Here is a 281,235-nt window from a genome sequence, read left to right on the forward strand (position 1 = left end):
CATAGTCTAGAATGACTAAGATGTGTTGATGCCCTCTGGCGGACTTCGGTACTGGGCCTATGAGGTTCATAGCTATTCGGTCAAACAGTATTTCAATAAACGGGAGAGATACTAGGGGACTACGGAAATGTGGCTGGGGGTTAGTTCTCTGGCAGGTCGGGCAAGACTTACAAAACTCTTCCACTTCTTTGAATATGCTGAGCCAGTAAAACTGCTGTAGAATACGATTCTCCACGTCTCCCACCATCACACTTAGCAGGGTTGTCTCCCCCTCTTCCACCGAAGTGGCGGTCACCCCTACCGCTTGCCCTTCGGTCTCAGGTTCCCAGGGTTCTGGTCTCCGCCCTGAGCCTGGCCACTCTGCTAGGGTTACCCCTGTCTCATGGGTATCAGTCACTCTCATAGCAGGCTACAGTGCCGGGAAGCCCGGGAAGTCTCTCCCTACTATGAGTTTATAATGTAGATTTGTGGCGACAGCCACCTTGTGGGTCCATCAACCGGCCACCGTGGTTAGAGCACGGTGGGTTAGTCTTTTAAGTCTCTGTGGATGCACATCACCCCAACTTTCTGGCCAGTATACTCAGTGGACCGCACCAGGGTAGCCCTAACTAGGGTCACCAGACCAGCAGAGCCTCCGCTGTAGTGTCTCCCACTCCCACCTGGCACAAGTGATCTAGAAACTCTGGAGTACCTGTTGCACACAGCCTCCTAGCATATAGCGACTGACGGTAGCCTTAGTTAGTGTCCATGGGCTCAACCCGATGGGGACAGTCTTCCCTTACATGGCCAGGCACCGCCAGCAGACTATCGGAGCCAGGTCCGCCGTGGGTACATCCCAGGCGGGTTTTATCGGCTCAAATCTCCGGGCCTGGGGTGGAGATTTCCACAGTTTGCCGACCCCCTCCCTGACAAAACCCTCCTTTAGATTCCTGGTAGCTTCATAGCGTTCCACCAGGTCCACCATCTCAAGGGCATTGCCAGGAGACACCTGACCAATCCAGTGCTGGAGTGGGTATGGCAAAGCCCTCCAGAACATATTAGCTAATAGTCTATCCAGCATAACCGGGAGACTCAGCACATCAGGCTGTAGCCACTTTTGAAAGAGGTGGAGTAAGTCATAATACTGGGTCCTCACAGGCTCAGCTAGCTTAAACCCCCACTGATGTACCCGCTGTGCCGGACCAACACATTCACCCCCAGTCTTGCCAAAATCTCACCTTTTACTTTTTGGTAGTTCGCTGCTTGATCGTCCGGCAAGTCGAAATACACCCACTGGGAATCGGATGCCAGGATTGGAGCGACGACCTCAGCCCACTGGTCACGAGGTAGCTTTTCCCTGATGGCCACTTTCTCATACATCGCCAGGTAGGTTTCGATGTTGTCTGCGGGGGTCATCTTAGGAATTGCGTCACTGACTGCTTTCCGGGCATCGTGGATGCTTGGGGTTGCTCCTGCTGTCTGCAAAGCCATTACGTGTTGTAGCAGAAACTGGTTAGTCTCCTGCTGCTGCTTATTAGCCTCGCATTGCTGCAGGTTTGTCTCTCGCTGGTGCAGATTAGCCTCCATGAGGGCCTTCACAACAGCCTCCATTGTGTCTGGTTGTAATACAGCTGGTTTAATGTAAGACATACAACCGTGCCTGAAAAATGCAGAAACCAAACATACCCTCACTGCTCTTGCCCGCAACCTACACCAATTGTGGGGACTCGCTCTGGTACACAGGATTAGCGGACACAGTATAGAGGCAACAACAAGTTCTTTGAATCAAACAGTTCAGTGTTTTATTCACACTTTAGGCAAGTGACAAAACAAGCAGTCATATTCAAACAAAAAAGTCACCTTGCGGTGTTAGTGGTAATTTACACCATGCGGCAATTCTGCCTCAAAGAGTCCTTGCTTATAGCAGCACCAACCTGTTTTCACACCAAACAGGTAGCAAGCCTTCATCCAGACACAAGGCTCCCAGATCCCAACACAGAGACATGGCTTCTGAGCCCAGCTGCCTATTTAAGGACAGCCAGGATCTGCCAAAACCCGGACCAGCATTTAAAATCCAGACTGGTATTTGACCTCACCTGGCTGTAAATCATCCCAGCAGCATATGCTCGCAGGAAAATACCTGTTTTCCCAGACCAAACCTCTCACTGTGTCACATACCATAGCATGTAATAAGATTGTAAGTGTCACGGTGGGGAGTGGGAAAACCCCCCCACCGTACAATGTGGGGAAAATGGGATAGCAACTAGGCCTGGACGCATAAGCGAACCCAGATGGTAGGAGGGCTCATGCACCGGAATCTCGGACCCTAACTGGCCCTGATGATCCCTGGGATAAAGGTAAGGAAAAGGAGATGACCAGTTCATCCACAACACGGATGAACCGCAGTCTCCAGCAGGCCTAGGTGCAAGGAAAGGAAAGGCAGAAAATAGCAACTGGATAGGCAGGTAAGAGCCCACAACAACAAGCATTCACCTGCCGAGGCAACAACGACTGGAACCCGTGCCTCCATACTGGAACCCAATCACCTACCAGGACACAGCACAAAGAAAACAAACACGGAGTCCAGCGAACCAGAACTGCCTGGGCCCCCATGCGGACAGGATGCATGGCTGCCCCAGGCAGAGCTGCTAACTGGCTGGTAGTTCCCCCTCCGGGGAACCCAGGGACCCCCTTCCGGAGGAACAACAGACAGGGGAAATGTCTAGCAACCATGCTGGATAACAACACCAAACATACCAGACATGGAACGCCAAACTAGACATTACAACAAACTCAAACCATAAACCCACACCAAACATCCCAAAAATGTAAGGAATGGTACAGAACAGAGAGAACAAAGGGAAGACATCAAGGTGACATTGTTGTTCCACAAGGTGGCCCTCAACCACTGGGCAGATAGTAGAGGACTGGCAGGAGCACAGCTCCAGCACACAGCAAGGCTGGAGGAACACTGAACCTGGCCAACAGGCAATATAAACCTCGTGGCCACACCCAGGACACACCTAAATCCCCTCCAGCTAGATAATTAACCCCTCCGCCAACAGACAGGGAAGGCCCAAGGAGAAAGGAGGAGGCACCTACATGCTGCAACCAAAACACGTTGCCGCTGGCAACAGCATGCATGACAACCGTATCAAGGCACATATCAAAGGCCGTGACAGTACGCTTTTGTGCTGTACCGCAGGGTAGCCAGCATTACGCACCCAAATAAATGTTCCTGATTCTATGGCAATAACAAGTAAGTTTACTTTCACATTAGCGTTTTTTGTGGATCCGTCATGGATCTGCAAAAACGCTTCCGTTACAATAATACAACCGCATGCATCCGTTCAGAACGGATCTGGTTGTATTATGTCTTCTATAGCCGTGACAGATCCGTCATGAACACCATTGAAAGTCAATGAAGGACGGATCCGTTTTCTATTGTGCCAGATTGTGTCAGAGAAAACGGATCCATCCCCATTGTGTGTCGGGACAGATCCATCTTGCTCCGCACCACATGGCGGACAGAAAAACGCTGCAGGCAGCGTTTTTGTGTCCGCCTACAGAGCGGAATGGTGACTGAACGGAGGCAAACGAATGCATTTTGAGCGGATCCTTTTCCATTCAGAATGCATTAGGGCAAAACTGATCCATTTTGCACGGCTTCTGAGAGCCCATGACGGATCTCACAAACGGAAAGCCAAAACGCTAATGTGAAAACAGCCTAAGGCGTGGCTGGTCTATTTGAGCTTGCCAGTAGGTAAATTTAATGCTTATACTTCCACCATTCACCGGAGTGCACAGCGATGTACAGAACAAGGGTCTTAGCCTCCTGGCTGGGTGTATGTAAATTTATTCATGTGTAACCAGCATCTGTGGTCACGGTCATTACCATGTTTAAGTAAAATACCGTTTTGGCAAAACTGGTGTTGGAGTTGCTTTCCTCGTTCGTGACTTTGCTGTATCCTGGGGAGCCCCCCCCGGTACACGGCTTACAAAGACACCCCATAAATGATAATTAGAGAGCAAGTATGCTGTCTGACTGATTGGGGGGAATTGATTAGGCTGAATCCACATATGTTCTTCCATTGTTCTGTTCCATCAGGAGAACAGAAAAACAGAAAAAAACAAACCTGTTAAATGGGTTGAATAATGGAAGAACACCTTCCATTTCTTTCTATCTGTCTTTCAATGACTTGAATGTTAAAAAAAAATTGAAAGCTCCTTTCCGTTATGTTTCTGTCAATTTAGATGAAAAAAAAAAAATCCTGCAAGAAGTACCCTTTCTCAGGTCTAAAATAACGTAAATACGATGGAACAGAGTCAAGATCCCTCCTGCAGATCTCACTCCCGCCCTGATTTCTTAAAGTCATATCTCCGGCTGTATGTGCAGTACCCCAGACCTGGGGGTTTCTGTAAATTGTTTTATTGCTATGTGTTGTGTGATGGATTTCATGTTTTGGCCAGTACCATCACAGTTACTCTCGTTCTGGCGTGTGTTGCACCCAACCACCTGGGCATCACCCTGGTTGGGATCTATTCAGAGTGGCAACAATGAAGATGTCCATATCCATGTTTATCACCCTGGCTCCTTTCCATGTGGCACAGTACCATACAATCTGCACAGTCTCTAAGAGGTGCTCCCAGTTTGTGGTATCTCTGATTTCGCATAGTCGCAGTATACATTCCATGCGACACACAGTAATGCACACAGTCTCTCAGACACTGTTACGTAAGCCTGTATTACACAGGCCAATTGAGAAAGCAGTTGTCGGGAGGGAAGTGTTCCCCCCCCGGTCATTGCTTGCTAGCTAGCAGAGGAGACCGCTGCTATTACATGCAGCAATCTCCTCCGCAGCATAGGGAGGAGCGATCATCGTGCCATCACTCGTCCACATGCTGTCTAGTGGTTTGCCGCTATTAGACAGCACGATCTGCTGGCAGTATTGGTGGCAGTTTTACACTGCAAGATAATTGCTAACGAGCGTTTGCCGATATCGGCCAAAAATTGGCCAGTGTAATACAGCCCTTACAAGCTGGCTGGTCTTTGTTATGGCATTTTTCTTTTACAGGCCTTGGTTGCTTCGAGGATGGACAGACTAGGTGGCTTCATTCTACACCTCAGCTCCACCTTCAACTCCTCTTCATTGTTCACCTTCAGTTGCTCTAACTAATCCCTGATGTATTGTACCTTTATTTCTATCTTCACCTAGACTAGTCACAAGCAGAAACCAATGCCGGATCTGTCTCCAGCAGCAGCTCCTCCCAGCTACTGTTGCCTGCTGCTGACCATGAGGTTTCTAGAGCACTGCTACTCATGGTCTCTCTCTGAGTTTTCACTACTGCTAATTAGGGCTCATTCTGATGGCCGTATGCTGTCCGCAAAAATGCGGATCCGTTTTTGGCAGATTAGATGCTAACCCAGTGCGCAGTACTGGAGGCCATATCTCCAGAAGGATATAGATACTCTAGAGAGAGTTCAGAGAAGAGCTACTAAACTAGTACATGGATTGCAGGATAAAACTTACCAGGAAAGGTTAAAGGACCTTAACATGTATAGCTTGGAAGAAAGAAGAGACAGAGGGGATATGATAGAAACTTTTAAATACATAAAGGGAATCAACTCGGTAAAGGAAGAGAGCATATTTAAAAGAAGAAAAACTACCACAAGAGGACACAGTTTTAAATTAGAGGGGCAAAGGTTTAAAAGTAATATAAGGAAGTATTACTTTACTGAGAGAGTAGTGGATGCATGGAATAGCCTTCCTGCAGAAGTGGTAGCTGCAAATACAGTGAAGGGGTTTAAGCATGCATGGGATAGGCATAAGGCCATCCTTCATATAAGATAGGGCCGGGGGCTATCCATAGTATTCAGTATATTGGGCAGACTAGATGGGCCAAATGGTTCTTATCTGCCGACACATTCTATGTTTCTATGTTTCTATGTTCACTTTTATGGAGCCCTTTTCTTCCATTCCACGGCTCTGCAACAAATGAAACATGTCCTATACTTGTCAGTGAAAATCAGGACATGGCCCCATTGAAGTCTATGGGTCCGCAAAAATACAGAATGCAAATAGTTTTTTTGCGGACATGCTGAACTGTCCGCAAAAAAACGGATCCGAATTCGCAAAACACCGGCCAGTGTCTGTGTTTTGCTAATGCACATGGCCGGCACTATAACAGAAATGCCTTTTCTTGTCCGTGGCTGCGGACAAGAATAGGACATGTTCTATTTTTTTGCGGGGCCACGGAACTGAAGTGCGGATGCGGACAACACACAGTGCACTGTCCGCATCTTCTGCGGCCCCTTTGAAAATGAAAGGGTCCGCACGCGTCCTGCAAAATTGCGGACAATGTGGACATGTGAATGGACCCTTAGGGCTCATTCACCGTATGGCTTTGTGTTTTGCGGGCCCTTTTTAATGGATACGTTTTTCTGTTTTTTGTTTCAGTAGTGTTTCCGGTTCCGTTCCGTTTTTCCGTTTCGTTTTTCCCGTATGGCATATACAGTATACAGTGATTACATAGAAAAAATTGGGCATACTGAACTAAAACAACGGCCAGTACTGAGTCTTTTCACTGCCTCCCCCTTTGGTATCATCGAAGCCCAACTGTAATGAATACCATTGATCAGTAGATGTCAGTATAGCTTCGGTATTGTTCCCAACACACACACTTACAATGCACACAATTACATTATATCAGTGCAATATATATATATATATAGAGAGAGTGAAAGAAAGAGATAAAGCAGATGCTAGGCACCTTATGTCCTAAGAGAATAAAAGGCTAGGGCACTGAAATTCAAAGTGCCTGAACCTTTTCTACCTTTACATCATCTGTCAGTAGAGAGTCAAAAGGCCTTTATACACATTATATTATCATCCAGTGCTGTTTGGAAGACAATAGCCCTATCCATATGAGGGGTTGGCTCAGAGAAGGCTCTAGACTTTGTGAGGCCTTAGGCAAAACTCGAACATGAGGCCCCCACGTGTCTGATATTGCCCTAGGAATAATTCTGGGGGCTGCTGCTGGGTTCCGATAGAAAGCCCTGCCTGGACTTAACAATTTAAATCTAAAATAGAAACTATAAGGTTAATTGGATCCCGCGCTGTAAAAAAGACACTTCCCTTGGATACTACAAAAGATATGGCCTGATGTAAAAATCCTGTTAGACACAATCTGTAATTGCAGCGTTCTCACCTGCAATAGAATGCTGTCAGTTGCCTCCAAGTTCCCGGTGATGTAAGTGGGATGCGTGTACTGTCCCAAGTCCCTTTTTCCTCTCTCTATTCTTCCTTTTTCTTTTCCTCGTGGTAGTTAACTTGCTCTGTTCTCTCGACTCCCCTCTCCTGCGCGCGCCGCTCCGGACGGTAGCTGGCATGAGCGCGGGGAAGCCAAAGAAAGTAAGTCCAAGAACGGTTCCTGTGTGATGTCATGCCTGTCGGTATGGGTGCCTTCAGGGGAAAAAAAACATAAGTAATAAAGCCCACAATAATGCCCCCCCAGTAGAAATAATTCTCCTTAAATACCCCCTTGTAATGTCCCCAGTTAAGCTAATGTTCCCATAATGTCCCCCATAATGTGCCAGTATAAAATACCCCTATATAGTGCCCCCCGTAAATGCCCCATAGTGCTCCTCTTCCCCCTTCCTCCTAGTGCCCCTATAATGTACCAGTATAAAATACCCCTTCTTAGTGCCCCCGTAGATAACCCCATAGTACTACTCTCCCCCTTCCCCATAGTACCCACCATAATGTGTCCCAGTATAAAATGCCACTGTACAGAGCCCTCCATATAACATACCCCTTCTTTGTGGCCTCAGTAAATGCCCCTATAGTGCCACCTAATAATGTGCCAGTAAAAAGTGCCCCCAATGATGCCCCCCCGGCCTTAATGTCACATTACTCCCCCTCCATCCATGTCACATTTCTCCCCCTCCATGTCACATCACCCCCTCCTTTTTACACATTACCCCCTTCGTGTCACATTTCTCCCCCCCTCCATGGCAGCACTCCTTCCCCCCCCAATGGCACATTTCTGCCCCTCCATGGGCCTGGCAGCAGCACATCTTACCCCCCCCCCCAATGGCACATTTCTCCCCCTCCATGGGCCTGGCAGCGCAGCAGCACATCTTACCCCCCCCCCCCCCATGGCACATTTCTCCCCCTCCATGGGCTTGGCAGCAGCACATCTTACCCCCCATGACACATTTCTCCCCCTCCATGGGCTTGGCAGTAGCACATCTTACTCCCTCAATGGAACATTTCTCCCTCTCCATGGATCTGGTTGTATTATGTCTTCTATAGCCGTGACAGATCCGTCATGAACACCATTGAAAGTCAATGAAGGACGGATCCGTTTTCTATTGTGCCAGATTGTGTCAGAGAAAACGGATCCATCCCCATTGTGTGTCGGGACAGATCCATCTTGCTCCGCACCACATGGCGGACAGAAAAACGCTGCAGGCAGCGTTTTTGTGTCCGCCTACAGAGCGGAATGGTGACTGAACGGAGGCAAACGAATGCATTTTGAGCGGATCCTTTTCCATTCAGAATGCATTAGGGCAAAACTGATCCATTTTGCACGGCTTCTGAGAGCCCATGACGGATCTCACAAACGGAAAGCCAAAACGCTAATGTGAAAACAGCCTAAGGCGTGGCTGGTCTATTTGAGCTTGCCAGTAGGTAAATTTAATGCTTATACTTCCACCATTCACCGGAGTGCACAGCGATGTACAGAACAAGGGTCTTAGCCTCCTGGCTGGGTGTATGTAAATTTATTCATGTGTAACCAGCATCTGTGGTCACGGTCATTACCATGTTTAAGTAAAATACCGTTTTGGCAAAACTGGTGTTGGAGTTGCTTTCCTCGTTCGTGACTTTGCTGTATCCTGGGGAGCCCCCCCCGGTACACGGCTTACAAAGACACCCCATAAATGATAATTAGAGAGCAAGTATGCTGTCTGACTGATTGGGGGGAATTGATTAGGCTGAATCCACATATGTTCTTCCATTGTTCTGTTCCATCAGGAGAACAGAAAAACAGAAAAAAACAAACCTGTTAAATGGGTTGAATAATGGAAGAACACCTTCCATTTCTTTCTATCTGTCTTTCAATGACTTGAATGTTAAAAAAAAATTGAAAGCTCCTTTCCGTTATGTTTCTGTCAATTTAGATGAAAAAAAAAAAATCCTGCAAGAAGTACCCTTTCTCAGGTCTAAAATAACGTAAATACGATGGAACAGAGTCAAGATCCCTCCTGCAGATCTCACTCCCGCCCTGATTTCTTAAAGTCATATCTCCGGCTGTATGTGCAGTACCCCAGACCTGGGGGTTTCTGTAAATTGTTTTATTGCTATGTGTTGTGTGATGGATTTCATGTTTTGGCCAGTACCATCACAGTTACTCTCGTTCTGGCGTGTGTTGCACCCAACCACCTGGGCATCACCCTGGTTGGGATCTATTCAGAGTGGCAACAATGAAGATGTCCATATCCATGTTTATCACCCTGGCTCCTTTCCATGTGGCACAGTACCATACAATCTGCACAGTCTCTAAGAGGTGCTCCCAGTTTGTGGTATCTCTGATTTCGCATAGTCGCAGTATACATTCCATGCGACACACAGTAATGCACACAGTCTCTCAGACACTGTTACGTAAGCCTGTATTACACAGGCCAATTGAGAAAGCAGTTGTCGGGAGGGAAGTGTTCCCCCCCCGGTCATTGCTTGCTAGCTAGCAGAGGAGACCGCTGCTATTACATGCAGCAATCTCCTCCGCAGCATAGGGAGGAGCGATCATCGTGCCATCACTCGTCCACATGCTGTCTAGTGGTTTGCCGCTATTAGACAGCACGATCTGCTGGCAGTATTGGTGGCAGTTTTACACTGCAAGATAATTGCTAACGAGCGTTTGCCGATATCGGCCAAAAATTGGCCAGTGTAATACAGCCCTTACAAGCTGGCTGGTCTTTGTTATGGCATTTTTCTTTTACAGGCCTTGGTTGCTTCGAGGATGGACAGACTAGGTGGCTTCATTCTACACCTCAGCTCCACCTTCAACTCCTCTTCATTGTTCACCTTCAGTTGCTCTAACTAATCCCTGATGTATTGTACCTTTATTTCTATCTTCACCTAGACTAGTCACAAGCAGAAACCAATGCCGGATCTGTCTCCAGCAGCAGCTCCTCCCAGCTACTGTTGCCTGCTGCTGACCATGAGGTTTCTAGAGCACTGCTACTCATGGTCTCTCTCTGAGTTTTCACTACTGCTAATTAGGGCTCATTCTGATGGCCGTATGCTGTCCGCAAAAATGCGGATCCGTTTTTGGCAGATTAGATGCTAACCCAGTGCGCAGTACTGGAGGCCATATCTCCAGAAGGATATAGATACTCTAGAGAGAGTTCAGAGAAGAGCTACTAAACTAGTACATGGATTGCAGGATAAAACTTACCAGGAAAGATTAAAGGACCTTAACATGTATAGCTTGGAAGAAAGAAGAGACAGAGGGGATATGATAGAAACTTTTAAATACATAAAGGGAATCAACTCGGTAAAGGAAGAGAGCATATTTAAAAGAAGAAAAACTACCACAAGAGGACACAGTTTTAAATTAGAGGGGCAAAGGTTTAAAAGTAATATAAGGAAGTATTACTTTACTGAGAGAGTAGTGGATGCATGGAATAGCCTTCCTGCAGAAGTGGTAGCTGCAAATACAGTGAAGGGGTTTAAGCATGCATGGGATAGGCATAAGGCCATCCTTCATATAAGATAGGGCCGGGGGCTATCCATAGTATTCAGTATATTGGGCAGACTAGATGGGCCAAATGGTTCTTAACTGCCGACACATTCTATGTTTCTATGTTTCTATGTTCACTTTTATGGAGCCCTTTTCTTCCATTCCACGGCTCTGCAACAAATGAAACATGTCCTATACTTGTCAGTGAAAATCAGGACATGGCCCCATTGAAGTCTATGGGTCCGCAAAAATACAGAATGCAAATAGTTTTTTTGCGGACATGCTGAACTGTCCGCAAAAAAACGGATCCGAATTCGCAAAACACCGGCCAGTGTCTGTGTTTTGCTAATGCACATGGCCGGCACTATAACAGAAATGCCTTTTCTTGTCCGTGGCTGCGGACAAGAATAGGACATGTTCTATTTTTTTGCGGGGCCACGGAACTGAAGTGCGGATGCGGACAACACACAGTGCACTGTCCGCATCTTCTGCGGCCCCTTTGAAAATGAAAGGGTCCGCACGCGTCCTGCAAAATTGCGGACAATGTGGACATGTGAATGGACCCTTAGGGCTCATTCACCGTATGGCTTTGTGTTTTGCGGGCCCTTTTTAATGGATACGTTTTTCTGTTTTTTGTTTCAGTAGTGTTTCCGGTTCCGTTCCGTTTTTTCCGTTTCGTTTTTCCCGTATGGCATATACAGTATACAGTGATTACATAGAAAAAATTGGGCATACTGAACTAAAACAACGGCCAGTACTGAGTCTTTTCACTGCCTCCCCCTTTGGTATCATCGAAGCCCAACTGTAATGAATACCATTGATCAGTAGATGTCAGTATAGCTTCGGTATTGTTCCCAACACACACACTTACAATGCACACAATTACATTATATCAGTGCAATATATATATATATATAGAGAGTGAAAGAAAGAGATAAAGCAGATGCTAGGCACCTTATGTCCTAAGAGAATAAAAGGCTAGGGCACTGAAATTCAAAGTGCCTGAACCTTTTCTACCTTTACATCATCTGTCAGTAGAGAGTCAAAAGGCCTTTATACACATTATATTATCATCCAGTGCTGTTTGGAAGACAATAGCCCTATCCATATGAGGGGTTGGCTCAGAGAAGGCTCTAGACTTTGTGAGGCCTTAGGCAAAACTCGAACATGAGGCCCCCACGTGTCTGATATTGCCCTAGGAATAATTCTGGGGGCCGCTGCTGGGTTCCGATAGAAAGCCCTGCCTGGACTTAACAATTTAAATCTAAAATAGAAACTATAAGGTTAATTGGATCCCGCGCTGTAAAAAAGACACTTCCCTTGGATACTACAAAAGATATGGCCTGATGTAAAAATCCTGTTAGACACAATCTGTAATTGCAGCGTTCTCACCTGCAATAGAATGCTGTCAGTTGCCTCCAAGTTCCCGGTGATGTAAGTGGGATGCGTGTACTGTCCCAAGTCCCTTTTTCCTCTCTCTATTCTTCCTTTTTCTTTTCCTCGTGGTAGTTAACTTGCTCTGTTCTCTCGACTCCCCTCTCCTGCGCGCGCCGCTCCGGACGGTAGCTGGCATGAGCGCGGGGAAGCCAAAGAAAGTAAGTCCAAGAACGGTTCCTGTGTGATGTCATGCCTGTCGGTATGGGTGCCTTCAGGGGAAAAAAAACATAAGTAATAAAGCCCACAATAATGCCCCCCCAGTAGAAATAATTCTCCTTAAATACCCCCTTGTAATGTCCCCAGTTAAGCTAATGTTCCCATAATGTCCCCCATAATGTGCCAGTATAAAATACCCCTATATAGTGCCCCCCGTAAATGCCCCATAGTGCTCCTCTTCCCCCTTCCTCCTAGTGCCCCTATAATGTACCAGTATAAAATACCCCTTCTTAGTGCCCCCGTAGATAACCCCATAGTACTACTCTCCCCCTTCCCCATAGTACCCACCATAATGTGTCCCAGTATAAAATGCCACTGTACAGAGCCCTCCATATAACATACCCCTTCTTTGTGGCCTCAGTAAATGCCCCTATAGTGCCACCTAATAATGTGCCAGTAAAAAGTGCCCCCAATGATGCCCCCCCGGCCTTAATGTCACATTACTCCCCCTCCATCCATGTCACATTTCTCCCCCTCCATGTCACATCACCCCCTCCTTTTTACACATTACCCCCTTCGTGTCACATTTCTCCCCCCCTCCATGGCAGCACTCCTTCCCCCCCCAATGGCACATTTCTGCCCCTCCATGGGCCTGGCAGCAGCACATCTTACCTCCCCCCCCAATGGCACATTTCTCCCCCTCCATGGGCCTGGCAGCGCAGCAGCACATCTTACCCCCCCCCCATGGCACATTTCTCCCCCTCCATGGGCTTGGCAGCAGCACATCTTACCCCCCATGACACATTTCTCCCCCTCCATGGGCTTGGCAGTAGCACATCTTACTCCCTCAATGGAACATTTCTCCCTCTCCATGGGCTTGGCCGCAGCACATCTTACCCCCCCACAGTACATTTCTCCCCCGACACCCCCTCCATGATGGCACTGGCACCAGTACTTTATTATGATCAAATCAGGCCCTAAGGTAAGATTCACACAGTATAGCCAGCCGGGGAGGGATGGGCACAGCAGCCAGTAGGACACACACCTGACCTTGGGCTTCTTCGGGCACGACTCTTCGTGCGCCGGCGGCAGCCAGACACGGACACTGAGAGGTGAGGCAAGGCCCTGGCTCCTTCTCCCCTCTGGCTGCGCAGCGCTCTGAGGGCAGGGCTGGCGTTGCGTTCAGTCAGAAGACGTGCCTGTGCGGCGGCACGCTCCGAGCCCCAGCAGCCACTGGTCTCTTAAAGAGGCAGAGAGGGGCTCAGAGCGGCAAGGCCGCGGCGGCTCTTATTAGTCCGGCCGCTTAGCAGGCCACCTGCGGAAGCCAATAAAATTGCGGTTGCAGCGGTGTCGGGTGCGGGTGGGAGCCAGAGCGAGGCCTTAGGCGGCTGCCTAAGTGGCCTAATGGAAGAGCAGCCTCTGGGTTGGCTACTTTGCAATATTTTTAATTTACTCACTGTATTTCTGTGAGTAACCTGAAAATATTGCTTTAACACTGTGAAAGAGCTGCAGGATTGGAAGGGTACCTGGCAGTCAAAAAGTAATGGCATAATGTAGTAACATGTCATCATTTACTGTGGTGTAAAAAGAAAACCTTTATGTATGTCTTCATAGGAGCCAATTTAATCCACTTCCTTTTGTCTCGCCTCACAGGAAATTAAGACGACAGCCATCTCACTTCAACAACAACAATTTTGTAGTGTGAAAAACAAACTACATCATAAGGATATAAAAGGGTAAAGCAGCAAAGAATGTGCTAAGAAATCTTATAGTCAATACAAATAGACCCACAATTAATTGTTTATTATTGCTTTTTTTCCCATTTCGGACATGGCATATCAAAAGGGTTTTCCAACTATGGATGTTATGAGGTCCCGTGACCCCAATTTGACAAGAAGAAGTAGCATACAGAAGGAGGGAATATGGAAAGGTGGTCGCAACAGTCTACACAAGGGATCAGCAACCTCCAGTACTCCAAGTGCTGTGAAACTACATCTCCCAGCATGCCCACTTGCTTGACTGTTCTCTGAACTCCCACAGAAGTGAAAGGAGCCTGCTAGGACTTTCACAACAGCTGAAGTGTCGAAGGTTGCTGATCCCTGGACTACACTGATGTCTATGGGAGTTACAAAAATGGTCAAGCAGGGTCAGACTGCCCTACCAGGTTACCAGGGGATCCCTTGGCTCTGCCACAATACTGACTCCCAAAGACTCAGCAGAAGACCCATTTGGAGTTGACTTTGAATCCAACCCCTTTGTCACGATTCATAAATAACTTATTCAACTTATCGACTGTACTTCCTGTGTGTACAATGATAGCAACAAAAACTAGATTGTAATAAAGAAGAGGTGTACCTGTTTTGTATAGAAGAAGGGGGCCTCCTGAATCATTTCCATATGAGTCTATGGAACCCCAGTACATGTGGAGCCAAGTCAATCTAAAAGCCCTGTTTATGGTCTTTTAGATAAAAACTACCAAAGAACATGCATAGTAAAAATGGGGCTCTCTTGAGCACTGTTCTTTATCCATGGACTCATGTTTAGGAGTTGCGTTGTGTTGAGTTTTCTAGATGGTGATCTTCCAGATTGTAGTCCACATTAAAAAAGGAATATAAATACTAGACAGACAAAAAGTCTTAGTGTTATTATTATAAGCTGTATTAATGACCCTTTGTAACAAAACGTTCAAATTGCATTTTAATATTAATCTTTTTTATTCTGCTGAGACATGAAGCAAAATACAACAGTAAGTATATATGTATAGTAGATATAAAATAGATAGATAATAGATATAGATATAAGATGGTAGAAATGGTAATACATATTATTACAAAATTCCAATAAAAGACAGTTAATCCTTAAGATTAACCTTCTGCTGCCTAGATAGCAAAGAATAAGTAGACTTCACTTCTAACCAGCCCTCCTTTCTCCCTCACACCTCCCCTCTGTTCTTCTCTCTCTTTTACTGAAGGTACAGTCAGATGATGGATGAGCAAGTTCTTTGATGAACTGATGAAGATTTTTTGCTTTTGGTAAAGAATAACACACATCTCGGGAGGAGGGACACACAGTTCTTAAGCAGCAAAATACAAAAACATCTTGACGTGCAAAGTCAAGCCAATGCAAGGTAAGAAACGACAAATCATCGACCATTGAATAATTCTATCATGTTATAAATAGGGAAATAATTCCTCACTGAATTGTACTTTACGGATTGTATCAAAGATGTCATATTTTTATGTTTTAACTATTAATGACCTAAGCAAGTAATGGTATACATTGACTATTTTTATTTTTAGATTTTTACATTTATTTTGTAATTGAGCGTATTTTAGGAATACGTCAAAAAATCCTTTTTATGTGTTGGCAAAGGAGAAAAGTATTATTTTACTGCTCTAGGTATCAGGGGAATACTGCGCAAATCAAGCAGGGACTAGGGTGGTTAATGTGATCTTAATATACCCTCGAGCCAGTGTGGTTTAATAAGTGGAATCAAAATAACGTCAAGTTATACTGAAGCAGCTGATCCATATAAAATTCTGAGGAAGTATTTCATTTAGGCAACAAGACTTTAGGCGTGATTGCCAGAATTGGTTAATGTGTATGGAAGAAGATTGGATAAGTGTCAATGGATACCTGAAGACTCGTGTTAGATTTGTATAAAAAAAAATAAAAAAATATCTAAGTAATTAATTTTATATTACAGAATGAGAATTACTCATATTATAAGAATATATAACACAGTGAGAACGTAGTGCAAAAAAAACACCTCTCTCTATATATATGGTATATATATATATATACACACCCAGTTAACAGTAATATATTCATTTTATTCTACTACTAGATACTAAAAACTAGGCCTAAAATACATTATATCATTATCATAATTTAATTCTATATAATGTACAAGATTAATGTAAGATACTAAGCCTAAAATAAGCATGAACAATTAATATAAAGCACAACTGTTCTTTAATTATGAACTGCACTTTCTTAGCCTTACTGCATATTACAATTTATTTTTTAACTATCATTTTCTGGTTTAAAAATTCCCCCAAAAATGTTTAAAGAAATATATAATAAAGAACCAAACCACTTAGGATATTTATAACGGGTACGGTAATAATACTCATAAAAAAATATAAAAATAAAATCATCATCACACCGTTTCAAAACAGAAATCCAATTTGACTTTATCACTTAATTAGGGTAATTATACATTTTTCAATATCAATATAAGATTTCTAAATATATTACTGTAAATATCCTAGTGTACAATAAATTTTGCCACAGTTCCCCACTACTGCAGAATGCAAATGGAATGTAAAAAATCCAAAAATTTAATTTTGTACTCCTGATAGAACCACATTAACACCCAAAATCAAAAGAAATTCAAAAATTCACATACATTTTTAACATGTTAGAACTCACATAGGTTCAACAGCTTACGGTAAAAAAATTACCATAAAAAAATAATATAATGCTGCACTATTGTTAAAGTAAGTTCAAACGGAAAAAAAAAATAATAATCTAGAAACTAAAAACCTAATAAACAATGTTATGATCTAAAAAAAAAATAATTTTATCAGATTTTTTTTTAGAGATATTTTTGTTATAGGATAGTCAATGTGTTACTGATATTTTTTTTTTCACACTAATTACATTTATTAAATAATCTTGTCACTGGTAGTTGTAAGGATGTTTTCTATGTAAAACATATCAGTTGCAACAGTTTTTTTTACTGCAGAGAAAGCAAGATAATATTACGGCAGCCTAGCAAGAAAAACTAGAGAAAAGATATAATGAAAGTAAAATCAATCCCAATCTTATGTTACAATATAGAAAATAAAGCCTTCAACAGGCTGCTGTTGATGGATCTGCTGTTGTTTGTTGCTTAATGGTGCATAATGGCATCCTACTTTGAATGGACTACGGATATGATTGTCTCATTCTCACACTTTTACCCCTGCAGTTTGATTTCTCAAAAATGAAAACATAAAAATAATTTTAAAAAAATTATGTTTATAGTATATGTAAAAAGAAAAAGTTGATGTACATATTCAACTGTACAAGTTTTATTGTCTTAAAAATGTAATTTAGGGACATTTGGACCATCGTTATGTGAACCTTGATATAGTCTAATATGTTTGTACCCTTCAGTTTTATTTTATATTAATTTCCCCCCACTTCTGCTTCTCCATTGTCTTTCTTGTACTGGGACTTAGAAAGATCTACGTCAGGGATGCCCAACCTGCGGCCCTCCAGCTGTTGCAAAACTACAACTCCCAGCATGCCCGCACAGCCTACAGCAGGGCATTATGGGAGTTGTAGTTTTTCAACAGCTGGAGGGCCGCAGGTTGAGCATCTCTGATCTACGTGATTGTATCTCTATATATTTCTTGATTGATGATTCAAAGGAATGCCTAGGAAAGCTAACCCATACAGTACTAGTTTCAGTTTTAGGCCGATGAGTGGATATACAACAGAAATATGAAACAGGTAAAAAAAATTTTTTTTGGGCTGTAGAGGAACAAAATCAGTTTTGATAGATAACAATAATGGGATGGTATTCTTTCTATTTTACAAACAAATGTAAGATCTTACTCTTTACCCTTTGAAGGACAGTTCTCCGGTTGACTTTCTTGCACATGTTCTTCCCAGGTGCTGGATGTAATCAATAAATACTTTACTATGAAGACAGAAAGTACTCCCTCTTCATGCCAGGAACATTCCCCCTTTCATGGGTTAGGTGAGTAATTGTCTTGTAAACTTAAAAGCAATTGTTAGTAGAGCATTTTTATAAAATACATGGTGTTCCTATAGCTCAAAACCGACACTGATTTGTTAACCATTTAACATACTTTGTAAGGCTGATAAAAGACATCTGTCGATCTAGTTCAGCCTGTTATCCTGCAAGTTGATCCACAGGAAGGCCACCCCCCCCCCCCCCCCCCCCCCCGTGAGGTAAAAGCCAATTTTCCTAACTTTAGGGGAAAAAAATTCCTTCCCGACTCCAATCAGCCAATCAGAATAACTCCCTGGATCAACGACCCCTCTCTAGTAGCTATAGCCTGTAATATTATTACACTCCAGAAATACATCCAGGCCCCTCTTGAATTCCTTTATTGTACTCACCATCACCACCTCCTCCAACTGTTCCATGGTCTCACTGCTCTTACCGTAAAGAATCCTCTTCTATGTTTGTGTACAAACCTTCTTTCCTCCAGACGCAGAGGATGTCCCCTCGTCACAGTCACAGTCCTGGGGATAAATAGATGATGGGAGAGATCTCTGTACTGCCCCCTGATATATTTATACATAGTAATTAGATCTTCCCTCAGTCGTCTTTTTTCTAAAGTGAATAACCCTAATTTTGATAATCTTTCTGGGTACTGTAGTCCACCCCTTCCAGTTATTACTTTAGTTGCCCTCCTCTGAACCCTCTCCAGCTCTGCTATGTCTGCCTTGTTCACAGGAGCCCAGAACTGTACACAGTTCTCCATGTGTGGTCTGACTAGTGATTTGTAAAGTGGTAGGACTATGTTCTCATCACGGGCATCTATGCCCCTTCTGATGCAACCCATTATCTTATTGGTCTTGGCAGCAGCTGCTTGACACTGGTTTCTACAGTTTACTTTGCTGTTCACTAAAATTCCTAGGTCCTTTTCCATGTCAGTGTTACCCAGTGTTTTATCAATTAGTATGTACTGGTGACTTGCATTGTTCCTACCCATGTGCATAACCTTACATTAATCAGTGTTAAGCCTCCAATCTATCCAGATCCCTCTGTAGCAGTATACTGTCCTCTTCTGTATTAATTACTTTACACGGTTTTGTGTCATCTGCAGAAATTGATACTTTACTATGCAAGCCTTCTACAAGATCATTAATAAATATATTGAAGAGAATAGGGCCCAATACTGACCCGTGAGGTACCCCACTAGTGACAGTGACCCAATTTGAGTGTGTACTGTTAACAGCCACCCTCTGTTTTCTATCACTGAGCCAGTTACTTACCCACATAGAGACGTTTTCTCCCAGTCCGAGCATTCTCATTTTATATACTAACCTTTTATGTGGTACAGTGTCAAATGCTTTGGAGAAGTCCAGATATATGACATTCATTAACTCACCCCAGTCAAGTCTAGAACTTACCTCCTCATAGAAACTGACTAAATTAGTTTGACATGACCGATACCTCATGAAGCCATACTGATATAGCATTATTCGCTTATTTTCATTGAGGTACTTCAAGATAGCATCTCTTAGAAAACCTTCAAACAGTTTACCCATGACAGATAGGCGACAGGCTCTGTTTTTGACCCCTTTTTGAATATTGGCACCACATTTGCTATGCGCCAATCCTGTGGAACGGTCCCAGTCAATATAGAGTCCTTAAATATCAGAAATAAGGGTCTGGCTATGACATTACTTAATTCTCTTAGGATAAGGGGTGTATGCCATGTGGTGCCCGCAATTTGTCTATTGTAATATGTTTAAGACGCTGCTGCACTTCTTTATGGGTCAAATAGGCCACTTTTAGTGGGGAATTTACTTTTACATTCTGCATTTCATCTGTATTTTCCTTAGTGAATATGGTGGAGAAAAAAACATTGAATAGCTTGGCTTTCTCCTTATCGCTTTCTGCAACTCCCCCCTCATCACTCTGTAAAGGGCCGACACCTTAGATTTATACTTTTCACCATTTATATATTGAAGAACATTTTAGGGTTTGTTTTACTCTCTTTGGCAATGAATCTCTCTGTCTCTAGTTTGGCTGCTTTTATTTGTCTTTTACATATTCAATTTTTTTCCTTATAGTTTTTCAGTGCTTCCGTGCTACCTTCCTGTTTTAGCGATTTAAATGCTTTCTTTCATGTATTGCTTCCTTTACAGTTCTATTTGTCCACAATGTTTTTTTCTTGTTCCTCACCCTTTTATTTCTATAAGGAATGTACCTCTCACAATTAGAGTTTAGGGTGCTTTTTTATTTTTGAGGGCATTGTCCCAGTTAGTGAGGCCAATGGCCTCTCTTAGCTGGTCAAATTTAGCTTTTTTGAAGTTTGGTATTTTTGTTCCTCCCTGAAGAAACATTCTTTTGAATGACAATTGGAAGGTTAATACTTTTTTGGTCACTATTTCCTACGTGTCCCCAAAACTGCACATCTGTTGTTCTGTTAGGTCTATTGGTTAGTACTAAGTCCAGTATGGCCGTCCCTCTAGTCAGGTTCTGAACCAGTTGGGAAAAGTAATTGTCTTTGGTTATTGCCAAGAACCTGTTTACTTTATGAGATTGACAGCTTTCAGTTTCCCAGTCTATTGTATATCTGGGTAGTTGAAGTCCCCCATAATAACAACCTCATTATGATTTGCCACCTCACCTATTTCCCTTAGTAGTAGATTTTCTGTGGACTCTGGTATATTGGTGGCCTATAACAAACTTCTATCAGTATTTTATTTTTCTCTTTGCCTCCATGTATATCCACCCACTCATCTGTGCCCCCTACCAGCGTCAAGGTGGTCTCAGTCAGGCAAGTCCTACTCTAAGATATATATAGTGTGCTGCTGCTAGTTACCTCTGTGTGCACCCAACAACCAATGAGAGGAGGAGCACGCACAGCTATATGTACCACCTAATCAAAGTCGCCCCTGGGATAGGCGGGGCAAAAGTGCACAAGAATGCTACTCCCATGATGAATTAAAGCGAATTCACACTTGACGGTGCCACAGATGTGTTTTGATTAAAATATATTGTCTGAGAGTCTCAGAGTGAGGGCTCAGTCCATGTATAATGTTGGCATCTGTTGTGTTAGTGCATTCTTTTCAGTGGTTTTCTGTGATTTATTTTTGGTATATAATGATTACCCTGGTATGTTGAAGTAGATGAGGGAGAGCTGTTGCATCTCAAAGGTGCATGTTGCGTACCTGTGGTGTGGAAACGGCACCTGGGGAAGCTGGATCACTGGTAATATGATAGCTGTGGCTCTATAAATATAGTGCGGTTGCTCAAGGGGCGGAGTTGTGTCAGTGGATGATGTTACAGACATCATGGACATGGTTGTCATGGCAACTTAAGTGTCCAATATGTAATGCAGGCATAGCACGATGGCGCGTGTGACGTCACTGACGTCGTATAGAGTATATAATAACATGATTTTAAGGATATAGTGGCGTAAGTGAGGGAGAAGCCAGCATAGGAATGTAGTACATGTATAAAAGTTGTTGTGATATCAGCAGGCAAAGGATTTGTGTAAAGCTCTTGTACAGTTTAAATGGGGTAACAGTCATGGTAGTGATAAAGATGTGGTGTATATCGGAAATAAATAAATAAATAAATTAAAAATGAATAAATGGATGTGGATGTCTCTGAAGATCATGTACAGTCGTGGCCAAAAGTTTTGAGAATTACATAAATATTGGAAATTGGAAAAGTTGCTGCTTAAGTTTTTATAAAAGCAATTTGCATATACTCCAGAATGTTATGAAGAGTGATCAGATGAATTGCATAGTCCTTCTTTGACATGAAAATTAACTTAATCCCAAAAAAACCTTTCCACTGCATTTCATTGCTGTCATTAAAGGACCTGCTGAGATCATTTCAGTAATCGTCTTGTTAACTCAGGTGAGAATGTTGACGAGCACAAGGCTGGAGATCATTATGTCAGGCTGATTGGGTTAAAATGGCAGACTTTTCATGTTAAAAGGAGGGTGATGCTTGAAATCATTGTTCTTCCATTGTTAACCATGGTGACCTGCAAAGAAACGCGTGCAGCCATCATTGCGTTGCATAAAAATGGCTTCACAGGCAAGGATATTGTGGCTACTAAGATTGCACCTCAATCAACAATTTATAGGATCATCAAGAACTTCAAGGAAAGAGGTTCAATTCTTGTTAAGAAGGCTTCAGGGCATCCAAGAAAGTCCAGCAAGCGCCAGGATCGTCTCCTAAAGAGGATTCAGCTGCGGGATCGGAGTGCCACCAGTGCAGAGCTTGCTCAGGAATGGCAGCAAGCAGGTGTGAGCGCATTTGCACGCACAGTGAGGCGAAGACTTTTGGAAGATGGCCTGGTGTCAAGAAGGGCAGCAAAGAAGCCACTTTTCTCCAAAAAAAGCATCAGGGACAGATTGATCTTCTGCAGAAAGTATGGTGAATGGACTGCTGAGGACTGGGGCAAAGTCATATTCTCCGATGAAGCCTCTTTCCGATTGTTTGGGGCATCTGGAAAAAGGCTTGTCCGGAGAAGAAAAGGTGAGCGCTACCATCAGTCCTGTGTCATGCCAACAGTAAAGCATCCTGAGACCATTCATGTGTGGGGTTGCTTCTCATCCAAGGGAGTGGGCTCACTCACAATTTTGCCCAAAAACACAGCCATGAATAAAGAATCGTACCAAAACACCCTCCAACAGCAACTTCTTCCAACAATCCAACAACAGTTTGGTGAAGAACAATGCCTTTTCCAGCACGATGGAGCACCGTGCCATAAGGAAAAAGTGATAACTAAGTGGCTTGGGGACCAAAACGTTGACATTTTGGGTCCATGGCCTGGAAACTCCCCAGATCTTAATCCCATTGAGAACTTGTGGTCAATCCTCAAGAGGCGGGTGGACAAACAAAAACCCACTAATTCTGACAAACTCCAAGAAGTGATTATGAAAGAATGGGTTGCTATCAGTCAGGAATTGGCCCAGAAGTTGATTGAGAGCATGCCCAGTCGAATTGCAGAGGTCCTGAAAATGAAGGGCCAACACTGCAAATACTGACTCTTTGCATAAATGTCATGTAATTGTCGATAAAAGCCTTTGAAACGTATGAAGTGCGTGTAATTATATTTCACTACATCATAGAAACAACTGAAACAAAGATCTAAAAGCAGTTTAGCAGCAAACTTTGTGAAAACTAATATTTTTGTCATTCTCAAAACTTTTGGCCACGACTGTACAGTAGGTCACCGTAGATGTCAGAAAGCATATGCCCTATAATAAATCCTGTAGCCGACAGAGAAGTCGGCCCAGTTCTCCAGGAACCCAGACCCTTCCTTCCTACACCAATTCTTGAGTTCTTGTTAATCTCTCTAATCTACCGCTGCCTTTCTGGGGAGGCCTGTGGTACAGGTAGTATTTCGGAAAATACTATCTTTGAAGTCATTGCCCTGAGCTTGTGACCTAAATCCCTAAAATTATTTTTAACAACGCTCCACCCAGCTCTAACTTTGTCATTGGTTCCAATTTGGACCATGACTGCTGGATCTTCGCCAGCTCCTCCCAATAATCTATCTACCGATCCGCGATGTGTTGAACTCGATGCACCAGGAAGACAACACGATGATCCCAGTCTTTGTGACAGATCACCCTATCTGTACCCCTAATAATTGAGTCTCCCACTACCAGCACCTAACTGGCCTGCCCTGGTCCCCTGCTTACTGGAGCTGACATTCCCCTGACTGGCAGAGGAAGTGTTTGACATCCCTGAACTGACATTCCCTTCATCTGCCAACCTTGCAAACTTGGGGTGTACCAGATCAGGGCTAGCCTCCTTGGAACTCTTCCCTCTACCCTGCTTTCTGTTACCCAGGTAGACATCTGACTTTCCTGATCCTCAACACTACCACCCTCCCCCGCATCTACCCCATAGAGTGGCTGCTTTTCCAAATTGCCAGCCCTTCTCAGTGTCGAAATTCACTAGTTTACATACAGAATATGCGATTCCAAACAAGCAATTTGCTGACTTTTTGAACAAAGATATGCACCCTCAAACGGCTGTTCCAGGACTGCATACATTTGACAAGAAAAGGAAGTCAGATCAGCACCATAAAATAATTCAAATAGTTACACTAAAGATAGGGAAACTTTATTTTTATCATTCAGTCACCCATGTTGTTTTCTTATTTATATCTTATTTATATCTTATTTATATCGTATATCTTTTCTTACAAGAAAAAAGTAAGTGCACCCTTTGGAATTACTGTATCTGGATTTCTACATTGCTTCAATATAAAATGTGATATGAATAATATTTAAGTCACCATTATAGACACAACTAATAACAGACAACCAATTGCATCGGTCTTGTCTTTTATTGAGCATATTAAGTAAACATCCACAGCTTTTTCGTATTTGAACCCTTTGATATCCTGTTCCCTTTTAGCAGCAATCACCTCCACTAAACATTTTCTGGAGGAGGAATTATGGACCATTCCTCCCTGCAAATTTTCATTTCAATAATATTGCTTGGATGCTTTTCATGCACAGCCCTCTTCAAGCCACGTCACAGAATATTAATAGAGTTAAGGTCAGGCAGGGGCAGACTGGCCATAGAACATACAGGGAAACTTTCCAGTGGGCTGGTGCACAGGGGGCCGACTAAGCCCTCCTCACAGCCTGTGGCTGGGTAAATAGTGATCTGATGCTCTTGGCATTAATGCTGGGCATCAGACACTTATGCACCTGGCCAGTGGCTGTAGGTGCCCTTCTGAACTCAACTGTATCACTGTCTTTAGGGCTGTGATGCAGTTGAATACTGTGGTGAAGGTGACAGTATATTGTGCTGCACTGTGGTATTTGCTTCTACTTAGGTAGTATTGGGAGCTGCACTGTGCCAACAGACCTTGCCTACTTCTGTTGGCCTTGTCTACTTGTCTTGCTCCGCCTTCTGTCAATTTGGTCCGACTGCAACATGGGGCCAGTATAAGTTCACAGTCCACCCATTTTGGCCATTCCAAAACGCTAATCTTCTTCTTTCTCAACCATTCGTTAGTTGATTTACTCATGTGCTTTGAGTCATTGTCTTGCTACATCACCCATCTCTTCAGCCTGAGGTCATGGACTGCTGCCTTTACATTCTCCTGTAGAATGTTTTGGTACATCTTAGAATTCATTATTATGCGGAGCCAAACGGATGTAAGTCAATGGGGACGCATCCGTTTACATTGACAGAATATGGTGCAATTGTAAACGGATCCGTCCCCTATTGACTTTCAATGTAAGTCAGGATGGATCCGTTTGACTTACACTTAGACTTAGACTTTTTTTTGACTGAGTAATGCAGACGGATCCGTTCTTAACGGATACCAGCGTTTGCATTATAGGTGCGGATCCGTCTGTGCAGATACCAGACGGATCCGCACCTAAACGCAGGTGTGAAAGTAGCCTTAGACGGTCATTGGACAACAACGTTACTGCAGGCCAGTGGAGTACAGGCCCCAAACATTAGGCATTAATTGGACAGAAAAGAACAAGTGATTATGTGGCTGGAGGTACATTAGGCGGTCACCGTATAACAATTTTACTGTTGGCCAGTTAGATTACAGGCCCCAAAAATTATGCATTCACCGTATAGAAAAGATCAAGTGATTATGTGGCTGGAGGTATATTAGACGGTCAGTCGATAACGATTTTACTGTAATCCAGTACATATACATGTCAAATACATATGTTTAAAAGAGCTAAAAATATAAAATGCAATTCGTCACAGGTGTTGAATTCCTCCAAGGCCCCAACAATTAGGCATTCACAGTACAGCCCTCCAGTCTCCTAGCATACGTGCTGTACCTTCTAAAGGGCCCCCCTCTGTCTGACTCCATCATACATACGGACAAGAGGTACATATCTGTATACACAGCGCCATCAAGTATGCCAAGGAGCTAAGTACCATTTTTTCTTTGAAGCACTATCTTCTTGCTTTCTTCATTCCCTACGTATAGTACATTATCATCACCTCCTGATGAGCTGCTGTATGCAGCCGAAACGCGTTGGGGTTGTGTCTTTATATTTATTTATATTAGACTTATTCTTTTTGTTTTTGTTCACTGGATCAATATTTCCCGATCCAGCTTTTCTAAGTAGGGCATCACTAGGGCCATATCTAGGCCTAGGTACGGGGGCAGGGTGTCTCCACCATCAGGGGACATCCCTGTGCTAAGGACATAGCTCCATAGGGTCGTCTAGGGAGAGTAATTTTCCACAGACTGACCCAATATTACCCCCGTCCCTTTAGTGATTCAGTATTTTACCACCTATCTATAATAGGAGGTTCGCTTCTTTTTATACATCAGAGCATCTGAGCATATCGACCACTCTTGCTCATACCCATTTATTAATAAAGGTATCAAGTTTTCTAATTAAGCACGTTAAATTTCAATTTTTCTTCCAAACGTATTTCCCACGTGTAATTTATCAATAGATATCCTTCTAAGTGTTTTCAAGTACAGAAAAGATCAACTGATTATGTGGCTGGAGGTATATTTGACGATCATTGGATCAATTTTACTGCAGACCAGTGGAGTACAGATCCCAAACATTAGGCATTCACCGGACAGAAAAGGCCTTTTATGCCGCTGTATTTACATAAGATAGGGACCATTCTTGGTTCTGGGTGGTGGCGGATATGTGTGGGCTGGCATGAGGAAATTCAACAAAACATGGTCGTCACAGGTGTTGAATTCCTCCGAGATCCATGCCTCATTCATTTTTAGAAATGTGAGGTAGTCCACACTGTCGTGAGCTAGGCGAGTGCGCTTATCGGTCACGATCCACCCTGCTGCGCTGAACATCCTTTCGGAAAGGACACTCGACGAGGTGCAAGCCAAGAGTTCCATGGTAAATTGTGCCAGCTCTGGCTGCAGTTCAAGCCTGCACACCCAGTAGTCCAGGGGTTCCTCGCTTCTCAGAGCGTCCACATAGGCCGTGAACCCGATATAGTCGGACACCTGTTGGTCTAGGCGTTCCCTGAGGCTGGATCCGGAGGGCAGCTGTCGATGGGTTGGCTGCAAGAATGATCTCATATCCAAAGTGACCAACACATCTTCAAACCGCCCTCTTATTGCAGGAGCGGTAGGATTGGTACCCGCACCTGTTTCGCTGTGGGTGGAACAGCAGAATGCAGCATCTCTCGCAGCAAGGCCTGGAAATGCTGTATTCTGACAGCCCTCTGTGATGCTGGTAACATGTCTGCCATTTTGTGTTTGTATTGGGGGTCTAAGTATGTTGCCACCCAGTACTGGTTCTTGCCCTTTATGATTTTTATATGGGGGTCCCTCTTCAAACACTGGAGCATGGAGGCCCCCATTTGCACTAAATTGGAAGCGGTGGAGCGCCCTGGGTCCTGCTCATCGCCCAGGAGAAAGTCGTCCTCGGTCTCCCCACCCAGCCACGGACAACACCAGGGATCCCCTAAAAGTTTAAAGCCTGCTCTTCTTGCTCCTCCTCCCCCCCCCAGCCACTATCCTCCTCTGACTCCTCTTAAGACTCCTGCTGACTTGTCTCAGATGGAGTAGCCCCCCTGGTAATTCACAACGCAATGCACGCTCCAGAAAGAAAGCGTAAGGTACGATGCCACTGATGGTGCCCTGCCGCGACTGACCAGTTTGGTGCTCTCATCAAATGGCCGCAGAAGTCTGCATGCGTCGCGCATGAGCAGCCACTGGCGGGGTGAAAAGAAACCAAGCTCCCCAGAACCTGTCCTGCTGCAGAGTTCGTACAGGTAGTCGTTAATGGCACATTGCTACTGGAGCGGCCTATCAAGCATATACAAGGTGGAGTTCCAGCGTGTCGGGCTGTTACAAATCATACGTCTGACGGGCAGGTGGTGCCGCCGCTGAGCGTAAGCAAGGTGAGCCATGGCCGTGTAAGATCTTCTAAAATGGGCAGAGATTTTCCTGGCCTGCCAAGAGACGTCCTGGACCTGGTATTTGGCAACGAATTGCTGTACGACTAAGTTCAGGACGTGTGCCATGCACGGCACGTGGTCCCCGCTCAGCAGATTGGCACTGTAGTGGCACACCAATTTACCATCTGTCAAATTGAGTAGGGTTAGCCACTGATCGGCCTGTGACCGCAGAGCTGAAAGCAGTGCAGGACCGGTGTGGCTCTTGACTTTCAGGCACAACAGCCGCAGCACAGCATGGCAAAGTCTCACCTGGCGCGTCGAATAGGTTCTGGGGAGCTTGGGGGTACAGCGGAAGAGGCAGTAGCAGTGGAAAAGGAGGAGTCAGCCAAGGAGATGGAGGATAGAGTAGGAGAAGGAGAAGAAGACGCAGGCCTGCATGCAATCCGTGGCGGTAACACTAAATCCACATGGGTGCCATGGGTTGCATGCTTGACGGCCGTCAGAAGGTTCACCCAGTGGGCAGTAAAAGTTATGTAACTTCCCTGCCCATGTTTTCTAGACCACGTGTCTGTCGTCAGATGTATCTTTGCACCAATACTGTGTGCAAGAGATACATTCACTTGCCGCTGAACATGGCCATATAGCTCTGGGATGCCCTTCTGGAAGAAATATTTCCTTTCGGGGGACCTTCCAATGCGGTCTGCCAATGGCAACAAACTTTCTAAAGGCCTCCAAGTCCACCAGTTTTTATTGCAGTAGTTGGCGGGCTAGCAGTTCCGACAAGCCAGCGGTCAGCCGTTGGGCAAGAAGGTTATCCGGCGTCATCAACTTTTTACGCTCGAACTTTTGGGCCATGTAAGCCTGCCTTGTGCCAGGTGAACGCGACGACAGCACGGTGAAAGGTGGAGTGGAGGACAAATGGGAGGAGAGAGGAGAAGAAGAAGAGGCAGGACGTGGAGCGCCGGGAGTGTGGCTTTGTGAGTTTTGACTGTGTTGCTTCCACTGGGCTTGGTGTTGGGAGGCAAGGTGCCTTCTTAAGTCAGTCGTCCCTAGGTGACTGTTGGGCTTACGGCGACTTATGCGTTGACAGCACAGGCTACAGATGGCAACACTATTGTCAGCAGCTGACACATTAAAAAAAGCCCACACTGCTGAGCCATGTGCTGGCGTCCTGGGAGCGCCAGATGTGACCCTGCATGGTGGATGGCTCACTCCAGATACATTTGCAGTCTGCTTTTTGCCTCCTGTGCACTTCGAGTTCTGCCTGCTTCTCCTCCTTCTACCCCCTATCTGCTGCTCTGTCTCTCCCTCTGAACTCCCCTCCTCTTCCTTCCTCTCTTGTGTGCACCCACGTGACATCAATCAACATGTCATCATCGCCCCTCTACCACCACTTACATTAGAGATCTCGGAGTAGGCAGCAACAGTGGGGACCTCCGTCCTTGGGCTGATCTGGGTACTGTCGTCAGACCGCTGGGTGGCGGCTGTTGCTATCTCCTCTTCCTGATCCAATGCCAAGAATGGCTGCGCATCGGTAAGGTCTGGGAATGGATGGGAAAATAATTCCTCTGACTCGAGTGGAGGGGCTATGGTGGTGGTGTCTTTGGGGGTGCACACAGCAGAGAGTAAGGAGGGTGCAGATACAGAAGATGAGGAGGGTGCAGAAGCGGAAGGCTGAGTGAGCCACTCAACCAACTCTGGTGCGTCCTTTGACGTAATCGCACACACCTTCTCCAACTTCCTACTTAGGCTCCGGCCTAGTGCACCTGCCCGACCCCTACCACCCCTGCGGAATGGTCGGCCTCTTTATCTGCCTGTCATTTTCAAAATGACCCTGTGACAAAGTCCGTATAGAAGAGCAGTATTTGTGGAAGTAGGTATATCGCAGGCCTCAATCAATATTTGGTGTAAGCCAGTATATCAAACCCATTAGGCTACTTTCACACTGGCGCTTTGGCTTTCCGTTTGTGAGATCCGTTCAGGGCTCTCACAAGCGGTCCAAAACAGATCAGTTTTGCCCTAATGCATTCTGAATGGAAAAGGATCTGCTCAGAATGCATCAGTTTGCCTTAGTTTGCCTCCGTTCCGTCTCCATTCCGCTTTGGAGGCGGACACCAAAACACAATCTGGCACAATAGAAAACGGATCCGTCCTCCATTGACTTTCAATGGTTTTCAAGACGGATCCATCTTGGCTATGTTAAAGATAATACAAACGGATCCGTTCTGAACGGATGCAGACGGTGTTATTATCTGAACGAATCCGCACCAAACGCGAGTGTGAAAGTAGCCTAGATCAATATTTGGTGGAAGCCAGTGTATCGTAGGCCTCAATCTATATTTGGTGAGGGCCGGTATATCAATCCTCTCTATCAGTATTTTGTGGAAACAGGTATATAGAACCCCTTAATGAGTATTTGCTGGAAGCTGGTATATCAAACCCCTTAATCAATATTTGGTGGAAGCTGTTGTATTGCAGGCCTCAATCAATATTTGGTGGAAGCCGGTATATCAATCCCCTCTATCAGTTTTTTGTGGAAACAGGTATATAGAACCCCTAATGAGTATTTGCTGTAAGCTGGTATATCAAACCCCTTAATCAATATTTGGTGGAAATTGGTGTATCGCAGGCCTTAATCAATATTTGGTGGAAGCCAGTATATCAATCCTCTCTATCAGTATTTTGTGGAAACAGGTATATAGAGCCCCTTAATGAGTATTTTATGGAAGCCAGTATATCAAACCGCTTAATCAATATTTGGTGGAAGCCGGTGTATCGCAGGCCTCAATCTATATTTGGTGGAAGCCGGTATAACAATCCCCTCTATCAGTATTATGTGGAAACAAGTATATAGAACCCCTTAATAAGTATTTGCTGTAAGCTGGTATATCAAACCCCTTAATCAATATTTGGTGGAAGCTGGTGTATCGCAGGTCTCAATCAATATTTGGTGGAAGCCAGTATATCAATCCCCTCTATCAATATCAGGTATATAGAACCAGTAAATGAGCATTTTCTGAAAGCTGGTATATCAAACCACTTAATCAATATTTGGTGGAAGCCGGTGTATTGCAGGCCTCAATCCATATTTGGTGGAAGCCGGTATATCAATCCCCTCTATCAATATTTAGTGGAAACAGGTATATAGAGCCCATTAATGAGTATTTTCTGGAAGCCGGTATATCAAACCATTAATCAATATTTGGTGCAAGCCGGTGTATCACAGTCCTTAATCAATATTTTGTGGAAGGCGGTGTTTCACACCCCTCAATCAATATTTTGTGGAAGATGGTGTATCACACCCCTCAATCAGTATTTTGTGGAAGCAGGGATATCAAACCCCTTAATCAGTTGTCATGGTCCCTCAAGTGACTGGTGTCAGGAGATCAGAGAGACTGGCTGAGCATAGAGGAATATAACTGCCTCCTTGATTTCTCTTTATTCAGTGTTGATAGGGTTAATGACCACTTCCCTTTTCTCAGCTGTTGCTCAGTGGTCATCACTTCTACCCTTTATAGTCTCACCCCACCCTTCTGACTATGTGGTAGATAGCTTCATTTGGGTTTGGCTAAGCTGGTGTGAGGCCGTCTCTGGTTTTCCTGTTCTTCCATCTCTACAGAAGTTAAGTGTCACGTTTGTTTGTATTTGTTATATTCCCTGTTGTTGTATCTGGGCCTGAGACAGAGACTTCTATTCGTCCATCTGGGGAGGAATGGGTTGTCTTTGGTCCTAAACTTATTCCAGGGCATTATAGGGAAATCATGGCCTAGGTATCCTGCATATGAATGTTCCCACTGTCAAGGTCCACTAATATTGATAGGTTGTCAGGGCCCAGATTAGGGTTGTCTAGGAGGTGACCTGTTTCTTCCCTAGTTTCCAGGCCCAGTTACTGTTCCTCTTCCCTCCTGTGTTCAGTGTGCAGTCCCCCCCCACTGATCGTGACATTATCTACTGCCATAAAAAACACCATTTCGTTCAGGTCAGTGCAGCTATGGATCCTATGTATGCAGCAGTGGTCGAACAGCTGCAGGGACTGTCATTGGAAGTAGCTGACCTCCGTGCGAAAGTCTTATGGATTCAGAGACCACAGACAGCTGGTTCCGATGGTGGGTACCAGGCCTGCCCTGAACCTAAGATTTCCCCCCCGGACAGATTTTCTGGGGGTAGTGACAATTTCATTTGGTTCAGGGAATCGTGTAAGTTGTACTTTAAGCTGCATCCATACTCTTCTGGGGATGAGTGTCAAAGTGTGGGTATGATCATTTCTTTGCTTAAGGATGATGCACAGTCTTGGGCTTTTTCTCTGCCGACCGGATCAATGTCCATCCAGTCGGTAGATGAATTTTTTTAGAGCCTTGGGTCTTATTTAAGATGACCCGGATCGGATCTCTCAGGCTGAGACCAAGTTACGTGGTTTACGGCAGGGAGAGCTCTCCACAGAAATCTATTGCTCAAAATTTAGGAGATTGGCTACGGATACAGAGTGGAATGATCCTGCTCTCCGTAGCCAGTTCTGTCAGGGTCTATCTGAGAGGCTGCAGGACGCGTTGGCCTTTCATGAAAAACCTGAGTCATTGGAAGCAGCTATGACCCTTGCTGTACGTCTGGATAGACGCCTGAGGGAAAGATCTAAGGGTCCTCACCCTCAGGACGCACTGTCAAATAAGGTGGCGGCTTCCTTTGACACTTATGGTAAAGAGACACCTGTGGTTACGCCTTGTGAGGAGCCTATGCAGTTGGGGGGAGCTACTCCTGGGACTGCTGGTAAAAGCTCTGGTCATATGAAGGGAGTGTGTTTTTTTTGTGGAAAAAAGGGACATTTCGTGAATATTTGTACGCACATTCAGCGCCAAGGTGCAAACAAAAGAAAAACGCGTAATTTCCAAATTACTATTGGTGGTGTGGGTGGGGAGCAAGAAAACATACTTTTGTCATTTACTGGTAGTACCCGATTTCTCCTGTCTGCCGAGGTGGTGCCAGAGTCCAAAACGGTGTAAATCGAGGTATTTATCGACAATGGGGCTGGGGTTAACCTGATTGATGGACAGTTTGTTCGTATTCATGGGTTGACTACTAGTGCACTAGAGAAAAGAATTTCTGTCTTTGCTATTGATTCTGCACCTCTTACCAAAAAATGCCTGTCGCAGGTGGTAAATGACATCCATTTAAGAGTGGGTGATTTGCATCAGGAATCTGTCTCATGTTATGTTTTGGAGGGTCTGCCTGCTCCGGTTTTGGGTTTGCCATGGTTGAAGGGATTCTGTCAGCAGTATTTCACTTACTGAGCTGTTAACATGACCACATCAGTCTCCATGACTTATATTACAATATACTAGTATTACTGCCCTGTGTCTTGTAATTTGTCTATAAAATAGCTTTTATTAATATGCAAATTACCTAAATAAGGACCCCAAGGGGCTGTCCCTTTGTCCGTTGGAGCCCAGCCGCACCCCTTCTCTTTGAGCCCAGCACTGCCCCACTGCTAATTTATTCACTCCTCATCGCCGACCTCATATGCCTGGTGCGCTGTAATCTCGCGCATGCACTGTGGATAGACCTGTCAGCGCCCGCGCGGTGTCCTGGCATCGGCCTCACAGAACACATTGCGCATGGAGAAGAGGTGCGGCTAGGCTTCAACGGACAGAAAGACAGCCCCTTGGGCTCCTTATTTAGGTAATTAGCATATTAATAAAAGCGATTTAATAAACAAATTACAAGACACAGGACAGTAAGGCCTCCTGCACACGACAGTATTTTTTAACGTCCCGCAAAACGTGGTTCCGTTGTACCGTGATCCGTGCCCGTTTTTTCTTCCGTGGGTCTTTTTGGAGGATCCACGGACATGAAAAATTAAAAAAAAAATCTAAGTCAGGTTTGCCATTGAAATGTTAGGAAAAAACGGACACGGATCAAGGACACGGATCACGGACGCGGATGACAATCTTGTGTGCATCGGTGATTTTTCACGGACCCATTGACTTGAATGGGTCAATGAACCGTTGGCCGTGAAAAAAATAGGACAGGTCATATTTTTTTTACGGCCAGGAAACACGGATCACGGATGCGGCTGCAAAAGGGTGCATTTTCCGTAAAAGTCAATGGGTCCGCGAAAAAAAAACGCAAAACGGCACAACGGCCACGGGTGCACACAACGGTCGTGTGCAGGAGGCCTAATACTAGTATATTGTAATATAAATTGTGAAGACTGATGTGGTCATGTTAACAGCTCAGTAAGTGAAAACCTGGTGACAGAATTCCTTTATGCAAACATAACCCTATCATCGACTGGCAAGTGAGACAGATTCTCGATTGGAGTGATTTTTGCATGGTCTTAATGCGTCTTTCTCTGTGGTCACCACTAAAAATGTAACGTCGTTCATTTCCGAATTTTCTGATGTGTTTTCTGAGAGTGGTAACCAGGACTTATCCCCGCATCGGGAGTATGATTGTCCCGTCAATCTTATTCCTGGAGCTAAACTGCCCAAATCTCGGTTGTATAGTCTTTCGGAGCCCGAAAGAAAGGCTATGCGAGACTATATCACCGAGAGCTTGGCGAAGGGTCATATCAGACCATCTAGGCTGGGTTTTTCTTTGAAAAAAAAAAGATGGTACCCTTAGACCATGTCTGGACGTGAGCTTAACCGTATTTCCGTCCGTGATCCTTACCCCCTTCCTTTGATTCCGGATTTGTTTAATCAAATTGTCGGTGCTGAGGTGTTCTCTAAATTGGATCTGAGTGGGGCATATAATTTGGTAAGGATCAAAGAGGGGGACAAATGAAAGACAGCCTTCAATACCCCTGAGGGTCATTTTGAGAATCTCGTCATGCCTTTTGGGTTAACCAATGCTCCAACGGTTTTTCAGCACTTTATCAATGACATCTTTCATCATCTGGTGGGGAGATTTGTTGTTGTATATCTGGATGACATACTAATTTATTCTCCAGACATGGAGACTCATCAGGATCATGTGAGACAGGTGTTACAGATCCTAAGAGGGAATAAATTGTATGCGAAGATGGAAAAATTTGTTTTTGCTGTTCAGGAAGTGCAATTCCTGGGTTACCTGCTCTCATCCTCAGGTTTTCGTATGGATCCCGAGAAAGTCTGTGCGGTGTTCGACTGGGATCGACCCGAAAATCTGAAAGCACTTATGCAGGTTTTGGAATTCACCAACTACTGCCGTAAATTCATCTTGAATAGAGTTGAGCGAACACCTGGATGTTCGGGTTCGAGAAGTTCGGCCGAACTTCCCGGAAATGTTCGGGTTCGGGATCCGAACCCGACCCGAACTTCGTCCCGAACCCGAACCCCATTGAAGTCAATGGGGACCCAAACTTTTGGGCACTAAAAAGGCTGTAATACAGCCCAGGAAAGAGCTAGAGGGCTGCAAAAGGCAGAAACATGTAGGTAAATCCCCTGCAAACAAATGTGGATAGGGAAATGAATTAAAATAAAAATAAAAATAATAAAAATTAACCAATATCAATTGGACAGAGGTCCCATAGCAGAGAATCTGGCTTCACGTCAGCAGAGAATCAGTCTCTTCATGCCATAGCAGAGAATCTGGCTTCATGTCAGCAGAGAATCAGTCTCTTCATGCCATAGCAGAGAATCTGGCTTCATGTCAGCACAGAATCAGTCTTCATGTCATAGCAGAGATTCAGGCTTCACGTCACCCACCACTGGAAGAGGCCACTGTCACACATTTAGGCCCTGGCACCCAGACAGAGGAGAGAGGTCCCGTAACAGAGAATCTGGCTTCATGTCAGCAGAGAATCAGTCCTCATGTCATAGCAGAGAATCAGGGTTCACGTCACCCACCACTGGAAGAGGCCACTGTCACATATTTAAGCCCAGGCACCCAGGCAGAGGAGAGAGGGGACGTAACAGAGAATCTGGCTTCATGTCAGCACAGAATAAGTCTTCATGTCATAGCAGAGAATCAGGCTTCATGTCACCCACCACTGGAACAGGCCACTGTCACATATTTAGGCCCAGGCACCCAGACAGAGGAGAGAGGTCCCGTAACAGAGAATCTGGCCTTATGTCAGCACAGAATCAGTCTTCATGTCATAGCAGAGAATCAGGCTTCACGTCACCCACCACTGGAACAGGCCACTGTCACATATTTAGGCCCAGGCACCCAGGCAGAGGAGAGAGGTCCCGTAACAGAGAATCTGGCTTCATGTCAGCACAGAATAAGTCTTCATGTCATAGCAGAGAATCAGGCTTCACGTCACCCACCACTGGAAGAGGCCACTGTCACACATTTAGGCCCTGGCACCCAGACAGAGGAGAGAGGTCCCGTAACAGAGATTCTGGCTTCATGTCAGCAGAGAATCAGTCTTCATGTCATAGCAGAGAATCAGGCTTCACGTCACCCACCACTGGAAGAGGCCACTGTCACATATTTAGGCCCAGGCACCCAGGCAGAGGAGAGAGGTCCCGTAACAGAGAATCTGGCCTTATATCAGCGCAGAATCTGTCTTCATGTCATAGCAGAGAATCAGGCTTCACGTCACCCACCACTGGAACAGGCCACTGTCACACATTTAGGCCCCGACACCCAGACAGAGGAGAGAGGTCCCGTAACAGAGAATCTGGCTTTATGTCAGCACAGAATCAGTCTTCATGTCATAGCAGAGAATCAGGCTTCACGTCACCCACCACTGGAACAGGCCACTGTTACACATTTAGGCCCCGGCACCCAGACAGAGGAGAGAGGTCCCGTAACAGAGAATCTGGCCTTATGTCAGCACAGAATCAGTCTTCATGTCATAGCAGAGAATCAGGCTTCACGTCACCCATCACTGGAACAGGCCACTGTCACATATTTAGGCCCAGGCACCCAGGCAGAGGAGAGAGGTCCCGTAACAGAGACTCTGGCTTCATGTCAGCACAGAATAAGTCTTCATGTCATAGCAGAGAATCAGGCTTCACGTCACCCACCACTGGAACAGGCCACTGTCACATATTTAGGCCCAGGCACCCAGGCAGAGGAGAGAGGTCCCGTAACAGAGAATCTGGCTTCATGTCAGCACAGAATCAGTCTTCATGTCATAGCAGAGAATCAGGCTTCACGTCACCCACCACTGGAACAGGCCACTGTCACATATTTAGGCCCAGGCACCCAGGCAGAGGAGAGAGGTCCCGTAACAGAGATTCAGGCTTCATGTCAGCAGAGAATCAGTCTTCATGTCATAGCAGAGAATCAAGGTTCACGTCACTCACCACTGGAACAGGCCACTGTCACATATTTAGGCCCCGGCACCCAGACAGAGGAGAGAGGTCCCGTAACAGAGAATCTGGCCTTATGTCAGCACAGAATCAGTCTTTATGTCATAGCAGAGAATCAGGCTTCACGTCACCCACCACTGGAACAGGCCATTGTCAAATATTTAGGCCCAGGCACCCAGGCAGAGGAGAGAGGTCCCGTAACAGAGATTCAGGCTTCATGTCAGCAGAGAATCAGTCTTCATGTCATAGCAGAGAATCAAGCTTCACGTCACCCACCACTGGAACAGGCCACTGTCACATATTTAGGCCCCGGCACCCAGACAGAGGAGAGAGGTCCCGTAACAGAGAATCTGGCCTTATGTCAGCACAGAATCAGTCTTCATGTCATAGCAGAGAATCAGGCTTCACGTCACCCACCACTGGAACAGGCCACTGTCACATATTTAGGCCCAGGCACCCAGGCAGAGGAGAGAGGTCCCGTAACAGAGATTCAGGCTTCATTTCAGCAGAGAATCAGTCTTCATGTCATAGCAGAGAATCAAGCTTCACGTCACCCATCACTGGAACAGGCCACTGTCACATATTTAGGCCCCGGCACCCAGACAGAGGAGAGAGGTCCCGTAACAGAGAATTTGGCCTTATGTCAGCACAGAATCATTCTTCATGTCATAGCAAAGAATCAGGCTTCACGTCACCCACCACTGGAACAGGCCACTGTCACATCTTTAGGCCCAGGCACCCAGGCAGAGGAGAGAGGTCGCGTAACAGAGAATCTGGCTTCATGTCAGCACAGAATCAGTCTTCATGTCATAGCAGAGAATCAGGCTTCACGTCACCCACCACTGGAACAGGCCACTGTCAGACATTTAGGCCCCGGCACCCAGACAGAGGAGAGGTTCATTCAACTTTGGGTTGCCCCGCAATATAATGGTAAAATGAAAATAAAAATAGGATTGGATGAGGAAGTGCCCTGGAGTAGAATAATATATTGTTATGGGGAGGTAGTTAATATCTAATCTGCACAAGGGATGGACAGGTCCTGTGGGATCCATGCCTGGTTCATTTTTATGAACGTCAGCTTGTCCACATTGGCTGTAGACAGGCGGCTGCGTTTGTCTGTAATGACGCCCCCTGCCGTGCTGAATACACGTTCAGACAAAACGCTGGCCGCCGGGCAGGCCAGCACCTCCAAGGCATAAAAGGCTAGCTCTGGCCACGTGGACAATTTGGAGACCCAGAAGTTGAATGGGGCCGAACCATCAGTCAGTACGTGGAGGGGTGTGCACAGGTACTGTTCCACCATGTTAGTGAAATAATAGGGGGATAGACGGCTCTACTGCTCAGGCAAATGATTGAGGTGCAAGGCTGCTAAAACTGACTCACCCAGTCAGGAGTAGGTAAATAGTAGGAAAATGAATAAGCAGGCACACTCTAATTGGGTCAATATGTTAATATATATGGTCGATGTGGAGTATATTAAAATATAGTCGATGCAGGGTGTATAATAAAGGTAAAAATGAAGTAAGTAAATTTCAGCTAAATGTCCTTTTGAGTAGGTAGAGGATAATGGATGTCATTCAATGGTGACCAGCTGGTATTGAGAGTATTGAAGAAATGACATATAGGAATGATAAAATGTGAAAAAATGAAAAAATAAAACAAATATATAAAAAATATATATATATAAAAAATGCGCTGGATAATGCGCTAAAAAAAGATGGGCTAAAAAAAGATGTCCTTCTATAAGAGAATAGTTCCGAGATTGATGCGTTTGTATTCCTTAAGTAGGATAATAGAATGCTATTATGGTGATGTCCTCTGGGTGAGAGATGTAGGGTAAATAAATGGATACTGCGCCTTTTGACTCCTTATGTGGTTCCCGCTATTTAGATGGAGAGTGCGTGAGTTGCTTTTCTGGTATATATAAGTGAGTAATTGGTCAAAGAACAGCAGGCATATATATTGGTCAGTAAACCGCAGGCATATACACGAATAGAGTACAGTGGTCCGTGAATATTCTGCTCATATGCGGATGCTGTGGGAGGAAGGGGCGCTCTGTGCCTGAGTGCGGCGTCCCGCACTGTCTCTGGCTACAGAGATCACTTACCCTTCACCCGGCGCTGCTGTCTTTGGTCCTCTGGCGTTGCTCACTTCTCCCTAGGCGGCTGTCTTGAATCCAGGAGTCGGCGGTGTCTCTCGTTGCCAAGGACGCCGGGAGGCGTGGTTCGCGCGTCTGTAAGGTGACGTGTGCAGTCACGTGATCGCGGTCTTTCCCGGCTTGTGCTAGATGGTCCCGGCCAATTCTTCTAGCTCCGTTCCAAGTGATGGGTATTCAGACAATCCTCTGCTCCTTAAACGCGTTTCGGGAGACTCTCCCTTCATCAGTAAGTGGAGGATTGTTGTGAATACTGGAGTATTTATAGGGCAAAGGCAATTTACCTCAATTATGAGTCAATTAACTATTTCATTGTATGTATTTTATGCTGGTTGTCACATTTGGTTTGCGATATAGATAAAAGTGTGGGGAAAGGATATTGGTGAATACAATAAACTGGTGAATACATATGTGAGAAATATTAGGAAAAGAGGTAGATAAAGTGGGGTAAATAAATAGATTATTTTATTGTAACCTATTGTGCTGGGTATTAGGGTTCTGTTATTTGGTGCATGGGATAATGTTGATAATTGTAGATTCATTACTTAGCGGTAGTGATGTGTATTATTATCTTGGGGCCTATATACAGGCAGTGGGTCAGCCTGTGTGGCAAAATAAGATCTTTGTTCCATATTTGGTGAATGGAGATTTTTATCTGTGTTGTCTTGTGTTTTTATTCCTTGTACATTTAAGTGAAGGGGGAAAAAAATAGACAGTGATAGATATAATGTGGTAGAGGAAAGTGGTATATGGGTGACTTCGTGCGCACATGTGTATACACATGTACATATACACATAAATGAATATTTTCTTGTGATAGATATTCCCCAGATGGTCTCTAGGTTGTGAGTCCACAGACGGGTACACCCGATATGTTACTGGTCCGTAGTATATCTGCGACTACCTGGGTACCATCCTACCCGTGTAACCCATAGTGATAGCAAGAATAAATGTTGTTGTATAGGTTGGGATTTTTTGTGTCAGTACTGTTAATTAATCTATGTAAGGTTTTACCCTTTCTGTCATTGATGTCTTAGGTGAGGTAAGATTTACTAGAAGGGGGGGTAGGTTGGTATAGCAGAGGAAGGTGCTTATTATGTAAAATGCAGTATGTAGCATATAAGGGTACATGTTACGTAAGTGTGGATATTGTTGTGTATAGGTTTATCTGTGTATATCTTTTGGTGTTACTGATGGATCCCGATGCACCATAATTGCAAGCGCACGAACGGGTGTACCCAATATATCGCTGGTCCGTAGTGTGAAGACCCAGCGATTATTCTGGATTTATCACCCCTGTGCGGCTACAAGAGGGCGAGCATCAAATATGCAACACCATCAAGGATGGGTAGTGAGGTAGTAGGTGAGTTAGGAATATTCTGTAAAATGCAGTATATAGCATATAAGGGTACTTGTAATGTGGGTGTAGATGTCGTTGTGTATAGGTTTATCTGTGTATAACTTTTTCTTATGGTGTTACTGATGGATCCGGATGCATCCTAATTGCAAGTGCACGGACGGGTGTACCCAATATATTGCTGGTCCGTAGTATGAAGACCCAGCGATTATTCTGGATTTATCACCCCCGTGCAGTTACAAGAGAGGGTGAACATCAAATATGCAATACCATCAAGGATGAGTAGTGAGGTAGTAGTGAAATAGTGAGGGGCGGCCGTCCGCCAAGAAGCAACCGGAGGAAGTACGGAAAGCCCCACCGGTTGCCCGTCGGCGGGCGGCAACCCCCCCATTAAAGGAAACCGAAAATTTCCATCTCTGCGTTCAATCCATTTGGCAACACAGAGTTGAATTCGAAGATCCTTCTGGATTCTATTCTTGACATTTTGTGTATGAAATTTCCGCCCCTCCAATCTTTTTTTACCTTTTCAAGTGCCATATATTTGAGTCCACTTGGATCTTTGTTATGGGTTATACTGAAATGGTTTGATACTGTATGTTTGTCGTAGCCTTTTCTTATATTTGCAATATGTTCGGATACTCGTTTTTGGAGTGTTCTTTTTGTACGGCCAATATATAATTTTTGACATGGGCATTCCAGGGCGTATATGACTTCTGTCGAGCTGCATGTCAAAAATTCTTTAATTTCTTGTTTGTGAGAGTTCGTTTTGGATATGACGCATGTGGTTTTTTTCGGAAAGGATGTGGTCCGACAGTTCTTACATTTTCCACATCTAAAGAAACCTGTAATGTCTGCCCATTCTTGAATTGTTGTGGACTGTCTTGTGGTTTGTTTGATGGTGGGGGCAATTTTTAGGCCTAAATTTGGGGCTTTAGTGAATGTGATTAGTGGAATGTCTGTAATGATGGACCCTATTATTTTATCCTGTTTTATGTGGTACCAATGGTTGTTTATAATCTTTTTGATTTTTTTGTATTGTGGGTTGTAAGGTAGTATAATTCTGGATGATGTTTCCTGTACTTCTTCTGACTTGGTTGTTTTATTAAAGAATGATTCCCTTTCCATTGTTTTAACTTTATTCAATGATTTTTCTAGCAGTTCAACAGGGTATTTTTTATCAATAAATTGAATTTTCATTTTCTCCGATTCCTCCTTAAAATGGGATTCTATCGTGCAATTTCTTTTGACTCTACGGAACTGTCCCTGTGGAATGTTTATGAGCCACGTCGGTAGGTGGCAACTGTCATATCGGATAAAGCTATTTTTTGATGTTGGTTTGTGGTAAGTGGTGCATATAAGTTTATCTTTTTCTATTGTTATTTGTAAATCTAAAAATTCTATTTTTGATGTGCTGATGGATGAAGTAAATTTTAGACCATATGGATTTGTATTGATTGTTGTTAGGAAGGTATCCAGATTATCCTTACTGTCCTGCCAAATGAAGATGATATCGTCGATATAACGTTGCCAGAGCACCAGATCCGACCCCAGTCTGGGTGTTATGATGTCATCCTCCCACTGCGCCATAAATAGGTTCGCGTAACTGGGGGCGAATCTGGTGCCCATGGCCGTTCCCTGAGTTTGTAGATAAAAGTTAGAGTTCCAGTAAAAATAATTATGGTTAAGTATGAATTGTATGCCTTCTATTATATGGTTGATTTGTTCCGGTGGTAGTTTAGCTTCTTTGATCAGTTGTTTTTTGACTGCTTCTGTTCCTTGTTGATGGTTAATGCTGGTGTAAAGTGATTGGACGTCTAGTGTTCCTATGTACCAGTGTGGTTCAAATTTTAGATTTTCAACTATTTTAATGATTTGTGTAGTGTCTTTAATGTATGATTTAATATTTTTAACTCTTGGCTGTAGAAGTGTGTCTATATATTGTGATAGGTTACTAGTGATTGATTCTATGCCTGAAATGATAGGGCGGCCGGGTGGGTTATCTCTGTTTTTATGTATTTTTGGCAGACAGTATAGTGCTGGTAGTCTCTGGGACGTATTGACTATGAAGGTGTATTCTGTTTCTGATAGAATGCCGCTTTCTTTTCCTCTTTCACAGTATTGTACTAGTTCATGATGGAATTTTTCAGTTGGGTTATTTTGTAATTTTTTATATGTGTTTGTGTCTGCTAACTGTCTCATACATTCGTTGTTATAGTCGGAGATATTTTGAATTACAATTGCTCCTCCCTTGTCCGCTGGATGTATTACTATTTCGTTTTCTTGCAGCATGAAGACACAATCATAAACTTAAGTAGTGTCACTTTAAATAAGGCCCAAACCAGCCTATTAAATAAAGGTCTCAAATTCGCACCCACCAACACACTCAATAAATTTGATACCTTTATAGGTATAGAAAAATTCATTCGAAAACTCTGTCTGAAGAAATATTACACAAAAAATCCCATCATAAAAGATATCACAACCAATAGAACATATGAACACACCTCACTAAAAAGTAAATCCAAAAAATATCCACGACAAGAAATAGGACAAGAACTGGCAGCATTCAAACAATGTGTAGAAAGAGACATACGTAACATGAAGGAACACCCAAAAAAATGGAATAATTTATCTAGAAAAGAAATAGAGGCCATAAAGCAGTTACAAAAAGAAAACGAAATAGTAATACATCCAGCGGACAAGGGAGGAGCAATTGTAATTCAAAATATCTCCGACTATAATCAACCATATAATAGAAGGCATACAATTCATACTTAACCATAATTATTTTTACTGGAACTCTAACTTTTATCTACAAACTCAGGGAACGGCCATGGGCACCAGATTCGCCCCCAGTTACGCGAACCTATTTATGGCGCAGTGGGAGGATGACATCATAACACCCAGACTGGGGTCGGATCTGGTGCTCTGGCAACGTTATATCGACGATATCATCTTCATTTGGCAGGACAGTAAGGATAATCTGGATACCTTCCTAACAACAATTAATACAAATCCATATGGTCTAAAATTTACTTCATCCATCAGCACATCAAAAATAGAATTTTTAGATTTACAAATAACAATAGAAAAAGATAAACTTATATGCACCACTTACCACAAACCAACATCAAAAAATAGCTTTATCCGATATGACAGTTGCCACCTACCGACGTGGCTCATAAACATTCCACAGGGACAGTTCCGTAGAGTCAAAAGAAATTGCACGATAGAATCCCATTTTAAGGAGGAATCGGAGAAAATGAAAATTCAATTTATTGATAAAAAATACCCTGTTGAACTGCTAGAAAAATCATTGAATAAAGTTAAAACAATGGAAAGGGAATCATTCTTTAATAAAACAACCAAGTCAGAAGAAGTACAGGAAACATCATCCAGAATTATACTACCTTACAACCCACAATACAAAAAAATCAAAAAGATTATAAACAACCATTGGTACCACATAAAACAGGATAAAATAATAGGGTCCATCATTACAGACATTCCACTAATCACATTCACTAAAGCCCCAAATTTAGGCCTAAAAATTGCCCCCACCATCAAACAAACCACAAGACATTACAGGTTTCTTTAGATGTGGAAAATGTAAGAACTGTCGGACCACATCCTTTCCGAAAAAAACCACATGCGTCATATCCAAAACGAACTCTCACAAACAAGAAATTAAAGAATTTTTGACATGCAGCTCGACAGAAGTCATATACGCCCTGGAATGCCCATGTCAAAAATTATATATTGGCCGTACAAAAAGAACACTCCAAAAACGAGTATCCGAACATATTGCAAATATAAGAAAAGGCTACGACAAACATACAGTATCAAACCATTTCAGTATAACCCATAACAAAGATCCAAGTGGACTCAAATATATGGCACTTGAAAAGGTAAAAAAAGATTGGAGGGGCGGAAATTTCATACACAAAATGTCAAGAATAGAATCCAGAAGGATCTTCGAATTCAACTCTGTGTTGCCAAATGGATTGAACGCAGAGATGGAAATTTTCGGTTTCCTTTAATGGGGGGGTTGCCGCCCGCCGACGGGCAACCGGTGGGGCTTTCCGTACTTCCTCCGGTTGCTTCTTGGCGGACGGCCGCCCCTCACTATTTCACTACTACCTCACTACTCATCCTTGATGGTATTGCATATTTGATGTTCACCCTCTCTTGTAACTGCACGGGGGTGATAAATCCAGAATAATCGCTGGGTCTTCATACTACGGACCAGCAATATATTGGGTACACCCGTCCGTGCACTTGCAATTAGGATGCATCCGGATCCATCAGTAACACCATAAGAAAAAGTTATACACAGATAAACCTATACACAACGACATCTACACCCACATTACAAGTACCCTTATATGCTATATACTGCATTTTACAGAATATTCCTAACTCACCTACTACCTCACTACCCATCCTTGATGGTGTTGCATATTTGATGCTCGCCCTCTTGTAGCCGCACAGGGGTGATAAATCCAGAATAATCGCTGGGTCTTCACACTACGGACCAGCGATATATTGGGTACACCCGTTCGTGCGCTTGCAATTATGGTGCATCGGGATCCATCAGTAACACCAAAAGATATACACAGATAAACCTATACACAACAATATCCACACTTACGTAACATGTACCCTTATATGCTACATACTGCATTTTACATAATAAGCACCTTCCTCTGCTATACCAACCTACCCCCCCCTTCTAGTAAATCTTACCTCACCTAAGACATCAATGACAGAAAGGGTAAAACCTTACATAGATTAATTAACAGTACTGACACAAAAAATCCCAACCTATACAACAACATTTATTCTTGCTATCACTATGGGTTACACGGGTAGGATGGTACCCAGGTAGTCGCAGATATACTACGGACCAGTAACATATCGGGTGTACCCGTCTGTGGACTCACAACCTAGAGACCATCTGGGGAATATCTATCACAAGAAAATATTCATTTATGTGTATATGTACATGTGTATACACATGTGCGCACGAAGTCACCCATATACCACTTTCCTCTACCACATTATATCTATCACTGTCTATTTTTTTCCCCCTTCACTTAAATGTACAAGGAATAAAAACACAAGACAACACAGATAAAAATCTCCATTCACCAAATATGGAACAAAGATCTTATTTTGCCACACAGGCTGACCCACTGCCTGTATATAGGCCCCAAGATAATAATACACATCACTACCGCTAAGTAATGAATCTACAATTATCAACATTATCCCATGCACCAAATAACAGAACCCTAATACCCAGCACAATAGGTTACAATAAAATAATCTATTTATTTACCCCACTTTATCTACCTCTTTTCCTAATATTTCTCACATATGTATTCACCAGTTTATTGTATTCACCAATATCCTTTCCCCACACTTTTATCTATATCGCAAACCAAATGTGACAACCAGCATAAAATACATACAATGAAATAGTTAATTGACTCATAATTGAGGTAAATTGCCTTTGCCCTATAAATACTCCAGTATTCACAACAATCCTCCACTTACTGATGAAGGGAGAGTCTCCCGAAACGCGTTTAAGGAGCAGAGGATTGTCTGAATACCCATCACTTGGAACGGAGCTAGAAGAATTGGCCGGGACCATCTAGCACAAGCCGGGAAAGACCGCGATCACGTGACTGCACACGTCACCTTACAGACGCGCGAACCACGCCTCCCGGCGTCCTTGGCAACGAGAGACACCGCCGACTCCTGGATTCAAGACAGCCGCCTAGGGAGAAGTGAGCAACGCCAGAGGACCAAAGACAGCAGCGCCGGGTGAAGGGTAAGTGATCTCTGTAGCCAGAGACAGTGCGGGACGCCGCACTCAGGCACAGAGCGCCCCTTCCTCCCACAGCATCCGCATATGAGCAGAATATTCACGGACCACTGTACTCTATTCGTGTATATGCCTGCGGTTTACTGACCAATATATATGCCTGCTGTTCTTTGACCAATTACTCACTTATATATACCAGAAAAGCAACTCACGCACTCTCCATCTAAATAGCGGGAACCACATAAGGAGTCAAAAGGCGCAGTATCCATTTATTTACCATACATCTCTCACCCAGAGGACATCACCATAATAGCATTCTATTATCCTACTTAAGGAATACAAACGCATCAATCTCGGAACTATTCTCTTATAGAAGGACATCTTTTTTTAGCCCATCTTTTTTTAGCGCATTATCCAGCGCATTTTTTATATATATATATATTTTTTATATATTTGTTTTATTTTTTCATTTTTTCACATTTTATCATTCCTATATGTCATTTCTTCAATACTCTCAATACCAGCTGGTCACCATTGAATGACATCCATTATCCTCTACCTACTCAAAAGGACATTTAGCTGAAATTTACTTACTTAATTTTTACCTTTATTATACACCCTGCATCGACTATATTTTAATATACTCCACATCGACCATATATATTAACATATTGACCCAATTAGAGTGTGCCTGCTTATTCATTTTCCTACATGTTAGTGAAATGTTGCCTCCTACTAACACGTTCCGTATCAGGTGGTGGTGCAGTTAGCTGTGGCGTGATGACAAAACTTTTCCACATCTCTGCCATGCTAACCCTGCCCTCAAAGGAGCTGGCCGTGACACAGCTGCGTTGGCGACCTCTTGCTCCTCCTCTGCCTTCGCCTTGGGCTTCCACTGGTTCCCCTGTGACATTTGGGAATGCTCTCAGTAGCGCGTCTACCAACGTGCGCTTGTACTCGCGCATCTTCCTATCACGCTCCAGTGTAGGAAGTAAGGTGGGCACATTGTCTTTGTACCGGGGATCCAGCAGGGTGGCAACCCAGTAGTCCGCACACGTTAAAATGTGGGCAACTCTGCTGTCGTTGCGCAGGCACTGCAGCATGTAGTCGCTCATGTGTGCCAGGCTGCCCAGAGGTAAGGACAAGCTGTCCTCTGTGGGAGGCGTATCGTCATCGTCCTGTGTTTCCCCCCAGCCACGCACCAGTGATGGGCCCGAGCTGCTTTGGGTGCCACCCCGCTGTGAACATGCTTCATCCTCATCCTCCTCCACCTCCTCCTCATCCTTGTCCTCCTCGTCCTCCAGTAGTGGGCCCTGTCTGGCCACATTTGTACCTGGCCTCTGCTGTTGCAAAAAAACTCCCTCTGAGTCACTTCGAAGAGACTGGCCTGAAAGTGCTAAAAATGACCCCTCTTCCTCCTCTTCCTCCTGGGCCACCTCCTCTTCTATCATCGCCCTAAGTGTTTTCTCAAGGAGACATAGAAGTGGTATTGTAACGCTGATAACGGCGTCATCGCCACTGGCCATGTTGGTGGAGTACTCGAAACAGCGCAACAGGGCACACAGGTCTCGCATGGAGGCCCAGTCATTGGTGGTGAAGTGGGGCTGATCCGCAGTGCGACTGACCCGTGCGTGCTGCAGCTGAAACTCGACTATGGCCTGCTGCTGCTCGCACAGTCTGTCCAGCATGTGCAAGGTGGAGTTCCACCTGGTGGGCACGTCGCATATGAGGCGGTGAGCGGAAAGGCCGAAGTTACGCTGTAGCGCAGACAGGCGAGCAGCGGCAGGGTGTGAACGCCGGAAGCGCGAACAGACGGCCCGCACTTTATGCAGCAGCTCTGACATGTCGGGGTAGTTGCGAATGAACTTCTGCACCACCAAATTCAGCACATGCGCCAGGCAAGGGATGTGCGTCAAACTGGCTAGTCCCAGAGCTGAAACGACATTTCGCCCATTATCGCACACCACCAGGCCGGGCTTGAGGCTCACCAGCAGCAACCACTTGTCGGTCTGTTGTTCTATACCCCGCCACAACTCCTGTGCAGTGTGGGGCCTGTCCCCCAAACATATGAGTTTCAGAACGGCCTGCTGACGTTTACCCCGGGCTGTGCTGAAGTTGGTGGTGAAGGTGTGTGGCTGACTGGATGAGCAGGTGGAAGAAGAGGAGGAGGAAGCTGAGTAGGAGGAGGAGGAGACAGGAGGCAAAGAATGTTGCCCTGCGATCCTTGGCGGCGGAAGGACGTGCGCCAAAAAGCTCTCCGCCTGGGGCCCAGCCGCCACTACATTTACCCAGTGTGCAGTTAGGAAGATATAGCGTCCCTGGCCGTGCTTACTGGTCCACGTATCTGTGGTTAGGTGGACCTTGCCACAGATGGCGTTGCGCAGTGCACACTTGATTTTATCGGACACTTGGTTGTGCAGGAAAGGAACGGCTCTCTTGGAGAAGTAGTGCCGGCTGGGAACAACATACTGTGGGACAGCAAGCGACATGAGCTGTTTGAAGCTGTGTGTGTCCACCAGCCTAAATGACAGCATTTCATAGGTCAGTAGTTTAGAAATGCTGGCATTCAGGGCCAGGGATCGAGGGTGGCTAGGTGGGAATTTACGCTTTCTCTCAAATGTTTGTGAGATGGGGAGCTGAACGCTGCCGTGTGACATGGTTGAGATGCTTGGTGACGCAGGTGGTGGTGTTGGTGGTACATCCCATGTTTGCTGGGCGGCAGGTGCCAACGTTCCTCCAGAGGCGGAGGAAGAGGCCGAGGCGGCGGCAGCAGAAGAGGCCGAGGCGGCAGCAGCAGAAGAGGTAGCAGGGGGAGCCTGAGTGACTTCTTTGTTTTTAAGGTGTTTACTCCACTGCAGTTCATGCTTTGCATGCAGGTGCCTGGTCATGCAGGTTGTGCTAAGGTTCAGAACGTTAATGCCTCGCTTCAGGCTCTGATGGCACAGCGTGCAAACCACTCGGGTCTTTTCGTCAGCACATTGTTTAAAGAAGTGCCATGCCAGGGAACTCCTTGAAGCTGCCTTTGGGGTGCTCGGTCCTAGATGGCGGCGGTCAGTAGCAGGCGGAGTCTCTTGGCGGCGGGTGTTCTGATTTTGCCCACTGCTCCCTCTTTTGCTACGCTGTTGGCTCGGTCTCACCACTGCCTCTTCCTCTGAACTGTGAAAGTCAGTGGCACGACCTTCATTCCATGTGGGGTCTAGGACCTCATCGTCCCCTGCATCGTCTTTCACCCAGTCTTGATCCCTGACCTCCTGTTCAGTCTGCACACTGCAGAAAGACGCAGCAGTTGGCACCTGTGTTTCGTCATCATCAGAGACGTGCTGAGGTGGTATTCCCATGTCCTCATCATCAGGAAACATAAGTGGTTGTGCGTTAGTGCATTCTATCTCTTCTACCCCTGGGGAAGGGCTAGGTGGATGCCCTTGGGAAACCCTGGCAGCAGAGTCTTCAAACAGCATAAGAGACTGCTGCATAACTTGAGGCTCAGACAGTTTCCCTGATATGCATGGGGGTGATGTGACAGACTGATGGGCTTGGTTTTCATGCGCCATCTGTGCGCTTTCTGCAGAAGACAATTGACTAATGCCTGTACCTGCTCAGGCCTTACCATCCTTAGAACGGCATTGGGCCCCACCAAATATCCCTGTAAATTCTGGCGGCTATTCTGGCGGCTACTGGGACCTGAGGTAGTTGGTACACTAGGACGTGTGGCAGAATGGCCACGTCCTCTCCCAGCACCAGAGGGTCCACTAACACCACCACGACCATGTCCACGTCCGCGTCCCTTACTAGTTGTTTTCCTCATTGTTACCGTTCACCACAATAAGAAAAATATTATTCGGGCCAATGTATTGAATTAAAATTCAGGCCTTTTTTTACAGACACCTAACACTGTCTGGCTATCTATTTAGGTACCGTATTACACTAATACAGGCACACAAGTAATGACAGATTTGGTTAAATATAAATGTGAGGCCTATTTTTTACGCGCTGTGTGACAGATATACCTTTAATCACAGAATTAGACTTGTATCTGCACGGTAGCGTGTGTGTTACGTTTTTCAGAATGACACTATCAGCACCTTGAATCTAAGATATCCTTTTTGGGATAGATTTAAAGTAGGCCTGATATAGCAGAAACTACTTATTTATGAGAATGGCAAATTTGGGAATAGTTTTTCAACCCAGAACAAAAACTGTGCTTTTACGGTTACTACAAATAATTTGACCAGCTAAAACAGTACAGATTTGGTTGAATATAAATGTGAGGCCTATTTTTTACGCGCTATGTGACAGATATACCTTTAATCACAGAATTAGACTTGTATCTGCACAGTAGCGTGTGTGTTAAGTTTTTCAGAATGACACTATCAGCACCTTGAATCTAAGATATCCTTTTTGGGATAGATTTAAAGTAGGCCTGATATAACAGAAACTACTAATTTTGAGAATGGCAAATTTGGGAATAGTTTTTCAACCCAGAACAAAAACTGTGCTTTTACGGTCACTAAATATAACTTGACCAGCTAAAACAGTACAGATTTGGTTGAATATAAATGTGAGGCCTATTTTTTACGCGCTGTGTGACAGATATACCTTTAATCACAGAATTAGACTTGTATCTGCACGGTAGCATGTGTGTTAAGTTTTTCAGAATGAGACTATCAGCACCTTGAATCTAAGATATCCTTTTTGGGATAGATTTAAAGTAGGCCTGATATAACAGAAACTACTAATTTTGAGAATGGCAAATTTGGGAATAGTTTTTCAACCCAGAACAAAAACTGTGCTTTTACGGTCACTAAATATAACTTGACCAGCTAAAACAGTACAGATTTGGTTGAATATAAATGTGAGGCCTATTTTTTACGCGCTGTGTGACAGATATACCTTTAATCACAGAATTAGACTTGTATCTGCACGGTAGCGTGTGTGTTAAGTTTTTCAGAATGACACTATCAGCACCTTGAATCTAAGATATCCTTTTCGGGATAGATTTAAAGTAGGCCTGATATAACAGAAACTACTAATTTTGAGAATGGCAAATTTGGGAATAGTTTTTCAACCCAGAACAAAAACTGTGCTTTTACGGTCACTAAATATAACTTGACCAGCTAAAACAGTACAGATTTGGTTGAATATAAATGTGAGGCCTATTTTTTACGCGCTGTGTGACAGATATACCTTTAATCACAGAATTAGACTTGTATCTGCACGGTAGCGTGTGTGTTAAGTTTTTCAGAATGACACTATCAGCACCTTGAATCTAAGATATCCTTTTTGGGATAGATTTAAAGTAGGCCTGATATAACAGAAACTACTAATTTTGAGAATGGCAAATTTGGGAATAGTTTTTCAACCCAGAACAAAAACTGTGCTTTTACGGTCACTAAATATATAATTGACCATCTAAAACAGTACAGATTTGGTTGAATATAAATGTGAGGCCTATTTTTTACGCGCTGTGTGACAGATATACCTTTAATCACAGAATTAGACTTGTATCTGCACGGTAGCGTGTGTGTTAAGTTTTTCAGAATGACACTATCAGCACCTTGAATCTAAGATATCCTTTTTGGGATAGATTTAAAGTAGGCCTGATATAGCAGAAACTATTAATTTTGAGAATGGCAAATTTGGGAATAGTTTTTCAACCCAGAACAAAAACTGTGCTTTTACGGTCACTACAAATAATTTGACCAGCTAAAACTGTACTGATTTGGAGGAATAGAAATGTCAGGCCTATTTTTTAGGCGCTTGGTGACAGGCTCAGCCTGCACCTGATGTAGTTTATGGCCAAAAAATAACCACACTGTTGATGGTTAAATGCACTTGGGTGACACAGGCTCAGCCTGCACCTGATGTAGTATATGGCTAAAAAAGAACCACACTGTTGATGGTTAAATGCACTTGGGTGACACAGGCTCAGCCTGCACCTGATGTAGGATATAGCACAAAATAACCACACTATTGATGGTTAAATGCACTTGGTGGTAGCTTGTGCTGGCGCACCACAAGCCACAAAATGGCCGCCGATCACCCCAGAAAAATGTGATATAAAAACGCTCTGGGCAGCCTAAAAAAAGTGAGCAATTCAATATCAGCACTTTAATGATTCACAGCTGGAGATCGATCACTGAATTAAGTCTTTTGGAGGAGTTAATCTGCCTAATCTCGCCCTAACGTCGCAGCAGCAACCTCTCCCTATGCTTGAATCAGCAGAGTGACGTGCAGCGCTACGTGACCCAAGCTTATATAGAGGCTGGGTCACATGCTGCACTGGCCAATCACAGCCATGCCAATAGTAGGAAAGGCTGTGATGGCCTCTTGGGGCAAGTAGTATGACGCTTGTTGATTGGCTGCTTTGCAGCCTTTCAAAAAGCGCCAAGAAAGCGCCGAACACCGAACCCGAACCCGGACTTTTACGAAAATGTTCGGGTCCGTGTCACGGACACCCCAAAATTCGGTACGAACCCGAACTATACAGTTCGGGTTCACTCATCCCTAATCTTGAACTATTCAACTGTGGTTAAACCTTTAACAGACATGACTAGGAAGGGGGTTGATTTCTCTGTTTGGTCTGAGGCGGCATTACAAGCCTTTTCTGCTGTGAAGGAATGTTTTGCTTCAGCCCCTATTCTGGTGCAACCGGACGTGTCTCAGCCATTCATTGCAGCTTTCCTGGGGGGGGGGGGGGGGGGGTGATTCTAAAGAGCCTAGTGCTATTTTTTCTGAAGGGGTAGTCATATATATCCTGATCTTGAGGCTAAAGTGTTGGAGGCCCAAGAGGATGCTCCGGACTCTTGTCCTGCAGGGAAATTGTTTGTTCCTTCAGACTTACGTCACAAGGTATTTGAGGAACATCACTGTACTGTCTTGGCTGGACACCCTGGGTAGATCCACTGTTGATCTCATCTCGTGCAGATTTTGGTGGCTGGGGCTGCGTAAGTGTGTTGAAGACTATGTGTCACCCTGTTGTACCTGTGCTCGTGCTAAGGTGACACATACTCGGCCTTCTGGATCTCTTCTTCCGTTACCCATCCCGTCTGGACCTTGGATGCATTTGTCCATGGAATTTATCACGGATTTACCAAATTCTCCGGGAAAAACCGTGATCCTGGTGGTAGTTGATCGTTTTAGCAAAATGGCGCATTTTATAGAATTGCTTGCTCTACCTGATGCCAAAACTCTTGCACAGGTGTTTGTCGATAACATCGTGAAACTAAATGGCATTGCCTCTGATGTGGTGTCTGATCGGGGGACACAGTTTATTTCCAGATTCTGGAAAGCGTTCTGTACTCAACCTTAATTGTCCTTTTCCTCTGCTTTTCATCCTTAGTCGAACAGACAGACGGAGCGCACCAATCAGAATCTGGAGACTTACTTGAGATGTTTTGTTTCGGACAATCAGGAGGAGTGGTCTTCATTCTTGTCGTTAGCTGAGTTTGCCATTAATAACCGTAGACAGGAGTCCACTGATAAGTCACCAATTTCTGGGGCATATGGATTCCAAAGGAGGAACAATTTTCCTCTTCTTTGTCTTCGATTTGGTGGAAAATTCAAAATAACCTGAAAAAGAAGGGCAATAGGTATAAGCGTGTGGCTGACAGGAGACATATGAATGGTCTGAACCTGAGAGTGGGTGATTCTGTGTGGCTGTCCACAAGAAACATTACGTTTCCCCACCACACTGATCACAGGAGGAAAGAGGAACAGTAATTGGGCCTGGAAACTAAGAAAGAAACAGGTCACCTCCTAGACAACCCTAATCCGGGCCCTGACTACCTATCAATATGAATAGACCTTGAAGGTAGGAATATTCATATGCAGGATACCTAGGCCCTGATTTCCCTATAAGGCCTTGGAATAAGTTTAGGACCAGAGACAACCCATTCCTCCCCAGATGGAGGAATGGATGTCTCTGTCTCAGGCCCAGATACAACAACAGGGAATTTAACAAATACAAACAAATGCGACACTTAACTTCTGTAGAGATGGAAGAACAGGAAAACCAGACGACCTCACACCAGCTCAGCCAAACCCAAATGAAGCTATCTACCGCATAGTCAGAAGGGTAGGGTCAGACTATAAAGGGTAGAAGTGATGACCACTGAGCAACAGCTGAAAAAAGGGAAGTGGTCATTAACCCTATCAACACTGAATAAAGAGAAATCAAGGATGCAGTTAGATTCCTCCACTCTCAGCCAGTCTCTCTGATCTCCTGACACCAGTCACCTGAGGGACTGTGACATCAGTATTTTGTAGAAGCAGGTATATCGCACCCCTTAATCAGATTTTTTGGGGGCAACAGGTATATCACACCAGTTGCAATTAGTTATTCCAATAGCGTTTGTACCTCTATCTAGCTGCAGTATTGCAGCAGAACCGCACACAACTGCTGCACAATACAAATGCACTATAATATACTTTCTATGTTAGAAAGTATATTATAAGTATATTACACCCTTCAGTATGTCACAACTATAGACAGCACATCTATACCAGTCCTTAAAAGGACTTTTGTGGCCCTATTAGCTAGCGTTTGATGTCCCTAACAGTCTGCCCCTGCTCCACACAGCAACCTCTCCCTACACTGGCAAAAAACAGAATGTAAAATGGCTTCCAGATCGGGTTCTGTTATAGGGTAGGGGGTGTGTCTATGTGCTGAAATATCTCAAATGGCTGTACTGTGCCACCTGATGGAAGTGTCATGGGTCAACGTTTGGCACAATGTAAAAGAATATAGTGCCGGCGGACATCTTCATATGTTTGCATGTTCGGCAAACCGCGAACGAGTAAAGTTCGTCGTGAAACGAACCCGTGGGGCGAAACGCAAGGCCATCTTTACTGTGTGTAGACGGCCATATGACCCATGATTGGTCAGAAAATCTGGCAGATAATCTGTTGGTGCAATACAGCCCTTAAATGACCACTACCATCAATAACTGGCCGCAGCAGTGACCTGTCATCCATGTGACATGTTCCTGTGTCACATGCTGCACAGCCAGGTCACTACTGTAGTCAGTGATTGGCTGAAGTGGTTATGTGCCCCCCTCAACAGGATGGTGATGCCGAGAGAGATGGGAGCTGCAGAGCAATTGGTGGAGCGATGAAGCCGGAACCAGGTGAGTATTATCACCACTATGGATCCAGCCACTCTGTGAGGGGTGAAAAAAGTTTGACATCCCCTTAAATTTTCCCTGCAACTGTATATTGTAGAAAATGCATGTGTTAAATACATGTCATACCTACTTTTTTTTAAGAGCAATCTCCTACCAAATTATAAATATACACGGAATTTAAAAAAATGACTTTGTAAAGCAGAAAAAACACACCTTTTTGTGAGCCCGCACTCATTTCCGAATATTAATAGAGTTAAGGTCAAGCAGGTGCAGACTGGCGATAGAACATACAGGGAAACTTCCCAGTGGGCTGGTGCCCAGGGGGCCGACTGAGCCCTCCTCACAGCCGGTGGCTGGGTAAATAGTGATCTGATGCTCTTGGCATTAATGCTGGGCATCAGACACTTATGCACCTGTCAGTGGCTGTAGGTGCCCTTCTGAACTTGTGCTGCACTGTGGTATTTGCTTCTACTGATATAGTATTTGGAGCTGCACTGTGCTATTTGGTTCTTATTACAGACCTCGCCTACTTTTGTTGGCCTTGCCTACATGTCATACCTACTTTTTTAGGAGCAATCTCCTCCCAAATTATATACAGTGCTGCCCATAATTATTCATACCCCTGGCAAATTTTGACTTAAAGTTACTTTTATTCAACCAGCAAGTAATTTTTTGACGGGAAATGACATAGGTGTCTCCCAAAAGATAATAAAGCGATGTACAAGAGGCATTATTGTGGAAAAAAAAAACATTTCTCAGCTTTTATTTACATTTGAGAAAAAAGTGTCCAGTCCAAAATTATTCATACCCTTCTCAATAATCAATAGAAAAGCCTTTATTGGCTATTACAGCAATCAAACGCTTCCAATAATTGCAGACCAGCTTTTTGCATGTGTCCACAGGTATTTTTGCCCATTCATCTTTAGCAATGAGCTCCAAATCTTTCAGGTTGGGGGGTCTTCTTGCCATCACCCTGATCTTTAGCTCCCTCCACAGATTCTCAATTGGATTCAAGTCTGGACTCTGGCTGGGCCACTCCAAAACGTTAATGTTGTCTGCTAACCATTTCTTCACCACTTTTGCTGTGTGTTTTGGGTCATTGTCATGCTGAAATGTCCACCCATGCCCAAGGCCAAGTTTCTCTGCAGACTGCCTGATATTGTCATTGAGAATCCTCATGTATTGCTCTTTTTTCATGGTGCAGTTTACTGTGATTAGGTTCTCTGGTCCATTGGCTGAAAAGCACCTCCAAAGCATTAGGTTCCCACTACCATGTTTGACAGTGGGGATGGTGTTCTTTGGGTTGAAGGCTTCTCCTTTTTTATGCCAAATGAAGGAAACATTATTGTGATCAAACAATTCAATTTTTGTTTCATCTGACCATAACACAGAAGACCAGAAGTCTTCTTCTTTGTCCAGATGAGTTTTTCCAAAGGCCAAGCGAGCTTTTGTGTGCTTTATCTGGAGAAGTGTCGTCCTCCTTGGTCTGCATCCGTGAAACCCAGCAGTGTGCAGTGTCCGTTGGATTGTCTGCCTTGAGACATTGCCACCAGCAGAGCCCAAATTCACCAGGGTGGCCTTGGTGGTGATCCTTGGATTCTTTTTCACCTCTCTAACTATCCTCCTGGCCAGCACAGGTGTCACTTTTGGCTTCCGACCACGTCCTCTGAGATTTTCCACAGTGCGGAACATCTTGTATTTTTTGCTCAAATGTAAATAAAAACTGAGAAATGTTTTTTTTCCCACAATAATGCATCTTGTACATCGTCTTATTATCTTTTGGGAGACACCTATGTCATTTCCCGTCAAAAAATTACTTGCTGGTTGAATAAAAATAACTTTAAGGCCTCTTTCACACGAGCGTGTCCGGATAAGGTCCGGATGCGTTGCAGCAAACCTGCGCGAGTTGGTACGCAATTGCAGTCAGTTTTGACTGAGATTGCGTTCTGTTGTTCAGTTTTTATTGCGCGGGTGCAATGCGTTTTGCACGCGCGTGATAAAAAACTGAATGTGGTACCCAGACCCGAACTTCTTCACAGAAGTTCAGGTTTGGGTTCAAGGTTGTGTAGATTGTATTACACTCACCTAAAGAATTATTAGGAACACCATACTAATACAGTGTTGGACCCCCTTTTGCCTTCAGAACTGCCTTAATTCTACGTGGCATTGATTCCACAAGGTGCTGATAGCATTCTTTAGAAATGTTGGCCCATATTGATAGGATAGCATCTTGCAGTTGATGGAGATTTGAGGGATGCACATCCAGGGCACGAAGCTCCCGTTCCACTACATCCCAAAGATGCTCTATTGGGTTGAGATCTGGTGACTGTGGGGGCCATTTTAGTACAGTGAACTCATTGTCATGTTCAAGAAACCAATTTGAAATGATTAGAGCTTTGTGACATGGTGCATTATCCTGCTGGAAGTAGCCATCAGAGGATGGGTACATGGTGGTCATGAAGGGATGGACATGGTCAGAAACAATGCTCAGGTAGCCCGTGGCATTTAAACGATGCCCAATTGGCATTAAGGGGCCTAAAGTGTGCCCAGAAAACATCCCCCACACCATTACACCACCACCACCACCAGCCTGCACAGTGGTAACAAGGCATGATGGATACATGTTCTCATTCTGTTCACGCCAAATTTGGACTCTACCATTTGAACGTCTCAACAGAAATTGAGACTCATCAGACCAGGCAACATTTTTCCAGTCTTCAACAGTCCAATTTTGGTGAGCTCGTGCAAATTGTAGCCTCTTTTTCCTATTTGTAGTGGAGATGAGTGGTACCCGGGTGGGGTCTTCTGCTGTTGTAGCCCATCCGCCTCAAGGTTGTGCGTGTTGTGGCTTCACAAATGCTTTGCTGCATACCTCGGTTGTAACGAGTGGTTATTTCAGTCAACGTTGCTCTTCTATCAGCTTGAATCAGTCGGCCCATTCTCCTCTGACCTCTAGCATCCACAAGGCATTTTTGCCCACAGGACTGCCGCATACTGGATGTTTTTCCCTTTTCACACCATTCTTTGTAAACCCTAGAAATGGTTGTGCATGAAAATCCCAGTAACTGAGCAGATTGTGAAATACTCAGACCGGCCCGTCTGGCACCAACAACCATGCCACGCTCAAAATTGCTTAAATCACCTTTCTTTCCCATTCTGACATTCAGTTTGGAGTTCAGGAGATTGTCTTGACCAGGACCACACCCCTAAATGCATTGAAGCAACTGCCATGTGATTGGTTGACTAGATAATTGCATTAATGAGAAATAGAACAGGTGTTCCTAATAATTCTTTAGGTGAGTGTATTTCCCCTTATAACATGGTTATAAGGGAAAATAATAGCATTCTGAATACAGAATGCATAGTACAATAGGGCTGGAGGGGTTAAAAAATATATATATATTTAACTCACCTTAATCCACTTTTTCGCGCAGCCAGCATCTCTTCTGTCTTCTTCTTTGAGGAATAGGACCTTTGATGATGTCACATGATCTTTTACCATGGTGAGGGATCATGTGACGGACCATGTGATGAGCGTAGTGACGTCATCAAAGGTCCTATTCCTCAAAGAAGAAGACAGAAGATATGCTGGCTGCGCGAACAAGTGAATTAGGGTGAGTTAAATTTTTTTTATTTTTTTTTAACCCCTCCAGTCCTATTGTACTATGCATTCTGTATTCAGAATGCTATTATTTTCCCTTACAACCATGTTATAAGCGAAAATAATAATGATCGAGTCCCCATCCAAATCGTCTCCTAGCAACCGTGCGTGAAAATCACACCGCATTCGCACTTGCTTGCGGATGCTTGCGATTTTCACGCAGCCCCATTCACTTCTATGGGGCACAAAATAGAGCATGCTGCGATTTTCACGCAACGCACAAGTGATACGTGAAAATCACCGCTCATGTGCACAGCCCCATTAAAGTGAATAGGTCCGGATTCAGTGCGGATGCAATGCGTTCATGTGTGAAAGGGGCCTAAGTCAAAATTTGCCAGGGGTATGAATAATTATGGACAGCACTGTATATACACAGAATTTAAAAAAATGATTTTGTGAAGCAGAAAAAAACACCCCTTTTTATCGGCCCACAATAATTTCCAGGAATAATAACTTAAGTCAGTATCTTTAGAGTACTAGACTAATTTAAATTTGGATCAGTTTCAGATGTGACTGATCTTAGTTGTATGTGTAGACACCAAATATGGGTCTACCACACCAACTACAGATCATAAGCCAGAGGTTCCTGAACTGCATTTGGCAAAGGATTGAGAATTTGTTTGGGAGTATGTCTCAGGACTTGTGGTTCAGTTGGGAATTTATAACATAGTTCTTGTTTTATCTGCTGCAGCGATCTCTTAATACATTATTATAAAGTACATTGAACATGATCCTTTTTTTTGGTCTACAACTTTTTAAAATATTTTTTAAAGTGTCTACAATGATGGACAGACTGACAAATGGAAATTAGGATCCATGGTGTGTTTTACAAAGAAAGGGTGAACCCTGGAGCTAGACAAGTAGATTATTTTACTGTAACCTGTTAAGCAAAAGCAATATGACATTTGCGGCAGAGACCCTATGTATGAATGCAGAATTAACTGTAATTATTCATGGAGTCAAATGTGATCCTATTATATTTATCTAAAAGAGGATATATACAGTACAGACCAAAAGTTTGGACACACCTTCTCATTCAAAGAGTTTTCTTTATTTTCATGACTATGAAAATTGTAGATTCACACTGAAGGCATCAAAACTATGAATTAACACATGTGGAATTATATACATAACAAACAAGTGTGAAACAACTGAAAATATGTCATATTCTAGGTTCTTCAAAGTAGCCTACAAAGAAAAAAATAAGGGGTTGGGTCAGCACAACCTACCTGCAGGTGCACATCACTATGGCGAAATACATATACAAACGGAAAATGCAAATGTGATCGCACACTACATCCAGCACTCTGCCCTCCATGCTGGATGAGACATTGGTTTATATTTTGGCCAAAGCATAGTAAGCCACTCACCGCGTCAAGGCTGTCTCATGAGTGGTCCCTAACTCTTGTTCCTACCTGTTCATGGGCCATGACAGCCACATAAAATCCAGGGAATGCAGGTCAGCATGCAAGCCAAGTACACTTTGCTTGTAACCCCGTCCGGTGCCATTACAGCTTTCATCGGATCCAGGGATGCAAGTACCAACATGCATGCTGAACCCACCATATACTTCTCCTGGAGCCAGATGGCTAATGGTAGGTTCTATATAAGCGGACTCAGTTTTATACTGACTTTAAAACCAGCCTCAAGGACAGATTAACTGGTCAGGTGTGCAATGACTCCAAGGAGATCGCCACGCCTCCAATATATACTACAAAGAAAAAAATAAGGGGTTGGGTCAGCACAACCTACCTGCAGGTGCACATCACTATGGCGAAATACATATACAAACGGAAAATGCAAATGTGATCGCACACTACATCCAGCACTCTGCCCTCCATGCTGGATGAGACATTGGTTTATATTTTGGCCAAAGCATAGTAAGCCACTCACCGCGTCAAGGCTGTCTCATGAGTGGTCCCTAACTCTTGTTCCTACCTGTTCATGGGCCATGACAGCCACATAAAATCCAGGGAATGCAGGTCAGCATGCAAGCCAAGTACACTTTGCTTGTAACCCCGTCCGGTGCCATTACAGCTTTCATCGGATCCAGGGATGCAAGTACCAACATGCATGCTGAACCCACCATATACTTCTCCTGGAGCCAGATGGCTAATGGTAGGTTCTATATAAGCGGACTCAGTTTTATACTGACTTTAAAACCAGCCTCAAGGACAGATTAACTGGTCAGGTGTGCAATGACTCCAAGGAGATCGCCACGCCTCCAATATATACTACAAAGAAAAAAATAAGGGGTTGGGTCAGCACAACCTACCTGCAGGTGCACATCACTATGGCGAAATACATATACAAACGGAAAATGCAAATGTGATCGCACACTACATCCAGCACTCTGCCCTCCATGCTGGATGAGACATTGGTTTATATTTTGGCCAAAGCATAGTAAGCCACTCACCGCGTCAAGGCTGTCTCATGAGTGGTCCCTAACTCTTGTTCCTACCTGTTCATGGGCCATGACAGCCACATAAAATCCAGGGAATGCAGGTCAGCATGCAAGCCAAGTACACTTTGCTTGTAACCCCGTCCGGTGCCATTACAGCTTTCATCGGATCCAGGGATGCAAGTACCAACATGCATGCTGAACCCACCATATACTTCTCCTGGAGCCAGATGGCTAATGGTAGGTTCTATATAAGCGGACTCAGTTTTATACTGACTTTAAAACCAGCCTCAAGGACAGATTAACTGGTCAGGTGTGCAATGACTCCAAGGAGATCGCCACGCCTCCAATATATACTACAAAGAAAAAAATAAGGGGTTGGGTCAGCACAACCTACCTGCAGGTGCACATCACTATGGCGAAATACATATACAAACGGAAAATGCAAATGTGATCGCACACTACATCCAGCACTCTGCCCTCCATGCTGGATGAGACATTGGTTTATATTTTGGCCAAAGCATAGTAAGCCACTCACCGCGTCAAGGCTGTCTCATGAGTGGTCCCTAACTCTTGTTCCTACCTGTTCATGGGCCATGACAGCCACATAAAATCCAGGGAATGCAGGTCAGCATGCAAGCCAAGTACACTTTGCTTGTAACCCCGTCCGGTGCCATTACAGCTCATGAGACAGCCTTGACGCGGTGAGTGGCTTACTATGCTTTGGCCAAAATATAAACCAATGTCTCATCCAGCATGGAGGGCAGAGTGCTGGATGTAGTGTGCGATCACATTTGCATCTTCAAAGTAGCCACCTTTTGCTTTGATTACTGCTTTGCACACTCTTGGCATTCTCTTGATGAGCTTCAAGAGGTAGTTCCCTGAAATGGTTTTCACTTCACAGGTGTGCCCTGTCAGGTTTAATAAGTGGGATTTCTTGCCTTATAAATGGGGTTGGGACCATCAGTGGCGTTGAGGAGAAGTCAGGTGGATACACAGCTGATAGTCCTACTGAATAGACTGTTAGAATTTGTATTATGGCAAGAAAAAAGCAGCTAAGTAAAGAAAAACGAGTGGCCCTCATTACTTTAAGAAATGAAGGTCAGTCAGTCAGCCGAAAAATTGGGAAAACTTTGAAAGTAATGGCTATTTGACCATGAAGGAGAGTGATGGGGTGCTGCGCCAGATGACCTGGCCTCCACAGTCACCGGACCTGAACCCAATCGAGATGGTTTGGGGTGAGCTGGACCGCAGAGTAAAGGCAAAAGGGCCAACAAGTGCTAAGCATCTCTGGGAACTCCTTCAAGACTGTTGGAAGACCATTTCAGGGGACTACCTCTTGAAGCTCATCAAGATAATGCCAAGAGTGTGCAAAGCAGTAATCAAAGCAAAAGGTGGCTACTTTGAAGAACCTAGAATATGACATATTTTCAGTTGTTTCACACTTGTTTGTTATGTATATAATTCCACATGTGTTAATTCATAGTTTTGATGCCTTCATAGTCATGAAAATAAAGACAACTCTTTGAATGAGAAGGTGTGTCCAAACTTTTGGTCTGTGCTGTATAAAAAACCTAGTCACGTCACTGCGTTTGCAAATGTCCTTCCCAAATGTGTGCGTGGCAGTTCCATAACCAATAATAAGAGGTAAATTTATGGAAAAAGCCAACACCACTCGAGATCCAATATTTCCAGTTTTAGGGCTCATGTACACAGCTGTTGCTCGGCTGTGGTCCGTATTGCGATTGGGTCCGCAATGTGGAAGGTCCAGTGCGGAACGAAGGCATGGAACCCCACGAAAGCATGTACTATTTTTTTGCAGTGCAGACGGTTTACGGACCCATTTATCTGCACGGATGTTGGTTGTGCAGTGCGGTCCCCAATGCACAGAACGTGTGCATGAGCCCTTATTCAGTGGTCCATGTTTCATACAAAAAGACCTACAAAAACCATGAAACACATAAGGGTTTTTATGGGTTCTGTTGTTCGAAACATGGACCATTAAATAAAGCTGGAAATATTGGATCACGAATGGCGCTGGCTTCTTATATGGATTTTGCCCCTATTATACTTATCTGGGACTGAATATGCATAAATGTGTTGGAACATGAAGGTAACGACCACAACCATCGCATACTATACTCTCAAAGTCCTTGCAACTTTTTAAACTTCTCTCCACCTATTACCTGAAGTAACATATGCTGCAATTAAGACACATAAAATAAAGTCATCTCATTAAGAGATGCCAGTTGCAAATTCCCCAAGCTGTTTACCAGGGTTGTAGATTGTTGGCCTCTGGCAATCACATAGTCACCAGGCCAACTACATTTTAAAAAAAGGAGCTATCATGATAAGACAACTCTTAAAAAACATATGTTTCTTTATAGCCATAAGCTGTTTGTAGATCCAGCGAGTAACTAGCCAAAATCACCAGTTCTCTATAGCTGGATATAGACATTTTTGTCTATATCCAGCATGAAAATTTTCATGACATTTTGATTATAACCAACAAATCTAAAACTATCTCTGGATGTGACTTGGACCAGCATTGCAGTAACCACGAACGGCCCCTACACAGTGTACAGAGCTGTGCTTTTCCGGTTCCTGGTTCTGAAGCACGACAACTCCTGAAAACAGCTGATTGAGCGGGACCTATGCAGGATGCATACGGCCGGTGTCCATGTTTTGCGGATCCATGCATGTGGTCCGCAAAATGGACACAGCCATGTGAATGCCGCCTTATTATTAAACTTTATAGTATGGAAATCCTGATATTTAAGCATGCCACTAAAACAGTACATGCCAGATTAGCAGGGACTTACGTGAAAGTCAGGCACCTGGATGGCCCATAGGGGGTCTTTACTAGCTTGAAGATCATGGTCCCTAAAATGTTTATTCATATGTACAGGTCCTTCTCAAAAAATTAGCATATTGTGATAAAGTTCATTATTTTCTGTAATGTACTGATAAACATTAGACTTTCATATATTTTAGATTCATTACACACAACTGAGGTAGTTCAAGCCTTTTCTTGTTTTAATATTGATGATTTTGCCATACAGCTCATGAAAACCCAAAATTCCTATCTCCAAAAATTAGCACATCATGAAAAGGTTCTCTAAACGAGCTATTAACCTAATCATCTGAATCAACTAATTAACTCTAAACACCTGCAAAAGATTCCTGAGGCTTTTAAAAACTTCCAGCCTGGTTCATTACTCAAAACCACAATCATGGGTAAGACTGCCGACCTGACTGCTGTCCAGAAGGCCATCATTGACACCCTCAAGCAAGAGGGTAAGACACAGAAAGAAATTTCTGAACGAATAGGCTGTTCCCAGAGTGCTGTATCAAGGCACCTCAGTGGGAAGTCTGTGGGAAGGAAAAAGTGTGGCAGAAAACGCTGCACAACGAGAAGAGGTGACCGGACCCTGAGGAAGATTGTGGAGAAGGACCGATTCCAGACCTTGGGGGACCTGCGGAAGCAGTGGACTGAGTCTGGAGGAAGACTGGGGAGAGGGAAAAGCCAAAATGCGTAAAGTCCAGTGTCAAGTACCCACAGTCAGTGATGGTCTGGGGTGCCATGTCAGCTGCTGGTGTTGGTCCACTGTGTTTTATCAAGGGCAGGGTCAATGCAGCTAGCTATCAGGAGATTTTGGAGCACTTCATGCTTCCATCTGCTGAAAAGCTTTATGGAGATGAAGATTTCATTTTTCAGCACGACCTGGCACCTGCTCACAGTGCCAAAACCACTGGTAAATGGTTTACTGACCATGGTATTACTGTGCTCAATTGGCCTGCCAACTCTCCTGACCTGAACCCCATAGAGAATCTGTGGGATATTGGGAAGAGAAAGTTGAGAGACGCAAGACCCAACACTCTGGATGAGCTTAAGGCCGCTATCGAAGCATCCTGGGCTTCTATAACACCTCAGCAGTGCCACAGGCTGATTGCCTCCATACCACGCCGCATTGAAGCAGTCATTTCTGCAAAAGGATTCCTGACCAAGTATTGAGTGCATAACTGAACTTAATTATTTAAAGGTTGATTTTTTTTGTATTAAAAACACTTTTCTTTTATTGGTCGGATGAAATATGCTAATTTTTGGAGATAGGAATTTTGGGTTTTCATGAGCTGTATGCCAAAATCATGAATATTAAAACAAGAAAAGGCTTGAACTACTTCAGTTGTGTGTAATGAATCTAAAATATATGAAAGTCTAATGTTTATCAGTACATTACAGAAAATAATGAACTTTATCACAATATGCTAATTTTTTGAGAAGGACCTGTATATGGTGATTGATGTCTTATGATTTGGGATTTCCAATATTCCTGATCCAGTTTTAGATTATTAATCGTTATTAATATTTGAGTTTAAGAAAAACATCACTGTATGTACCACCCAGTACAAGAAGTAATGATTCATACAGCAGGTTCTGCAAGGAGTTAACAGTGCTGAGGTCACAAAGTTGAAACTCGCTCCACTTGTGTTTGTATTGAAGATTGACTTTATGAAGGTCAAGTTTAGCCCTGTGTACATAGGATGGATATTCTCTCTGCCTCCACATTTCCAATGCTTCATCACTAACTTTGAAGGGATGCCAGAGATGAAGAACAAGATAAAATCAGACACAAACCTACATGCTATTTTCTGTGGTAAACAGATGTATTTGGGTTTTATACTTGACTACAGATAATATGACAGTGGAGAAATATGGAGAAAATGTATCAAATTATTATTATTTTTTTTTTTTCGGTCAAAGGTGGCATTTTTGTCCAGATTCAAACTGTAGTTTCTTTTCTTCTTCTCCTCTTCTACAATAAAAAAAATTATAAATCTGCCAAAAAAGACAAATAAAATATTAAAAAACCCCAATAAAGTAAATTATTAATATGTTTAGTAATTATATCAGTGACAGTGATTTGTCCTACATCAGATAAATTTTCACACATTGCAAAAGATATTTTTGGATTATTTTTCTGTGGTATTTTCATTCTCTTTTGATTGTAGTAAAAGAAAGTCCAATTTCACATTCATCTGGGAAATACTCAGTTGATTGCTTTTCTGGGCCATGATTACAGATAGTGAACAATAATATTTTTTTGTTTGCAGGTCTGATAAACTTCTTGAAGATGGAATAGATGTGTAACATTGATGGTCTTTAGGGAAAAACTGTTGGAATCTGTTGATTTTGAACCATCTAATGCAGTGTTCCTCAACTCCAGTCCTCAGCGCCCACCTGTCGGTCATGTTTTCAGGATTTCCATAGTATGGAGCAGGTGATATACAGTAATTAGTGTCAAATCGCATCAGTACCTACCACAGGTATTCATTCTGTGGGATATTCTCAAAACATGACCAGCAGGTGGGCCCTGAGGACTGGAGTTGAGGAACACTGATCTAATGTGTATGAGGGTCTACCCCACTATAACCTGCCAGCAGATCAAAGAAGACTTGGCCATGTTAGATTTTTTTTTTTTTTTTCCAGCAGGACATAAGCCTCTTCCCAATGAAATATGGTAGTGTAGAAATAAATATCTGTCGCCCAAATGAGGGTTCAGGCTCACAGCAGTCTCATGTGTATGGCCACCTAGAGGAAGATATCTGTTGCAATCGCTGAAGCACTGTTGCCCAGTTGGTCATGCAGATGACAGCTGTGTCCTGCATAGTAAGTACTTTGGGGGGAACTTATTAAGCCCTGAACACCAGAATTCTAGCAGGATTTTTTGAGGGTCAGTTTTGCGACTTGTTGTTGTGAAAAGTTGGATAGAATTTCAGAATAGATCACTTTTGTGTGACATGAAGAACAACTTTTTAAAAAGTCGCAAAAAAACCTGCAACAGGCCATACTTTTACTAAAATAGACACAACCACATTGCACTTGAGCCAAACTTATTATTACTGTGTGCCATCTTCATAAATTAGGCACAGTGTGTATATCAACTCAACTTCATTCTAAAAACTAATCTCAGATACACCTACAATGAAAAATTCCCCTCTTTGTCTGTAGATAACTAGCAGTTAAAGTTGGCAGCAAATATAAGATAGCTCCCTACTGATATAAAACTGCACACTTGACTGATCCATGCATCCAAATTTATTAGAGAGTTGTGAGACGATTGTCAGTAGAACAATTCAACAAATATCCTAAGCTTATGACCATTTTTATGGTCTTCCTCTATTTGCAAACACAAACCTGAGCTTTATGGTTTAGGATGAGGAGAATTCCTAGGGATAGGATCATAGAGTTGATAATCTTGACTATTGAGGGAACCCCTGACAACCGATTTTCCAATTGTTCCCTTCTCTCTTGTGGAACTATCTCTTCTCATAGTAACTAAATTTCATGATGTGGCACCAAATGTTTCATCGGAATCCAATGTTCAATTATGTAGATGAAAATCACCTTGGATGAACACAAGAACTTTCAATATATTGTCAGTTTCTTAGCTATTGGTGCAATCATTCCCATCTCCTATACATACTTCATGGTGTAACCCACCAACAACCCCATAGTGCCCTTATCTGTTACTTGTAGTAAAGCTCAGAGGATAATTTTCCAACTGATCATTCTTCTATGGTGGAACATATCTCTTCACAAAGTAATTAAAGCTGACCACATGCCACCAAATTCTCTAGCCAAATCTGAATTTTCAGAGGTTGATGTGAGCACTTTGGATGACTAGAAAAAAGTTCAACATTCTGTAAGCAATCGTTCTCTTTTCTTATAGGACACATCTGATAAGGATTTATTGTGGTGGTCATATAAAATCTAAACATTAAGCAGCTTTCCATATTTTATTTCAGATCATAAGACAAATGACCTGTGTGCAGGTTGTGGATGCACTATCTCAGACCGGTTCCTTCTCAGAGTGAATGACAGACCTTGGCATGAGTGCTGTGTTAAATGTGCAGCCTGCCTAAAAACCCTATCTGGGACGTGTTATTATCGTAACCGTCAGCTGTACTGCAAAGAAGACTATGAAAAGTAAGTGTGCATCATTATGGAAATACTATTAGCAAAACATATTAGTAGGGTTTTCATGAATTAGTATTGTGCAGAAACATCTGAATTACTTTTTATTTTCTGAATTGTGTGTAAAAGGGTAATTTGTCAGATTGGCTAAGGCTTCACAAAATGAATGGGGCCAGGGTTTTTTACAGGTGCCACAGCCATATATGAGTTTGCTCCCAGGTTTGAACCAGTAGAGAAATGGAACATAATATTGAGGAAGGAATTGTTGGTATTTATTTGCATGGGTTTGTTGTGTATGTACTACAGTTAGTGGAACACTAAAAGTACAAAAGAATGCTAAAAGTAAACCAGAAATATAGCTACCTTCCCACTTTATCAGTCTGCAGTATTTTCTGTGGGACCCCAACGGAAACAGGTTTGTAGAAATCCTAAACAGATTAATCTACTACTAATCTTCTCCATGGGTGGCTTTGAACCAAAGGGACGATTCACGAACGGGATCGCATGAACGTGATCAAATGTTCGTGAACCAAAAGCTCACGGCGGGGCCCATTCACTTTAATAGCAGGCGAACCTGAAAAACCTTCAGATCATTATTGCAGCCACCAAATACTTACAAGAAGTGCACAAATCGTCCCACAACATGGACAGTGACATCCAAGAGGGGGATCAATGGCAAAAATTCCCACAAAAAATATGTATTTTTATCAGGGGCCATTTTTATGCGTCTTTTAGGGAAACTCTCAAAAATGTGGCCTGCTGGAGCCTAGAAAATTTATATTTTAGGCCACGGGAGTATGGGCCCCAAAAATTAGGCATTCACCTGACAGAAAACATCAAGTGATTATGTGGCTGGCGGTACATTAGACGGTCATTGGATATCAATTTTACTGCAGGCCAGTACAAATAGATGTCAAATACATATGTTTAAAAGAACAAAAAATATAAAATTGGATTAAAAACATCGCTAACGAAATCCCCCCTCTTGAAAAAAAACCAAATGATAATAGTTGAAATTTGATAACACGTGGTCGTCGTCAACAAGTGTTGAATTCCTCCGAGGTTCCAAACATTAGGCATTCATCGGATAGAAAAGGCCTTTTATGCCGCTGTATTTACATAAGAGAGGGAGCATTATTCGTTCTGGGTGGTGGCGGATATTTGAGTGCTGTCATAAGGAAATTCAATTAAACATGGTCGTCACAGGTGTTGAATTCCTCCGAGATCTATGCCTCATTCATTTTTAGAAATGTCACGGTCACGATCGCCCCTGCTGCGCTGAACGTCCTTTCGGACAGGACACTCGACGAGGGGCAAGCCAAGAGTTCCATGGCAAATTGTGCCAGCTCTGGCCACAGGTCAAGCCTGCACACCCAGTCGTCCAGGGGTTCCTCGCTTCTCAGAGCGTCCACATCGGCCGTTAAACCGATGTAGTCGGACACCTGTCGGTCTAGGCATTCCCTGAGGCTGGATCCGGAGGCCGGCTGTCGATGGGTTGGTTGCAAGAATGATCTCATATCCGAAGGGACCAACACATCTTCAAACCGCCCTCTTCTTGCAGGCGTAGTAGGATTGGTACCCACAACTGTTACTCTGTGGGCGGAAATTCCTCTGCCAGTGCCCGCAACAGCAGAATGCAGCATCTCTCGTAGCAAGGCCTGGAAATGCTGCATTATGACAGGCCTCTGTGATGCTGGTAACATGACCGCCATTTTGTGTTTGTACCCGGGGTCTAAGTACGTTGCCACCCAGTACTGGTCCTTTCCCTTTATGCTTTTTATATGGGGGTCCCTCTTCAAACACTGGAGCATGAAGGCCCCCATTTGCACTAAATTGGAAGCGGTGGAGCGCCCTGGCTCCTGCTCATCGCCCAGGAGAATGTCGTCCTTGGTCTCCTCCCCCCATCCACGGACAACATCAGTGATCCCAGAAAAGTTTAAAGCCTGCTCTTCTTGCTCCTCCTCCTCCCCCCAGGCACCTCTTACTCCTCTTCAGACTCCTGCTGACTTGTCTCAGATGGAGTAGCCCCCCTGGGAATTCATTCAGCATTGCGACTTCCTCATCTTCCTGCTCCTGCTCCTCGATGGCTTGATCAATGACACGACACAATGCACGCTCCAGAAAGAAGGCGTAAGGTACGATTTCACTGATAGCGCCCTGGCTGCGACTGACCAGTTTGTTGATCTCATCAAATGGCAGCAGAAGTCTGCATGCGTCACGCATGAGCAGCCACTTGCGTGGTGAAAAAAAAACAAGCTCCCCAGAACCTGTCCTGCCGCAGAGTTCGTACAGGTAGTCGTTAATGGCACATTTCTGCTGGAGAAGCCTATCAAGCATATACAAGGTGGATTTCCTTAAGGAGCAAGTGGTGTCACCGCTTAACGTCAGCAAGGCGAGCCATGGCAGTGTAAGAACTTCTAAAATGGGCAGAGATTTTCCTGGCCTGCCGCAGGACGTCCTGGACCCCCGGGTATTTGGCAACGAATCGCTGCACGACTAAGTTCAGGACGTGTGCCATGCACGGCACGTGTGTCATTTTGCCCTGGTTCAGCACGCTGAGCAGATTGGCACCGTTGTTGCACACCACTTTCCCAACTGTCAAATTTAGCGGGTTAGCCACTGATAGGCATGTGACTGCAGAGCTGAAAGGAGTGCAGGACCGGTGTGGCTCTTGGCTTCCAGGCACAACAGCACAGCATGGCAACGTCTCACCTGGCATGTCGAATAGGTTCTGGGGAGATAAGGGTGGGTGCAGCAGAAGAGGCGGTAGCAGTGGAAAAGGAAGAGTCAGCCGAGGAGGAGACGCAGGATGGAGTAGGAGGAGGAGAAGAAGAGGCAGGCCTGCATGCCATCCGTGGTGGTAACACCAAATCCACATGGGTGCCACAGGTTACATGCTTGACGGCCATCAGAAGGTTCACTCAGTGGGCAGTAAAAGTTATGTACCTTCCCTGCCCGTGTTTGCTAGACCATGTGTCTGTGGTCAGATGTATCTTGGCAGCGACACTGTGTGCAAGAGATAAATTCACTTGCCACTGAACGTGGCCATATAGCTCTGGGATGCCTTTCGGGGAGCAATATTTTCTTCTGGGGACCTTCCATTGCGGTGTGGTGTGCCAATGGCCACAAATTCTAAAGGCCTCCGAGTCCACCAATTTATATGGCAGTAGTTGGCGGGCTAGCAGTTCCGACAAGCCAGCGGTCAGCCGTTGAGCAAGAGGATTATCCGGCGTCATCATTTTTTTACACTCGGACATTTGGGCCACGGAAGCCTGCCTTCTGCCAGATGAATGCGACGACGGCACGGTGGATGGTGGAGTGGAGGACGAATGGGAGGAGAGAGGAGAAGGAGAAGAGGCATGATGTGGAGCACCAATAGTGTGGCTTTGTGGGTTCTGACAACATTGCTCCCACTGGGCTCGGTGATGGGAGGCCAGGTGCCTTCTTAAGGTGGTTGTCCCTAGGTGAGTGTTAGGCTTACCGCGACTTATGCATTGACAGCACAGGCTGCAGATGGCAACATTATTATCAGCAACTGACAAGTTAAAAAAAGCCCACACTGCGGAGCCATGTGCTTGCGTCCCGGAAGCGCAAGATGTGACCGTGCATGGTGGATGGCTCGTTCCATATACATTTGCAGTCTGCTTTTTGCTGCCTGTGCACTGTAAGTTCTGCCTGCTTCTCCCCCCAATCTGCTGCTCCGTCTCTCCCTCTGAACTCTCCTCCTCTTCCTCTCTTGTGGGCACCCACGTGACGTCCATCAACACGTCATCATCGTCACCTTCACCATCATTGACATTAGAGATCTCGGAGTAGGCAGCAACAGTGGGGACCACCCTCCTTGGGCTAATCTGGGTACTGTCGTCAGACCGCTGGGTGGCGGCCGTTGCTACCTCCTCTTCATCATCCAATGGCAAGAATGGCCATAGGTAAGGTCTGGGAATTGATGGAAAAATAATTCCTCTGACTTGTGGAGGGGCTATGGTGGTGATGGTGTTTTTGGGGGTGCACACAGCAGAGAGTGAGGAGGGTGCAGATACAGAGGATGAGGAGGGTGCAGAAGTGGAAGGCTGAGTGAGCCACTTAACCAACTCTGGTGCGTCCCTTGACGTAATCGCACGCACCTTCTCCAACTTCCCACTTAGGCTCCGGCCTGGTGCACCTGCCCGACCCCTACAATCAGGGGAGGGCTGGCAGCCTTAGTCCTGGAGGGCAAATCCAGTCAAGTGGCCCATTTTAGCCCCGCCCATTATTAAAAGCCCCTCCTACATATAATAGGCCACTCCCAACAAACACTGTACAGCTAAAATTCTATTGTTGAGGCCTGTCTCTACACATCATACAGAGAGGGGAGGCTGGTCCTGGCTGCACTGCCTGCTTCACATTATACAATAGACAGCAGGCTACAGCCAGGAAGCTCCTCTGCTCTCCTCCCTCCCCAGATCCTGCTCAACGCCTGTGGTTCCCCCACCATCTGCCACCCGCCCGTGGCCTGCTGCCCCTTTTGGCCGTCTTCACCCAGCTCTGAATCCTCCTTCTGCAAATGGCAGGGGGAGGAGCCGGAGCATCTCCTCTCCTACATAGCACCTCATATCTCTTACATCCAGTGATGTCACCTTTGGTGTAGACGTTCTCTTTCCTCATCTTCTCCATTCAGACCAGACTGCCATGATGATTTTTCAGCCATCTCCCGTCTCTGCAGAGATTGATAAACAGATATTAGTTTCCCACATTTCCATCATCTTCTGAACACCCTTTCCTGCCACCCCCAATACTATACTGCAGAAACAGTCCCCCTGGAATTGCTACTACCACACAGATAGTGCCCCCTTCAACAATTATTGGCACACAGTGCTCTAAAAAAAAAAACTGCGCCCAGACACTAATAGTATAAAGATAATGTCCACCAAAAATAATTGTGCTAAGCTGATACTATGCCAGGGTGCCCCCAAAGTAACAGTGCTCCCCAAAATCCAACCAATAGAAATAATTATCTGCCAGAGCACACTTAGTAGTAATAGTGCTCCTATAGTGCCCATACTAGTAATCATGTTCCTCATAGCCCCCCAGTAGTAGTAAAGCTCCCCATAATACCTCCTAGTAGTAATAATTCTCCCTATAATATGACAGTACATGAAATACCCCCGCTTAGTGCCCGCAGTTGAGCTAATGTCCCCATATTGTATGCCAGTATAAAATACCCCTATATAGTGCCCCAGTTAATGCCCTCATAGTGCTACTCTCCCCCTTCCCCATAGTGTCCCCCATAATATGCCAGTAAAAAAATGCCCCTTCTTAGTGCCCTCAGCAGATGTCCCTAAAGTGCTCCTCTCCCCCATAATGTGCCAGTAAAAAATGCCCCTTCTTAGTGCCACTATATACCCCAATAGTGCTCCACTCCCCCATAGTGCCCCAAATAATGCCCCATATTGCTGCTCTCCCCTATAGTGCCTCCCTCCCCTATAGTGCCTCCTATAATGTGCCAGTAAAAAATGCCCCCTTAGTGCCACCAAATGCCATAGTGCCCCCCATAATGTGCCAATAAAAAAGGCCCCTTTAAAGCCCCCAAATAATGCCCCTATAGTGACACCAGATGCCCCATGGTGCCTCTCACCCCTATAGTTCCCCCATAATGTGCCAATAATTTAAAAAAAGCCCCTTTAGAGCCCCCAGATACCCCTATAGTGCTCCTCTCCCCCATGGTGCCCCCCCATAATGTGCCAGTAAGAAATGCCCCCATAGTGCCAGCTCCCCTCCATAGTGCCAGCTCCCTTCATAGTTCCAGCTCCCCCCATAGTTCCAGCTCCCCCCCATAGTGTCAGCCCCCCATAGTGTCAGCACCCCCATAGTGCCAGCCCCCCCATAGTGCCAGCCCCCCCATTGTGCCAGGTCCCCCATAGTCACAGCTCCCCCCCATAGTGCCAGCCCCCCATAGTGCCAGCCCTCTTCCCCCTATAGTGCCAGCTCCCCATAGTGCCAGCCCTCTTCCCCCTATAGTGCCAGCTCCCCCATAGTGACAGCTCCCCCCCCATAGTGCCAGCTCCCCCCATAGTGCTAGCCCCCCCATAGTGCCAGCTCCCCCCATAGTGCCAGCCCCCCATAGGGCCAGCTCCCCCCATAGTGCCAGGTCCCCCATAGTCACAGCTCCCCCCTTAGTGCCAGCCCTCTTCCCCCCATAGTGACAGCTCCCCCATAGTGCCAGCCCCCCCATAGTGCCAGCTCCCCCCATAGTGCCAGCTCCCCCATAGTGCCAGCTCCCCCCATAGTGCCAGCTCCCCCAATAGTGCCAGCTCCCCCCATTGTGCCAGCCCCCATTGTGCCAGCCCTCTTCCCCCTATAGTGCCAGCTCCCCCATAGTGCCAGCCCCCCCCATAGTGCCAGTTCCCCCATAGTACCAGCCCCCCCATAGTGCCAGCTCCCTCCCATAGTGCCAGCTCCCCCATAGTGTCAGCCCCCCATAGTGTCAGCACCCCCATAGTGCCAGCCCCCCACAGTGCCAGTCCCCCCATAGTGCCAGCCCCCGCATAGTGCCAGCCCACGCATAGTGCCAGCTTCCCCCATAGTGCCAGCTCCCCCATAGTGCCAGCCCCCCCATAGTGCCAGCCCCCCCATAGTGCCAGCTCCCCCCATAGTGCCATCCCCCCATAGTGCCAGTTCCCTCCCATAGTGCCAGCCCCCCATTGTGCCAGCCCTCTTCCCCCTATAGTGCCAGCCCCCCCCATCGCGCTGCCTGAGCCGGCCTTTGATAGGCTGCAGGCATTAGTGCCTGCTGCCTATCAGAAGAACAGGGGAGGGAGACGCCTCTCCCTCCCCTGCCCCACAGCACAGCTGAATGAATAAGGAGATGAGCGCTTCCACAATGGAAGCGCTCATCTCCTACTGCCCACCACCACTGCTGCCCGTCACAATTATATCCAGGGCCGCGCCACCTGTGGTGATCGGCGGTGCGGCCCTGAGGAATAAAAAAATAATAATTGCCTCCCTGCCCCCCGGCCCAGCCCGCCCCTGCCTACAACCCCTGCGGAATGGCAGGCCTCCTACTCTGCCTGTCATTTTCAAAATGACCCTGTGACAAAGTCCCTATAGAAGAGCAGTATTTCTGGAAGCAGGTATATAGAACCGCTTAATGATTATTTGCTGGAAGTAGGTATACCAAACACCTTAATCAGTTTTTTGGTGGGCAACTGTTATATCACACCAGTTGAAATTATTTGTTCAAATAGCGTTTGTCCCTCTGTATAGCTGTGGTATCTCAGCAGAACCGCACACAACTGCTGCAAATTACAAATGTAATATATGGAAATTATATTATAGGTATATCACACCCCTACCTCAATCATACCAGTTGAAATTATTTGTTCTAATAGCATTTGTCCCTCTATAGCTGGGGTATCTCAGCAGAACCGTACACAACTCCTGCAAATTACAAATGTACTATATGGAAACGGATCCGTTATGATTCCTATAGACTTCTATTAAGACGGAATGCCTTTTAAAGGCCGCCGTTTTGCATTCCGTCATAATGCAAGTCTATGGGCAGTATAACGGATCCATCCTTCCGTCTTATGGATTCCATTATTTTCTCTGATAACCACGTTATAACAGAAAGCCATAACGGAATCCAGAACGCAGATGTGAACCCACCCTTAGTCATACCAAGCCTCACAGGTTGCATTGATTTTTGCATAACTGTTTAATATACATCCCATTCCACATCTGCCTTTCCACAGCATTGGTGCTTTGTACGAGCATGTTTAGGTCTTCCATCCTATAGAATAGGCACTCCTGCATATAGAACAGCATTTCCTGAACGAGCTTTAATACAGCTCCCGCTGCAGTCCAAGCATTGTACAGAATGAGGTGCTTGAACCATAGAAAATCTCCTATATGTATGAACTAGTATAAATTTGAGGAGAAAGCATAAAATTACCTTTACTGCGTGTTCTGCAGTCCTCAGACTGCCGCTGAATGAAGGTTTGTGGGATTAGAAAAAAGTAAGATAAACTAACAGCTGCAATGCGGGGTAATGAAAAGCTTTCATCCCGCTCGTGGACCCCTTGCTCTCCCTCTGAACTAGGCCACAGTCTATTGTTGGCACCTGATTTAAGGCATGAGATCCTTGAGTGCCCAGTCTTATCACAAAAGGAGTAGTGGTGGGAATGATAGAAACCATTTGATCGTCAACCCTCCTCCACAGCCAAGTAATCTGAATGCTTTTCTTTTTCCAGATCAAAAAAATGAAATTTAACACATATTAATTTGTAATCTTATTTTCCGTTCACCGGAAAATATTTTTAGTGTTTTGTCATATTTTTAGTGTTTTGACACAGAATATGCAACTTTAGAAATGTACTGTACTTATCGTGTTCATCGAAGTGGATAATTAGGATTTGCACTCCCTCGAGGACAGCTTTCTGAAACTTTTTACAATACAAGACCAGTCTATTTACATCAGATTATCCATTATAATTCAAAGTGGACCTTGGGTTCCGATAATATGTAATGCATATTTACAAGTAAAAAAAAAAGTGCGCTTTAGAAGGAAAAAACGGTTTAATAACAAAGATCAAAATGTTGTTCTGGACGTGTCTCCTACTTGTTTCCTGTCCTAGACAGACATCAGGGCTCGAAGTCCTTTCAGAGTGGTGACGCCATGGTTTTTACTTTATCCACATGAACGTAAGAGCTTCGTGCCCGTGCTGTGGACCGCAAATTGCGGTCCGCAATGCACGGGCACCGACCGTGGGGCAGCTGCATGCGGATCGCGGACCCATTCACTTGAATGGGGTTCGAGATCCGTCCGTTCCGCAAAAAGATAGAGCAAGTTCAATCTTTTTGCGGTGCAGAGGCAGGGAATGGAACCCCATGGAAGCACTCGGTAGTGCTTCCGTGGGGTTCCGTTCCGTGCTTCTGTTCCGTTCAGCACTGCATCTCCGGATTTGTGAATGGGTCAGCATCCATGATGCGGAATGCCGTATGCGGGCCGCAATACGGCAACGGAGGGGCAACGGCCGTGTGAATGAGCTCTTATTCAATAAAATGTATCTGTTTAGCGCCACCTGCCCTTTGTTTATTATTTCTTTAACCTGCTCATGGAGATGGCCGCACATGCTCAGTTTCATCCTTAAACTGTCTCCTGAGCTGTGATAGGGAGAGCTGAGACACGCCTCCTGAGCTGTGATAGGGAGAGCTGAGACACGCCTCCTGGGCTGTGATAGGGAGAGCATGGACACGCCTCCTGAGCTGCAGCAGAAAATACACCCCCCTGAGCGGTCAGCTTGATATAAATCTAGCAGAACAATGAATGGGGAGATCTCTGGATCCATGTGAGGTACAGGGCTGGTTCTAGCTTTGTTAGAAAGAGATTGTCATGTCCTATATGATGTCTGGTTTTCAATTTTTACATTAGTCATGGGTAGATTTGAGCGGATACCTGGATGTTCGAGTTCGGCAGGTTCGGCCGAACTTGAAAAAAAAGTTTGGGTTCGGGACCCGAACTTGACCCCGAACCCAAACCCCATTGAAGTCAATGGGGACCCGAACTTTTGGGCATTAAAATGGCTCTAAAATAGTCCTGGAAAGGGCTAGAGGGCTGCAAAAGGCATCAAAATGTGCTTAAGAGCATGACAAGTGTTCTGCAAACAAATGTGGATAGGGGAATGACTTAAAATAACATAAAATACAGAAAAATAAAAAATAACAATCTGGATCTAGGAGTAGGAGGTTGAGGAGGCGGTGGATGGGTGGATGTGGCGGTGTAGGTTGACGTGGCGGTGTAGGTGGAAGCGGCGGTGAAGGAGGAATAGGTAGCCAACACTGATTTGTGTTATTTTTTTTTTTTTTTATTGGGGTATCCCCCAAAATATTGGGACATATACAAAAATAAAACAAAGAATAAGTGCACTTGAGTACAAGAATGGATGGTTGAGGCTGGTATAAATGTCTATTCTGCACAAGGTACGGACAAGTCCTGTGGGATCTATGCCTGGTTCATTTTAATAAACGTAAGCTTGTCCACATTGGCTGCGGCCTGTGATAATGCTCTCTGCCGTACTAAACACACGTTCACACTATACACTGGCTGCAGGGCAGGTCAGCACCTCCAAGGCTGACAAAGCTTTTCCACATTTTGGCCATGCTAACCCTGCCTTCTCAGGTGCTGGCGGTGCCCCAGCTGCGTTGGCGACCTCTTCCTCCTTCTCTGCCTTCGCCTTATGCTTCCACTGTGCCCCCGCTGTCAGGTGGGAATGCTATCATCAGCGTGCGCTTGTAGTCGCGCATCTTCCGATCAGTAACAGATGTTTTCACTAAATTTAGTTCCCTGTCAGCAATGCAGAGCAGGGGTTCATTCACGACAAAAGGGGGTTCATGTCACCCAGCAATACAACAGAGGATTTTGAGAGATTTAGGCCCCTGTCACCCAGGCACAGCAGGGGTTCATTCACGGCAAAAGAGGGTTCATGTCACCCAGCAATACAACAGAGGATTTTGAGAGATGGTAAAAAATGGTAAAATGTCACCCGACAATTGAAAATAAGAATTTTTTCAATTTAGGGCACTAAAATTGGCACCTTTTTTTAATTAAAATGGCTCTAAAATAGTCCTTGAAAAGGCTAGAGGGATGTAAAAGGCAGTAAAATGTGCTTAAGAGCATGGCAACTGCTCTGCAAACAAATGTGGATAGGGAAATAAATTAAAATGAAATAAAATAACTAAAAATTACAAATTATTAACCTGCAACTCAGAGAAGGAGGTGGATATGGAGTCGGAGATTGAGGAGGCGGTGAATGTGGTGTTGTAGGTGGAGGCAGCAATGGAGGAGGAGGAGGTAGCCAACAATGTTTTTTTTTTATTTTTTTATTGGGGTAGGTAGCCCCCAAAATATTGGGACAAATAAAAAATAAATAAAACAAAGAATCATTGCACTTGACTTGAGTACAAGAATGTATGTTTGATGGTGGTATAAATGTCTATTCTGCACAAGGTACAGACAAGTCTTGTGGGATCCAAGCCTGGTTCATTTTAATGAACGTGAGCTTGTCCACGTTGGCTGTGGACAGGCGGCTGCGTCTGTCTGTAATGACGCCTCCTGCCGTGCTAAATACACGTTCAGAGAGTACACTGGCTGCAGGGCAGGCCAGCACCTCCAAGGCATACAGGGCAAGCTCTGGCCATGTGGACAATTTGGAGACCCAGAAGTTGAATGGGGCAGAACCATCAGTCAGTACGTGTAGGTGTGTGCACAGGTACTGTTCCACCATGTTGTTCAAATGCTGCCTCCTGCTAACACGCTCCATATCAGCAGTTGGGGCCGGTTGTTGCGGCGAGGTGACAAAGCTTTTCTACATGTCGGCCATGCTAACCCTGCCTTCTGAGGTGCTGGCGCTGACACAGCTGCGTTGGCAACCTCTTCCTCCTCCCCTGCCTTCGCCTTGTGCTTCACTTGTCCCCCGGCGTCAGTTGGGAATGCTCTCAGGAACGCGTCTACCAGCGTGCGCCTGTAGTCGCGCATCTTCCGATCACGCTCCAGTGAGGGAATTAAGGACGGCACATTGTCTTTGTAACGTGGATCCAGCAGGGTGGTCACCCAGTAGTCAGCACACGTTAAAATGTGGGCAACTCTGCAGTCGTTGCGCATGCACTGCAGCATGTAGTCGCTCATGTGTGCCAGGCTGCCCAGAGGTAAGGACAAGCTGTCCTCTGTGGGAGGCGTATCGTCTGCATCCTCTGTATCCCCCAGCCATGCACCAGTGATGGGCCCGAGCTGCGTTGGATGCCACCCCGCTGTGAACATGCTTCATCCCCATCCTCCTCCTCCTCCTCCAGTAGTGGGCCCTGGCTGGCCAAATTTGTACCTGGCCTCTGCTGTTGCAAAAATCCTCTTTCTGAGGCACTTCTAAAAGACTGGCCTGAAAGTGTTAGAGATGACCCCTCTTCCTCCTCCTCGTCCTGGGCCACATCCTCTTCCATCATTGCCCTAAGTGTTTTCTCAAGGAGACATAGAAGTGGTATTGTAACGCTGATAACGGCGTCATCGCCACTGGCCATGTTGGTGGAGTACTCGAAACAGCGCAACAGGGCACACAGGTCTCGCATGGAGGCCCAGTCATTGGTGGTGAAGTGGTGCTGTTCCTCAGTGCGACTCACCCGTGCTTGCTGCAGCTGAAACTCCACTATGGCCTGCTGCTGCTCGCACAGTCTCTCCAGCATGTGCAACGTGGAGTTCCACCTGGTGGGCACGTCGCATATGAGGCGGTGAGCGGGAAGGCCGAAGTTACACTGTAGAGCAGACAGCCAAGCGGCGGCAGGATGAGAACGTCGGAAGCGCGCACAGACGGCCTGCACTTTATGCAGCAGCTCAGACATGTCGGGGTAGTTGTGATTGAATTTCTGCACCACCAATTTCAGCACATGCGCCAGGCAAGGGATGTGCGTCAAACCGGCTAGTCCTAGAGCTGCAACGAGATTTCGCCCATTATCGCACACCACCAGGCCGGCAGCAACCACTCGTCGGTCTGTTGTTCTATACCCTGCCACAACTCCTGCGCGGTGTGGGGCCTGTCCCCCAAACACATTCTTTTTAAAACGGCCTGCTGACGTTTACCCCTGGCTGTGCTGAAGTTGGTGGTGAAGGTCTGTCGCTGTCCGGATGAGGAGGTGGTAGAAGAGGAGGAGGAAGCCGAGTAGTAAGAGGAGGCAACAGGAGGCAAAGAATGATGCCCTGTGATCCTTGGCGGCGGAAGGACGTGCGCCAAACAGCTCTCCGTCTGGGGCCCAGCCGCCACTACATTTACCCAGTGTGCAGTTAGGAAGATATAGCGTCCCTGGCCGTGCTTACTGGTCAACGTATCTGGTGGCACATCCTCTGTTTGCTGGGCGGCAGGTGCCAACGTTGCTCCAGAGGCGGAGGAAGAGGCAGAGGCAGCAGCAGAAGAGGGAGCAGGAGGGGCCTGAGCCCTTTCTTGGTTTTGAAGGTGCTTACTCCACTACAGCCCGTGTCTCGCATCTAGATGCCTGGTCATGCAGGCTGTGCTAAGGTTCAGAACGTTAATGCCTCGCTTCAGGCTCAGATGGCACAGCGTGCAAACCACTCAGGTCTTGGCGTCAGCACATTGTGTGAAGAAGTGCCATACCAGGGAACTCCTTGAAGCTGCCTTTGGTGTGCTCGGTCCCTGTTGACGGTGGCCAGTAGAAGGCGAACTGTTTTGGCGACGGCTGCTCTGCTTTTGCAACGCTGTTGGCTCGGTCTCACCACTGCCTCTTCCTCCAAACTCTGAAAGTCAGTGGCAAGGCCTTCATTCCATGTGGGGTCTAGGACCTCATCATCCCCTGCATCGTCTTCCACCCAGTCTTCCTCACTGACCTCCTTTTCGGTCTGCACACTGCAGAAAGACGCAGCAGTTGGCACCTGTGTTTCGTCATCATCAGAGACGTGCTGAGGTGGTATTCCCATGTCCTCATCAGGAAACATAAGTGGTTGTGCGTCAGTGGATTCTATGTCTTCCACCCCTGGGGAAGGGCTGCCTGGATGCCCTTGGGAAACCCTACCAGCAGAGTATTCAAACAGCATAAGAGACTGCTGCATGACTTGAGGCTCAGACAGGTTCCCCGATATGCACGGGGGTGATGTGACAGACTGATGGGCATGGGTTTCAGGCGCCACCTATGCGCTTTCTGCAGAAGACTGGGTGGGAGATAATGTGAACGTGCTGGATCCACTGTCGGCCACCCAATTGACTAGCGCCTGTACTTGCTCAGGCCTTACCATCCTTAGAACGGCATTAGGCCCGACCAAATATCGCTGTAGATTCTGGCCGCTACTGGGACCTCAGGTAGTAGGTTCAGTAGGATGTGTAGCTGTGGCAGAACGGCCACGTCCTCTCCCTGCACCAGAGGCTCCACCAACACCACGACCATGACTGCGTCCCTTATTAGATGTTTGCCTCATAGTTAGCGTTCACAAAGCAAAGTAAAAAGTGGTTAAGTTTGTTAAAAATAATTAGCCACCAATAAAAACCCTGATGTAGGGTATTGCACTCAATTTTTTTTTAAACTCTATATGACAGCCGCATTTATGGCCTAAATGTGACAGTCACCAATGCAAGTGTAATCCCAGATGTGCAGTATATCAGAGGGATTTTTCACCACAGTATTCTAAAAGCCTTATTTGTGGCCTAAATGTGACAGTCACCTATGCACGTGTAATCACAGATGTGCAGTATATGAAAAAAAGGTTTCTTTTAACAACAGTAACCTAATAGCCGTATTTGTGGCCTAAATGTGACAGTCACCTATGCAAGTGTAATCCCAGATGTGCACTATATCAGAGAGTTTTTTCACCACAGTAACCAAAAAGCCATATTTCTGGCCTAAATGTGACAGTCACTTATGCATGTGTAATCCCAGATGTGCAGTATATTAGAGGGTTTTTTCACCCCAGTAACCAAAAAGCCATATTTCTGGCCTAAATATGACAGTCACTTATGCACGTGTAATCCCAGATGTGCAGTATATTAGAGGCTTTTTTCACCCCAGTAACCAAAAAGCCATATTTCTGGCCTAAATGTAACAGTCACTTATGCTTGTCTAATCCCAGAGGTGCAGTATATTAGAGGTTTTTTTCACCCCAGTAACCAAAAAGCCGTATTTCTGGCCTAAATGTGACAGTCACTTATGCATGTGTAATCCCAGATGTGCAGTATATCAGAGGCTTTTTTCACCCCAGTATGCCAAAGCTGTATTTATGGCCGAAATGTGACAGTCACTTATGCACGTGTAATAACAGATGTGCAGTATATTAGAGGTTTTTTTCACCCTAACCAAAAAGCTGTATTTCTGTCCTAAATGTGACAGTGACTTATGCACGTGTAATCACAGATGTGCAGTATATTATAGGGATTTTTCACCCCAGTAACCAAAAAGCTGTATTTCTGTCCTAAATGTGACAATGACTTATGCACGTGTAATTACAGATGTGCAGTATATTAGAGGGTTTTTTCACCCCAGTAACCAAAGAGCTGTATTTCTGTCCTAAATGTGACAGTGACTTATGCACGTGTCATCCCAGATGTGCAGTATATTAGAGGTTTTTTTTACCCCAGTAACCAAAAAGCTGTATTTCTGTTCAAAATGTGACAGTGACTTATGCATGTGTAATCACAGATGTGCAGTATATTAGAGGCTTTTTTCACCCCAGTATGCCAAAGCCGTATTTATGGCCTAAATGTGACAGTGACTTATGCACGTGTAATCACAGATGTGCAATATATTAGAGGCTTTTTTCACCCCAGTAACCAAAAAGCCGTATTTGTGGCCTAAATGTGACAGTCACTTATTGTCAGGGACCCAGGGGGCCGTTCCTCATCGGGGTCGCAGGCGCGGGCATCGGGTGCAGGTAGCTCCTCCTCGTCCTCCTGGCAGGGAATCTGGCGCTGGTGTGGCCAGTGCGCATGCGCGGGTCGAGCGCCGGGTGCGCGGTACGCAAGCCGCGCTTGCGTGCGCGGAGATACGAGCGTAGTGCGCATGCGCCATTCCAAGCCACAGGTGTTATTCAGGCTGGGGGAGGATTTCAGCATTCACCACTTGCTCTCAGCCTGATGATTGGCCTCTGACTGAGGAAGCTTCCTGGTTGCCCTGGCAGACAGGGGGCGGTCCTGGTCTCCCTGTGTATTTAAGGCTGGTCAGAGCCTTGACTCATTGCTGAGTTATTCTACCCTATGGTGAACATCCAGCTCCTTCCTGTGAACCTGTTGTTTAATCTGACTTCCCGGCTATCGAACCTTTGCTTGACCCTTTGACTACGACTCCTGCTGCCCGCCACGACCCAGAACTGGACCTGACTACCCAATTGGATTATCCTTTTGCACTACGCTACTCCAGCCCTGACACTTATGCACGTGTAATCCCAGATGCCCAATATATTAGAGGCTTTTTTCACCCCAGTAACCAAAAAGCCGTATTTGTGGCCTAAATGTGACAGTCACTTATGCACGTCTAATCCCAGATGTGCAATATATCAGAGGCTTTTATCACCCCAGTAACCAAAATGCTGTATTTCTGGCCTAAATGTGACAGTCACTTATGCACGTGTAATCCCAGATGTGCACTATATTTAACAGATGTATTTTTTTAACCCCAGTAAGCAAAAAGCTGTATTTCTGGACTTGCAGACATGCAGATAGCCTGTGCTGGTGCACTATCGTTGCATAAAATGGCTGCCGATCATGTATTGATATTGACTAACTGAAGAAAAAAAAGGTTGTTTTCAGCAGTAGTTGGCTCAGGGCAGGCTTAAAAGAATTGTGCACTGCACCCACAAAACACTTTTTCTGTAGATCGCTGAGTACAAAAAACAGTTCTTGATAAGATTTCTCCATGATCTCTCCCTCACAGCAGCTGCAGCCTCTCCCTACACTTATCCGAGCAGAGTGACGGGCGGCGCTACGTGACTCCATCTTAAATAGAGGCTGGGTCACATGCTGCAGTTAGCCAATCACAGCCATGCCAATAGTAGGCATGGCTGTAATGGCCTTTTGGGGCAAGTAGTTTGACGCTTGTTGATTGGCTGCTGTGCAGCCTTTCAAAAAGCGCCATAAAAATCGCCAAACACCGAACCCGAACTTTTTACGTAAATGTTCGGGTTCGGGTCCGGGTGCCGAAAACCCTAAAGTTCGGTACGAACCCGAACTTTACAGTTCGGGTTCGCTCAACTCTAGTCATGGGATACCCCCTTTAATAATAGACATTGCGAGAGTTTTTTCTATTGGAAGTACTTGGCATAAGTGACACTGAAATATTATCTGGAATGTTGTCTCGTACCCAATCTCTATATACCAGTTAGTGAGCAACTTCTTTGAAAGATTAAAATGTGCCCCAGGGGCGGACTGGCCATAGACTGCACAGGAAAATTTTCCAATGGGCCAATGCCCAGGGGGCCCCACAATGTCTTCCTCAAGCTGCTTGCCAGGTACATAATGATCTGATGCTCTCAGCATTAATTAAGGTACTTATGCACTTGGCCATCAACTGCAGGTGCCCCCCTGAATTCAACTGTATTGCCATCCTCACAATAGTGATACGGCAGTATTTTGTGCTGCACTATGATATTGCCAGCCCTGCCTATTTTTGTTATCCCTGCTTACTTGTTTGGCCCTTTCTACTTCTGTTCCCTGCCTTCTTCCATTTGGACCTGCCTACAACATGGGGCCACTTTTACTTCTTTTCCAGGGCCACTTTAAGTGCCCAGTCTGCCCCTGATGTCTGCCCCTGATGTGCTCTAATATAGTCCTGATCAAAAGTTTAAGACCACTTGAAAAATGGCAAAAAAATCATATTTAGCATGGCTGGATCTTGACAAGGTTCCAAGTAGAGCTTCAACATGCAACAAGAAGAAATGAGAGTGAGACAAAACATTTTTTGAGCATTCAATTCAATAAAAACAACGAATAAACTGAAACAGGCTGTTTTTCAGCTGATCAAAAGTTTAGGACCACATGCCTTTAAAAGGCCAAATCTGTGCAAAGATGTGGATTCATTGTCATTTTCTGTCAGGTAGTCACACGTTGTGATGGCAAAGGCAAAAAAAACTCTCCCTTTTTGAACGTGGTCTGTTGTTGAACTGCATAAACAGGGTCTCTCACAGCGCGCCATCGCTGCTGATGTGGCACGCAGTAAGACAGTCATTTGGAATTTCTTAACCACTTCAGCCCCCAGTGCTTAAACACCCTGAAAGACCAGGCCACTTTTTACACTTCTGACCTACACTACTTTCACCATTTATTGCTCGGTCATGCAACTTACCACCCAAATGAATTTTACCTCCTTTTCTTCTCACTAATAGAGCTTTCATTTGGTGGTATTTCATTGCTGCTGACATTTTTACTTTTTTTGTTATTAATCAAAATTTAACGATTTTTTTGCAAAAAAATGACATTTTTCACTTTCAGTTGTAAAATTTTGCAAAAAAAACTACATCCATATATAAATTTTGCTCTAAATTTATTGTTCTACATGTCTTTGATAAAAAAAAAATGTTTGGGTAAAAAAAAAAAATGGTTTGGGTAAAAGTTATAGCGTTTACAAACTATGGTACAAAAATGTGAATTTCCGCTTTTTGAAGCAGCTCTGACTTTCTGAGCACCTGTCATGTTTCCTGAGGTTCTACAATGCCCAGACAGTACAAACACCCCACAAATGACCCCATTTCGGAAAGTACACACCCTAAGGTATTCGCTGATGGGCATAGTGAGTTCATAGAACTTTTTATTTTTTGTCACAAGTTAGCGGAAAATGATGATTTTTTTTTTTTCCTTACAAAGTCTCATATTCCACTAACTTGTGACAAAAAATAAAAAGTTCTATGAACTCACTATGCCCATCAGCGAATACCTTGGGGTCTCTTCTTTCCAAAATGGGGTCACTTGTGGGGTAGTTATACTTCCCTGGCATTCTAGGGGCCCAAATGTGTGGTAAGGAGTTTGAAATCAAATTCTGTAAAAAATGACGAGTGAAATCCGAAAGGTGCTCTTTGGAATATGGGCCCCTTTGCCCACCTAGGCTGCAAAAAAGTGTCACACATCTGGTATCTCTGTATTCAGGAGAAGTTGAGGAATGTGTTTTGGGGTGTCTTTTTACATATACCCATGCTGGGTGAGATAAATATCTTGGTCAAATGCCAACTTTGTATAAAAAAATGGGAAAATTTGTCTTTTGCCAAGATATTTCTCTCACCCAGCATGGGTATATGTAAAATGACACCCCAAAACACATTCCCCAACTTCTCCTGAGTACGGAGATACCAGATGTGTGACACTTTTTTGCAGCCTAGGTGGGCAAAGGGGCCCATATTCCAAAGAGCACCTTTCGGATTTCACAGGTCATTTTTTACAGAATTTGATTTCAAACTCCTTACCACACATTTGGGCCCCTAGAATGCCAGGGCAGTATAACTACCCCACAAGTGACCCCATTTTGGAAAGAAGACACCCCAAATAATTTGCTGATGGGCATAGTGAGTTCATGGAAGTTTTTATTTTTTGTCACAAGTTAGTGGAATATGAGACTTTGTATGAAAAAAAAAATCAGCATTTTCCACTAACTTGTGACAAAAAATAAAAAATTCTAGGAACTCGCCATGCCCCTCACGGAATAACTTGGGGTGTTTTCTTTCCAAAATGGGGTCACTTGTGGGGTAGTTATACTGCCCTGGCATTTTCCAGGGGCCCTAATGTGTGGTAAGTAGGTAAATGACCTGTGAAATCCTAAAGGTGCTCTTTGGAATATGGGCCCCTTTGCCCACCTAGGCTGCAAAAAAGTGTCACACATGTGGTATCGCCGTATTCAGGAGAAGTTGGGGAATGTGTTTTGGGGTGTCATTTTACATATACCCTTGCTGGGTGAGAGAAATATCTTGGCAAAAGACAACTTTTCCCATTTTTTTATACAAAGTTGGCATTTGACCAAGATATTTATCTCACCCAGCATGGGTATATGTAAAATGACACCCCAAAACACATTCCCAAACTTCTCCTGAGTACGGCGATACCAGATGTGTGACACTTTTTTGCAGCCTAAATGCGCAAAGGTGCCCAAATTCCTTTTAGGAGGGCATTTTTAGACATTTGGATACCAGACTTCTTCTCACGCTTTGGGGCCCCTAGAATGCCAGGGCAGTATAAATACCCCACATGTGACCCCATTTTGGAAAGAAGACACCCCAAGGTATTCAATGAGGGGCATGGCGAGTTCATAGAATTTTTTTTTTTTTGGCACAAGTTAGCGGAAATTGATATTTTTAATTTTTTTCTCACAAAGTCTCCCGTTCCGCTAACTTGGGACAAAAATTTCAATCTTTCATGGACTCAATATGCCCCTCACGGAATACCTGGGGGTGTCTTCTTTCCGAAATGGGGTCACATGTGGGGTATTTATACTGCCCTGGCATTCTAGGGGCCCTAAAGCGTGAGAAGAAGTCTGGAATATAAATGTCTAAAAAATTTTACGCATTTGGATTCCGTGAGGGGTATGGTGAGTTCATGTGAGATTTTATTTTTTGACACAAGTTAGTGGAATATGAGACTTTGTAAGAAAAAAAAATAATAATTCCGCTAACTTGGGCCAAAAAAATGTCTGAATGGAGCCTTACAGAGGGTGATCAATGACAGGGGGGGTGATCAATGACAGGGGGGGTGATCAATGACAGGGGGGTGATCAATGACAGGGGGGTGATCAATGACAGGGGGGTGATCAGGGAGTCTATATGGGGTGATAACCACAGTCATTGATCACGCCCGTGTAAGGCTTCATTCAGACGTCCGTATGCGTTTTGCGGATCCGATCCATCTATCAGTGCATCCGTAAAAATCATGCGGACATCTGAATGGAGCTTTACAGGGGGGTAATCAATGACAGGGGGGTGATCAGGGAGTCTATATGGGGTAATAACCACAGTCATTGATCATGCCCCTGTAAGGCTTCATTCAGACGTCCGGATGCGTTTTGCGGATCCGATCCATCTATCAGTGCATCCGTAAAAATCATGCGGACATCTGAATGGAGCTTTACAGGGGGGTAATCAATGACAGGGGGGGTGATCAATGACAGGGGGGTGATCAGGGAGTCTATATGGGGTGATAACCACAGTCATTGATCATGCCCCTGTAAGGCTTCATTCAGACGTCCGGATGCGTTTTGCGGATCCGATCCATCTATCAGTGCATCCGTAAAAATCATGCGGACATCTGAATGGAGCTTTACAGGGGGGTAATCAATGACAGGGGGGGTGATCAATGACAGGGGGGTGATCAGGGAGTCTATATGGGGTGATAACCACAGTCATTGATCATGCCCCTGTAAGGCTTCATTCAGACGTCCGGATGCGTTTTGCGGATCCGATCCATCTATCAGTGCATCCGTAAAAATCATGCGGACATCTGAATGGAGCTTTACAGGGGGTAATCAATGACAGGGGGGTGATCAGGGAGTCTATATGGGGTGATAACCACAGTCATTGATCACGCCCCTGTAAGGCTTCATTCAGACGTCCGGATGCGTTTTGCGGATCCGATCCATCTATCAGTGCATCCGTAAAAATCATGCGGACATCTGAATGGAGCTTTACAGGGGGGTAATCAATGACAGGGGGGTAATCAATGACAGGGGGGTGATCAGGGAGTCTATATGGGGTGATCACCACAGTCATTGATCACGCCCGTGTAAGGCTTCATTCAGACGTCCGGATGCGTTTTGCGGATCCGATCCATCTATCAGTGGATCCGTAAAAATCATGCGGACGTCTGAATGGAGCTTTACAGGGGGTTGATCAATGACAGGGGGGTAATCAATGACAGGGGGGTGATCAGGGAGTCTATATGGGGTGATCAGGGGTGATCAGGGGCTAATAAGGGGTTAATAAGTGACGGGGGGGGTGTAGTGTAGTGTAGTGGTGCTTGGTGCTACTTTACTGAGCTACCTGTGTCCTCTGGTGGTCGATCCAAACAAAGGGGACCACCAGAGGACCAGGTAGCAGGTATATTAGACGCTGTTATCAAAACAGCGTCTAATATACCTGTTAGGGGTTAAAAAAAACACATCTCCAGCCTGCCAGCGAACGATCGCCGCTGGCAGGCTGGAGATCCACTCGCTTACCTTCCGTTCCTGTGAGCGCGTGCACCTATGTGCGCACGTTCACAGGAAATTTCGCGTCTCGCGAGATGACGCATATATGCGTGACTCTGCGCAGGGCTGCCACCTCCGGAACGCGATCCTGCGTTAGGCGGTCCGGAGGTGGTTAAATGATCCTGAGGGTTATGGAACAAAAAAGTCAAGTGGAAGACCCAAAAAAAATTCACCAGCGCTGAGCCAGAGGATCCAATTGGCTGTCTGTCAAGACACTGGACGATCCTCGACCCAAATTAAGGCCCTTACTGGTGCTGACTGCAGCCCCATAACCATCAGACGACATCTAAGACTGAAGGGCTTCAAAAACAAAAAACGTCTTCAAAGACCTCGTCTCCTTGAATGCCACAGAACTGCTCGTTTGGACTTTGCAAGAGAGAACCAAACATGGGACATTCAAAGGTGCAAGAAAGTTTTATTCTCTGATGAGAAAAAATGTAACCTTGATGGTCCTGATGGTTTCCAACGTTACTGGCATGACAAGCAGATCCCACCTGAGATGTTTTCTACGCGCCACAGTGGAGGGGGCGCCATAATGGTCTGGGGTGCTTTTTCCTTCAGTGGAACAATGGAGCTTCAGGAAGTGCATGGGCATCAAACGGCCGCTGGCTATGTCGAGATGTTGCAGAGAGCATTCCTCATGACTGAGGGCCCTCGTCTGTGTGGTAACGACTGGGTTTTTCAACAGGATAAGGCCTCCTGCACACGACCGTTGTGTGCACCCGTGGCTGTCGTGCCGTTTTCCATTTTTTTTCACGGACCCATTGACTTTCAGTTGTTTTCATTAAATTGAATGCTCAAAAAATTGACTTTCAATGGGTCCGTGGAAAAAACGGAAAATGCACCATTTTGCAGCCGCATCCGAGATCCGTGTTTCCTGGCCGTGAAAAAAATATGACCTGTCCTATTTTTTTCACGGCCAACGGTTCACGGACCCATTCAAGTCAATGGGTCCGTGAAAGAACACGGATGCACACAAGATTGGCATCCATGTCCGTGATCCGTGGCCGTAGGTTACTTTTTATACAGACGGATCCGAAGATCCGTCTGCATAAAAGCTTTTTCATAGCTGAGTTTTCACTTCGTGAAAACTCTGAACCGACAGTATATTCTAACACAGAGGCGTCCCCATGGTGATGGGGACGCTTCTAGTTAGAATACACTACAAACTGTGTACAAGACTGCCCCCTGCACCCGATCTCTTACAGGGGGCCGTGATCAGCACAATTAACCCCTTCAGGTGCGGCACCTGAAGGGGTTAATTGTACTATCATATCCCCCTGTAAGAGATCAGGGCTGCCAGGCAGCAGGGGGCAGACCCTCCCCCCCTCCCCAGTTTGAATATCATTGGTGGCCAGTGCGGCCCCCCCCCCCTCTATTGTAATAATAGGTTGGTGGCCAGTGCGGCCCCCCCTCCCTCTATTGTAATTATTCGTTGGTGGCACAGTGTGCGCCCCCCCCTCGCTCCCTCTATTGTAATAATTCGTTGGTGGCACAGTGTGCGCCCCCCATCGGCCCCCCCTCCCTCTATAGCATTAACAACATTGGTGGCCAGTGTGCAGCCTCCCATCTCCCCCCCCCCATCATTGGTGGCAGCGGAGTTCCGATCGGAGTCCCAGTTTAATCGCTGGGGCTCCGATCGGTAACCATGGCAACCAGGACGCTACTACAGTCCTGGTTGCCATGGTTACTTAGCAATAGCACAATAGTAGAAGATTCATACTTACCTGCTGGTGGCTGCTGCGATGTTCGTGTCCGGCCGGGAGCTCCACCTACTGGTAAGTGACAGGTCTGTGCGGCGCATTGCTGAATGAACTGTCACTTACCAGTAGGAGGAGCTCCCGGCCGGACACAGACATCGCAGCTCCCAGGTAAGTATGAATCTTTTACTATTGTACTATTGCTAGTAACCCGCTGCTACCAATGATCGGGGGGGGGGGGGGGTTAGATGGGAGGCCGCACACTGGCCACCAATGTTGTTAATGCTATAGAGGGAGGGGGGGCCGATGGGGGCGCACACTGTGCCACCAACGATTTATTACAATAGAGGGAGGAAGGGGGGGCGCACACTGTGACACCAACTATTTATTAGAATAGAGGGAGGAAGGGGGGGGCGCACACTGTGCCACCAACAAATTATTACAATAGAGGGAGGAAGGGGGGGGGGGGGCGCACACTGTGCCACCAACAAATTATTACAATAGAGGGAGGAAGGGGGGGGGCCGCACTGGCCACCAATGATATTCAAACTGGGGAGGGGGGGGGGGGTCTGCCCCCTGCTGCCTGGCAGCCCTGATCTCTTACAGGGGGATATGATAGTACAATTAACCCCTTCAGGTGCGGCACCTGAGGGGTTAATTGTGCTGATCACGGCCCCCTGTAAGAGATCGGATGCTGCTAGGCAGCAGGGGGCAGTCATGTACACAGTTTGTAGTATATTCTAACTAGAAGCGTCCCCATCACCATGGGAACGCCTCTGTGTTAGAATATACTGTCGGAAATGAGGTTTCACGATCTAACTCATATCCGACAGTATATTCTAACATAGAGGCGTTCCCATGGTGATGGGGACGCTTCAAGTTAAAATATACCATCGGATTGGAGAAAACTCCGATCCGATGGTATAAAAGGGACTCCAGACTTTACATTGAAAGTCAATAGGGACGGATCCGTTTGAAATGGCACCATATTGTGTCAACGTCAAACGGATCCGTCCCCATTGACTTGCATTGTAATTCAGGACGGATCCGTTTGGCTCCGCACGGCCAGGCGGACACCAAAACGCCTTTTTTTTATGTCCGTGGATCCTCCAAAAATCAAGGAAGACCCACGGACGAAAAAACGGTCACGGATCATGGAAAAACGGGACCCGTTTTTGCGGACTGCAAAAAAATACGTTCGTGTGCAGGAGGCCTAACGCTACAGTACACAATGCCAGCAGGAAAAGGGACTTCTTCCAGGAGAATAACATCACTATTTTGGCCAATCCTGCGTGTTCCCCTGATCTAAACCCAATTGAGAACCTTTGTGGATGGATGGCAAGGGAAATTTACAAAAATGGACAACAGTTCCAGACAGTAGATGGCCTTCGTGCGGCCGTCTTCACCACTTGGAGAAATGTTCCCACTCACCTCATGGAAACGCTTGCATCAAACATGCCGAAACGAATTTTTGAAGTGGTCAACAATAACAGCAAAGCTACTCATTACTGAGTTCATGCTTGGAAGTTGGATTTCTGTTTTGGGGGGGGGTTTAGTTTTTTTTTTGGGGTGTGGTCCTAAACTTTTGATCAGCTGAAAAACAGCCTGTTTCAATTTATTTGTTGTTTTCATTAAATTGAATGCTCAAAAAATGTTTTGTCTCACTCCCATTTCTTCTTGTTGCATGTTAAAGCTCTACTTGGAACCTTGTTAAGAACTAGCCATGCTAAATATGATTTCTTGCCATTTTCAAGTGGTCTTAAACTTTTGATCAGGACTGTATGTTGTTAGGTTTTGTCTCCCACGACAGAAGGGCTTGGTGTTTGTCCCCACCCCCCTTTTCATGACCCTTGGACCAATTTTCCACCAACTTGTTTGGTAGCAATGGCATGGACCTCATAGCAGCTGCATGGTTGTTTTGTATGCACTGGAGTAGAATCTCTCCTGCAGCAGCCTATTTTACACAAACTATAATACAGTCATCTTACTGAAGGTGGATCTACCTAAGTTCAATGGACAGCTACAGGCTGACTACCCAATTGGATTATCCTTTTAAGATGATTTCCGGGGAAATAAAGAGCCACAAAGGTTAAAAAAAAAATTAAAAAATATTTACCCATCTTCACTGATATTCACACTTTGGAAATTACGGAAAGGCCGACTCAGCTGATCACAGACTGTAGCGGTAACTTGCTTCAGCCACTGATTGGCTGAGAAAGTCCTCCTGGAATTTCCTGCTGCGTCTTTTCCAGTTTCACCACATTTAGAATTTTTTTGCAGCTTCCCAGTACATTATTTAGAATATTTAATGGTGCCATTAATAAGTACAACTTAGCCAACAACAAAAAATTCCCTCATATCGGTCTGTGAACGGAAATTTTTTTTTATGGCTTTTGGAGGGCAGAGAGTAATAAATGAAAATAGAAAAATAGAAAATGGCTGTCAGGAAGGGGGTTTTAAGGTACTTGAATATTGATAGCCTATCCTCAGGATGGGCCATCTGATCTGTTCACTTTAGCGGGAGCAGTGCTGCAGTAACCAGGATGGAGCTACTGCAGAACAGCTGATCGGTGGGAGTGTGGGGTGTTAGACCCCTGACAATCAGATACTTGAGGATAGGCCATAAATAACAGGTTCTCAAAAACACCTTTTCAGTATCTGATCGGTGGGAGTCCGACACCCGGGACCTCTTCTCGCAGCTTTCACTAGGTTAGTGATGACATGTTCATCGATCACGTGGCCTAGTAACAGCTCAGCCCCATTCACTTGGGGGCTTTGCTGCAATACCAAGCACAGCCACTATACAATGCACGGTGCTGTGTTTGGTAAGCCACGAGAAGGCAGAGGCGCTCACAGGAGTGCCGCTGCCTTCTTAAAACAGCTGACTCCCACCAATCAGATACTGATGACCTATCCTGGGGATAGGTCATCAGTAAAAAAAATTAATTCTGGAAAAACATTTTAATTGTGATTATTTATGTTTTTGATTATAGATCAATATAGAAGTCATATCTGTCCATCTATGTGTTTTTGGTGTAAAATGAAGTGTGTCCAATGACTAATTCCTTTTTATCCCAATTCCCTTCCTTGCCCGAGCTTTGAATTTAAATATTGTCTTCGCCTTGACTTAATTTTTGTTTGACTTCCCGTATAACCTCTTTCACAGTTTTAATCCCGCATCCTAGCAATGTAATTAAACTCTCCTCATACATGTTTAATATCCTTCCTCTCCCTCTGACTTTATTACAGCTGTAATAAAAGACAATTTTGAGAGCAGTCCCATGGGCATCTTCCCTCATGGTAACAGCCCCTGGCATTTCACCAGAATGCACCTTCACAGGATATTGAATTTGTAGAGATGGTGGATAAGAACATGTGCTCTGACACAGCCTCAAAAACTGTTGTGCAGATGAGGGGGTAGAGGGTTGAAACCAGACATGAGCGAATTTCTCAAAATCTGTTTACTATAGGTCCGATCCATCGGTATAGGCCAAAAAAATTGATTCAGGTTCTCTCTCTCTATGTATATGGATAAATTCTACTAACACGAATCTGAAGAAATTCTGATTCTACCGAATGAAAATGTTTTTTTTTAAAATTCAGGCTGAATTTTGATTCTTATGAATCGATTCACTAACGTCTAAAAAGATTCAAGATAACCACTGTACTATAAACAACAAACACACTCAGCTTGCTGTACATGCATTATATACAGGGTCGGTATGGTGGATGTTCCAACTATAGATCATGGGAGATGTGATTTTCTGCGTTGTCACAAGCTGGAGCAGATTGGCCATAGACCTTACAGGGAAATTTCCTGGTGGGCCAATGCCCAGGGGGCCGTCTAGGCGCTTCTCACAGACGGGCAGTGGCTGTATTTGGGGATGTATTTTGTGCTGCTGGCGGCAGTATTTTGTGATGGACTGTGGTATTTGGCTCTGTTGGGGTGGTATAATGTGCCACAATATCATATTGCTGGCCCTGCCTTCCATCAGTTTGGACCCAACTACAAAACGAGGTCACTTTTAGTATTTTTTCCAGGGTCACTCTAAGTTCCCAGTCCGCCCCTGGTCACAAGACATGAAAATAATAGAGATTGGGCTCTAAAGTCCTGGTAAAAGCATTTTTTACGTCAACCACTCCACTTTTGGCTTTTGGCCTCATGCAAATGACCTTTGTGGTCTGCAAATTGTGAATCTGCAAAATACAGATACCGTTCGTGTTTTATCAGCATAAAAAAAGGTGCAAAGGGTTAGAAGTTAGGTTCCACAACCCTTAAGTACCGGGCCCATTTTTGGCTTTGCATTTTCGTTTTTACCTCCACATGTTCCAATAGCCATAACTTTTTAAATTTTCCGTTCATATAGCCATATGAGGGCTTATTTTTTCGGGATAAGTTGTATTTTTAAGGGCACTATTTAAATTACCATGTCTGTTATTAGAAAACTGGAAAAAAAATATTTGTGGGGTAAAAATGAGAAAAAAAAACTCAATTCCGCCAAGGTTTTTAGGATTTTTACATTACAGCATTAATTGTGCATTAAACATGACGTGCTTATTCTGCGGCTCAATACGAATACGGTGATACCAAACTTGTAAAGGTTTTTTTGTTTTACTAGTTTTAAAAAGATAAAAACCTTTGAAAAACTAAAAATTTCTTTGCATCACCATTATCTGCCAGCCATAACTTTGTTTAGATTTCGGATTTGAAAGCTGTATGAGGGCTTGTTTTTGGCGGAAAGAACTGTGGTTTTTATTGGTACTATTTTTGTGGTACGTATGACCTTTTGATCACTGTTATTCAAATTTTTGGGGGAGAAAAGTTGACTGAAAAATGGCGAATCGTGTGGTTTTCATTTTTTCCGTTATGGCATTCACTGCACAGGAATTTTTAAAGAATATCTTAATAGTTCAGACATTTTCAGATGTAGCAATACCTGATATGTTTTGATATGTTTATTTTTTTATTGTTAATATATTTTTATATGTAAAATTGGGAAAGGGGGGTGATTTAAACTTTTTTTTTTAACCCCCATAGGGGGCTAGAACATGGGATTTTTTGATCCTTTTTGCTATTCACCCTAATAATCACTCCCTGCTGAGCTGCGTTTCGTGCACAGCTTAGCAGTGAGTTTACCATGGCAGGCCTGCTAAGCTTCAGAAGCATCCAGGCTTCACTGCCGGGGCTCCGATCGGAAGGCAGAAGGAGCCGTATCCCCGTGCATTGACTCAAAAATTCCGCAATCGGTGTTGATCACTACATCTGGGGGGTTAAATGACGGGGTTCAGCAGGATCACCGTTCCCCGTCATTGCGGCCAGGTGTTTGCTATATTATACAGCCGGCAGCCGCTGCGTATGGCCGCTCCATACATTCCCTCAACCATTGTGACGTACATTAACGTCACAGTGGTTGAAGGGGTTAACTTTTATGACTATTTAACAAAATGTGTAATTGCTTCCAAAAATATTTGAACTCCCCCTCCACCATAGCTAAAACTGAGAGATAATGTTAGATAGATTTTGTTTAATCCATGTGACTATAAAGTTAGTAGAAAGGCTAAACCAAAAAGTTGCTATAGAAAAGCTATTTTAACTTGGGTTCCACAGACCTTCAAAAAGATCTATTAGCTTGTAAGTTTGACACAAAATGTATCTAGATAGCATACCTGACATAATAAATTTGGTGCAAATTGCTAGACAAGTTAACTTCTCCTTTCTTACTTACTAAATAATGGATGGTATATAAATTGAACATCTGAGAGGTTGTCTGGCCGATTAAAGGGGTTGGCCACTTTTTTGATTACGGTTGACCACTGTCATTTGTAAGATTATTATACGGCACTTACTAATATATTTTATATATTTTGTAAGTTTTACCCCCTTTTGTTTCCCAAGTCTTTTGTAATGTCCAAAGTGAGGCCATGTGACCAGGCAAAGCCCCTCCATCTGATGCCTCCTCCCTTCAAATACACGGTACCTGCCCTCTGGGAGTTTAGTGCAGATGTAGTGTCTTTGAACAGAGGAGAGACGTGTCTGGTGACATCACCCTCCATCAGCAGCCATTCTATGGACAGGAACTCGACGCAGACAGCAATAAGGGGACATGACTTATCTAATATAGCAAACGGCACAAAATGTCAACAGTCTATATTAGTAAGTGCCATATAATCATCTTACCTACACATTGCTCACAAGTAGCCAGAAAGTGGCCAACCCCTTTAAATATATATATTTTTTAATTTGCTGAGAATGGTGTAAAATAATTAAAGTGCACCTTACCAAACTCCATTCACTCCCGTTCCTGGGCTTCCCAATGACGTCTACTTCCTGGTCCCTTGTGATGCGTAAATGCTATCTCTGAGCCGGTCACTGGATGAGGGTGGTCACCACTGGGGAGAAATTGTCACCAGCATAAGCAGAGTAGGCTACAACAGTGGAAAGAAACCTCGTTTTTATTGTTCCCCCATTCATTCATTGGGGTATCATCACGATTCTGCTATGACGATATGAGAAGATGGGGATTTTCAGTGATTCCATCCCATCTTGTGCTGTTATTAATGAGGTTGTGTGAAAATATATATAAAAATATTAGATAGAGTCTATACTATTAGTATTAGTAATAATTGTTGAGGTTTCACAAAATACAGGCAATGATCATCCATACTAGTAGAAGCTGAAGACGGCCTCCTTCATCTATTGCATGTCCCAGAGGGAGAGACTTTTATTAGCAACCAGCAGCAATAAGACCAGCCGCTGAGGATTCTGGGAGATTTTAATAAAGAAGACAAGGCTGTGAAATGTAATCAAATGTCTGATCAGATTACCTGATGCCTTCGAGTCACAGATCTCATAAAATCGTAGGGACGTCACTTACTCAAACACTCAGAGAGAGGGAGAGGCTGTGAGGTCTAGTGCTCGCTATGATAATGCATACTTCACAGATAGTGCTGTTCATTTTAAGAAACCTTCAAGTATTCGAAAAAAAAAATAATATTTAACTCATCATTACCCAGTGGGGATATTAAAGGGAGTTGTCCAAGATTAGAATAGCTTGACTGCTTTCTTCCACAAATGGTGCCATATCTGTCCACAGGTTGTGTGCGGTACTGCAGCTCAGCCCCATTCACTTCAATGGAGCTCAGCTACGACATCTGACAGCACCATGGACAGGTGTGACGCTGGGCCTGGGAGATAACAACTATCATTTTTTTTATCCTGGACAACCCCTTTAAAGCTCAGTGCTTGACAGAAAAGATATAAGATCAATATTTCAAAATTAGGGTTATTCACTTTAGAAAAAATACGACAGAGGGGAGATCTAATTACTATGTATAAATATATCAGGGGTCAGTACAGAGATCTATCCCATCAGCTATTTATCCCCAGGACTGTGACTGTGACGAGGGGACATCCTCTGCGTCTGGAGGAAAGAAGGTTTGTACACAAACATAGAAGAGGATTCTTTACGGTAAGAGCAGTGAGACTATGGAACTCTCTGCCTGAGGAGGTGGTGATGGTGAGTACAATAAAGGAATTCAAGAGGGGCCTGGATGTGTTTCTGGAGCGTAATAATATTACAGGCTATAGCTACTAGAGAGGGGTCGTTGATCCAGGGAGATATTCTGATTGCCTGATTGGAGTCGGGAAGGAATCTTGGCTTCTACCCCACCAGGTTTTTTTTTTTTGCCTTCCTCTGGATCAACTTGCAGGATAAAAGGCTGAACTGGATGGACAGAGGGCTTTTTTCTGCCTTATAAACTATGTTACTATGTTAATATTTGATAGGTAATTGGCAACCACAGTGAGGCCTCAATGCCCTGATGACCCACAGTCCACTCAACCATAGAAGAAACCATGATAGTTAGAGAGTGATGCAAGGACTTCTTTTAACTACCTAACAGTGTAATCCTGCTATATGGCCATATTCAAACAAGCAAATTAATACATTATATAATGTATAGGGATGAGCGAACCCGAACTGTATAGTTCGGGTTCGTACCGAATTTTGGGGTGTCCGTGACACGGACCCGAACCCGAACATTTTCGTAAAAGTCCGGGTTCGGGTTCGGTGTTCGGCGCTTTCTTGGCGCTTTTTGAAAGGCTGCAAAGCAGCCAATCAACAAGCGTCATACTACTTGCCCCAAGAGGCCATCACAGCCTTGCCTACTATTGGCATGGCTGTGATTGGCCAGTGCAGCATGTGACCCAGCCTCTATATAAGCTTGGGTCACGTAGCGCTGCACGTCACTCTGCTGATTCAAGCATAGGGAGAGGTTGCAGCTGCGACGTTAGGGCGAGATTAGGCAGATTAACTCCTCCAAAAGACTTCATTCTGTGATCGATCTGCAGCTGTGGATCATTGAAGTGCTAATATTGAATTGCTCACTTTTTTGAGGCTGCCCAGAGCGTTTTTAGATCACTTTTTTTCTGGGGTGATCGGCGGCCATTTTGTGACTTGTGGTGCGCCAGCACGAGCTATCACCAAGTGTATTTAACCATCGATAGTGTGGTTATTTTGTGCTATATCCTACATCAGCTGCAGGCTGAGCCTGTGTCACCGAAGTGCATTTAACCATCAACAGTCTGGTTATTTTTTGGCCATATACTACATCAGCTGCAGGCTGAGCCTGTGTCACCCAAGTGCATTTAACCATCAACAGTCTGATTATTTTTTGGCCATATACTACATCAGCTGCAGGCTGAGCCTGTGTCACCGAAGTGCATTTAACTATCAACAGTCTGGTTATTTTTTGGCCATATATTACATCACGGGCAAGTTGAGCCTGTCACCCAGCGCCTAAAAAATAGACCTGACATTTCTATTCAACCAAATCTGCACAGTTTTAGCTGGTCAAGTTATTTGTAGTGACCGTCAAAGCAGACTTTTTGTTCTGGGTTGAAAAAGCATTCCCAAATTTGCCATTCTGAAAATAACTAGTTTGTGGTATTTCAGGCCTACTTGAAATCTATCCCAAAAAGAAAATCTTACATTGAAGTTATTGATAGTATCATTCAGAAAAACCTAAGACACACGCTAGCGTGCTGATAGAAGTGTCATTCTGTGATTAAACCTATAACTGTCGCACAGCGCAAAAAAAAACAGGTCTCACATCTCTATTCAACCAAATCTGCACAGTTTTAGCTGGTCAAGTTATTTGTAGTGACCGTGAAAGCACACTTTTTGTTCTGGGTTGAAAAAGCATTCCCAAATTTGCCATTCTCAAAATTGTGGTGAACGGGAACAATGAGGAAAACATCTAATAAGGGACGCGGACGTGGACATGGTCGTGGTGGTGTTAGTGGACCCTCTGGTGCTGGGAGAGGACGTGGCCGTTCTGCCACAGCCACACGTCCTAGTGAACCAACTACCTCAGGTCCCAGTAGCCAGCAGAATTTACAGCGATATTTGGTGGGGCCCAATGCCGTTCTAAGGATGGTAAGGCCTGAGCAGGTACAGGCATTAGTCAATTGGGTGGCCGACAGTGGATCCAGCACGTTCACATTATCTCCCACCCAGTGTTCTGCAGAAAGCGCACAGATGGCGCATGAAAACCAAGCCCATCAGTCTGTCACATCACCCCCATGCATATCAGGGAAACTGTCTGAGCCTCAAGTTATGCAGCAGTCTCTTATGCTGTTTGAAGACTCTGCTGCCAGGGTTTCCCAAGGGCAGATAGAATGCACTAACGCACAACCACTTATGTTTCCTGATGATGAGGACATGGGAATACCACCTCAGCACGTCTCTGATGATGACGAAACACAGGTGCCAACTGCTGCGTCTTTCTGCAGTGTGCAGACTGAACAGGAGGTCAGGGATCAAGACTGGGTGGAAGACGATGCAGGGGACGATGAGGTCCTAGACCCCACATGGAATGAAGGTCGTGCCACTGACTTTCACAGTTCGGAGGAAGAGGCAGTGGTGAGACCGAGCCAACAGCGTAGCAAAAGAGGGAGCAGTGGGAAAAATCAGAACACCCGCCGCCAAGAGACTCCGCCTGCTACTGACCGCCGCCATCTGGGACCGAGCACCCCAAAGGCAGCTTCAAGGAGTTCCCTGGCATGGCACTTCTTCAAACAATGTGCTGACGACAAGACCCGAGTGGTTTGCACGCTGTGCCATCAGAGCCTGAAGCGAGGCATTAACGTTCTGAACCTTAGCACAACCTGCATGACCAGGCACCTGCATGCAAAGCATGAACTGCAGTGGAGTAAACACCTTAAAAACAAGGAAGTCACTCAGGCTCCCCCTGCTACCTCTTCTGCTGCTGCCGCCTCGGCCTCTTCTGCTGCTGCCGCCGCCTCGGCCTCTTACTCCGCCTCTGGAGGAACGTTGGCACCTGCCGCCCAGCAAACATGGGATGTACCACCAACACCACCACCTGCGTCACCAAGCATCTCAACCATGTCACACGGCAGCGTTCAGCTCTCCATCTCACAAACATTTGAGAGAAAGCGTAAATTTCCACCTAGCCACCCTCGATCCCTGGCCCTGAATGCCAGCATTTCTAAACTACTGGCCTATGAAATGCTGTCATTTAGGCTGGTGGACACACACAGCTTCAAACAGCTCATGTCACTTGCTGTCCCACAGTATGTTGTTCCCAGCCGCCACTAATTCTCCAAGAGAGCCGTGCCTTCCCTGCACAAACAAGTGTCCGATAAAATCAAGTGTGCTGTGCGCAACGCCATCTGTGGCAAGGTCCACCTAACCACAGATACGTGGACCAGTAAGCACGGCCAGGGACGCTATATCTCCCTAACTGCACACTGGGTAAATGTAGTGGCGGCTGGGCCCCAGGCGGAGAGCTGTTTGGCGCACGTCCTTCCGCCGCCAAGGATCGCAGGGCAACATTCTTTGCCTCCTGTCTCCTCTTCCTCCTACTCAGCTTCCTCCTCCTCTTCTTCCACCTGCTCATCCAGTCAGCCACACACCTTCACCACCAACTTCAGCACAGCCCGGGGTAAATGTCAGCAGGCCATTCTGAAACTCATATGTTTGGGAGACAGGCCCCACACCGCACAGAAGTTGTGGCGGGGTATAGAACAACAGACCGACGAGTGATTGCTGCCGGTGAGCCTCAAGCCCGGCCTGGTGGTGTGCGATAATGGGCGAAATCTCGTTGCAGCTCTTGGACTAGCCGGTTTGACGCACATCCCTTGCCTGGCGCATGTGCTGAATTTGGTGGTGCAGAAGTTCATTTGCAACTACCCCGAAATGTCAGAGCTGCTGCATAAAGTGTGGGCCGTCTGTTCGCGCTTCCGGCGTTCACACCCTGCCGCTGCTCGCCTGTCTGCGCTACAGCGTAACTTCGGCCTTCCCGCTCACCGCCTCATATGCGACGTGCCCACCAGGTGGAACTCCACCTTGCATATGCTGGACAGACTGTGCGAGCAGCAGCAGGCCATAGTGGAGTTTCAGCTGCAGCACGCACGGGTCAGTCGCACTGCGGAACAGACCCACTTCACCACCAATGACTGGGCCTCCATGCGAGACCTGTGTGCCCTGTTGCGCTGTTTCGAGTACTCCAGCAACATGGCCAGTGGCGATGACGCCGTTATCAGCGTTACAATACCACTTCTATGTCTCCTTGGGAAAACACTTAGGGCGATGATGGAAGAGGAGGTGGCCCAGGAGGAAGAGGAGGAAGAGGGGTCATTTTTAGCACTCTCAGGCCAGTCTCTTCAAAGTGACTCAGAGGGAGGTTTTTTGCAACACCAGAGGCCAGGTACAAATGTGGCCAGACAGGGCCCACTACTGGAGGACGAGGAGGACGAGGATGAGGAGGAGGTGGAGGAGGATGAGGATGAAGCATGTTCACAGCGGGGTGGCACCCAAAGCAGCTCGGGCCCATCAATGGTGCGTGGCTGGGGGGAAACACAGGACGATGACGATACGCCTCCCACAGAGGACAGCTTGTCCTTACCTCTGGGCAGCCTGGCACACATGAGCGACTACATGCTGCAGTGCCTGCGCAACGACAGCAGAGTTGCCCACATTTTAACGTGTGCGGACTACTGGGTTGCCACCCTGCTGGATCCCCGGTACAAAGACAATGTGCCCACCTTACTTCCTACACTGGAGCGTGATAGGAAGATGCGCGAGTACAAGCGCACGTTGGTAGACGCGCTACTGAGAGCATTCCCAAATGTCACAGGGGAACCAGTGGAAGCCCAAGGCGAAGGCAGAGGAGGCGCAAGAGGTCGCCAACGCAGCTGTGTCACGGCCAGCTCCTCTGAGGGCATGGTTAGCATGGCAGAGATGTGGAAAAGTTTTGTCACCACGCCACAGCTAACTGCACCACCACCTGATACGGAACGTGTTAGCAGGAGGCAACATTTCACTAACATGGTGGAACAGTACCTGTGCACACCCCTCCACGTACTGACTGATGGTTCAGCCCCATTCAACTTCTGGGTCTCCAAATTGTCCACGTGGCCAGAGCTAGCCTTTTATGCCTTGGAGGTGCTGGCCTGCCCGGCGGCCAGCGTTTTGTCTGAACGTGTATTCAGCACGGCAGGGGGCGTCATTACAGACAAACGCAGCCGCCTGTCTACAGCCAATGTGGACAAGCTGACGTTCATAAAAATGAACCAGGCATGGATCCCACAGGACCTGTCCATCCCTTGTGCAGATTAGATATTAACTACCTCCCCTTAACAATATATTATTCTACTCCAGGGCACTTCCTCATTCAATACTATTTTTAATTTCATTTTACCATTATATTGTGGGGCAACCCAAAGTTGAATGAACCTCTACTCTGTCTGGGTGCCGGGGCCTAAATGTGTGACAGTGGCCTGTTCCAGTGGTGGGTGACGTGAAGCCTGATTCTCTGCTATGACATTAAGACAGATTCTGTGCTGACATAAGGCCAGATTCTCTGTTACGGGACCTCTCTCCTCTGCCTGGGTGCCTGGGCCTAAATGTGTGACAGTGGCCTGTTCCAGTGGTGGCTGACGTGAAGCCTGATTCTCTGCTATGACATGAAGACAGATTCTGCGCTGACATAAGGCCAGATTCTCTGTTACGGGACCGCTCTCCTCTGCCTGGGTGCCTGGGCCTAAATGTGTGACAGTGGCCTGTTCCAGTGGTGGGTGACGTGAAGCCTGATTCTCTGCTATGACATTAAGACAGATTCTGTGCTGACATAAGGCCAGATTCTCTGTTACGGGACCTCTCTCCTCTGCCTGGGTGCCGGGGCCTAAATGTGTGACAGTGGCCTGTTCCAGTGGTGGGTGACGTGAAGCCTGATTCTCTGCTATGACATGAATACAGATTCTGTGCTGACATAAGGCCAGATTCTCTGTTACGGGACCTCTCTCCTCTGCCTGGGTGCCTGGGCCTAAATGTGTGACAGTGGCCTGTTCCAGTGGTGGGTGACGTGAAGCCTGATTCTCTGCTATGACATGAAGACAGATTCTGCGCTGACATAAGGCCAGATTCTCTGTTACGGGACCGCCCTCCTCTGTCTGGGTGCCGGGGCCTAAATGTGTGACAGTGGCCTGTTCCAGTGGTGGGTGACGTGAAGCTTGATTCTCTGCTATGACATGAATACAGATTCTGCGCTGACATAAGGTCAGATTCTCTGTTACGGGACCTCTCTCCTCTGCCTGGGTGCCTGGGCCTAAATGTGTGACAGTGGCCTATTTCAGTGGTGGGTGACGTGAAGCCTGATTCTCTGCTATGACATGAATACAGATTCTGCGCTGACATAAGGCCAGATTCTCTGTTACGGGACCGCTCTCCTCTGTCTGGGTGTCGGGGCCTAAATGTGTGACAGTGGCCTGTTCCAGTGGTGGGTGACGTGATGCCTGATTCTCTGCTATGACATGAAGACAGATTCTGTGCTGACATAAGGCCAGATTCTCTGTTACAGGACCTCTCTCCTCTGTCTGGGTGTCGGGGCCTAAATGTGTGACAGTGGCCTGTTCCAGTGGTGGGTGACGTGAAGCTTGATTCTCTGCTATGACATGAAGACTGATTCTGTGCTGACATAAGGCCAGATTCTCTGTTACGGGACCTCTCTCCACTGCCTGGGTGCCTGGGCCTAAATGTGTGACAGTGGCCTGTTCCAGTGGTGGGTGACGTGATGCCTGATTCTCTGCTATGACATGAAGACAGATTCTGCGCTGACATAAGGCCAGATTCTCTGTTACGGGACCTCTCTCCTCTGCCTGGGTGCCTGGGCCTAAATGTGTGACAGTGGCCTGTTCCAGTGGTGGGTGACGTGATGCCTGATTCTCTGCTATGACATGAAGACAGATTCTGCGCTGACATAAGGCCAGATTCTCTGTTACGGGACCTCTCTCCTCTGCCTGGGTGCCTGGGCCTAAATGTGTGACAGTGGCCTGTTCCAGTGGTGGGTGACGTGAAGCCTGATTCTCTGCTATGACATTAAGACAGATTCTGTGCTGACATAAGGCCAGATTCTCTGTTACGGGACCTCTCTCCTCTGCCTGGGTGCCGGGGCCTAAATGTGTGACAGTGGCCTGTTCCAGTGGTGGGTGACGTGAAGCCTGATTCTCTGCTATGACATGAATACAGATTCTGTGCTGACATAAGGCCAGATTCTCTGTTACGGGACCTCTCTCCTCTGCCTGGGTGCCTGGGCCTAAATGTGTGACAGTGGCCTGTTCCAGTGGTGGGTGACGTGAAGCCTGATTCTCTGCTATGACATGAAGACAGATTCTGCGCTGACATAAGGCCAGATTCTCTGTTACGGGACCGCCCTCCTCTGTCTGGGTGCCGGGGCCTAAATGTGTGACAGTGGCCTGTTCCAGTGGTGGGTGACGTGAAGCTTGATTCTCTGCTATGACATGAATACAGATTCTGCGCTGACATAAGGTCAGATTCTCTGTTACGGGACCTCTCTCCTCTGCCTGGGTGCCTGGGCCTAAATGTGTGACAGTGGCCTATTTCAGTGGTGGGTGACGTGAAGCCTGATTCTCTGCTATGACATGAATACAGATTCTGCGCTGACATAAGGCCAGATTCTCTGTTACGGGACCGCTCTCCTCTGTCTGGGTGTCGGGGCCTAAATGTGTGACAGTGGCCTGTTCCAGTGGTGGGTGACGTGATGCCTGATTCTCTGCTATGACATGAAGACAGATTCTGTGCTGACATAAGGCCAGATTCTCTGTTACAGGACCTCTCTCCTCTGTCTGGATGCCGGGGCCTAAATGTGTGACAGTGGCCTGTTCCAGTGGTGGGTGACGTGAAGCTTGATTCTCTGCTATGACATGAAGACTGATTCTGCGCTGACATAAGGCCAGATTCTCTGTTACGGGACCTCTCTCCACTGCCTGGGTGCCTGGGCCTAAATGTGTGACAGTGGCCTGTTCCAGTGGTGGGTGACGTGATGCCTGATTCTCTGCTATGACATGAAGACAGATTCTGCGCTGACATAAGGCCAGATTCTCTGTTACGGGACCTCTCTCCTCTGCCTGGGTGCCTGGGCCTAAATGTGTGACAGTGGCCTGTTCCAGTGGTGGGTGACGTGATGCCTGATTCTCTGCTATGACATGAAGACAGATTCTGCGCTGACATAAGGCCAGATTCTCTGTTACGGGACCTCTCTCCTCTGCCTGGGTGCCTGGGCCTAAATGTGTGACAGTGGCCTGTTCCAGTGGTGGGTGACGTGATGCCTGATTCTCTGCTATGACATGAAGACAGATTCTGCGCTGACATAAGGCCAGATTCTCTGTTACGGGACCTCTCTCCTCTGCCTGGGTGCCTGGGCCTAAATGTTTGACAGTGGCCTGTTCCAGTGGTGGGTGACGTGAAGCCTGATTCTCTGCTATGACATGAATACAGATTCTGCGCTGACATAAGGCCAGATTCTCTGTTACGGGACCGTTCTCCTCTGTCTGGGTGCCGGGGCCTAAATGTGTGACAGTGGCCTGTTCCAGTGGTGGGTGACGTGAAGCCTGATTCTCTGCTATGACATTAAGACAGATTCTGTGCTGACATAAGGCCAGATTCTCTGTTACGGGACCTCTCTCCTCTGCCTGGGTGCCGGGGCCTAAATGTGTGACAGTGGCCTGTTCCAGTGGTGGGTGACGTGAAGCTTGATTCTCTGCTATGACATGAATACAGATTCTGCGCTGACATAAGGTCAGATTCTCTGTTACGGGACCTCTCTCCTCTGCCTGGGTGCCTGGGCCTAAATGTGTGACAGTGGCCTATTTCAGTGGTGGGTGACGTGAAGCCTGATTCTCTGCTATGACATGAATACAGATTCTGCGCTGACATAAGGCCAGATTCTCTGTTACGGGACCGCTCTCCTCTGTCTGGGTGTCGGGGCCTAAATGTGTGACAGTGGCCTGTTCCAGTGGTGGGTGACGTGATGCCTGATTCTCTGCTATGACATGAAGACAGATTCTGTGCTGACATAAGGCCAGATTCTCTGTTACAGGACCTCTCTCCTCTGTCTGGATGCCGGGGCCTAAATGTGTGACAGTGGCCTGTTCCAGTGGTGGGTGACGTGAAGCTTGATTCTCTGCTATGACATGAAGACTGATTCTGTGCTGACATAAGGCCAGATTCTCTGTTACGGGACCTCTCTCCACTGCCTGGGTGCCTGGGCCTAAATGTGTGACAGTGGCCTGTTCCAGTGGTGGGTGACGTGATGCCTGATTCTCTGCTATGACATGAAGACAGATTCTGCGCTGACATAAGGCCAGATTCTCTGTTACGGGACCTCTCTCCTCTGCCTGGGTGCCTGGGCCTAAATGTGTGACAGTGGCCTGTTCCAGTGGTGGGTGACGTGATGCCTGATTCTCTGCTATGACATGAAGACAGATTCTGCGCTGACATAAGGCCAGATTCTCTGTTACGGGACCTCTCTCCTCTGCCTGGGTGCCTGGGCCTAAATGTGTGACAGTGGCCTGTTCCAGTGGTGGGTGACGTGATGCCTGATTCTCTGCTATGACATGAAGACAGATTCTGCGCTGACATAAGGCCAGATTCTCTGTTACGGGACCTCTCTCCTCTGCCTGGGTGCCTGGGCCTAAATGTGTGACAGTGGCCTGTTCCAGTGGTGGGTGACGTGAAGCCTGATTCTCTGCTATGACATGAATACAGATTCTGCGCTGACATAAGGCCAGATTCTCTGTTACGGGACCGTTCTCCTCTGTCTGGGTGCCGGGGCCTAAATGTGTGACAGTGGCCTGTTCCAGTGGTGGGTGACGTGATGCCTGATTCTCTGCTATGACATGAAGACAGATTCTGTGCTGACATAAGGCCAGATTCTCTGTTACAGGACCTCTCTCCTCTGTCTGGGTGCCGGGGCCTAAATGTGTGACAGTGGCCTGTTCCAGTGGTGGGTGACGTGAAGCTTGATTCTCTGCTATGACATGAAGACTGATTCTGCGCTGACATAAGGCCAGATTCTCTGTTACGGGACCTCTCTCCTCTGCCTGGGTGCCTTCCCCCTAAATGTGTGACAGTGGCCTGTTCCAGTGGTGGGTGACGTGAAGCCTGATTCTCTGCTATGACATGAATACAGATTCTGCGCTGACATAATGCAAGATTCTCTGTTACTGGACCGCTCTTCTCTGTCTGGGTGCCGGGGCCTAAATGTGTGACAGTGGCCTGTTCCAGTGGTGGGTGACGTGATGCCTGATTCTCTGCTATGACATGAAGACAGATTCTGCGCTGACATAAGGCCAGATTCTCTGTTACGGGACCTCTCTCCTCTGCCTGGGTGCCTGGGCCTAAATGTGTGACAGTGGCCTGTTCCAGTGGTGGGTGACGTGATGCCTGATTCTCTGCTATGACATGAAGACAGATTCTGTGCTGACATAAGGCCAGATTCTCTGTTACAGGACCTCTCTCCTCTGTCTGGGTGCCGGGGCCTAAATGTGTGACAGTGGCCTGTTCCAGTGGTGGGTGACGTGAAGCTTGATTCTCTGCTATGACATGAAGACTGATTCTGCGCTGACATAAGGCCAGATTCTCTGTTACGGGACCTCTCTCCTCTGCCTGGGTGCCTGGGCCTAAATGTGTGACAGTGGCCTGTTCCAGTGGTGGGTGACGTGATGCCTGATTCTCTGCTATGACATGAAGACAGATTCTGCGCTGACATAAGGCCAGATTCTCTGTTACTGGACCGCTCTCCTCTGTCTGGGTGCCGGGGCCTAAATGTGTGACAGTGGCCTGTTCCAGTGGTGGGTGACGTGAAGCCTGATTCTCTGCTATGACATGAATACAGATTCTGCGCTGACATAAGGCCAGATTCTCTGTTACAGGACCTCTCTCCTCTGTCTGGGTGCCGGGGCCTAAATGTGTGACAGTGGCCTGTTCCAGTGGTGGGTGACGTGAAGCTTGATTCTCTGCTATGACATGAAGACAGATTCTGCGCTGACATAAGGCCAGATTCTCTGTTACGGGACCGCTCTCCTCTGTCTGGGTGCCGGGGCCTAAATGTGTGACAGTGGCCTGTTCCAGTGGTGGGTGACGTGAAGCCTGATTCTCTGCTATGACATGAAGACTGATTCTGCGCTGACATGAAGCCAGATTCTCTGCTATGGCATGAAGAGACTGATTCTCTGCTGACATGAAGCCAGATTCTTTGCTATGGCATGAAGAGACTGATTCTCTGCTGACGTGAAGCCAGATTCTCTGCTATGGGACCTCTGTCCAATTGATATTGGTTAATTTTTATTTTTTTAATTTTAATTTTAATTCATTTCCCTATCCACATTTGTTTGCAGGGGATTTACCTACATGTTGCTGCCTTTTGCAGCCCTCTAGCTCTTTCCTGGGCTGTTTTACAGCCTTTTTAGTGCCCAAAAGTTCGGGTCCCCATTGACTTCAATGGGGTTCGGGTTCGGGACGAAGTTCGGGTCGGGTTCGGATCCCGAACCCGAACATTTCCGGGAAGTTCGGCCGAACTTCTCGAACCCGAACATCCAGGTGTTCGCTCAACTCTAATAATGTATATACTTTCCAAATTCCACAACTTTTTGTTAGCTATCGTGGCCCAAAAAGGCTTTGACTATTGGGTGGAGTGCCTTTTCATTAATATATCCAAGATATGGCTCTAGACTAGTGTCTTTCAACCTTCGCAGACAAAGTATTCCCTAATCTAAAAATGTATCTAGATGCCCACAAAACTATCTTAGTTGCGATCTTAAAATGTTTTTTTGGGATGAATTTTTCAATGAGGACTCTTTACCAAAGATAAGTTCCCTGCGGGTCTTTTTTTGTGCTATTATTTGTGCTCGTCTGAGCATCCAGCCAGGGTAATCTCTGGCGGTGAGTCGTTCAAAAATGATCATACTTTCAATATGGAAAGAGTCCTCATTACTACAGTTACGTCTGGCTCTGATAAATTCACCGACTGGTACTGCCTTCACTGTATGAATGTGAATACAGTGATCATACTATACTGTAGCGCTGGCCAATCGCAGCGCTCAGCTCATAGCCTGAGAGGGTTTTTTTTCTCTCAGGCTATGAGCTGAGCGCTGCGATTGGCCAGCGCTACAGCATGGGAGAAAGAGACGCCGGCAGGTTCCACTTGGTGGAGCCTAACTATGAAGATACCGGCGGCTATACCGGGAGAACGGAGCGGCGCCCAGGGATAATAGTAAGTGCAGGGGGATCCCTGGGCGCCGCTCTCCATGTCTGTATACTTAGTTTCGATTTTTTAATCCTCTATAAGAAAGAACTTATGTATTTTTACTGAGCTGAGCTTATATTGCTTGAAACTATGTACCATATGTATATTTTTGTCTGTTCTCATTGCTATTTTAAAATATTTATCTATTTATTTGTTTTTTGTTTTTCTATACTGGGTTTATTGGAACCATGTTCACACCTTGCAGTTTTTGTTTTCATGGCCAAGATCACTATATTTTCATGTACTCTTTAAATCTATATGGAGCTGCTTGTTGCAGGTTTCTTTGACGGATGACAAAAATCTATTTCTTGCACTGAAGCCCCTATATGCTACCTCAATCAACCAGTATTTTTTTTATTAATGTGTAACATGAATTGAACAGACGCCTGCCTTGCCTTTCAGCGTGATTACGGCCTTGCATACACCTGGATTTTTTCCCCCTCCCTGAAATTGGGGGATGGGCTCTCAAGACAGGGATATACACTAACCTAAAGAATTATTAGGAACACCATACTAATACGGTGTTGGACTCCCTTTTGCCTTCAGAACTGCCTTAATTCTACGTGGCATTGATTCAACAAGGTGCTGATAGCATTCTTTAGAAATGTTGGCCCATATTGATAGGATAGCATCTTGCAGTTGATGGAGATTTGAGGGATGCACATCCAGGGCACGAAGCTCCCGTTCCACCACATCCCAAAGATGCTCTATTGGGTTGAGATCTAGTGACTGTGGGGGCCATTTTAGTACAGTGAACTCATTGTCATGTTCAAGAAACCAATTTGAAATGATTAGAGCATTGTGACATGGTGCATTATCCTGCTGGAAGTAGCCATCAGAGGATGGATACATGTTCTCATTCTGTTTACGCCAAATTCGGACTCTACCATTTGAATGTCTCAACAGAAATCGAGACTCATCAGACCAGGCAACATTTTTCCAGTCTTCAACAGTCCAATTTTGGTGAGCTCGTGCAAATTGTAGCCTCTTTTTCCTATTTGTAGTGGAGATGAGTGGTACTCGGTGGGGTCTTCAGCTGTTGTAGCCCATCCGCCTCAAGGTTGTGCGTGTTGTGGCTTCACAAATGCTTTGCTGCATAACTCGGTTGTAACGAGTGGTTATTTCAGTCAACGTTGCTCTTCTACCAGCTTGAATCAGTCGGCCCATTCTCCTCTGACCTCTAGCATCCACAAGGCATTTTTGCCCACAAGACTGCCGCATACTGGATGTTTTTCCTTTTTCACACCATTCTTTGTAAATCCTAGAAATGGTTGTGCGTGAAAATCCCAGTAACTGAGCAGATTGTGAAATACTCAGACCGGCCCGTCTGGAACCAACAACCATGCCACACTCAAAATTACTTAAATCACCTTTCTTTCCCATTCTGACATTCAGTTTGGAGTTCAGGAGATTGTCTTGACCAGGACCACACCCCTAAATGCATTGAAGCAACTGTCATGTGATTGGCTGACTAGATAATTGCATTAATGAGAAATAGAACAGGTGTTCCTAATAATTCTTTAGGTGAGTGTATATAGCCGCTCTCACACAGGCAAGACATGCCAGTCATGAATAAGAACCCACCTGTTCGAAACGCGTAGATTGTCTCTTTGTCACTGAAAATAAAGAAAATTTTCGCTCAAGAAAACAGTGGTGCTGGAAAATTCTTCCCTATTGCTCATGAGTAGTACCTCCTGGTTTGACCCTTCACTGTTTGAGACTTTTTTTCTTACTTGCTTTTTATTCTGTTTTAGTTTTTGTTCTCCACCTACTACTTTGCAGATGCAACCAAAAAACCCCAGCAGTGGAGTCCAGACTCCAGATCCCTGTAGACAAGATCCAGGGTGAATACCTGGGGGGTCTAAAAACTATTCTCTAACCAGAGTGACCCATGTAAAGTCTGACCATAAGCCTATTAAAAGCAAACAAGCTAAATATAGTGTCATTTTAATATTAAGAATTTAGAAGCTTTAGGTCCAGTTTATTGTGTGTGGGTTGGAAGTATATTTCAGGGTGGCCACATGTTTCACATTCATTGGAAACAGTCCAGTAAAATCCATCTGTGCATTGTAGTCATTTACAAATGGAAACTGTGTCAAGTAGAAAGTAGTAAAAAGGTCTCATCAAAATTCAGCCAATGACCATAGGAGCCCGGGTTTATTGTTGTACACTTAGACCTTTTTTAATAAAATACGGTAAGGTTTAACCTTAAAAGGTTTCTGCCACCAGAATGAACCCTCTTAAACTGACTGACATTAGCGATGTGCATGGGGGGAAGTCGTTGCTCCTGCTCCTAGAGGCTTTGTTCTCCCACCTCATTCCACGCCCTGCCGTCCTTCATTGACAGGGCCAGCATTCATCTTCTCCTGTGCGCTGGTTAAACGGCATTGCGCGGGTGCGAGACTTACCCAGCACACAGGGCTGGCAGGAGAAGATGAACACTGGCCTGTCAATCAAGGACGGCAGGGCGTGGAATGAGGTGGGAGAACAGAGCCTCTAGGAGCAGAAGAAACGCCCCCCCCGCCCCCTGCTTCTAAAGGCTAATTTGCATATTACAAAAGTAGGACTTGTGCCATAAGGGGGGCATCATAAAAATAGCAGCGTTGGATTCTGCTGACATTCGCACATCGCTAATGTCAGACAGTTTAAGGTCTCCTGCACACGAACGTAGGTGTCCCGTTGCCGTATGGCGGACCGCATATGCGAATCCGCAATACACGGCACCGTTCCGTGTACATTCCGCATCACGGATGCGGACTCATTGACTTGAATGGGTCCGCAAATCCAAAGATGCGGAATGGAAGTGCTTCTGTGGGGTTCCGTTCCGTACTTCCGTTCCACAAAAAGATAGAACTTGCTCTATCTTTTTGCGGAACGGACGGATGCTGACCCATTCAAGTTGAATGGTTCTGGATCCGTCCCGGCGGCCGCACGGAGGTTGCCCGTGCATTGGGGACCGCAAATTGCGGCCCTCAATGCACGGAACGGAATGAATACATTCGTGTGCGGGAGGCCTAAGAGGGTTAATTCTGGTGACAGAAACCCTTTAACTGCCCCTTACTTTTGTCAAGACAAGTATGGGATATTTGAAGCCATAGCAATGAGGACATTAGAATCACGTATTGATCACGGCACTCTATCTAGTACTGACTGGTCTTGGGTGCACGTCTTGGTGCGTTCCTTGCTCCACCTCTTGGAACAGGTAAGTGTTTAACAATTTAGACAGCACTCCAATATTGATTAAATGCTTTTTATTAGCCGGACATAGTGGTCCTTATTAGAACTGAGGCAACGTTTCGGGCAAAAGTCATGCCCTTCATCAGGCTGGTTGCGTATTCATGGGACATATGGTGATGTTTGCTTCAGTAGAGCAGGACTGATTTAGGAGTTACATCTGAAATATAGACATTGAAAAGGTTCCCCAGGATTAGAAAAACATTTCTGCTTTCTCTTCAGAAATAGCACCACATCTGTTCATACATTATACTTGGTATTGCGGATCAGCTACAGTGATTAGACGATAAAACCGAATTTCCTTGTGTTTCGTGGTAGTGAATTGTTTTAACCTGAAATAGTGTAAAAAAACAAGAAAAAAATCATACTTACCTCCTGCTTGCGGTGGTTGATTGAAGATCTCGGCCGAAATCCTGTGCGTGGTGACGTATCACATCACCACGCCGGTTGGCATGACGACGTCATCTCGGGCCGCGTGAGATTTTGTGGCAGATCTTCAAACAAGATGGCGGCAGCCGGCTTCCCACCAGCAAATGGAGGTGTTAAGAATGATTTAATTTTTTTTTCTGTTAATTTTACACTATTTACACTCTGAGATGCTGCAATCATGTACTAACGCGGCATCTGAGGGGTACAATGAAGGGGTGCGGCACAATCGCAGCTCGCTGTCATTGCACCCACTACTTTTTAAAAAATGCGCTTTGTGACAAAGTAATTTTTTGTAAAATTCGGTGAAGCAGCCTAATCAAATTCTGAAGAAATTCACTCATCTCTAAGTCCTCTTGCCCACAACCATATGGCTTTTTCAGTATTTTGTGGTCCGCAAAAAATGGATCCGCAAAAAATACGGATGATGTGTGTGTGCATTCTGTTTTTTGCAGAACTAAACAGCTGGAGCCTGATGGAACAGTACTATCCTTGTCCGTTATGCGGACAATAATAGGACATGTTCTATCTTTGAACGGAACGGAAAAACGGAAATACGGAAACGGAAGGCATACGGAGTGCCTTCCTTTTTTTTTGCAGATCCATTGAAATTAATGGTTCTATATACGGTCCGTATACGGAATGCAAAAAAAACTGAACGGAAAAAAAGGGCCTAACATTGATGTAAAAGGACATGAGCTGTGAACAGGTGTGGCAATGTTTTTGGAAGAAAGCCATGATCTTGGAATTGTAGACAACTCCTGTTGGTACCCGTCTAAATAAACACTGAGTTATCTCCTTCAGATGAATACATGTAGGGTTTATGGTGAATTTGAGTGTGATACAACAGCGATGAGGCATCACAATAGGTTTATTATACTATCAGTTGCCACTGAGATTATGAGATTATTGGATTAAAAATAAGAACACATATTCACCCGTTCCCGTACACTGTCATTGCAATATAAATCCAAACTGCTCTCCATTTCTTGGTCTTGGCTTGACACTGAGAGATGCTTGATTAGCCAATCATTGGCCAAAGCAGTGACCCGCTTCAGCCATCGACTGGGTGAGTGAGCATTTCCTGTGTGTTGAGCCAGAACCAGGAGGTGGAGAGCAGCAGGAAAAGGAGTAGTGTCATTGTAACATGGTAACATAGTACATAAGGCCGAAAAAAGACATTTGTCCATCCAGTTCGGCCTGTTATCCTGCATGTTGATCCAGAGGAAGGCAAAAAAAAACTGTGAGGTAGAAGCCAATTTTCCTCACTTTAGGGGAATAAAAATTCCTTCCCGACTCCAATCAGGCAATCAGAATAACTCCCTGGATCAACGACCCCTCTCTAGTAGCTATAGCCTGTAGTGACCATGGATTGCTGAAGGTAGCTTCTTTTTTTATTTTTAACCCATGAGCCATGTATAAAATAATTAAAAAGTCTCTTTCATCACAGTTTTAGGATCTAGTCACAAGGTTAACCCTTTAAGGACACGGCCATATTTCACCTTAAGGACCAGGCCATTTTTTGCAAATCTGACAAGTGTCACTTTATGTGTAAATAACTTTAAAATGCTTTTACTTATCCAGGCCATTCTGAGAATGTTTTTTCGTCACATATTGTACTTCATGACACTGGTAAAATCGAGTCAAAAAAATTCATTCTTATTTATAAAAAAATACTAAATTTACCAAAAAATTTGAAAAATTAACAAATTTCCAAATTTCTATTTCTCTACTTTTATAATAGATAGTAATACCTCCAAAAATAGTTATTATTTTACATTCCCCATATGTTTACTTCATGTTTGGATCATTTTGGGAATGCCATTTTATTTTTTGGGGATGTTACAAGGCTTAGTAGTTTAGAAGCAAATCTTGAAATTTTTCAGACCCACTTTTTCAGGACCAGTTCAGGTCTGAAGTCACTTTGTGAGGCTTAGAAATAGTAGAAACCACCCAAAAATGACCCCATTTTGCAAACTACACCCCTCAAGGTATTCAAAACTGATTTTTCAAACGTCGTTTACCCTTTAGGTGTTCCACAAGAATTAATGGAAAATAGAGATAAAATTTCAAAATTTCACTTTTTGGGCAGATTTTTAATTTGAATCCATTTTTTCCAGTTACAAAGCAAGGGTTAACAGCCAAACAAAACTCAATATTGATAGCCCTGATTCTGTAGTTTACAGAAACATCCCATATGTGGTCGTAAACTGCTTACGGGCACACGGCAGGGAGCAGAAGGAAAGGAATGCCATACGGTTTTTGGAAGGCAGATTTTGCTGAACTGGTTTTTTGACACCATGTCCCATTTGAAGCCCCCCTGATGCACCCCTAGAGTAGAAACTCCAAAAAAGTTACCCCATTTTGGAAACTACGGGATAGGGTGGCAGGTTTGTTGGTACTATTTTAGGGTACATATGATTTTTGGTTGCTCTATATTACACAGGTTAGATCATGTTTTTTTTTTATAGAGAAGGTTGTCACGGACGCGACAATACCAAATATGACTACTTTTTGGGGTTATTTGTTTCAGTTTTACTTAACAAAGCATTTAAAAAAAATATATGATTCTTTAGTGTCTCCACATTCTGAAAGCCATATTATTATTATTTTTTGGCCGACTGTCTTGTGTAGGGGCTCATTTTTTCGGGATGAGATGACTATTTATATTTGTGATGTAAGGTGACCAAAAATAGCTTTATTTACACATATTTTTTTTTTTTTACTGTATTCACCTGAGGGGTTAGGTCATGTGATATTTTTATAGAGCAGGTTATTACAGACGCGGTGATACCTAATATGTCAACTTTTTTAAATTTATGTACGTTTTACACAATGATTTCATTTTTGAAACAAAAAAAAAATCATGTTTTAGTGTCTCCATAGTCTGAGAGCCATAGTTTTTTCTGTTTTCGGGCGATTATCTTGGGTAGGGTATGATTTTTGCGAGTTGAGATGACGGTTTGATTGGCACTATTTTGGTGTGCGTATGACTTTTTGATCGCTAGCTATTACACTTTTTGTGATGTAAGGTGACAAAAAATGGCTTTTTTACAACATTTTTTATTTATGGTGTTCACCTGAGGGGTTAGGTCATGTGATATTTTTATAGAGCAGGTTCATACGGACGCGGCGATACCTAATATGTATACTTTTTTTAAATGTATTTAAGTTTTACACAATACCAGCATTTGTTAAACAAAAAAATGATGTTTTAGTGTCTCCAAATTCTGAGCCATAGTTTTTTTACTTTTTGGGCGATTGGCTTAGGTAGGGGCTTATTTTTTGCGGGATGTGACGGTTATATTGGTACTATTTTGCGGGGCATACGCCTTTTTGATCACTTGGTGTTGCACTTTTTGTGATGTAAGGTGACAAAAATGTTTTTTTTTTACACCGTTTTTATTTTATTTTTTTATGGTATTTATCGGACAGGGTGGATCATGTGATATATTTATAGAGCCGGTCATTACGGACGCGGCGATACCTAATATGTGTGGTTTTTGGTTTTTTTTTCTGTTTTTTATTATAAAATAAGGGGAAAGGGGCGTTTTTTTTTCTTTTTTTACTTTATTAATTTTATTACTTTATTAATTTTATTAAAAACATATTTTTTTAAACTTTTTTTTCTTTCCTTTATTTCTGATGTTCACTTTTAGGGGCCTGATCCACTCTGCAATGCATTGCAATACATTTGTATTGTAATGCATTGCCTGTTCGTGTACCACATTGAGTAGTACACAAACAGGTTGCCTAGGATACCCAGCCTGAGGCTGGATCTCCTCGGCTCCCATAGAAGGCAGGTCCCGATGCCTTGCAAGGTATTGGGCAGCCTCTGCACGGCATCGGGCTGCCTTCTGAGACATCGAGTCCCCGCCACAGCAGCGCTCATCATTGGGCAGCATCATCACAGGTCCTTTAGCTTTCTTCACTGATAAAAAGGATAGTGTACTGGAGCTGGATAGTAATGGGTGTAATTAGGGGGTGGGACCTTTGGTTCACTGTGGGATCCTTTTCACCTTGGGCGCCAAAGCAGCTGGGTGGTCTGCCACTATTGGAGGTATGCCACTGGTTGGGAAATGGGGTGTCAGAGTGTGTCATAAAAATCAGGAGTGGATCATAAAGGAAAAGAAAGAATAAAGTGCAGATGCTACTTCTTTCTTTCTTGAATTCACTCCTGAATTTAACATCCCCAAAACAGTATCAAGAAAACTGAATGTGTGGTCATACTCTAACCATGAGTGCGGAACCTCTGGCCTGCTGGCCGTATGTGGCCCCTGACTATCTGCCCCCCTGAAAGAGCATAAATTGCCAATACTAATGACCCCATTATGGAATCGGTCATTAGCATGCGGGCGGCACAGGAAGGTGAGAACAGTGATGTTCTGGCTGTACTCACCTTCCCTGGTCTTCTTCCAGGCCCTGCTCTGTGTCCTGACATGTACAGTGTCAGGACATAGTGCATGTAGGTCAGGTCACAGTACAGAGTGGCGGGAAAAGACTAGGGAGGGTGAGTGAACCTGCTTAGTGGCAACGCTGTCCAGAGCTGGAGAGGTAATTTATTTTTAAACGTTTGATCTGAGGTCTGATTGGGGGGTCCGATCTGAAGAAGTGCAGGTTGGGGGATCTGATTGGGGCTAATGTAAAGTTAATGGAGGGTTGGGAGGGTCTGATGGGGGTATGATCTGAAGCTGGGGGGTCTGACTTGAGGCCGGAGGGTCTGATGAGGGTGTGATCTGAGGCTGATGGAGGCTGGGGGGGGGTCTGATACGAGACTGATCTGAGGTTGGGGGGTCTGATACGAGGCTAATCTGAGGCTAATGGAGGCTGGGGAGGGTCTGATGGGGCTGATTTGAGGCTAATAGATGCTAGGGGTCTGATCTGAGGCTTAGGGGTCTGACTGGGGTTTGATCTGAGGCTGATGTTGGCTGGGGAGTCTGATGGGTGGCTGATGGAGGTGGGGGACAGATCTGAGGCTTGGAAATGGACAAAGGCAGGGAGAGTGAAAGCTGGGTGAACCCCTCTCTGGACCCCTCTGGGATGAGCTTGGCTGCCATTAATACCACATAAAGAAATAAAGAACTGAATATATAACATTCTCAACTTAAAAATTAGACTGCTATATTTGGCTATAATGGCGCCTGTACTATATATAATATATATAGTACAGGCACCATTTTGTGCTGCAAGAATACAGAGCACTAGATTTTTTAATTGAAGCGCAATTTCTGTAACAATTATATGTTTGACGAGATATAGCAAATTTTTAAGTTGAGAATTTTGTATGGCCCGCGAATGGTGTTACAAATATCCAAAAAGTCGCACTCAGCAAAAAGATTCCTCGCCCCTGCTCTAAACACTAGTCGTGTGTGTAGCAGAAACAATCTAAATTATTAAATTAATTGTAACTGGCTAAATTCTTTAAAGGCTATGTACAGCTTTGGGGGCAATTTTTTTTATTATTATTGCATTATACTTATTTTGAGCTAAAAATAATTTTTTCAATTGGTCTTTATTAACAATATGGAATCCTTTTTTCTGTACAGAGCTGACATGCTCGACTAGCAGCCTGTGGATTTCTTTGTCCTTTCCTATCTATGGACTTCTTATCTCTGCTCTCTCACATTATAAACACTCATTAAAGCTCAATCCTTATCTTACTGATAAGAATGTGGCTTAAATTAGGGTACTAGCGTTTTTCTTTTCCAGTATTGAGTTCCGTCCTAGGGGCTCAATACCGGAGAAAAAAACTGATCAGTTTTATCCTAATGCATTCTGAATGGAGAGCAATCCGTTCAGGATGCATCAGTTCAGTCCCTCTTAAGTCTTTTGGACGGAGAAAATACCGCAGAATGCTGCAGTTTTCTCTCTGGCCAAAAATACTGATCACTTACCGGATCCGGAATTAATTTACATTGAAGTGTATTAGTGCTGGATCCGGCATTAAGTGTTCCGGCAAAACGGTACCGGCTTTTCGCGCAGACCTTTAAAAATGCAAAAAGAACTTATACCGGATCCGTTTTTCCGGATGACACTGGAGAGACAGATCCGGTATTTCAATGCATTTTTCAGACGGATCCGCATCCGGATCTGTCTGACAAATGCCATCAGTTTGCGTCCGGATTGCCGGACGATGGAACTGCCTGCCGGAATCCTCTGCGCAAGTGTGAAAGTACCCTAAGTGTTTATGACCTCTCAGTAGTTTAGAAATAAGGGGTAATTAGATGGCCAGCACAAAGTGAAAGTGAAAGTACCAGTCACACAGTTAGAAAAAAAGTTAACCCTTTGTGACTGGACAGCTCAATATTTTTTAATAAAGGCCAATTGAAAATATGATTTTTAACCAAAAATAAGTTAAATGCAATTATAAAAAAATATTGACTCCAAAGGTGTACATAGCCTTTAAGGGTACGGCCACATGGTCAGGTTTCCCTATGCAATTTTGGAATCCAAAATCAGGAATGGATCATAAAAGGACAGAAATTATTAAACGGGTTGTACCAGCATTAAATGGTATTTTAATATAATTTAGCTTGAATAACTAGTTACTGTTGTAATTCACATTCTGTTACCAAATGTAATGGCATTTACTCTCCAGAGTAATGTGCACGTCCACCTACTGAGGTGGTCGCACATGCTCAGTTCCATCCTTCAACTGCCACCAGCCATAGCAACTGTTTGAAGCTGTAATAGTTAGGGTAACATGTTCAGGTTTTATTGAGGCAGTTTTTCGAAGCCAAAACCAGGAGTGGAGTCCAAAAAGAGAAGTGGTAGTGTCTGTTCTTAAAGGGGTTGCCCACTTTCCAGCTACTGTTAATCATTGTGTTTGTAAGATGACTTTATGGCACTTTCTAATATAGTCTTTGTTGATATTCTGCCCTCTACCTTCTTGGCCAAGTCTTTTGTGTTGTCCACACCGAGGCCATGTCCATAAAATGGCTGCTGATGGAGGGTCATGTGACCAGACAAATCACTCAGTCTCCTCCATTAGAATACACTGTACCTGCACTAAACTCCCAACAGTACAGATGGCAGACGTGGTGTATTTGAGCCGAGTGATGTGTCTGGAGTTATTTTGGCTGGATCTTATCAATCTCCATCAGTGGCCATCTTATGGGCAGGTCTTCTGTGTGGACAGCACAGGAGATCTGCCCAACAAGGGGACATGACTTATGAAATATAGCTAATGGTATAGAAAATTTACAAAAAAAGAGGAACAAATACCAGCTTCCCAATAAAAACAATGGTCTTTATTTAACAAGCGATAAAAACTCCCATAGAAAAAACACCTTTTATCTACGCATTTCGGATTAAAACATTAGAATCCCTACTCATGCTTTCCTAAAGCTTGAGAAAGGCTCTAGTGTTTGAGCCGAAACGTCGCGTCCACATGGCTGAATAAACTCCTCATTTTTATTTTTTACTTTATGAGAGTGCTGCTGATTTTGTTATTTATAGATAGATAGATAGATAATAGATAGATAGATAGAGATAGATAATAGATAGATAGATAATAGATAGATAGATAATAGATAGATAATAGATAGATAGATAGATAGATAGATAGATAGATAGATAATAGATAGATAGATAGATAGATAATAGATAGATAGATAGATAGATAGATAGATAGATAATAGATAGATAGATAATAGATAGATAATAGATAGATAGATAGATAGATAGATAGATAGATAATAGATAGATAGATAATGGATAGATAGATAATAGATAGATAGATAATGGATAGATAGATATAATAGATAGATAGATAGATAGATAATAGATAATAGATAGATATAGATAGATAGATAGATAATAGATAGATAGATATGAGATAGATAATAGATAGATAGATAATAGATAATAGATAGATAATAGATAGACAGATAGATAGACAGATAGATAGATAATAGATAATAGATAGATAGATAGATAGATAATAGATAGATAGAAAAAAAAAAATATCCACGGCACTCCCCAAAAAAGTAAATTAAAAAGGATGTTCTTTAATCACCAGACAGTGTCATTACTTTTTTTGGGGAGTGCCGTGGATTTTTTCCTTTTTCCCCTTTTTGGTTGGTGGATCGCCTCTTCCGCCGCTGGCACACCGTATCTATTTGCCGGCTGTGCTGCTTTTCTCTAGATAGACAGACGGACAGATAGATACACGTACACTAGACATTGCTGTCAGATCCCGGTTAGTGTTTAATCCAGGAATAATTTCATTGCGTTCTCCTGTTGATACAGGGTTACACAGCAGAGATTTATTATGTGCTGGCTCCGGTAATCCAGACATTATTACATCGCCTTAACTGGATTCCAGTTATATTAAAAAAGAGAGGCTATTCAGGTGCTCCCGCCGCTCGCTCCGGTCCAGAGGCCTCTCGGTGTAATGTAGGCTGACATGGTGTTTATTAGCTGGGAGCTGCCTGTGCTGTCTAATTACTGCTGGGGAGCACAGATATGCATTGCAGACATCTAACATTACTTTACCCTCTCTTAAAGGGAACCTGTCACCATGAACATGCAGCGCAATCTGCAGGCAGCCTGTGACAGCCAAAGTAGCTGAGCAAACAGATATATAGTTCTGTGGGAGAAGATTCAGTATAACCTGCATTTTATTCATTTAGATCTCTGCTCATTCTGGGCTTTGATGTCAAGGGGCGGTCCTATCAGTGATTGACAGCTATCTCTGTCTGCACAGTCATAGAGGAAAGGCTGTCAACCACTGATAGGACCGCCTCCTGGACTTCAAAGCCCACAACGAGCAGAGATCTACATGTTATATTGAGTATTTTCACATAAAAGAATATATCAATCTGCTCAGCTCCTCCTGCTCTGTAACAAGCTACAGCTCAGCCACCTGCCCCCTTGCATTGTGACGTGCTAGAAGAACAAGTCACCGTCGGGGGCCTGGGAAAATGAGTCAGCGTCTGTGCATTGATCAGGAGGGATGCAGGTGTCGGGGACCAGGTAAGTATGTTATAACATGGTTATAAGGTAAAATAATAGCATTCTGAATACAGAATGCTTAGTAAAATAGGGCTGGAGGGGTTAAAAATAAATAAATAATAATTTAACTCACCTCATCCACTTGTTCGCGCAGCCCGGCTTCTCTTCTTTGCTTATCTGTGAGGAAAAGGACCTGTGGTGACGTCACTGCACTCATCATATGGTCCATCACATGATCCATCACCATGGTGATGGATCATGTGATGGACCATGTGATGAGCTCAGTGATGTCACCACAGGTCCTTTTCCTCAAAGAAGAAGAAAGAAGAGAAGCTGGGCTGCGTGAACAAGTGGATGAAGTGAGTTAAATTATTAATATTATTTTTTTTTTAACCCCTCCATCCCTATTTTACTAAGCATTCTGTATTCAGAATGCTATTATTTTCCCTTATAACCATGTTATAAGGGAAAATAATAATAATCGGGTCCCCATCCCGATCATCTCCTAGCAACCGTGCGTGAAAATCGCACCGCATCCGCACTTGCTTGCGGATGCTTGCGATTTGCACGCAGCCCCATTCACTTCTATGGGGCCTGCGCTACGTGAAAAACACACAAAATCGAGCATGCTGCGATTTTCACGCAACGCAGAAGTGATGCGTGAAAATCACCACTCATGTGCACAGCCCCATAGAAATGAATGGGTCCGGATTCAGTGCGGGTGCAATGCGTTCACCTCACGCATTGCACCCGCGCGGAAATCTCGCCCCCGTGTGAAAGGGGCCTTTTTTTGTGCATCATTCTGGCAAAAAATGGAATAAATTCCCCTCTATGTTTTCTTTGAAACATCAAAATGAGTGATAAATTACCACCTTTTACTTGATACAAATTACCGACAGCAACATAATAATGCCGATACTCAGCGACGGAGTGGCCCACCAGAGAGAGTACCAGAGGATCCTCCAGTGGACCCAGGCTCTGATCTTTAAAGGTCCAGGAGCAAAAAAATAAAACATTTCTTTGAATCAAAACCTATTAGACTTTATTGATGATATAGGGGTTGGGCCCTGAGAATAATTTCCTCTGGTGGACCCATGGAATCCCAGTTCGACCCTGCTGATACTAGCCTCATCATACGAAAGGATCAATGTTTCAGATCCACAGACCGCTAAGTCTTCAAATATATGTTCACTTAAATCTTCATATCTCATAGGCTTTTTGCTACTAAATGCAACAGCTGCCTGAAGACAGTGATGCCATCTGAACTCATCATGCGTGTTCTCAACCATGTGTATCATGTGGCCTGCTTCTACTGCTGCGAGTGTGAGCGAAGACTGGAGCGAGGTGATGAATTCGTGTTAAAAGAAGGGCAGCTGCTGTGTCGCAGTGACTATGAGAGGGAGCGAGAGATGCTCAGTGCCTTCAGCCTGACTCCAGCTGGATCTGGTAGGTTGCAGTCTACCTACATTTATAGGTAAGATTGTCTGTCTTCTACCCATGGTGGAACTGAATAACAACTAGGCTGAGAAATGTGTGGGCTTATTGGTAATGTAGTATATATACATCTATAATAACTGGTGAGGAACATCAAGTAGATGGTAGTTAAGAGACTTTCAAGTCTTGAAAAATAAAGATAGATAGATAGATAGATAGATTCAACGCATCTTGATCTCAGGGCACGAGACGGTTTTGGGGCTCCTGCCTGGCAGTGGCTGGATTGCCCTTGTTGTTAGATGAACAGCGGGGTGCAAGACAGTGCTCCGTCGAGGCAGTGGTAGGTAGGGCGGTGGAGTGACAGTGCAGGCAGGCGATGCAAGGCAAAATGGTGGCCGATTTTGGGGTAACAAGTCCAATGTAGTTTACTGAGGCACTTTGGGCATATGTCACAAACAAGCATATGCAAAATTAAGATCAGTCTGTCCCAGTTATATACACAGATTTCCCAAGGCTGTATCTAGGGATATAGGGGGTCATTTCCTATCCAGAAATATGCCTATATTTTTTCCCCTCTGACGACAGGTCTAAAAAAGTGGGCGTTGTGTGGGCAGGGCAGGGGATGGACCAGCAGGCCCGTCTCATTCATCATTTTCTACGTTTGTTTTAGGTGTACAAAATGGTCTAAATGTAAGCCAGCAAGGAAGCGCTCTTACATTTAGACTGGCGCTGGATCCGCCAAAGTTATGTAGAGGCCGGCACCTCTTCATAACTTTGACAGATTCACCATCAGGTATAGGGGTTATTAAGACCGGTGTCTAAAACGTCTTAGTAAATGACCCCCCATGGTCCATACAATAAATGCCTCTCTAAGTCTCATTAATACAACCAACTTCCCAATTAAGCTAAGAGGTGCAAATTCTATTTCAATATCTTTCTGTAATGACCAAGTGTGGGGTGCAGTCCTTTAACGAATGGCAGGTCTGTCTCAGTAGTGTGGCGGGCAGCAGAAGCAATAAAGGCCAAAACACATGCAGTGGTTTGGTTTGTACAGAAGTCTACAACTGTCTACAAGTGTGTTACCTTTCACTGGCTTTTGTCCAAGAACTGTCCCTTTGAAATGTCCCTCAACCTTCTCTAAAAAGGCTGTTCTTTTCTCCCTCAGAGGTTTGTTCTTAGCACAGTTGCTTTTCTGGTAGCTTTACAGTGACAGGGATGGTGTATTCCTGGAGAAGAATTCTTCTTCTAGCTTGTCTGGCTTACAAACCAGCAACTACAAATACGTCCTCCCTCTTGGCTTACTTGCCAGGAACTAACTAGCCAGGGGAAAATGCGACCAGCCCACCACCTGGCAACTATTACTACAGGCTGCCAGTTAACTAATTCCTACCCATTTACAGCCTTTTGGAATACAGAGTTTATAATAAAGTTACAATAGCTATGGTTATCAATAAAGGTGTGTACATTAATCCTTTTAACAGTGAACCATAGTACTTACAGCTATGTACAACTTTGGGGCAATTTAGTTTATTGCATTGTACTTATTTTGAGCTAAACATAATTTTTTCAATTGGTCTTTATTAAAAAATATGGAGCCCTTTTTTCTGTACAGGGCTGAGATGCTCTATTAGCAGCCTCTGGATTTTCTCTTTTTTCCGTCAGCCAGTTCAACTGACAGGCTCCTTATCTCTGCTCTCTGATATAAACACTCATTATCGCTCAATCCTTAACTTACTGGTAAGAAAGTGGCTTAAATAAGTGTTTATGACCTCTCAGTAAATTAGAGATAAGGGTTATTAGATGACAAGCAAAAAGTGAAAATGAAAGTACCAGTCACACAGCTAGAAAAACAGTTAACCCTTTGTGACAGAAGGGCTCAATATTTTTAATAAAGGCCAATTGAAAACATGATTTTTAGCAAAAAATGAGTAAAATGCAATCATAAACAAAAATTGCCTCTGAAGGTGTACATAACCTTTAGCAGTAAACCACTGCGTGATAGATAGATAGGTGATAGATAGCATAATTTACTAACTTTTGAAAAGGCAAAGGAGTGACAATGTCGCCAAATTGTTTTACACTAAACCATGCCTCAAACTCTGCCCATGACGCATGATGCAGAAGATGCAGAAGAGCTCTGCTCTGGTCTCTGCTGTCTGTGGCTCGGCGTAGGAGGCACGCTGACGTCACTGTATCGCACTTGGTTGTGCTGAACCACTGGCAGCGGGGGAATGGTGGTGCAGGGAACTCATGGCTCATATTTAACTGTACATGAATCCTGAGATAATTGTTTATATACAAAATAGGTAGAGAGGTAAAAAGTCCCAGAAAACTGTGTTAAAATGGTCCAGTTACTAAAAATCACATGGCATGGGGTATGTCACGACTTGTTTCATGTATGTAAATGTGTTTTGCTGCTTTCAGTTAAAAGTGAAGACGAGGACGGGAATCATGGGAAAGGAAGCGAAGAAGCTAAAGAACTTAAACGATCGAAGAGGCCGAGAACAATTCTCACTACACAGCAGCGCAGAGCTTTTAAGGCATCATTTGAGGTGTCTTCCAAGCCTTGCAGAAAGGTACTGACAGACCTTGGTATATAATTGTAGCTATGTCTTTGTATTGACAGTCCACTAGCTTCTGAATTCGAGCATGACCTGCTAGTCACCTAGACTTTAATCACTGTGAATTACAGATTGATTATATCTTATCCTGCATCTGTGGAACTATTACCCATTGATAGCATCCTGCCCGTACTCAATATTTACATAGTGTTTATCTTGGCAGGTGAGGGAGACACTGGCAGCAGAGACAGGTCTGACCGTGCGTGTTGTTCAGGTTTGGTTCCAGAACCAGAGAGCCAAGGTACAGATACAAGTTTACTCTCTAAACTCTTCTATGTCATTAAAGGGGTAATCTAATCAGCTGATCAACGTAGATATAACTCCCGGAAAACAACTGATGTTGCCAGGGGAAGCCAAGGCATTTCCCTTCAAGCGGCCACTACAGGGGGAAGGTGGTATTACAGATTGACCATTTGGACAAATAACCATCCATGTAATACATAATAATAGTAGCACATTTCATGCAAAAAAATTGTATCACTGTATTCCAAAAGCCATTACTTTTTTATTGGCATCAATTTGTGGTACATGTAGCTTATTGTTTCAAATGTATTATTTTTTAGGGTGGGTGGAGGAACGAGACAAAAAAGCAATAAATACAGGGTGGACAGCACTCTAAGACTGAATTTTCAGTTGGTGCACACCAAAAGAAGGCTAAGGCCTGTTTCACACTGCCGGCAGTAGTTCTGACAGTCAGGCATTCCAGCAGGCTCTTCTCTGCTGGAACAGACTGCCAAAACTACTGCCAGAAGTGTGAAACAGGCCTTAGATCAGATCGCCCAACAACAGAAATCCACCAAAGACAAGCAGGCAGCGAATAACCGAGTGGTCAAATGAGTACTCCCTATGCAGTGTTTACATCCGGCACAGCATGGGTGTAGTCACAAATTCCGCTGTAGGCAGGGCCGATTCTAGCTCTTCTGCTGCCTGAGGCAAAAATGTAAATGGCGCCCCTCTCCCATTAAAAAATTGTGTGAAATTTAAGTAGCCACGAACTCCGAGACTGTCCTGCCAGAACTGGGGTGGTACAAGTACAGATACTATAGTAGATGTTACCTGCAGTCCTATGTAAAACCACAGATAACACTAGTGCTGGTAATGTGGTAGTGTTACCTGCAGTCCTATGTAAAACCACAGATAACGCTAGTGTAGATCATGTGGTAGTGCTACCTACGTCCTTAGTGTGCTTCCCTGTGCCTCTCCCATGGGACTCCATGCTGGTGGAGCTGCCTCATCTTATTTCTTCTTGCCCCTTACAGAACGTCCTGATGCAGCTGCGTCAAGACATAGGGCATGGTGATGGGGACAGACACACACACAGGGACAGACACACAGAGGGACAGACACATCTGTGCCCCCTTCACAGTGGTAATACCCTCGCAGTAGTTATGCCCGCTCTGTGCCCCCTTCACAGTAATAATGCACTCTGTGGCCTCTTCACAGAAGTAATGCCCATTGTGCCACCTTCACAGTAGAAATGCCCACTCTGTGCCCCCATAATAGTTAAGTCCTGTCACAGTTGTTATGCCCTCTTTGAGCCCCCTTTACATTAGTAATGCACTCTGGGCCCCCTTCACACTAGCAATGTCCATTGTGCCCCCTTCATAGTAGTAATGATCACTGTGCCCCCTTCACAGTAGTAATGCCCATTGTGCCCTCTTGATAGTAAGAATGCCCATTATGCCCCCTTCATAGTAATAATGCCTATTGTGCCCCTTCATAGTAGTAATGCCCACTGTGCCCCCTTCACAGTAGTAAAGCCCTCTGTGCCCCCTTTATAGTAGCAATGCCCTCTGTTCCCCAATTTATAGTAGCAATGCCCTCTGTCTCCCCTTTATAATAGTAATGCCCTCTGTGCCCCTTTATGGTAGTAATGCCCTCTGTGCCCCCTTTATAGTAGTAATGCCCTCTGTGCACCCTTTGTAGTAGTAAAGCCCTCTGTGCACCCTTTGTAGTAGTAATGCCCTCTCGGTGTTAAAAAAGAACCACAACAAAAAAACACAGTACCTACTCATCTTGCCCCGTTCCTGAAGCTCACAGTCCTCTCTCCCCTGCAGACACAGATCACTCTGCAGCCCTGTGTGGGAGGAGCTTAGGCAGATTCCTGCGCTGCAGGCTCCTCCCACACAGGCCAGCAGCACGATCTGCGCCTGCAGGCTGAATGGTGGAGCAGGGAAAAATCTCCCTACTTAACCATTCTGTGCACCGCTGACCTGAAGGAGAGAAGGAGTGCGGGAGCTGAGGGGTCGGTGCGTGACAGGACCGCAGCTCCCAGCGTTTCGGCAATGAGCGCTTCCATCTGTATTGATGGAAGCGTTCATTGCTTCTGGCACCCCCCTAAGAGCAGGGACCCCGGGGCGGACCGCAGCCTAAAGGGAACACTTCCGGCATCCAGTAGTGTTTAACTGCTGTGTGGATGCCGCCCCCTCAAAAATACTGAAAACTGCCGCCTGAGGCGAGATTCTCATCTCGCCTCATGGCAGAAAGAACCCTGTTGCAGGCATAGACTGGCTTCAGGGTTGATGTGGCCACAAGCAGCACTGTGTCAACACTGAAGCCAGTCGTTGTGACCATTCCCATGCTGCAGCAGATGTACACACTGCATGGGGACTGGAACATGGACATGCAGGAGGCAGCGCTGAGGACCAGCGGCATGGAGCAGATAAGTATTAATCTTCTGTTTACAGGGGCAGAATGGGGGCTCTTGAAAAAAAAATCTATATTCCCGGAGAACCCTTTTAAGGGCCATATTGGACCACATGATTTTCAGGCCAATTATTGGGAACAAGAATTCATAGGAAAGCTCATTTCCGATAACTGGCTCGTATAATCGATCAGCCAATAAAACAGCATAGAAACATAGAATGTGTCGGCAGATAAGAACCATTTGGCCCATCTAGTCTGCCCAATATACTGAGTACTATGGATAGCCCCTGGCCCTATCTTATATGAAGGATGGCCTTATGCCTATCCCATGCATGCTTAAACCCCTTCACTGTATTTTCAGGAAGGCTATTCCATGCATCCACTACTCTTCTCAGTAAAGTAATACTTCCTGATATTACTGTTAAACCTTTGCCCCTCTAATTTCAATGGCTCATTTGTCAGCTGATGGGCATGTCTCATCATGAATGTGCTGCCGATTATGAATACAAATCTGGTACAAATCTGCTGACACATGCCCTTTAACCCCTTAGTGACCACCTATAGGTGTTTTTACGTCAGTCACTAAGGGGCCTTAGGCTGGGCCGCCGCTTTTTTACAGCGTAGATCTCGACTCTCACAGCCCTGCTCTAACAGCCCGGACCGACAATCGCGGGGTGCTGATGTGTTTGAAGGCTACCCGGCTGTAGTAATTTCCAGCAGGCTGCACCTCTCTGGCGCAGCCTGCTGGTCAATGTTAGAATAGCATTGCCATTAAAAGGCAAGGCAGTATAGGGATAATGCACTGCATTTTAAAAGCAATCAAAATACTGTCTGTTATAGTCCCCTTGTGGGACTATTAAGTGTAAAAAAAAAAACAACAAAAAAAAACATTTATTAAATAAAAAAATTCCATTAAAAAATACGCTTTTTTTCATTGAAAATACGCTTTTCAATGAAAAAAAAATTGCAAAAGAAAATATCTCCCCCATATGTTTGGTATTGCCACGTCCATAACGACCCGGACTACATAAATATCACATAAATTATCCCCTACGGTGAACGCTGTAAAAAAAAAAGAAAAAAAAAAAGACAGAATTGCTCATTTATTCTTAGTTGCCACCGAAAAAACGTAATAACAAGCTATCAAAAAGCGCCATTTACTCGAGAATGATACAAAGTTGTCCCGCAAAAATCAAGCCCCCACACAACCCCATAGAAAAAAAAAATATCTAAAGTTATGGGTCTTGGGAAGCGGCAATGCAAAAACTTTTTTTCTTTAAAAAAAAAGGGGTTTTATTGCAAAAAAGTAGTAAGACGTAAAAGAAAACTATATGTATTTGGTATCACTGCAATCGTACTGACCCAGAGAATAAACATATTTTGTTATTTATACCGAAAAATAAACGCTGTAAAATTAATTCCGTAAAAACGCAGTGGCAGTATTCCTTTTTTCTCCATCTTCCTCCCAGAAAGAGTTAATAAAAGTTAATCAGAAAGTTATGTGTACCCCAAAATGGAGCCATTTAAAACTGCAACTTGTCCCGCAAAAAACAAGCTATATAGACGAAAAATAAAAAAGTTATAGCTTTTGGAACGCGACTATGAAAAAAGGAAGAAAAACGCTTGTTCATAAAGACCCAAACAGGCTTGGTCGCTAAGGGGTTAAGGACTAGACGAATATTTCATTCACGTAGTCATATGAGGACTTATTTTTCAGCAGGATAATTTCTATTTTTTAATGTCACTGTTTAATTTGCGATATCTTGCATTGGAAAATCAGAAAAAAGTCTTGTGGGTGAAATTGAAAAATACCACAATTATACATTTTTTTTGTTTTATTTTTACGGCAATCAAAAAATGTACATGACAATCTCATTCTAAGGCCTCATGCACAAAACCGTTGACCCATTCACTTCAATGGGGCCACAAAAGATTGCGACAGCACTCCATGTGCTGTCCGCCTCCGTTGCTCCGTTCAGTGGCCCAGCAAAAAAAATATAACATGTCCTATTCTTGTCCATTTTGCGGACAAGAATAGGCATTTCTACAATGGGCCGCCCGTTCCGCAAATTGCAGAAGGCACACGACGGCTTCCGTTTTTTGCGGACCGCAAAAAACGGAACGGTCGTTCGCATGAGGCCTAAGGGTCAGTACAATTTAGCCGATAGTTACTATTATGTTACTTTTCAAAAACTTTTGAAAAAAAATTCTTTGCATCACCATTTTCTGACAGTCATAACTTTTTTAGAAGTCTGTCTAAAGAGCTGTGTGAGGACTTGTTTTAATGCAGGGTGAGCATTTTTAGTTTTTTCATCGTTCATTGTGCACCATAAACAGCTTTACATTTTGATACTTCGGACATGGCAATGCCAATTCAGTTTTTTTTTTTTAAAGTTTTTTCTATTTGTATATGTAAAATTGGGAAATGGCGTTATATGAATTTTTTATATTTTTCCGTTTTTTATACTTTTAAAAGTATTTCTACTGTATTTTTTAGACCCCTTAGGTGACATGAACATGTGATCCTCTGATCGCTTGCACAATAGACTGCAATAGAGTATCAATCTATGCAGTCTTTTTACAGGCTTCTAATTAAGCTCTGCTACTGGCAGAGCTTAACAGGCATCTTACTATGACAAGGCTCCAGGCTGTCATACATTAGCAACCACACTACAAGAAAATTTAGACTAGCACATCCAAAGTCACAGGTTCACATCCATAAAGCTAGCATGCAGACAGCAAACAAAAAACGTATGGCAGCACACCATTACACATGCAAACAATAGAACTAGGGGGTAGGGATTATTTTGGATTACAGTGGTACTATACCGACTATACACGAAAGATGGAGGCTCTTTGTGCACATTTTTGATCAAACGTGTGTCGGGCCCATCTGCCAGTGTCAAGGTGGCTTCTGCAGATGGGTATCTAACACTAACAGAACTGCCTTTCCTGGGCCTAACCTAAGCCTACAATGTACAGGGCGGTGTAGAAACCAGCTATATTTAAACTCTGCTCAGACACCCTGAAGTGCTCAATCTAAAGGAGGGAGCTACCCTCCAAACATACTGCAAGAAAATTTAGACTGGCACGTCCAAAATTACAGGTGCACATCCATAAAGCTAGCATGCAGACAGCAAACAAAATACATATGGCAGCACACCATTACACATGCAAACAATAGAATTTAGGATTATTCTGGATTAAAGAGGTACTATACATGAAAAATGGAAGCTCTTTACGCACATTTTTGATCAAACGTGTGTCGGGCCCATCTACCTACAGTAGCAACCAATCAGAGCCCCATGATTTTGCCAGGAGGGCTGCAATTGGAAGACAGAGGGAGATGACGATCAAGCATTTTTTGTTTTCAATCATCGACCCTACTAACCCTACTTACAATAACCAAGAACCCCTTTTAGAAGACACAAGTAATTTAAAAACCTTCTGCGTTTATAAAGGTATATTAATTAGGGGTGATTTATGAAAGAAAAACTTATAGTAACCAATCAGAACATAACTTTTATTTCTTATATTACCATTGAAAAATGAAAGCCGCCCTGTAATTGGTTTCAATGGGCAACAAAGACAATTTTTCTTTCAAAAATTTGCCCCACTGTTTGCATTTTGCTTTGGCCGCTGCCACATTTCTCCACAGTGACCAGATGTTACATTGTAGAGTAGTATCTAAATGCACACATTGTGGTTCATAGGTGCGCAGTTTTTGCAATTATGGCCGATTCACCACAGTTTTTAATCTGTTTTCCCCCATTGACTCCAATAAATAAAATATCCATGTGAAATGTTTATATCTGCAGGAACTTGATCGGTTTTCCATAGAAGCAGATTATATGTAACTGCAAAAAATGAAAGATGCCTCAAAATCATGTTGAAACCTCATGTGTTAAATATTTTATCTTGCCTTGCTTCTTGTGACTTTGAGTTGGTTAGTACTGGTACCATGACATTAAAATACCCCAAATACTTTGAGCAATCCTAACAGTCCTATGTTCTCTAGATGAAGAAAATTGCCCGAAGGCAACAGCAACAAGACCACGAGCAGTTGGCAACACAACGCTTGGGCTCTGCCTGTGGGAACCGTGGAAGTAGTAGACAGAGTAATGATGACAGTGAAGGTGAGTATTTTATGGTGCAAGCATGCTAAGCACACCTTCTCATAACCAGCATCTAAGGCGATCCTCTTAGACCAACTATACTGTAGAAAGGTGTCCACAGGAAATGGCTCTCCTGCCTTTGCCCACAAGTTAAAGCTTCAAATTCTAGATTTCACCAGGAGTCGGTGATAGGTCAATAACCTCTAGAAGTTAGGATCACAGTCTGGAAGTGTCTAGGAACACTTAATCCAGACACCTCTATGTCAGACCTGAGAAGGGCAGCGCTGGTATAGGCAGGAGCCGAAATGTATGCCCCTGCCTGTACAGCGCCGCTGGGGAATCAGTACTCTACAGGGTGGGCCATTTAAATGGATACACCTTAATAAAATGCGAATGGTTGGTGATATTAACTTCCTGTTTGTGGCACATTAGTATATGTGAGGGGGGAAACTTTTCAAGATGAGTGGTGACCATGGCGGCCATTTTGAAGTCAGCCATTTTGAATCCAACTTTTGGTTTGTCAATAGGAAGAGGGTCATGTGACACATCAAACTTATTGGGAATTTCACAAGAAAAACAATGGTGTGCTTGGTTTTAACGTAACTTTATTCTTTCATGAGTTATTTACAAGTTTCTGACCACTTATAAAATGTGTTTAATGTGCTGCCCATTGTGTTGGATTGTCAATGCAACCCTCTTCTCCCACTCTTCACACACTGATAGCAACACCGCAGGAGAAATGCTAGCACAGGCTTCTAGTATCCGTAGTTTCAGGTGCTGCACATCTCGTATCTTCACAGCATAGACAATTGCCTTCAGATAACCCCAAAGATAAAAGTCTAAGGGGGTCAGATCGGGAGACCTTGGGGGCCCATTCAACTGGCCCACGACGACCAATCCACTTTCCAGGAAACTGTTCATTTAGGAATGCTCGGACCTGACACCCATAATGTGGTGGTGCACCATCTTGCTGGAAAAACTCAGGGAATGTGCCAGCTAGATGAACAGTTTCCTGGAAAGTGGATTGGTCGTCGTGGGCCAGTTGAATGGCCCCCAAGGTCTCCCGATCGGACCCTCTTAGACTTTTATCTTTGGGGTCATCTGAAGGCAATCGTCTATGCTGTGAAGTTACAAGATGTGCAGCACCTGAAACTACGGATACTGGAAGCCTGTGCTAGCATTTCTCCTGCGGTGTTGCTATCAGTGTGTGAAGAGTGGGAGAAGAGGGTTGCATTGACAATCCAACACAATGGGCAGCACATTGAACACATTTTATAAGTGGTCAGAAACTTGTAAATAACTCATGAAAGAATAAAGTTACGTTAAAACCAAGCACACCATTGTTTTTCTTGTGAAATTCCCAATAAGTTTAATCTGTCACATGACCCTCTTCCTATTGAAAAAACAAAAGTTGGATTCAAAATGGCCAACTTCAAAATGGCCGCCATGGTCACCACCCATCTTGAAAAGTTTCCCCCCTCACATATACTAATGTGCCACAAACAGGAAGTTAATATCACCAACCATTCCCATTTTATTAATGTGTATCCATATAAATGGCCCACCCTGTAGTACACAGCAGTGTACAGGTGTACGGATTGCAAAGTGAGATAGGCACTTGAAAAGTAGAATTTTTTTTTATTAGTTTATTACAAATATGCTTTTTATAACATGTACAATAGGTTTTAATAAAGTGAAAGTTTAGGTACACTTTAAATAACAATGAACATGGTGTTTTAGTTTGAAACTTTTTATTTATATTCTTTTTAATCCTTTAGATGGCAGCAGTGGACTGGAAGGTGTTATGGTGCCGTATTCCAGGCTACAACAGCAGGCACTCCTCGCATTGGATCAGAGTGTCTACAACACAGATCTGTACCGGCAGAGTCTTACTCCTCCTCAACTGCCCGGTGACCATTTACATCCATATGGTAACTACAGCTGAATATGCATTTAGATTAACATGGTTTCCCATTAAGAACATGTATCACTTACCCAAAGAATAGATAATAAATGTGAGATTGCTGGGAGGTGAACCACTGGGACCTTCACTAATTACAAGAACAGGGGTCCCTGATCCCCCTGTGTGAATGGAGCAGAGGTGTGCATGTGTGACCACTGTTCCATTCACCGTCTCAGCTATAGTGCTCGGCTACCTCCATTAGTCCTTTAGACATGAATGGATGTAGTGATATTGTTTTCTTTTCATCACTGTGCTTCTGAGGGCTCAGCACGTAAACGTGTTTTTTTTTTGCGGCCCGTATGCAGAACCATTCACTTCAATGGGGCCGCAAAAAATGGAAACTACTCCATGTGCATTCCGTGCCCGTGTGTGTGAGCCATGAAAAATGCAGATCGGACAAGGATACAAAATACAGTCATGTGCATGAGGCCTAAGAGTCATAACTTTTTTCTATAAAAATAGCCATATGAGGGCTTGTAGATGTGGGGCAATTTATATGTCTTAATGGCTCCATTTTGGAGTACATACAAAGCACTGAAAATTTTCTTTAACTATTTTTTGGGAGAGAATGAAAAAAAACCTGTAATTCCGATATTCATTTTTTATGACATTCACTGTGCAGGATAATTGACTTAACTTTACGTCATGGTGATCATAAGGGCAGAGGAGATGTGCCCACATGGATTAGCAGGAGCTCTACACTGGCAAATAACTCAGATCCCGACCATTTAGCTTCTTAAATGCTGCAGTGATTCTGTCCACATTGCCACCACCATGGACGTCATTGAAGAGTGCACTAGATTGCCATGGCAGCCAGGAGGCTAACAAAGGCCCCCCAGGCCTGCCATGACTATATGTCTATTAGACTATGCCTAATACAGGCTTTTTCTTTTACAATGAAAGGCCATAATGCATTTTTATACAAGATATTCCAATACATTATAATACGAAAAGTAAAAAAATAAAATAATACTTTTCTACAAAAATGTTTTGTAAAAGGGGAAAAACCCCCACCACACACACACATATATGGTATCGCCACAAACATCCAGGCCCCTCTTGAACTCTTTTAGTGAGTTCACCATCACCACCTCCTTGGCAGGTAACAAATGAGGCAGCACTTCAAACCCATGTGAAAGGGTGGTGGATCTGCCTCATTCACCCCAACTGCAACGTTTCAGCCCAACACAATGAGGCCTTCCTTAAGCAATCAAATGTGCCAAAGTGCCCCGCCCAGGCCAGTTGATACTAGTCGTGACGTCACTGGGCCTGCGGTAAACAATGAGAAGGCCGCGGCAATACTGGAGCGCCGCTGCCTTCTCAAACAGCTGATCGGCGGGGGTCCCGGGTGTCGGACCCCCGCAGATTAGATGCTGATGATCTATCCAGAGGATGGATCATCAGTTTAAACAAGCTGCAGAACCCCTTTAAATATAACTTTATCATAAAAATATTCCCAAATACCATTCATTAGTTATAATGGATGGTTTTGTCTGGGGAGCAATCATTAGGAGTAAAGATGAGCGAATTGAAGGCAAACAAATTGTGTTTGATCTGAATTTCAGGAAAAATTTGATTCGCCATGACTCCGAATTTACTTGCAATTCGTGATAACGAATCTATTTTTGCTGAAATGGCGGTAAAAAAAACACCATACTCACCTTATCTATTTGCTTGTGGAGCGGCCATCTTGATTGAAGAAACCGCACAAAATTTTGCGCGTGGTGACTCGCAATTTCATGTGGTTTCTTCAATGTAGATGGCAGCGACGGCCTCCCCGTGAGCAAATGGATAAGATATGAATTTATTTTTTATTTTTTACCCTGCTTAACCCCTGAAAGGCCTAAATTTTAATGTCAGATGCCGCGATCAGCGATGAACGCGGCATCTGAGGGGTTCAATGATAGAGGGCGGTGTGATTCGTAGCAAAGTAATTCATAACGAATAGAATTTCTTTGTGAAATTCGGCGAAGCAGCCAACTCGAATTTTTGATAACTGCGCTCATCACTAATTAAGAGAAATAAAATAATAGGGTCTAATGTGTCAGTCACTATAAATATATATATAACCAACTGATCCGTGCTCTCCTAGGAAGATGTCGCTGTCCACTGTCAGTGGCACCCACCTCAGATCAGAGGGTGGACATGGAATACCAAACAGTGTCCCACTGCACCGACTTAAACACTAAAGGGGCATTCGGGTATTGGACTATATAAGTCCTCAGTGTAAGTCTGACACAGGCCCAAACTAAGGTGAAAGAAGGTGATCCGGTAGGAATCACCATGTTGAGAAAATGAACACCAAGGGATAAAGCAGAGCTGGATCATAGGGTAAATCAGTGGTGCCTACTCAGTATGTGAATATCCCCTGGAAATAATGGGGGTCATTTATCAAGCTGAAATATGCCAAAATGAGTTATTTAGTTGAGCCGCAATCTGTGACTTCTCCCTGCTCATGCAGGTCTAGAAAAGTGGGTGTGGCGGGGAAGGAGACGGGCCAGCAGGCCCATCTCATTTGCCATTTTCTATGCCAATTTTAGGCGTAGAAAAAGGTCTAAATGTAAGACAGCAAGGAAGCTGTCTTACATTAAGAAGCGGAGATGTCTAAAGTGCAGGTCTTAATAAATGACAATCAAGGAGAATAATATTCTAAAATACAAAACTAAACCCATGGTCAGGTGAAGCCCTGAAGAAGACGTTGCTATCTATTTTCTTCCTATGGAGAAAAAGAAGAAAGAACTGGTGTAAGTATAATTAAAGAAATATAGATAAGAACAAGCACATGCCTAACCCCCAATGTCAAAATCCGGAAACCTAGAGTGACTGCGCAGATGTCTATCCTACTAGTCATAACCTCCAAATTTGAAATCAACATTAAGCCCATATGGTTTGAGTGTTTATATTTCCATTGATGTTCTCTCCTGTTACGTGTAACCTCTCTATTAACACCCCTTCTCAGGGGGGTAGAGTGATCGATAATTCAAAACTTCAAATCCTTTTCACTGTGTCCTAGAGAGAAAAGAGAGCGCATAGCTACTGTGAGAGGGGCACAATGAAGGGATAACTACTGTGAGGGGGGCACAATGTGAACATTAATACTGTGAAGGGACACAGAGAGGGCATTACTACTGTGAAGGGAGCACAGAGAGGGCATAACTACTGTGAAGGGAGCATAGAGAAGGCATAACTACTCTGAAGGGGCCACAGGGAGGGCATATCTACTGTAACTACTCTGAAGGGGCCACAGAGAGGGCATATCTACTGTAACTACTCTGAAAGGGGCAAATTGAGGGCATAATTACCGTGGGGGGGGGGGCTCATTGAGGGCATAACTACTGCGAGGGGACACAATGAATGGAAAACTACTGTGAAAGTGCACAATGTGAGCATTACTACTGTAAAGGGGGCACAGAGTGGGCATTACTATTGTGAAGGGAGCACAGAGGGGACATTACTATTGTAAAGAGGCACTGAGAGGGCATACTGTGAGGAGGCACAATGAGGGCATAACTCCTGTGAGAGGGGCACAATGTGGGCATAACTACTGTGAAGGGGCGCAATGTGGGCATAACTACTTTGAGAGGACACAATGTGGGCATACTTACTGTGAGGGGATCACAGTGTTGGCATAACTACTGTGAGGGGGCACAGTGTTGGCATAACTACTGTGAGGGAGACACAATGTGGGCATAACTATTGTGATTTATGACACACTGTAAGATCTATAGAGTCTTCTATAGACATAGTTGGGGCACCAGGTAACATAGATAACATCAATTTAGAGACCTTGAAACTTTCACACCCCTTATCTGTAAGATAATTAAGACTCATTCTCAAGATCTTTGATATTCAGTTCTCTGTTGTTTTTCAAATGTCTATTCATTACACCACATCTCTGTTCTTATTGTATATGTATTGCTGTTTCTTCATACATTCTTGTAGTATGCCTGATGAAGGGTCTGGTGATTGTCTTGAAAGCTCTCTATTTAACATCATTGCTTCTATTTTTGTTAGCCATTAAAAAGGTATGAAACCTACAATACTTTTATTTAGTTTCTCATAATGAGAGCACTAAACTAGTTAACTACTGTAAAGGGGTTCAATGAGGGCATTACAATTCAGGCCACCGTGTCCCCCAAAAATGGTACCAATAAAAACTACAGTTCGTCACTACAGTTTGTCCACCAAAAAAAAGTCCCTCATACAGCTCTGTAGAGAGAAATATAAAACAGTTTTGGCTGTTAGAAAATGGCAATACAAAGAAAAGTATTTTTTTTCCAAAGGTTATATTTTAGCTAAGTGGGGGGTGGGGGGAAGCTGTACAAAAATTTGCTGTCCCCTCATCACAGTCACAGTCCTGGGGATAAATAGATGATAGGAGAGATCTCTGTACTGATCCCTGATATATTTATACAAACCGGATTCCAAAAAAGTTGGGACACTATACAAATCGTGAATAAAAACTGAATGCAATGATGTGGAGGTGCCAACTTCTAATATTTTATTAAGAATACAACATAAATCACGGAACAAAAGTTTAAACTGAGAAAATGTACCATTTTAAGGGAAAAATATGTTGAATCAGAATTTCATGGTGTCAACAAATCCCCAAAAAGTTGGGACAAGGCCATTTTCACTACTGTGTGGCATCTCCCCTTCTTCTTACAACACTCAACAGACGTCTGGGGACCAAGGAGACCAGTTTCTCAAGTTTAGAAATAGGAATGCTCTCCCATTCTTGTCTAATACAGGCCTCTAACTGTTCAATCGTCTTGGGCCTTCTTTGTTGCACCTTCCTCTTTATGATGCGCTAAATGTTCTCTATAGGTGAAAGATCTGGACTGCAGACTGGCCATTTCAGTACCCGGATCCTTCTCCTACGCAGCCATGATGTTGTGATTGATGCAGAATGTGGTCTGGCATTATCTTGTTGAAAAATGCAGGGTCTTCCCTGAAAGAGATGACGTCTGGATGGGAGCATATGTTGTTCTAGAACCTGAATATATTTTTCTGCATTGATGGTGCCTTTCCAGACATGCAAGCTGCCCATGCCACACGCACTCATGCAACCCCATACCATCAGAGATGCAGGCTTCTGAACTGAGCGTTGATAACAACTTGGGTTGTCCTTGTCCTCTTTGATCCGGATGACATGGCGTCCCAGATTTCCAAAAAGAACTTCGAATCGTGACTCGTCTGACCACAGAACAGTCTTCCATTTTGCCACACTCCATTTTAAATGATCCCTGGCCCAGTGAAAACGCCTGAGCTTGTGGATCTTGCTTAGAAATGGCTTCTTCTTTGCACTGTAGAGTTTCAGCTGGCAACGGCGGATGGCACGGTGGATTGTGTTCACTGACAATGGTTTCTGGAAGTATTCCTGAGCCCATTCTGTGATTTCCTTTACAGTAGCATTCCTGTTTGTGGTGCAGTGTCGTTTAAGGGCCCGGAGATCACGGGCATCCAGTATGGTTTTACGGCCTTGACCCTTACGCACAGAGATTGTACCAGATTCTCTGAATCTTCGGATGATGTTATGCACAGTTGATGATGATAGATGCAAAGTCTTTACAATTTTTCGCTGGGTAACACCTTTCTGATATTACAAAGAAAAAAATAAGGGGTTGGGTCAGCACAACCTGCCTGCAGGTGCACATCACTATGGCGAAATACATATACAAACGGAAAATGCAAATGTGATCGCACACTACATCCAGCACTCTGCCCTCCATGCTGGATGAGACATTGGTTTATATTTTGGCCAAAGCATAGTAAGCCACTCACCGCGTCAAGGTTGTCTCATGAGTGGTCCCTAACTCTTGTTCCTACCTGTTCATGGGCCATGACAGCCACATAAAATCCAGGGAATGCAGGTCAGCATGCAAGCCAAGTACACTTTGCTTGTAACCCCGTCCGGTGCCATTACAGCTTTCATCGGATCCAGGGATGCAAGTACCAACATGCATGCTGAACCCACCATATACTTCTCCTGGAGCCAGATGGCTAATGGTAGGTTCTATACAAGCAGACTCAGTTTTATACTGACTTTAAAACCAGCCTCAAGGACAGATTAACTGGTCAGGTGTGCAATGACTCCAAGGAGATCGCCACGCCTCCAATATATACTACAAAGAAAAAAATAAGGGGTTGGGTCAGCACAACCTGCCTGCAGGTGCACATCACTATGGCGAAATACATATACAAACGGAAAATGCAAATGTGATCGCACACTACATCCAGCACTCTGCCCTCCATGCTGGATGAGACATTGGTTTATATTTTGGCCAAAGCATAGTAAGCCACTCACCGCGTCAAGGTTGTCTCATGAGTGGTCCCTAACTCTTGTTCCTACCTGTTCATGGGCCATGACAGCCACATAAAATCCAGGAAATGCAGGTCAGCATGCAAGCCAAGTACACTTTGCTTGTAACCCCGTCCGGTGCCATTACAGCTTTCATCGGATCCAGGGATGCAAGTACCAACATGCATGCTGAACCCACCATATACTTCTCCTGGAGCCAGATGGCTAATGGTAGGTTCTATACAAGCAGACTCAGTTTTATACTGACTTTAAAACCAGCCTCAAGGACAGATTAACTGGTCAAGTGTGCAATGACTCCAAGGAGATCGCCACGCCTCCAATATATACTACAAAGAAAAAAATAAGGGGTTGGGTCAGCACAACCTGCCTGCAGGTGCACATCACTATGGCGAAATACATATACAAACGGAAAATGCAAATGTGATCGCACACTACATCCAGCACTCTGCCCTCCATGCTGGATGAGACATTGGTTTATATTTTGGCCAAAGCATAGTAAGCCACTCACCGCGTCAAGGTTGTCTCATGAGTGGTCCCTAACTCTTGTTCCTACCTGTTCATGGGCCATGACAGCCACATAAAATCCAGGGAATGCAGGTCAGCATGCAAGCCAAGTACACTTTGCTTGTAACCCCGTCCGGTGCCATTACAGCTTTCATCGGATCCAGGGATGCAAGTACCAACATGCATGCTGAACCCACCATATACTTCTCCTGGAGCCAGATGGCTAATGGTAGGTTCTATACAAGCAGACTTTGTAGCGCAGATTCTGTCTCACGCCATGTTGCAGCAGAATCTGCGACTTATTCCCCACTCACTCCAGATTTAAAAGAGGGGGCGTGGTGTGGGTGGAGAAGGGGGTGGGGCGGCAGGCCTGTCTCATTCATAATTTTCTAAGCCTGGTTTAGGAGTAGAAAATGGTCTAAATGTAAGATAGCAAGGAAGCTGTCTTACAATTAGAATTGGCGGTGGATACGCCGAAGTTATGTAGAGGCCGGCACCGCTACATAACTTCGGCGATCCACCATGGAAAGCCAATAGATGCTCCAAATTTGACATGATTGGCAATTTGCATCTCCTAATGAGTGGTCAGATATTTTGTGGGTAAAGCTACATTTGTAGTTATCATTGCGATTTTGTAAAAAGTTGCAAGTGTTCTCAGTCCCCTAGTGGTGTACAGACTGACTGAGCCTTTGTAATAAATGTGACTTGACTTGGGACTATTTCATGTGAACAATTAAAAAAAAATAGATGTTAAATATTTGGTAACAAGCAGATGCTCCAAAGAAGAAAAAAAAAAGAAAGAAAAAAGAGCAAAAAGTCATATATTGATCGATTTCTCATTCTACCATAAAAGCCCAGAAACACCATATGACAAAATTAAAGTGAGCACCCAAGGAGCTGGTGCAGAAGATGGGAGTGGTACTGGGCCCAATGAGATGTTGTGTCATGGTGTACCCCGTTAGGCCATTGCTCTTTGGGGATTGGTGCAGTGGAAAGGTAGCTTGAGGAATCCGACCAGAAGTAAAAGAATAAAAGTTTCTCTTTACTCTTTACTTTGTAGTACATTCAGCAGTAGTTTGGACATAGTGCAATTTCTCTTCCCAGATAATGAGGTATACTGGCTGGCAAAGTGGAGGATAATTGCACTTCTGATTTTCTGATCCTAATGATGTCTCTCCTGAACTTCTGGCTGTAAACTGCCACTATTGTGTCCACTGTGAGAGTGCAGGCTTTGGAATTGTTCAGGCCTGGATGTGATCTAGGTGTTGGGTGTCTGAGGCGTAGTTCCTCCCCTTCAGCAGGGTCTGTAAAGCTGTGGCTTTCTGGTCACTCTTCTGACTGTAAATGCTGTAGATTTTCTGATATCTGGAGTTTTGGTATTTTTGCTGTCTCTCTGGAATAGTGGTCTCACAGGAGAGATTGATCTAAAGCTAGTCCCTAAGACCCTTGGAGCAACAGTAATTGGACATGCTTCCTCACTCCTGACTAGACTCACTAGAACTCCCTCCCTCATCGCAGGAAGTAGGACCAGCCCACTCCTACCAGCAGCGGAATAATGGGATGGTAAATCCCATTCCCAATGCAAAACGACTGTCAACCATACCCCATCTGCTGGTGTACAGTGCATACATGAACATGGTATTAAGGGATATTGTCCTGCCTTTGGACTACAGGAAAACAGAATTTCCAGTGAAGAAACTTAAGGCGGTAATGTATCGATATGCAACTTTTTTTGGAGTGTCTGCTTCATTTGAAGCCAGTTTTTTTTGCGTAATATACACAGTGGGGTTACATTATTTTGACCACTTCCTACTTATGACATTGGTAATGCATAGCTCATGAAGGAAGTCAATTGTCATAAGCTGACGTGGTGGGTATATAAGGAGCGAGATAGGCTGTCTTCACACATCTCTCATTGCTGTCATGGGTAAAAGGGGAGATTTATCAGAGTTGCAAAAAGGGATGATTATTGGCTTTCAGGTGAAGGCTGGCAGTATTTCTGAAACTGCACAGTTGTGAACTGGTCGCATGCTGTGGTGGTGAAAGTGTATCATGAGTGGACAAATGGCTCCATTGCAAATAAGAGACGTGAAACTGTGGAGCTCCACATCTCATTGATGTAAGAGGTGAAAGCCGACTATAAAGGTGACCGAGGGCTGACATAATGCAGTCCAGTGGATCACCGCCAAAATAAACCAGGAGGCTACCAAGCATGTCTAACACCACTTTATAGCTAACCCTACTACGTTTGGGGCTTCAAAGCAGATGTGTGGTCACTGCACCTCTGCTAACAAAGTTGCATTGGCAGAAAAGATATCAAATTTTGTGGCAGTGGACCTCCACTAATCGGCAACGGCTTCTCCGATGAGTCACATTTTCTGCATTATGGAACAGATAGAAACATAGAATGTGTCGGCAGATAAGAACCATTTGGCCCATCTAGTCTGCGCAAAATGGATGTTAGAATGTCGTGGTGGCAGCATTATGGTCTAGGGAATGTTTTTGTGGCATCCTCTTGGCCTGCTCACCTGTGTGGAATTCCCTCACAACCGATTTGGGTATGAATCCATCCTTGCAGATCATATACACCCATACATGTGGATTGTTTTTTCTGGGCTGTATGGGATCTTCCAGCAAGACAATGAGACAAGTGCATTCATGCCCCAAAAGATAGGACATATCCTATCTTTGGACACATCTTCCGGATTGAAGTCAATGGGTCTTCACCATGATGTGGAGTGCATATGGCGGTATCACGTTTTTTGCGGATCTGCTGTCTGATCTTGTGAATGCGGCCTAAAGACCATAGAACCAGACAAGCCTCTAAAACATGGAGCCCTGCAGGTTAAATCCTGTAGTTCACTTATACGCCTGGCAGAAACAATATCTACCAAAACACAGTTTTCTTGAATTAGTTCAAACAGTCCTTGAGAAAGGATTTTTGGTCTGGTGAATGAACTAGGTCCTCTAAATCTTGATGTGCAGTGGTCAGGTTTGGGGTGGCCCCAATGCTACATAGAGTCTCCTGGACACCATCGAGGTGTCACTTTGTGGAGCTGCTCTCAGAAAGGATTCGTAAGGTGTGGTGTACCCCAATGCTTTTTCACTGGAGGAACTGAAGTGCAAAGCAATACTGGCAAAGCAGTGGGCTGGCTTATCCAGTTTCCTCCTGGGCAGAAGAAGGTTTCAGAGTGAGGAAAGGTCTGAGCTACCTGTCCCTCTCTCATTCAGAAGGCTGGTACCCTGGCCAAAGTCTGGAGGCCCATGGTTTGTGGCTCAGTAGTCTGGCTGGCTTGGTGATTTGTGGTCTGTTGCTCAGCATCCCCATCTCAGCGTTTTCTTCTGGTCACTCTTGCAGTCTGGCATGAGTCTATTCTTCTAAGCACTGGTCCCTAACTGCAGAACACTAGGGGCTATGACTGCTCTTCTTATATACAGTTTCTAGATGAACTCGAACCTTCTAGAGGGAGGGGTGGAGTGGAGAAACTCAGCACAAACAAATACAATGTTACACTTTCCGTCTCTCATAGACTTACATTAAAGCTTCAATGATACTCAATGGCAATGACACAGCAGTCCAGACAAAAACAGGTTTTCAGACATACTCTAATAACATAGCAGCACCTGGCTTTCAAAAGGTCAGCCTGTCTGGTTTTGGTGGTAAACAAGTCTGGCTTTTTCCTCCAAAACATGCTAGTCTTTAAACCCTATGGTAGCTGTGGAAAATTACCAACTTCCAATTATTAGTTTAGAAAGTCCCAAAAGTCCCTCAGTATTAATTTACATTAACATACAGTACAGACCAAAAGTTTGGACACACCTTCTCATTCAAAGAGTTTTCTTTATTTTCATGACTATGAAAATTGTAGATTCACACTGAAGGCATCAAAACTATGAATTAACACATGTGGAATTAAATACATAAACAAGTGTGAAACAACTGAAAATATGTCATATTCTAGGTTCTTCAAAGTAGCCACCTTTTGCTTTGATTACTGCTTTGCACACTCTTGGCATTCTCTTGATGAGCTTCAAAAGGTAGTCCCCTGAAATGGTTTTCACTTCACAGGTGTGCCTCACTTATTAAACAGTATAAGTGAATGCAAGTTAACCCTTTAAAGTGAAATAAAGTAAGGCATTGATGACTTTACGTAGGGGAAACAAGCAAATGCTCACAAATGTTCAGACTTCAAAGTACCCCTTTTCCAGAACACTACAATAGCTTATAAGAACCTTCTGACCTTAGGAACAAATTAGACTTTTCCTGGCATGACATTAGAGATAGCTCATAACTGAACTTCAAATGGGTTGCCTCATCTCAACATTTATGGCACATTGCTAGCATGTCATACAGGTTCAGGTCCCACCTCTGGGGCCTGCTCCTATCTCCAGAATGGGGCCCTACGAAAGGAAGGGTGAGCAGTTGCTCATTCGCAACCATCATTCATTTCATTTATTCACTTCTATTGCATTTTGCTGGCTCAGCTATTTCCGCCAGACCTATAGCGGTAAATGGAGAGGTAGCTGGGCTTACGAGGCTTTCTCCCTATTAACTGCTATGGGACTTTCATTAAGAGCTGAGTACTCTCACTCTGCTGTTTTTGGAAGTCCTATAGCAATGAATGGAGATGACGCTGTGCATGTGCCGTGGGAGAGATTATTTCCCAGTAATATGCCATAAATGTTGAAATGGGAAACACCTTTAAATGTGTCCCATTTCTTTTTGAAATCCTTCTTGAAGGAGCTGGAGGGCCTGAGGCAATGCAGTAGCCAAAAAAATGTTGGTTTTATACCAGGTTGAAAAAATATTTTTTATCCTGCCATATGCTTTTAATGTAGATATCCTTCTGGCTGCTAGAATAGCTTCACTAATTTCACTTGAAATATCTAAATTAGACTACATTTCGCTTGTCAAACTTCAAACAGAAAGATTACGTTTGAATGGATTTAGGTCATGGAACACCTATGAACTAGTAGATTCTTGTTTGGCTGATGATTTCCCTTCAAAAGCTCTAACAATAACAGAAACCATGTCCTTTTGGGCCAAAATAGGGCAATCACAATGACCACTGTTTTCCCCTGTCTGATCTTCTGCAGGACTTTGGGTATCAGTGGAATCAGAGGAAAGATGTACAGAAACTTATTGTTCCGTGATGTGGACAGGCAATCCAGAGTGAAAGGGTGACCCTTCCTGTCAAGGAAACACATTTTTGAAGTTTTTTGTTCTCTATGGTTGGCAGAATATCCATCTGAGGGCACCACAATATTATGTGATTGAAGAAAGGGCGAACCTGCCCTAACACTTGTAGCTGCAATTTTAGAAAAACCTGATTTGTTACCACGAAGCACGAGGAAATTCGAATTCGCTGCTTATCAAAGTTTTCCTAAACTTCAGACTGAATTCCAGTTTGAATGCTTCACTTCACTCAACACTATTCACAATCCTTCATTAGAACACAAATATATTGTAAGCTGGGACATAGCCCAGGCTGGAACCCTGTGCTATAAATACTTCATGCATTTTTTGTAGTGCAGGAGTACAATGTACAGCACAGGCGCTGATCCTATATCATACATTACACACTGTACCACACTGACATTCAGTGACACTAAAGCATCACATATCAATCAATAAGCATCAGAAAAGAGACAGATGATAGGGGGACAGATCACAGACCCAATGCCTTATTGCAAGACAAAATAATTGTGGAGCCCCAGTTATGGGTCTTCAACACAGTGAAAACCAGATATCCCTCCAAGCAAGGAAAACCGAGCAAAGGGGTGTCCCCATTACAGAGATCACCAAATCCACCATATTAAGTGGCCCCTATGTCGAGATCCCGCTCTTTTACAAGCTTTAAGGATGTGAAGGGGAAGACCTAAGCCAGTTATCCATCCACAGACAGCTGTTTAGGGGTGTTCCCCTTCATCAGTGTGGAGTAGGATTCTGGCTAACCGGGAGCAATGCCTTGGAGACTACTCAAACAAAACAATGGCTGATCTTAGGGAGACCAGCTACAGAAAACACTGTGGAGCCTCATTAAAGAGTCTCGACACAGCAATCCAAAGTGCAAAGCTCCCTGGTCTTCCCCGTCACATCCTTAAAGCTTGTAAAAGAGCGGGATCTTGACATAGGGGCCAATTAATATGGTGGATTTGGTGATCTCTGTAATGGGGACAACCCTTTGCTCGGTTTTCCTTCCTTTGAGGGATATCTGGCTTTCACTGTGTTGAAGACCCATAACTGGGGCTCGACAATTATTTTGCATATTACTGTTTCCCAGGGAGCTTTGCACTTTGGATTGCTGTGTCGAGACTCTTAAATGAGGCTCCACAGTGTTTTCTGTAGCTGGACTCCCTAAGATCAGCCATTGTTTATTGCAAGACAGACACAGCAAGGGGAGAAGGGAAGAAGAGGGGTTTCAATACTGCTTCATCAATATCCGGACAGTCTGCAGCAGTCCTGGATGGTTATACTCTCCTAATTCATACCTAGGTATTTCTTGGCAAGCCATAAAGCATTCTTAACAAGGTTCATAAGGTGCCAAGCTTCCTGGATATCCTATGGGTCCCAAGGTTGGTCCCATGGAAAAGTCCATGAAGCACCACAGTATGATTCAGGCTGCTCCTGGGAACATAGTCTTTGAGTTCATCTTCCAGGGTGTCCAACAGAGCCTGCACAAATGGACACCCCCAGAAAAGGTGCAAAAGTGTTTTCTTCAGCGAATGGGCACCTAAGCCAGGGACGAACTGGGTATTTAAAGTGGTCCTTGAAAAAAAACTAAAAGTGGGCTCATGTCTTAGGCAGGTCCAAATTGATAGAAGGCGGGACAACAGAATTAGGTGTGGCCAGCAATACCATAGCGCACAACAAAATACAACCCCAGCAGAACCAAATACCACAGTGCAGCACAAAATACTGCCCTAGCAGAATCATATACCACAGTGCAGCACTAAATACTGCCCTAGCAGAACCAGATACCACAGTGCATCACTAAATACTGCCCTAGCAGAACCAGATACCACAGTGCAGCACTAAATACTGCAGCAGCATAACTAAATACCACAGTGCAGCACATAATACAGCCTCTGGGAAGCCAAATACCACAGTGCAGCACAAAATGCTGCCACCTACCCCACAGTATTAAGCTGTATCCTAAGCAAGGCAATATCATTGGATTCAGGAGTGCATAAGTGCCTGATGCTCCTATGCAGAGAGCATCAGGTCTTAATGTACCTTGCTGATGGCTAAGAGCAGGGTTTAAGTTGCCCACTGGGCATCGGCCCACCAGAAACATTTCCTGTAGAGTCTATGGCCAATCCGCTCATGACCTGAACCATTACCTGGTATTGCACAGTTCTCACTCCTCAGGCATGCATGATAGTTCTCATGGGCAGATCCCCCTGAATGACCATACATGCCTGGTCTTTGTGCCCCTTGGTTAACCTGCTAGAAGCTGTGTTCTTCCATACTGTCTCAGCAGTGGCAGCAGGGAGCCCTGGCATAGCCTTTGCTTGGATGAGCTTGTGAACAGTCTTTGATGTTTACAAGTTGGGCCTGAGGCCCCAGATGAAGTAAAAGATAGTCCTGGTCTGGTATACAGTGAAATGAGGGGGGCCAGGCTTGTGCAGTTTACGCGCAGGCAGAATTTCATTATGTTGAGCAAGATTCTGAGGCTCCACAGTCTGATCTTTTGATTGACCTTGGCTAAGCGATCTTGCCAGGACTTTAGCTTGGTCCGTTCTTCCCAAATCAGACTATCGAGATCTTGATGAAGTCCGTCTGAAAGGAGAAGAAGTGGGTGGCAGAAGTCAGGGCCCACTTCCCAAACATCATGGCTTCCAATTTCCCACAGTTGAGTTTAGCTTCTGAAGCCCGGCTGAATTCCTCACAGGTCTGGACGAGCGTTGTCACCGAATGCTGATCTGTGCAGAAGACGTCATGTTGTCCATGTACAGTGAGCACTTGACCACTTATCTGTCTGGTCCTGGTGCTATGATCCTTTAGATTCTGCTGGATAGATACAGAAAACAGTTCATAACACACACAAAAATAAAAGGTGAACGATGGCTGCTTTGTCTGACCCCGAGAAATGGAAAGGGTTCAGTCTTCAAGCCGTTCAAAAGCACCATGCTAAAAGGTCAAGGTGCAAAGTTAATTTTTTTTTTTTCTATGAAATCCCGCGGTATGTGCTTCCTACACCCGTGCAACAAAATTGTGCAGCATGCCACACAAAAAACATGCACTAGGTTATGGTCTATGTCAAAGGTGATTGCCTCTTATCAGTGCAGAGCAGAGAGAACTGGCTTAACTGGTGGAGAGGTTTTTGTCAGGGGTACTATTTCTCTCTGTGGAGAGTTCTTAGTTGGCATAAGGAATCTTATAGACCATGCAATGGTACTCTGGAAAAAAGTATAAAAATGAGCTTTCTTTATAAAAAGAACTGAATCCTCTTTGAAGATGTAAGATAAGATTTTTCTTTGTCAACAAGTTGACCTATGATTTTGCATATTTGAAGCGTCACAGCTACGGTTTTCTGAAAAGCCTGATCAGTCAAGAAGACTGAACTGAAGACATCCTGATGCATCCTGAACGGATTGCTCTCAATTAAAAATGCATGGGGATAAGGGCTCTTTCACACTTGCGTTGTCCGGATCCGTCGTGCACTCCATTTGCCGGAGGTGCCCGCCGGATACGGAAAAACGCAAGTGAACTGAAAGCATTTGAAGACGGATCCGTCTTCAAAATGCGATCAGTGTTACTATGGCAGCCAGGACGCTATTAAAGTCCTGGTTGCCGTAGTAGTAGTGGGGAGCGGGGGAGCAGTATACTTATCTCACCCAGCATGGGTATATGTAAAATGACACCCCAAAACACATTCCCCAACTTCTCCTGAATACGGAGATACCACATGTGTGACACTTTTTTGCAGCCTAGGTGGGCAAAGGGGCCCATATTCCAAAGAGCACCTTTCGGATTTCACTGGTCATTTTTTACAGAATTTGATTTCAAACTCCTTACCACACATTTGGGCCCCTAGAATGCCAGGGCAGTATAACTACCCCACAAGTGACCCCATTTTGGAAAGAAGAGACCCCAAGGTATTTCGTGATGGGCATAGTGAGTTCATAGAAGTTTTTATTTTTTGTCACAAGTTAGTGGAATATGAGACTTTGTAAGAAAAAAAAAAAAAATAAATCATCATTTTCCGCTAACTTGTGACAAAAAATAAAAAGTTCTATGAACTCACTATGCCCATCAGTGAATACCTTAGGGTGTGTACTTTCCGAAATGGGGTCATTTGTGGGGTGTTTGTACTGTCTGGCCATTGTAGAACCTCAGGAAACATGACAGCTGCTCAGAAAGTCAGAGCTGCTTCAAAAAGCGGAAATTCACATTTTTGTACCATAGTTTGTAAAGGCTATAACTTTTACCCAAAGCATTCAGAAAAAGCTAAACGTCGGATCCGGCAATGCGCCGAAATGACGTTTAGCTTAAGGCCGGATCCGGATTAATGCCTTTCAATGGGCATTAATTCCGGATCCGGCCTTGCGGCAAGTGTTCAGGATTTTTGGCCGGAGCAAAAAGCGCAGCATGCTGCAGTATTTTCTCCGGCCAAAAAACGTTCCGGTCTGGAACTGAAGACATCCTGATGCATCCTGAACGGATTTCTCTCCATTCAGAATGCATTAGGATAAAACTGATCAGGATTCTTCCGGCATAGAGCCCCGACGACGGAACTCTATGCCGGAAGAAAAGAACGCAAGTGTGAAAGAGCCCTAAAACTGATCAATTCTTTTCCGGATTTGAGCCCCTAGGACGGAACTCAGCGCCGGAAAAGAAAAAGACTAGTGTGAAAGTGCCCTAAGGCTACTTTCACACTAGCATTTTTGCTGGATCTGGCAGGGTCCAGCAAAAACGCTTCCGTTACTGATAATACAACATCTACATCCGTTATGAACAGATCCGGTTGTATTATCTTTAACATTGCCAAGACGGATCAGTCATTAACTCCATTGAAAGTCAATGGGGGGCGGATCCGTTTCCTTTTGTGGCAGATTGTGGCAGAGAAAACTGATCCGTTCCCATTGACTTGCATTGGGGGTAATGCCGGATCCGTCTTGCATCCGCATCAGAGGACGGAAAGCAAAATACAACATGTTGCGGTTTGCTCTCCGGTATGGGAACGCAACTAAACGGAACGGAATGCATTTTGGAGAATTCCGTTCTGTTCAGTTTTGTCCCCATTGACAATGAATAGGGACAAAACTGAGAAGATGTTTTTTTCCAGTATTGGAATGATATGATGGAATTCAATACCGGAAAACTTAAACGCTAGTGTGAAAGTACCCTAAGTGTATTCTGAACAGGTTTTCTGAGATGGCCTACCCCAGCCAGTCATCCACATAAGGAATTATGCTACTCTCACTGCTCTGAAAGCTGCTGTAATGATAACCCTTGATAACCCTCATCTTTACAAACATTCATGGTTCAGAAGACGAAAAGGAAGACAGGTGAATTGGTCAAGAATTTGTTTTGTCTTATAATGGTGACTATGGAATGTATGGATTCCATCTTGAATTTTCTTTTCTTGGTAAAATTGTGGACATAAGTAAGGCCTATGACTAAATGCCACTTTCCCCTTGGTTTGGTCACAGGAAATATCAGAGCATATACTTGTTTCCTTCGTTCTTTGAGAAGAACTGGTTCTTGAGCCCTTTTTTACATGAGCTGTGTAACTAGTTGAGAAATTACTGGATTTTTGGATACTTTTCTATTGATTAACCCCTCAAGACCTTTAATGAGACCCATACATCTGCTGATATGTTCTGCCACTCTTGAAAAAAAAATTCCCTTACTTGCCCCTTTGGGAATCCTCCTTAAATAAAACTGTGTCTCAGCTCTGGGAGTTTTCTGTTTGCCCACTCTGAAATTTCTTTCACTCCTGGGGGAGCTTGTTAAGTCTATTGACACCTTTGGATTTTAGATTTTACTCCCCTTGTGTCTATAAAATATTTTTTTCAGTTGGCCTCATATTAGTTTGATATGAGAGCTGCCGGCAGTAAACTTTCTCCCTCCTCTCATGTAAGAGAGGAGGGAGAAAGCCTCCGGTGCAGCGATCGGGTCCCCCAGCTTCCCCGCCCACAAGGAAGATGGCGGCGGCGGCCGGTGCATGAGCACACTGTAAGCCGGCCGCCGCCGCCCCTGCACCAGGTTCTCTTTCCTCAGGAGAGGAGAGAGAGTAATAATGATGCCCCGATCCGGTCTGGCAGCACCCCGATCGGGGCAATATGCAGCGTACTCAAGTTGTGTGTAGAAAGGTGTTCCTGGGTGTAGTAGTGCAATAGACACTAACCTGAGGCGGCTGACTCTCTGCATAGGCAGGTGATGGTAGGAAAATGTTCGTGACGCCAGTGCCAATTAAACGGTGGCACGCCGTTTGCTGATAGCAGGAATAACTGAGGAACCACGTGATGTTAAAACAAAACTCCAACTTTAGTAGTTTCCATATAGAGACATTAACGGAAGCACAGTTCCTTTGCATACAGTTGATTTTTCAATACGGTCGATGCAGGCAATATAGATTAAGCAAGATGACTTCAGAGTGTGAAACACAGGACTTGCAGTACAGGAGCTTGCACTCTATTCCTGACTGATCCTGGGACATAGCAAATCTTCTCCAAGGCCCAATACCTTAACTCTGGCTTATATCCTTGGTTCTCTCTTTATAAAGTACCTCCTCTGTTATCTTGAGTACCTCTTGCTTTTCTTGACATGCCTCTGTCTCTCCCTCAGCTTCCTCAGCCTCTTTAACTGAGGTATTCCTGTTTCGGCATATGGGAATTCAGGAGGGGAACCTTCTCCTAGAATCTGGAACCCGGTTACAGGGACTGCAAAACCCACTCCTGGACCGCAGGCTTCAGGCCTGGACTTGTCTCTGACATTGTCTAATCTCTGGTTAGACTAGACTATCAACCTTAGACTCCTTTCCCTTCCCTGACTGGGCCTTATATAGACTAGGGCTCCCTAGCTCCCTCTAGTGACTAAGAGCTAGAATGACACCCCTAGCAGGCCTGTACATGCAAGTGTCACAGTAACAGGGAAATACATAGCATTACATTTTATAAAGACGACTTATACCAACTTCCCCATACTTAAGGAGGGACGACAGCACACCAAGTGACACTTTTGTAGTGACGGGCATTACAGTCCCCGTACACTACAAATATAGCCCCAAATACATTTAAATAAAGATCAGGAGCCCCCCCTTCCCCAGTGTAAAAAAAAAATATATATATACAAAATGGCGCAGGCATGCACACTGGTTACTGGGCTGAAGATCTGCCTTCAGCACAGTAACCATCAGGGACCAATAATAATGGTCCCTGATCATGTGGTCTCCATGATAAACCACATTCATTATATTTATTACACACAGCCAGGACATGGGCTGTGCTTCTCTCTCCCCTCAGTGCAGTTGTTCTGTGAAGAGAGAGATCCGACTTCTGTCCTGGCTGTGCGATTTACTGTTAAAAAAAGAAAAATCCATTTTTGGGTGTCCATAATTAGGCGTCCGTCATTAGATGTCTATTAGTCAATTATTTTCATTAGGGACCTAGTGTCCATCTGTTACTAGCAGTCAGTGGGTGTCCTTCAGTAGGCGTCCGTCATTAGGCGTCCGTCATTTGACATCTATTAGTCAATTATTTTCATTAGGGCCTCCTGCACACAAACGTGTGCGCCACAATGCACGAACACCAACCGTGGGGCAGCCGCAGCGGATCACGGACCCATTCAATTTAATGGGTCCGTGATCCGCCCGTTCCGCAAAAAGATAGGACATGTTCTATCTTTTTGCGGAACAGAAGTACGGGAAGAAACCCCACGAAAGCACTCCGTAGTGCTTCCGTAGGGTTCCATTCCGTGCTTCCATCCCGCACCATTCCGCATCTCTAGATTTGCGGACCAATTGAAGTGAATGGGTTCGCATCTGTGATGCGGAATGCCTACAGAACGGTGCCCGTGTATTGCGGATACGCAAATGCGGTCCGCAATATGGCCACGTGTGCAGGATGCCTTAGGGACCCTGTGTCCATCTGTTACGGGGTCAGTGGGTGTCCGTCAGTGGGTGTACGTCATTAGGCATGCTTCATTAGGCGTCCATCATTAGACGTCTATTAGTGACGGTCAATTATTTTCATTAGAGACCATGTGTCCGTCTGTTACAGGCGGTCAGTGGGTGTCCGTCAGTGTGTGTCCTTAACAGCAGTCCCGTCCCCCAAGTACCCCAATTTTTATCCACTCCCCAAATTAATGTGGAGGTCACCAATTTTACCCCTTTAGATTTTTTTCATTATTTGTGGACAATAAAGTTCTTGAGTTAATTGTGCAGCAAACTAATCTGTACACACAGTTTGCTGTACAAAAGCCCACCTCTATCTATACAAGACAGTGGACCACCACAAGTGTCCCTGAAATAAAAAAAATTGGGGGGCTTACCCTGGACATGGGCATTGTAAAAAAAAAACATCAGTCCGATCGTATTGGGCTGCGAGGGACCCAGCCTACGACCGCCTAATAAACTGAGACCCCTTATTTCCCTCCTTATAGATTTATTCTCTAAAATTATATACCCCTGAAAAAAATCGATCTGTCGATGAATCCTTTTAACGTTTTAAAGGTCGCCTTTCCTTCCGTCAGTTTATTTCCTTCAAGCGTGCCAGATATGGAGAAAAATTATACAAGGTGTGCGAGAGCACAACAGGCTACACCTATGGTCTGTCTGTTTAGGAGGGCAGAGACTCCCAACTTAACCCCCCAGGCTGCCCCAAAAATATTGGGACATCGGGAAAAATTGTGTGGGATCTATTGGCGCCATTCCTACACAAAGGGTACCACATGTACACCGATAATTTTTACACTAGTATACCCCTTTATAAATCCCTCCATGCTGCAAACACAGGGGCTTGTGGGACAGTGCACAAAAACAGAGTGAGATACCCACAACCGCTGGTGTCCAAGCGTTTGGAGAAATCAGCATTCTTCACCCTTGCAAGTGACCAGCTGCTTGCAGTGAAGTGGAAGGACAGGAAAAATGTCTACATGCTGACCACCGTGCACGCAGACACCACAGTAGCAGTTAGGGAGAGGGGGGGCTACTGCGGACAAACACAAACCGGTCTGTGTGACAGACTACAATAAATTTATGAGAGGTGTAGACCTCTCGGACCAGGAGCTTCAACCCTACCTGGTGAAGCAAAAAAACAGGGTCTGGTATAAAAAAAGGTAGCAATCTACCTCATTTAGATTGCTACAGTTGTGTTCAAAATTATTCAACCCCCAATGCTGTAAAGGGTTTTAGGGAATTTAGTGTACATTTGTAATTGTGCTCAGAATGAAATCTTACAAGGACTTTTTAAAGAACCAAATTGTAATACAGTATTAAATGTTTTTTTTTGTGATTTCTTCATTGACACAATTATTCAACCCCTTAAAGGGACACTGACAGGCCCAAAAAGCATATTTAGGTATATATATATGACAGTACAGGTCTTATAAAGTGTATTAGAATCATCTAAGTATCCCCCGTGTCCACCTTATAAATACAGTAAAATGAAGTTTTATAACCTGCTTGAATCGTGTTCATTCTGCCCAAGGGGCGGTGTTTCATCTCAACTTGCGCCCAGCCAGCCTCGCCACAACTGCCGTTTGAAGCGCCGCCCAGCTCATCAATATTCACTTCGCTGGGCGGCTACTCTGAAGCGCTGCTCTGAATTGTGCCCGGCGCATGCGCATAAAGCAGAGGCTGCATCGGCCTCTGAGAATCAGACTGTGCGCAGGCGCGATGCGATCGCGGCCAGTGAGGGTGCCGGGCGATTGCGCTGAAGATGGCCGGGGACACTAGTAGCCGCCCAGCGAAGTGAATATTGATGAGCTGGGCGGCGCTTCAAACGGCAGTTGTGGCGAGGCTGGCTGGGCGCAAGTTGAGATGAAACACCGCCCCTTGGGCAGATTGAACACGATTCAAGCAGGTTATAAAACTTCATTTTACTGTATTTATAAGGTGGACAGGGGGGATACTTAGATGATTCTAATACACTTTATAAGACCTGTACTGTCATATACACTCACCTAAAGAATTATAAGGAACACCATACTAATACGGTGTTGGACCCCCTTTTGCCTTCAGAACTGCCTTAATTCTACGTGGCATTGATTCCACAAGGTGCTGATAGCATTCTTTAGAAATGTTGGCCCATATTGATAGGATAGCATCTTGTCGTTGATGGAGATTTGAGGGATGCACATCCAGGGCACGAAGCTCCCGTTCCACCACATCCCAAAGATGCTCTATTGGGTTGAGATCTGGTGACTGTGGGGGCCATTTTAGTACAGTGAACTCATTGTCATGTTCAGGAAACCAATTTGAAATGATTTGAGCTTTGTGACATGGTGCATTATCCTGCTGGAAGTAGCCATCAGAGGATGGATACATGTTCTCATTCTGTTTACGCCAAATTCGGACTCTACCATTTGAATGTCTCAACAGTAGAGTTGAGCGAACACCTGGATGTTCGGGTTCGAGAAGTTCGGCCGAACTTCCCGGAAATGTTCGGGTTCGGGATTCTGCGCTGACATCTGGCCTTATGTCAGCGCAGAATCTGTATTCATGTCATAGCAGAGAATCAGGCTTCACGTCACCCACCACTGGAACAGGCCACTGTCACACATTTAGGCCCCGGCACCCAGACAGAGGAGAGCGGTCTCGTAACAGAGAATCTGGCCTTATGTCAGCGCAGAATCTGTCTTCATGTCATAGCAGAGAATCAGGCTTCACGTCACCCACCACTGGAACAGGCCACTGTCACACATTTAGGCCCAGGCACCCAGGCAGAGGAGAGAGGTCCTGTAACAGAGAATCTGGCCTTATGTCAGCGCAGAATCTGTCTTCATGTCATAGCAGAGAATCAGGCTTCACGTCACCCACCACTGGAACAGGCCACTGTCACACATTTAGGCCCAGGCACCCAGGCAGAGGAGAGAGGTCCCGTAACAGAGAATCTGGCCTTATGTCAGCGCAGAATCTGTCTTCATGTCATAGCAGAGAATCGGGCTTCAGGTCACCCACCACTGGAACAGGCCACTGTCACACATTTAGGCCCAGGCACCCAGGCAGAGGAGAGAGGTCCCGTAACAGAGAATCTGGCCTTATGTCAGCGCAGAATCTGTCTTCATGTCATAGCAGAGAATCAGGCTTCACGTCACCCACCACTGGAACAGGCCACTGTCACACATTTAGGCCCCGGCACCCAGACAGAGGAGAGCGGTCTCGTAACAGAGAATCTGGCCTTATGTCAGCGCAGAATCTGTCTTCATGTCATAGCAGAGAATAAGGCTTCACGTCACCCACCACTGGAACAGGCCACTGTCACACATTTAGGCCCAGGCACCCAGGCAGAGGAGAGAGGTCCCGTAACAGAGAATCTGGCCTTATGTCAGCGCAGAATCTGTCTTCATGTCATAGCAGAGAATCAGGCTTCACGTCACCCACCACTGGAACAGGCCACTGTCACACATTTAGGCCCCGGCACCCAGGCAGAGGAGAGAGGTCCCGTAACAGAGAATCTGGCCTTATGTCAGCGCAGAATCTGTCTTCATGTCATAGCAGAGAATCAGGCTTCACGTCACCCACCACTGGAACAGGCCACTGTCACACATTTAGGCCCAGGCACCCAGGCAGAGGAGAGAGGTCCCGTAACAGAGAATCTGGCCTTATGTCAGCGCAGAATCTGTCTTCATGTCATAGCAGAGAATCAGGCTTCACGTCACCCACCACTGGAACAGGCCACTGTCACACATTTAGGCCCCGTCACCCAGACAGAGGAGAGCGGTCCCGTAACAGAGAATCTGGCCTTATGTCAGCGCAGAATCTGTCTTCATGTCATAGCAGAGAATCAGGCTTCACGTCACCCACCACTGGAACAGGCCACTGTCACACATTTAGTCCCAGGCACCCAGGCAGAGGAGAGAGGTCCCATAACAGAGAATCTGGCCTTATGTCAGCGCAGAATCTGTCTTCATGTCATAGCAGAGAATCAGGCTTCACGTCACCCACCACTGGAACAGGCCACTGTCACACATTTAGGCCCAGGCACCCAGGCAGAGGAGAGAGGTCCCGTAACAGAGAATCTGGCCTTATGTCAGCGCAGAATCTGTATTCATGTCATAGCAGAGAATCAGGCTTCACGTCACCCACCACTGGAACAGGCCACTGTCACACATTTAGGCCCCGGCACCCAGACAAAGGAGAGGTTCATTCAACTTTGGGTTGCCCCGCAATATAATGGTAAAATGAAATTAAAAATAGTATTGAATGAGGAAGTGCCCTGGAGTAGAATAATATATTGTTAAGGGGAGGTAGTTAATATCTAATCTGCACAAGGGATGGACAGGTCCTGTGGGATCCATGCCTGGTTCATTTTTATGAACGTCAGCTTGTCCACATTGGCTGTAGACAGGCGGCTGCGTTTGTCAGTAATGACGCCCCCTGCCGTGCTGAATAGACGTTCAGACAAAACGCTGACCGCCGGGCAGGCCAGCACCTCCAAGGCATAAAAGGCTAGCTCTGGCCACGTGGACAATTTGGAGACCCAGAAGTTGAATGGGGCCGAACCATCAGTCAGTACGTGGAGGGGTGTGCACAGGTACTGTTCCACCATGTTAGTGAAATGTTGCCTCCTGCTAACACGTTCCGTATCAGGTGGTGGTGCACTTAGCTGTGGCGTGTTGACAAAACTTTTCCACATCTCTGCCATGCTAACCCTGCCCTCAGAGGAGCTGGGCGTGACACAGCTGCGTTGGCGACCTCTTGCTCCTCCTCTGCCTTCGCCTTGGGCTTCCACTGGTTCCCCTGTGACATTTGGGAATGCTCTCAGTAGCTCTTCTACCAACGTGCGCTTGTACTCGCGCATCTTCCTATCACGCTCCAGTGTAGGAAGTAAGGTGGGCACATTGTCTTTGTACCGGGGATCCAGCAGGGTGGCAACCCAGTAGTCCGCACACGTTAAAATGTGGGCAACTCTGCTGTCGTTGCGCAGGCACTGCAGCATGTAGTCGCTCATGTGTGCCAGGCTGCCCAGAGGTAAGGACAAGCTGTCCTCTGTGGGAGGCGTATCGTCATCGTCCTGTGTTTCCCCCCAGCCACGCACCAGTGATGGGCCCGAGCTGCTTTGGGTGCCACCCCGCTGTGAACATGCTTCATCCTCATCCTCCTCCACCTCCTCCTCATCCTCGTCCTCCTCGTCCTCCAGTAGTGGGCCCTGTCTGGCCACATTTGTACCTGGCCTCTGGTGTTGCAAAAAACCTCCCTCTGAGTCACTTCGAAGAGACTGGCCTGAAAGTGCTAAAAATGACCCCTCTTCCTCCTCTTCCTCCTGGGCCACCTCCTCTTCCATCATCGCACTAAGTGTTTTCTCAAGGAGACATAGAAGTGGTATTGTAACGCTGATAACGGCGTCATCGCCACTGGCCATGTTGGTGGAGTACTCGAAACAGTGCAACAGGGCACACAGGTCTCGCATGGAGGCCCAGTCATTGGTGGTGAAGTGGGTCTGATCCACAGTGCGACTGACCCGTGCGTGCTGCAGCTGAAACTCCACTATGGCCTGCTGCTGTTCGCACAGTCTGTCCAGCATATGCAAGGTGGAGTTCCACCTGGTGGGCACGTCGCATATGAGGCGGTGAGCGAGAAGGCCGAAGTTACGCTGTAGCGCAGACAGGCGAGCAGCGGCAGGGTGTGAACGCCGGAAGCGCGAACAGACGGCCCGCACTTTATGCAGCAGCTCTGACATGTCGGGGTAGTTGCGAATAAACTTCTGCACCACCAAATTCAGCACATGCGCCAGGCAAGGGATGTGCGTCAAACCGGCTAGTCCCAGAGCTGCAACGAGATTTCGCCCATTATCGCACACCACCAGGCCGGGCTTGAGGCTCACCGGCAGCAACCACTCGTCGGTCTGTTGTTCTATACCCCCCCACAACTCCTGTGCGGTGTGGGGCCTGTCCCCCAAACATATGAGTTTCAGAACGGCCTGCTGACGTTTACCCCGGGCTGTGCTGAAGTTGGTGGTGAAGGTGTGTGGCTGACTGGATGAGCAGGTGGAAGAAGAGGAGGAGGAAGCTGAGTAGGAGGAGGAGGAGACAGGAGGCAAAGAATGTTGCCCTGCGATCCTTGGCGGCGGAAGGACGTGCGCCAAACAGCTCTCCGCCTGGGGCCCAGCCGCCACTACATTTACCCAGTGTGCAGTTAGGGAGATATAGCGTCCCTGGCCGTGCTTACTGGTCCACGTATCTGTGGTTAGGTGGACCTTGCCACAGATGGCATTGCGCAGTGCACACTTGATTTTATCGGACACTTGTTTGTGCAGGGAAGGCACGGCTCTCTTGGAGAAGTAGTGGCGGCTGGGAACAACATACTGTGGGACAGCAAGTGACATGAGCTGTTTGAAGCTGTGTGTGTCCACCAGCCTAAATGACAGCATTTCATAGGCCAGTGGTTTAGAAATGCTGGCATTCAGGGCCAGGGATCCAGGGTGGCTAGGTGGGAATTTACGCTTTCTCTCAAATGTTTGTGAGATGGAGAGCTGAACGCTGCCGTGTGACATGGTTGAGATGCTTGGTGACGCAGGTGGTGGTGTTGGTGGTACATCCCATGTTTGCTGGGCGGCAGGTGCCAACGTTCCTCCAGAGGCAGAGGAAGAGGCCGAGGCGGCGGCAGCAGCAGCAGAAGAGGCCGAGGCGGCGGCAGCTGCAGAAGAGGTAGCAGGGGGAGCCTGAGTGACTTCCTTGTTTTTAAGGTGTTTACTCCACTGCAGTTCATGCTTTGCATGCAGGTGCCTGGTCATGCAGGTTGTGCTAAGGTTCAGAACGTTAATGCCTCGCTTCAGGCTCTGATGGCACAGCGTGCAAACCACTTGGGTCTTGTCGTCAGCACATTGTTTGAAGAAGTGCCATGCCAGGGAACTCCTTGAAGCTGCCTTTGGGGTGCTCGGTCCCAGATGGCGGCGGTCAGTAGCAGGCGGAGTCTCTTGGCGGCGGGTGTTCTGATTTTGCCCACTGCTCCCTCTTTTGCTACGCTGTTGGCTCGGTCTCACCACTGCCTCTTCCTCTGAACTGTGAAAGTCAGTGGCATGACCTTCATTCCATGTGGGGTCTAGGACCTCATCGTCCCCTGCATCGTCTTCCACCTAGTCTTGACCCCTGACCTCCTGTTCAGTCTGCACACTGCAGAAAGACGCAGCAGTTGGCACCTGTGTTTCGTCATCATCAGAGACATGCTGAGGTGGTATTCCCATGTCCTCATCATCAGGAAAAATAAGTGGTTGTGCGTTAGTGCATTCTATCTCTTCCACCCCTGGGGAAGGGCTAGGTGGATGCCCTTGGGAAACCCTGGCAGCAGAGTCTTCAAACAGCATAAGAGACTGCTGCATAACTTGAGGCTCAGACAGTTTCACTGATATGCATGGGGGGGATGTGACAGACCGATGGGCTTGGTTTTCATGCGCCATCTGTGCGCTTTCTGCAGAAGACTGGGTGGGAGATAATGTGAACGTGCTGGATCCACTGTCGGCCACCCAATTGACTAATGCCTGCACCTGCTCAGGCCTTACTATCCTTAGAACGGCATTGGGCCCCACCAAATATCGCTGTAAATTCTGCTGGCTACTGGGACCTGAGGTAGTTGGTTCACTAGGACGTGTGGCTGTGGCAGAACGGCCACGTCCTCTCCCAGCACCAGAGGGTCCACTAACACCACCACGACCATGTCCACGTCCGCGTCCCTTATTAGATGTTTTCCTCATTGTTCCCGTTCACCACAATTTTGAGAATGGCAAATTGTATTAGAATCATCTAAGTATCCCCCCTGTCCACCTTATAAATACAGTAAAATGAAGTTTTATAACCTGCTTGAATCGTGTTCATTCTGCCCAAGGGGCGGTGTTTCATCTCAACTTGCGCCCAGCCAGCCTCGCCACAACTGCCGTTTGAAGCGCCGCCCAGCTCATCAATATTCACTTCGCTGGGCGGCTACTCTGAAGCGCTGCTCTGAATTGTGCCCGGCGCATGCGCATAAAGCAGAGGCTGCATCGGCCTCTGAGAATCAGACTGTGCGCAGGCTCGATGCGATCGCGGCCAGTGAGGGTGCCGGGAGCATGCGCGGAAGATGGCCGGGGACACTAGTAGCCGCCCAGCGAAGTGAATATTGATGAGCTGGGCGGCGCTTCAAACGGCAGTTGTGGCGAGGCTGGCTGGGCGCAAGTTGAGATGAAACACCGCCCCTTGGGCAGATTGAACACGATTCAAGCAGGTTATAAAACTTCATTTTACTGTATTTATAAGGTGGACAGGGGGGATACTTAGATGATTCTAATACACTTTATAAGACCTGTACTGTCATATACACTCACCTAAAGAATTATTAGGAACACCATACTAATACGGTGTTGGACCCCCTTTTGCCTTCAGAACTGCCTTAATTCTACGTGGCATTGATTCCACAAGGTGCTGATAGCATTCTTTAGAAATGTTGGCCCATATTGATAGGATAGCATCTTGCCATTGATGGAGATTTGAGGGATGCACATCCAGGGCACGAAGCTCCCGTTCCACCACATCCCAAAGATGCTCTATTGGGTTGAGATCTGGTGACTGTGGGGGCCATTTTAGTACAGTGAACTCATTGTCATGTTCAGGAAACCAATTTGAAATGATTTGAGCTTTGTGACATGGTGCATTATCCTGCTGGAAGTAGCCATCAGAGGATGGATACATGTTCTCATTCTGTTTACACCAAATTCGGACTCTACCATTTGAATGTCTCAACAGTAGAGTTGAGCGAACACCTGGATGTTCGGGTTCGAGAAGTTCGGCCGAACTTCCCGGAAATGTTCGGGTTCGGGATTCTGCGCTGACATCTGGCCTTATGTCAGCGCAGAATCTGTATTCATGTCATAGCAGAGAATCAGGCTTCACGTCACCCACCACTGGAACAGGCCACTGTCACACATTTAGGCCCCGGCACCCAGGCAGAGGAGAGAGGTCCCGTAACAGAGAATCTGGCCTTATGTCAGCGCAGAATCTGTCTTCATGTCATAGCAGAGAATCAGGCTTCACGTCACCCACCACTGGAACAGGCCACTGTCACACATTTAGGCCCAGGCACCCAGGCAGAGGAGAGAGGTCCCGTAACAGAGAATCTGGCCTTATGTCAGCGCAGAATCTGTCTTCATGTCATAGCAGAGAATCAGGCTTCACGTCACCCACCACTGGAACAGGCCACTGTCACACATTTAGGCCCCGGCACCCAGACAGAGGAGAGCGGTCCCGTAACAGAGAATCTGGCCTTATGTCAGCGCAGAATCTGTCTTCATGTCATAGCAGAGAATCAGGCTTCACGTCACCCACCACTGGAACAGGCCACTGTCACACATTTAGGCCCAGGCACCCAGGCAGAGGAGAGAGGTCCCGTAACAGAGAATCTGGCCTTATGTCAGCGCAGAATCTGTCTTCATGTCATAGCAGAGAATCAGGCTTCACGTCACCCCCCACTGGAACAGGCCACTGTCACACATTTAGGCCCAGGCACCCAGGCAGAGGAGAGAGGTCCCGTAACAGAGAATCTGGCCTTATGTCAGCGCAGAATCTGTATTCATGTCATAGCAGAGACTCAGGCTTCACGTCACCCACCACTGGAACAGGCCACTGTCACACATTTAGGCCCCGGCACCCAGGCAGAGGAGAGAGGTCCCGTAACAGAGAATCTGGCCTTATGTCAGCGCAGAATCTGTCTTCATGTCATAGCAGAGAATCAGGCTTCACGTCACCCACCACTGGAACAGGCCACTGTCACACATTTAGGCCCAGGCACCCAGGCAGAGGAGAGAGGTCCCGTAACAGAGAATCTGGCCTTATGTCAGCGCAGAATCTGTATTCATGTCATAGCAGAGAATCAGGCTTCACGTCACCCACCACTGGAACAGGCCACTGTCACACATTTAGGCCCCGGCACCCAGACAGAGGAGAGGTTCATTCAACTTTGGGTTGCCCCGCAATATAATGGTAAAATGAAATTAAAAATAGTATTGAATGAGGAAGTGCCCTGGAGTAGAATAATATATTGTTAAGGGGAGGTAGTTAATATCTAATCTGCACAAGGGATGGACAGGTCCTGTGGGATCCATGCCTGGTTCATTTTTATGAACGTCAGCTTGTCCACATTGGCTGTAGACAGGCGGCTGCGTTTGTCTGTAATGACGCCCCCTGCCGTGCTGAATAGACGTTCAGACAAAACGCTGGCCGCCGGGCAGGCCAGCACCTCCAAGGCATAAAAGGCTAGCTCTGGCCACGTGGACAATTTGGAGACCCAGAAGTTGAATGGGGCCGAACCATCAGTCAGTACGTGGAGGGGTGTGCACAGGTACTGTTCCACCATGTTAGTGAAATGTTGCCTCCTGCTAACACGTTCCGTATCAGGTGGTGGTGCACTTAGCTGTGGCGTGTTGACAAAACTTTTCCACATCTCTGCCATGCTAATCCTGCCCTCAGAGGAGCTGGGCGTGACACAGCTGCGTTGGCGACCTCTTGCTCCTCCTCTGCCTTCGCCTTGGGCTTCCACTGGTTCCCCTGTGACATTTGGGAATGCTCTCAGTAGCGCGTCTACCAACGTGCACTTGTACTCGCGCATCTTCCTATCACGCTCCAGTGTAGGAAGTAAGGTGGGCACATTGTCTTTGTACCGGGGATCCAGCAGGGTGGCAACCCAGTAGTCCGCACACGTTAAAATGTGGGCAACTCTGCTGTCGTTGCGCAGGCACTGCAGCATGTAGTCGCTCATGTGTGCCAGGCTGCCCAGAGGTAAGGACAAGCTGTCCTCTGTGGGAGGCGTATCGTCATCGTCCTGTGTTTCCCCCCAGCCACGCACCAGTGATGGGCCCGAGCTGCTTTGGGTGCCACCCCGCTGTGAACATGCTTCATCCTCATCCTCCTCCACCTCCTCCTCATCCTCGTCCTCCTCGTCCTCCAGTAGTGGGCCCTGTCTGGCCACATTTGTACCTGGCCTCTGGTGTTGAAAATAACCTCCCTCTAAGTCACTTCGAAGAGACTGGCCTGAAAGTGCTAAAAATGACCCCTCTTCCTCCTCGGCCACCTCCTCTTCCATCATCGCCCCTAAGTGTTTTCTCAAGGAGACATAGAAGTGGTATTGTAACGCTGATAACGGCGTCATCGCTACTGGCCATGTTGGTGGAGTACTCGAAACAGCGCAACAGGGCACACAGGTCTCGCATGGAGGCCCAGTCATTGGTGGTGAAGTGGGTCTGATCCACAGTGCGACTGACCCGTGCGTGCTGCAGCTGAAACTCCACTATGGCCTGCTGCTGCTCGCACAGTCTATCCAGCATATGCAAGGTGGAGTTCCACCTGGTGGGCACGTCGCATATGAGGCGGTGAGCGGGAAGGCCGAAGTTACGCTGTAGCGCAGACAGGCGAGCAGCGGCAGGGTGTGAACGCCGGAAGCGCGAACAGACGGCCCGCACTTTATGCAGTAGCTCTGACATGTCGGGGTAGTTGCGAATGAACTTCTGCACCACCAAATTCAGCACATGCGCCAGGCAAGGGATGTGCGTCAAACCGGCTAGTCCCAGAGCTGCAACGAGATTTCGCCCATTATCGCACACCACCAGGCCGGGCTTGAGGCTCACCGGCAGCAACCACTCGTCGGTCTGTTGTTCTATACCCCCCCACAACTCCTGTGCGGTGTGGGGCCTGTCCCCCAAACATATGAGTTTCAGAACGGCCTGCTGACGTTTACCCCGGGCTGTGCTGAAGTTGGTGGTGAAGGTGTGTGGCTGACTGGATGAGCAGGTGGAAGAAGAGGAGGAGGAAGCTGAGTAGGAGGAGGAGGAGACAGGAGGCAAAGAATGTTGCCCTGCGATCCTTGGCGGCGGAAGGACGTGCGCCAAACAGCTCTCCGCCTGGGGCCCAGCCGCCACTACATTTACCCAGTGTGCAGTTAGGGAGATATAGCGTCCCTGGCCGTGCTTACTGGTCCACGTATCTGTGGTTAGGTGGACCTTGCCACAGATGGCGTTGCGCAGTGCACACTTGATTTTATCGGACACTTGTTTGTGCAGGGAAGGCACGGCTCTCTTGGAGAAGTAGTGGCGGCTGGGAACAACATACTGTGGGACAGCAAGTGACATGAGCTGTTTGAAGCTGTGTGTGTCCACCAGCCTAAATGACAGCATTTCATAGGCCAGTAGTTTAGAAATGCTGGCATTCAGGGCCAGGGATCCAGGGTGGCTAGGTGGGAATTTACGCTTTCTCTCAAATGTTTGTGAGATGGAGAGCTGAACGCTGCCGTGTGACATGGTTGAGATGCTTGGTGACGCAGGTGGTGGTGTTGGTGGTACATCCCATGTTTGCTGGGCGGCAGGTGCCAACGTTCCTCCAGAGGCAGAGGAAGAGGTTGAGGCGGCGGCAGCAGCAGCAGCAGAAGAGGCCGAGGCGGCGGCAGCAGCAGAAGAGGTAGCAGGGGGAGCCTGAGTGACTTCCTTGTTTTTAAGGGTTTACTCCACTGCAGTTCATGCTTTGCATGCAGGTGCCTGGTCATGCAGGTTGTGCTAAGGTTCAGAACGTTAATGCCTCGCTTCAGGCTCTGATGGCACAGCGTGCAAACCACTCGGGTCTTGTCGTCAGCACATTGTTTGAAGAAGTGCCATGCCAGGGAACTCCTTGAAGCTGCCTTTGGGGTGCTCGGTCCCAGATGGCGGCGGTCAGTAGCAGGCGGAGTCTCTTGGCGGCGGGTGTTCTGATTTTGCCCACTGCTCCCTCTTTTGCTACGCTGTTGGCTCGGTCTCACCACTGCCTCTTCCTCTGAACTGTGAAAGTCAGTGACACGACCTTCATTCCATGTGGGGTCTAGGACCTCATCGTCCCCTGCATCGTCTTCCACCCAGTCTTGACCCCTGACCTCCTGTTCAGTCTGCACACTGCAGAAAGACGCAGCAGTTGGCACCTGTGTTTCGTCATCATCAGAGACGTGCTGAGGTGGTATTCCCATGTCCTCATCATCAGGAAAAATAAGTGGTTGTGCGTTAGTGCATTCTATCTCTTCCACCCCTGGGGAAGGGCTAGGTGGATGCCCTTGGGAAACCCTGGCAGCAGAGTCTTCAAACAGCATAAGAGACTGCTGCATAACTTGAGGCTCAGACAGTTTCCCTGATATGCATGGGGGGGATGTGACAGACCGATGGGCTTGGTTTTCATGCGCCATCTGTGCGCTTTCTGCAGAAGACTGGGTGGGAGATAATGTGAACGTGCTGGATCCACTGTCGGCCACCCAATTGACTAATGCCTGCACCTGCTCAGGCCTTACCATCCTTAGAACGGCATTGGGCCCCACCAAATATCGCTGTAAATTCTGCTGGCTACTGGGACCTGAGGTAGTTGGTTCACTAGGACGTGTGGCTGTGGCAGAACGGCCACGTCCTCTCCCAGCACCAGAGGGTCCACTAACACCACCACGACCATGTCCACGTCCGCGTCCCTTATTAGATGTTTTCCTCATTGTTCCCGTTCACCACAATTTTGAGAATGGCAAATTTGGGAATGCTTTTTCAACCCAGAAAAAAAAGTGTGCTTTTACGGTCACTACAAATAGCTTGACCAGCTAAAACAGTGCAGATTTGGTTGAATAGAGATGTGAGACCTGTTTTTTTTTGCGCTGTGTGACAGGTATAGGTTTAATCACAGAATCACACTTCTATCAGCACGCTAGCGTGTGTCTTAGGTTTTTCTGAATGACACTATCAATACCTTCAATGTAAGATTTTCTTTTTGGGATAGATTTCAAGTAGGCCTCAAATACCAGAAACTAGTTATTTTGAGAATGGCAAATTTGGGAATGCTTTTTCAACCCAGAACAAAAAGTGTGCTTTTACGGTCAATACAAATAACTTGACCAGCTAAAACAGTGCAGATTTGGTTGAATAGAAATGTCAGGTCTATTTTTTAGGCGCTGGGTGACAGGCTCAACTTGCCCCTGATGTAATATATGGCCAAAAAATAACCCCACTGTTGATGGCTAAATGCACTTGGATGACACAGGCTCAGCCTGCACCAGATGTAGTATATGGCCAAAAAATAATCAGACTGTTGATGGTTAAATGCACTTGGGTGACACAGGCTCAGCCTGCAGCTGATGTAGTATATGGCCAAAAAATAACCAGACTGTTGATGGTTAAATGCACTTCGGTGACACAGGCTCAGCCTGCAGCTGATGTAGGATATAGCACAAAATAACCACACTATCGATGGTTAAATACACTTGGGTGACACAGGCTCAGCCTGCAGCTGATGTAGTATATGGCCAAAAAATAACCAGACTGTTGATGGTTAAATGCACTTCAGTGACACAGGCTCAGCCTGCAGCTGATGTAGGATATAGCACAAAATAACCACACTATCGATGGTTAAATACACTTGGTGATAGCTCGTGCTGGCGCACCACAAGTCACAAAATGGCCGCCGATCACCCCAGAAAAAAAGTGATCTAAAAACGCTCTGGGCAGCCTCAAAAAAGTGAGCAAGTCAATAATAGCACTTCAATGATCCACAGCTGCAGATCGATCACAGAATGAAGTCTTTTGGAGGAGTTAATCTGCCTAATCTCGCCCTAACGTCGCAGCTGCAACCTCTCCCTATACTGATCATAGCAGAGTGACGTGCGGCGCTACGTGATTTACAGCTTAAATAGAGGCTGGGTCACATGGTGCACTGGCCGATCACAGCCATGCCAATAGTAGGCATGGCTGTGATGGCCTCTTGGGCCAAGTAGTATGACGCTTGTTGATTGGCTGCTTTGCAGCCTTTCAAAAAGCGCCAAGAAAGCGCCGAACACCGAACCCGAACCCGGACTTTTACGAAAATGTTCGGGTTCGGGTCCGTGTCACGGACACCCCAAAATTCCCTCATCCCTACTCAACAGAAATCGAGACTCATCAGACCAGGCAACATTTTTCCAGTCTTCAACAGTCCAATTTTGGTGAGCTCGTGCAAATTGTAGCCTCTTTTTCCTATTTGTAGTGGAGATGAGTGGTACCCGGTGGGGTCTTCTGCTGTTGTAGCCCATCCGCCTCAAGGTTGTGCGTGTTGTGGCTTCACAAATGCTTTGCTGCATACCTCGGTTGTAACGAGTGGTTATTTCAGTCAACGTTGCTCTTCTATCAGCTTGAATCAGTCGGCCCATTCTCCTCTGACCTCTAGCATCCACAAGGCATTTTTGCCCACAGGAATGGATGTTTTTCCCTTTTCACACCATTCTTTGTTAAACATACCAAGAGACACCATAGGAAGCATCATTTGCAAATTCAAGGCAAAGGGCACTGTTGAAACGCTACCTGGTCGTGGCAGAAAGAAGATGCTGAGTTCGACTGCTGTGCGCTTCCTGAAGCTCAAAGTGGAGAAAAGTCCCCGTGTGACTGCTGAGGAACTGAAAAAAGATTTGTCAGATGTGGGTACTGAAGTTTCAGCTCAGACAATAAGGCGCACACTGCATAATGAAGGCCTCCATGCCAGAACTCCCAGGCGCACCCCCTTGCTGTCTCCAAAGAATAAGAAGAGTCGACTGCAGTATGCCAAAATGTCATGTGGACAAACCACAAAAGTTTTGGGATAGTGTTCTGTGGACTGATGAAACAAAATTAGAACTGTTTGGGCCCATGGATCAACGCTATGTTTGGAGCAGGAAGAACAAGGCCTATGAAGAAAAGAACACCTTGCCTACTGTGAAGCATGGCGGGGGGTCAATCATGCTTTGGGGCCGTTTTGCTTCTACGGGTACAGGGAAGCTTCAGCGCGTGCAAGGTACCTTGAATTCTCTTCAGTACCAGGAGATATTGGATGAAAATGTGATGCAGTCCATCACAAACCTGAGGCTTGGGAGACGTTGGACCTTTCAACAGGACAATGATCCCAAGCATACCTCCAAGTCCACTAGAGCATGGTTGCAGATTAAAGGCTGGAACAATTTGAAGTGGCCATCGCAGTCACCAGACTTAAATCCGATTGAGAACCTCTGGTGGGACTTAAAGAAAGCAGTTGCAGCGCGCAAGCCTAAGAATGTGACTGAACTGGAGGCTTTTGCCCATGAAGAATGGGTGAAGATACCCATAGATCGCTGCAAGACACTTGTGTCAAGCTATGCTTCACGTTTAAAAGCTGTTATAACTGGAAAAGGATGTTGTACTAAGTACTAAGATTGAATGTCACTTGGGGGTTGAATAAAACGGATAATGATGTGAGCACAGAAAAGACATTTGTGGTTATTTCATTATAAATGTTATGTTATATTTGTCTGACTTACAAGTGCCTCTTTGATTTAATTGTAAACAAGATGACTGAAATGATCAAAATCAATGTCAAACTGGCCAAAACACTCAATTTCAGTGGGGGTTGAATAATTTTGAACACAACTGTACCTATAACAGTTTTGTTTTATTTAAAAAGTCCCAAGGAACCCCCAACTTCCTTGATTTCCAGGAGAAGGTGGTTGAGAGTCTCTTGTTTGAGTCCCCGGCACCTGGGAAAGCCTTTGAATCTGAGGACGTTCGAAGGCTTTCAGAATGCCACTTCCCTCACCCCGTCCCTGTCACTACCAGCAAGAAATATCCTCAGAAACGATGCCGGGTGTGTAACAAACACGGAAGGAGGAGGGACACCCTAATTTACTGCCCCAGTTGCCCATCATAACCAGGCCTCTGCAATTACCCCTGTTTTGAGACGTACCATACGGTTGCTAATTATAAATTTTATTTAATACCAAAAAGGGTGGGTGGGGGAACTTTTCAAAAAGTCAATTTATTCTCTTTTTCTGTTTAGATTGTGGGCTTTCCAGGGAGGGAGGGATCCTTTTGGGATGTGTAACACCCCAGAGTTGTGTTACTACACGCCTCTACCCCGCTACTATCTGTTAAATGCTTTTATACTGTCATCTGATGTTATTTTGCTTATGTCTTCACAAATGTGCATGCAAACCTATGTTGAATGCAATTGTTCAAGTCATTTTCCTGGTATACCAGCAGGTGGCAGCATCATTGGTAGAGATAGTTTTAATGTTATGGCCATTCAGAGTGGAACGATCCTGTTCTATTCTGCCCCCTGCTGAAGAGAAGTGGAGGATTCCGTCTTCCTGCAGCAAGGGAGGGAAAAAACAGTTAGACCCAGATTTAGTTACCCCCTGTATAGGGAAGTAAGCAAGGACCAAGTCTCGGACTGAGACTTGATCACATACCCAGTCTGAGCACCTGCAGCCTCAGCTGGATGAAAAGAAGTAGAATCTACAACCTCCAGAGTTCCAGGAAGAAAGCATCCCCTGAGAAACCATCTGAGAGATAAGTCCAGAGACCTAGGAGAAGCCATTCCTCCTCAGCTAGTCTGTCCCCACAAAGCAGAAGTTACAGAAAAATACATAAGATTAATTCCTGTCACTGATTGCCAAAACCTGCTGGGACCAGAGACCAAAGCTGTATACTGCTTGGATACAAGTCATCTTCAGTAAAGAAACGTTTAAACTTCATCTAAAGGTCTGGACATCATTTCTGCTGCAAAATTCCTCTATTAGTCCTACTATCAATACACTTACATTTATTGCAAGTGAGCCAGGAGTCCAGCCGTATCCAGGTAGGAGACACCGTTGACACAATTATCACCACCCTATAGAGACATTATAAGCCATTACACCACTCTGGCATTCCTAATCTGGGATGTGCGTTATAACACCTTGGAAGGGCCCTGGGATAGTACTCTGCGCACGCTGCAATTGGCGTCACGACAAATACAGAACATTAACAACCCATATCCTGGCCATTGCAAAAGTGGTATCATGAACAGGATCGGATTGTGTGCCTATCATCGCTACAAGGCCTAAGAATTGTGTTAAAACCCTGAAAATTTACTTTATTGCTTTTATTGCGGTGCCAGAAAGTGCTAAACAGTGCGCGCCAGCACTCCAAAAATCAATTCGCCATATTTCTGTAATGGTGCCGCTTCTTCATGCCCTTTGAAAGTGGGATAACACAGGAACGCCCTCTCAGGAGCACGAAAATTTTGACTACGCCTCCCTAGAAGCGGGAAAACTCAAGCCTGCCCACCAAGAACTTTGCAATGTGAGCCAGGGGAGTGAAGACTCCTCCCCTCAGGCTCCACCTTCACTTCTTGCACTCATCATGGCAGGAGAAGCAAAGAAGATGGCGCATCTCCCAACACCAAAATGGGACCAGATGGTCATTGGAGACGAACCAGTATATGAGATTCCGCTACCGGAGAGCTGCATTTCCCAGGTGGTGAAGAAGACTGGCTCCAGCATCTTTGGATTGCCTGTGGATTCCTCCTCCGACATCCAGAGTGCCACCAGTGCTGAGGACAAGATGGCTGCCGATGACAAGCCCGTTCCCGCGGAAACCACCGCCAGCTAAGCCGTCCAGGCCCCGGAAGCACTTGCATCGCAGATTGCATCGTCACCTCCAGCGACCGATGTCCCAGCTCCAGAGACAGCCGCGACCACCGCCGAGCATCAGCAGGAGGCACCGGAACCAGCCACCCGGCCGCAACAACAGGTTGTAGCCATTCTGCTCCCTGAGGCCCCGGTCCAGCCCGTAGCTGCCCCTGCACCGTGACTGGTGGTCCCCGAAAACCTCTGCTAAACCCAGAGAGGCCCTGCTTCGCATGCCCGTTGGTGCGGCAGGAGATTCCACTCCGCCGCCCAGCAAGAGACAACCCAGGCCAAATCACCTCAACCCCGAGGTCCCCCTCGAGATTACCCGCCGCGCTCAGAGTCAGTGGGAGTATAAGATGGCGGTAGAAGAGTGGGTTAAACAGGTCCTGGATGACCCCCGGCCGGGGGACCCCAAACTTACCAGACGCACTAGAACTGTACTCTGGTTCTCGGTAGAGAGAGGCGTCGGGTTCCTCCAAGATAACCACAGTGGGGAGGAACTGTTTGTGGGCCGTCGCTCTGTTAAGAGGAACTACTTGCCTCAGGCCCGACACAACCTGTATGTTGGAGACCAGGTTAAATATACTCCAATGCGGTCCATTCAAGGCCCCTTTGCTGCAGGAATTACCCTCCTGGCCAAGCCACTATTTCCTGCCATAACCCCAGAGGTCTGGCAGGAATAACCAGCTGCTGCGGGTAGAGTCAGATGCCTGCATAAATCCCCAGATGGCAAGTTGCGGTTCAGGGAACAAGCCCAGCCCGAACCAGAGCCACTAATCCCTGACCTGGCAGCACCCCCAACACTACGGGTGGGTCAGATTAATAACTCTGTCCTTACATTTAATCCCAGGGTGCAACCCTACGTTTTGTCATGGAAGCTCCCACAGGCACCCCCAGTTTGCCAGCCAGAGGTTTTGTCCACCTCTGCACCGGCTAGGGATTCCAGCTTGTAGCAGGTCACCACAGCATTTACCAGTCAGTACCAAAGAACACCACAAGAGGGCAGTGGCGCACCACTACAGCTGCGACATTTAATTATCAGAAGCAGGAGCACCCCCTGATGAGCTTTAGTAGCTCCAGCAGTGAGGAGGACCTGCAAGTCCTTCTCTAAATACCTTCCTATTTTTAAAAATAAAGACTACTGGGAGCCACAACATGGACTGCACTTGATGGGTGAAGATCTGTTGCCCATTTGTTCCTTGTGTGTTGCCCTTGTTTGTTCTTCACCAGGATGGACATGGTTTGTCAGGACTCCCCCCATATTCAACAACTGTTTACGCCCCAGTTTGTGCCAAGTTTGTACATTTTTTTACCCCCTTTCTCAGGTTACTTGAGAGCCTCATGGGACTATGGTTCTCATCATGCTGCTATTTGATATGTGTTTTTATATAACATTTTTATACCATCCCTTGTATTACAAATCTACCTTCTATTGGATTATAATTAACTATTGTTTTCCATGGATTATAAGTGACTTTTATTTGTTTCCAGAGGATTCCAAGAAACTTATGAACTTTTCTTTAGGTCCACATCAAGCACTTCCAAGAAAAAGGACTCAAGTCATATTTGAGCGTATTATTGAATATTGATTGCACTAATAAAAGCATAATTGTTTTGCACTAATTTTACCAACATGTTTACAAGTTATGCAACGTTACAAGCTTGCACCCAAAGAAAAGACTCAAACATGTACCTGAGCTCTTTGTGACTTATACTGTTCTAATCTTGCACTAATTTTGCTTAAATGTTTACAGGTGTAGCAACGTTCAAGTATTCTTGCCCATTGTAGATGCCGCAATGTGAGTTTATGCACTTTTTGGGAAACTGCACTTAAGTTTTGCCTTTAGCCAGATCAGTAGCACCTTGCTTTTTGTGTCACTTTGCTTAATAGCTCTGTTCTCTTTATACGGGCTGCCTCTTTGGACGCTTAATACTAATGGCCTACATCTGGTGTCATATATCCCGGGTACCCAAGTAGGACAAGTGGTAAATCCCAGGCAAGTCCAGAAACTACAAGGGTAACCCTGCTGCTTTGGGAATGGCTAGGGGAGTCATATACCCCTCCTTCCTGTTTGTTATATGTGCCAGGATTGGTAATAGGACTACTAAACCTCCATCCTGGGCTGTCTTCCAAGAGTTTCATGGGATTATTATACCCTCCTCCTGTGACATTGCCAGAAGCGCATGGAGAAGCTGATACCTCCCCCTTCTGTGCCTTTGCCTAAGGTATGGCGCCTCGACCTTAGCGCCTTTTATCTACCTATAGTCATCGTAGGGATCGTGCTATAAGCCTTATATTTTGACTTTGGTGCAGGGAAGGGAATACAGGATAAAGCCACCCTTCCATTTGCGGACATTTCATTACACAATGGTGGGATTACAGAGTAAAGACACCCCCATGCTTTCTTTGGTATTAGGACCCAAAATACTTCAAAGTCAGTCAGTAATGATTGCTTAGTGCAGACCGTTGGTTCACTGGGTATACCGAGAGGGAAACTGTTAATTAGGACACCCTACTCATGCGGGCAGGAACCTTAGGGTAGCCGTTATGTGTTTGTCTTTGTATGTCTTTATGTGTACTTCATGCAGTACTTTGTATTAATTGGGTGCCCTAGAGCTTGTTCCTCTTATCCTAAGCACAAGCTGAGGCCTGCTTGATTTAAAGTAAGGGTGAATGTAACACCCCAGAGTTGTGTTACTACACGCCTCTACCCCGCTACTATCTGTTAAGAGCTTTTATACTGTCATCTGATGTGATTTTGCTTATGTCTTCACAAATGTGCATGCAAACCTATGTTAAATGCAATTGTTAAAGTCATTTTCCTGGTATACCAGCAGGTGGCAGCTTCATTGGTAGAGATAGTTTTAATGTTATGGCTGTTCATAGTGGAACAATCCTGTTCTATTCTGCCCCCCTGCTGAAGAGAAGTGGAGGATTCTGTCTTCCTGCAGCAAGGGAGGGAAAAACAAGTTAGATCCAGATTTAGTTACCCCCTGTATAGGGAAGAAAGCAAGGACCAAGTCTCGGACTGAGACTTTATCACATACCCAGTCTGAGCACCTGCAGCCTAAGCTGGATGAAAAGAAGTAGAAACTACAACCTCCAGAGTTCCAGGAAGAAAGCATCCCCTGAGAAACCATCTGAGAGATAAGTCCAGAGACCTAGGAGAAGCCATTCCTCCTCAGCTAGTCTGTCCCCACAAAGCAGAAGTTATAGAAAAGTGCAGAAGATTAAATCCTGTCACTGATTGCCAAAACCTGCTGGGACCAGATACCAAAGCTGTATACTGCTTGGATACTAGTCATCTTCAGTAAAGAAACGTTTGAACTTCATCTAAAGGTCTGGACATAGATTCTGCAGCAAAATTCCTCTATTACTCCTACTATCACTACACTCACATTTATTGCAAGTGAGCCAGGAGTCCAGCCGTACCCAGGTAGGAGACACCGTTGACACAATTATCACCACCCTATAGAGCAGGGATCTCAAACTGCGGCCCACCAGCTGTTGCAAAACTACAACTCCCACAATGCCCGGACAGCCTACAGGTATCAGCCTACAGCAGGGCATTGTGGGAGTTGTAGTTTTGCAACAGCTGGAGGGCCGGAGTTTGAGATGCCTGCTATAGAGACATTATAAGCCATTACACCACTCTGGCATTCCTAATCTGGGATGTGCGTTATAACACCTTGGAAGGGCCCTGGGATAGTAACCTGCGCACGCTGCAATTGGCGTCACGACAAATACGGAATATTATTAACCCGTATATCCCCGGCCATTGCAAAAGTGGTATCACGAACAGGATCGGATTGTGTGCCTATCATCTCTACAAGGCCTAAGAATTGTGTTAAAACCCTGAAAATTGACTTTATTGCTTTTATTGCGGTGCCAGAAAGCGCTAAACAGTGCGCGCCAGCACTCCAAAGGTTAATTCGCCATATTTCTGTAATGGTGCCGCTTCTTCATGCCCTTTGAAAGCAAATTTTTTTTTTACAGACATTGAAACAAATTTTAGCTTTTTCTGATTTGTTTTCTTAATTTTCTTGATTTCATTTTTTAGGACTACAGTCTTGTGAAAAAATTAGGACACCCTTTGAAAGCATGTGGTTTTTTGTAACATTTTTAATAAATGGTTATTTCATCTCCGTTTCAACAATACAGAGAGATTAAAGTAATCCGACTAAACAAAGAAAACTGAAGAAAAGTCTTTTCAAGATCTTCTGTAAATGTCATTCTACAAAAATGCCTATTCTAACTGAGGAAAAAGATAGGACACCCTTGCCCCTAATAGCGAGTGTTACCTCCTTTGGCTGAAATAACTGCAGTGAGACGGTTCTTGTAGCCATCTACCAGTCTTCGACATCGGTCTGAGGAAATTTTACCCCACTCCTCAATGCAGAACTTTTTCAGCTGTGAGATGTTTGAGGGGTTTCTTGCACGTACAGCCCTTTTCAAGAAAATTAAAGCTGAAGCGGAACTGGACCATGCAACATGACAATGACCCAAAACATACTAGTAAATCAACCAAAGATTGGCTGAAAAAGAAGAAATGGAGAGTCCTGGAATGGCCAAGTCACCCCACAGCATCTCAATGGGATTCAAATCTGGACTTTGACTTGGCCATTCCAGGACTCTCCATTTCTTCTTTTTCAGCCAATCTTTGGTTGATTTACTAGTATGTTTTGGGTCATTGTCATGTTGCATGGTCCAGTTCCGCTTCAGCTTTAATTTTCTAACTGATGGTCTCACATGTTCTTCAAGCACCTTCTGATACACAGTAGAATTCATCGTGGATTCTATGATGGTGAGCTGACCAGGTCCTGCTGCAGCAAAGCAGCCCCAAACCATGACACTTCCACCTCCATGCTTCACAGTTGGTATGAGGTTCTTTTCTTGGAATGCTGTGTTTGGTTTACGCCAAACATGTCCTCTGCTGTTGTGTCCAAATAATTCAATTTTGGACTCATCTGTCCAAAGAACATTATTCCAGAAGTCCTGGTCTTTGTCAACTTTATCGCTGGCAAATTTCAGTCTGGCCTCGATGTTTCTCTTGGAAAGCAAAGGTTTCCTCCTTGCACACCTCCCATGCAAGTTAAACTTGTACAGTCTCTTTCTGATTGTAGAGGCATGTACTTCTACATCAACAGTAGCCAGAGCCTGCTGTAGTTCTCGAGATGACACTTTAGGGTTTTTGGATACCTCTTTTAGCATCTTGCGGTCTGCTCTTGGGGTGAACTTGCTGGGGCGACCAGTCCTGGGCATGTTGGCAGTTGTTTTGAAAGCCCTCCATTTGTAGACTATCTTCCGGACAGTGGAATGGCTGATTTCAAAATCTTTTGAGATCTTTTTAAATCCCTTCCCAGACTCATAGGCTGCTACAATCTTTTTTCTGAAGTCCTCTGACAGCTCTTTTGCTCTCACCATGGTGCTCACTCTCACTTCAACAGTCAGGAGCACACCAAACTAAATGTCTGAGGTTTAAATAGGGCAAGCCTCATTCAACATGCAGAGTAACGATCTACTAATTATGTGCACCTGGTGTGATATACCTGTGTGAGATCTGAGCCAATTTAAGAGGGAATACATGTGAGGGTGTCCTATCTTTTTCCTCAGTTAGAATAGGCATTTTTGTAGAATGACATTTACAGAAGATCTTGAAAAGACTTTTCTTCAGTTTTCTTTGTTTAGTCGGATTACTTTAATCTCTCTGTATTGTTGAAACGGAGATGAAATAACCATTTATTAAAAATGTTACAAAAAACCACATGCTTTCAAAGGGTGTCCTAATTTTTTCACATGACTGTATGTCCTTCCACACAAAGCTGTTCATTCCATTCACATTACTGTATCATGATATTTTTTGATTTGGAGGATCTCTAATGATTGAATTGTTCCTCACCAGCACGCTAAAGGCTTTATTAAGAATTTATTTTTTGTGGACCTCTTACACCCCACAGCACTTCTAGAAATATTGACATAATTTACCAGTCACTGTCCTTGAATGCCAGCTTGTCATTACAGCCCTATCGGTGTTCTTGTATCTTGTGAACAAACTGGAATTTCCAACATGGTTGGAGACATTTTGCTCCGTGTGGCGGATTTCTAAGACAGTAACAGGGTTACCCATCAAAAAAAAAAAAAATCTCCAATTTCCTGTGAAAATGTTATTAACAATTTGAATAAAACCATATATACTCATTATTTTATCCTATAATAATTTTGCACTCAGCATGCTTACTACATCACTAGATGCATGCTTTATGGGATCTAGTTTATAAAATGGGATCATTTATAAGAGTTTTCTATCATTTTGCAGCTCAACGCCATTACATGTGTGCAATGGGGCCTGAGCCATTTTTAGTTTATTATCTGAAAGGCCCCAGGTGCTCCTTTTATATTTGGGCCCTGTTAGGGCCACAAAGGGGATATTTCTGAAGACAGGAGAAATGGGGTGATACATTTTGGGGTGTACTTCTTCATTTTCATGTGCTCTGTAGAAAAAAAATCTGTCTTTAAATTAACACTTTTGTGTAAAAAATGAAAAATATATATATATTTTTGCCTGCTTAGCATTCATTTCTGCAAAAAACTAGGGGGTCTAAAAGCGCACTAAACCTATAGATGAATACCTCGGGGGTCTAGTTTTCAAAATGGGGTCATTTATGGGAATTTCTATAATTTTGGCAGCTCAACGCCGTTACAAGTGTGCAATGGGGCCTAAAACATTTTCAATTTATTATCTGAAAGCCACTGGGTGCTCCTTTATGTTTTGGCCCTGCCGTGTGTCAAAACATAAGATTAGGGCCACAATGGGGGTATTTATGAAGACAGGAGAAATGGGGTGATGCATTTTGGGGTGTACTTCTTAATTTTTATGTGCTTTGTAGAACAAAAAAAAACAGTCTTTAAATTGACACTTTTGTGTAAAAAAATGAAATTTTTTTTTTTTTTCACCTGCTTAGCATTAATTTCTATAAAAGACTAGGGGGTCAAAAAACTCATTACACCCATAGATGAATACGTTATGGGGTCTAGTTTTCAAAATGGGGTCACTTTTTTTGGGGGGGGGGTTCTATTATTCTGACACTTATAAGCCTCTGCAAACTTGGCTAATTGCAGGAAAAAATATGTACTTCAAAAATTAAAAAATTTATGTTAAAATGGTAAGTCAAGCAAATATGATGTTCATGGACGTTGAAACTCAAAAAACAAAAAAAGTTTATTGATATTCGGTATTAAAAAAGGGTGCATAACCTCTAAACATTATATAATAGGGTGATCTGTGGCATCTAGTGTGTAATGCCAAAATGACACACGTCTCCCCTGTAATTCACCAGGGTTAGGCCTCATGCACACGACCGTAGTTCTGGTCCGCATCCGAGCCGCAGTTTTTGCGGCTCGGGTGTGGACCCATTCACTTCAATAGGGCCGTAATAGATGCGGACAGCACTCCATGTGCTGTCCGCATCCGTTGCTCCGTTCCGTGGCCCCGCAAAAAAAATATAACATGTCCTATTCTTGTCCGTTTTGCGGACAAGAATAAGCATTTCTACAATGGGCCGCCTGTTCCGTTCCGCAAATTGCAGAAGGCACACGGGCGGCTTCCGGATCTGCAATTTGTGGACCGCAAAAAACGGCCCGGTCGTGTGCATGAGGCCTTAAATGTATTGTATGGTGTTTTAGTTGTCACAATAAACGTGCCTGCCCAACATGTGGATAGATATATGTTGTCTCAATGTCACGAGGTTATTATCCACATGATATAGGGATCATTTAGGCCGTATAACGTTCAATAACTATTAAACCCTAGGGATAAAGACCTCCGGCCCCTCCATATAGGCAAGAAACCCAGTGCTGGGCACGGTAACAGCACCGCTCTCGCCACTGGGATATGAGCGTCACCCAGGGGGTGGCCGTGCACTGTGCCATCCACCGGGGATGAAACGATGGTGCTATACTCCTGCTTGCAGATGTACCAGCTGATATGGCTCATATACAGCCAACTATCAGCCACAGCTAGCGAGAAGTACTAGTACTGGACGGCTCGTCGCGTTTCTGTGCGCCTGGTACGCACACTTCTTCAGGAGCAAAGAGCACAAGTAGTAACAAAAGAGCCCTGCCTAAGCCACACTTCTCTAGTGTGAGAGTCGGCATTCTAATGTGGCTTGAAGTGAGCCACGGCACTGTGATGGCCGCGAAGCGTAATAAATAGGGTGAACACCCCGCCCCCGCGTGTTCAGCCAATCCTGGCGAGAGACAAGCTCTAGCGTCGCCGGTCAACTGACAGGCAGGAGGAACAAGGCACACCCAGTCCAGTACTAGTACTCCTCGCTAGCTAGGACACAGTTTTAAATTAGAGGGGCAAAGGTTTAAAAGTAATATCAGGAAGTATTACTTTACTGAGAGAGTAGTGGATGCATGGAATAGCCTTCCTGTAGAAGTGGTAGCTGCAAATACAGTGAAGGGGTTTAAGCATGCATGGGATAGGCATAAGGCCATCCTTCATATAAGATAGGGCCAGGGGCTATCCATAGTATTCTGTATATTGGGCAGACTAGATGGGCCAAATGGTTCTTATCTGCCGACACCTTCTATGTTTCCATGTTTCTATATGAGCCATATCACATTTGCTTGAATAATCAGTCTGGACATATACCTTTTTCACCATATTATTTGTTTATAGTACTTAAAATAGTAAGTCTCCTAAATAAATAAAAAAGTGCAGCCAAAATAAAGATGTGGAAATATATTTCGGATAAAAATATTGAATAGTATTTATGTATGTAGGTGAAATACTGCAGTTGAAAATAGGAAAATATGCCAATTTTTACAAATTTTCATAGATTTTATTATTTTTTTTATAAAGATACACATATTTTATCAGTAAAATGTTACCACCTAAGTAAAGTACAATATGTGATGAGAAAACAATGTCAGAATTAGGCTACATGCACACGACCGTATGTGTTTTGCGGTCCGGAAATTGCGGATCCGCTAAAAAAAACGGATGATGTTCCGTATGGCATCCATTTTTTTTTTTTGCGGATCCGTTTTTTTTTTTTTTTGCATATCCATTGTAATAATGCCTATCCTTGTCCGCAAACTAGAAAAAAATAGGACATGCACTATTTTTTTTTTGCGGGGAAACAGAATGGACATACTGATGCGGACAGCGTTTTTTGCGCACCCATTGAAATGAATGGGTCCGCATCCTATCCGCAAAAAAAAAACGGAACGGACACGGAAACAAACAACGTTCGTGTGCATGTAGCCTTACTTTGATGTGCAAAACCTTTACGAAGTTATTCTCTGCTAAAGGCCTCGTGCACACAACCGTTGTGTGTTTTGCGGTCCGCAAATTGCGGATCCGCAAAACGCGGAAAGGCCTCCGTGAGCGTTCCGCAATTTGCGGAACAGCCCGGACAGCCAATGATATAACTGCCTATTCTTGTCCGCAAAACGGACAAAAATAGGACAGGTTATATTTTTTTTGCGGACCACGGAACGGAGCAAAGGATGCGGACAGCACATGGAGTGCTGTCCGCATCTTTTGCGGCCCCATTGAATTGAAATCTGGCTTGGGCATTGAGGCCCAAACAGGCTTGGTCACTAAGGGGTTAATAAAGCCAATTGAAATTGATGATGCTGCTATTTTGCAAGAAGCTGAAGCTGACAAATAAGTGTATTTCACTAAAGAGTCCACTTTACTGTCCATAGTGATGATTCTTCTGAAAGAAAAATTGACGTCATTTCTAGTTTGGTCACTGTAAGGCCTCTTTCACACGGGCGTAATGTTTTTGGGCCGGATAAGATCCGGGTGCGTTGTGGGAAAATGCACGATTTTTCAGCGCGAGTACAAAACATTGTAATGCGTTTTGCACGCGCGTGAGAAACATCGGCATGTTTGGTACCCAAACCTGAACCCGGACTTCTTCACAGAAGTTCGGGTTTGGGTTAGGTGTTCTGCAGATTGTATTATTTTCCCTTATAACGTGGTTATAAGGGAAAATAATAGCATTATTAATACAGAATGCATAGTAAAATAGCGTTGGAGGGGTTAAAAAAAATAAAAAATAATTTAACTCACCAGCCCGGCTTCTCTTCTGTCTTCTTCTTTGAGGAATAGGACCTTTGATGATGTCACTGCGCTCATCACATGGTCCATCACACAATATTTTACCACGGTGATGGATCATGTGATGGACCATGTGATGAGCGCAGTGACGTCACCACAGGTCCTTTTCCTGTGCACAGCAAAGATGAAGACAGAAGAGAAGCCGGCTGCACGAACAAGTGGATTAAGGTGAGTTAAATTATTTATTTATTTTTTATTTAACCCCTCCAGCCCTATTGTACTATGCATTCTGTATTAAGAATGCTATTATTTTCCCTTATAACCATGTTATAAGGGAAAATAATAATGATCAGGTCCCCATCCCGATCGTCACCTAGCAACTGTGCGTGAAAATCGCACCGCATACGTACTTGCTTGCGGATGCTTGCGATTTTCACGCAGCCCCATTCACTTCCCTGGGACCTGCGTTGCGTTGAAAACGCACACAGAGGAGCATGCTGCGATTTTCACACAACGCAGAAGTGATGCGTGAAAATCCCCGCTCATGTGCACAGCCCCATAGAAATGAATGGGTCCGGATTCAGTGCGGGTGCAATGCGTTCACCTCACGCATCGCACCCGGGCGGAAATCTCGCCCGTGTGAAAGGGGCCTAAGGTGACTTTAGAAAGATCCTCCCTGCATGTGGTAAATTCCAGGTCTAATTTATAGATGAATGTATTTAAATCTAGTGCAGTGTACTTAATAGCACTGAAAGGACTAATTATTGGTTAAAGCTTGGCAAACTGTGTTAGGTTGAAAGGGTGATGGACCAGGTCTTCACCCTCCATGTTGGTGTTAGTCTAAGGCTACATCCACACGAACGTTGTTTGTTTCTGTGTCCGTTCCGTTTTTTTTTTTTGCGGATAGGATGCGGACCCATTCATTTCAATGGGTCCGCAAAAAAACGCGGCATTATTATTTTTTTCCTATTTTTTTCTAGTTTGCGGGCAAGGATAGGCATTATTACAATGGATCCGAAAAAAAAAAATTTATGCGATACGGAACGTCATCCGTTTTTTTTTTTTTGCGGATCCGCAAAACACATACTGTCGTGTGCATGTAGCCTAAGTCTATAGATAATACCTACATGTGCAAGCTCTTCAAAGCATGGTCCAAGTTCAGAGAACCTTGGTCTCCTATTCTTCAGCTTCCAAGGTAGCAACTCCACAACCAAAGTGTCCCTGAGAGAAGGAACCCATAAGGCCATGCATTGAATTCAGACAGCAAGGTATTATTGCAGAAAGACTTTGCATAAGCACCATACCACATTGTCAGACGGACTAGCCATCCGTATCTAATATTTGCACCCATCTCTCCAGGAAATTCAGATGTATCTAACAGGAACCTTACTGCATGCTTATGGTTCTGATTAGAGACTGCAAAGTGTCTTTGGAGAGGGAAAGAAAGGGAGTACTATACCTTCCATCATTGCTGCTATCCATAGTTGCTGTTTTGCTTTGGAATTGTGCCTTTTCCTTCTGGATGTACTACTAATCCCATTTGCACTTCACCAAAGAGAGATTGATTTAGTGATACCAATGGGCCAGGTTATTGATTGCACCATACATCTTCCAGCCCCCTACAACCGTACTCCTGCCTTCCACCCTAACTACCACCAGGCAGGAGTCCTAATACCAGGGTGTGCCCCGAGGGACAAAAGGTTGAGCCACACAGACACCGCATGGCCCCAGGGAGCACCAGAGGAGAGATTGCCACTGTGGACTATGAGTTCTATTGTACGACTGCAAACATCATAGCCACTACCACTCCCGTCTTCCTCACAGCACTCCCTGGTGGGTCGCTGCACTAGCACATGGGTCAAACTTTTTGTCAGGTTTGAGCCAGCCCTTTAGTAGTAGGTCCAGCAATACTTTGGCTCTTTTTTTTTAGGGAAACAGAATAAGGGCTCTTTCACACTTGCGTTATTGTCTTCCGGCATAGAGTTCCGTCGTCGGGACTCTATGCCGGAAGAATACTGATCAGGATTATCCTAATGCATTCTGAATGGAGAGTAATCCGTTCAGGATGCATCAGGATGTCTTCAGTTCCGGTACGGAACGTTTTTTGGCCGGAGAAAATACCGCAGCATGCTGCGCTTTTTGCTCCGGCCAAAAATCCTGAAGACTTGCCGCAAGGCCGGATCCGGGATCAATGCCCATTGAAAGGCATTAATCCGGATCCGGCCTTAAGCTAAACGTCGTTTCGGCGCATTGCCGGACCCGACATTTAGCTTTTTCAGAGTGGTTACCATGGCTGCCGGGACGCTAAAGTCCTGACAGCCATGGTAAGTGTAGCGGGGAGCAGGGGAGCAGCATACTTACCGTCCGTGCGGCTCCCCGGGCGCTCCAGAGTGACGTCAGGGCGCCCCAAGCGCATGGATCACGTGATCACATGGATCACGTCATCCATGCGCATGGGGCGCTCTGACGTCATTCTGGAGCGCCCGGGGAGCCGCACGGACTGTAAGTATACCGCTCCCCCGCTCCCCGCTCCTACTATGGCAACCAGGACTTTAATAGCGTCCTGGGTGCCATAGTAACACTGAAAGCATTTGGAAGACGGTTCCGTCTTCAAATGCTTTCAGTACACTTGCGTTGTTACGGATCCGGCAGGCACCTCCGGCAACGGAAGTGCATGCCGGATCCCAACAACGCAAGTGTGAAAGAGGCCTAAGCCATCCGTCTTAAAACAACTTTTGAAAAACTTCTCAAACTCTACCGGCTTTTTACCAGCTTGTATAAGTTTCCAACTTTATGTCGGTTAATTATTAGTAATCATCATTGTCCAAGCTTGAAGGCTCCTCAGAAATTATCTTTCCTTGTAGCAGAACCAAAGGAGAAGCAGAGAAATCAGATGAGTGACTAGGATATTTTTTTTACATACAATTGATGCTTAAAAATAATTTTCTGAGACTGTACTACTGATTACTTATCCTTCCGACAACCGGGACCCCCGCCGATCAGATGTTTGAGAAGGCACTGGAGGTCCTTTGAGCGCCTCAGCCTTCTCTCTGCTCACCACGCACAACACCATCCATTTGATAGCAGCTGTGCTAGATATCGCAACTCAGTACACTTCAATGGAGCTGCTCCTTGGCCATGTGTCCAATCAACGTGACATCACGTGGCACAGGGAAAGCTGCAAGAAGGCCAGAGTATAGGTCCTCAGTAGTAAAGTCTCAGAAAACCCCTTTAACAGCAGAGGAGGCAGCGGGCACTTGCTGAATGGTGCTGTATAGTTAAGATGCCGACAGGGATTTTTTCCCCAATCATGCATAATGGAACAAAACAGAACCCTTATTTGTGCCCATAGAAATATATTATGGCGGAGCAAAACGGAATGACTCTTAGGATTCCCTTTTGAATTCCGTCCTAAAATTCCATTATATTCCGTTATAACGGACACTGTAACGGAATGAGGAATGCTAATGCGAACCCGCCCTAAGAAGGACGCGGAGGGACAGTGACCACTCGGTTTTGACATGATATATATGTTCCACTGTTCTGCATCTAGTTGTCTTCTAAAGGCAAGAATTAAAAAAGATGTACCTGGTGTTTCTGGATATTTATAGTGGAGCTCCTTCGGTTTAATTATTTAATAATATTCTTAATAAACTTGTTTTTCATCCAATAGCCATGGATCTAGACTTAACCTTTGGTGTGCTGCCTAAGGACATCCTGGAAAAATCTACTTTGTAGTATGGGTTGTTACGTTTATTTATTTTTTATTTGGATTTTTAAAAAATTATTAAACTTTTTTTTTTTTTATAGTTTATTTAAGTCCCACTAGGTGGCATGGATATTATATGTTTCTTTTACATGGGAGCTGTAGGTGCTAAAAATGCAACTGTTTGGTATACAGTTGCACACTATGAGGCTTTACTTTTGGTGCACACAATGGGATATTTCCTTGGTGTACATTATACAGTACGTCTGAACCAGTGGTATGATGTGAACAGAGACTTAACCCCTTCCTGACCAGCATCGTAATAGTATGGTGCTGAAGGAAGTGACTTCCCGACCAACGCCGTAATACTACAGCTCGATGATCGGGCTGGTGCAGGAACTGCGCCCGCCTGATCAGCTGCAGGGGTCTGGCTGTTCCCGTTAGACGGACCCCTGATGTATGCGCCAGAATCGGTAAAAACACAGATGCTGGCAAATTAACCCTCATCATGACGCGGTCAGCGCTGACCGCATCATGTGCGGAGTGTGTAGAGGGAGGGAGCTCAATCCCCGTCCCCATCGGGTCCCCACGCTGCTGTGACGGGGACCTGATGGCTGGGACAGCAGCCCGATGCCTTCCTTAGGCATAATGGCTGCCTTTCCTGTTAAGCTGTGAGATCCAGCCCCCTGGATCTCACAGGCGGGAAGACTGTAAGTGTATTACAGTGAGTAATACACTTACAGCTAATGCATTACATTACAGATGTATTGTAATGCATTGTACAGGGGATCAGACCCCCAAAAGTTGTGGGGGGAAAAAAAAGGAAAAAAAAAAAAAAGGAAAAAAAAAAAGTTTAAAGTTTTGCACAATAAAAAAAAAAAAAAGTTTTAAGTAAAAAAAGGGTTCTTTTTACATATTTAAGTAATAATAAAATTGTAAAAAATAGGAATAAAAAAAGAAAAGTATACATATTAGGTATTACCGTGTCTATACCGACCGGCTCTATAAAAATATCACATGATCCACCCTGTCAGGTGAATGCAGTAAAAAAAAAACAAAAAAAACTGTGCCATTTTTTGGTCACCTTCCCTCACAAAAAGTGTAATTCCAAGCGATCAAAAAGGCATATGTACCCCAAAAGGGTACCAATCAAACCGCCATCTCATCCCGCAAAAAATTAGACCCAACCTAAGACAATAGCCAGAACAATAAAAAAAAAAAAAATAGGGAAGTCAGAAAATGGCAACACAAAAACAAGATTTCATTTTGTTCAAAAATGAATTTACTGTGTAAAACAAAAACAAAAAAAAAAGACATATTGGGTATAGCTGCGTCCGTAACAACCTGCTATATAAAAATATCACATTATATGCCCCCTCAGGTGAATACTGTAAAAAATAAAATAAATTACACCAAAACAGCCTTTTTTTCACCTTGCCTCACAAAAAGTGTAATACCCAGCGATCAAAAAGTCTATTTATTTATGGTACCAATAAAAAGGTCACCTCATCCCCCCAAAAATGAGCCCCAACATAAGACAATAACAAAAAAAAAAAAAAAAATGGTGCCCATAAACCAATCCATCAAAATCTGAGCTTCAAAAGCCATATGGCGCTCCTTCCATTCTGAATCCTGCCATGTGCCCCCCCCCCCCCAGCAGTTGACCACCACATACGGGGTGTTGCTGTATTCAGGAGAAAATGGGTAACACATTATGGGGTGTTTTTTCTCCTGTTACCCCTTGTAAAAATCTAAAATTTGGGGCTTAAGCAACAAATTATTGGAAGAAATGAAACTTTGCATTTTCACAGCCAAGTGTTTCCAAATTCCGTAAAACGCTTAGGGGGTCAAAGTGCTCAGTACCCCCCCTAATACATTCTTTCAAGGGTGTAGTTTCCAAAATGGAGTCACTTTTTGAGGGTTTCCACTGTAGGGGTACATCAGGGTCTCTTCAAATACAAAATGGTGCCTAGAAACCATTCTAGCTCCAAAATCCGTGTAAAACAAAACATGCAATGCAAAAGCTCTCTGCAAACCAAATAAAATACAAAAATGCATAATAATTGCTAGTGCTATACTTATAAATTAGAGATGCTTGGCAAATAAATTTTGTACAAAATTATTTGAGCCCGTCTGCCGCACGTCAAGGCGATCTCTGTAAGATGGGTTCCTAACACTAAATTCTACCTGTTATGTGCCATGACGGCTACCATACAATTCAGGGAGTGTAGGTTCCACATGTATGCTGGGCCTGCTTTAATTTCTGTCCTCTTTGGTGCCAAAATGGCCTCCATTATATCCAAGGAATGCAGGTACCAACATGCATGCTGAGCCCACTCCACACCTCTCCTGGTGCCAAATGGCCACCAAAGAATGCCAAATGGCTTCCAGTGAATGAGGGAGAGCAGGCCAAGCTATATACTCACACTAATTAAAATCAGCCTACGGGGCAGATGAGCTGGTCAGGAGTGCACGACTGAGGTGTCAGCCACACCTTCAGTACAATCCTTTCCTTCTAACCACTGCCACGTACCTATACAGCAGTTTACCACCACATATGGGGTATTTCTGTAAACTGCAGAATCAGAGTAATGCATATTGAGGTTTATTACCTCTCCGTAGTTTAAAGAAAAGGTCTATTAGGCTACTTTCACACTGGCGTATTGGCTTTCCGTTTGTGAGATCCTTTCAGGGCTCTAACAAGCAGTCCAAAACAGATCAGTTTTGCCCTATTACATACTGAATTCAAAAGGATCCGCTCAGAATTCATTAGTTTGGCTCAGTTTGCCTTCGTTCCGTCTCAATTCCGCTTTGGAGGCGGACACCAAAACGCTGATTGCAGCGTTTTGGTGTCCGTCTGACGAAACTGAGCCAAACGGACCCGTTCTGACACACAATGTAAGTCAATGAGGACGGAACCTTTTTCTATGACACAATCTGGCACAATACAAAAACGGATCTGTCCTCCATTGACTTTCAATAGAGTTCTTGACCGATCCGTTTTGGCTATGTTAAAGATAATACAAACTGGATGCATGCGGTTGCATTATCTGAACGGATCCGTCTGTGCAGATCCATGATGGATCTGCACCAAATGCGAGTGTGAAAGTAGCCTTAGATGACCAGCACAAAGTGAAAGTACCAGTCACACATAAAAACAATTAACCCTTTGTAACAGAACGGCTGAATAATTTTAATAAAGGTCCATTGAAAATATGAGTTTTTGTCAAAAATGAGTAAATTGCAATCATAAAATGAAAATTTACTCACCGAAATTTTTGTTTCCTGGAGTCCGTAGGCAGCACATAACGAAAGGGTTAAGTCCCCTAGGTACAACCTGGATAGAGACACATTAGCAAGCAGTAGACTTGATTAATTGGCAATTAGCAGGCTATATAGGATAACACATGACACCAGAGCCTTGTATTTGTATGCAGCAATAAATTTATTAAAGGGGGGGGAGAGTTGTGCTGCCTACGGACTCCTGGAAACAAAAATTTCGGTGAGTAAATTTTCATTTTACTGATCGTCCTTGGCAGCACATAACGAAAGGGACTTGATAAGCAGTACTCATTGGGAGGGAGCACTGGCCGCCACTTGAAGCACTCTTTTGCCAAATGTTGACCCTTCAGCTGCTAATACGTCAAGTCTGTAATGCCTCATAAATGTGGACACAGAAGACCACGTAGCCGCTTTACAGATCTGATCAAGAGAAACCTGTGCCAATTCTGCCCAAGATGAAGCTGTAGATCTCGTAGAGTGTGCTTTTAACCCGATAGGGCACTCTAGGCCGGCAGCAGTATAGGACTCTTCAATTGCACGCTTGATCCATCTTGCTAGTGTTGCTTTACTAGCTCTCTTTCCTTTATTTAGTCCTTGGATCTGTAAGAATAATCCTTCTGATTTTCTGAAGGTAGCAGTACTTTGAAGATATGCCTGCAATGCTCTTTTGACATCCAGTAAATGCCAATGCACTTTCTCTTGAGGATCTGAGTGAAGAACTGGAAGAGAAATCTCTTGGTTAATGATCACTACCGATGCTACTTTCGGGAGAAAACCTGGCATGGTTCGTAGAATAATACAGTCGCCCATATCTCTAAAATATGGTTCTTTATGTGACAGAGCTTGAAGTTCACTAGCACGTCTGGCCGAAGTGATTGCGACCAGAAAGAGGGCCTTCATAAATATATGCTTCAGAGACGAGGATTCTATTGGCTCAAAGGGTTCTTTTAACATAGCAGACAATACCACAGACAAATCCCAGGAAGGGATCGGCACACTGGTAGGAGGTCTTAGATTTTTCAGAGCTTTAAAAAATGTACGCATTATTTGATTATTCGAAAATTTCCCTTGTAACTGGGCATTGATCGCGGTGAACTGTACTTTCAAGGTGTTTGTTTTTAAACCTTTACTAAAACCTTCTTGAAGGAACTGCAGAACAGATTTTAAATCTTCAGGAAGAGAAGAAGTTTTTTGGCACCAGCCATTAAAGGTCTTCCATACTCTATTGTATATTTTAATAGTTGTTGGTTTACGGGCTGCTAGCATGGTATTAACTAGCTCAGAAGAAAAACCAAGTGATGTTAGTGACTGCTGCTCAGCCTCCAAGCCGCAAGCTGTAGGCTGTTGGGATTGTGGTGAAGAAATCCTCTCTGGATCAGCAAGTCTGGGCGAGGAGGGATTTCCAGCCTCTGCCCCTGGAGAGAGATAGGGCTAGAGCGAACCATGTTCTTCGGGGCCAAAAAGGAAGGACTGCTATGACATCTGCACGATCTTCCCTTATCTTTTTTAGGACTTTTGGTATAAGGGGAATCGGAGGAAATACATAAATCAGGCCCTTCTTCCAACTGATTGACAGTCCGTCTATTGATAATGCTTGGCAGGAGCGATGAATGGAACAGAATTGATTGAGTTTCTTGTTCTGATCTGTTGCCATGGCGTCGAGACAGGGTTTCCCCCAGCGAGATACAATGCTGTTGAAAACTGTCAGATTTAAGCTCCATTCCCCTGGATGTAGAGGGGTGCGGCTGAGTAGATCTGCAGAGTGATTCAAAATTCCCCTTATATGGATAGCTGAGATGTCTTTTGTGAACTTCTCTGCCCAGGCCATGAGGATAGCACATTCCTTGGAGAGACTGTGACTCCTTGTGCTCCCCTGTTTGTTGATATAATAGACAGTCGGTAGATTGTCTGACTGAATCAGTATTTTGAACCCCGAAAGATGTGTTTGAAAATGAAGAAGGGCTAGCCTCACTGCTCTGAGCTCCCTCCAATTGGAGGACATTAATGCTTCTTTCTTCGTCCACTTCCTCTGTACCCATAAATTGTCTACATGAGCACCCCAGCCCCAAGAGGAGGCATCCGACGTGAGGATTTTTTGGGCATGGGGATTCAGACCCCTGCCTTGCTTTAGGTGAGGAGACGAAATCCACCACTTCAGGTCCTGGCATGTTGCGGTTGTTATTACCATCTTCTTGTCCAGGGAGCTGTAATTTTTGTTCCAGCTGGTTAGAATATTGTTTTGTAAACTTCTGATGTGAGCTTTGGCCCAAGGAACAGCCTCTATAGATGACGTTAGGAGACCTAACACCCTCATTGCATGATGGATAGAGATCTTGTGATTGGACAGAAGTTGATGCACTCCCCTGTGAACAGATGATATTCTTTGCGGAGATAATTTGATTGTCATTTGATCCGAATTCAGAACATATCCTAGAAATTTTATTTGTTGAGATGGAATTAGAGAAGATTTTCCCTTGTTTATTAGGAATCCATGGGACTGGAGCATTTGTATTGTGGCTTGTAAATGGAGGTTCAGTTGTTGGCTGGAACTCGCTATTAAAAGCCAATCGTCCAGGTATGGGATACACATTATACCTTCCAACCTTAGCGCTGCTGTTAGGACAATTGACACCTTCGTAAATACTCTCGGAGCAGAAGTTATGCCGAAGCGGAGGCATGTAAACTGGAGATGTGTAATACAAGTTGTCGTCCGAACTGCTACTCTCAAGAACTTTCTGTGGCTGGGGTGAATCGGAATATGTAAATAAGCGTCTGCCAGGTCTATTGACGCCAAATAATCTCCCTTTTCCAGAACCATTAGAACTGATTTTATAGATTCCATTTTGAATTTCCTTTTCACCAAGAACTTGTTCAGGAACCTGAGATCGATGATTAGCCTCCATTTCTTCCCTGGTTTGGGTACGGGGAATACTTTGGAATATACCCCGCTGAACTGTTCTTCTGGAGGCACTGGTTCTAATGCTCCTTTTTGGATGAATTCTTGAAGTAGATGTAAAACAACTTGATCCCTGGGATGATTTATATAGTATCGGTCAGGGGGAAATTGTGCGAACTCTAGTACATATCCGTTTTTGACCGTGGACATGACCCAAGCGTCTGTAGATGTGAGAGACCAGACGGGATAGAATAGCTTTAGTCTTGCGCCAACTTTTGGCTTTAGGGTGGCATCATAATTCAGGGGTTTTTTGGTTAGTTTTCTTCTTATATTCAGCCCTTTCCTGTCTGCCCCGAAATCTTCTTTGTTTAGAGAACTGTTGTCTGTTCCTGAATCTAGGAGATCTTCTCCTTTGTGAGCGAAAGGGTCTAAACGATGGTCTCTTTTTTGACGGTGGAAAAACTGAACCTTTGCCCTCGTTCAAGGATTTTTTCAAGTTGTGGACCAAACAGAGATGTTGGCTGAAAGGGAAGACTACAGAAATGATTCTTGGATAATATATCCCCTGGCCATTGTTTAATCCAGAGCACCCTCCTTGCAGTATTGGAAAGGCTCATGGAGCTTGCTGAGGATTTTACAATATCCAGAGGAGCATCACACAAAATATCTGAAGCAGCTTTTATTACTGGAAAACTTTTCAAAATCTCTTCTCTAGACACCCCATCTTCTAGATCATGGGATAGCTGGGATAACCAGATTCTTAAAGCTCTGGCCACTGGTACTGAAGATAGACCAGCTACACAGGCCGCTGAAGAAGCAGCATAATCTCTTTTTAATAAGGTTTCTATTTTTCTATCCATAGGATCTTTTATAAGGGAAGCTCCCTCCGCTGGAAAAATCGCTTTTTTAGACAGACGGGCGACTGCTAAATCTACTTTGGGCACAGAACCCCATTGCGCAGAAAATTTTACATCCAATTTATAAATGGATTTTTGTCTGGATCCTGGATTTGATTTTTTGTCAGGTGTATCCCAGTCCTGTTTAATCCATTCATGCAGGACTGGATGCCCTGGAAACACATTCCCTTTAGACTTGGGAAAATAAAAAAGTTTATCTGATTTGGATTTTCCTGAGGTGTCTTTATCAGACTCTAATGTATGTTTTACTGCTTTAATTAATTCATGTAATTTTTCTTTATGAAATATAAAAAATTCATCAGGATCATTAGAAGACTTGTCAGAATAGATTTCTCCTTCAGAGGAGGAAGAAATCATCTATGGAGGTGGAGACTTGCTTGTATGTCTAGGTTTTTTATTTATAGACCTGACTTCATCAAATACTGAAGTAAGTTGCTCCTTAAACCACATAAGAAAGTTCCCAGACTGGATAGACGTAGTAGGTGACAGGCAATCAGTGCAGACATTAGTGTGTATTTCGTCAGGAAGAGGCTGTTCACATTTCTGATATAAACGATGCCTAATTTTCCTTTTCCTTTTGCTGGATTCCTCCTGTGAGGCAGACATCTATAGTTAAACATACAAAAAAGTCAATTAGGATGTATACAGCCAGATCCCTGAGTATGCAAGGACAAAAGCAACATATAGGGAATTTAATCCTGCAGAGTAATCATAGATGCAGAGCAGTAAAAGCATGGATCACTCCTAACTCAGGAGAGCCAACAGCCTAATAGCAGGAAACACACTTAGGCTACTTTCACACCTGCGTTAGGTGCGGATCCGTCTGGTATCTGCACAGACGGATCCACACCTATAATGCAAACGCTTAGATCCGTTCAGAACGGATCCGTTTGCATTACCATGAACAAAAAAATAAATAAAAAATAATATATATATTTTTTTTTGTTCATGATAATGCAAACGGATCCGTTTTGACTTTACATTGAAAGTCAATGGGGGACGGATCCGTTTGAAAATTGAGCCATATTGTGTCAACTTCAAACGGATCCGTCCCCATTGACTTACATTGTAAGTCTGGACGGATCCGTTTGCCTCCGCACGGCCAGGCGGACACCCAAACGCTGCAAGCAGCGTTCAGGTGTCCGCCTGCTGAGCGGAGGACAAACGGTGCCAAACTGATGCATTCTGAGCGGATCCGCGTCCACTCAGAATGCATTGGGGCTGTACGGATCCGTTCGGGGCCGCTTGTGAGAGCCTTCAAACGGAACTCACAAGCGGAACCCCGAACGCTAGTGCGAAAGTAGCCTAAGTGGCCTAGATGGCTGTGCATTACAACACAGCCAAACACATGGTTCATGGTTGTAACAGAGGCAAACATACAGGATAAAAATCCTCTACTCATAAACTAGAGGAGGAACATAACATCCAAGAAAACCAAGACATCCTGCAGCCTGCAAACAATATCTTACTTTCAAGCAGTCGGCCCCCGGATCCCCAGAGTCACCATACTTACCGCAGTAAGCAGCGGGTGAGACGTTCTGGCTGAGTGCACAGGTATCACGCCGGAGTGAGCTTAAAAGCCTAACTTACGGGACTCTCTCCTCACAGCCGCACGTGCACATAATAAGACACCAAGCCGGAATATCACATCGGCTGTGGAACGAGGCACTGTAAGTTTTTACACAGGGGAGGTGCGCTCATTCCACCTTCAGGTTGAGGGACAGGGAGCCTGTATACAACCTGGCAGGGATCGGGTCCTTTGCAGGATGGTAGCAGGATGTTTAAAGTGTCTCTTCTGATACCTAGAGAAAAAAAAAATACAAGGCTCTGGTGTCATGTGTTATCCTATATAGCCTGCTAATTGCCAATTAATCAAGTCTACTGCTTGCTAATGTGTCTCTATCCAGGTTGTACCTAGGGGACTTAACCCTTTCGTTATGTGCTGCCAAGGACGATCAGGAAACAAAAATTGCCTCTGAAAGTGTACAGTCGTGGCCAAAAGTTTTGAGAATTACATAAATATTGGAAATTGGAAAAGTTGCTGCTTAAGTTTTTATAATAGCAATTTGCATATACTCCAGAATGTTATGAAGAGTGATCAGATGAATTGCATAGTCCTTCTTTGCCATGAAAATTAACTTAATCCCAAAAAAACCTTTCCACTGCATTTCATTGCTGTCATTAAAGGACCTGCTGAGATCATTTCAGTAATCGTCTTGTTAACTCAGGTGAGAAAGTTGACGAGCACAAGGCTGGAGATCATTATGTCAGTCTGATTGGGTTAAAATGGCAGACTTGACATGTTAAAAGGAGGGTGATGCTTGAAATCATTGTTCTTCCATTAACCATGGTGACCTGCAAAGAAACGCGTGCAGCCATCATTGCATTGCATAAAAATGGCTTCACAGGCAAGGATATTGTGGCTACTAAGATTGCACCTCAATCAACAATTTATAGGATCATCAAGAACTTCAAGGAAAGAGGTTCAATTCTTGTTAAGAAGGCTTCAGGGCGTCCAAGAAAGTCCGGCAAGCGCCAGGATCGTCTCCTAAAGAAGATTCAGCTGCGGGATCGGATTTGCCACCAGTGAAGAGCTTGCTCGGGAATGGCAGCAGGCAGGTGTGAGCGCATCTGCACGCACAGTGAGGCGAAGACTTTTGGAAGATGGCTTGGTGTCAAGAAGGACAGCAAAGAAGCCACTTCTCTCCAAAAAAAACATCAGGGACAGATTGATCTTATGCAGAAAGTATGGTGAATGGACTGCTGAGGACTGGGGCAAAGTCATATTCTCTGATGAAGCCTCTTTCCGATTGTTTGGGGCATCTGGAAAAAGGCTTGTCTAGAGAAGAAAAGTTGAGCGCTACCATCAGTCCTGTGTCATGCCAACAGTAAAGCATCCTGAGACCATTCATGTGTGGGGTTGCTTCTCATCCAAGGGAGTGGGCTCACTCACAATTTTGCCCAAAAACACAGCCATGAATAAAGAATCTTACCAAAACACCCTCCAACAGCAACTTCTTCCAACAATCCAACAACAGTTTGGTGAAGAACAATGCATTTTCCAGCACGATGGAGCACCGTGCCATAAGGCAAAAGTGATAACTAAGTGGCTCGGGGACCAAAACGTTGACATTTTGGGTCCATGGCCTGGAAACTCCCACAGATCTTAATCCCATTGAGAACTTGTGGTCAATCCTCAAGAGGCGGGTGGACAAACAAAAACCCACTAATTCTGACAAACTCCAAGAAGTGATTATGAAAGAATGGGTTGCTATCAGTCAGGAATTGGCCCAGAAGTTGATTGAGAGCATGCCCAGTCGAATTGCAGAGGTCCTGAAAAAGAAGGGCCAACACTGCAAATACTGACTCTTTGCATAAATGTCATGTAATTGTCGATAAAAGCCTTTGAAACGTATGAAGTGCGTGTAATTATATTTGACTACATCACAGAAACAACTGAAACAAAGATCTAAAAGCAGTTTAGCAGCAAACTTTGTGAAAACTAATATTTTTGTCATTCTCAAAACTTTTGGCCACGACTGTACATAGACTTTAAATGTTTTTTATGGTTTGGAAATACATTTTCTTATACATTTGTCTTCCCAACAGATGCTGATAATGTTTTTCATGATATGGACAGTGAAAGCATCAATTATCTAGGTGGATCTTTACTGACATCTTCTGATGCAAGCAACCTACAGACCCGAGCTGGACCCATTGATCGTCTGTATTCCATGCAGACCTCTTACTTTGCCTCCTGACCACAACAGGTGACATGGAACTGTCATAGTCAGTTGCAGATATCCACCTACTGTAGGTGATAATTATTTACATCCAAAATATCAGGACAAAAAGACATATGGACTACCTATGAACTGGCAATCTAATTGAAGATTATCTAATTTGCGTTCTCCATGTTATTATTTATATAGCTTTTACATGTCTTATCTATGTCATTAATGAGAATATGTTCATTCTGACAGTTTTCTATGGCATGCTATTTTTATTTCAATATTCTTGTGGACATTTCTTTAACTGTAAAGCAGTGAATGAGAAAAATGTATGTCTGAAGATTGGGCTGTTTTATGGCTGAAGATTGGGTTGAATAAAATTAGGATTTTGTCATGGTTGGGAATGTTTAGAGTTGAATTCTTCTTACATGTCTCCATATAAAAGGGGTATTTAATCTGATGAAGAGATGGCAGGTTATGATTTCACGTTATTATCTGGTACCGCACCAATCTTAGGAGTTGATTTAGCACTGCATCTCTTTTTTAGTTTTCAATAAATGGATATGCGGGAACTTCACTTGAATGGGGGCATACTGCAGTTTTCTGCACAGTGGGGGCAGGATGCCACTGTCTAGGGAAAAACAGTAAAGGGGATGCAGTGGTAAATAATATGGACCCACACTGATGTTATGATGGCATATCCTAGTGAATTACCCTTTATTTATACATGTGAACCCCAAGGAAAGGGTTTTTTGTGTCCCTCAGAGGGAGCTCATTATTGGTTTGCAGGGATTCCAGTAACAGTAGGCAGGAAGATTTCTATAGTGTGGTGGTTATTGTATTTGCAATACAAATAAATTTTCCCTGGTTTGAAATTGAGTATTTAAAGTTTTGTTCAAAATAAAATCTCCTGCTATCAAAATAAAAAATAAAGGGTCATGTGTTTAAAAAAAAAAACACATATGCACAAAATGGAGCATTCATGAACCTAAAGTTTACCTAAGTAAAAAAAAAAAAGTTTGCATAATGGCTGTGCATCTTTTTACAATCATAAATTTAAATGATTAGGTCTTTTTTTGTGCTTCCCTAATGTATTTTTCATCCTAATTCACTGGGAATGTGTCAGTCTATTTAGACCATTGATACTGTACGTATGATAGTCCCGAAAATAATTAATAATGGGTAAGGGGTGAATGGCATCCACAATAAATATCATCCACAATTGTAGCATCAGAAAAAGTGCTTTTACTGCTTCATGACCATACACAAACAGGATATAGATATAACCCATAATACCCAACATAAGGTACAGACTAATACTTAGTGATGATCGAGCACCAAAGTATTCAGGGGTGCGGCCCGAACACATTGCTATATTCGTGTGCTCGACCAAGCACCCGAGTATAATGGACGTCAATGGGAGACCTGCTCTGAAGAGGGGAGGGTGCCTGGTCCATTGGAAAAAGTCAGAAATTGACAGAAACACCACCGAAATGGATCGGGAACAGCATGGGGACGATGTCTGGATGCATCTTGGACTCCCAGGTCGCTGCTGGGAACCATGTTGTCCGAGTTGTACGCCAACATTCTTTCCTGTATATTTAATTGTATATAAAGTGCAAGTGCTGCGAAAAATTACAAGCAAGAGGCACTCCGAAACAGCCTGTATATCATATAAAGGAGGGCCTCATTCACATTGTGGTACAATAGTTCAGTTAGTGGGACTCCTACACTCAAAAAGCCTATGCACTAAGTGAAAACACTTGTTACACATAAAGGAGGGCATCATACACACCCTTGAAAAATTATGATTGTTGGCCTGCTGGTGACCCTCAAAAATATTTGGAGCAAGGGCCTGCTGATCTGACCATCTAAAACCTTAGGGACGAGGGTCTGCTGCCGCATTGGTGACTCTAGATAACATCTGGGCGATTGCACGTCCCCATGACGGCGACGATCCATTTGGATAACTGCACTATCAACTTTCGATTTTCTTTTCTGCGCCTACCATGGTGATCACAGGTAACGGGGAATCATGGCTCGATGCCGGAGAGGGAGCCTGAGAAAGGGCTACTACATCCAAGGGAGGTCAATGGCTGAAATCTGATTGGCTGTTGATGCCTTGCCCCTTTTTTTTCCTAAATGTGAACCACCCAGAGAGGGTGGGTCAAGTTATTAAAGCACAAGCGTCCAAGGAAGGCCGCAGCACGTGGCAATTACCAACTCCCGACTCGGGGAGGTAGTGACGATAAATAACAATACAGCACTTCTTAGCAGCCCTGTTATTGGAATGAGTACACTTTCCGTTAACGAGGATCTATTGGAGGGCAAGTCTGGTGCCAGCAGCCAACTTGTTCCCGGCCTCCACAACGTTCACCCAGTGTGTGTCACGAGGGTGTCAAGAGCCACGTCTGACTCCGTTATACCCGGGGTCAGGAAGTCGCAGCGGGTGGCTGCCCGTTCGATGTACAAAGACAGTGCTGTTTCGTAATGGTAGCTTTCTGGGTTTGCCTTGCAATCCTTTTTGGCTCACTCAGGGATCCGTAGCTTCTCCTCCTCAGCTGTTTCTTGTCCAGCAATCCCAACCTCCTTATAGTCCCATCTCCCACTTCTCTGGTTGCCAGATATAGAGCTTCCTGCCTGGACTTCTATACTGACCCACTGGAGCTGAGTAGCTGAGATCCCTGGTTGTTGTTCCAGAGTGTTACCCTCCGGATCCCTGTTGGGCCTTGGTGGTCTGCTGTTGTCGCCCACCTGGGATTATATGTTTGTCTGTATTGTCTGTCCTCTCCTTGATGTTTTCCTCTTAGTGTCAGTGGTGCGGACTAGTGATCCCACCGCCCTGTTCACTACACAGGGCTCATCTTAGCGAAAGCCAGGGTTTAGGCACGTGATCGGCGTACGGGTGAGGAACCCGTCTAGGGACGTCAGGGCAGTCAGGGGTCACCTTGCAGCCAGCCGCAAGGTGAGTAAGGGGTCACCACCTTTCCATCTCCCTTGGACAGGGCCTTCCCATTTCCCTCCCTTTTTGTGACGCCGGTCATTACAGTGTGCCATCATGGTGAGGATTGGCACACATGGTGTTACGCTGCTGGTAGACACGGCTGGAATCCAGTGTCCAGAAGGAACAAACGAGGGGCAGACTTGAGGAGTAGGTCGCAGGGTAGGTAATCCAGTGAAGAATCGGAACGGTCTAGAAAGGATAGTTCTGAGGAGCAGGAGACTAGAACAAGTCACAATACTCGAGCAATGTTTGCATTGCCTCATGGGTATAAGTAGGCCCAAACGGGAAACAAGATGGCTCCCAATCAGTATCACAACAGCCATCTTAGTTAAGGGCAAATCCTCAAATAACACAGCAGGAGGAGTGAAATTGCAACACAAGTTCAGAGTGGGTGAGGCCACTAGTGGTAATTTAAAAGATTACATCAAATTCTGACATTATTCCCTCCTTCAGCATCGACCTCCGGACGATGCTTGGCTCGGTTTTTCTGGATATCTTTGGTGAAATTCTTTAAGCAGTCGGGGAGCACTAATATTGTTTACAGGTTCCCATGAATTGTCCTTGGGGCCATACCCCTGCCATTTAATTAGGTATTGTAGATGATTTCGGAAAATTCTAGAGTCCAGTATTTTTTCAACAGTGTAATGTTCTTGTCCATCTACTTCAAATGGATCGGGAGGAGGCAGATTACGTCCTGGAAATGGATCTGGAATAACAGGTTTCAGAAGTGATACATGGAACACAGGATGTACTCTCATTGTCCTGGGAAGTTTTAACCGAAAAGCTACTGCATTTATTTGTCCAATAATCTTGAAAGGCCCAATAAATGTTTGACCTAGTTTTGCTGAAGGTACATGAAGTTTTAAATTCTTTGTAGAAAGCCATACCTCATCTCCCACCTTGAAAGTTGGAGAAGGCCTGCGGGATTTGTCTGCTGTTTGCTTATATCTCTCCTGGGCAATCTTTAATGTGTCCTTTAATATCTCCAGATTCTGTTGGAGAGATTGAATTCTGTCATTGACAGCAGGAATAGAAGTGTCTCTGGGGAAATTAGGGAGGATACTTGGATGGTAACACAAATTGACAAAAAATGGTGTTTGTTTGGTGGAAGCATTCTGAGTATTATTGTATGGAAATTCTGCCATTGGAAGCAAATCAACCCAGTCATCTTGCAAATGGAAAATGTAGCATCGGAGATACTGCTCCAAAGTTTGGTTTGTGCGTTCAGTCTGACCATTTGATTGGGGGTGAAAAGCGGATGACAAATTAACATCAATGTCCAGTGTTTTACAAAAATTCTTCCAAAATTTGGACGTAAATTGTACTCTGCGATCAGAGACAACTTCATCTAGTACTCCATGGTTTCTTTGGCAGTTTGGGAGACCAGCACATGGAATAAAGTGAGCTGCTTTTGTCAATCGATCAACCACAACTAGGATGGCACTTTTCCCTTTAGAAGCAGGCAAATCGACAATAAAGTCCATGGATATAGACCCCCAAGGATGAGACAGGATTGACAGAGGCTGCAAAAGTCCCACTGGTGAAGTACGAGGAGTTTTATTCATGGCACAGGTGTTACAAGAAGAAACATATTTCTTCACATCCTCTTGATAATTAGGCCACCAAAAGAAGCGTGACAGAAGTTCTTTTGTCTTCTGAATACCCTTGTGACCTGCTAGCTTGGAGTCATGAATTCATTTTAATACTCTTAGTCGTACACTCTCAGGCACATAAATGCAATACTTATGAGTCCAAACTTTATTTTGAAACATAAGGGATATATCATCTGGTGGATTTAGGAGAACCGGATCAGTCTCATAAGCTACCCTTATGTCTTCTAGCAGATCCTTGTTAGTAATGACCCCCACAAAATTGGATTCCGACAGAATGGTAGTTGGTAGTGCAGGTGAAGAGGAATCATTTGAGAACAGTCTGGATAAGGCATCAGCTTTTCCATTTCGGGAGCCAGGTCTATAAGAGATCACAAAATTGAATCAGTTAAGAAACAGACTCCACCGAGCTTGACGGGGAGACAAACATTTAGCAGATCTGATGAACTCTAAGTTACGATGATCAGTTAGCACCACTATCTGCTGTGCTGCTCCTTCCAAATCATGTCGCCACTCTTGGAAAGCAGCAATGATGGCTAAAAGTTCCTTGTTTCCCACATCATAATTCTTTTCTGAGGAGGTCAGTTTTCGGGAAAAATAAGCACAAGGGTGAAGCAAGTCTTTTTCTCCTGTTCTTTGTGACAGAATAGCCCCTATTGCACAGTCAGAAGCATCAACTTCAACGATAAAGGCATGTTCAGGGTCAGGATGAATCAGTATAGGGGCTGTGGTGAATTTTGTCTTTATTTTTTTTTATTTTTTTTGAGTTTTGAAAATACTTTATTTTGAATCATGAGCAGAAAATACAGGAAATACATCTGCCCCACAACCGGGTACTTGGTTCATATCAGGGATATAAACATATTTAAGTACAGACAGTCATGGGGATAAGGGGGAGAAGAAATTAAAGGGGGGGGAGAAAGAAAAAGGGAGGAAGGAGGAAGGGGGGGGGGGATAAGAATTTCCTACTTTCCTTAAGACACTTGTTGAAGAGCTCTGTCTAATTCAGGAGGAGAAGCCTCTATATTTTTTCCATGGGGACCATGTGGCCTCGAACACTTGTGTTCTTTTGGACTCCCACCCTGCAATCTGTTCCATTCTATATAGTGCGTCACATTTCACAGTCCATTGGGAGATGGACGGGGCTCTACAACTCTTCCAATTGAATGCTATTAAAATTCTCGCAGCTGCTAACAATTGGCCAAGCAAGGAGGTAATATTTCTGTTACCTTTCACCTCACCCATTAAGCCTAATAAACACCTTTTTGCTGAGGGGACAAATTTTACCCCACAACTCTGTGAACAAATTGTGCAAATCTGTGTCCAGTAACTGGAAATCACTGGGCACGTCCACCATATGTGTATTAGGGAACCTTCTGCACCAAGGCACCTCCAGCATCTAGGGTCACAATCCGGGTACATGGTATGTAATCTTTGGGGCGTGTAATACCACCTAGTGATCATTTTGTACAGGTTTTCCTGCAATTTAACGCATCTGGATACCCTGGGTGCATTAGAGCAGATCTGCACAACCTCCCTGTCTGAGAAATGGATATCTAAATCTTTTTCCCACTTACGGATAAAACCATATGAGTCAGGTCTGGTCTGGGAGACAAGCACAGAGTACAACTTCGCTACCTTTTTCCCAGGGGGCACCTTGGAAAGTGTCATCTTTTCAAATTGTGTCATAGAAGCAGTTGGAGAAATTTCCTTTTTTCCCAAATATTGTTTAATATACAATTTATGTATAAAGGATATCGATTGCAATTTAGGATGTTTTTCCCACCCCTCAACTAAATGACCCGATGGATCTAATAAATCAACTAACTGGAAGGACAACTCTTTGAGATCCCCCGGCAGAGTAGAGCCAAAGATTCCCCCAGAGCTCCCCAGAATGTCTCTCACCTGAAGCACAGGAGACACCTCGTGGCCTGAAAGTAGCACCTTAGACAAGTCAGAATGCCATATCTTTAAAGTATTTTTTGTCATGAGGCTGAGTGGCTTGATCTGCTGAAGCATTTCTCTAGGGGGTGAAAGAAGGAATGATCTCAGAGGGATCTTAATATCCCCTGCTTCTAGTCCCCTGAATAGCCCTATAATACTCTGCCATATCAGGAAGACCCATCCCCCCTACTCTGTTTGGCTGTATCATTATGGAATGCGGAATGCGGGGTTTGGATTTTTTCCAGAGAAATCTAGAAAAACATTGTCTCAATTTGGCGAAAAAGGGTTTTGGTAGGTGGATAGGTAGTACTGACATGTAATATAGTATTTTGGGTACCAATACAGACTTAATCAATGTACGTCTTCCAAACCACGAGGTGAAAGGGATGCTCCATGAGTCAATAGTAGCTGAAGTTAACTTGTGAAGATTACTAAAGTTATCTTCAAATAGATCGCATGGATCTGAGGTTATGTTTACCCCTAAGAATTTAATAGAACGCGTTGTCCAGCTATAACCATAATGCTTTTCTAAGGTCGACTGTATTTCTTTACCTGCCGTGACATTTAAAGTTTGAGATTTCGTGGGGTTAATAAGGAAGTTAGACATTGACCCAAACCTTTTGAACAATTCCTGTAAAGCAGGAAGCGCCTCCGTTGGGTTAGTAATAATAACCAAAAGATCATCGGCAAAGGCCGCCAACTGGTGATAGGTGCTTCCCATCCTTAGCCCTTTGATTTTATCTTCCTGACGTATTGCTTGAAACAAGCATTCCACCACCAGGATGAAGATCAGGGGGGACAAGGGGCAACCCTGCCTTGTACTGTTGCCAATCTTAAAGCTGGGGGATAAAGTCCTGTTTACCATTATTCTAGCCGTGGGAGAAGCATACATAGCCATTGTCGCACTAATGAATTGAGGCGGGATCCCAAACTTAGCTAGGGCCAGACGCATAAAAAGCCAATCGATGCGATCGAAAGCCTTCTCTGCGTCTGTCCCTAGGAGGACCAGAGGTATAGCTTTCTCCCTAGCTTGGTGTATAATATTAACTATCCTGGTGGTATTCATTCTTCCCTCCCTGCCAGTCACAAATCCCACATGTTCCGCATTAATCAGATTAGGTAGTAAAGGCTGTAACCTGAGGGCCAGCATTTTGGCATACAGCTTCAGGTCTGCATTTAAAAGCGAAATAGGCCGGTAACTGGCACAAGATGAAGAATCTTTGCCCTCCTTTGGCAGGATGGTAATCAGGGCCGACAACATATGCGTCGGAAGTGGGATACCTTTATATACTTCATTGTATACATTAAGCATTCTGGGCAACAGTATAGAGGAGAAGGTGGTGTAATATCCCGCTGTTAAACCGTCCGGTCCAGGACACTTGTGTTTAGGGACTGAACTTAATGCCTTGTTAAGTTCTTGCAACGAAAAGGGCTTAGCTAGGGATTGAGCTTGTTCTTGTGAAATAACCGGGAGGCGTAAACCTGAGAGCCACTTTTTAATGTCCTCTGACCTCATTTCACTTTCTGACTCACTACTAGTCTCTCTAAGATTATATAGCGAGCTGTAATAGGTACAGAACTGCTTTGCAATAAGGTCAGTTGGCATAAGTGATCTAGCGGATGCATCTTTAATAGAGTGTATATAAGATTTGACTCTACGCTTTTTCAGGCTAGACATCATAAACTTTGATGCCTTGTCTCTATGCGCATAGTATTTAAACTGCGCCGATAAATAAAGTTTGGCCACTCGGGTATTCAGTATGTTCTTAAGCTCCGCCCTCAGCTTATTCAGTTTATCTAAAACTTCTGATGAAACCTGTTTTTTATGCAGTAATTCCAATGCTTGTATTTGATCTTCAGCGCGATAAAGTGCCCTCTCACTACCGCTTTGTGAGCTTCCCAGACCAGACACGACAACACATTCCCCGTCTCGTTGAGATTGAAGTATTCTTCCAGATGTTTACGGATACCCAGAACATAGTCATGTTTGCTCAGCAAAAACTCATCTAACCTCCAAGTAAACTGTGTTCTGGGAAGAGACCTGACCCTAACTGTTAAATATACAGGGGAATGATCTGACAGTAGTATATTACCTATTGACGCATGAGAACAATCTCCCAGAGACCCTGAGGGGACAAACAGGTAGTCTAACCTCTGATACGACGTGTGAGCTACTGAGTAAAATGAATAATCCTTTGAGGTTGGGTTCAAAGCCCTCCAAACATCCACTAATCCCATATCAGCTAATTTTTTCTTGATTCTTCTAATAGTGACTTGGGATAATGAAGAAGAACCTGAAGATGTGTCTAGTAGTGGATTCAAAGCTACATTAATATCGCCCCCTACTACTACTGTACCCTCAGCAAAATCTTGCAGTTTAGTTAAAGTTTTTTCTATCCACACTGCTTGCCCTACGTTTGGAGTGTATAAATTGCCTATAGTGATGTTCTGGTTACCTAATGATCCTTTCAAAAATAGAAACCTGCCCTCTTCATCTTGGAGGACTGAACGCACCACCAGCGGAACATTTTTATGAATCGCTATCGAAACCCCTTTCGAGGCCCCAGATGGAGAAGTACTGTGGAACCACTGGTTATAAACCATGTGTGATAGCCGTGGTACATGTTTTCTCTTGAAGTGTGTCTCCTGCAAGAGCGCAATGCTCACTTTTTGTCTATTAAGAAGCTGGCAAATTTGAGTGCGCTTGGGTGGAGCGTTCAGTCCTCTCACATTATAAGTGCACATTTTTAACTCCGCCATATCATAGATATATTAATCATTACTTGCCCGTAATACATCTTGTCTATATTCCCTCGGGGTATAGCTTCGGAAGTAGGAAGGAGGGGTAGAAAAGGGAAAAAAGTAAAAAAGAGTGAAAACCATACATAACATACATAACATATAAATCTCCTTGAGCATATCAAAGATAAAGCCTCAATGACCCACTGTCTGGCTATAACAGTGCAATTAAAAGCCTGGAATGCTACTGTGGTCATCAAGAGGGGGTGGAGAGGACCAGGGGAACGGGTCCTAAATGTGAGAACGAGTATAGAAATGTTAATGGTCAGACATATCTATAATATTGCATAACATTCTAAACAGTTATGGATTAATTTTGTGTTAGGGTGAAAGAGAACCCCAGGCGATAGCGCTAATACTAATGCCATACTGGGAACACAAAAATAAACTGTTGTATGGAATTATGCATAGAGAACTAAACTCCCTACCACCCAGGATGATTAACAACTAACGGGAGTTCAGGCACAGGCACAGGCTCTGACAAGCCCTAAAGAAAGTCCCACAACAGGTGAGGAACAAAACGAGACTCTTCACTCGATATCCAAGCCTGGTGCATCTATCATGGAGTCTCCTGATCTCCTCCCCCTGAGGCGGTCCTTCGAATGGGGTACCGGAATCCACGGCTTTACTCCAGGTAAGTCCGGTAAATCGGTCAGGTCCCTCGCTGAATGCCAATTAGGAATGTCCATTGAGCCCACTCCCAGGACATCACATACTAGCGGGATATCTGCCGGAGACCGCACCGTTAATTTTCTGCCTGGTGCATTAATCAGCAATCCAAAAGGATGGAGCCAGCGATAAGTAATGCTCTTGCCTCTAAGCACATCCAGGAGCGGTTTCAACAACCTTCTTTTTTGAAGTGTGATTGGAGATAAATCTTGGAAGATCTGCACCTCTGAGTCTCCAAACGGAATAGCTTTTTTGGATCTGGCCGCTCTCATTATCTGATCCTTAGATAGAAAACTAGATAGTCGGCAAATCACGTCCCTTGGAGGTTCTCCCTGCCTTGGGGGTGGGCGCAGGGCTCTATGTATTCTATCCATGGTAAGGTCCCCCACAGTATCGGGGCCCACCAGCGCTGTAAACATTTCAGACACCGCACCCCGCAAGGCTTCAGGCCCTATATCTTCCGGCAGACCTTTCAGTCTGAGATTGCTGCGGCGGCCTCGGTTGTCCTGATCTTCCACCATCTCGTACAGGTGATTAATGTGTGCCTGTGTTCTATCTAGGCTACTTGCCACAGCCGCGCTATGCAATACGATAGCCTCTTGCTGGTTTTCTACTTCTCCCACCTTTTCCTTCACTTGCCTGAGATCCCGCTTAAAGTCCTGTAGGTCTTTACGGAGGGGAGAAATAGTGTCTGCCAGAAGTTCCTTCATAAACCTCCGCGATATCGGCAGATTCTCTCCTTCTAGCTCCTGCTCATGGTCACTTTCTCTATCGGAGTCTGCAGAAACCTCCGACGCTGCAGGGGTTCCCGCTCTCGGCGCCATCTTGGGAGTTTGCTTGCCTCCTGCCGTGCTATGTTTACGGACAAATTTATCCATTTCCCCATGCCCGGAGCCGGGTTTGTTCGGACCCAGAGTGTCCTTAGACCTTTCTCTCAAAGTCTTACCCATTTTCTAGCTTGTAAACTCTCAGTAGAAACTCGATTTCACAGGACCCAGAGCAGAGCTCACAACGGCATGTGTGTCTCGCTCTGCTGCCAAGCTCCGCCCCCTGAATTTTGTCTTTAGACAGATGAATGCATCCTGTGCTTGGCGAGACCAAATAAATGGTATTCCCTTCCTTGTTAATTGAGTAATTGGTGTAATTATAGCAGAATTTTTTTTTGATAAATCGTCTGTAGAAATTAGCAAATCCTACAAAACGTTGAACTTCTTTCACATTCCTTGGGGTTGGCCAGTCAATTATTGCTTGAATCTTGCTGGAGTCCATATGCAATCCTACAGTAGAAATTACATAACCCAGGAACTGAATTTCTGTTTGATGAAATTCACATTTCTCCAACTTAATATAGAGTTGATGAGTTCGTAGATGCTGTAGCTCCATTTTGACATGATTTTGGTGTTCTTCCTCAAAATTAGAGAAAATTAGTATGTCATCCAGATAGATGACTACAAACTGTATGAAAATAAGACGGGATGTCCAGCTTTCCAAAAAAGACGTTGTTCTTTATTACAAAATAACACAGGATAAAAAACAATCCAACACGGCAAGCAGGTCTACATGTTTCGGATGCTCTAATACTGATCCTTATTCATGACACAATGGTTGCTGAATGGCTACATACTTAAATAGCTGAACTTCCTAGCACTCGTAGGTGGTTTGGATTAGCAGGAGTGGAGACACAAATTGGGTTCCGCCTGCTATCCAAACGCCATGTGAGTATAGGAGCAAAGATACATATAGAAATAAAAAGTTGGATATGTCAAAAAACACATAAACTGTTTTAAAAGTATATCTGAGCAAAGATCAGTAATGCAGGATTAAGTCATGTTTGCGATTTAACCCTGCTGGGACTCGGGAACCCATACAAAAAATCCAGTAGGACTCCCTGTTAAGGAGCTTACGCTTATAGTCACTACCTCTGGCAGGAGGATTAACCCTTTCTAGGGCCTGAACCTGAAAACCTGCGGTATCTCCCTGATTGGAGAATGCGAAATGTAGACTGGCCGCTGAAACATATCTCTCTCTGGTATGTAGGATGTCTGAAAGGTGTTTACAGATTCTGACTTTTAAACTATTGGTTGTGCATCTAATATATTGTAAACTGCATATAGAGCAAGTAATGCAATACACCACATGGTTCGTGTTGCAATTTAATATTGTTTGTTATTAAAGGAGTTGTGAGTTGCTGTTGAAACAACTGCTGAACCTGTTTTAATGTAATTGCAGCACGTACAAATGCGGTGCCCGCATTTAAATGTGCCTTTGTGTCTCAGCCAAGCACTTTTTTCTTTTTTACTGGTGTCACTATCAGTGAAAAGACTTAGGCTGATTTTTTGCGCAATAGTCGGTGCGCGACGTGCAATGCATCTGACACCTGCTGAGCTGATGTCAGACCACTGTTCGTCACAATTTAGAACAGATATATGTTTAGTGACTATGGCGCAAATTTGTGAAAATTCCAAACTATAGTTGGTGACAAAACAGGGAACATTTTTGTCTGCATTGGTTTGTCTATTTATACATGAGAGTGAGCTTGGTTTCCTTAGCTTGGTTTTTGAATGTCTATTCTGACTTTTCTCCTACCTTCCAGGATTTTGTTTGTCGGGTTGTGCTTTTTCTGTTAAAACATAATGTCTTTATGTTCTCGCAACGTTACTTCTTGCAATTGACAGGAGTTTCCATGGGGGCGAAATTTTCGCCCTCCATGGCAAACATTTATATGGCATGGTGGGAATGTCACTTTTTATTTTCAGCTGATAATCCTTGGAGTGGCTCCCTGAGATGGTTCGGTCGCTATATCGATGACCTGCTGTTCGTGTGGTCAGGCAATTCTGCGGCCGTGCCATCTTTTGGGACCTTTCTCAATAATAACCATTGCTGTCTAAAATTCACTATTTTACATGACATTACCACCATTGCCTTTCTTGATCTTTCTTTGGAGGGTGACTTTGCGACTCACCAAGTCTACTCCAGCACCTATCGCAAGGACACGTCAGGTAACACAACTCTCATGGCCACATCTTGCCATCCTCCACATGTGGTCCGTAATATCCCTAAAGGGGAATTTATTCGGGCCAAAAGAAATTGTTCTAAAGATGATAAATTAAAAATGGAGATGGAGGTTGCGGCCATGAGACTTATGGAGCACAGGTACCTCCCCTGGACTTTAGATCGAGCAAGGGCCAATGTATCGAATAGACCCAGAGACAGACTTGTTTTTCCGGACACAGCACAACCCGACCAAGAATCATGTATGAACAGGAAATCTAATGCAGCTGCAAAAAATGTTGCTTGTTTTGTCACTAGCTACAGTTTAGAATTTTCGCAAATCTGAGCCATAGTCAGAAAACATCTATCTGTTCTAAATTGTGACGAGCAGTGGTCTGTCATCAGCTCAGCAGGTGTCAGATGCATTGCACATTGCACACCTACCATTGCGCAGAAAATCAGCCCAAGTTTGTTTTCTCATAGTGACACCAGTAAAAAAGAAAAAAGTGCATGGTTGAGGCACAAGGGTACATTTAAAATCGGCCACCGCATCTGTACATGTTGCAACTACATAAAAACGGGTTCCACTGTTTTTTCAACAGCCACTCAGAACTCTTTTAATAATAAACAATACGTAAATTGCAACACGAACTATGTGGTGTATTGCATTACCTGCTCTATATGTAGTTTGCAATATGTTGGATGCACAACCAACAGTCTAAAAGTGAGAATTTGCAAACACCTCTCAGACATTAAATACACCAGGGCAAGAAATGTTTCAGCAGCTAGTCTACATTTTGCGGTTTCTCACCAGGGCGATACCGTAGGTTTCCAAGTTCAGGCCCTAGAAAGAGTTAATCCTCCTGCAAGAGGTGGAGACTACAGGCGAAAGCTCCTGAATAGGGAATCCTATTGGATCTTTCGCATGGGTTGTCGAGTTCCAGCAGGACTGAATCGTAAACATGATTTAATCCTGCATTATTGATCGTTGCTCATATCATATATTTTAAAAAAAAGTTAATGTTTTTTGATATATCCAACTTTTTATGTATATCTTTAGTTTCATACTCCCCTGGTACATGGTTAGGAGGCGGAACCCAATTTCTGTTTTCTTTCCTGCTAATCTGAATCATCTGTGAGAACCAGGAAGTTCAGCTATTTAAGTATGTAGCCATTCAGCAACAAACTTGTCATGAATAAGGATCTGTCACCACCAGATCTCTGAGAAGTTCTGACAGACATTCTTCAGTACCTCCTGCATGATGTTCTTTGTTTTGGTTTCGCTTTGACATATCTTCTCCCTCTCCCAGCTGTCATCTATTAGCAGTGATTGCCTTCCTTTATATCCCCTCCCATACTGCCTCACTTTGCGGTTTATACTACTTCCTGGATGTGTTCACTGCTTGAAGTTGCTACTGCTGGTTCCTTAGATAAGTCTATGTCTGTATTTGTGTTTTCCTGTTGGCTTGATTCTAGGTGACCCTGACTCCCTCCGTATTAAGTGCAGGGAGCCTGTGGTCGTGTCCCCTCACTATTATAGGGTTTGCAGGTGTCACTCAGTAAAGGTACGTGGACATGCAAATTTCTATCATAAAGATCTTTGCATGGGCTGAGCAGTCAGAGAGAGCTCTAGGGCTTTTATAGGGCTCACCCATTTGTTCCTTAGTTTGGGATCAAGTCAGTCGAATCTTTATTTGTTACTTCTTGTTTTCTGCAACACCATCCGTGACAGGATCAGTATTAGAGCATACGAAACATGTAGACTTGCTTGCTGTGTTGGATCTTTTTATTCTGTGTGACATTGGAATAAAGAACTGCATCTTTTTTGGAAGCTGGACATCCAGTTTTATTTCTATATAGTCCTTACTGGTGCCTTTTCCAAGCACAGTCCGTGCTTCCATCTCAAGATTGATCAGGTGAGCGCAGCCCACAGAACTTTTTACCAGAATAACACAGCAGTATCTAAAGGGTGTATCTCACAATGACAGATGCAGCAAAGGCTGCAAAATTAAGATTTTTGCCCTAAATAGGTGTTTTTTTAATAGCAGAATAGAACAACAGTATCTAAAGGGTGTATCTCATACGTACAGATGCAGACAAGGCCGCAAATTAAGATTTTTGCCCAAAATGGGTGTTTTTTTATTACCAGAATAGCACAGCAGTATCTAAAGCGTGTATCTCACACGTACAGATGCAGACAAGGCCGTAAAATAAGATTTTTGCCAAAAATGGGTGTTTATTTAATACTAGAATAGCACAGCAGTATGTAAAGGGTGTATCTCACAATGACACATGCAGCAAAGGTTGCAAAATTAAGATTTTTGCCCAAAATGGGTGTTTTTTTAATACCAGAATAGCATAGCAGTATCTAAAGTGTGTATCTCACAATTACAGATGCAGCAAAGGCTGCAAAATTAAGATTTTTGCCCTAAATGGATGTTTTTTTAATAGGATAATAGAACAACAGTATCTAAAGCTTGTATCTCACAAGGACATATGCAGCAAAGGCTGCAAAATTAAGTATTTTGCCCTAAATGGGTGTTTACTTAATACCAAAATAGCACAGCAGTATGTAAAGGGTGTATCTCACAGTGACAGATGCAGCAAAGGCTTCCAAATTGAGATTTTTGCCCAAAATGGTTGTTTTTTTAATACCAGAATAGCACAGCAGTATCTAAAGCGTGTATCTCATACGTAGAAATGCAGACAAGTCCGCAAATTAAGATGTTTGCCAAAAATGGGTGTTTAATTAATTCCAGAATAGCACAGCAGTATGTAAAGGGTGTATCTCACAATGACAGATGCAGCAAAGGCTGCAAAATTAAGAGTTTTGCCCTAAATGAGTGTTTTTTTAAATAGAAGAATAGAACAACAGTATCTAAATGGTGTATCTCACAATGACATATGCAGCAAAGGCTTCAAAATTTAGATTTTTGCCCTAAATGGGTGTTTTTTTAATAGGAGAATAGAACAACAGTATCTAAATGGTGTATCTCACAATGACATATGCAGCAAAGGCTTCAAAATTTAGATTTTTGCCCTAAATGGGTGTTTTTTTAATAGGAGAATAGAACAACAGTATCTAAAGCTTGTATCTCACAAGGACATATGCAGCAAAGGCTGCAAAATTAAGTATTTTGCCCTAAATGGGTGTTTACTTAATACCAAAATAGCACAGCAGTATGTAAATGGTGTATCTCACAGTGACAGATGCAGCAAAGGCTTCCAAATTGAGATTTTTGCCCAAAATGGTTGTTTTTTTAATACCAGAATAGCACAGCAGTATCTAAAGCGTGTATCTCATACGTAGAAATGCAGACAAGTCCGCAAATTAAGATGTTTGCCAAAAATGGGTGTTTATTTAATACCAGAATAGCACAGCAGTATGTAAAGGGTGTATATCACAAAGACAGATGCAGCAAAGGCTGCAAAATTATGATTTTTGCTTTAAATGGGTGTTTTTATAATAGCAGAATAGAACAACAGTATCTAAAGGGTGTATCTCACAATGACATATGCAGCAAAGGCTGCAAAATTAATATTTTTGCCCTAAATAGGTGTTTTTTATTAGCAGAATAGAAAAACAGTATCTAAAGGGTTTATCTCATACGTACAGATGCAGACAAGGCTGCAAATTAAGATTTTTGCCCAAAATGGGTGTTTATTTAATACCAAAATAGCACAGCAGTATGTTAAGGGTGCATCTCGCAATGACAGATGCAGCAAAGGCTGCAAAATTAAGATTTTTGGCCAAAATGGGTGATTTTTTAATAGCAGAATAGAACAACAGTATCTAAAGGGTGTATATCACAATGACATATGCAGCAAAGGCTGCAAAATTAAGATTTTTGCCCTAAATTGGTGTTTTTTTTAATACCAGAATAGCACAGCAGTTCCTAAAGCGTGTATCTCACATGTACAGATGCAGACAAGGCCACAAATTAAGATTTTTGCCCAAAATGGGTGTTTTTTTAATACCAAAATAGAACAGCAGTATCTAAAGGGTGTATATCACAAAGACAGATGCAGACAAGGCTGCAAAATTATGATTTTTGCTTTAAATGGGTGTTTTTATAATAGAAGAATAGAACAACAGTATCTAAAGGGTGTATCTCACAATGACATATGCAGCAAAGGCTGCAAAATTAAGATTTTTGCCCTAAATAGGTGTTTTTTATTAGCAGAATAGAAAGACAGTATCTAAAGGGTGTATCTTACACGTACAGATGCAGACAAGGCCGCAAATTAAGATTTTTGCCCAAAATGGGTGTTTTTTTAATACCAGAATAGCACAGCAGTATCTAAAGTGTGTATCTCACACGTACAGATGCAGACAAGGCCGGAAAATAAGATTTTTGCCAAAAATGGGTGTTTATTTAATACCAGAATAGCACAGCAGTATGTAAAGGGTGTATCTCACAATGACACATGTAGCAAAGGTTGCAAAATTAAGATTTTTGCCCAAAATGGGTGTTTTTTTAATACCAGAATAGCACAGCAGTATCTAAAGCGTGTATCTCAGATGTACAGATGCAGACAAGGCCGCAAATAAAGATTTTTGCCCAAAATGGGTGTTTATTTAATACCAGAATAGCATAGCAGTATCTAAAGCGTGTATCTCACATGTACAGATGCAGACAAGGCCGCAAATTGAGTATTTTGCCCTAAATGGGTGTTTATTTAATACAAGAATAGCACAGCAGTATGTAAAGGGTGTATCTCACAATGACAGATGCAGCAAAGGCTGCAAAATAAAGATTTATGCCCTAAATGGGTGTTTTTTAAATAGCAGAATAGAACAATAATATCTAAAGGATGTATCTCACACGTACAGATGCAGACAAGGCCACAAAATAAGATTTTTGCCCAAAATGGGTGTATTTTTAACCCCTTAGGGATGCATGATGTACCTGTACGGCATGTTTCCTGAGTCCTTAAGGACCCATGGCATTTAAAACGAGATTGCGGAGCTGCGGGGGTTAATCGGAACAGGATGCCCGCTGAAATCATTCAGCGGGCATCCTGTCACAATGCGGGGGGGTGTCATATGACCCCCCCGTATCGGCAGTCGCAACAAACCGCAGGTCAATTCAGACCTGCGGTTTACTGCGCTTTCTGCAGATTCTGATCCCCGCGGTCCCTGACCGCGGGGATCAAACTTTAAAATGCCCCAAATAAAGTTTTTTTCACGGGCGGTGCGGGAGGCGGGTGGTGCGGCAGGCGGGATCGCGATCCCCTGCCCGCCTCCTCTTGAATAATCATTGGCATCCAGTGGTATACCAGAGTGTCAGCACATTGCTGACACTCTAGTATAAATGGCTGACATCTGTGCTGCGATGTCAGCCGTTTAACCCTTTCCATACCGCGGTACGTACGGACCGCGATATGGAAGAGCAAAGGTTAACAGTCGGGAGCTCCCCCCTCCTTACCCTTCCCTGTCTGCTCAGTTGTGGCCACAACTGAGCAGACGGGGAAGGTTCCCATGTCAACAGGACGCCTTCTCAGGCATCCTGCTGTCCATGGTGCTGAACAGATCTGTGCTAAAGGCATAGATCTGTTCAGACAAAGTGTAAGTAAAATACAGTACAATACACTATATAGTGTACTGTACTGTATTATACAGACATCAGACCCACTGGATCTTCAAGAATTAAGTGGGTCTGGGTCAAATAAATGTAAAAAAAAAGTGAAAAAAGTTAAGATAAAAAAAAACATATTTATCACTGAATAAAAATTAAAAATATAAAATACACGACACATATTTGGTATCGCCGCGTCCGTAACGACCTGATATATGAAACGGTCATGTAACTTTCCCCGCACGGTGAACGCCATAAAAAATAAAAATAAAAACTATGAGAAAATTGAAATTTTGCCCACCTTACTTCCCAAAAAAGGTAATAAAAGTGATCAAAAAAGTTGCATGTACGCCAAAATAGTACCAATCAAACCGTCATCTCATCCCGCAAAAATCATACCCTACCCAAGATAATCGCCAAAAAACTGAAAAAACTATGGCTCTTAGACTATGGAAACACTAAAACATGATTTTTTTTGTTTCAAAAATGAAATCATTGTGTAAAACGTATATCACATGACCTCACCCCTTAGGTGAACACCCGTAAAAAAATAAAAAAATAAACGGTGTAAAAAAAGCCATTTTTTGTCATCTTACTTAACAAAAAGTGTAATAGCAAGCGATCAAAAAGTCATATGCACCCCAAAATAGTGCCAATCAAACCGTCATCTCATCCCACAAAAAATGAGACCCTACCTAAGATAATCGCCCAAAAACTGAAAAAACTATGGCTCTCAGACTATGGAGACACTAAAACATGATTTTTTTTTTGAAAAATCAAACAGACAAGGCCGCAAATTTAGATTTTTGCCCAAAATGGGTGTTTTTTTAATACCAGAATAGCACAGCAGTATCTAAAGCGTGTATCTCACACTTTCAGATGCAGACAAAGCCGCAAATTAAGATTTTTTCCCCAAATGTGTGTTTTTTTAATACCAGAATAGCACAGCAGTATCTAAAGTGTGTTTCTCACACAGACAGATGCAGACAAGGCTGCAAATTTAGTTTTTTGCCCAAAAAGGGTGTTTTTTAAAATCCAGAAAATTGTATTTCTAGATTAAATTGCACACTGTCTAATGCGGCAAAAGCCCCAGATGGAGGGTATTGCAAAAAATTGGTGTTTTTTTAAAACAGTATCTAAAGGGTGTATCTCACAATGACATATGCAGCAACGGCTGCAAAATTAAGAATTTTGCCCTAAATTGGTGTTTTTTTAATAGCAGAATAGAACAACAGTATCTAAAGCGTGTATCTTATACGTACAGATGCAGACAAGGCTGCAAATTAAGATTTTTGCCATAAAATGGGTGTTTATTTAATACCAGAATAGCACAGCAGTATGTAAAGGGTGTATCTCGCAATGACAGATGCAGCAAAGGCTGCAAAATTAAGATTTTTGCCCAAAATGGGTGATTTTTTAATAGCAGAATAGAACAACAGTATCTAAAGGGTGTATATCACAATGACATATGCAGCAAAGGCTGCAAAATTAAGATTTTTGCCCTAAATTGGTGTTTTTTTTAAATACCAGAATAGCACAGCAGTTCCTAAAGCGTGTATCTCACATGTACAGATGCAGACAAGGCCACAAATTAAGATTTTCTGCCCAAAATGGGTGTTTTTTTAATACCAGAATAGCACAGCAGTATCTAAAGCGTGTATATCACAAAGACAGATACAGACAAGGCTGCAAATTAAGTATTTTGCCCTAAATGGGTGTTTATTTAATACCAGAATAGCACAGCAGTATGTAAAGGGTGTATATCACAAAGACAGATGCAGCAAAGGCTGCAAAATTATGATTTTTGCTTTAAATGGGTGTTTTTATAATAGCAGAATAGAACAACAGTATCTAAAGGGTGTATCTCACAATGACATATGCAGCAAAGGCTGCAAAATTAAGATTTTTGCCGTAAATAGGTGTTTTTTTATTAGCAGAATAGAAAAACTGTATCTAAACGGTGTATCTCATACGTACAGATGCAGACAAGGCTGCAAATTAAGATTTTTGCCCAAAATGGGTGTTTATTTAATACCAGAATAGCACAGCAGTATGTAAAGGGTGTATCTCGCAATGACAGATGCAGCAAAGGCTGCAAAATTAAGATTTTTGCCCAAAATGGGTGATTTTTTTAATAGCAGAATAGAACAACAGTATCTAAAGGGTGTATATTACAATGACATATGCAGCAAAGGCTGCAAAATTAAGATTTTTGCCCTAAATTGGTGTTTTTTTTAATACCAGAATAGCACAGCAGTTCCTAAAGCGTGTATCTCACATGTACAGATGCAGACAAGGCCACAATTTAAGATTTTTTGCCCAAAATGGGTGTTTTTTTAATACCAGAATAGAACAGCAGTATCTAAAGGGTGTATATCACAAAGACAGATGCAGACAAGGCTGCAAAATTATGATTTTTGCTTTAAATGGGTGTTTTTATAATAGAAGAATAGAACAACAGTATCTAAAGGGTGTATCTCACAATGACATATGCAGCAAAGGCTGCAAAATTAAGATTTTTGCCCTAAATAGGTGTTTTTTATTAGCAGAATAGAAAGACAGTATCTAAAGGGTGTATCTTACACGTACAGATGCAGACAAGGCCGCAAATTAAGATTTTTGCCCAAAATGGGTGTTTTTTTAATACCAGAATAGCACAGCAGTATCTAAAGTGTGTATCTCACACGTACAGATGCAGACAAGGCCGGAAAATAAGATTTTTGCCAAAAATGGGTGTTTATTTAATACCAGAATAGCACAGCAGTATGTAAAGGGTGTATCTCACAATGACACATGCAGCAAAGGTTGCAAAATTAAGATTTTTGCCCAAAATGGGTGTTTTTTTAATACCAGAATAGCACAGCAGTATCTAAAGCGTGTATCTCAGATGTACAGATGCAGACAAGGCCGCAAATAAAGATTTTTGCCCAAAATGGGTGTTTATTTAATACCAGAATAGCATAGCAGTATCTAAAGCGTGTATCTCACATGTACAGATGCAGACAAGGCCGCAAATTGAGTATTTTGCCCTAAATGGGTGTTTATTTAATACAAGAATAGCACAGCAGTATGTAAAGGGTGTATCTCACAATGACAGATGCAGCAAAGGCTGCAAAATAAAGATTTTTGCCCTAAATGGGTGTTTTTTAAATAGCAGAATAGAACAATAATATCTAAAGGATGTATCTCACACGTACAGATGCAGACAAGGCCACAAAATAAGATTTTTGCCCAAAATGGGTGTATTTTTAACCCCTTAGGGATGCATGATGTACCTGTACGGCATGTTTCCCGAGTCCTTAAGGACCCATGGCATTTAAAACGAGATTGCGGAGCTGCGGGGGTTAATCGGAACAGGATGCCCGCTGAAATCATTCAGCGGGCATCCTGTCACAATGCGGGGGGGTGTCATATGACCCCCCCCGTATCGGCAGTCGCAACAAACCACAGGTCAATTCAGACCTGCGGTTTACTGCGCTTTCTGCAGATTCTGATCCCCGCGGTCCCTGACCGCGGGGATCAAACTTTAAAATGCCCCAAATAAAGTTTTTTTCACGGGCGGTGCGGGAGGAGGGTGGTGCGGCAGGCGGGATCGCGATCCCCCGCCCGCCTCCTCTTGAATAATCATTGGCATCCAGTGGTATACCAGAGTGTCAGCACATTGCTGACACTCTAGTATAAATGGCTGACATCTGTGATGCGATGTCAGCCGTTTAACCCTTTCCATACCGCGGTACGTACGGACCGCCATATGGAAGAGCAAAGGTTAACAGTCGGGAGCTCCCCCCTCCTTACCCTTCCCTGTCTGCTCAGTTGTGGCCACAACTGAGCAGACGGGGAAGGTTCCCATGTCAACAGGACGCCTTCTCAGGCATCCTGCTGTCCATGGTGCTGAACAGATCTGTGCTAAAGGCATAGATCTGTTCAGACAAAGTGTAAGTAAAATACAGTACAATACACTATATAGTGTACTGTACTGTATTATACAGACATCAGACCCACTGGATCTTCAAGAATTAAGTGGGTCTGGGTCAAATAAATGTAAAAAAAAGTGAAAAAAGTTAAGATAAAAAAAAACATATTTATCACTGAATAAAAATTAAAAATATAAAATACACGACACATATTTGGTATCGCCGCGTCCGTAACGACCTGATATATAAAACGGTCATGTAACTTTCCCCGCACGGTGAACGCCATAAAAAATAAAAATAAAAACTATGAGAAAATTGAAATTTTGCCCACCTTACTTCCCAAAAAAGGTAATAAAAGTGATCAAAAAAGTTGCATGTACGCCAAAATAGTACCAATCAAACCGTCATCTCATCCCGCAAAAATCATACCCTACCCAAGATAATCGCCAAAAAACTGAAAAAACTATGGCTCTTAGACTATGGAAACACTAAAACATGATTTTTTTTGTTTCAAAAATGAAATCATTGTGTAAAACGTATATCACATGACCTCACCCCTTAGGTTAACACCCGTAAAAAAATAAAAAAATAAACGGTGTAAAAAAAGCCATTTTTTGTCATCTTACGTCACAAAAAGTGTAATAGCAAGCGATCAAAAAGTCATATGCACCCCAAAATAGTGCCAATCAAACCGTCATCTCATCCCACAAAAAATGAGACCCTACCTAAGATAATCGCCCAAAAACTGAAAAAACTATGGCTCTCAGACTATGGAGACACTAAAACATGATTTTTTTTTTGAAAAATCAAACAGACAAGGCCGCAAATTTAGATTTTTGCCCAAAATGGGTGTTTTTTTAATACCAGAATAGCACAGCAGTATCTAAAGCGTGTATCTCACACTTTCAGATGCAGACAAGGCTGCAAATTAAGATTTTTGCCATAAAATGGGTGTTTATTTAATACCAGAATAGCAAAGCAGTATGTAAAGGGTGTATCTCGCAATGACAGATGCAGCAAAGGCTGCAAAATTAAGATTTTTGCCCAAAATGGGTGATTTTTTAATAGCAGAATAGAACAACAGTATCTAAAGGGTGTATATCACAATGACATATGCAGCAAATGCTGCAAAATTAAGATTTTTGCCCTAAATTGGTGTTTTTTTTAAATACCAGAATAGCACAGCAGTTCCTAAAGCGTGTATCTCTCATGTACAGATGCAGACAAGGCCACAAATTAAGATTTTCTGCCCAAAATGGGTGTTTTTTTAATACCAGAATAGCACAGCAGTATCTAAAGCGTGTATATCACAAAGACAGATACAGACAAGGCTGCAAATTAGGTATTTTGCCCTAAATGGGTGTTTATTTAATACCAGAATAGCACAGCAGTATGTAAAGGGTGTATATCACAAAGACAGATGCAGCAAAGGCTGCAAAATTATGATTTTTGCTTTAAATGGGTGTTTTTATAATAGCAGAATAGAACAACAGTATCTAAAGGGTGTATCTCACAATGACATATGCAGCAAAGGCTGCAAAATTAAGATTTTTGCCGTAAATAGGTGTTTTTTTATTAGCAGAATAGAAAAACTGTATCTAAACGGTGTATCTCATACGTACAGATGCAGACAAGGCTGCAAATTAAGATTTTTGCCCAAAATGGGTGTTTATTTAATACCAGAATAGCACAGCAGTATGTAAAGGGTGTATCTCGCAATGACAGATGCAGCAAAGGCTGCAAAATTAAGATTTTTGCCCAAAATGGGTGATTTTTTAATAGCAGAATAGAACAACAGTATCTAAAGGGTGTATATTACAATGACATATGCAGCAAAGGCTGCAAAATTAAGATTTTTGCCCTAAATTGGTGTTTTTTTTAATACCAGAATAGCACAGCAGTTCCTAAAGCGTGTATCTCACATGTACAGATGCAGACAAGGCCACAATTTAAGATTTTTTGCCCAAAATGGGTGTTTTTTTAATACCAGAATAGAACAGCAGTATCTAAAGGGTGTATATCACAAAGACAGATGCAGACAAGGCTGCAAAATTATGATTTTTGCTTTAAATGGGTGTTTTTATAATAGAAGAATAGAACAACAGTATCTAAAGGGTGTATCTCACAATGACATATGCAGCAAAGGCTGCAAAATTAAGATTTTTGCCCTAATTAGGTGTTTTTTATTAGCAGAATAGAAAGACAGTATCTAAAGGGTGTATCTTACACGTACAGATGCAGACAAGGCCGCAAATTAAGATTTTTGCCCAAAATGGGTGTTTTTTTAATACCAGAATAGCACAGCAGTATCTAAAGTGTGTATCTCACACGTACAGATGCAGACAAGGCCGGAAAATAAGATTTTTGCCAAAAATGGGTGTTTATTTAATACCAGAATAGCACAGCAGTATGTAAAGGGTGTATCTCACAATGACACATGCAGCAAAGGTTGCAAAATTAAGATTTTTGCCCAAAATGGGTGTTTTTTTAATACCAGAATAGCACAGCAGTATCTAAAGCGTGTATCTCAGATGTACAGATGCAGACAAGGCCGCAAATAAAGATTTTTGCCCAAAATGGGTGTTTATTTAATACCAGAATAGCATAGCAGTATCTAAAGCGTGTATCTCACATGTACAGATGCAGACAAGGCCGCAAATTGAGTATTTTGCCCTAAATGGGTGTTTATTTAATACAAGAATAGCACAGCAGTATGTAAAGGGTGTATCTCACAATGACAGATGCAGCAAAGGCTGCAAAATAAAGATTTTTGCCCTAAATGGGTGTTTTTTAAATAGCAGAATAGAACAATAATATCTAAAGGATGTATCTCACACGTACAGATGCAGACAAGGCCACAAAATAAGATTTTTGCCCAAAATGGGTGTATTTTTAACCCCTTAGGGATGCATGATGTACCTGTACGGCATGTTTCCCGAGTCCTTAAGGACCCATGGCATTTAAAACGAGATTGCGGAGCTGCGGGGGTTAATCGGAACAGGATGCCCGCTGAAATCATTCAGCGGGCATCCTGTCACAATGCGGGGGGGTGTCATATGACCCCCCCCGTATCGGCAGTCGCAACAAACCACAGGTCAATTCAGACCTGCGGTTTACTGCGCTTTCTGCAGATTCTGATCCCCGCGGTCCCTGACCGCGGGGATCAAACTTTAAAATGCCCCAAATAAAGTTTTTTTCACGGGCGGTGCGGGAGGAGGGTGGTGCGGCAGGCGGGATCGCGATCCCCCGCCCGCCTCCTCTTGAATAATCATTGGCATCCAGTGGTATACCAGAGTGTCAGCACATTGCTGACACTCTAGTATAAATGGCTGACATCTGTGATGCGATGTCAGCCGTTTAACCCTTTCCATACCGCGGTACGTACGGACCGCCATATGGAAGAGCAAAGGTTAACAGTCGGGAGCTCCCCCCTCCTTACCCTTCCCTGTCTGCTCAGTTGTGGCCACAACTGAGCAGACGGGGAAGGTTCCCATGTCAACAGGACGCCTTCTCAGGCATCCTGCTGTCCATGGTGCTGAACAGATCTGTGCTAAAGGCATAGATCTGTTCAGACAAAGTGTAAGTAAAATACAGTACAATACACTATATAGTGTACTGTACTGTATTATACAGACATCAGACCCACTGGATCTTCAAGAATTAAGTGGGTCTGGGTCAAATAAATGTAAAAAAAAAGTGAAAAAAGTTAAGATAAAAAAAAACATATTTATCACTGAATAAAAATTAAAAATATAAAATACACGACACATATTTGGTATCGCCGCGTCCGTAACGACCTGATATATAAAACGGTCATGTACCTTTCCCCGCACGGTGAACGCCATAAAAAATAAAAATAAAAACTATGAGAAAATTGAAATTTTGCCCACCTTACTTCCCAAAAAAGGTAATAAAAGTGATCAAAAAAGTTGCATGTACGCCAAAATAGTACCAATCAAACCGTCATCTCATCCCGCAAAAATCATACCCTACCCAAGATAATCGCCAAAAAACTGAAAAAACTATGGCTCTTAGACTATGGAAACACTAAAACATGATTTTTTTTGTTTCAAAAATGAAATCATTGTGTAAAACGTATATCACATGACCTCACCCCTTAGGTTAACACCCGTAAAAAAATAAAAAAATAAACGGTGTAAAAAAAGCCATTTTTTGTCATCTTACGTCACAAAAAGTGTAATAGCAAGCGATCAAAAAGTCATATGCACCCCAAAATAGTGCCAATCAAACCGTCATCTCATCCCACAAAAAATGAGACCCTACCTAAGATAATCGCCCAAAAACTGAAAAAACTATGGCTCTCAGACTATGGAGACACTAAAACATGATTTTTTTTTTGAAAAATCAAACAGACAAGGCCGCAAATTTAGATTTTTGCCCAAAATGGGTGTTTTTTTAATACCAGAATAGCACAGCAGTATCTAAAGCGTGTATCTCACACTTTCAGATGCAGACAAGGCTGCAAATTAAGATTTTTGCCATAAAATGGGTGTTTATTTAATACCAGAATAGCAAAGCAGTATGTAAAGGGTGTATCTCGCAATGACAGATGCAGCAAAGGCTGCAAAATTAAGATTTTTGCCCAAAATGGGTGATTTTTTAATAGCAGAATAGAACAACAGTATCTAAAGGGTGTATATCACAATGACATATGCAGCAAATGCTGCAAAATTAAGATTTTTGCCCTAAATTGGTGTTTTTTTTAAATACCAGAATAGCACAGCAGTTCCTAAAGCGTGTATCTCTCATGTACAGATGCAGACAAGGCCACAAATTAAGATTTTCTGCCCAAAATGGGTGTTTTTTTAATACCAGAATAGCACAGCAGTATCTAAAGCGTGTATATCACAAAGACAGATACAGACAAGGCTGCAAATTAGGTATTTTGCCAAAATGGGTGTTTATTTAATACCAGAATAGCACAGCAGTATGTAAAGGGTGTATATCACAAAGACAGATGCAGCAAAGGCTGCAAAATTATGATTTTTGCTTTAAATGGGTGTTTTTATAATAGCAGAATAGAACAACAGTATCTAAAGGGTGTATCTCACAATGACATATGCAGCAAAGGCTGCAAAATTAAGATTTTTGCCGTAAATAGGTGTTTTTTTATTAGCAGAATAGAAAAACAGTATCTAAAGGGTGTATCTCATACGTACAGATGCAGACAAGGCTGCAAATTAAGATTTTTGCCCAAAATGGGTGTTTATTTAATACCAGAATAGCACAGCAGTATGTAAAGGGTGTATCTCGCAATGACAGATGCAGCAAAGGCTGCAAAATTAAGATTTTTGCCCAAAATGGGTGATTTTTTAATAGCAGAATAGAACAACAGTATCTAAAGGGTGTATATCACAATGACATATGCAGCAAAGGCTGCAAAATTAAGATTTTTGCCCTAAATTGGTGTTTTTTTTAATACCAGAATAGCACAGCAGTTCCTAAAGCGTGTATCTCACATGTACAGATGCAGACAAGGCCACAAATTAAGATTTTTGCCCAAAATGGGTGTTTTTTTAATACCAGAATAGAACAGCAGTATCTAAAGGGTGTATATCACAAAGACAGATGCAGACAAGGCTGCAAAATTATGATTTTTGCTTTAAATGGATGTTTTTATAATAGAAGAATAGAACAACAGTATCTAAAGGGTGTATCTCACAATGACATATGCAGCAAAGGCTGCAAAATTAAGATTTTTGCCCTAAATAGGTGTTTTTTATTAGCAGAATAGACAAACAGTATCTAAAGGGTGTATCTTACACGTACAGATGCAGACAAGACTGCAAATTAAGATTTTTGCCCAAAATGGGTGTTGTTTTAATACCAGAATAGCACAGCAGTATCTAAAGTGTGTATCTCACACGTACAGATGCAGACAAGGCCGGAAAATAAGATTTTTGCCAAAAATGGGTGTTTATTTAATACCAGAATAGCACAGCAGTATCTAAAGCGTGTATCTCACATGTACAGATGCAGACAAGGCCGCAAATTGAGTATTTTGCCCTAAATGGGTGTTTATTTAATACAAGAATAGCACAGCAGTATGTAAAGGGTGTATCTCACAATGACACATGCAGTAAAGGTTGCAAAATTAAGATTTTTGCCCAAAATGGGTGTTTTTTTAATACCAGAATAGCACAGCAGTATCTAAAGCGTGTATCTCAGATGTACAGATGCAGACAAGGCCGCAAATAAAGATTTTTGCCCAAAATGGGTGTTTATTTAATACCAGAATAGCATAGCAGTATCTAAAGCGTGTATCTCACATGTACAGATGCAGACAAGGCCGCAAATTGAGTATTTTGCCCTAAATGGGTGTTTTTTTTAATACAAGAATAGCACAGCAGTATGTAAAGGGTGTATCTCACAATGACAGATGCAGCAAAGGCTGCAAAATAAAGATTTTTGCCCTAAATGGGTGTTTTTTTAATAGCAGAATAGAACAATAATATCTAAAGGATGTATCTCACACGTACAGATGCAGACAAGGCCACAAAATAAGATTTTTGCCCAAAATGGGTGTATTTTTAACCCCTTAGGGATGCTTGATGTACCTGTACGGCATGTTTCCCGAGTCCTTAAGGACCCATGGCATTTAAAACGAGATTGCGGTGCTGCGGGGGTTAATCGGAACAGGATGCCCGCTGAAATCATTCAGCGAGCATCCTGTCACAATGCAGGGGGGGTGTCATATGACCCCCCCCCGTATCGGCGGTCGCAACAAACCGCAGGTCAATTCAGACCTGCGGTTTACTGCGCTTTCTGCAAATTCTGATCCCCGCGGTCAGCTTTAAAATGCCCCAAATAAAGTTTTTTTCACGGGCGGTGCGGGAGGCGGGTGGTGCGGCAGGGGGGATCGCGATCCCCCGCCCGCCTCCTCTTGAATAATCATTGGCATCCAGTGGTATACCAGAGTGTCAGCACATTGCTGACACTCTGGTATAAATGGCTGACATCTGTGATGCGATGTCAGCCGTTTAACCCTTTCCATACCGCGGTACGTACGGACCGCGATATGGAAGAGCAAAGGTTAACAGTCGGGGGAGCTCCCCCCTCCCTACCCTTCCCTGTCTGCTCAGTTGTGGCCACAACTGAGCAGACGGGGAAGGTTCCCATATCAACAGGACACCTTCTCAGGCATCCTGCTGTCCATGGTGCTGAACAGATCTGTGCTAAAGGCATAGATCTGTTCAGACAAAGTGTAAGTAAAATACAGTACAATACACTATATAGTGTACTGTACTGTATTATACAGACATCAGACCCACTGGATCTTCAAGAAATAAGTGGGTCTGGGTCAAATAAATGTAAAAAAAAAGTGAAAAAAGTTAAGATAAAAAAAAACCATATTTATCACTGAATAAAAATTAAAAATATAAAATACACGACACATATTTGGTATCGCCGCGTCCGTAACGACCTGATATATAAAACGGTCATGTTACTTTCCCCGCACGGTGAACGCCATAAAAAATGAAAATAAAAACTATGAGAAAATTGAAATTTTGCCCACCTTACTTCCCAAAAAAGGTAATAAAAGTGATCAAAAAAGTTGCATGTACGCCAAAATAGTACCAATCAAACCGTCATCTCATCCCGCAAAAATCATACCCTACCAAGATAATCGCCAAAAAACTGAAAAAACTATGGCTCTTAGACTATGGAAACACTAAAACATGATTTTTTTTGTTTCAAAAATGAAATCATTGTGTAAAACGTATATCACATGACCTCACCCCTTAGGTGAACACCCGTAAAAAAATGAAAAAATAAAAAAATAAACGGTGTAAAAAAAGCCATTTTTTGTCATCTTATGTCACAAAAAGTGTAATAGTAAGCGATCAAAAAGTCGTATGCACCCCAAAATAGTGCCAATCAAACCGTCATCTCATCCACAAAAAATGAGACCCTACCTAAGATAATCGCCCAAAAACTGAGAAAACTATGGCTCTCAGACTATGGAGACACTAAAACATGATTTTTTTGTTTGAAAAATCAAACAGACAAGGCCGCAAATTTAGATTTTTTTCCCCAAATGTGTGTTTTTTTTAATACCAGAATAGCACAGCAGTATCTAAAGTGTGTTTCTCACACAGAGAGATGCAGACAAGGCCGCAAATTTAGTTTTTTGCCCAAAAAGGGTGTTTTTTAAAATCCAGAAAATTGTATTTCTAGCTGAAATTGCACACTGACTAATGCGGCAAAGGCCCCAGATGGAGGGTATTGCAAAAAATGGGTGTTTTTTTAAAACCCAGAAAATCTTTGAAGTATTTAAAGCTTGTTTTAACAATAAAAGATGCAGCAAAGGCTGCAATATTAAGTTCTTTGCCCAAAAAGGGTGTTTTTTTTAATAACAGAATATGACAGCAGTATATAACGCTTGAATGTCATACGTACAGATGCAGCAAGGGCTGTAAAATTTTGTATTTTGCCCAAAAAGGGTATTTTTTTTATCCAGAAAACTATAGCTGTATTTCTAGCGTAAAATTGCAAACTGACAAATGCGGCAGAGGCCCCAGATGGAGGGTATTGCCAACAATGGATGTTTTTTAAAACCCAGAATATTATTGAAGTATTTAAAGCTTGTTTTAACAATAACAGATGCAGCAAAGGCTGCAATATTAAGTACTTTGCCCAAAAAGGGTGTTTTTTGAATAACAGAATATGACAGCAGTATATAACGCTTGAATTTCACACGTACAGATGCAGACAAGGCCATAAATTAAGTATTTTGCCCAAAATGGGTGTTTTTTAAAACCCAGAAAATTATAGCTGTATTTCTTGCTTAACTTGCACACTGACTAATGCGGCAGAGGCCCCAGATTGAGGGTATTACCAAAAAATTATTGTAGTATTTCAAGCTTGTTTTTAACAATCACAGATGCAGCAAACGCTGCAATATTAAGTACTTTGCCCAAAATGGGTGTTTTTTTTTACTAACAGAATATGACAGCAGTATATAACGCTTGAATTTCACACGTACAGATGCAGCTAAGGCTGTAAAATTAAGTATTTTGCCCAAAAAGGGTGTCTTTTAAAACCCAGAAAATTAAATCTGTATTTATAGCTTAAATTGCACACTGACAAAAGCGGCAGAGGCCCAAGATGGAGGGTATTGCCAAAAATGGGTGTTTTTTTAAAACCCAGAAAATTATTGAAGTATTTCAAGCTTGTTTTTAACAATCACAGATGCAGCAAAGGCTGAAATTTTAAGTATTTTGACCAAAATGGGTGTTTTTTTAATAACAGAATATGACAGCAGTATATAACACTTGAATTTCACACGTACAGATGCAGCCAGGGCTGTAAAATTTAGTATTTTGCCCAAAACGGTTGTTTTTTTAAAACCCAGAAAATTATAGCTGTATTTCTAGCTTAAATTGCACACTGACTAATGCTGAAAAGGCACCAGTTGTAGGATATTGCCAAAAATGGTTGTTTTTTTAAACCCAGATTATTATTTCAAGCTTGGATTTGAATGTCACAAAAGCATATATGCAGTGCTGGTGCGCTGAGCTTGCATAAAATGGCCGCCGCCGACCACTTAACTAACAGACGTATAAAAGTTATTTTTCTCTGTCACTGGGCTCAGGGCAGGGTAAAAAGACTGTGCACTGCACACACACAACAAAATCTATGTAGATCGCTAAGTTCAATTGCAGTTTTGATTAAAGTTTACTTCCTATTTTACTTCCTATTCTCTCCCTCACAGCATCAGCATCCTCTCCCTACACTACTAAGAGCAGAGTGACGTGCAGCGCTACGTGAATCCAGCTTATATAGAGGCTGGGTCACATGTTGCACTGGCCAATCACAGCTATGCCATTAGTAGTAGAGATGTCGCGAACATAAAATTTTCCATTTGCGAACGGCGAACGCGAATTTCCGCAAATGTTCACGAACGGGCGAACCGGGCGAACCGCCATAGACTTCAATAGGCAGGCGAATTTTAAAACCCACAGGGACTCTTTCTGGCCACAATAGTGATGGAAAAGTTGTTTCAAGGGGACTAACACCTGGACTGTGGCATGCCGGAGGGGGATACATGGCAAAACTCCCATGGAAAATTACGTAGTTGACGCAGAGTCAGGTTTTAATCCATAAAGGGCATAAATCACCTAACATTCCTAAATTGTTTGGAATAACGTGCTTATAACATTAGGTATGTTGTATCGATGAGGTAGTGTAAGGGTTACGCCCGCTTCACAGTGACAGACCAAACTCCCCGTTTAACGCACCGCAAACAACCGCAAACAGTCCATTTGCACAACCGCAAACTCCCCATTTGCACAAGGTTGGATACCAAGCTAGCCATGTCCCGTTCCTTGTCCTTACTGACGTCATTGAAGGTCTCTTCCTCCACCCAGCTACGTACAACACCAAGGGTCCCCGAAAGGTGACAACAAGCCCTATGGGACGCCTGCTGTGGTTGGTCTTCCACCTCCTCAAAGCCACCTTCCTCCTCTGACTCCTCTTCTTCAGACTCCTCTCTCTGCGTTGCCGCAGGTCCAGCAATCAACGACGAAAAGGCTGCTTCTGGTGGTTATGGTGACCACAACTCTTCCTCTTCATGGTCATCTACGGCCTGATCCAGCACTCTTCGAAGGGCACGCTCCAGAAAAAACGCATATGGGATGAGGTCGATGATGTTTCCTTGGGTTTGACTGACCAGGTTAGTCAGCTCCGCAAAAGGACGCATGAGCCTACAGCCATTGTGCATGAGCGTTCAGTAACGCGGCCAAAAAATACCCAGCTCCGCAGAGGCTGTCCTCTTTTATTTAAATTTAAAAAATCAATTCTTACCAGTTTAATCTCTGTTTTGTCCCCTATCAGGGGCCTGTGTATGGAATAGATTTTAGGAACCGGGAGATGGAAAAAGATGGTTGGTCAGTCCTCTTACTTCCAATTTGGGGCACTGCGCGTGCGCCGTGCAATGTACTGTGCCACCCTATATGAGTGGTGTGTTAAGTAGTACTATTTCTATCAGTTTAATCCCTGTTACGTCCCCTATCAGGGGCCGGTGTATGGAATAGATTTTAGGAACCGGGAGATGGAAAAAGATACTTGGTCGGTCCTCTTACTTCCTATTTGGGGCACTGCGCGTGCGCCGTGCAATGTACTGTGCTACCCTATATGAGTGGTATGTTAAGTAGCACTATTCCTATCAGTTTAATCCCTGTTACGTCCCCTATCAGGGGCCGGTGTATGGAATAGATTTTAGGAACTGGGAGATGGAAAAAGATGCTTGGTCGTTCCTCTTACTTCCAATTTGGGGCACTGCGCGTGCGCCGTGCAATGTACTGTGCGACCCTATATGAGTGGTATGTTAAGTAGTACCATTCCTATCAGTTTAATCCCTGTTATGTCCCCTATCAGGGGCCGGTGTATGGAATAGATTTTAGGAACCGGGAGATGGAAAAAGATGCTTGGTCGTTCCTCTTACTTCCAATTTGGGGCACCGCGCGTGCGCCGTGCAATGTACTGTGCTACCCTATATGAGTGGTATGTTAAGTAGCACTATTCCTATCAGTTTAATCCCTGTTACGTCCACTATCAGGGGCCGGTGTATGGAATAGATTTTAGGAACCGGGAGATGGAAAAAGATGCTTGGTCTGTCCTCTTACTTCCAATTTGGGGCACTGCGCGTGCGCCGCGCAATGTACTGTGCGACCCTATATGAGTGGTATGTTAAGTAGTACCATTCCTATCAGTTTAATCCCTTTTATGTCCCCTATCAGGGGCCGGTGTATGGAATAGATTTTAGGAACCGGGAGATGGAAAAAGATGCTTGGTCGTTCCTCTTACTTCCAATTTGGGGCACTGCGCGTGCGCCGTGCAATGTACTGTGCTACCCTATATGAGTGGTATGTTAAGTAGCACTATTCCTATCAGTTTAATCCCTGTTACGTCCCCTATCAGGGGCCGGTGTATGGAATAGATTTTAGGAACCGGGAGATAGAAAAAGATGCTTGGTCTGTCCTCTTACTTCCAATTTGGGGCACTGCGCGTGCGCCGTGCAATGTACTGTGCTACCCTATATGAGTGGTATGTTAAGTAGTACTATTCTTATCAGTTTAATCCCTGTTACATCCCCTATCAGGGGACGTGTATCGAATAGCTTTTAGACAACCGCAAAGCGGTGTCAATAGTTGACACACTCATGACATAAATTTTATTCCTCTATGCGTCAATCTTGGTGTAGTGATGACTGGGCTCGTTCGCACGTTTGGGAGATTGCAGGCGATTGCGGTTTTTCAAAGCCTATGGTCGTGCTGAGGTAGTTCAGTGACAGTTAAGTGACCCAGAAAACAATGATTCTGCAGTGTGGGCCCATTGTTGGCCTAGTAGGCTTTAATGATCACCTTAGATGATCACAAAGAAAATTAATGTTTTTTCTATGCAAAATTATCCAGCCGATCGCTTTTGGTCTGTTCACAATGAAGCAACGACCTTATCATCTGGGGTGTGCCAACATTGCCATTGCCAACACACTCATAGAGGTGATCGCTTCATTGTGATACGCAAGCCCCTTCACCAAAACAAGGTAACGATCACAAAGGGGAATTGACACATGTATGTGCCTTTTTTTTTTTTCTTTTTGCAGCCACAGTGCAGCACCAGAGGCCAGAAAAATTAGGCATGTACACATGCCTGAAAAATCAGGTATTGTTGCAGCGGCCGAAAAAATTTATGTTTTCCAGGCAGAAAGTGCACTAAAACATTGCGGCTTGAACCCTAGTTGGTGGCAGAGAAGTCACGCAAGTCATCCGGCATGCAGAGATTAAATACAGCAGCGTGTGGACCATTTTTAGCCCAAGGCATCTCATCAGGCCTTTTTTAGTCAAATGCATCCCCCACTGTCAGTCCCTTCGGGATCCATGCCTCATTCATCTTTATAAAGGTGAGGTAATCTAGACTTTTTTGACCTAGGCGACTTCTCTTCTCAGTGACAATACATCCTGCTGCGCTGAAGGTCCTTTCTGACAGGACACTTGAAGCGGGGCAGGCCAGAAGTTCTATCGCAAATTGGGATAGCTCAGGCCACAGGTCAAGCCTGCACACCCAGTAGTCAAGGGGTTCATCGCTCCTCAGAGTGTCGATATCTGCAGTTAAGGCGAGGTAGTCTGCTACCTGTCGGTCGAGTCGTTCTTTGAGGGTAGACCCCGAAGGGCTGTGTCGATGCGTAGGACTTAAAAAGCTCTGCATGTCCTCCATCAACAACACGTCTGTAAAGCGTCCTGTCCTTGCCGGCGTGGTCGTGGTAGGAGGAGGATTACTTTCACCTCTTCCCCTGTTAGATTCCCGTTGTGCTGTGACATCACCCTTATACGCTGTGTAAAGCATACTTTTTAACTTGTTTTGGAACTGCTGCATCCTTTCCGACTTCCGGTAATTTGGTAACATTTCAGCCACTTTCTGCTTATACCGGGGGTCTAGTAGCGTGGCCACCCAGTACAGGTCGTTCTCCTTCAGCCTTTTTATACGAGGGTCCCTCAACAGGCATGACAGCATGAAAGACCCCATTTGCACAAGGTTGGATGCCGAGCTACTCATGTCCCGTTCCTCGTCCTCAGTGATCTCACTGAAGGTATGTTCTTCCCCTCAGCCAAATACAATACCACGGGTACCAGATAGGTGACAACGAACACCCTGGGTTGCCTGCTGTGGTTGATCTTCCTCCTCAAAGCCACATTCCTCCTCTGACTCCTCTTCCTCAGACTCTTCCAGCGTTGCCGCAGTTCCAGCAAGCGATGCTGATAAGGCTGTTTCTGGTGGTGATGGTGACCACAACTCTTCCTCTTCACGCTCATCTACAGCCTGATCCAGCACTCTTCGCAGGGCATGCTCCAGGAAGAAAACAAATGGGATGATGTCGCTGTATGTGCCTTCGGTGCGACTGACTAGGTTTGTCACCTCCTCAAAAGGACGCATGAGCCTACAGGTATTGCGCTTGAGCGTCCAGTAACGTGGCAAAAAAATTCCCAGCTCCGCAGAGGCTGTCCTAGCACCCCAGTCATACAAATACTCGTTGACGGCTTTTTCGTGTTGGAGCAGGCGGTCGAACATTAGGAGTGTTGAATTGCAACGTGTCGGGCTGTCGCAAATCAAGCGCCTCACTGGCATGTTGTTTCGCTGCTGAATATCGGAAAAGTGCGCCATGGCCGTGTAGGAACGCCTGAAATGGCCACACACCTTCCTGGCCTGCTTGAGGACGTCCTGTAAGCCTGGGAACTTATGCAGAAAGCGTTGTACGATCAGATTCAACACATGTGCCATGCACGGCACATGTGTCAACTTGCCCAAATTCAATGCCGGCAACAAATTGCTTCCGTTTTTACACACCACTTTGCCATTCTCCAGTTGGTGCGGGGTCAGCCACTGATTCACCTGTGCGTTCAGGGCAGACAGGAGTGCTGGTCCGGTGTGACTCTGTGCTTTCAGGCAAGTCAACCCCAAGACGGCGTGACACTGTCGTATCCGGGATGTGGAATAGCCCCTGGGGAGCTCGGGGGTGCAGTTGATGTGGTGCAAGACGCAGCAGCAGAAGAGGACTCAGCCGAGGAGGTTAGCGAAGAGGACGGAGTAGGAGGAGTAGAGGAGGTGGCAGCAGGCCTGCCTGCAAGTCGTGGCGGTGTCACCAACTCCTCTACAGAGCCACGCATTCCATGCTTGGCAGCCGTCAGCAGGTTTACCCAATGCGCAGTGTACGTGATATACCTGCCCTGACCGTGCTTTGCAGACCAGGTATCAGTGGTCAGATGAACCCTTGCCCCAACACTGTGTGCCAGACATGCCATGACTTCCTTTTCCACAATAGAGTACAGGTTGGGGATTTCCTTTTGTGAAAAAAAAATTCGGCCGGGTACCTTCCACTGCGGTGTCCCAATAGCTCAAATTTGGTGTTGGACTTCCCACGACTCAGTTTCTTTTGGCACAGGTTGCAAATGGCATCGTTGTTATCAGAGGCAGACACACACAAAAAATGCCACACTGCTGAGCTTTGCAATGACGGCATTCTGGTGGTGGCAACAGCATGCGTTGATTGGCGTGCTGTCTGGCTGACCCCGAGTGCCGATACATGCTGTCTGACTGTGCCAATAGCTCCTTGCGATGACCTCCCCCTGCTTCCAACTCGTCTCCTCCTCCTCTCTGTCTCCCCATCTGAACTTTCCCCCTGTTCATCTTCTCTTCGAGCGGGCACCCACGTGACATCCACGGATACATCGTCGTCATCAACCGCTTCACCTGTATCTAACAACTCAGCAAAGGAAGCAGCAACGGGTACAACATCATCATCATCATCACACCGTACGTCCATGTGTGTAATGCTGCCTGACTGAGACATAGCCCTGTTATCTAAATCCTTTGGCAATAATGGTTGCGCATCACTCATTTCTTCCAACTGATGTGTAAATAACTCCTCTGACAGATCAAGTGAAGCGGCTGTGGTGCTAGTGTTGGTGGTGGCGGCAGGCGGGCGAGTGGTAACTTGAGAGGTGCCCGAAGCTGAGCTGGAGGAGGATGGTGCGTCAAGGTTCCGAGCGGAAGCTGTAGAAAATTGGGTGTCCTGTGTTAGCCAGTCAACTATGTCCTCAGAACTTTTCGAGTTCAGGGTACGTGGCCTCTGAACACTGGGCATTATTCTAGGGCCAAAGGAAATCACAGCACCATGACCATGACGGCCCCTGCGGGATGGCCTGCCTCTGCCTGTAATTTTTTTTTAGATTAGTGGTACTATGCGTGCAAGGTACTGTGCCACCCGATATGAGTGGTGGGCAGTGGGCACAGTACACTCTGTGGGCCTGACACACACTGGCAGGCAACTGCAACTATATTACAGAGAAAAAAATATATTACTTTTTTATCTGAAAGCTACTGTGCCACCAGATATGAGTGGTGGGCACTGGCAGTGGGCACAGTACACTCTGTGGGCCTGACACACACTGGCAGGCAACTGCAATTATATTACAGAGAAAAAAATGTATTACTTTTTTATCTGCAAGCTACTGTGCCACCAGATATGAGTGGTAGGCACTGGCAGTGGGCACAGTACACTCTGTGGGCCTGACACACATTGGCAGGCAACTGCAATTATATTACAGAGAAAAAATTGTATTACTTTTTTATCTGAAAGCTACTGTGCCACCAGATATGAGTGGTGGGCACTGGCAGTGGGCACAGTACACTCTGTGGGCCTGACACACACTGGCAGGCAACTGCAATTATATAACAGAGAGAAAATGGTAATAATTTTTTTATCTGCAAGCTACTGTGCCACCAGATATGGGTGGTGGGCACTGGCAGTGGGCACAGTACACTCTGTGGGCCTGAAACACATTGGCAGGCAACTGCAATTTTATTACAGAGAAAAAATTGTTTTACTTTTTTTATCTGCAAGCTACTGTGCCACCAGATATGGGTGGTGGGCACTGGCAGTGGGCACAGTACACTCTGTGGGCCTGAAACACATTGGCAGGCAACTGCAATTTTATTACAGAGAAAAAAAAATATTACTTTTTTATCTGCAAGCTACTGTGCCACCAGATATGAGTGGTGGGCACTGGCAGTGGGCACAGTATACTCTGTGGGCCTGACACACACTGGCAGGCAACTGCAATATATATATATATATATATATATAAAAAATATAAAAAAACAGACTTAATTACTAGCCCTAAAAAAGGCTTTTTGGGGTGCTGTCAGGACGCTGTCCTTACAGCAGATCAGATGAGTCTTTGAGGACTGGAGTGGGCACAGAACACTGGCCTAGCTAACGATTTCCCTATTAATTCAGCAGCAGCAGCACTCTCCCTGCTCTCACTAACACTGCAGCTTCAGAATGAATCTAAGATGGATGCTGTCCTTGCTTTTTGATAGGAGGTGGGAGGGTCTTGGGAGGGAGGGTATGCTGATTGGCTGGAATGTGTCTGCTGACTGTGAGGTACAGGGTCAAAGTTTGCTCAATGATGACGTATATGGGGCGGACCGAACATCGCATATGTTCGCCCGCCGCGGCGAACGCAAACAAGCAATGTTCGCCGGGAACTGTTCGCCGGCGAATAGTTCGGGACATCTCTAATTAGTAGGCATGGCTGTGATGGCTTATAAGGGCACAGAGTTAAACACTTGTTAATTGGCTGCTCTGCAGTCTTTCAAAAAGCGCCATTAACTCGCCGAACACCGAACCCGAACCCGAACCTTTACAGTTCGGGTTTGCTCAACCCTACTCATGATGCATAATATTTAGCCCGCACAACAAGTGACGGCATCTCTGCTTACTTCCAATTTTAAATAAAATTTACACTTTTTAGGGGCTATTGTGAAAAAACTAAAGAACGCAATGCTTAGCTATCATAAACACTGAGTGGGTATGGAGACTTTGTACGGGGCTTACACCCTGATCTTTTATCTCATCCAAATAATTCAGATCAAAGATCATAATAATAGCCAGATTTTTGTAGAATTATATTGCAAAAACTTAGACTTACCTATAGCTGTAAACGCTGGTCTCCAGGAAAATTATAGCTAAATTATTCAAACAAACATGTTTGACCGTTATACACAATCACATACCAGACATACCAAGTGCATGGCAGTTTCTGTAGTGTAGTGGTTATCATCTTCGCCAAACATGCAAAAGGTCCCCGATTTGAAACCGGGCAGAAACATACTAAGGCCTCATGCACACGACAGCATTTTTTCTCGGTCTGCAAAACGGGGTTCCGTTGTTCCGTGATCCGTGTCCGTTTTTCCTTCCATTGTGCCTCCGTGTGTCCGTTTTTTTTGCGGACCGTCAGAAAACAAGGAATGGTGAAAAAAATTTAATTTTAATAACTCCACCCAGGATACTGGTATAAATGAAGGTCACCTGAGTTTGGTTTTGTGGCCATTTTCTGTAGTCTTCACAGAGTACAGAGGTTATTTTGGTTGCTTCTCTTTGCTGTATCACCATGTCGGATTCTGAGGAACAGGTCTTACTGCATTGGCTTGTTTCTCAGCGATGGGGACAGTGCACTCCTTTGATGGATGAGGAACCGAGTAGAAGGCGACGATTTTGGGTCCATCCGATTGTTTCACAACGTTACCGGAAAGGACACTTTCATACCCTCTACAAAGATCTGCGGCTGCATCCAGAGAAGTTCTATTCCTTCTGTCGGATGTCAGTGGGTACATTTGATCGCTTGCTGTCGTCTCTACGTACTGTCCTTACCTTCATGGACACCAATATGAGGCGCAGCATTTCTCCTGAGGAAAGGCTCATCGTCATGTTGAGGTAAGCAATATTTTACATTTAATGTTTCATCAGTAATGTGCAGTGCTTCTGTCAGGAGGAACATGTGCTAGAAAATGGCTGCTGTGAGACATGTGCTACTGTTTGCTGAAGTAACCTTTCTTTGCCCATAGTCTTTTGTTGAAATTTTTTGTTTATTGTTTTTTAAACCGTTAATCCCTGACACATAACATCCCAATATTGAAGGTTGTTTTTTCTTTAGTGCAAGTTTCAAGCTTGTGTTCAGCTAACGTCCACGAGCCACTCGCCAGTATTTTGTGAAAAATGGTGATTTATTCAGTCAGTCAGCCAGGTTATAGCAGGCTGTAACCTGCCTGTCTGAGTGAAGAAATCATCTTTTTTTTCCGTCAACTTCTGGCGAGTGCTGCGGATTATTGTAGTGTCTGGAAGAATTGGGACCCTCGGTCAGGATCCCTATCTGCGTGCACCACCCGGCTTGAAGCCTAGATACCGGTCTGTATCCTATTTTGGAGGATTGTGGTGTTTTTCAAGGGTGTGGGTGCCCACAGAGAGGGCCCCGAGTGCCGCCTCTGGCACCCGTGCCATAGGTTCGCCACCACTGACATAGGGTGTTTAATATCATGTCTTGTATATAACATTATACGTGATTCATGAATCTGTTGTTACCTATGATTTGCTGCTGACTGAAATTTTATTTTATTTTTTTCAACAGATTCCTTGCAACGGGGAACTCTTTTGCATCCCTGCATTTTGAGTTTCTTTTAGGAACCTCGACGATCTTGCGAATTGTACGTCACACTTGCCAGGTCATCTGGCAGCAACTCCGAGAGACGGTGATGCCGCAGCCCAAGGCGGACGATTGGGTTCGGATTGCTGAGGGCTTCAAAATTTCAGCTCAGTTTCCAAACTGCATCGGGGCAATGGATGGCAAGCACATTCGTGTGAAGAAGCCTCCTCACTCAGGGTCCCGATTCTTCAATTATAAACACTATTTTTCGGTAGTGCTGATGGCTGTTGCTGACAGTAACTACCGGTTTATAATGGTTGATATCGGGGCCTATGGAAGCACTGCGGATGCTCGCATCTTTAGTGCTTCTAGAATGGGTGAGCGGCTTCGTGCCAACCAGCTTGCCCTGCCCGAGTCCAGAAGACTGCCCGGATATGCAGGTCCGCCGGCTCCATTTGTCATCGTGGCGGATGAAGGCTTTGCATTGACTCCCCATGTTATGCGGCCCTTTTCAAAGCGTGGTTTGGATGTCCGAAGGCGTATTTTCAACTACCGGTTGACTCGTGCCCGTCGGTATGTGGAGTGCGCTTTTGGGATACTCTCTAGCAAGTGGAGGGTGTTTTTGTCATCCATACAAATGAATCCGGAAAATGCTACCCTGGTGATTCAAGCTTGTGTTGTTTTGCACAACTTCACCAGGATTCATGAGGCTTCCTCTTCTGTTGACATGGACGATGTTCCTACGTCATCAGATTTGGGTTTGGAAAGGACCCTGCATAGACGACCTGGGACTGCAGGCATTGCAGTTCGGGAACTCTATGCAGACTACTTTTACAGCCCAGAGGGGTCCTTGCCATGGCAGAGGGACGCTATTCGTGGCAGTTTTTGAAATCTTCTGGGCTCTGTAGTTGTTTATTGTTTTGTAGATAGATTATTTAAATTTATTGCAGTAGTTGAGTGTAGGGACTCGCAAGAGATTGAGGACCCTTGACGTGGGCTTGCGGGCTGAGGTTTTTTGGCCAGCATATTTTTTAACGTACATATCCGTACTAATGATGTTTGAATGAAAATAAAACCAACATTCACATCATTAGAATTTAATGTAATAGGCCTTAAAATCTTCTAATACCTCATGTACACATAATACCTAAAACACTTTCTGTCCCTCCCCAATAAAAATTATGTATATTGTAAACTGGTGTGTGTCTATATGTGGGTATGAAATGTGTTTATGAACTGTAAATATTTGTTTGTTTAATAAAAAAAACACACTTGGAAATACAATTTTTCTGTTCCAAAAATTTTTGGGGACAAGTATATTAAACAAGATATTATAGAAACAATTACACAAAATATCATAAATTTGACAGAACATAATAGCTTACAGTTCAAAAAGGTCTCGTGTAAACGAGCCTGGCTGAAATGCAGCTTGTGGCCGTACCTGGCCAGGATCAGTGGCCCGAGTTGCCATCCTTGATGGATAACTGGATGGTGTCGGGTCTGGAAAGTGCTGGTAAGTGGTATGGGGCTGGGAAGATGGCCCTTGAGGTGGGACTTGAGGCTGGTAATAGCCGGGGACAGGGACATGTGGGGGGATATTGAGAATTTGCCTGCGTAGGTCATTTATGTGAGAATGTATGTCTGCCTGATAATTGGAGGCATACATTTGTATGACCAGTGCAATTGATGCAATGCATTCGGGATGTCTAGCCACGGGGACTTGTTTCAATATACTGGCAAGGCCCCTCAGCGTTGACTCTTCAATGCCGTCACTTCTCCTCTGGGCAAGGAATTCAATTACTCGGGCATCTATAGCCTCCCGAGTTGCTTGCCCAGAGGAAGAGTGAGGGACATTGCGGCGTCTCCTGGGCTGCGGCTGCTGTAGAGGTGAAGGACTCCTCGGTGATCGGGAGGCCTCAGCCTGGGATGCCTGGTCCGGCTGCTCAGCTGGCGTTGGGACAGGACTGGTAGCCGGGGAAAAAACTGGCGACGAGTCTCCATTTAATGCCTCGGACTCTTCAGGCTCATCCAGACTGTCCACAGTACTGTATAGGAAAATGACATGAAAACATATATTACATCATTTGTCTACAACAGTTCAAACTTCACATTTAGATTTCTTCAAATACACAACTATGTGTGAACTACATATACGTGGCGCTGTCATACATCTCAAATTTTCTCTGAAATGACAAATTTTTCAAATAAAGATTGTGAAATTGTTAAATTTGTTTAAATATATTTTTCAAGGTCAATTAGTTGACAATGCAAAATATAAAACTACTTAAACATATGATTGTCTTTTGAATCTGTGAAGCACAAAACAAGGTATACACATTAATGGACCAAAAGCAGTGCTGATATTCTGTCCGTCTCTTCTATATCTGCACTGCTTTGCACTGCCTACCATCCATATGTAATGTTAATAAAAAAGAACATCAATTCCTAAAAAAAAAAAAAGGAGCACACATCACAAGGCCATGGTGGTAGTAGTAGTTACTATTCAGCTGTACGGACACTGTTGGAGCATCAGTATACTCTATTTAATAAAGTGTATTATGTTATTTTATTTTATTTTTTTAATATTGGTTTATAGAGGACTATATGTAGAAGTTTAAAAAAAAGGATAAAAACTATGTAAATGTCAATTACAGTACAGAAGAGGTACCAACACCGAAATCAACCATAATACATTTTGCGTGTATGTTCCAGCAATTATGAACTAAACCAAACTTTCAAAAATGGGTCCGCTATTCAGGGCCACAGAAAGAAAGCAGGCTTTTCGATCAATTTTCACAATTATTACCTATACACAGGATAATAAGTACACAAGATCATATTGGCCAAGGAACAACAGCCAACCACCATGACGAACAACTGTATGAGGAGACAATGCGTGCAGTGCGCACGGGCCATCTCCCTTCTCGATTCCTGCTCTAATTGCTGAGATCTGTGTGACTTGTTCCTGAAAATGGTGCCAGTCAGGGAATTAAAATATCCAGGAGGCGCCATGTGCGCTCTGCACGTGTCGTGACATAATACTACTCCTCATCGGTGGTGGCCGGTGTTACTAACCCTCAAAAATGATTAGGTTCACCCACACAAAGGATAGTTCAACAATTGTTCAACGACCATGGGCGTTGCTCTAGGGGGTGCAGAGGTAACAGTCGCTAATGGGCCCAGGAGCCTGAGGTGTCCCAAATACCCTTATGCCACATTAGAAGACACACAATGCACTGAGGGAAGGTGGGCCAAAGCTGAACTCTTGCACCAGGGGCCATGAGCCGTTAGATACGCCCCAGACAACGCCAGACAACTCGTTTCATTGTAGACCACTATGGCATAATTCTAAATTTGGTCGTAATAATTAACACGACAAAAACTTTTTTAAACTAAAAAAATACTTACGGCCTCATATCCATGACCGGACGTAGAAACTGCAATTGCGCAATGTAGATGTATGGGCGTTTTTTTGAACCCCCTTCACCACTGCGCCCTTGGGCATTCATCTCCCGACGAAACTAGTCCCGGGAGCTATTCCACCTTGTTTTTGTTAGCTTCACTAAAAAACAAAAAAAATATCAATTGTTGAAAACAAAAGTCAGTTTATAAACAATAAAATTATATCAGTAGAAATAGTAAAGGGCATAAAAAATAAAATAAAAAGTTGCAAACTCTGATAAATGTATGAATAGGCCAGATTATACAGCACATGGTACAGTCCTGCAGGTGTAGGGATACTAATGTACAATAAGTTCAGGAAGGAGGAGATTAGTCGTGCAAGCCATTTGGCCTAAATGAATTTAGAATATGACATGGAGACAACTATATAGGATGCTCAATTACAAAAGTGACACGTGAGAGGAAATAACAAGAGCACATCCAGGTTTGTGACATGAGTACTGTTTGCTGGAGCAAAGGGAGGCTCCGCCATTTTGCAGAAAACAAATGGGGTATAGTATTTAGTGCACGACTGTTCCCAAAACCATGTGCAGGTTCTATGCCAAATGAAGCTGGACCACTAAATATACATTCTTCTGACCGCATTGAATTTATAGCTACATCATTTTATAGGGACAGACAGTACAACGACATTGATGGCACTTACCTAAAGCTGCACGGCCACGTCCATCTGCTTTGGCCCATTCTTACCGCCTCAAATTCCAGACCACTTGCTCCCAAGCAGCATCTTTGCGGACACGGTCTTGATAGGTCCTGGACCGGGAGTCCCAGAGTTCTGGCCTCTCCTGCACCAGACATATTAACTTCTCTACATTCCAGCGTGGCATATTTGTGCCCTCCAAACTGAATATAGCCAAAGATAAATCACAGTAGCCAGACAGCAATGGCTCACCACTCTGGTGATTCACCACAGATGCCTAGCAATTAGCATATCCTGTGATATGAAACTTCCTGTATCAGATTTTTTTTTATTTTATTGGCACAAGTTTTGGCAGACAGTTTTGCCATGGCAAACAAGAGAAATAAAATGGACGCGGACGCGAATGACAATCGGATGTGCTTCCGCGTTTTTTCGGGGACCCATTGACTTGAACACACACACAACAAACAGGAGCCTGGAAAACACACAACAAACAGGAGCCTGGAAAACAAAAAGCACATGCCCTGACAAACAAACCTAGTTCTGGGATTGGATTCCCAACCAGGGAACCGATTGGCCCAGCGTCCAAACTCACCGATAAGTCGATCATCCGGGTCTTGGATGGTCGACGTGGCAACCCTCCTGGAACAACCATGCCTAGGAACGTGGCAGGGTATGTTCCTGACAGGTACACTGCCAAACTGAATTCTTTGGCTCCATAAGCCACTTCAAAAAGAAAAAAAGCTGCTACTTAGTTATGTTATCCACATTACTATTCTGCCTCCGCTCATCCCTCTTCAAATGCTGCATCCAATGCAAACACCGGCTGTGACGTAACCGTCACCGACGCTAGAAAAGCAGCGGAGGGGGACCGGGCAGCGACAGGGGATCCATAAGGCGAATGCTACATTTTCTTATGCTTGGACATCACACTCAGCAGTTTAGACCATCAGTCTTTTCTGCCCGAAAACCCTTTTAATTGCTATCCTTCTGAGGTAGTGCAGCCAAGTTTGATACGAAGCAGGTTTCTGTAGTGTAATGGCTATCACATTCGCCTCACACGCGAAAGGTCTCTGTTTCGAAACTGGGCAGAAACATGTACATTTTCAAAAGTGTTGAAAGAGCTCATGATGCATAATATCTAACCCCCACAACAAGTGATGGCATCTCTGCTTACTTCCAATTTTAAATTAAATTTACACTTTTTAGGGGCTATTGGGGTAAAACAAAAGAATGCAAAGCTTAGCTTTCATAAACACTGAGTGGGTATGGAGACTTTGTACGGGGCTTACACCCTGATCTTTTATCTCATCCAAATAATTCAGATCAAAGATCATAATAATAGTCAGATTTTTGTAGAATTATAGTGCATAAACTTAGACTTACCTATAGCTGTAAATGCTGGTCTCCAGGAACATTATAGCTAGTTTGTTCAAAAAAACATGTTTGACCATTATGCCCACTTACATACCCAACATACCAAGTGCATGGCTGTTTCTGTAGTGTAGTGGTTATCATATTTGCCTAACACGCGAAAGGTCCCCGGTTCAAAACTGGGCAGAAACATACAAAACCTGGCTTTTGTTATTTCTTTCAAGATGCATGGGTGACAGAAGCCTCTGCCACTATCAAGCCAGATGCCTCTACAAAGAGAAAAAAGACACAAACCATTTGAGGAGACTGAACAACTTTGGAAACGTTTGTCCGTTGAAATGTAACAAGGAACGATCGTTTTAGCCCAGCCATGATAGACCGTTATCCTTTGAAAAGAAGCCAGCCGCGTGTAATCATCTTCATCCGATGGTCAGACAAAAGATATTTTGTTCAAAATAAGATCGTGCGTGGGCGAAAGATCTTTCTTTGAAAGAACGTTCCAGGAAAGAGCTTTTGTCCATCGCCCCGGTTTCATTGAGCGCGTACGGGCAGTTTGAACAACTGTAATGCCTATTACGGACTAAGATGTGTTTGGCTGTGTCTGTGAAACCAATGCTCACCAGGTGTTTGTTTGTTCATCTGCTGTTCAAGTAACGTCTATCTAAAGTGTCTGACCACCTTAAGGCTACCCCTAGGTGTTTACCAGAGAACGCCAAAAGGCCGGTTGGACTTGGCTACTAGGGACCCAGGCTAAGTCTACCGAGTACGCAGGCAGAAAACAGGTGCGAGCTCATAGGCAACACACCTATCAGAAGCCAAGGAGTAGCAGAAGAGTAAAACAAGCCAGAGTCTAAGCCAGGAGAGTTAGCATAAGTCAAAACACAATACGGGTGTTAATCCAATAACAAGGCAAAGAGTAAAAGCCAGCAGATTCACTAGAAACCTAATCAGTAGACAATGGGTAAATATTGAAACAGGTTGAGGTCTATTCACTGGAAGGTCCAACAGAATTGCAGCACTCTTCTCAACACACACAGCAAACAGGAGCCTGGAAAACAAAAAGCACAGGCCCTGACAAACAGTAAGTGTTTGACTTAAATCCCCCACCTAGTTCTGGGATTAGATACCCAACCAGGGGACCGATTGGCCCAGCGTCCAGACTCACCGATAAGTCGATCATCCGGGTCTTGGCTGGTCGACGTGGCAACCCTCCTGGAACAACCATGCACAGGAACGTGGCAGGGTAAGATCCTGACAGGTACACTGCCAAACTGAATTCTTTGGCTCCATAAGCCACTTCAAACAGAAAAAAAGATGCTACTTAGTTATGTTATCCACATTACTTTTCTGCCTCCGCTCATCCCTCTTCAAATGCTGCATCCAATGCAAACACCGGCTGTGACGTAATGTGCTGGTCTTGGGACATGTATGATATCATAGCATCACACCGATAACCGATTGGACAGGGAGACGCAGAGCCAAAAACACATTGAATAATGAGTACGTAGGCCCCTGTGTGGGAACACCGTTGCTAGAAAAGCAGCGGAGGGGGACCGGGCAGCGACAGGGGATACATAAGGCGAATACTACATTTTCTTATGCTTGGACATCACACTCAGCAGTTTAGACCATCAGTCTTTTCTGCCCAAAAACCCTTCTAACTGCTATCCTTCTGAGGTAGTGCAGCCAACTTTGACATGAAGCAAGTTTCTGTAGTGTAGTGGCTATCACGTTCGCCTCACACGCGAAAGGTCCCCGGTTAGAAACCGGGCAGAAACATGTACATTTTCATAAGCGTTGAAAGAGCTTATGATGCATAATATCTAACCCCCACAACAAGTGACGGCATCTCTGCTTACTTCTAATTTTAAATGAAATTTACACTTTTTAGGGGCTATTAGGTTAAACAAAAGAATGCAAAGCTTAGCTTTCATAAACACTGAGTGGGTATAGAGACTTTGGACGGGGCTTACACCCTGATCTTTTATCTCATCCAAATAATTCAGATCAAAGATCATAATAATAGTCAGATTTTTGTAGAATTATAGTGCATAAACTTAGACTTACCTATAGCTGTAAATGCTGGTCTCCAGGAACATTATAGCTAGTTTGTTCAAAAAAACATGTTTGACCATTATGCCCACTTACATACCCACCGTACCAAGCGCATGGCTGTTTCTGTAGTGTAGTGGTTATCACGTTCTCCTAACACGCGAAAGGTCCCCGGTTCGAAACCGGGCAGAAACATACAAAACCTGCTTTTGTTATTTCTTTCAAGATGCATGGGTGACAGAAGCCTCTGCCACTATAAAGCCAGATGCCTCTACAAAGAGAAAAAAGACACAAACCATGTGAGGTGACTGAACAACTTTGGAAACGTTTGTCCGTTGAAATGTAACAAGGAACGATCGTTTTAGCCCAGCCATGATAGACCGTTATCCTTTGAAAAGAAGGCAGCCGCGTGTAATCATCTTCATCCGATGGTCAGACAAAAGATATTTTGTTCAAAATAAGATCGTGCGTGGGCGAAAGATCTTTCTTTGAAAGAACGTTCTAGGAAAGAGCTTTTGTCCATCGCCCCGGTTTCATTGAACGCGTACGGGCAGTTTGAACAACTGTAATGCCTATTACGGACTAAGATGTGTTTGGCTGTGTCTGTGAAACCAATGCTCACCAGGTGTTTGTTTGTTCATCTGCTGTTCAAGTAACGTCTATCTAAAGTGTCTGACCACCTTAAGGCTACCCCTAGGTGTTTACCAGAGAACGCCAAAAGGCCGGTTGGACTTGGCTACTAGGGACCCAGGCTAAGTCTACCGAGTACGCAGGCAGAAAACAGGTGCGAGCTCATAGGCAACACACCTATCAGAAGCCAAGGAGTAGCAGAAGAGTAAAACAAGCCAGAGTCTAAGCCAGGAGAGTTAGCATAAGTCAAAACACAATACGGGTGTTAATCCAATAACAAGGCAAAGAGTAAAAGCCAGCAGATTCACTAGAAACCTAATCAGTAGACAAGGGGTAAATATTGAAACAGGTTGAGGTCTATTCACTGGAAGGTCCAACAGAAATGCAGCACTCTTCTCAACACACACAACAAGCAGGAGCCTGGAAAACAAAAAGCACAGGCCCTGACAAACAGTAAGTCTTTGACTTAAATCCCCCACCTAGTTCTGGGATTGGATACCCAACCAGGGAACCGATTGGCCCAGCGTCCAGACTCACCGATAAGTCGATCATCCGGGTCTTGGCTGGTCGACGTGGCAACCCTCCTGGAACAACCATGCACAGGAACGTGGCAGGGTAAGATCCTGACAGGTACACTGCCAAACTGAATTCTTTGGCTCCATAAGCCACTTCAAACAGAAAAAAAGATGCTACTTAGTTATGTTATCCACATTACTATTCTGCCTCCGCTCATCCCTCTTCAAATGCTGCATCCAATGCAAACACCGGCTGTGACGTAATGTGCTGGTCTTGGGACATGTATGATGTCATAGCATCACACCGATAACCGATTGGACAGGGAGACGCAGAGCCAAAAACACATTGAATGATGAGTACGTAGGCCCCTGTGTGGGAACACCGTTGCTAGAAAAGCAGCGGAGGGGGACCGGGCAGCGACAGGGGATACATAAGGCGAATACTACATTTTCTTATGCTTGGACATCACACTCAGCAGTTTAGACCATCAGTCTTTTCTGCCCGAAAACCCTTCTAACTGCTATCCTTCTGAGGTAGTGCAGCCAACTTTGACATGAAGCAAGTTTCTGTAGTGTAGTGGCTATCACGTTCGCCTCACACGCGAAAGGTCCCCGGTTCGAAACCGGGCAGAAACATGTACATTTTCATAAGCGTTGAAAGAGCTTATGATGCATAATATCTAACCCCCACAACAAGTGACGGCATCTCTGCTTACTTCCAATTTTAAATGAAATTTACACTTTTTAGGGGCTATTGGGGTAAAACAAAAGAATGCAAAGCTTAGCTTTCATAAACACTGAGTGGGTATGGAGACTTTGTACGGGGCTTACACCCTGATCTTTTATCTCATCCAAATAATTCAGATCAAAGATCATAATAATAGTCAGATTTTTGTAGAATTATAGTGCATAAACTTAGACTTACCTATAGCTGTAAATGCTGGTCTCCAGGAACATTATAGCTAGTTTGTTCAAAAAAACATGTTTGACCGTTATGCCCACTTACATACCCAACGTATCAAGCGCATGGCTGTTTCTGTTGTGTAGTGGTTATCACGTTCGCCTAACACGCGAAAGGTCCCCGGTTCGAAACCAGGCAGAAACATACAAAACCTGCTTTTGTTATTTCTTTCAAGATGCATGGGTGACAGAAGCCTCTGCCACTATTAAGCCAGATGCCTCTACAAAGAGAAAAAAGACACAAACCATGTGAGGTGACTGAACAACTTTGGAAACGTTTGTCCGTTGAAATGTAACAAGGAACGATCGTTTTAGCCCAGCCATGATAGACCGTTATCCTTTGAAAAGAAGCCAGCCGCGTGTAATCATCTTCATCCGATGGTCAGACAAAAGATATTTTGTTCAAAATAAGATCGTGCGTGGGCGAAAGATCTTTCTTTGAAAGAACGTTCCAGGAAAGAGCTTTTGTCCATCGCCCCGGTTTCATTGAACGCGTACGGGCAGTTTGAACAACTGTAATGACTATTACGGACTAAGATGTGTTTGGCTGTGTCTGTGAAACCAATGCTCACCAGGTGTTTGTTTGTTCATCTGCTGTTCAAGTAACGTCTATCTAAAGTGTCTGACCACCTTAAGGCTACCCCTAGGTGTTTACCAGAGAACGCCAAAAGGCCGGTTGGACTTGGCTACTAGGGACCCAGGCTAAGTCTACCGAGTACGCAGGCAGAAAACAGGTGCGAGCTCATAGGCAACACACCTATCAGAAGCCAAGGAGTAGCAGAAGAGTAAAACAAGCCAGAGTCTAAGCCAGGAGAGTTAGCATAAGTCAAAACACAATACGGGTGTTAATCCAATAACAAGGCAAAGAGTAAAAGCCAGCAGATTCACTAGAAACCTAATCAGTAGACAAGGGGTAAATATTGAAACAGGTTGAGGTCTATTCACTGGAAGGTCCAACAGAAATGCAGCACTCTTCTCAACACACACAACAAACAGGAGCCTGGAAAACAAAAAGCACAGGCCCTGACAAACAGTAAGTGTTTGACTTAAATCCCCCACCTAGTTCTGGGATTGGATACCCAACCAGGGAACCGATTGGCCCAGCGTCCAGACTCACCGATAAGTCGATCATCCGGGTCTTGGCTGGTCGACGTGGCAACCCTCCTGGAACAACCATGCACAGGAACGTGGCAGGGTAAGATCCTGACAGGTACACTGCCAAACTGAATTCTTTGGCTCCATAAGCCACTTCAAACAGAAAAAAAGATGCTACTTAGTTATGTTATCCACATTACTATTCTGCCTCCGCTCATCCCTCTTCAAATGCTGCATCCAATGCAAACACCGGCTGTGACGTAATGTGCTGGTCTTGGGACATGTATGATGTCATAGCATCACACCGATAACCGATTGGACAGGGAGACGCAGAGCCAAAAACACATTGAATGATGAGTACGTAGGCCCCTGTGTGGGAACACCGTTGCTAGAAAAGCAGCGGAGGGGGACCGGGCAGCGACAGGGGATACATAAGGCGAATACTACATTTTCTTATGCTTGGACATCACACTCAGCAGTTTAGACCATCAGTCTTTTCTGCCCGAAAACCCTTCTAACTGCTATCCTTCTGAGGTAGTGCAGCCAACTTTGACATGAAGCAAGTTTCTGTAGTGTAGTGGCTATCACGTTCGCCTCACACGCGAAAGGTCCCCGGTTCGAAACCGGGCAGAAACATGTACATTTTCATAAGCGTTGAAAGAGCTTATGATGCATAATATCTAACCCCCACAACAAGTGACGGCATCTCTGCTTACTTCCAATTTTAAATGAAATTTACACTTTTTAGGGGCTATTGGGGTAAAACAAAAGAATGCAAAGCTTAGCTTTCATAAACACTGAGTGGGTATGGAGACTTTGTACGGGGCTTACACCCTGATCTTTTATCTCATCCAAATAATTCAGATCAAAGATCATAATAATAGTCAGATTTTTGTAGAATTATAGTGCATAAACTTAGACTTACCTATAGCTGTAAATGCTGGTCTCCAGGAACATTATAGCTAGTTTGTTCAAAAAAACATGTTTGACCGTTATGCCCACTTACATACCCAACGTACCAAGCGCATGGCTGTTTCTGTAGTGTAGTGGTTATCACATTTGCCTAACACGCGAAAGGTCCCCGGTTCGAAACCGGGCAGAAACATACAAAACCTGCTTTTGTTATTTCTTTCAAGATGCATGGGTGACAGAAGCCTCTGCCACTATCAAGCCAGATGCCTCTACAAAGAGAAAAAAGACACAAACCATGTGAGGTGACTGAACAACTTTGGAAACGTTTGTCCATTGAAATGTAACAAGGAACGATCGTTTTAGCCCAGCCATGATAGACCGTTATCCTTTGAAAAGAAGGCAGCCGCGTGTAATCATCTTCATCCGATGGTCAGACAAAAGATATTTTGTTCAAAATAAGATCGTGCGTGGGCGAAAGATCTTTCTTTGAAAGAACGTTCCAGGAAAGAGCTTTTGTCCATCGCCCCGGTTTCATTGAACGCGTACGGGCAGTTTGAACAACTGTAATGCCTATTACGGACTAAGATGTGTTTGGCTGTGTCTGTGAAACCAATGCTCACCAGGTGTTTGTTTGTTCATCTGCTGTTCAAGTAACGTCTATCTAAAGTGTCTGACCACCTTAAGGCTACCCCTAGGTGTTTACCAGAGAACGCCAAAAGGCCGGTTGGACTTGGCTACTAGGGACCCAGGCTAAGTCTACCGAGTACGCAGGCAGAAAACAGGTGCGAGCTCATAGGCAACACACCTATCAGAAGCCAAGGAGTAGCAGAAGAGTAAAACAAGCCAGAGTCTAAGCCAGGAGAGTTAGCATAAGTCAAAACACAATACGGGTGTTAATCCAATAACAAGGCAAAGAGTAAAAGCCAGCAGATTCACTAGAAACCTAATCAGTAGACAAGGGGTAAATATTGAAACAGGTTGAGGTCTATTCACTGGAAGGTCCAACAGAAATGCAGCACTCTTCTCAACACACACAACAAGCAGGAGCCTGGAAAACAAAAAGCACAGGCCCTGACAAACAGTAAGTGTTTGACTTAAATCCCCCACCTAGTTCTGGGATTGGATACCCAACCAGGGAACCGATTGGCCCAGCGTCCAGACTCACCGATAAGTCGATCATCCGGGTCTTGGCTGGTCGACGTGGCAACCCTCCTGGAACAACCATGCACAGGAACGTGGCAGGCTAAGATCCTGACAGGTACACTGCCAAACTGAATTCTTTGGCTCCATAAGCCACTTCAAACAGAAAAAAAGATGCTACTTAGTTATGTTATCCACATTACTATTCTGCCTCCGCTCATCCCTCTTCAAATGCTGCATCCAATGCAAACACCGGCTGTGACGTAATGTGCTGGTCTTGGGACATGTATGATGTCATAGCATCACACCGATAACCGATTGGACAGGGAGACGCAGAGCCAAAAACACATTGAATGATGAGTACGTAGGCCCCTGTGTGGGAACACCGTTGCTAGAAAAGCAGCGGAGGGGGACCGGGCAGCGACAGGGGATACATAAGGCGAATACTACATTTTCTTATGCTTGGACATCACACTCAGCAGTTTAGACCATCAGTCTTTTCTGCCCGAAAACCCTTCTAACTGCTATCCTTCTGAGGTAGTGCAGCCAACTTTGACATGAAGCAAGTTTCTGTAGTGTAGTGGCTATCACGTTCGCCTCACACGCGAAAGGTCCCCGGTTCGAAACCGGGCAGAAACATGTACATTTTCATAAGCGTTGAAAGAGCTTATGATGCATAATATCTAACCCCCACAACAAGTGACGGCATCTCTGCTTACTTCCAATTTTAAATGAAATTTACACTTTTTAGGGGCTATTGGGGTAAAACAAAAGAATGCAAAGCTTAGCTTTCATAAACACTGAGTGGGTATGGAGACTTTGTACGGGGCTTACACCCTGATCTTTTATCTCATCCAAATAATTCAGATCAAAGATCATAATAATAGTCAGATTTTTGTAGAATTATAGTGCATAAACTTAGACTTACCTATAGCTGTAAATGCTGGTCTCCAGGAACATTATAGCTAGTTTGTTCAAAAAAACATGTTTGACCGTTATGCCCACTTACATACCCAACGTACCAAGCGCATGGCTGTTTCTGTAGTGTAGTGGTTATCACGTTCGCCTAACACGCGAAAGGTCCCCGGTTCGAAACCGGGCAGAAACATACAAAACCTGCTTTTGTTATTTCTTTCAAGATGCATGGGTGACAGAAGCCTCTGCCACTATCAAGCCAGATGCCTCTACAAAGAGAAAAAAGACACAAACCATGTGAGGTGACTGAACAACTTTGGAAACGTTTGTCCGTTGAAATGTAACAAGGAACGATCGTTTTAGCCCAGCCATGATAGACCGTTATCCTTTGAAAAGAAGCCAGCCGCGTGTAATCATCTTCATCCGATGGTCAGACAAAAGATATTTTGTTCAAAATAAGATCGTGCGTGGGCGAAAGATCTTTCTTTGAAAGAACGTTCCAGGAAAGAGCTTTTGTCCATCGCCCCGGTTTCATTGAACGCGTACGGGCAGTTTGAACAACTGTAATGCCTATTACGGACTAAGATGTGTTTGGCTGTGTCTGTGAAACCAATGCTCACCAGGTGTTTGTTTGTTCATCTGCTGTTCAAGTAACGTCTATCTAAAGTGTCTGACCACCTTAAGGCTACCCCTAGGTGTTTACCAGAGAACGCCAAAAGGCCGGTTGGACTTGGCTACTAGGGACCCAGGCTAAGTCTACCGAGTACGCAGGCAGAAAACAGGTGCGAGCTCATAGGCAACACACCTATCAGAAGCCAAGGAGTAGCAGAAGAGTAAAACAAGCCAGAGTCTAAGCCAGGAGAGTTAGCATAAGTCAAAACACAATACGGGTGTTAATCCAATAACAAGGCAAAGAGTAAAAGCCAGCAGATTCACTAGAAACCTAATCAGTAGACAAGGGGTAAATATTGAAACAGGTTGAGGTCTATTCACTGGAAGGTCCAACAGAAATGCAGCACTCTTCTCAACACACACAACAAGCAGGAGCCTGGAAAACAAAAAGCACAGGCCCTGACAAACAGTAAGTGTTTGACTTAAATCCCCCACCTAGTTCTGGGATTGGATACCCAACCAGGGAACCGATTGGCCCAGCGTCCAGACTCACCGATAAGTCGATCATCCGGGTCTTGGCTGGTCGACGTGGCAACCCTCCTGGAACAACCATGCACAGGAACGTGGCAGGGTAAGATCCTGACAGGTACACTGCCAAACTGAATTCTTTGGCTCCATAAGCCACTTCAAACAGAAAAAAAGATGCTACTTAGTTATGTTATCCACATTACTATTCTGCCTCCGCTCATCCCTCTTCAAATGCTGCATCCAATGCAAACACCGGCTGTGACGTAATGTGCTGGTCTTGGGACATGTATGATGTCATAGCATCACACCGATAACCGATTGGACAGGGAGACGCAGAGCCAAAAACACATTGAATGATGAGTACGTAGGCCCCTGTGTGGGAACACCGTTGCTAGAAAAGCAGCGGAGGGGGACCGGGCAGCGACAGGGGATACATAAGGCGAATACTACATTTTCTTATGCTTGGACATCACACTCAGCAGTTTAGACCATCAGTCTTTTCTGCCCGAAAACCCTTCTAACTGCTATCCTTCTGAGGTAGTGCAGCCAACTTTGACATGAAGCAAGTTTCTGTAGTGTAGTGGCTATCACGTTCGCCTCACACGCGAAAGGTCCCCGGTTCGAAACCGGGCAGAAACATGTACATTTTCATAAGCGTTGAAAGAGCTTATGATGCATAATATCTAACCCCCACAACAAGTGACGGCATCTCTGCTTACTTCCAATTTTAAATGAAATTTACACTTTTTAGGGGCTATTGGGGTAAAACAAAAGAATGCAAAGCTTAGCTTTCATAAACACTGAGTGGGTATGGAGACTTTGTACGGGGCTTACACCCTGATCTTTTATCTCATCCAAATAATTCAGATCAAAGATCATAATAATAGTCAGATTTTTGTAGAATTATAGTGCATAAACTTAGACTTACCTATAGCTGTAAATGCTGGTCTCCAGGAACATTATAGCTAGTTTGTTCAAAAAAACATGTTTGACCGTTATGCCCACTTACATACCCAACGTACCAAGCGCATGGCTGTTTCTGTAGTGTAGTGGTTATCACGTTCGCCTAACACGCGAAAGGTCCCCGGTTCGAAACCGGGCAGAAACATACAAAACCTGCTTTTGTTATTTCTTTCAAGATGCATGGGTGACAGAAGCCTCTGCCACTATCAAGCCAGATGCCTCTACAAAGAGAAAAAAGACACAAACCATGTGAGGTGACTGAACAACTTTGGAAACGTTTGTCCGTTGAAATGTAACAAGGAACGATCGTTTTAGCCCAGCCATGATAGACCGTTATCCTTTGAAAAGAAGCCAGCCGCGTGTAATCATCTTCATCCGATGGTCAGACAAAAGATATTTTGTTCAAAATAAGATCGTGCGTGGGCGAAAGATCTTTCTTTGAAAGAACGTTCCAGGAAAGAGCTTTTGTCCATCGCCCCGGTTTCATTGAACGCGTACGGGCAGTTTGAACAACTGTAATGCCTATTACGGACTAAGATGTGTTTGGCTGTGTCTGTGAAACCAATGCTCACCAGGTGTTTGTTTGTTCATCTGCTGTTCAAGTAACGTCTATCTAAAGTGTCTGACCACCTTAAGGCTACCCCTAGGTGTTTACCAGAGAACGCCAAAAGGCCGGTTGGACTTGGCTACTAGGGACCCAGGCTAAGTCTACCGAGTACGCAGGCAGAAAACAGGTGCGAGCTCATAGGCAACACACCTATCAGAAGCCAAGGAGTAGCAGAAGAGTAAAACAAGCCAGAGTCTAAGCCAGGAGAGTTAGCATAAGTCAAAACACAATACGGGTGTTAATCCAATAACAAGGCAAAGAGTAAAAGCCAGCAGATTCACTAGAAACCTAATCAGTAGACAAGGGGTAAATATTGAAACAGGTTGAGGTCTATTCACTGGAAGGTCCAACAGAAATGCAGCACTCTTCTCAACACACACAACAAGCAGGAGCCTGGAAAACAAAAAGCACAGGCCCTGACAAACAGTAAGTGTTTGACTTAAATCCCCCACCTAGTTCTGGGATTGGATACCCAACCAGGGAACCGATTGGCCCAGCGTCCAGACTCACCGATAAGTCGATCATCCGGGTCTTGGCTGGTCGACGTGGCAACCCTCCTGGAACAACCATGCACAGGAACGTGGCAGGGTAAGATCCTGACAGGTACACTGCCAAACTGAATTCTTTGGCTCCATAAGCCACTTCAAACAGAAAAAAAGATGCTACTTAGTTATGTTATCCACATTACTATTCTGCCTCCGCTCATCCCTCTTCAAATGCTGCATCCAATGCAAACACCGGCTGTGACGTAATGTGCTGGTCTTGGGACATGTATGATGTCATAGCATCACACCGATAACCGATTGGACAGGGAGACGCAGAGCCAAAAACACATTGAATGATGAGTACGTAGGCCCCTGTGTGGGAACACCGTTGCTAGAAAAGCAGCGGAGGGGGACCGGGCAGCGACAGGGGATACATAAGGCGAATACTACATTTTCTTATGCTTGGACATCACACTCAGCAGTTTAGACCATCAGTCTTTTTTGCCCGAAAACCCTTCTAACTGCTATCCTTCTGAGGTAGTGCAGCCAACTTTGACATGAAGCAAGTTTCTGTAGTGTAGTGGCTATCACGTTCGCCTCACACGCGAAAGGTCCCCGGTTCGAAACCGGGCAGAAACATGTACATTTTCATAAGCGTTGAAAGAGCTTATGATGCATAATATCTAACCCCCACAACAAGTGACGGCATCTCTGTTTACTTCCAATTTTAAATAAAAAATTTACACTTTTTAGGGGCTATTGGGGTAAAACAAAAGAATGCAAAGCTTAGCTTTCATAAACACTGAGTGGGTATGGAGACTTTGTACGGGGCTTACACCCTGATCTTTTATCTCATCCAAATAATTCAGATCAAAGATCATAATAATAGTCAGATTTTTGTAGAATTATAGTGCATAAACTTAGACTTACCTATAGCTGTAAATGCTGGTCTCCAGGAACATTATAGCTAGTTTGTTCAAAAAAACATGTTTGACCGTTATGCCCACTTACATACCGAACGTACCAAGCGCATGGCTGTTTCTGTAGTGTAGTGGTTATCACATTCGCCTAACACGCGAAAGGTCCCCGGTTCGAAACCGGGCAGAAACATACAAAACCTATTTTTGTTATTTCTTTCAAGATGCATGGGTGACAGAAGCCTCTGCCACTATCAAGCCAGATGCCTCTACAAAGAGAAAAAAGACACAAACCATGTGAGGTGACTGAACAACTTTGGAAACGTTTGTCCGTTGAAATGTAACAAGGAACGATCGTTTTAGCCCAGCCATGATAGACCGTTATCCTTTGAAAAGAAGCCAGCCGCGTGTAATCATCTTCATCCGATGGTCAGACAAAAGATATTTTGTTCAAAATAAGATCGTGCGTGGGCGAAAGATCTTTCTTTGAAAGAACGTTCCAGGAAAGAGCTTTTGTCCATCGCCCCGGTTTCATTGAACGCGTACGGGCAGTTTGAACAACTGTAATGCCTATTACGGACTAAGATGTGTTTGGCTGTGTCTGTGAAACCAATGCTCACCAGGTGTTTGTTTGTTCATCTGCTGTTCAAGTAACGTCTATCTAAAGTGTCTGACCACCTTAAGGCTACCCCTAGGTGTTTACCAGAGAACGCCAAAAGGCCGGTTGGACTTGGCTACTAGGGACCCAGGCTAAGTCTACCGAGTACGCAGGCAGAAAACAGGTGCGAGCTCATAGGCAACACACCTATCAGAAGCCAAGGAGTAGCAGAAGAGTAAAACAAGCCAGAGTCTAAGCCAGGAGAGTTAGCATAAGTCAAAACACAATACGGGTGTTAATCCAATAACAAGGCAAAGAGTAAAAGCCAGCAGATTCACTAGAAACCTAATCAGTAGACAAGGGGTAAATATTGAAACAGGTTGAGGTCTATTCACTGGAAGGTCCAACAGAAATGCAGCACTCTTCTCAACACACACAACAAGCAGGAGCCTGGAAAACAAAAAGCACAGGCCCTGACAAACAGTAAGTGTTTGACTTAAATCCCCCACCTAGTTCTGGGATTGGATACCCAACCAGGGAACCGATTGGCCCAGCGTCCAGACTCACCGATAAGTCGATCATCCGGGTCTTGGCTGGTCGACGTGGCAACCCTCCTGGAACAACCATGCACAGGAACGTGGCAGGGTAAGATCCTGACAGGTACACTGCCAAACTGAATTCTTTGGCTCCATAAGCCACTTCAAACAGAAAAAAAGATGCTACTTAGTTATGTTATCCACATTACTATTCTGCCTCCGCTCATCCCTCTTCAAATGCTGCATCCAATGCAAACACCGGCTGTGACGTAATGTGCTGGTCTTGGGACATGTATGATGTCATAGCATCACACCGATAACCGATTGGACAGGGAGACGCAGAGCCAAAAACACATTGAATGATGAGTACGTAGGCCCCTGTGTGGGAACACCGTTGCTAGAAAAGCAGCGGAGGGGGACCGGGCAGCGACAGGGGATACATAAGGCGAATACTACATTTTCTTATGCTTGGACATCACACTCAGCAGTTTAGACCATCAGTCTTTTTTTGCCCGAAAACCCTTCTAACTGCTATCCTTCTGAGGTAGTGCAGCCAACTTTGACATGAAGCAAGTTTCTGTAGTGTAGTGGCTATCACGTTCGCCTCACACGCGAAAGGTCCCCGGTTCGAAACCGGGCAGAAACATGTACATTTTCATAAGCGTTGAAAGAGCTTATGATGCATAATATCTAACCCCCACAACAAGTGACGGCATCTCTGCTTACTTCCAATTTTAAATAAAAATTTACACTTTTTAGGGGCTATTGGGGTAAAACAAAAGAATGCAAAGCTTAGCTTTCATAAACACTGAGTGGGTATGGAGACTTTGTACGGGCTTCTACAACCATGCACAGGAACGTGGCAGGGTAAGATCCTGACAGGTACACTGCCAAACTGAATTCTTTGGCTCCATAAGCCACTTCAAACAGAAAAAAAGATGCTACTTAGTTATGTTATCCACATTACTATTCTGCCTCCGCTCATCCCTCTTCAAATGCTGCATCCAATGCAAACACCGGCTGTGACGTAATGTGCTGGTCTTGGGACATGTATGATGTCATAGCATCACACCGATAACCGATTGGACAGGGAGACGCAGAGCCAAAAACACATTGAATGATGAGTACGTAGGCCCCTGTGTGGGAACACCGTTGCTAGAAAAGCAGCGGAGGGGGACCGGGCAGCGACAGGGGATACATAAGGCGAATACTACATTTTCTTATGCTTGGACATCACACTCAGCAGTTTAGACCATCAGTCTTTTTTGCCCGAAAACCCTTCTAACTGCTATCCTTCTGAGGTAGTGCAGCCAACTTTGACATGAAGCAAGTTTCTGTAGTGTAGTGGCTATCACGTTCGCCTCACACGCGAAAGGTCCCCGGTTCGAAACCGGGCAGAAACATGTACATTTTCATAAGCGTTGAAAGAGCTTATGATGCATAATATCTAACCCCCACAACAAGTGACGGCATCTCTGCTTACTTCCAATTTTAAATGAAATTTACACTTTTTAGGGGCTATTGGGGTAAAACAAAAGAATGCAAAGCTTAGCTTTCATAAACACTGAGTGGGTATGGAGACTTTGTACGGGGCTTACACCCTGATCTTTTATCTCATCCAAATAATTCAGATCAAAGATCATAATAATAGTCAGATTTTTGTAGAATTATAGTGCATAAACTTAGACTTACCTATAGCTGTAAATGCTGGTCTCCAGGAACATTATAGCTAGTTTGTTCAAAAAAACATGTTTGACCGTTATGCCCACTTACATACCCAACGTACCAAGCGCATGGCTGTTTCTGTAGTGTAGTGGTTATCACGTTCGCCTAACACGCGAAAGGTCCCCGGTTCGAAACCGGGCAGAAACATACAAAACCTGCTTTTGTTATTTCTTTCAAGATGCATGGGTGACAGAAGCCTCTGCCACTATCAAGCCAGATGCCTCTACAAAGAGAAAAAAGACACAAACCATGTGAGGTGACTGAACAACTTTGGAAACGTTTGTCCGTTGAAATGTAACAAGGAACGATCGTTTTAGCCCAGCCATGATAGACCGTTATCCTTTGAAAAGAAGCCAGCCGCGTGTAATCATCTTCATCCGATGGTCAGACAAAAGATATTTTGTTCAAAATAAGATCGTGCGTGGGCGAAAGATCTTTCTTTGAAAGAACGTTCCAGGAAAGAGCTTTTGTCCATCGCCCCGGTTTCATTGAACGCGTACGGGCAGTTTGAACAACTGTAATGCCTATTACGGACTAAGATGTGTTTGGCTGTGTCTGTGAAACCAATGCTCACCAGGTGTTTGTTTGTTCATCTGCTGTTCAAGTAACGTCTATCTAAAGTGTCTGACCACCTTAAGGCTACCCCTAGGTGTTTACCAGAGAACGCCAAAAGGCCGGTTGGACTTGGCTACTAGGGACCCAGGCTAAGTCTACCGAGTACGCAGGCAGAAAACAGGTGCGAGCTCATAGGCAACACACCTATCAGAAGCCAAGGAGTAGCAGAAGAGTAAAACAAGCCAGAGTCTAAGCCAGGAGAGTTAGCATAAGTCAAAACACAATACGGGTGTTAATCCAATAACAAGGCAAAGAGTAAAAGCCAGCAGATTCACTAGAAACCTAATCAGTAGACAAGGGGTAAATATTGAAACAGGTTGAGGTCTATTCACTGGAAGGTCCAACAGAAATGCAGCACTCTTCTCAACACACACAACAAGCAGGAGCCTGGAAAACAAAAAGCACAGGCCCTGACAAACAGTAAGTGTTTGACTTAAATCCCCCACCTAGTTCTGGGATTGGATACCCAACCAGGGAACCGATTGGCCCAGCGTCCAGACTCACCGATAAGTCGATCATCCGGGTCTTGGCTGGTCGACGTGGCAACCCTCCTGGAACAACCATGCACAGGAACGTGGCAGGGTAAGATCCTGACAGGTACACTGCCAAACTGAATTCTTTGGCTCCATAAGCCACTTCAAACAGAAAAAAAGATGCTACTTAGTTATGTTATCCACATTACTATTCTGCCTCCGCTCATCCCTCTTCAAATGCTGCATCCAATGCAAACACCGGCTGTGACGTAATGTGCTGGTCTTGGGACATGTATGATGTCATAGCATCACACCGATAACCGATTGGACAGGGAGACGCAGAGCCAAAAACACATTGAATGATGAGTACGTAGGCCCCTGTGTGGGAACACCGTTGCTAGAAAAGCAGCGGAGGGGGGAACGGGCAGCGACAGGGGATACATAAGGCGAATACTACATTTTCTTATGCTTGGACATCACACTCAGCAGTTTAGACCATCAGTCTTTTCTGCCCGAAAACCCTTCTAACTGCTATCCTTCTGAGGTAGTGCAGCCAACTTTGACATGAAGCAAGTTTCTGTAGTGTAGTGGCTATCACGTTCGCCTCACATGCGAAAGGTCCCCGGTTCGAAACCGGGCAGAAACATGTACATTTTCATAAGCGTTGAAAGAGCTTATGATGCATAATATCTAACCCCCACAACAAGTGACGGCATCTCTGCTTACTTCCAATTTTAAATGAAATTTACACTTTTTAGGGGCTATTGGGGTAAAACAAAAGAATGCAAAGCTTAGCTTTCATAAACACTGAGTGGGTATGGAGACTTTGTACGGGGCTTACACCCTGATCTTTTATCTCATCCAAATAATTCAGATCAAAGATCATAATAATAGTCAGATTTTTGTAGAATTATAGTGCATAAACTTAGACTTACCTATAGCTGTAAATGCTGGTCTCCAGGAACATTATAGCTAGTTTGTTCAAAAAAACATGTTTGACCGTTATGCCCACTTACATACCCAACGTACCAAGCGCATGGCTGTTTCTGTAGTGTAGTGGTTATCACATTCGCCTAACACGCGAAAGGTCCCCGGTTCGAAACCGGGCAGAAACATACAAAACCTGCTTTTGTTATTTCTTTCAAGATGCATGGGTGACAGAAGCCTCTGCCACTATCAAGCCAGATGCCTCTACAAAGAGAAAAAAGACACAAACCATGTGAGGTGACTGAACAACTTTGGAAACGTTTGTCCGTTGAAATGTAACAAGGAACGATCGTTTTAGCCCAGCCATGATAGACCGTTATCCTTTGAAAAGAAGCCAGCCGCGTGTAATCATCTTCATCCGATGGTCAGACAAAAGATATTTTGTTCAAAATAAGATCGTGCGTGGGCGAAAGATCTTTCTTTGAAAGAACGTTCCAGGAAAGAGCTTTTGTCCATCGCCCCGGTTTCATTGAACGCGTACGGGCAGTTTGAACAACTGTAATGCCTATTACGGACTAAGATGTGTTTGGCTGTGTCTGTGAAACCAATGCTCACCAGGTGTTTGTTTGTTCATCTGCTGTTCAAGTAACGTCTATCTAAAGTGTCTGACCACCTTAAGGCTACCCCTAGGTGTTTACCAGAGAACGCCAAAAGGCCGGTTGGACTTGGCTACTAGGGACCCAGGCTAAGTCTACCGAGTACGCAGGCAGAAAACAGGTGCGAGCTCATAGGCAACACACCTATCAGAAGCCAAGGAGTAGCAGAAGAGTAAAACAAGCCAGAGTCTAAGCCAGGAGAGTTAGCATAAGTCAAAACACAATACGGGTGTTAATCCAATAACAAGGCAAAGAGTAAAAGCCAGCAGATTCACTAGAAACCTAATCAGTAGACAAGGGGTAAATATTGAAACAGGTTGAGGTCTATTCACTGGAAGGTCCAACAGAAATGCAGCACTCTTCTCAACACACACAACAAGCAGGAGCCTGGAAAACAAAAAGCACAGGCCCTGACAAACAGTAAGTGTTTGACTTAAATCCCCCACCTAGTTCTGGGATTGGATACCCAACCAGGGAACCGATTGGCCCAGCGTCCAGACTCACCGATAAGTCGATCATCCGGGTCTTGGCTGGTCGACGTGGCAACCCTCCTGGAACAACCATGCACAGGAACGTGGCAGGGTAAGATCCTGACAGGTACACTGCCAAACTGAATTCTTTGGCTCCATAAGCCACTTCAAACAGAAAAAAAGATGCTACTTAGTTATGTTATCCACATTACTATTCTGCCTCCGCTCATCCCTCTTCAAATGCTGCATCCAATGCAAACACCGGCTGTGACGTAATGTGCTGGTCTTGGGACATGTATGATGTCATAGCATCACACCGATAAGCGATTGGACAGGGAGACGCAGAGCCAAAAACACATTGAATGATGAGTACGTAGGCCCCTGTGTGGGAACACCGTTGCTAGAAAAGCAGCGGAGGGGACCGGGCAGCGATAGGGGATACATAAGGCGAATACTACATTTTCTTATGCTTGGACATCACACTCAGCAGTTTAGACCATCAGTCTTTTCTGCCCGAAAACCCTTCTAACTGCTATCCTTCTGAGGTAGTGCAGCCAACTTTGACATGAAGCAAGTTTCTGTAGTGTAGTGGCTATCACGTTCGCCTCACACGCGAAAGGTCCCCGGTTCGAAACCGGGCAGAAACATGTACATTTTCATAAGCGTTGAAAGAGCTTATGATGCATAATATCTAACCCCCACAACAAGTGACGGCATCTCTGCTTACTTCCAATTTTAAATGAAATTTACACTTTTTAGGGGCTATTGGGGTAAAACAAAAGAATGCAAAGCTTAGCTTTCATAAACACTGAGTGGGTATGGAGACTTTGTACGGGGCTTACACCCTGATCTTTTATCTCATCCAAATAATTCAGATCAAAGATCATAATAATAGTCAGATTTTTGTAGAATTATAGTGCATAAACTTAGACTTACCTATAGCTGTAAATGCTGGTCTCCAGGAACATTATAGCTAGTTTGTTCAAAAAAACATGTTTGACCGTTATGCCCACTTACATACCCAACGTACCAAGCGCATGGCTGTTTCTGTAGTGTAGTGGTTATCACGTTCGCCTAACACGCGAAAGGTCCCCGGTTCGAAACCGGGCAGAAACATACAAAACCTGCTTTTGTTATTTCTTTCAAGATGCATGGGTGACAGAAGCCTCTGCCACTATCAAGCCAGATGCCTCTACAAAGAGAAAAAAGACACAAACCATGTGAGGTGACTGAACAACTTTGGAAACGTTTGTCCGTTGAAATGTAACAAGGAACGATCGTTTTAGCCCAGCCATGATAGACCGTTATCCTTTGAAAAGAAGCCAGCCGCGTGTAATCATCTTCATCCGATGGTCAGACAAAAGATATTTTGTTCAAAATAAGATCGTGCGTGGGCGAAAGATCTTTCTTTGAAAGAACGTTCCAGGAAAGAGCTTTTGTCCATCGCCCCGGTTTCATTGAACGCGTACGGGCAGTTTGAACAACTGTAATGCCTATTACGGACTAAGATGTGTTTGGCTGTGTCTGTGAAACCAATGCTCACCAGGTGTTTGTTTGTTCATCTGCTGTTCAAGTAACGTCTATCTAAAGTGTCTGACCACCTTAAGGCTACCCCTAGGTGTTTACCAGAGAACGCCAAAAGGCCGGTTGGACTTGGCTACTAGGGACCCAGGCTAAGTCTACCGAGTACGCAGGCAGAAAACAGGTGCGAGCTCATAGGCAACACACCTATCAGAAGCCAAGGAGTAGCAGAAGAGTAAAACAAGCCAGAGTCTAAGCCAGGAGAGTTAGCATAAGTCAAAACACAATACGGGTGTTAATCCAATAACAAGGCAAAGAGTAAAAGCCAGCAGATTCACTAGAAACCTAATCAGTAGACAAGGGGTAAATATTGAAACAGGTTGAGGTCTATTCACTGGAAGGTCCAACAGAAATGCAGCACTCTTCTCAACACACACAACAAGCAGGAGCCTGGAAAACAAAAAGCACAGGCCCTGACAAACAGTAAGTGTTTGACTTAAATCCCCCACCTAGTTCTGGGATTGGATACCCAACCAGGGAACCGATTGGCCCAGCGTCCAGACTCACCGATAAGTCGATCATCCGGGTCTTGGCTGGTCGACGTGGCAACCCTCCTGGAACAACCATGCACAGGAACGTGGCAGGGTAAGATCCTGACAGGTACACTGCCAAACTGAATTCTTTGGCTCCATAAGCCACTTCAAACAGAAAAAAAGATGCTACTTAGTTATGTTATCCACATTACTATTCTGCCTCCGCTCATCCCTCTTCAAATGCTGCATCCAATGCAAACACCGGCTGTGACGTAATGTGCTGGTCTTGGGACATGTATGATGTCATAGCATCACACCGATAACCGATTGGACAGGGAGACGCAGAGCCAAAAACACATTGAATGATGAGTACGTAGGCCCCTGTGTGGGAACACCGTTGCTAGAAAAGCAGCGGAGGGGGGACCGGGCAGCGACAGGGGATACATAAGGCGAATACTACATTTTCTTATGCTTGGACATCACACTCAGCAGTTTAGACCATCAGTCTTTTCTGCCCGAAAACCCTTCTAACTGCTATCCTTCTGAGGTAGTGCAGCCAACTTTGACATGAAGCAAGTTTCTGTAGTGTAGTGGCTATCACGTTCGCCTCACACGCGAAAGGTCCCCGGTTCGAAACCGGGCAGAAACATGTACATTTTCATAAGCGTTGAAAGAGCTTATGATGCATAATATCTAACCCCCACAACAAGTGACGGCATCTCTGCTTACTTCCAATTTTAAATGAAATTTACACTTTTTAGGGGCTATTGGGGTAAAACAAAAGAATGCAAAGCTTAGCTTTCATAAACACTGAGTGGGTATGGAGACTTTGTACGGGGCTTACACCCTGATCTTTTATCTCATCCAAATAATTCAGATCAAAGATCATAATAATAGTCAGATTTTTGTAGAATTATAGTGCATAAACTTAGACTTACCTATAGCTGTAAATGCTGGTCTCCAGGAACATTATAGCTAGTTTGTTCAAAAAAACATGTTTGACCGTTATGCCCACTTACATACCCAACGTACCAAGCGCATGGCTGTTTCTGTAGTGTAGTGGTTATCACGTTCGCCTAACACGCGAAAGGTCCCCGGTTCGAAACCGGGCAGAAACATACAAAACCTGCTTTTGTTATTTCTTTCAAGATGCATGGGTGACAGAAGCCTCTGCCACTATCAAGCCAGATGCCTCTACAAAGAGAAAAAAGACACAAACCATGTGAGGTGACTGAACAACTTTGGAAACGTTTGTCCGTTGAAATGTAACAAGGAACGATCGTTTTAGCCCAGCCATGATAGACCGTTATCCTTTGAAAAGAAGCCAGCCGCGTGTAATCATCTTCATCCGATGGTCAGACAAAAGATATTTTGTTCAAAATAAGATCGTGCGTGGGCGAAAGATCTTTCTTTGAAAGAACGTTCCAGGAAAGAGCTTTTGTCCATCGCCCCGGTTTCATTGAACGCGTACGGGCAGTTTGAACAACTGTAATGCCTATTACGGACTAAGATGTGTTTGGCTGTGTCTGTGAAACCAATGCTCACCAGGTGTTTGTTTGTTCATCTGCTGTTCAAGCAACGTCTATCTAAAGTGTCTGACCACCTTAAGGCTACCCCTAGGTGTTTACCAGAGAACGCCAAAAGGCCGGTTGGACTTGGCTACTAGGGACCCAGGCTAAGTCTACCGAGTACGCAGGCAGAAAACAGGTGCGAGCTCATAGGCAACACACCTATCAGAAGCCAAGGAGTAGCAGAAGAGTAAAACAAGCCAGAGTCTAAGCCAGGAGAGTTAGCATAAGTCAAAACACAATACGGGTGTTAATCCAATAACAAGGCAAAGAGTAAAAGCCAGCAGATTCACTAGAAACCTAATCAGTAGACAAGGGGTAAATATTGAAACAGGTTGAGGTCTATTCACTGGAAGGTCCAACAGAAATGCAGCACTCTTCTCAACACACACAACAAGCAGGAGCCTGGAAAACAAAAAGCACAGGCCCTGACAAACAGTAAGTGTTTGACTTAAATCCCCCACCTAGTTCTGGGATTGGATACCCAACCAGGGAACCGATTGGCCCAGCGTCCAGACTCACCGATAAGTCGATCATCCGGGTCTTGGCTGGTCGACGTGGCAACCCTCCTGGAACAACCATGCACAGGAACGTGGCAGGGTAAGATCCTGACAGGTACACTGCCAAACTGAATTCTTTGGCTCCATAAGCCACTTCAAACAGAAAAAAAGATGCTACTTAGTTATGTTATCCACATTACTATTCTGCCTCCGCTCATCCCTCTTCAAATGCTGCATCCAATGCAAACACCGGCTGTGACGTAATGTGCTGGTCTTGGGACATGTATGATGTCATAGCATCACACCGATAACCGATTGGACAGGGAGACGCAGAGCCAAAAACACATTGAATGATGAGTACGTAGGCCCCTGTGTGGGAACACCGTTGCTAGAAAAGCAGCGGAGGGGAACCGGGCAGCGACAGGGGATACATAAGGCGAATACTACATTTTCTTATGCTTGGACATCACACTCAGCAGTTTAGACCATCAGTCTTTTTTGCCCGAAAACCCTTCTAACTGCTATCCTTCTGAGGTAGTGCAGCCAACTTTGACATGAAGCAAGTTTCTGTAGTGTAGTGGCTATCACGTTCGCCTCACACGCGAAAGGTCCCCGGTTCGAAACCGGGCAGAAACATGTACATTTTCATAAGCGTTGAAAGAGCTTATGATGCATAATATCTAACCCCCACAACAAGTGACGGCATCTCTGCTTACTTCCAATTTTAAATAAAAAATTTACACTTTTTAGGGGCTATTGGGGTAAAACAAAAGAATGCAAAGCTTAGCTTTCATAAACACTGAGTGGGTATGGAGACTTTGTACGGGGCTTACACCCTGATCTTTTATCTCATCCAAATAATTCAGATCAAAGATCATAATAATAGTCAGATTTTTGTAGAATTATAGTGCATAAACTTAGACTTACCTATAGCTGTAAATGCTGGTCTCCAGGAACATTATAGCTAGTTTGTTCAAAAAAACATGTTTGACCGTTATGCCCACTTACATACCCAACGTACCAAGCGCATGGCTGTTTCTGTAGTGTAGTGGTTATCACGTTCGCCTAACACGCGAAAGGTCCCCGGTTCGAAACCGGGCAGAAACATACAAAACCTGCTTTTGTTATTTCTTTCAAGATTCATGGGTGACAGAAGCCTCTGCCACTATCAAGCCAGATGCCTCTACAAAGAGAAAAAAGACACAAACCATGTGAGGTGACTGAACAACTTTGGAAACGTTTGTCCGTTGAAATGTAACAAGGAACGATCGTTTTAGCCCAGCCATGATAGACCGTTATCCTTTGAAAAGAAGCCAGCCGCGTGTAATCATCTTCATCCGATGGTCAGACAAAAGATATTTTGTTCAAAATAAGATCGTGCGTGGGCGAAAGATCTTTCTTTGAAAGAACGTTCCAGGAAAGAGCTTTTGTCCATCGCCCCGGTTTCATTGAACGCGTACGGGCAGTTTGAACAACTGTAATGCCTATTACGGACTAAGATGTGTTTGGCTGTGTCTGTGAAACCAATGCTCACCAGGTGTTTGTTTGTTCATCTGCTGTTCAAGTAACGTCTATCTAAAGTGTCTGACCACCTTAAGGCTACCCCTAGGTGTTTACCAGAGAACGCCAAAAGGCCGGTTGGACTTGGCTACTAGGGACCCAGGCTAAGTCTACCGAGTACGCAGGCAGAAAACAGGTGCGAGCTCATAGGCAACACACCTATCAGAAGCCAAGGAGTAGCAGAAGAGTAAAACAAGCCAGAGTCTAAGCCAGGAGAGTTAGCATAAGTCAAAACACAATACGGGTGTTAATCCAATAACAAGGCAAAGAGTAAAAGCCAGCAGATTCACTAGAAACCTAATCAGTAGACAAGGGGTAAATATTGAAACAGGTTGAGGTCTATTCACTGGAAGGTCCAACAGAAATGCAGCACTCTTCTCAACACACACAACAAGCAGGAGCCTGGAAAACAAAAAGCACAGGCCCTGACAAACAGTAAGTGTTTGACTTAAATCCCCCACCTAGTTCTGGGATTGGATACCCAACCAGGGAACCGATTGGCCCAGCGTCCAGACTCACCGATAAGTCGATCATCCGGGTCTTGGCTGGTCGACGTGGCAACCCTCCTGGAACAACCATGCACAGGAACGTGGCAGGGTAAGATCCTGACAGGTACACTGCCAAACTGAATTCTTTGGCTCCATAAGCCACTTCAAACAGAAAAAAAGATGCTACTTAGTTATGTTATCCACATTACTATTCTGCCTCCGCTCATCCCTCTTCAAATGCTGCATCCAATGCAAACACCGGCTGTGACGTAATGTGCTGGTCTTGGGACATGTATGATGTCATAGCATCACACCGATAACCGATTGGACAGGGAGACGCAGAGCCAAAAACACATTGAATGATGAGTACGTAGGCCCCTGTGTGGGAACACCGTTGCTAGAAAAGCAGCGGAGGGGGACCGGGCAGCGACAGGGGATACATAAGGCGAATACTACATTTTCTTATGCTTGGACATCACACTCAGCAGTTTAGACCATCAGTCTTTTCTGCCCGAAAACCCTTCTAACTGCTATCCTTCTGAGGTAGTGCAGCCAACTTTGACATGAAGCAAGTTTCTGTAGTGTAGTGGCTATCACGTTCGCCTCACACGCGAAAGGTCCCCGGTTCGAAACCGGGCAGAAACATGTACATTTTCATAAGCGTTGAAAGAGCTTATGATGCATAATATCTAACCCCCACAACAAGTGACGGCATCTCTGCTTACTTCCAATTTTAAATGAAATTTACACTTTTTAGGGGCTATTGGGGTAAAACAAAAGAATGCAAAGCTTAGCTTTCATAAACACTGAGTGGGTATGGAGACTTTGTACGGGGCTTACACCCTGATCTTTTATCTCATCCAAATAATTCAGATCAAAGATCATAATAATAGTCAGATTTTTGTAGAATTATAGTGCATAAACTTAGACTTACCTATAGCTGTAAATGCTGGTCTCCAGGAACATTATAGCTAGTTTGTTCAAAAAAACATGTTTGACCGTTATGCCCACTTACATACCCAACATACCAAGCGCATGGCTGTTTCTGTAGTGTAGTGGTTATCACGTTCGCCTAACACGCGAAAGGTCCCCGGTTCGAAACCGGGCAGAAACATACAAAACCTGCTTTTGTTATTTCTTTCAAGATGCATGGGTGACAGAAGCCTCTGCCACTATCAAGCCAGATGCCTCTACAAAGAGAAAAAAGACACAAACCATGTGAGGTGACTGAACAACTTTGGAAACGTTTGTCCGTTGAAATGTAACAAGGAACGATCGTTTTAGCCCAGCCATGATAGACCGTTATCCTTTGAAAAGAAGCCAGCCGCGTGTAATCATCTTCATCCGATGGTCAGACAAAAGATATTTTGTTCAAAATAAGATCGTGCGTGGGCGAAAGATCTTTCTTTGAAAGAACGTTCCAGGAAAGAGCTTTTGTCCATCGCCCCGGTTTCATTGAACGCGTACGGGCAGTTTGAACAACTGTAATGCCTATTACGGACTAAGATGTGTTTGGCTGTGTCTGTGAAACCAATGCTCACCAGGTGTTTGTTTGTTCATCTGCTGTTCAAGTAACGTCTATCTAAAGTGTCTGACCACCTTAAGGCTACCCCTAGGTGTTTACCAGAGAACGCCAAAAGGCCGGTTGGACTTGGCTACTAGGGACCCAGGCTAAGTCTACCGAGTACGCAGGCAGAAAACAGGTGCGAGCTCATAGGCAACACACCTATCAGAAGCCAAGGAGTAGCAGAAGAGTAAAACAAGCCAGAGTCTAAGCCAGGAGAGTTAGCATAAGTCAAAACACAATACGGGTGTTAATCCAATAACAAGGCAAAGAGTAAAAGCCAGCAGATTCACTAGAAACCTAATCAGTAGACAAGGGGTAAATATTGAAACAGGTTGAGGTCTATTCACTGGAAGGTCCAACAGAAATGCAGCACTCTTCTCAACACACACAACAAGCAGGAGCCTGGAAAACAAAAAGCACAGGCCCTGACAAACAGTAAGTGTTTGACTTAAATCCCCCACCTAGTTCTGGGATTGGATACCCAACCAGGGAACCGATTGGCCCAGCGTCCAGACTCACCGATAAGTCGATCATCCGGGTCTTGGCTGGTCGACGTGGCAACCCTCCTGGAACAACCATGCACAGGAACGTGGCAGGGTAAGATCCTGACAGGTACACTGCCAAACTGAATTCTTTGGCTCCATAAGCCACTTCAAACAGAAAAAAAGATGCTACTTAGTTATGTTATCCACATTACTATTCTGCCTCCGCTCATCCCTCTTCAAATGCTGCATCCAATGCAAACACCGGCTGTGACGTAATGTGCTGGTCTTGGGACATGTATGATGTCATAGCATCACACCGATAACCGATTGGACAGGGAGACGCAGAGCCAAAAACACATTGAATGATGAGTACGTAGGCCCCTGTGTGGGAACACCGTTGCTAGAAAAGCAGCGGAGGGGGACCGGGCAGCGACAGGGGATACATAAGGCGAATACTACATTTTCTTATGCTTGGACATCACACTCAGCAGTTTAGACCATCAGTCTTTTCTGCCCGAAAACCCTTCTAACTGCTATCCTTCTGAGGTAGTGCAGCCAACTTTGACATGAAGCAAGTTTCTGTAGTGTAGTGGCTATCACGTTCGCCTCACACGCGAAAGGTCCCCGGTTCGAAACCGGGCAGAAACATGTACATTTTCATAAGCGTTGAAAGAGCTTATGATGCATAATATCTAACCCCCACAACAAGTGACGGCATCTCTGCTTACTTCCAATTTTAAATGAAATTTACACTTTTTAGGGGCTATTGGGGTAAAACAAAAGAATGCAAAGCTTAGCTTTCATAAACACTGAGTGGGTATGGAGACTTTGTACGGGGCTTACACCCTGATCTTTTATCTCATCCAAATAATTCAGATCAAAGATCATAATAATAGTCAGATTTTTGTAGAATTATAGTGCATAAACTTAGACTTACCTATAGCTGTAAATGCTGGTCTCCAGGAACATTATAGCTAGTTTGTTCAAAAAAACATGTTTGACCGTTATGCCCACTTACATACCCAACATACCAAGCGCATGGCTGTTTCTGTAGTGTAGTGGTTATCACGTTCGCCTAACACGCGAAAGGTCCCCGGTTCGAAACCGGGCAGAAACATACAAAACCTGCTTTTGTTATTTCTTTCAAGATGCATGGGTGACAGAAGCCTCTGCCACTATCAAGCCAGATGCCTCTACAAAGAGAAAAAAGACACAAACCATGTGAGGTGACTGAACAACTTTGGAAACGTTTGTCCGTTGAAATGTAACAAGGAACGATCGTTTTAGCCCAGCCATGATAGACCGTTATCCTTTGAAAAGAAGCCAGCCGCGTGTAATCATCTTCATCCGATGGTCAGACAAAAGATATTTTGTTCAAAATAAGATCGTGCGTGGGCGAAAGATCTTTCTTTGAAAGAACGTTCCAGGAAAGAGCTTTTGTCCATCGCCCCGGTTTCATTGAACGCGTACGGGCAGTTTGAACAACTGTAATGCCTATTACGGACTAAGATGTGTTTGGCTGTGTCTGTGAAACCAATGCTCACCAGGTGTTTGTTTGTTCATCTGCTGTTCAAGCAACGTCTATCTAAAGTGTCTGACCACCTTAAGGCTACCCCTAGGTGTTTACCAGAGAACGCCAAAAGGCCGGTTGGACTTGGCTACTAGGGACCCAGGCTAAGTCTACCGAGTACGCAGGCAGAAAACAGGTGCGAGCTCATAGGCAACACACCTATCAGAAGCCAAGGAGTAGCAGAAGAGTAAAACAAGCCAGAGTCTAAGCCAGGAGAGTTAGCATAAGTCAAAACACAATACGGGTGTTAATCCAATAACAAGGCAAAGAGTAAAAGCCAGCAGATTCACTAGAAACCTAATCAGTAGACAAGGGGTAAATATTGAAACAGGTTGAGGTCTATTCACTGGAAGGTCCAACAGAAATGCAGCACTCTTCTCAACACACACAACAAGCAGGAGCCTGGAAAACAAAAAGCACAGGCCCTGACAAACAGTAAGTGTTTGACTTAAATCCCCCACCTAGTTCTGGGATTGGATACCCAACCAGGGAACCGATTGGCCCAGCGTCCAGACTCACCGATAAGTCGATCATCCGGGTCTTGGCTGGTCGACGTGGCAACCCTCCTGGAACAACCATGCACAGGAACGTGGCAGGGTAAGATCCTGACAGGTACACTGCCAAACTGAATTCTTTGGCTCCATAAGCCACTTCAAACAGAAAAAAAGATGCTACTTAGTTATGTTATCCACATTACTATTCTGCCTCCGCTCATCCCTCTTCAAATGCTGCATCCAATGCAAACACCGGCTGTGACGTAATGTGCTGGTCTTGGGACATGTATGATGTCATAGCATCACACCGATAACCGATTGGACAGGGAGACGCAGAGCCAAAAACACATTGAATGATGAGTACGTAGGCCCCTGTGTGGGAACACCGTTGCTAGAAAAGCAGCGGAGGGGAACCGGGCAGCGACAGGGGATACATAAGGCGAATACTACATTTTCTTATGCTTGGACATCACACTCAGCAGTTTAGACCATCAGTCTTTTCTGCCCGAAAACCCTTCTAACTGCTATCCTTCTGAGGTAGTGCAGCCAACTTTGACATGAAGCAAGTTTCTGTAGTGTAGTGGCTATCACGTTCGCCTCACACGCGAAAGGTCCCCGGTTCGAAACCGGGCAGAAACATGTACATTTTCATAAGCGTTGAAAGAGCTTATGATGCATAATATCTAACCCCCACAACAAGTGACGGCATCTCTGCTTACTTCCAATTTTAAATGAAATTTACACTTTTTAGGGGCTATTGGGGTAAAACAAAAGAATGCAAAGCTTAGCTTTCATAAACACTGAGTGGGTATGGAGACTTTGTACGGGGCTTACACCCTGATCTTTTATCTCATCCAAATAATTCAGATCAAAGATCATAATAATAGTCAGATTTTTGTAGAATTATAGTGCATAAACTTAGACTTACCTATAGCTGTAAATGCTGGTCTCCAGGAACATTATAGCTAGTTTGTTCAAAAAAACATGTTTGACCGTTATGCCCACTTACATACCCAACGTACCAAGCGCATGGCTGTTTCTGTAGTGTAGTGGTTATCACGTTCGCCTAACACGCGAAAGGTCCCCGGTTCGAAACCGGGCAGAAACATACAAAACCTGCTTTTGTTATTTCTTTCAAGATGCATGGGTGACAGAAGCCTCTGCCACTATCAAGCCAGATGCCTCTACAAAGAGAAAAAAGACACAAACCATGTGAGGTGACTGAACAACTTTGGAAACGTTTGTCCGTTGAAATGTAACAAGGAACGATCGTTTTAGCCCAGCCATGATAGACCGTTATCCTTTGAAAAGAAGCCAGCCGCGTGTAATCATCTTCATCCGATGGTCAGACAAAAGATATTTTGTTCAAAATAAGATTGTGCGTGGGCGAAAGATCTTTCTTTGAAAGAACGTTCCAGGAAAGAGCTTTTGTCCATCGCCCCGGTTTCATTGAACGCGTACGGGCAGTTTGAACAACTGTAATGCCTATTACGGACTAAGATGTGTTTGGCTGTGTCTGTGAAACCAATGCTCACCAGGTGTTTGTTTGTTCATCTGCTGTTCAAGCAACGTCTATCTAAAGTGTCTGACCACCTTAAGGCTACCCCTAGGTGTTTACCAGAGAACGCCAAAAGGCCGGTTGGACTTGGCTACTAGGGACCCAGGCTAAGTCTACCGAGTACGCAGGCAGAAAACAGGTGCGAGCTCATAGGCAACACACCTATCAGAAGCCAAGGAGTAGCAGAAGAGTAAAACAAGCCAGAGTCTAAGCCAGGAGAGTTAGCATAAGTCAAAACACAATACGGGTGTTAATCCAATAACAAGGCAAAGAGTAAAAGCCAGCAGATTCACTAGAAACCTAATCAGTAGACAAGGGGTAAATATTGAAACAGGTTGAGGTCTATTCACTGGAAGGTCCAACAGAAATGCAGCACTCTTCTCAACACACACAACAAGCAGGAGCCTGGAAAACAAAAAGCACAGGCCCTGACAAACAGTAAGTGTTTGACTTAAATCCCCCACCTAGTTCTGGGATTGGATACCCAACCAGGGAACCGATTGGCCCAGCGTCCAGACTCACCGATAAGTCGATCATCCGGGTCTTGGCTGGTCGACGTGGCAACCCTCCTGGAACAACCATGCACAGGAACGTGGCAGGGTAAGATCCTGACAGGTACACTGCCAAACTGAATTCTTTGGCTCCATAAGCCACTTCAAACAGAAAAAAAGATGCTACTTAGTTATGTTATCCACATTACTATTCTGCCTCCGCTCATCCCTCTTCAAATGCTGCATCCAATGCAAACACCGGCTGTGACGTAATGTGCTGGTCTTGGGACATGTATGATGTCATAGCATCACACCGATAACCGATTGGACAGGGAGACGCAGAGCCAAAAACACATTGAATGATGAGTACGTAGGCCCCTGTGTGGGAACACCGTTGCTAGAAAAGCAGCGGAGGGGGAACCGGGCAGCGACAGGGGATACATAAGGCGAATACTACATTTTCTTATGCTTGGACATCACACTCAGCAGTTTAGACCATCAGTCTTTTCTGCCCGAAAACCCTTCTAACTGCTATCCTTCTGAGGTAGTGCAGCCAACTTTGACATGAAGCAAGTTTCTGTAGTGTAGTGGCTATCACGTTCGCCTCACACGCGAAAGGTCCCCGGTTCGAAACCGGGCAGAAACATGTACATTTTCATAAGCGTTGAAAGAGCTTATGATGCATAATATCTAACCCCCACAACAAGTGACGGCATCTCTGCTTACTTCCAATTTTAAATGAAATTTACACTTTTTAGGGGCTATTGGGGTAAAACAAAAGAATGCAAAGCTTAGCTTTCATAAACACTGAGTGGGTATGGAGACTTTGTACGGGGCTTACACCCTGATCTTTTATCTCATCCAAATAATTCAGATCAAAGATCATAATAATAGTCAGATTTTTGTAGAATTATAGTGCATAAACTTAGACTTACCTATAGCTGTAAATGCTGGTCTCCAGGAACATTATAGCTAGTTTGTTCAAAAAAACATGTTTGACCGTTATGCCCACTTACATGCCAAACGTACCAAGCGCATGGCTGTTTCTGTAGTGTAGTGGTTATCACGTTCGCCTAACACGCGAAAGGTCCCCGGTTCGAAACCGGGCAGAAACATACAAAACCTGCTTTTGTTATTTCTTTCAAGATGCATGGGTGACAGAAGCCTCTGCCACTATCAAGCCAGATGCCTCTACAAAGAGAAAAAAGACACAAACCATGTGAGGTGACTGAACAACTTTGGAAACGTTTGTCCGTTGAAATGTAACAAGGAACGATCGTTTTAGCCCAGCCATGATAGACCGTTATCCTTTGAAAAGAAGCCAGCCGCGTGTAATCATCTTCATCCGATGGTCAGACAAAAGATATTTTGTTCAAAATAAGATCGTGCGTGGGCGAAAGATCTTTCTTTGAAAGAACGTTCCAGGAAAGAGCTTTTGTCCATCGCCCCGGTTTCATTGAACGCGTACGGGCAGTTTGAACAACTGTAATGCCTATTACGGACTAAGATGTGTTTGGCTGTGTCTGTGAAACCAATGCTCACCAGGTGTTTGTTTGTTCATCTGCTGTTCAAGTAACGTCTATCTAAAGTGTCTGACAACCTTAAGGCTACCCCTAGGTGTTTACCAGAGAACGCCAAAAGGCCGGTTGGACTTGGCTACTAGGGACCCAGGCTAAGTCTACCGAGTACGCAGGCAGAAAACAGGTGCGAGCTCATAGGCAACACACCTATCAGAAGCCAAGGAGTAGCAGAAGAGTAAAACAAGCCAGAGTCTAAGCCAGGAGAGTTAGCATAAGTCAAAACACAATACGGGTGTTAATCCAATAACAAGGCAAAGAGTAAAAGCCAGCAGATTCACTAGAAACCTAATCAGTAGACAAGGGGTAAATATTGAAACAGGTTGAGGTCTATTCACTGGAAGGTCCAACAGAAATGCAGCACTCTTCTCAACACACACAACAAGCAGGAGCCTGGAAAACAAAAAGCACAGGCCCTGACAAACAGTAAGTGTTTGACTTAAATCCCCCACCTAGTTCTGGGATTGGATACCCAACCAGGGAACCGATTGGCCCAGCGTCCAGACTCACCGATAAGTCGATCATCCGGGTCTTGGCTGGTCGACGTGGCAACCCTCCTGGAACAACCATGCACAGGAACGTGGCAGGGTAAGATCCTGACAGGTACACTGCCAAACTGAATTCTTTGGCTCCATAAGCCACTTCAAACAGAAAAAAAGATGCTACTTAGTTATGTTATCCACATTACTATTCTGCCTCCGCTCATCCCTCTTCAAATGCTGCATCCAATGCAAACACCGGCTGTGACGTAATGTGCTGGTCTTGGGACATGTATGATGTCATAGCATCACACCGATAACCGATTGGACAGGGAGACGCAGAGCCAAAAACACATTGAATGATGAGTACGTAGGCCCCTGTGTGGGAACACCGTTGCTAGAAAAGCAGCGGAGGGGAACCGGGCAGCGACAGGGGATACATAAGGCGAATACTACATTTTCTTATGCTTGGACATCACACTCAGCAGTTTAGACCATCAGTCTTTTTTGCCCGAAAACCCTTCTAACTGCTATCCTTCTGAGGTAGTGCAGCCAACTTTGACATGAAGCAAGTTTCTGTAGTGTAGTGGCTATCACGTTCGCCTCACACGCGAAAGGTCCCCGGTTCGAAACCGGGCAGAAACATGTACATTTTCATAAGCGTTGAAAGAGCTTATGATGCATAATATCTAACCCCCACAACAAGTGACGGCATCTCTGCTTACTTCCAATTTTAAATGAAATTTACACTTTTTAGGGGCTATTGGGGTAAAACAAAAGAATGCAAAGCTTAGCTTTCATAAACACTGAGTGGGTATGGAGACTTTGTACGGGGCTTACACCCTGATCTTTTATCTCATCCAAATAATTCAGATCAAAGATCATAATAATAGTCAGATTTTTGTAGAATTATAGTGCATAAACTTAGACTTACCTATAGCTGTAAATGCTGGTCTCCAGGAACATTATAGCTAGTTTGTTCAAAAAAACATGTTTGACCGTTATGCCCACTTACATACCCAACATACCAAGCGCATGGCTGTTTCTGTAGTGTAGTGGTTATCACGTTCGCCTCACACGCGAAAGGTCCCCGGTTCGAAACCGGGCAGAAACATACAAAACCTGCTTTTGTTATTTCTTTCAAGATGCATGGGTGACAGAAGCCTCTGCCACTATCAAGCCAGATGCCTCTACAAAGAGAAAAAAGACACAAACCATGTGAGGTGACTGAACAACTTTGGAAACGTTTGTCCGTTGAAATGTAACAAGGAACGATCGTTTTAGCCCAGCCATGATAGACCGTTATCCTTTGAAAAGAAGCCAGCCGCGTGTAATCATCTTCATCCGATGGTCAGACAAAAGATATTTTGTTCAAAATAAGATCGTGCGTGGGCGAAAGATCTTTCTTTGAAAGAACGTTCCAGGAAAGAGCTTTTGTCCATCGCCCCGGTTTCATTGAACGCGTCGGCAGT

At 44.5% G+C, this 281,235-nt stretch overlaps 1 protein-coding gene and 34 non-coding genes across 35 annotated transcripts; all 35 read left to right on the top strand.

The window, feature by feature from the left end:
* Positions 1 to 55,615: 55,615 nt before the first annotated feature.
* On the top strand, positions 55,616 to 200,081 carry LOC120988465 (LIM homeobox transcription factor 1-alpha-like). The gene is made up of 8 exons (XM_040415949.1): positions 55,616 to 55,631; positions 68,501 to 68,681; positions 125,499 to 125,731; positions 128,144 to 128,295; positions 128,504 to 128,581; positions 135,005 to 135,122; positions 136,880 to 137,032; positions 199,930 to 200,081. The coding sequence occupies exons 1-8, from the start codon at positions 55,616 to 55,618 to the stop codon at positions 200,079 to 200,081; spliced, it is 1,083 nt and encodes a 360-aa protein (XP_040271883.1).
* Positions 200,082 to 247,160: 47,079 nt separating this feature from the next.
* On the top strand, positions 247,161 to 247,233 carry TRNAV-AAC. The gene has a single exon. It is a non-coding gene; the product is annotated as a tRNA-Val (tRNA).
* A 1,514-nt stretch (positions 247,234 to 248,747) lies between these two features.
* Positions 248,748 to 248,820, top strand: TRNAV-CAC. Its single transcript has one exon. It is a non-coding gene; the product is annotated as a tRNA-Val (tRNA).
* Positions 248,821 to 249,215: 395 nt separating this feature from the next.
* TRNAV-AAC lies at positions 249,216 to 249,288 on the top strand. The gene has a single exon. It is a non-coding gene; the product is annotated as a tRNA-Val (tRNA).
* Positions 249,289 to 250,801: 1,513 nt separating this feature from the next.
* Positions 250,802 to 250,874, top strand: TRNAV-CAC. Its single transcript has one exon. It is a non-coding gene; the product is annotated as a tRNA-Val (tRNA).
* A 396-nt stretch (positions 250,875 to 251,270) lies between these two features.
* TRNAV-AAC lies at positions 251,271 to 251,343 on the top strand. Its single transcript has one exon. It is a non-coding gene; the product is annotated as a tRNA-Val (tRNA).
* Positions 251,344 to 252,856: 1,513 nt separating this feature from the next.
* TRNAV-CAC lies at positions 252,857 to 252,929 on the top strand. Its single transcript has one exon. It is a non-coding gene; the product is annotated as a tRNA-Val (tRNA).
* A 396-nt stretch (positions 252,930 to 253,325) lies between these two features.
* TRNAV-AAC lies at positions 253,326 to 253,398 on the top strand. Its single transcript has one exon. It is a non-coding gene; the product is annotated as a tRNA-Val (tRNA).
* Positions 253,399 to 254,911: 1,513 nt separating this feature from the next.
* On the top strand, positions 254,912 to 254,984 carry TRNAV-CAC. The gene has a single exon. It is a non-coding gene; the product is annotated as a tRNA-Val (tRNA).
* Positions 254,985 to 255,380: 396 nt separating this feature from the next.
* Positions 255,381 to 255,453, top strand: TRNAV-AAC. Its single transcript has one exon. It is a non-coding gene; the product is annotated as a tRNA-Val (tRNA).
* A 1,513-nt stretch (positions 255,454 to 256,966) lies between these two features.
* TRNAV-CAC lies at positions 256,967 to 257,039 on the top strand. Its single transcript has one exon. It is a non-coding gene; the product is annotated as a tRNA-Val (tRNA).
* A 396-nt stretch (positions 257,040 to 257,435) lies between these two features.
* TRNAV-AAC lies at positions 257,436 to 257,508 on the top strand. Its single transcript has one exon. It is a non-coding gene; the product is annotated as a tRNA-Val (tRNA).
* A 1,513-nt stretch (positions 257,509 to 259,021) lies between these two features.
* On the top strand, positions 259,022 to 259,094 carry TRNAV-CAC. Its single transcript has one exon. It is a non-coding gene; the product is annotated as a tRNA-Val (tRNA).
* A 398-nt stretch (positions 259,095 to 259,492) lies between these two features.
* TRNAV-AAC lies at positions 259,493 to 259,565 on the top strand. Its single transcript has one exon. It is a non-coding gene; the product is annotated as a tRNA-Val (tRNA).
* A 1,514-nt stretch (positions 259,566 to 261,079) lies between these two features.
* TRNAV-CAC lies at positions 261,080 to 261,152 on the top strand. Its single transcript has one exon. It is a non-coding gene; the product is annotated as a tRNA-Val (tRNA).
* Positions 261,153 to 261,836: 684 nt separating this feature from the next.
* On the top strand, positions 261,837 to 261,909 carry TRNAV-CAC. Its single transcript has one exon. It is a non-coding gene; the product is annotated as a tRNA-Val (tRNA).
* Positions 261,910 to 262,305: 396 nt separating this feature from the next.
* TRNAV-AAC lies at positions 262,306 to 262,378 on the top strand. The gene has a single exon. It is a non-coding gene; the product is annotated as a tRNA-Val (tRNA).
* A 1,514-nt stretch (positions 262,379 to 263,892) lies between these two features.
* TRNAV-CAC lies at positions 263,893 to 263,965 on the top strand. The gene has a single exon. It is a non-coding gene; the product is annotated as a tRNA-Val (tRNA).
* A 396-nt stretch (positions 263,966 to 264,361) lies between these two features.
* On the top strand, positions 264,362 to 264,434 carry TRNAV-AAC. Its single transcript has one exon. It is a non-coding gene; the product is annotated as a tRNA-Val (tRNA).
* Positions 264,435 to 265,946: 1,512 nt separating this feature from the next.
* Positions 265,947 to 266,019, top strand: TRNAV-CAC. Its single transcript has one exon. It is a non-coding gene; the product is annotated as a tRNA-Val (tRNA).
* A 396-nt stretch (positions 266,020 to 266,415) lies between these two features.
* Positions 266,416 to 266,488, top strand: TRNAV-AAC. Its single transcript has one exon. It is a non-coding gene; the product is annotated as a tRNA-Val (tRNA).
* Positions 266,489 to 268,002: 1,514 nt separating this feature from the next.
* Positions 268,003 to 268,075, top strand: TRNAV-CAC. Its single transcript has one exon. It is a non-coding gene; the product is annotated as a tRNA-Val (tRNA).
* Positions 268,076 to 268,471: 396 nt separating this feature from the next.
* TRNAV-AAC lies at positions 268,472 to 268,544 on the top strand. Its single transcript has one exon. It is a non-coding gene; the product is annotated as a tRNA-Val (tRNA).
* A 1,513-nt stretch (positions 268,545 to 270,057) lies between these two features.
* Positions 270,058 to 270,130, top strand: TRNAV-CAC. The gene has a single exon. It is a non-coding gene; the product is annotated as a tRNA-Val (tRNA).
* A 398-nt stretch (positions 270,131 to 270,528) lies between these two features.
* TRNAV-AAC lies at positions 270,529 to 270,601 on the top strand. Its single transcript has one exon. It is a non-coding gene; the product is annotated as a tRNA-Val (tRNA).
* A 1,513-nt stretch (positions 270,602 to 272,114) lies between these two features.
* Positions 272,115 to 272,187, top strand: TRNAV-CAC. Its single transcript has one exon. It is a non-coding gene; the product is annotated as a tRNA-Val (tRNA).
* Positions 272,188 to 272,583: 396 nt separating this feature from the next.
* On the top strand, positions 272,584 to 272,656 carry TRNAV-AAC. The gene has a single exon. It is a non-coding gene; the product is annotated as a tRNA-Val (tRNA).
* Positions 272,657 to 274,169: 1,513 nt separating this feature from the next.
* On the top strand, positions 274,170 to 274,242 carry TRNAV-CAC. The gene has a single exon. It is a non-coding gene; the product is annotated as a tRNA-Val (tRNA).
* A 396-nt stretch (positions 274,243 to 274,638) lies between these two features.
* On the top strand, positions 274,639 to 274,711 carry TRNAV-AAC. Its single transcript has one exon. It is a non-coding gene; the product is annotated as a tRNA-Val (tRNA).
* A 1,513-nt stretch (positions 274,712 to 276,224) lies between these two features.
* TRNAV-CAC lies at positions 276,225 to 276,297 on the top strand. Its single transcript has one exon. It is a non-coding gene; the product is annotated as a tRNA-Val (tRNA).
* A 396-nt stretch (positions 276,298 to 276,693) lies between these two features.
* TRNAV-AAC lies at positions 276,694 to 276,766 on the top strand. The gene has a single exon. It is a non-coding gene; the product is annotated as a tRNA-Val (tRNA).
* Positions 276,767 to 278,280: 1,514 nt separating this feature from the next.
* TRNAV-CAC lies at positions 278,281 to 278,353 on the top strand. The gene has a single exon. It is a non-coding gene; the product is annotated as a tRNA-Val (tRNA).
* Positions 278,354 to 278,749: 396 nt separating this feature from the next.
* Positions 278,750 to 278,822, top strand: TRNAV-AAC. Its single transcript has one exon. It is a non-coding gene; the product is annotated as a tRNA-Val (tRNA).
* Positions 278,823 to 280,335: 1,513 nt separating this feature from the next.
* On the top strand, positions 280,336 to 280,408 carry TRNAV-CAC. Its single transcript has one exon. It is a non-coding gene; the product is annotated as a tRNA-Val (tRNA).
* A 396-nt stretch (positions 280,409 to 280,804) lies between these two features.
* On the top strand, positions 280,805 to 280,877 carry TRNAV-CAC. The gene has a single exon. It is a non-coding gene; the product is annotated as a tRNA-Val (tRNA).
* Positions 280,878 to 281,235: the final 358 nt, after the last annotated feature.

The sequence above is a fragment of the Bufo bufo genome, chromosome 1, assembly GCF_905171765.1.
Source record: "Bufo bufo chromosome 1, aBufBuf1.1, whole genome shotgun sequence".
Classification (NCBI taxonomy): domain Eukaryota; kingdom Metazoa; phylum Chordata; class Amphibia; order Anura; family Bufonidae; genus Bufo; species Bufo bufo.

Bases quoted from the DNA above. Each gene is read 5' to 3' on its own strand.
- LOC120988465 (XM_040415949.1), top strand. The intron at 125,732-128,143 runs GTAGGTTGCAGT...TGCTGCTTTCAG, and splicing joins CCTGACTCCAGCTGGATCTG to TTAAAAGTGAAGACGAGGAC. The intron at 137,033-199,929 runs GTAACTACAGCT...TCTTCCCAACAG, and splicing joins TGACCATTTACATCCATATG to ATGCTGATAATGTTTTTCAT.